General features: G+C 35.6%; 3 protein-coding genes and 1 pseudogene across 13 annotated transcripts; all 4 read right to left on the bottom strand.

Annotated features, from left to right (window-relative positions):
- Nucleotides 1-57,187: 57,187 nt before the first annotated feature.
- On the bottom strand, nucleotides 57,188-70,618 carry LOC149065715 (dynactin subunit 6-like). Its single transcript, XM_089253722.1, has 5 exons — nucleotides 70,498-70,618; nucleotides 65,946-66,010; nucleotides 63,514-63,619; nucleotides 61,105-61,369; nucleotides 57,188-58,146 (listed from the first exon to the last, which is right to left on the bottom strand). Exons 1-5 carry the CDS (start codon nucleotides 70,512-70,514, stop codon nucleotides 58,048-58,050), a joined length of 552 nt encoding a protein of 183 aa, XP_089109848.1. The 5' UTR covers nucleotides 70,515-70,618; the 3' UTR covers nucleotides 57,188-58,047.
- A 13,426-nt stretch (nucleotides 70,619-84,044) lies between these two features.
- On the bottom strand, nucleotides 84,045-127,633 carry LOC149065714 (uncharacterized). 2 transcript variants are annotated; one of them, XM_089253456.1, is made up of 8 exons: nucleotides 127,236-127,633; nucleotides 101,741-101,926; nucleotides 98,706-98,792; nucleotides 97,175-97,238; nucleotides 96,615-96,741; nucleotides 92,202-92,463; nucleotides 87,749-87,894; nucleotides 84,045-87,282 (listed from the first exon to the last, which is right to left on the bottom strand). In XM_089253456.1, the coding sequence occupies exons 1-8, from the start codon at nucleotides 127,279-127,281 to the stop codon at nucleotides 87,112-87,114; spliced, it is 1,089 nt and encodes a 362-aa protein (XP_089109582.1). In that variant the 5' UTR covers nucleotides 127,282-127,633; the 3' UTR covers nucleotides 84,045-87,111. The 2 variants fall into 2 exon arrangements, with proteins under 2 accessions (XP_089109582.1, XP_089109583.1); XM_089253457.1 differs by lacking the exon at nucleotides 127,236-127,633 and adding an exon at nucleotides 110,692-110,771 and having other exon boundaries at nucleotides 87,000-87,282.
- An 8,240-nt stretch (nucleotides 127,634-135,873) lies between these two features.
- Nucleotides 135,874-281,925, bottom strand: LOC149065712 (formin-binding protein 1-like). 9 transcript variants are annotated; one of them, XM_089253868.1, is made up of 15 exons: nucleotides 281,597-281,925; nucleotides 199,519-199,634; nucleotides 190,383-190,433; nucleotides 189,818-189,965; nucleotides 187,206-187,268; nucleotides 180,975-181,079; nucleotides 168,394-168,522; nucleotides 166,169-166,315; nucleotides 160,005-160,211; nucleotides 154,802-154,899; nucleotides 152,523-152,655; nucleotides 148,439-148,611; nucleotides 139,946-140,106; nucleotides 139,163-139,346; nucleotides 135,874-136,777 (listed from the first exon to the last, which is right to left on the bottom strand). In XM_089253868.1, the coding sequence occupies exons 1-14, from the start codon at nucleotides 281,672-281,674 to the stop codon at nucleotides 139,189-139,191; spliced, it is 1,767 nt and encodes a 588-aa protein (XP_089109994.1). In that variant the 5' UTR covers nucleotides 281,675-281,925; the 3' UTR covers nucleotides 135,874-136,777; nucleotides 139,163-139,188. The 9 variants fall into 9 exon arrangements, with proteins under 9 accessions (XP_089109994.1, XP_089109993.1, XP_089109992.1 ...); XM_089253867.1 differs by having other exon boundaries at nucleotides 139,946-140,103; nucleotides 154,802-154,920; nucleotides 281,597-281,754; XM_089253866.1 differs by having other exon boundaries at nucleotides 154,802-154,920; nucleotides 281,597-281,741.
- Nucleotides 268,270-270,203, bottom strand: LOC149065713 (mitochondrial-processing peptidase subunit beta pseudogene; annotated as a pseudogene). The gene has a single exon (XR_016195613.1). The product of XR_016195613.1 is annotated as a mitochondrial-processing peptidase subunit beta pseudogene (transcript).
- Nucleotides 281,926-288,358: the final 6,433 nt, after the last annotated feature.

The raw sequence follows: 288,358 nt of genomic DNA, 5'->3' as shown, positions 1-288,358 counted from the left end.
TTTATGAACTTTTAAAGTTTCTATGGACTTTTTGCCCACCCTGTACATTGATATTAATTAGTGGATGTTCCCCATTTTTTCGTTCGTTGTGTAACGGTCTGTTCAATATTTACCTGATTTTGCTTGTGAATAAATATTATTTAAAAGCAAGTTTCTGGTTATTGGTGTTGGAAGTGATGTAATATTGCGACATCAAGTGACCCGATTTATTCCACACGTTTCAATTGCTTCTCCCGGCATTAGTTTGTGTATATCAAGCGTTGAAAATGAGGTACTGATTATGCTACGGTCTTTTTTCAGTAGTCACGGTTGTGTGAATTATGATTTTATGAATGTTGTATTCGTGGGTGGCCAAAGATGAGTGTTATTACCGGCTGAATCGGTTTCTTGGTGGTGCCGTCTTATTCCTCTATATCTAAAAACTAAGCTTACAGCTCAAATATCTGTACCCACTGAAATGGTGCCGCGAGTGAATAATACCAGAGTGACTGACTGTGCTTTGATATTTTAAGTTGGAACCTCCATAATTAGGAGTTTTTCCCTGATTTTTTTAAGATTTAAAATATCGATTGTTATAGAAAATATTGCATAATTATTATTTCTTCAGTTGACATATTAATTTATGACATCTGGAATTTCTTATGAATGGATAAAATTTGATTTCGGGTTATTAATTATGAGAAATTCTTTCATATTTCAATGGCCATGTTCCTATCCCTATAGCAAACACACTTCATGTGATATTCATTTCTCTTCTCTTTTTTAATTAAATATTATGGTCTTAAGAGATTTTAATTAATGAATCCGTACGATTGTCATGATAAATTCCTTTTCGTCACACCTCAAAAGAGTTCAATTCGGCAGTGTTTTCATATCGCATTTATGATTTTTATCGTATTATTTGGAGTTTCAAAAGCATTCGCAGTCTTTTAAACAGAAGATATTAAATTTGTGATATGTGCAGAGGTGGATTTATATATGGATTTGTCGTCTGCGGGCTCTTATACCAATTTTGCCACCCTCCTCCTATTCTAGTCTGATTTTCTTGGCCACCCATTTCTCAAATGTGTCGCCTATCTGTACTTGCCACCCTGGGTTCATAGCTCGCTTAGCTCCCCCCCCCCCCCCGGTAAATACGTCTCTGACTATGTTGCGCTTCATATCCTGTTCATCTAACGATGTTGCGTCTTGTTCAACAGAATTCTGCAATTTCTTAGCTAAGTGCATGAATTATCGAAATGCACGACCAGTACAAAAAACAATGAATTTGCCGCGCAAATTTGCACCGATATTGCAATCTGTGTGTGCGCTTGCCTCATTTCTGCAAGAAACAACCATATTCCTACAATCGTTGAGAGATTTACTCGATGAACAGAGAATTATTATCGAGATGCATAATCGTCTAGTTAATGCCGGTTGCGGAATAATTTCTACAGGAATGACGTTGCTAAAATTATTACAATGGACAAAAGCTATAAATTTCAGATCGATCTTGATCTCCCCAACTTTTTACGATTATCAGAAGGTATACTACTACCTATCATTCACAACTCGCGGAATTGCGAGGACGTTTGTGTTTTCAAGTGAAGGACTCGTTGCATTGTGTCCTCATAAATATATAAACTCGATGGGCTAGGATGCTTTCTCGGTTTTTTATTCATCCATTGTTGAAGATAACGTTGGAGCTAATACACAAATTAATATAGATACTCTCAAACCATTTTATGAGAAATTAATACTGGTGGGCCACTTTGAAGAAAGGGCATTCAACAGTGAAGCGGGAACCACAATCATTGATGTGTGGAAAAACAATAGGTCATAGCCTACGAGTGGGCCAAAAGAAAACCCACCAGTTAACGTTAAAAAAAATGGTTTGAATACTGTGTATGTGAAAATACAGTAAAACTCGGTTATAAAGACATCAAGATTCCGTGAAGATTTGTCATTAAAACCGAGGTTGACGTTTTTAAGGACTATTTTGACAAAAAATATAATCAGGTGCTATCAAACACTCGCATAACGTTTTATTTCATTATGATTATGGTAAATAGGGATCATATATACGGAAAATATCACCGATTCTCACCGAAAATGTTGCTAATTATCAGCGAAGTCGCCAAACATTGCTTATCTATAACCCTTGGCGAGAAATACGGTGCTGCAGCACGCCTGCAGCGAATTAAAATGTATGTCAGGGAAAAATAAAATTGAAAACATGGCAGATATTATATATTAGATGAATATTTGCAGTCATATTCATAATAATACAGTTTATAAATTATGCAAATTGCCTTCATCCCGATTTTAGTAAAGATTATGAATCAACGTAAGCTTCATTGAAAAAATGGGTGAAACAAGACTATATCTCATTGATGAATATTATATAACACAAAAATAATTTTCGATTTGTTCTAATCATTTCGAAGTATTACATAATATTCTAAAGCAGTTGTATATAGTATCGTACAATTGTTTCTCATAATTGAAAGAATGGTCTTACTATTGTTATTTTTAATTTGTATTCTAGTTTATAAAAAACTAGGGCTGGTCCGATTAATTGATTAATCGGGTCGGTTAATCGACTGATTGTTGATCGTAGTTAAAAAATTTTAGTTGAGTTATTCAATTTTCGATCAATTCGATTAAAGTTTGTGAATTAACTAGATTTTTTTTAAAAACCGATTAAATGTCTTATAAATCATGTTCTATACAGAAAATTTTGGATAAGTGACCATATTCAAAAATATTTCAATCAATATTTTGATCAAATTTGATTCGACGAAAACTGATGATTTCAGTTTCAAACTGTGTTTGATGGGAACTTTAGAAGACGACCAGCATTTATTGTCTCCACTATGAACAGTAGTTTTTCGTATAATTGGAAACATCAGCTCATCTCTTCACAAGTACCATTCGGGAGGAGTTTCTATGGGAACAAGCAAAAAACAGTATAATCGGAAGTAATTAGTTCGAAATCAGTGAATAATAACCAAAAATAAAACCGATTTTTTTAAAAAAAAGACAAGATTCAAGTGAAGAAATTACAGGTTTTGTCATGTTTGGCAAGTTTTTGCCGTAGTGGAAAAACCATGCGCCCCGGCAAAAATAGTTTTTGCCACATTTTTGCTACCCGGCAAAAATTCATAGAATTAATAAATAGGATTTATCTGTTTTGAATTCTATAAATAAATAATTATAAAATCTTTCTTATGAATTTTTAATGACAAATCTGTATGATGCATATTTTATTCGGATATGTTTTCATATTTTTGGTTGCTGAATATTCATTTTTATATCATGTAATTTTATAAGTTTTTTCATGTGTTTCAAGTTTTTATATTAAAAAGAATATTTCGTAATTGAAAAACTAAGCTTGGTATGTCTTGAGTAAAAAGAATAATTTCTACTAATTTTTGCCTGGTTTTTTCCACTTTTTGCCACTGTCCCGGTAAATCCATTTTTGCCGGAAAAAAACTCAACCCTGTGTTTTGGCAATTATGTTCAACATATTAAATTGCTTGAAGCAGGCAGCCTTAATTTCTGAACCTATTCCTTGTTTGCATCTACCGAATAGGGAAGTGAAATGAATAAAATATATTTTTATAGCATCTATTTATATTACATGATCACAAAAATATTCGATTAAAATTCGATTAATCGGTCGATTAACTGATTAAAAATTTTTGAATAGCCAGTTGAAAATTTTAATCGATTCTCGGCCTTAGAAAAAAACCTCTCATACGGAAGAAAAGCTTAAATTACGTTTAAAAAATCGATCTTAGGAAAATTCCGTTGACAATCACTTTACATGGATACGATTTTTACGTCAATGCTATTCTACCAAAATGTACAAATGGCATTAATTCGTAAACATTAGAGGAAGAAGAAAAAAAAAAAATAAAAGTAATTACATTGTTAACAATTCGCGCGATAAACCAAGCTCTAATTTCAGTTCGGTTCGGTGTAAAAAAAAATACTAGGTCCGGCCATTTTTTTAAGGTTATTTCACGGTTCAGAAGATTATGAGTTAGTGCTACTACGTGCGTGGACCGTAAATTTTAAGTTACAGTCAAGTAAACGCTGCACAGGACAGTGAGCTTAACTAATAAAAAAAAAGTATGAGGAAAAGAAAGTGTATTTAGAGAAAGACAAAGTCAATTGGAATTAAAGCTTCCGGCAAAGATGCCATTTTGTTTTCTTATTACTACAAGTGACGGCCGTGTCCCGTTACCAGCTTAGTAGTAAGTTCCATTTATGGATTAACGCGTATTAAGCTCACGGTACCCTCTCCCGATTGGCAACGTTTGTACAAGGAGTTAACACAACACTTCTGCTGAATTTAAACATAATTTTTTACGCATCTTTTAACGATGTACTTATGTCACAAATCATTCAATTTTCCACCTAAAATGCAAATAAAAATAAATAATTAAGCAGCGTCACCGCAGGGGTTAGATAATATTTCATAATAAAGGTTAAATTATTAATAAATCCTATGGTAGGCCTATGTTTGTAACGCTTCTGTTCACAGGCGCGCGCAGAATTTTCTCGAGGGGGGTTTTCAGATTTTTTTTCCTTCTGAGGGGGGTTTTACTTTTTTTCCTGCAAAATAACACTATAACCTTGGCACAAGGGGGGGGGGGGGGTTAGACCCTCAAACCTCTCCCTCCCCCCACCCCTTGCGTACGCCAACGCTTCTGTTCATAATTTCTTATAGAAAAACACGATATTTATATTACGCAAGTTATACTGTACGTAACCTAGAAAGAAAGTACAAAGGGCGCGGTTGCAAAAAGTAGGGGCAGGTCTGTCTTAAGAACATCATAAGGCCCCGGGGCAAAGTTATTTTTCTGAGGTCCATACGCCGTTAGAAATATTTGCCTCAGTTCACATACTCATCTCGAAAATTGCTATCAGATCGCATTATCATGAGGCCCCAGACGATGCGCGGGTGGGGCGTTAAGATGGCATTGAGTAGGTTCCGCAATTTTACTGTGGGATTCTAATAATGTAACTGAAATGATAGAAGAAACTTAATGCAAATGTAACATCTGTTTCAGACGGATACAGCGATACTTCGAAGTAGGCGTTTTTTAAGGTATTTTCTTTTCGTAAGCATGTAAATCAAATTCGCGTAAGGCGAAGTACGATTTTGCATACAAATACTTATAAATATTATTTAGGTCTAAATTAATATATTAATTTAGACCAAAATTTGAGAAAAACACATCATTTTATTTCTTACTATGGGTGAACTACCACTGTGGTATTTTCCTACTATAATTCGTAAAATTTCGCTTGTCTTGTGAGTGCAATCTGGTTCTTGAAAAAAAAGGTGCATTTCTTAAAATCTGTGCAAATAAATGTCGCATGTTAAATCCCTTTGAATAACACTTTGGTCTATTGCAATGAATAAGCTGTTTGTGTTTGGATTTGAAAAAAAATTCACCTGTGGGTTGAAATTAATTGAGAGTTGCAGAACAGTTGCATTGTCATAAATGAGCATCACATAAAATGTGCATCACACGCCTGAAGTCACATGAAGTTGTACTTCAGGCAGAGCCGTTTCAAGAGCATCATGGGCCCCGGGGAAGAAATTTTTTCTAAGGCTCCTATTTGGCTAGAAATGCCTGCCTACCAGTTTACATCTTTCATCTCGAAAATTTCAACTATATCTCATTTTCATGAGGCCTCTCTCTGCACACTTGAGTGTCTAGATCTATGCCTGGGTTGACCCATGCGTTTTACATAGGGTGTCCACTCTTATTGTGGTCCAATGGTTATTTCCTGAACCATTGGTTTTAGAGACAACTTCCAATTAGAAAAGATGTTTCAAATGATGTCGCTCATCATCTTAAATGCTGTTCAAATGAAAAAAAATCATTAATAAAAAAGGTTACAAAATTTAAATTTCCATACGGTCCCCTTGTCTTCTAACTTTCAGTTGGAAAGTTGTTGTCCCGTATCTCTTAAGGTCAACAAAAAATTCTCATGTTTTTAGTGCAATATTCGCTGAGATATTTTTGAATTCAAAAACAGAGGGACAAGGGGAAAGAACATCATATAACCACTACATTACATTATATTACTATATTACATTACATTATTATACTATATTACATTACATTATTATACTATATTACATTACATTATTATATTATATTACATTACATTATTATACTATATTACATTACATTATTATACTATATTACATTACCACTAAATAATCTCTACTATATATCAATACTCTACTATATATCAATACTCTACTATCTCTACATCATATAACCAAAGAACATCATATAACCAATACATTACATTATATTACTATATTACATTACCACTAAATAATCTCTACTATATATCAACACTCTACTATCTCTACAATCCCACGATTATGATTGAATTTCGGAAATGTGCATTTTTCACAGAAAATTGCTTAGTGCCGCAAAATTATTTTCTGCATCACTCTACAAAATGTCTAAGCTCAGCCTGGCTAGTAGTTTACCTAAATTGGAGGAAAATGGCTAAACTATTCTATTGAAACATCCTTGACCCACAGGTTATAATTATGGTACCGTCACGGATATAATGCTAGAAAATCATCTCAATAATGCGCATTGTAAAACCAGTATTTTGAAAATGTTTTTGACACTTCTTCTAATGATGTCGACAGTAAAAGTTTAAGTCTATTTACCGTAGAAAGATTCACTCTCGAAACAGCTCCCAGTCCGTATATTTAACATCATTATCAAAATTAGCTGATAATACACGGATGACTATAATCTGATAAAATTAATGGTACTTATGTTTATGTACAACTATGTTATGGTTACAACTAAAATAAAAACACGCAAAAAAAACTCAGAAAAGAACGTTAGGATTTGTTTTTTGCTGCTTCGAATGATGGTGCATATTTTTGCCGATCCATTTTCGGAATAATATTGCCATTAATTAACCCTCGTTTGCACGAATTGACCCTAAAAACGTTGTATTATACTCATTTTTTTAACGCTAAGGTCGTTTTTAGCCGTTAGCGGTGATACGATATATCGACATATGATTCAAGATTGCGTCGTTGCGCAATTTCTCGCTTGCCCTTTACCGAGGTGTCAAGGAAAAATTTTTGTTTTTTCAATGCTATCTTGTACGTCACGAATTATATTTAAACAGACGGTGCTTCAAGTTTTGGGCTGACCATATTGCTTAGAGAAAAATAGGGAAATTTATTCGCGGGAATATTAAATACGGGAAAATGCAGGACATCTCCTATTATCGAAAAAAAGTCGCCAAATTAAGACGAAATTGCTAATTATGGCACAAAAAACAACCAAAACTTTTTAAAATGCCACAAATAAGTCCTCGAGTTCGAAAATACTTTCAGAATTACTTCGTTTGTGGTGATTCGAGAATACCGAATATTTTGTTTCTCATTATTTCAAATTTATTTTTCTCGTCCTCCACCGGCTTTTCCCTTCAAGTGAAGGAAAAAGAATGCTACCAAACTCTTTTTTACTATGGGCTCTAGATATGTTTACTCTGCAAAATATATAACAAGAAAAGAAGGATTTTCGGGGAAATTCACACACACACACAAAGAGGCCATGTGAAGTTTTATCTAAGTCAATGTTGCTCTCAACGCATAAAATGTTGAATTTGTTAAATGAATCAACTCATTTGAAGCTACCTGTCAAATGTGAAAAGCAGTAGTCTTCTGACGAAACAAAAAAAAAGTCAATAAGTATAATTTTTATATTTGGGGTTAATGCATATTGAGAAATACTGCCTTACTCAGCACCGTCTTAACGCATAGGCATACCTAGGGGTTTCAAGTGTAGAGGAGGCCTAATGATAATATGGTCTGGTTGGTTAAGAATTTTCAGATTAAGGATGTGAATTGATAAATACAGGCATTTCCAGTCAGGTAGGGGGCCTCAGAAAAATCGATTTGCCCGGGGCCTATGATGCACTTAAGACGGCTCTGGACTCACTTGGAATTTCAAAATGCTTCAACTCACTTTTCATCAAAGTACAATGCAACAACAAAGAAAAAAACGGTAATTAATGTTTCATTAACAAATTTTGACAGATTTTCAAATAAATACTCTGTGTCCGAATAAATATAAAATCTGTTTGGTGCGTTAGTAAAACACTCGAAGTGTTTCCAATACGTGAAATATACAGAGAAAATACAAATACAGTATATATCTCTGGAAATAGTGTCAACTCGTCAACTTTTAGTTATTGAGTTATGGAAATTACCTGTACCAAAGTTTTTGATAAAACAAATTCAAGAAAGCTCCGACTAAAAAATGAGAAAAACCTGGTAATATTTTCAAAAAAAAAAAAAAAAAAAAAGACGGCCAGAAAACAGAAAAAATCGAGTCCCAAGAAATACGGGGACGTATGGTCACCCCATATAGGTACATACGTAAACGAGATTATCCGTACGTGTTGCTGCTGCCATCTATGGTTGAATAAATCAACTTGACCCAATTTATATTGATCAGAACAAAGGTTTTCTATACGTAATATTATAACGATTTTTGTCTCCTATTTTTAGAAAAACAAACTCTTAATCATTTTCAAATGTATTTTATTAGATCACAATATTTACCGGTATTGAAGTTTAAAATGAAATTAATTGAATTTTTATGGCAATTAAGTGCATAGGTGGAGATAAGCGTGGAAGTCTGCGGGGCACAATGATGTTGATGTCAATTCCGTGCTCCCACATCCTCGAACGGCAATAGGCGGTGATAGACTTGGAAGTCTGGGGGCGGCACAGATGATGTCAATTCATGTATACATATATACACATGGCCCCCACATGGGGGGGGGGCTGACAGGGCTCTAGCCCTGGGGCGACGGTTATCATAATTTTTTTACTTTTCACGCTACAAATTAGCTATAGAAGAGGCCCGTTAAAAGTCTGACCGAGGGGCAAAAAGACCCCAGCCTAGTGGCCCCGCTACAGGATGTGGGGGCCATGTATATACATTAGATCAGTCGACTCCAATTTTGACGCTGGGGGGGGGGGGCATTGTCCCCCCCCGCAAACCCCCCCCCGTATCTCCGCCCATGTGGAGCGGGGCCCCTAGGATCTTTTGCGGGCCCTCCGGTCAGACTTTTCACGGGCCCCTTCTATAGTTAATTTATAGCGTGAAAAAGCAAAAAATGATGAGAACTGTCCCGGGCCACAGGGCTAGAGCCCTGTCAGCCCCCCTTTGGGGGAGGTCATGGTCAATTCATATAAATATACACATATACATCAAAGCGCTTAAAGAGATCTCTTCAAGCGCTTTGATATACATTAGATCAATCGACTGCACCTTTGAAGCTGGGGGCCCCCGTATCTGGGTTACCAGATTCGGAAACTCCAAAATCTGAACGCGCGTTCTCATTTTGAAGCTCATTTGAAGCACGCTTGAGCTTTAGTAATTACTCCCTTGTGTCTTTTCACAGGTGATGGCACCACGATCCTCAAAAACCTCAATAGTTTTCCAATCAAAACACAACTGCTATTACTATTTTTTTAGGGTTGCCAGATTCCTAAACTTACAAAAGATGACACATTTCCGCACTCTTGGCAACGCCACTTAAATATTTTAATTAATCTTCTTTGAAAATTGGTATGAGGGACGTCACTAACGGTGCGCGCGCAGGCGTCCTCCTTTCTCATCTAATAACCCTAAATAAACGTATACATTTTTTTTTTGTTTCTTCGGGGAGGGCAGTCATTTTTTAATGGAGGGTAAATACAACCCTAGTTTCCTCAGAGTGTAAATATGTGTGGGAAAACACACGCACTTATAAACAGATTTTTGTTTTTGCGGAAGGTAAACAAAGAAAAAAAATCGGGAACCCCCTGAAAACGATGAGGATCAAAAGGGAGAAACTTCAAGAACGTGTAAGAATGCTTAAACGAAGCAACATAAAAAATGAGGACATGTCCTCATAAACGTGGATGCCAGATAACCCTATTCTAAATACAATATTTACTGTTGAAAATGAAATTAATTGAATTGTTATATCTTTGATAGCATGTCATAAAAGAAGTTTCGATCTTGAAATTCGGTAGTGCTGCCATCTGTTACAGCATTTTTAAACAATCCCCTTGAAGAAAATTGTATTTTTTAGAGCAGCGGTTCTCAACCGGTGTTCCGCGGAGCCCTTGGGGCCTCTGTGTGCACTTCCTAGTGGTTCCACGGCCGCTCGAGGAAAATAAAATGAATCAGTAAATTTTATAAATAAATAAAAAAAACGAGGCCTAGGGCCATGAAACCATATACTTAAAAGGGCTCCGCGAGTCAAAAAAGGTTAAGAACCGTTGCTTTAGAGCAATCGTTCTACCCAGGTGTCCACAGACCCTCCCTTCGAGGGTTTTTGGAGAGGTTTTATGGGGTCAATGAGCTTGGATGAAAAAACAATTAGCTTTTTTTTTACATTATTTTGTGCTGAATATTGTTCTGTAAAGGGGGTCTGTGTCCTTCATCTTATTGGAGAAGAACGGGAGGGCAGGAGGGGGGTCTGCTCATGGCCCCCCACATCCTGTAACGGGGCCCCTAGGCTGGGATCTTTTGCAGGCCCCTCGGTCAGACTTTTAACGGGCCCCTTCTGTAGTTAATTTATAGAGTGAAAAGGCAAAAAAGTGATGATAATCGTCCCGGGCCCCAGGGCTAGAGCCCTGTCAGCACCCCCCCCCCCCTCCCATGTGGGGGCCATGGGTCTGCTGCTGAACCAGGGAAGGCACCTAGTTTTCTCTTAGTTCGTCCAGAATCACTAGGAGGAGCACATAAAATGGATAATTGCCCCGGGCGACAGAACGTTTGTTTCTAGTTGCGGTCCTGAAAGGAGGTCCTTGGCCTTCGTCTTATTGACACAAAAGGTCCATGGAATAAAGGGCCCTATAACGGTTAAGACCTCTTGCTTTAGAGGAAAGCATTCGAGTCCTCACTCCATTTTCTCTTTGTTTCAGTGATTCTGAAAAATGAGATGTGTGAGAATATACAGAGATATCTATATTTAGTACGTATAGTCCGTTTTTGAAAGTTCTGTCCACGTCTGAGCTTGGGGGTTTCCAGTTTTCTAAAATAAAAATACGGGGCACGTTTTCTTCTGCAAGCTATAAACTTGAAAGAAAGACGGCAGCACCTACTGTGGATAATCACGATAATCATCCGCATCAGCCGGGACATTTTTCGAAAGGTGCTAACGTCAGTCTGCAACCGACTATGTTGCTACTGTAACATAATTCAACACCAGCTGTTATTAGGAATTCAAAATTTCATTTCGTAAATTCTTTCTATAAAATTCATATACTCATATACGTACGTAATATATAAATAAACAAGCGTCCCGAATTTTTCTTTCTATCAAATCACTTCAATGACCGGATTATGAGGGGGATGAAGCAAAGCCGTAGCCGGGGGGGGGGAGGACTAGGGGGATTCGGTTTCCCCCACGAAATGATGGAAAACGGCAAATTTTTATGGAATAACATGATTAAGGTTATTGTTCTGTAATTTTGTCACGCCCCCGAAACATCAGTTGTTCCCCTTTCGAAAAATATTTCTGGCTACTGCTCTGGGATGAAGGGTTTAACTTCATATCACAGTTGCGACTTATGTCCAGATGTTCGAAGAGATTCGGATTTTGAGAATCACCATTTACTTATTAATTTCCGATAGGTTGTTTTTGAGAAACTAGTATGGTGTCCTTTCATATTTAAGCGATTAGTTGTTTCCACAAAATAATCACGTGAAGTGAGAGTGATTTGAGTTTAGCTTATAAGTAAAACAGTTTCTTCAATTAAAATTATGTTGGCATTGCTAAGAAACTATAAAAATGTTCATTCGTTGTTTTGAAAGCTGTTCGATGGGCTCATCTCAACAAAGGTTTCCCGATTTTCATAATTGATGAGTTTTCCATTTCATGAGAGAGCTCTGATGTGAACGTTTCATTTACATTCTTATCATCTACGTCTCCAAATAGAACAGATTTGTCATTTTAACTATGGTCTTTAACCCTTTCTGACCTGAATTTTTTGGACAATTGAAATTTTTTTTAATTAATTGATTTCGTCTTTAAATTCAATAAAAAATGAATATCAAACATCTTCCAGGAAAATAAATTTCAGTTTTGAAATTTTGAAACGATTCCAATTGGCATCATTGGATATTTTGGAAATAAATATTGAACTTATATATAATTTGAAACTCAGAGATATTATTTATATTTATCATTCTCTAATAATTTGAAAAATAAAAATCAACATTGGTATGATAATTCAAATACGCAATGAATACCTGCTATAATTTTCGAAAGTTTCACAGGCAGTCAGCAATCAGAAAGACTCGTGCATATCACCAAACATAATGAAGTTGAACTCCCACAACTGATCACGATGGAATCACTACAATCTATCGGCAAATAATGGAACTGCAACATACAATAGTAATTGGTATCATTATCATTCCCGACTTCGAATGGGCTGTTAACGCCAAAAATGCTAGTAATTCCAAATTGGAATAGCTAATGTTTTTGGTAAAAAGGGCAAATTTACAAGCTCATTTTCAGTATAAGCATCATTAGCAAGGCTCAAATGTTTTCGCCCTGAAAAGTGGTAAAAAATGACCATAAAATGCCTTAAAAATGACAAAAAAATGCTATTAAAGTTTAACAAAACAAATTTCTTTAAAAATAGATTATGGAGAGTAAACAGTATTTTGCCTGATATAATCACAAAAAAAGACATCGAAAAGACACATACACTCTTCGTAAAGAGATATACTCTTTATGAAGGTTTTCAACAGCTGGCTGATTCGAAGGTGAATTTAGGAAAGAGAGAAAATTCACATGCCTTTGCGGGAAATCGAACCCACGTTCTCTCACTTGTCGGGTGAGCGCCCTAGAACACTATACTACAAAGGCAGCGAATTTAAATCTTTCCTTAGAGCTCGTGTGCAATGACCGTACATGGACGGTCGGACCAAATTCAGGCCAAAACTCACAATTGCCACCAGAGCTTTGGCATGAGTTTAGTCCAACCGTCCATGTACGGTCCTGTTCAGTGCACACGAGCTCTAAGGAAAGATTGAAATTCGTTGCCTTTGCAGTCTGGTGGTCTAAGGCCCTCACCCAGCAAGTGAGAGGACGTGGGTTCGATTCCTCGCAAGGGCAGTTGAATTTCCTAAATTCATCTTCGCATCAGATAGCTGTTGAAAACCTTCGTATGAAGAGAGGCATCATCCTCGGATATACTCTTTGATGACAATCTCAGTGTGGAGAGGATCTTTGGACTAGATGATAAAGACAACACCAAGATGGACTTATTCCGTTTCAAACAAACATGCCATCAACATCAGGGCTTAGGTAGGGAAATTCTAAGCAAATCAACTTAGCGGGGCTGTCACCATGTGACTACGTTGTCGTCTATACTATGGAAAGAGATAACCTAGAAAAGTCGCTGTGCTAGGTGAAGAGGGTTACCACGATGGAGAAAAAGGGGAAGTACTGAACTTGGCCTAAAACAAAGAGACGAAGTTTTGTATAAATTGTTGATGTATTAAAAATAGTTTCTTCGCCTAAGTTCAACGCCGTGTGTTCATAGCCTGCCTACTAATGATTATGTCCAGCTAAGACTTTTTTGTATATAAGTTTGAAATACAGGGTGGACAAAAAGGCGTAGAAACTTTAAAAATAAATAAAAACCGGAAAAATAACCGAAATAAAAAACGGTTTGCAGGGTTAGCATCGCTAGGTCACGGGAATATTTTTAAGACCAGAAAAATCTCAAAAAACATCCGATAGGTATCGCTGGTACGAGCGACTTCGGTAGAAATATGCAAATGAGACGGTTATAAGAACTTGCGCGCGCGCGCTCCTAATCCACAATCAGTTCACCGTTATAAACCGTGTATGTGGACCTGCTGCACTCTGCCGTTGCTGGATTTGTGACTCGCCTGCAATGTGTTATCCCCTTTGGTGGTGGTCATGTGGAACATATACTGCTGTAATAAACGATTTGGAGCATTCTGTTCGTTATTTGCGTATCTTTTCTTTGACTTGTGTACGTCAGCGCCACCTATCAGCTGTTTGTTTAGTTTTTTTCCTCGTGACCTAACGATGCTAACCTTGCAAACCGTTTTGTACTTCGGTTATTTTTCCGGTTTTTATGAATTTTTAAAGTTTCTACGGACTTTTTGCACACCTTGTACCTGTGTGATCTTACATTAGAAGATTTAAGTTGTAAAAAAAATTTAAAAATGGAACAAACAATTTCGTTTAAAGATAAAAATATCAAGACTGATTTGAGAGAGAGAGAGAAGAGAGCAAATTTACAACGAATGAGGCTACTTTAATGGCCGCTTTGATAGCTAATTTGTTCCACTATGTTTGATAATATTCTTTGAAGTGAAACATTGAAAAAAAAGGTCGATTTGGCATTGGTTCATTACCGCTCTCTCATCACTGAAGTGGTGTGCCAACATACCCCGCTGGTGACGCTGGTCGGCCAAATTTGACCTGATGACTTTCAATCATTCTCAATGTCTGAGTGATTGATCACGAATAGAAAAAAATACCATAATGTAGCCAAATAGATGTAGTTTCCGTAGACACAATCAAAATTACCATAACTAAACCAAACTTGCCCTTAAAAATACTAAACCGCAAAGTGTTGCAAACTAGCCCAACACCACCTATATCATAAGGCCTCCGCGCGAAGTTCGTGACGTCACTGAAGAAAGTCATGTCACCTATAGCCATTGGATATAGCAGGTCGACGCATGCGCCATCTTTACCCTTTTCTTTGTGGTATATCCAATTGCTATAGGTGAGATGATCTTCGTCAGTGACGTCACGAGCTTTGCGCGGAGGCCTTCTGCTATAGATGGTGTTGACCAGCCCCGGTCTTCCCTACGTACATCCAAGTATTTTGCCATGTCCCCAATCAATCTTTTCAAATAACGAAAAAAAAGTCTCCTCACTCAACCTCCCATATATAGGGCCAGAATTCCTTCAATTCACTTTCATTTATTATTTTATAAAGCGACTAGTCTTAAAATCTTTACTAAATATTAAATTCACATGGAATTTGCACTAAACTTTGCCTGTTATCTATAAAGAAAGATGCAAATGAAGCGATGAAAGCAATTCAGCTTTTTTTTTTTGTTAAAAAAATTCTCGCCTATATATTATATATATAGTTTCTCATATATAATTTCCCAATATTTCCCCCTTTTTAATCTGAAAAAAAATTTACGAATTGAGAGGAAAAAATACTATAAGAATGCCAAAAATGCCCTAAAACTTGGAAAAATGCTTTAAAAATGAAAAAAGTCCGGAAAAATACAAAAAATGGGGAAAAATGCAAATGTCATCAACATCTTGGACATAATGATTCAGAATCGAAATCTTACAGGTTGCGATTTTGTAAATTAATTTTTCAAAATCACATTATAGCGGAAAAGCGTAAAACGAGGGGTACCTGAAGGTACTTTGTTCCACAATCGAACCTGATATCAATGAGCGACAACACCAACTTAAGTTTACTCATCTCTATTCAACACAAATATACAAGCAAATCGTGGCCCCTTCCGCTCCTTTTGATGATATACCGAAAAAGCAGTCACGAATGAAGACACGTTGATACTGAATGTGAAAAGCGTATCGAATTGAGTATTCATTATTTATTTTTGCCTTTCGAGTGGTCTTGTTAGCAACGAAAAGTGTTTCTGGAATCCCTTGTACATGCAACCCAACTTTTTCCACTTCGGCAAACTTTCCATGCACCAAGAATTGGTCACGCTGATGGCAAAAGGCGCTAACCAAATTTGTCGCAGAGAGAGAGAGAGAATGCTTTACGCGTCATTTGATCCCTACCATCACGGCACACACATATAGCCACAGCTGCTATCCTCTCTAAATCAATAAAAATGAAAATTTATTCATCTTAATAGATTTTGTTAGGTTTCTCTCTCTCCTATACGACGTTGTTTTCTGTCCTATCCTTCACGGATTATGTACGAATCCCTGAAAGAGTGACGACCATAGGCGTAAGCAGAATTTTCTCAAGGGGGGGGGGGTTACGTTTTTTCCAGCAAAATAACACCATAATCTCGGCTTGAGGGGGGTTAGAACCCCCTATGCGTACGCCAATGGTGACGACTGTTCTATCAATCATCCTATAGGAAATCCTAAACGATCTATATATTTTAATCATGAGAAATTGAATAAATTAACCTCTAAATTCTTTTTTTTTCTGGCTCAATTTTTTTCATGGTTAATAACACGTATAGAAAGCCTGAAAAATCATTTTAAAAAATCTATCTCGAATTGTACTGCTTATACAGGGCCTTGAAGTGGATGTACAGTGCCGTCTTAACGCATGGGCTGATGAGATCCGGTGTTGAAATTTTCTAGGATTTACCAGACAGGGCCTCCGAAAAACCACTGGGCCCGGGGGCCCATGATACATGATACTTTTAAGACGTCCCTGTGTACAGAGCCTTAAAAAGCATCCATAAAACAAATGTATTGAAGTAATATTACGTTTCAAATTTATATAACTGTACCCTCTTTGTGATTCACACTGTAGTAAGAAAAAAAAATTCGGGTGGCAAACTTTCAAGGTAAAAGAAATGCGAAAGAGCATTTCAACAAATTAGCGAAATCACAGACACACATGCTCTGCAACAAACAAAGATTTGTCGTTAATTGGGACATTTATCAGTAAATTCACGATATAAAATGGAAAGAAAATGGCCTCAGCTTATGTAAAAAGTCGGTTCTGAATTTTCGTCTACAAACTGGCTGCAGTAATGAACGTCTAAAGGTCACTTCACATATACGCAAAGGTACGCATTTAAGGGTTTTAGGGCGGTATTCACCGACATGGTTTAAACTGTAATTTAACAGAGAGAATTAAACAGAGGTTTAAACAGAGAGATCAACATAGATTGGTAAAAAACCTGAATTTAACCAATCCGTGTCGATCTCTCATCAAAAAATTGTGTGACTAGTTTAAACCATGTCGGTGAATACCGCCCTCAAGGAACTCGAAATTTTTTGTGAAAACTATGAGCTTCAAAAAGTATGTTGTGGTTTGACGTTCTATACTGCACAGAGGTGCTCAATTTTTTCTTAAGTGTTGGTTAAATAGCTCAGAATTTGAATACGTAATGAGGATCGTAAACAAAAATCATCGTCATTTTTTGTGGAATCAATACCGTTAGACTTTGAATTTTTGAGAATTTGGAATTGTCGATCTTTCATGATTCAGAAAAAAAAGTTCTGGGTTTCTATATATATATATACAGTATTTTTTTTTTCCGTATCCAATAGAGGCCATTTTTTAAAGACAGTTTGACGCACATGTAAACAAAAGGTAGCAACCTTAAACTCCATTACAATTTTTCAGGTACTGCAAAATGCAACTTTGTATCATTTTTCCAATCATAATTTTAAATGATAATTTTAATTATTTTCTAATCATAATTTTTTATTTTTTTTTCCAATCAATTTTTATTTTTTCTTCCAATCAATTTTTATTTCATTTTTCTAATCATAATTTTTATTACTTTTACATTTATGTTGATTAATTCGCAATTTTCATTAATAATTAATATTCGAATCAGGTTTGGTTTCATGGGTCACAGGTTCAGCATGTATGCTTTTTTTTAATACAGTGTACCAAGGGTGCTTGACCTTTAGGAGAGTGAGGGCCACTTCATCGGTTTGAAAACATCTCGCGAGCCACTTCGGTGATCTGGAAATGTGCCGCGGGCAGATTGAATGATCCGCATGTAACTTGAGTGATGTGGAACTGCACCTCAATCCGCTCAAGTGCTTTGTAACTGTGCCGTGTAATTTGTGTCGTCTCAAGCAAATGTGCCGCGGGATGCTTAAGTGCTCTTGGATTGTGCCGCGAGCCACTCAAGTGATCTATGAATATGCCACTGGTCCCTTAAGTAATCTGGAAAGGTGCCGCTTATCTTTTAAGTGATGTGGAACTTCACCGCAGGTCACTTAAGTGATGTGGAATTGCATTACGGGTAACTTAGTTCATGTGCCACAGAGTTCATTTTCACTAAATTAAGTTTGAGGTCACGGGCCGCATCAGATGAATGACCATGGTGAGCATGTATGCAGTATACCGTTCACAACCCCGGAGGCAATTTACTGCCAAATGCTGCAGCCTGCGGAGTTACGAAAATTTTTTTTTAGAGCTGATAGTTTCTATAAAAAATTATGACTTGAATTTTATTGTTCTTAATATTGCATATTTTTGGCTACTAGTTTCATACAAATATCACTTCTATTATTTTATATCGCGTGAGAATTTTTCACTGAAATTGTTTCAATATTTCTAAACACAGAAACCATTGAAAGATACACTTATTACACAGCTATCTTCTGTTGTAATTTAAAAAATTATGACTCGAAACTTAAAAAAAAAAAAATTATGATAAAAACGAGGTTATGTCGCAAGTAATGTGGTACTGAAAATTAATTATTACAATTTACACAACTTTTTTAAGTGAAAAATATTCAAATGAAGGAAAATGTTTCACTATGACATGGCCACTTGGTTCGAAATCACAAGTGCTATGCATGTGCTAATCACACGTCAATCACAAGTGCTAATCACACGCTATGCATTCGATTAAAAATATGCTAATCAAATATTGCTTATAAATCGGTTCTTCTCCCCCTTCTTTTTTTAATCAATTTGGACGCTCCCGTGATCCTCTTATCTTCCAGCTCAATAGCTTCCTTCCATTGCACAATAATCCAAAACAATTGTACATACTGTACCAGTGAACTATAGATGTAACAGCGGATATCCGGGTATAGTTAATATAGTTATAAAAGATAATAGAAGCTGAATAGAAGCTGATTTAGCTGCCAACTTTTTTTTCGTCTGACGAATTCATCTTTATCTTAAGGCTGAGCCTTAATGAGAGGGAGGAGTGCGTCTTCCTCGGGGGTCATTCAAGTATTACGTCAGCATCAGGGGGGGGGGGGTTCGGATTTGCTGACTTTTGATGGCGAGGGGGGTTTGAAGGTTGCTTACGTCATCAACCACCCTTTCTGAAAATATGAAATATTCTAAGCTGCTGACGAAATTTTGCTGACAAGGGGGGGAGGGGGGTCAAAAATGGCTAAAAATCTGCTTACGTAATACTTGAATGGCCCCTTGACAATGAAAAGTTCTTATCACGGTTTTGACGGGGTGGGGGAAGTCTTATCATTTGTTGCTGAATTTCAATTTTTCCCTTTGCGTTATCGAATTAGTTTCGAAATCGATTTTCCGAACTTTTCACTTTTGGTCCCGATGTGTTCGGATAATCGAGGTTCTACTGTATATCGAGAGATAGCATTAGCATCCCGTGCCACTAAATTTATGCTGTTGACATCTCTTCTAAATCATATTTATTATTGCCATGAGAGGAAATGCATTTATAACTTTATCTACCGCAAAAATTATAATTAATTAGTTGATTATTAATATTTTGAAAAATGTTTCATCCTGTAATAGAGTTTACCGCGATATACTTTTGTGTACAACACACAAAGTAGCTTCAGCTGTAACATCATCAAAACTTTTCGCACGCGGTGCCAAATACCTATGTTACTAGACGCTCTCGAAAGAACATAAACTCGTGAGGGGTTTAAAAAATACCGGCTGAACGCGACGTGTATGAAATGAAATGAAAGGTTTCTCAGAAACTTCACAAATTTAGGTTTTTTTCATAGTTGATGCATTTTCCCCCCTACTCGACTATCCACCATAACTCGAAAACGGTTCGAGATAAGACAGGGTTGGTAGGATATTTAATTTTCCACTTAGCTTGTCTATTGCCCTCGTTTCGTTTGGCAGAGCATGTCGTGTTCACTCTGTATATTGGAAAGAGCGATTTCGAGCAAGTTATTATAGAATATCATTGTAAAAGTTTCAAAACACCATTATACTCAAGGATTTGTAATAATAAAATATATTTTTGTATCGAGAGGAGTTCACCATCAGACTAAAAACAATTTCACAAACAAAGTTTGAAAAAATATCATTGTAGAAGGATGTATCGTTATATCAGGTATCGTTGTAGTGAAGTTTCATTGTATCAGGAAAAAAGTCTTCATACTGGTATTAAAAGCTCGATAAAAGAGAAACAAAAAGCTGTTGATAAACAAATTTCTCAGGACAAGTGTCAATCCGACAGCTGTTCAAATTCGGCAAGCCCAGTTTTCATTCAGACAATATTATTGGTATGGTCTAAAGAACCTCAAATGCTTTTCAAAAGGCAAAGCACATCACAGAACTTCTCCCATTTTTCCTAAGGAAAGGCAGTGGTGGATCTGCAGTAGCATGAGTAGCAATATAAGACCTTGTGGAAGAAAACCTCTTTTTTCTTTTTTTCATAACATCAAAAACTTATCTATAAGATGTTTCAGCAGGTTTTCAGCATGGTGAGAGGTTTAGTGCCGTCCTGAAGACTTTTTCCCACGTACATATAATTAGGCAAATTTAAGAAAATGTTATAAAAAAACACCTTGGTTTCTAAATTCAGTTTTTTCTGTCAACTACTCATTATCTGAACAATTTCAGTTCTTCCAAATTTAATAAAATATTAATAAAAAATTTAAAAATGTGTTAAAATGTTTTTTTTGTAACAACTCATTTTCTCTCTTCAGCCTTTTGAAATTTCAATGAATGCATTTTTTTTATGATAATGTGATCATCACATATTCCCAAGAGATCTCTACGATCTGTCTAGGGAATTGGTTAGTGTTAGTAGACATACATGCCCGAGCCGGGATGAAGGCCTATTACGATAAGTGCTCAAAATAAATGAAGGGAAAAAAAGGAAACGGACTAATGAATGCTATATGGTTTGCATATTTTTAACGGAATGCATAGCATTGCCACCTGCTATTTTTAACTTATTTGACCGGTATTTTCAAGCTATTTTATGGAGTGGTCCTTTCATTATGAAACACTTTCTCTGTTTGAATATTTTTTTATTTAAAAAAATTGTGAGCATTTTCCTATCGATTTCTACTATTATTAATTCTTATAGCATGACCTCGTTTCTATCATAAATGATTTTTGAAATCTCCAGATCATTATTTCTTTAATTGCATTATTTTCTTTAATTCATTATTAACTGGGATGGGGTGTAGCATAAGCTCTTTACTGTTGCGTCTAGAGATAATCACTATAGTAATCTTTCTACCTACCCACCTCTTTTTTAGGTAACTCTATATGAACGCAATAGAAACACAATAGAAAATCCCATAGAAACGCAATGAAAAAAAATCTTCTTTACAAAAACGGATCTAAATTATGTTGTTTTAGCATATACTTTTAATTTAAACAATACATGAACAAAGCAATTTAATTAATTAGACTAGATTTTTTAATTAGCTAAAATGGTTAAGTAAGGTTAAGATATACAATTTGCCTTTATTTAACTGCCATCTGATGAACATATATAATCTTGCTTAGCGAAGTTTAATAGTTGTTTTCTTTAATTTTATTTCAGATTTCCTTAATTTGGTGTGATTTTATAAATATCTGAACACGTAAAATTTCAGCAGCTCTCAAAAAACGACATCGACAAGGAATCAACTCTGGCTAGATAAAAAAGTATTGCACTGATATTGTCGTATTTTGTATTGAAATTATACTAAAAGATATAAAAAATTGCGAAAATAAATTAGTATAGTGGGGTTTCTTTTTCCGACCATGTATTTGCCACTTACATACATTCAAATATACACTGGAGCATAGAAGGTTTAGAAGAATGAAAAGTTTCGTAAAAAATTTCTCTATTTACTGTAGTGAATGATTGATAATAATCTACTCATACAACTAATTAGTCACTGAAAATCTGAGGAAAAAAATAAGAGTAAGTTACGGAACTTATATAGATTTTCAAATGATCAGTTAAGAAAAATTATTGAGATCCATTTACTACTTTAACAATTTTTCCACCATACACCTGTGTTATCAATGTATATTTACTCATTATTCAAATGTATATCAGTAGTCTTAATTATTAAAAATTATTTATCTCATCGCGCCCCCCTCTCCTTCTAAGATAAATCTCATAATCTCACTCATAGGATCCCATGTTGCATCAATAGCTTTTACCCCCCCCCCCCCGCCGGATCTTTTTATCGTCCCACCTGGGCGATATCACCCACTTTGGGAAAACCTGATTAATCTCCATTTTTTTTAACCTACATCTATCTACATCAAGGGTGCTCAACCTTTAGGAAAGTGCAGGCCACTTCATTACTTCATTGGTTTGCAAATGATTCGCAGGCCACTTCATTACTTCATTGGTTTGCAAATGATTCGCAGGCCACTTAAATGATCTGGTACAGAACCGCAGGTCAGTGATCTGGAACAGCACCGCAGGTCACTTAAGTGAGCTATAAGTGTGCCACGGATCACTTAAGTGATCTGTAAATGTGTTGCATGCTGCTTAAGTGCTCTGGAACTGTGTCGTGGGTTAGATCTGATCTGTAGAGATATCCTGCGGATTACTTACTCCTTTGAAGGGGTATGACAGGTGATATTCCACTGTTTACATGCTTTACTATGGTACTGGAAAAGGTCTGCCCTTCAAAGGTTAAAATGATCTGGAATGTGCTGCGGGTGATGTGAAAGTGCACCATGAGTCACTTACGTGATCTGAAAATGTGTTGTAGGCCACTTAAGTGATGTGCAGATCACTTGGTAGATCTATAAATGTGCCATTTAGTTAATTTTTACAAAATTGAGTTTGACGTTACGGGCCACATCAGATGACTCCGGCGGCCACATTTGTCCCGTGGGCCGTGGGTTGAGCACGTATTATGTAGGCTTACATCAATGATGATTGAGAGAAAGGAAAAAATCAAAGGTTATAACCTAATTAAACTTCAAATGCATAAAAGAGAACAAAAATTAATGAAAATACTCGACTTCGCATTCATCATTTAAATATTTTTGAAATTTAAATGCATCAAGCTAAACGTAGCTTTGAATATTTTTTTAATACCTTGATAATACGAATCGGAATAACATTCTCAATTTTAACCCTTCAACGTAAATTTATTAATATATACCACGAAAATTGCAATAAATATGTTTTTCCGCAGAAAAAGAAGATTCAAAATACTTTACATCTCTGTGTTTTCTTTTTGAGCCCTTTAGTAAAACTATTTGCGAAAACAAACCCGCCCATAAACTTATCGACCAATGCATGAGTTGCTAGCAGAGAAGCAGCCAATCAGATGGCTAGGATGATGGAGAGGAGGGTGTGGCCGAACACGTGGAAGAAGAGAAAGAGGAAACAGAGAAGATTCTTCATCTTCGGGATGCACAAGATCACGTCATACAAAACATTTTCGGATATACAATACACTCGTTCAGCTCTCTTTGTAGATTCACGATTTCCATCTAATATCTATTTTGCACCTTTAAACCACAAATGGCCCGACCCAAAAAGTAAGTTTACATTTTTATTACTTTTAATAATCATGCTTTTTACAATATTTCTCAACTCTTAAAGCATTAACAATCACCGAAATTTGAACTTTATTTATGCATCTATCATTTCTGTTTCGTAAACTTCATTATTTAAAAAATTTGCGCTATTTTAAAATAATCAAAACCACGTTCTTAAATAGTATCTTTGCATTCTTTTATCTAGTTATTCTCTTTCAGATAATTATTTTTAGTGATTCAGTACATAAAAAACATTTCGGTAGGTGATCTAAAAAAATTACTGAGGTGTCACCAACAACTACAGTGGTGTAGCGTGGGAGCCCGAGTATGAAAGAGCATCAGGTTTTCCTATCGTTTGCTCCAAAGTTGTGATGAAACTTCAAGAAGATTTAAATTTCATAATGCCTCAGACAGCATACTCAGTGTGGCTGTAATTTTATTTTATAAGAAAATTTTGAATAGGGAATATTTTTTAATTTACAGATTTTTTTAAGTCCCTGAGATCTTATACCGAAATTTTTTTATAGGTGGATGGTCTGTAAACTTTTGCAATCGAAATTGCCTATAAATCACATTTCGGAAAGCTTCTACAATGGTAGGAAAGAAAATTTGAAGTATTTCCACACGCAAGAATTCCAGCACACAAAATGAAAAGACATGATGGATATTTTTAGGTTTTGAGAGCACATATTGACTCTTCATTAAAGAGTTTTAAGCATGGAATATTAAAAGTAATGAACTCGAAGAGAGAATCTCTAACTATGAAATCGAACAAACATTATATTCAAGTAAATTCAAGATCGTTATACCTTTATGTTCGTAATTCTGTGGTGTTTGGTCAGAACATATAACTCCAAAATCACATTTTTGAGATATAAGCATTTTAATTGTCATTTAAAAATCAAAAATAAAGTATACACACAAATACAAATGAAAATATCATACTGTATGGCAATACAATATAGCATGTTGTTTAGCCGTACGCACGTATTTTTGCATTTATCTCACTTCTAATTAGTTATAATTAGCAAGACTTACTTCTAGATCAAAAATCCATTTTTTGGAGATATCATGTTCTGACCAAACACCACAGAATTTAGGAATGGAATTATGAATTTCAGCTTTCACAACATATCCAGATCATTATATGCAATGATATTCTAATTTTTCCAATTAATTTCATCTTTTTCTGTACTACATAATTTTCTAACAGGGTCAATAATCAAAAATTTGGAACCGGCAGGGTCACATATCAGCTGTATTGTTATCTATTTACTCAGATCAACAAATTGACAGCATCGGGACTTTTCCTGAGTACATCTAACATTCGATCAAGTATGGTTAGTTTGGTTTAAAACTAATAAGATATCGTGAATATATAATGATCCGGATGAATGAAGAATTTGAAGGCAGTTGACGTTCGGATGATTAGCCTTTTGAACATATTTATGTGTGTGTGGTGGGAACTGTGAATACAACGAAATTATTGTGCATAAATAAAACAGGTGCATCGAATCAATCAGCAATAATCAATGGAACATGGTGTAAGGATAGCATTATTTACCCAACATATTAATCTTTATGTATCATTAAGTATCAATTACTTTTTCCCTCACAATAGTCAGAAAAATTATTCAATTGAGTTAAATTCATATAATTTTTATCATATTTTTGTACACACTCTGTTGATTTAGTAATTGGTACAAATAACAATTTATATAAAAAATTTTAATGAATCCTATTTCGTCAGTTCTAGAAATCATCAACGTCAGCAATAATTTTACCATTCAAAATAATAATAATAATTCATAAATCAAATTACCAAAAATTCCGCACTGATAGTGTCTGGTGAGATGATAATAACCTAATTACCCTTCAAATGGTGGTCTTTCTATTTAATAGATTTAATGGACTCCATGGTTCACCCCTCATAAAAAAGATATTGTAATGCTTTTATTTTACAAAAACGAATACAAATTGGTGCTGTTAACATATTTTTAATTGAAGCAATACATCAACACAGCAATCTAACTAATTAAAGTGGATTTTTAATTAGCTAAAATAGTTATTAAAGGGTAAAATATACAACTTGCCTTGATTCTAATGTTATCTATGAACAGATAAACTCTTGTTCAACAAAGTTGAATAGTTTTTATCTTGAATTTTATTTCCAATCTCCTCAATTTGGTACGATTTTATAAATCTCTGAACACGTAAAATTTCAGCAGCTCTCAAAAAGAAAGACATCGATAAAGAATCAACTCTTTCTAGATAAAAAAGTATTGTACTTATAAATAATAGCCGTATTTTTGTCACTGAAACGGCACTGAAAGATGCACTTTCTAAAATAAAATAAAACATTTAGAAAAGAAATTGGGTTTTTGGACCATGCATTTGCCATATATTCAAATATACGCGGGATCATATAGGGTTAAGTATTTTGATCATTGCCCAAAAAGGATGACTTTCTCGTGTCAGGAAAATAGCCATATAGAGAGTTGAATCGAAACCAAATTATTTCATTGCTTATATTCTGATATTCCTAATTGAAATTAATATTAATTTTTTCGGGGGGGGGGGATTTCAAGATATTCAGGTTGAAAATTCAGAGAATTAAATTTAAAACAATTCGAAACATATGGGAAACAACAAAAAAGTAGCCTAAGAATATGCAGAAGAATCACATTTTCTAGAAGAAAAAGTGTGAGAAATGAAGGAAAGCATATATAAGAAAAAAGCACACAGCTGCTATATAGAGCATCTTTTTGTCCACCAAATCCAATGAAGAATCCTTCCAACATCGCGTGTTTTCCCACTTGTGGCATTATATTCCAAATACCAGTCACTCTATTTCCCCTTTTTTTAGAAGAAAATAGAGAGTGTAGGCCGCGCGTATATATATAAAAAAGAAAGATACTGTACTGCTTGAATAGGGATAGGTTGGAAGAAAGGAGAGACATCAAAAGGAGAGAAAAGAACGACGAATATCTCTCCACAAGGACCGTCAAGAACCCATCCTCTCTCTCTACACAACATAGAATTACGTCCAAAAAAAAGTTGTCGACTTGATTTTATTTTATTTTTTTTATTCGTCTCTCTCTCTCTTCCCGACAAGAACATATTTGCAACTTAAGCAGGTAGCGAAGAATTGTGTGGCTATTTTGGATTTGTTATAGAGGAAAAGGTGGCATCTAGCTTTCAACAACAACAACAAGAACACTAACCTGAAAACTTCTTTTCAACTAGATCCCAACTGCATCCAAGAAGGCGTTATTGGGTTAAGGATAGGAATGGACCCATCTCGATAGATATATTCGACAACACACACACACTCACAAAAAAAAAATTGTTCTACTACTAGGAAAAACGTGAAATATTTGTGGTGCGAAATTCGTTGTTGATTCGTTTCCCTCTAACTTATTTTATCTTTTTTTTTTTCCTTTCTATGATATTTAGGATGTCTCTAAATCAGTTTTTGTTTCGATTTTGTTCGATTTTATTCTAATAGAACGAAACACGTTGATGTCAATTTCGCTGTCGGCTCTAAAAGCTTCTCGTTTATTTTTGGGTGTTCCATCAGTGCGATATTTATGTTTGGTAAAATTCGTTACCGAGATATTGTATATACAGGGTGATCGCAAACTCTTTCAGCAGGGGGTACGGGTATCCCTCGCTGAACACGATTTCACTTTACACGTTTTCGCTATAACGTGGTTTCGAAAAATTCATGTAAAAATTCGCAACCTACGAGGTTTGGCCTGGAGTTTGATTTTTATTCCGAAAATTAACTTACACAAGTTTGAAACATGGCATAGTTAAAATGACAAAATCTGTTGATTTAAGGATGTAGATGAGGCAAATATGCATAAAATGCTCCAATTCAACTCGCCTTAACTCACTTTAACTTTTGATAACGCATTGGCAATGCCATTAGGATTTCAATCGAAGCAAATCGTCCTAATGAGATTAAGATTTTCATATTTTTCCAGGAGCATTTGGAATTTTCTGGCTTTGCTTTCTGAATTCTCATTGCTTCAGCTGAATTAACAATTTCATTAAAAAGTTATTGGCTTTTCACACTAAGCACTTCAGAAGAGACAAGATCCGCACTCACCAAAGCCAGCCCATTCATCATATGCTTGAGGACTGTCAGAATTTAATTAAGAAATACTTGTATAAGCAAAAAAAATAATATTAAATTCCTTCTTACAGCGTGAAATCGTAAGATTCATTTATAAGTTTAAATAATTCATTCACAAAAATTTATTTTGCTGCTGCAGTTAAGTACATTGTTTTTATCCCCCTATCTCTTACCCATTTATTAGCCTCACTTTGCGCGATTTCTTCTTACGCGATTATTTCGCGGAACCACCAATTAATCGCGTAAAGTGAGGGACACCTGTAATAGTAAAAATCATATTTTTTTCTGGGAGCAGGGCAATCTTAATGGTATCATGAGGTACCGGGCAGTGAAGCCCCCTACCTGGCTAAAAATACCTGCCTACCAATTAACATGCCTACTCTCTAAAATTTTAACCAGATCCTATTTTATTAACCCCTAGGCCGTACCTGCGTGGGCCCATGCTTTAAGACGGCACTGTCTGGGGGCACATAAAATCATTGATGCACAAGACACTCGTGCGCACCGTGGAACATTGTGAGAATCGTTATTGCTGTTGACAAGATCAACACTATATCAATCTTTTACTATAGTCTTATAGTGTTGATACAGGAGGAGCAACGAGACTCTCGGACATCTCTTTAAGCAAAAAATTTGAGTCTTCCTATATATATATGGTGAGTTATTCATAAATTAGTTAACTCTCTCTTTTTTTCACAATCTACGCATTGTATAGGGAATTTTCTACGAAATGTAGTTCTCTTTTCTTCCACTTTGAGTGGAATGCGACCCTGAGTTTGAAAATATTGTTCGTTCTCATGGAGCACCACAACCCCCAGTTTTAGAAAGAGTTACGCCTGTAACATTTGCTAACTATTTTTTGATACGATGCTGCTGTGAGATGTAAAATAATAGCTCTGCTACTTTTAGGTTTTTGTGCAGATGCCGAGGAAATGAGACATTGTAATCCGGTTTGCATCGTTCAATTTCAACAAAAAATGTATGCTGAAGCTCACAATCATCAAGCCTGTAGCCATCATCATTGCAACGTTAGTGTTTTAGCGCCACGTACTTTAACTGGTGCACCGATGGGTTATGCGAAATGTCGTTCAGATCCTAAAGTTTCAAAGTACCAATGCCGAGATGAATGGAAAATCGCACATAGTTGTTCTGCCTCGGTGCGAAACTACGAGCTTTATGACAAACCTCACGTTGCTGCTGATCACCATCAGTGGTGAGTGGAAATGCTTATTTTAGTGTAGAATTTTTTTACAAAAATATACTTATTTCCTTTACTTATACAGTGAAACCTCGATATACCGGCACCCCGGGGATGAAGAAAAAATATTGTTTTAGAGGATTATCGTTATACATAGAGTTGACATTTCCAAAGAATTTTTGCTACTCGTGGCATCGCTTCTAAGTCGGCATTGTTAGTACCACTAGAAAGAGCACTATTAAGTATTCTTTCACAGCAAAAAAAGTTTTAATTAACTAGTTAATTAGTAAAATTCAGTTACTAGTTTTGCCCCCGTAAAGAAGTTTACTGAATCACACTTTTGTATGCTACTAAAAAATAACTTTTCACGGCAAAACTTTATCAACACCTTTCGGGGGCACGTTGAGCAAAATATTACTCTGGCATTTTCTATTATTTATACTGTATGCATATTTCCTATACTAGCCCGAAGAGAAGAGAAAAAACATCGTCTCTCTTTCTCTCTCCTTCCGTTATCAAACTTTGCATAAAAGATGAGCTGACTTTGCCCCTCGGCAGTTGATCTAACAGGTTGGGGGATAAAAAAAATGGTCGAGAAAAATGCCTGCTTTGCATAAGTTTCTAGACAAGGCATTGCCGAAATAAGAGGGTTTAAGAAGACGAGATATCTCGTAATTGCCGATATACAAGGCATCAAGATGATTCTACGTTCATCGATGTCGATGAACGTTGAACTAATTTTTATATACAAAATGATAACCACGTAGTGTGATTGGGATTTGTGTTTAGAACAAACGGTCCAATAATTCTGAGTTCAAATTCCGTTCATATATCATTGTAACCATTCGAAATCAGCATGAAAATTGTTTATCTCAATCTAATTCACTCTAAGAGACATGGAATGATCATTGTATGAGAAACGGTATCATCTATGTTGAAAACAGACTTCAAAGGCCTGTTAAATAATTTATCAAGCCTAACAGGTTATCAAGCCTTTGATGTATCAGAGTGGAACTAAAATCGTCCAGGTGACCAGAACTAGAGAGGCGCGATGGATTCATTGATTCGAACCTGGATCGCACTAAAAATACTATTGCTTTTTTTCCGTAACAAAGAAAGGAAGAGCAACTCCTCTTATACAGTAAAATATGTATATAGTACCAGTCGCATTGCCAATCGTATCATCAAAATTTTAAAGACTTTAATTTTATTTTTTTTAAAGAAAAAGGTAAGTGACAATTTGTTTTGGAAATATGTATGCTATTGAATTATGACTGAATTTAGTAAATTATAACCATAAATTGAGTATACACCAATATTTTCGATTGAATAATATTTGGTAAATATGTAATAGAGACTGTAGATTTTATATAACTATTTTTAATACACACACACTCTCCCCATTTTAAATAACGTTTCAGTTGAAGAATTGAGTAATTAAAATATACGGTAAGTAACGGTATAACTTTTATTTATTTATCGATACGTTGCAGGACGTGGGACACAATACCCGGTGAAATGTCGGTATATCAGAATCCTGCATATCAATACTCAGTATCTTTACCTGGACCCGTCGAAGGTAACACAGTCAACGAAAGACCCCCGTGCGCTTCTTCACCTTCATACGTAAGGGAAATGAGCAACCATTACAAGAATGATGGTATGTTTCGTTTCATTGCTCATGTAATTGTTCTTTTCTTACGTATTATTGTTCAGATAAGATACTAAATAATAAAGTGTGTGATGAAGATTTTAAGAGATATCTATGGATGGTAAAATGATCAGAACAAACGCCTTGATAAACCGATGTTCATATTACCAGAGTGTGGTTTGTAGTAAGTCTTTTTTTTTTCAATTTCTTGCAATTTCATTTGCAATTAAAAACTACAGGCAAATATTTTTTATACACACATACACAAATTTTACTTTCATTTGAAAAATAAGTATGAGTTGTCAGGAGGCAATTATACCCGTACTGGCAACCAATCAATGCAATTTACAATCACAGTTTAACAAATTTTATTTTCATCATATATATGCGTAATATTAATACAGTGATCCCTCACTTATGCGTCGATGCAAGGGAACAAGAAAAAAAGGCGTATAAATGAGAGAGCCGTATTTTGTGAATAACATTATTTATCTATATCTTTGATCGGGAGTGCAGAAAATCATCTTATAACAGAGAAAAACGTATAAATGCGAAATGACTGTAAAATGGTTATAGCACATAACGGCAAAACAAAGACATGTGTTACAATATATAATTTGTTATGTCGAACTAGAAATTTAATTGACTAAAGTTTGAAAAGGCAAGTGAGAATTTTATGGAAGTTAAGTACGGTTTTCGCACATCCAATGATCAACTTCTAAAATTAGTCTTCAATGTTAGAAATTGCAGTAATGTTATGAAATAATTCCTTTTTTTAAAATTTAGAATATGAAGCTATATTTGTGTTGATTCGAATGGTACGGCATTTTAAATTTTGGAAGCTAAATAGAAAAGAAGTGTTTTTTAAATATTTCTTTTTTTTACGTAAAGGGATTTCAAACATTTCACCAGGTCTCCTCAAAGAAATGAATTTTTAGAACGTAAATCTAATTAATTCCTACTTCACTATGGATACCCAATCCATCCGTCACGAAAGTTCTGAACGTTTTTCTTGTACATTTTTGAGAAAAGGAAAACATTTTAAGACTACTTCTATTGTTCGAAGAGAGTGCTTACGTTTTTCAACTTTAAGCTCTCTATGCTTCGGATACTTTCAAAGTATATAGTTAAATATTTAGCTGGTTTGTGGAGACAAAAATTCCATCTACGTATATGTGGCATTTGATAGCATCAATTTAGCGAATTATTTTCCCACGTAAAAAGTTTTGATGGGAGCAAAACAAAAATGAAGGTTTGATAGTGAGATGTCCTATCAATATGTGGATGATTAAAACATTCCAGTGAATTTATTACATTTTTTGTGGGTGTTTAAAAAAATTGGTTCTTTTTTTTCTCTCTCAGCCCGTTTCAGAAGCATACCATGCACTGAATATATCCATAAAATTTTTCTCCGATTAGTTTAATGAAATGTTTCTGAAGTGTAATTATAGAAATGTTTAAAAATCCCTAAGTTTTGAATTTCCACCGTTATGAATTTTGACCACTCCCTATATACGCCATTTTCAAGACTGAAATTTCTGGATTTGAAGTTTTTTAAAACTGTGAAAAAAAACTATTGATTCACACTAAAACAATCTTCATAATTTTTCATACCTATTTTTAAAAGTTGGAGCAGCATTACCTTACTATTTTTTATAATAGTTAATAATATAAATTTTTTCTAAAATATGCAACTTACGATCAGCTATATTGGAACACCCTACGTAAGGATGTTCCGATATGCAATAAATCATAAACTGTACATTTCGGTAGACTTTGTTTCCCAGCGTTGACTCAAAAAATTTATTTTAATGTGATGAAAAGACACACACAGCAATAGTCAAAACATGCACCGACAAAAACGCCGACAACTTTCGGGATAACCTAATAATTATAGTTACAGAAAATATCCTCTAAAGCAGTGTTTCCCAAACATTTTTTCGCCATGCCCCTCTAAGCATCTTGTAAAATCCTGATGCCCCCCCCCCCTTTAAAAGACGCGCGCGGGGGATATATGGCTCAAGATGATAGAAAATTATTAAAAAAAGTTAAAATACTGAAAAAAAATTTATATAAATGCATTATATAATAATGCAAATTTTTATATAATATTATAAAAATATTATATAAAAATTTATATAAATGCTGTTTCAATCTATTCCTGTGAATTTGAAGCTCTTTTCGAAGGTTGAAAACTCGAAATTTTTCTTTGGAGAGGTTTCATCTCTGTGCTATTCTGAAACCTCTAATTAGCCTGTGTGTCCCACCTCCAGCAGAATCCACGTGTAGGAAGCCCAAAACTTCGAAAGGCATATAACCTGGTCTAAAAAAAAAGCATGAGTGTTCAACCTTTAAGACAGTGTGACACAAAAAAAAATTCAATGAAGCCCAATAGCCAATAAGTCATACTTTGGTACAGTATCTTGATTCTCGCAGTAACGTCTTAATGGGTAAATACAACGGGGCAAAGGCCTTCGAGGCAAATAGGGAGCCCCACATTATTGGAGAATTTTACTTCCTCTGAGATCATTTATCTTTTATCACATACGCACACACACAAATATGGATTTTCTCTCATTGATACTTAAATTATTTCCTCATTAAATATGACATTTCATTAGTTTGTGAATTATTTTTTTCATTGGATATGAATTTCTTTAATTTGGAAATTAATTTCCCATTAAATAATGGATTTTCATTATTTCTGAAATTATTTCCTTATGTGTGTGAAATATTAATTTCCATTAATTCTGTGATGTTTTTGATTAACTATGAATTTTTCATTAATTCTGCGATTTTTTTTTTTGGATTACACATAAATTTTTCATTAATTCTGCGATTTTTTTTTTTGGATTACACATAAATTTTTCATTAATTCTGCGATTTTTTTTTGATTAAATATTAATTTTTCATTAATTCTGCGATTATTTTTTGATTAAATATGAATTTTTCATTAATTCTGCGATTATTTTTTGATTAAATATGAATTTTCCATTAATTCTGCGATTATTTTTTGATTAAATATGAATTTTTCATTAATTCTGCGATTAATATTTTTTGATTCAGTATGAATTTTTCATTAATTCTGAGAAATTATTTTTCCATAAAATATATAAGAATTATCATCATGATTGCTCCCTTAAAAGAATCAAATTTCCCCCCCCCCTTGAAAATCATATTGCCTCCCTGTGGGACGTGGGCCCCACATTGGGAATCTAAAGTGAAAAGTAAAGTCATAGTACGGTATTTTTGTTTTCATGAAGTTCTTTACGAGTATTTAGCCGAGGTTGTCATCGTTCTTAAGATTTCTCCGCGATTCTGTCATCAGTTCTTTGGAGAGAGAGCCGAACGTCTTTCCTCTCCTCTTTTGCCAGAAAAGAAGTCTTCCCACACGTTAGCGCCAACAATAGGGGGCATAATTTGGCATTAAAAACTTGAAAACGATGTAAATTCCAGGATTTTGCGCGCCAGCGAGTACATAAAGTACCGCGCAACCCTCCTGACCTCTGTGTCAATACTGATAAGAAGATGGACAGTCGCGAATACGACGTAATCGTACACTAAACTGCCGCGGCGTTTTGCGCTTTATTGTCTCACTTGGAGAGTAATTTTTTGGGAAAAAGGTGAACTTCAAACGAGACCGGATTATACAAAGAAGTCTCATAATTATGGCGATGATAAAACTAAAAGAGAATACAGGGTAGAGAGGGATTTCGAACCAGATGTAGGATTATCTTCATAAAATACACTCTTTCACTTAAAAAAAAAAGTAGGTGACGTGGCGTGTACCTTTCTCAGGGATGCAGACTAAAATCAGATTAATCTAGCTATATTGAAATTGAAAAATGAGAAATATTTCTTCATCCGATAAAATATTTATCAAAATTTAAATTTTATTTTTAAATCAAAAGTATGAATTAGTCACTATAATTATTGAACATGGAAAAACATACGTTATATTTTACGCCGTTTTTACTTACACGGTAAAACCTCCCAACAACGGACACTAACAGAATCATGAAAATGTGGTCACTATTGGGAATTAGCGTTTTATTTCTGAAAAAAAAACAACTAAAATTTGCGATCTATATGACATGTGAAATGGTAATCCGTTCTGTAATTCATTACGATAATTACATAATTGATTATATTAATACTTCAATAATATAATAATTGATTAATAGACGGGGCTGCTAGTAGAGGGGATCAGGCCATAGACTAAAGATATCTATACTATTATTACTCTGTGAATCAGGCAGATCTTGTACCCCGGATACCAGACCAGAGGGGGCGCAAATTTCAGACATTAAACACTCCTTCGACATTACAAGGAGGCAATAAAATGCGTGCTTGCCCCGACTGACCAAGCACCTAGTTGCGGATGTTAATCGATCTACAGCGGCATTTTGGCATCCTAAAATACAGGGTGTCCCTGAAGTCACGGGCTAAACTTTAAGGGATGGCAAAATACACATAAAGAAGCATTTTTGGTATAGCAATGTAAGGGTCGGAAATGAAAAGTGTTGGCGGAAAAACACGAAAAGCTGAGGAAAATGAAAAAGCTTTTTATTTACATTATAATTACAGTAAGTGCTCAAATGTGCCACCACCAACATCGATACAGGCCGGGCAGCGGTAGCAAGTGATTGGCGTACCCTTTTGAAGATGCCAGGTGTTTTACTTACAGTTGCAGCAGCGACTGAAAGTTTTGCAATGAGGTCCTCATCAGAGTTAATTGGAGTCGCCTAGATGAGTTGTCTTGAGGTGTCCCCATAAGAAAAAAAATCGATACTTGATAAATCGGGTGAACGTGCTAGCCAAGCGACTAGTCCGCCTCGTCCAATCCATCGAGGCGCCAAACATGGTATTGAAGTAATTACGCAAATTAATATCGAAATGGGCTAGAGCCCATTCAGCCAACACTTTTCATTTCCGACCCCACATTGCTATACAAAAAATGCTTCTTTATATGTATTTTACCTTCCCTTATAAAGTTTGACCCACGAGTTCAGGGACATCTTGTATAGGCTTGCAGTGCCGGGGTAGAACAATGAAGAAACGGCGTGGCAAGAAAAACTGATATGGACCAACACAGCGTGCCAGCAACCCCGAATAGTTTTTTATTCCCACCCACGATCAACTAGACCATACATGGTCAACCCATAACGCGGGCCAAATGCGGCCCGTGATCTCAAACCTAATTTTGTAAGAATGAACTAGGCGGCACATTCTCAGATCACTAAAGTGGCCCACAGCATATTTACACATTTACAGATCACTAAAGTGGGCCACAGCATATTTACACATTTACAGATCACTTAAGTGACCTGCGGTGCATTCAAAGATCACTGAAGTGACCCGCGGAATAACTATAGATCACTTAAATGGCTCTTTTTCACTTTGCACTGCCTTCAATATACCCATCTATGTAGCATTTGTACCCAGGGAAAGAAAGCATGCAGAATCTCCCCCCCCCCACCTCAGAGTTCGGGGGGGGGGGATTCCCTTGAAAACTATTTTTCTCAAACCAATATGCGTATGTTTTTCCGACTCCATATCCGTTGTTCGGAGGTGGCCGCAGAGGAGGTTTTTACTGTTTGTTTTCACTGCAGGGATAGACATCATGCTGAAAAACATACTTCAGTCAACTGTGTGTGATTTCATGATATGAAAAGGGGTTTTTTAATAATCAGGGTCCACACAGTGGCGTATTTACAGGGGGGCCTTAGTGGGCTATAGCCCAGGGCTGCAAGTTCTGAGAGCCTGCAAATTTTTAGTGGGCAAGAAAAGTAGCATAGTTGGAGGATGGCGGCAAAACAATTTTTTTTTTGCTTACGGGCGGTAAAACCATAAATTTGCCTCCACTAGAGAGCGAGGGACTAAGTGAGTGAACAAACGAGTAACCAAGAAAATTTGTTTGCAAGCATGTAAGCGACCTAGAGAGCAAGGGACCAGGTCAGTCAACAGATAAAAGAGAGGCCCAGAGATCCAGTGAGCAGGCAAAAGAGTGACCTAGAGAGTTTATGACCAAAACAGTGTAGAAGCATTCAAGTGACCAAGAGAGCGTGGGATCAAGTCGGCGAGCGATCATAAGAGTGGCCTAAAGCAAGCACGTGAATAACCAAAACAGTGATCAACAAGAATTGCGACCTAGAAAACAGGCACCTAGGTCGTTGAGCGATCAATGTACCAAGTCAGTGAATGATCAAAAGCGTGACTTAGAGAGTGTGTGAGCATAGGAGTGACCTAGTAAGCAAGGGGACAGGTCAGAGAATGCCCAAAAATTGACCAAGGAAGCCTGCAAGCATGTGAGTGGCTTAGAGACAAAGGAGTATTTACAGGAGACGGAGCCTGAGCAGGTTATAGCCTAGCACCGCAAATTTGAGGAATGAGTGGTCAAGAAAATTAGACTAGAATAAGAGAAGGGCGGCAAAATCATAAATAATCCTCTGGGTCCACGCATTCTGAATCGGGGTCCTTAGGCTTGGATGTTTAGAGGACCTGCAGGCGTCCAATTTTTCACGGACCCATTTTAGTAAATTTACTGTATAAAAAACGGAAACTAAAAAAAAATCGTATGTAAAAAATGTATTCAAGGCCGTAGAGCTACAGCTCGGTCAGCCTCATATTGGGGTCATGTTAATAAAGATCAATCAATGACAAACTTCTCGATAGATAAAAGACAGTAACTTGTAAAATACAGGGTGTTTCAAAAGGAATGGTACAAAAAGAAACATACCTGTAACCAGGCCGGGACTAGAAGGGGGCAACTGCCCCGGGTGACAAAATTTAAGGGGCGGCAGTGTTAAGTGTGAGCGAAGAACACCGTTACAGAATTATCGAATTTTAAAGTTGTGTGTCGACAAAATAATGTTTGCCCAGGGTGGCTGAATCATGTTTGCCTCAGGCGGTAAAAATCCTAGTTACGGCCATGCCTGTAACTGTTATAATTAATTAATTTCGCACATATGAACTCTCTTTAAGGTCAAGTTTCACCTGGCAACACTGAAAAGACCTGTCATCTTTTAAATGTCCGCTAGAAATGCTGCTAGCTTTCGTCACATTTGGAACACAACCCTTGCAGAGATCACTTACGTGATCCGGAAATGTGCCGCGAGTCACTTCGGTGATCTTGAACAGTGCCTTCGCAGGTCATTTTAGTGATCTGAAAATGTTGCACGGGTCACCTACGTGATCTGTAAATATGCCGCGGGTCACTTAGATGCTCTGTAAGTGTGCTGCTGGTCGCTCAAGTAATCTAAAGATGTTCCGCGGTTCACTTAAGTGACCTGTAAATGTGAAGTTGGCCACTTAAGTACTCCGGAACTGTGCCGCTAATAATTCAAGCGATCTGGATATGTTTTGCAGGTCAGTTTTGGAAATGTGCAGCGGGCTGATTGAATGCTTTGGAACTATACCGCTGGTCACTTGAGTAATCTGGGAATGAGCCGAGGGTCACTTAAGTAATCTATAAACGTGTCGCGCGGTCACTTAAGTTATCTGAGAACGTGCTCATTTTTGCAAAATTATATTTCAGGTCAGACGATGAGGTCATTTGACCGGCGGGTCATGGGTTCAGCATATATGTGATCTAGAACTCCTTGAAATACCAGATTGTTCGGGCAATTGAATCAGCCACATACCCTGTCCACTACTTTAACTGTTATAATTCCTGTGGGGGAGTGGAATTTTTCACATACCCCCCCCCCAAATTAGTTTTAAAAAAATCACAAGGTGTGGAAGTTTTTGCACATTCTTGTACACCGTAAGCTTTTTATTTCTTTTGTGCTTTCATTTTAAATAACAGCTCTTCTAGTGAATATTTAAGAGATGGCAGTTTTTCGGTGTTGCCGGGGGGGGGGGGACTTGGAGAGTTATCTTTTCACGCGTTAGGTTGATATGTGTGAAATACAAATACAACGCCACAACAGGCAAATTGCCCAACGAGGTGGCTGACTTAAGAACATCATGGATCCCCGAGCCATTTTTTGGAGACCCTACCTACTACTGCTACACCCCCCCCCCTCCGCGGAACCTCCAACGAATCGGTACATGCGGGAATGTGCGTGTACGTGTAGTGAAACCTGACGTGAAGTTTTTTGTTTCTCTGTAATGCTTGTTATGTGTAGTGCTGCCATCTGCCACCAGTTTTTCTAACTATGAGTGAAGTGTTATGATTGAATGATTTATCGTTGTAGGACTGTTGCTCTCTGTGGCGAGACTTTTTAACGGGGAGGTCGGCTCCCATTTGCGCCTTGAAGTTGGGAACCACAGAAAACCAACTTCAGCCGACCACCACTGTGGGGTTCGAACCCGGATCCTCGCATCGCGAGTCCGTCCTATAACCACTCGATCACCACAGCGGCAAAATTAAATTAATTACACTAAAAAAATGTCCTTTTTTTCGTACCATTCATTTTGAATTACCCTGTAATTGTAAGATAGTGAAAAGGATGGTATTTGTATTTATTCAAATTAAAAACTAACGCCTCGAAAGCACTCAAAACAGGAATCCAGATGAGAATGAAATTTTCCATCCTAAACAATGTATTCATTGTAAAATTTTGCTATCGGGGATATTTGCATATAATTCACCCAATGAAAAGTAGGAATTTTTGTAGTAAATCGAACGCAAAATGGTGTTTTTTCTTGGAGAAAAATGGAAAGATCCCGTGGCATGTCAAAAAAAAAAAAGTCTATATCAAAGGTACAAAAGAAAGCCTATTCTATCAAAAACGTATTTGAAAGAGTTGTCTATTCTACAAAATCACGTTATGGTTCGTCGTGAAACTGTTCCGGATCCATTCTCACTTTTCAGAAGGGAAACCTCTTCTCCCTATGAATGCGTGGAACGAATCTTTACCATCAAAGGACCAGGACACACACACAAACTTGAGGGTGCCCCCCACAGTGATAGGACCTCCTTTTGTGTCCGCGTGCAGTGCGTCAGGGACACGTGTCTAGGGAGTGTTCTATATATTATGGCTCAGTCCGTTATGTTCTCGAGCGACGCAAAAACCGTCCATTGCCTTTGGCGCTCCGCTCTATACCACGATATAAAACTTTTTCCCCGGTAATGATGGCTTCCTCACACAAAGAATGATGGTGTGGACGGACCCTATAAGATCTGTCCTTCCCCGTCACTGTCTCTCTTCGCTGTCGTATGTACATATATAAGGAAACACTCTCTATGTCACTTCGTCTCGACCCTACTCTGACACCCCGAAGTGATTAGATTTATGCGCGTGTCGTGTCACAAATTGATCTGTACTGTCAGTATGGGTGATAAACGCTAGACAAATTTACCACCTGTATCTGATACCTCGAGGCAATGGGAAACGTATAACGAAACACACCGCAACCAGTCACAGCATACATTCTAAAGTGGCCGGGGTGCTTTAGAAAATTTCTATAAACTGAAAATGCGTTGGAAAATTATTTGTGAATATTATTTATTTTTACGCTGGAAAAAAACTGATTCCAATCGAAGAATTACGGTATATATATTTGACTACGTTTAAAATTTTATTTTGGAAGAAAATATCGATTTTTTTTTTAATATTTTTGATGAAAGCGCCCATCTGTTTTGATGCCAAAACTGGTCATGTTTTGTTTACATGATGCTTAGAACCAAAGTTTTACTCAATTTAGTGTGGCCGCTTTACATTAAATAGTCTGTGAATAAAAACTTTAAACGTGTTTTAAGAAGTATCCTATTTTTGGCATTTTACTTAAGTTTTAAACATGATTTCTATAAATCTATTTATTATACCACTACAAAATTTTAATATGATATTTTGCCATATATTGTTAAGAATTATGAATAGAAATCCAAGGTCTATCACATATATTTTTCTAATTACAGTGTTTTATACACGATATGTAAAATGAAATTTCAAAAAATTCACACGTACATCAACGTAGTTGCAACTTATGAGCATACCATACGCGATCCCTTTAAATTTTAATTCATAAACTGCATCATCACCAGTTAAATGTATTGTGAAAATAACGAAACATTTCATTCGTAGAATATTTTGCAATCGTATTTCGAATATTACGTGACTTTTGCTTAAAGTTCGACATAAATACGACTTTTTCATCGAAAATGGCATAGATAGTCTGAAATTTGTTATTGTTTTTACCATTTTGAGACACTTTCAATTAAAAAATGTTATTGAAGTTCACTTCAGTACCATTTTGTAGAAAAGTACTAAGAAAGGTAGTCGGATACTTCAATGCTTTTCAATTAAGATCTTTGAATCATACTTGTATTATTTACTTACACAAGGGATGGTTGATTGTGAGAGACTGGAAAGATAACAGAGAGAAAAAGCAGTTTTTTTTATTTTTGTTTTTCCTGGAAGTTCATCGTCTTGGATGCTCAACAGGTGGGTCTATCCAAAATTCATTCCCCCTCAGACCCAAAGATAAAGAGCACTTAATCCTCTTAGTCGTGATGTTCTTGACTTAGTGAGCAGCTTCAGTTCAGTGATATTTGGCGGTGATTAGTTCCCTCCCATTCTCCGTAGCATCATAGTCCAAGTTCCTTAATCTCGTTAAGCCTCTTCAAGTGAATATTAAATGAGAAAAGTTTAGGAATTGCTTTCTTAGCTTCTGCAAGTTCACATGTGTACCAAGTTTGTATATCGTAACAAAAGAAATCGCGTTATTCGATCATGAGACCGTTCGGTGTGATAACACTTCTTTATGGCTATTTGTTTGGTCTTGAAACGAATGCCACCATCTATTGTAGATTTTTTTTGGACCCGAAATGGATATTATCATCAATTAAAGTGGAAATTTAGTGCAGAAACTTTATTTAAACTAACTTAATCGTGTAAAATCATTTCAGTATATGAAATACCGAAAAAAACGCATAGTCGGTGTTCATAGGCGTAAAGTTATTGAAAATATTGTGAGGGCTCAAACCCAATATCTCTATATGTGTTATGGAGATGGTGGCAAATATATAGATATATTGAAGGGAGAAACTCGCACCCATGGACCCAATTCAAGTTTACATCTGTCAATGTGTATTTTTGTGTTTTTAGTCAACATGAATGGAGCTTTAATCACAGTTATAACCAATAATACCATTATGCGAATTATATTTTTTTCTAATAAATGTTGATTGTAATTGTCTAAAACTTTTAGTATTTAATTTCATTGATAGCAGCTTTTCAGCTTAAAAACAGTAAAAATGTGGCGACGGTTGTACGGATTCCTTATTGATAAAATCGAATTTTTCAATTAGGATGAGGGTGAAAAAAAACTTACAATTTTTCTTCGGTTATAATAAATATATCGCTTTATATGGGTATATCAGTACTGAACACTTGTGCGCAAATGTACCGATAGGAAAGTGGCTGTTCAAATTTCAGTGGACGTTCTTGGTGTAGTGTGTAAAGTCGAAGCAGTTATCAACTTTGAAAGAAAATACCCTTGCGTCTCTCCCGCCCTCATTCTCAGTGTTGCAAAAGGTTTTCTTTGAAGTCTCTGCATCCACGACAAGACACGAAATGAATGGGTCGTTAAATCAGAGGTTGCCAGATGAAATTTCGCTCAGGCCTCAATTTATTCGCAGAAACCGCGTTAAACTAACGAGGCGGTTTCACACATCAACCCCCCTTCTTTTCAACCCTCCATTAATTTACGAGCTCTCAGCTATCCATAATGGAAAGGAGTTCATAACGAGACGTTCATAAATACTTCGAACTTTTCCAAGATACTTCTAAAATCATCGACAGTTTCTCGTAACTCACTTCTCGTGCGCTACAAAACTCAATTTTACTCTTAAGACCGAACTCTTTCTTGCAGACATTGTGAAATCTTCCAATGACAACCGAACACTGACTGACTGGATAAAACTGCGACGTTGCGGGCAAAAATATTCCACTCACATTATGAATACTAAAATTTCGTATCGATAAGTGGTTGTTTTACAATCAATGAGAGAGAATGTCGTTCTAAATGAGTTTTTCAAATTACTTAATTAAATACAGTCGAACTTGATTAATTCAAAGCTCAAGGGGACAGCAAAAAAGTTTGAATTATCCATCAATATAGGATATAACTATACCTTCACAAAAAATCTAAAATTATTTATAATTATAAAAATGTACTGAATGCTATTACTTTTTATGCCAGTTTTCTCGTTGGAACAATTACTGTTCCGCTAAAATTTAAAACGATCACGAAAACTACAAGTATGCTAATTGTAATATGGTAATTTTCATTCGTGTTTTATTTTGAATGCTCTTAAACATTGCACAAAAACTTGCACAAAAGTTTATTTTAAGAATAAGAGACGCAATTTTCGAGCTCCAACAGCTTTATTTTTTCTGACATGTCCGTAGTCTCTGCGAGTGTTGGAATAGGGACCTCTGTTGCTTTCTTAGATTTGTTTTCGTCATCTTCATAAGAAAATTCAGTGTGACTTAATTCTCTGCTTCTTCAACATCCATAAGTCAACCACAATCTTTTTTTCTTGAGGCGAGTAAGCGTTTGAACCTCGTTTAAACATGACAAAAAACGTTACTAAGCTACACAAACACACACACACACACACACACACACATATTTGATATTTTAAAATAAACTAACAATAACGCTAGAGAGACATCAATTAATCTCCAACACATTTCATCATACAATAAACTGCGATTTCTCAACACTCCAGCTTTTAAATATCACCACACACAAAAACTTTCGTATTTCCCGAAGACAGTGGCATTTGCACCTGCAGACATTGGGAAATGTTAATGAAGTCGGCCAAGGTCCGGTAAAACACCAGCTGCTCGTGATCATTGATCATTTTTGTCGCACCACGGTCATTTTCTGCACACGAGGGCTAATTATACCGGCACCTGCAATTTATTGCCGATTCCGAACGACAGCAGTATTTTAATATTCACCAAGAGGTTGGTGCGCTAACTCCTTGATGTGGGACTCCCTGCGGTAGCAATCTTTCCTGTGGTCATGTCGACCAGTTGGTTCCCAACTTCAACGCGCGAATGCGAGCCGATCTCCCCGTTAAAAAGTCTCACCACAGAGAGCAACAGGCCTACAACGTTACAAATATTCAATCATTACACTTCACTCACAATTTGAAGCATAGATGGCAGCACTGAAATATCAGACACAACACTAGCTACACACTCAGACTGTTAGGTGCACTCATTTTGTTCCAGACTCTGCCACGAAGCTGGGCTGGAAAAGATCTCGGCAACGGGATAAGTCCGGTGGCATAGACCCTGGCGTTCATTCATTCATGTGGTCATGTCGACCGGGTATCGAACTCACGACACCGCTAAAGAGCCTTTGGTACTTTAGGCGAGTAAAACACCAGCTGCATCGAGAAAGAAAAAAATTGGTGCGTGAAACTAGTAACAACGAACTCATTGGTACTAGAGCCAAAACAAAACAAATATTTTGTTGATTGTAAAAACGTTTTAATTTAAGCTACATGTTCTACTCTAGAAAAGATCAGTGAACCAGGAGTAAAAAGAAAAAGATGACTGGAAGTTAGCCAGGAATTCTGAGAAAAGAGACATTTTGCAAATGACATGCAGTCAAACCTCTCTATCTCAAAAATTCCATTTCTCAAAAAACTCTGTGTCTCGAAAAATTAAAAATGCTTGCATTTACTGTGCTAAATTAATGCATTTTCACCTCTATGTCTCGAAGTAATTTTCGAAAAACTCCCTATCTCGGAGACCAAGCCCAATGACAGTAAAAAGGAAAACACGGAAATTCCTTTTCTTTCGCGCAAATCTGGCTTTTCTTCGATGGTGAACGAAACTGATACGAAAGGATTTTTCGTATTACTGCCCGTTGTGTTTGTTCATGGATCTTGTCAATCATAGATGGATATAATGATTGACATGGGGTTGATACCATGTGGATGGCTTGTTTAGCATGGTAAAAAGTCAGCCAACAGACAATTCAAAATTGCTTCAGGAAAGCTGTGGATTTGAAATCAGTCATCTTGGTGATGAAGGATCAGATTTTGTGATTCACTTGAATTTCAACGATTCTCAGAACAATGTTGAAAACGAAACGTCGGGACATTAACAAAAACACTTAAAGATAGAAATTTCATTCTCTGATTTTGTGGAAATGGACAAGTTCACAACAAACACTTGCGGCACTCTGACTGATACCAAAATTATTTCTGAATGTATGGCTGACTCTTTTCTGATGACTGGTTTCTCCTGTAGGCTACTTTAAAATAGTTTCTTGTAATTATGGATGCCCTGTAGTGTGATTGTGAACATTGATTTTGTAACTTAACCAATAATTTTATTAGTATGTACAATATAGTAAGTAGTATGGTATTTTACGGTATTTTTTAGTTTTTATCAATAGCATTTTTCATCATTTTTTACGTATTTTTCTTTATTTACTAAAAACACTCCATTTCTCGAAAAATCTGTCTCGAAATTTCTTTCGGTCCCGTCAGTTTCGAGATAGAGAGGTGTGACTGTATCTGAATTAAACCTCGAATTATCCAAAACATTACGAAAAAAAATGTGAATTTAACAGGTAATGTCAAAACAGCCGCTGGGGTGGTCGAGTGGCAATAGTGACGTACTCTCATCGCGAGGATCCGGATTCCAGCCCCACCGTCGTTACAGTGGTGGTCGGATGAAGTTGGTTTTTTATTTTTTCCAACTTTGAGGTGTGAATGCGAGCCGATCTCCCCATTGAAATGTCTCGCCACAGAGAGAGCAACAAGCCTACAATGATACAATTATTCAATCAAAACACTTCACTCATAGTCAGGAAAATTGACGGCAGATGGCAGCACTACACATAACAAGCGTTACACAGAAACAGACTTTATGTTAAGTTCACAACACATGCATGTACAGCTTCCAGCATGGCCCAGACCTTATTCGACCACGTGCTAAAATTACTTCATTGAGACAGAGCGATGGGGTCATGATCTGGTTTAAGAGGAAGTAATTTCAACATTAAGTTGAATAAGAAACTCAAAAGGAATTCCTAAAATTTGAATTAGTCAAGTTCGATTATATTTAATTTTTCTTGAGCAAAATTTTTATCTTTGTGGCTTTTGAAACGATATCAATTTCCGACTCAAAATCTAAATTTTTGAATTCCAGGTGTTTCACGAGTAGAAACCATGTCAACGACCCCGAATTCATCTCCACACGATGACCACGTCCGTCACCAGCATTTGAACGTATCTGATGGCTCAAATGTAAAGTCTGAACCTGAATCTCCTTTACTCACACCTGATCCTAGTCCTGAGCCAAATACCGCATCGGCTCATCTACCCACGCCTTCCCGCAGAGGCAATATACAACTTTGGCAGTTCCTAGTGGCACTACTTGATGATCCACTCACAAATGGAAATTATATTTGCTGGACAGGCAGAGGGATGGAGTTCAAGCTCATCGAACCCGAAGAGGTACTGTTTTGTTTTCCAATATTTTTTACTTCCAGATTATTGAGGATGCGCATTCTTACTACGAATAAACGACTCAATCCGGTAATTAAATGCAGCCCGCGCCATTTAATGTGATCACATCGGGACTCCGGGTTTCTGATAACAATAACCGAATGGTAACTATATCCAAAAAAGTCCCGTTCACAAGATCGGTGATCATACATCTCGTTGGGTTGAATGGGACGGATGATAAACAGGGTATTGGTAAAACGGAACACCTCTGCTTTTCTTTCACACATAATTGATTGCAACATGTTCAATCGTTTCTTTTTTTTTCTAAAATGGGGCTTTTTTCCCACTTTAAACTAAAATCCTGCATTTTTTTTACTCAGCCATCATGAGCCGTTTGAATGGAGCCGTCTGCAGGGGTTCTCAACTTCTGTTCCTTGGAGCTCTTGGGGCCCCGTGGTCATTTCCCGAGGATTCCGCGGCCGCTCTGGGACAATAAAATGTATCAGTAAAGTTGATGAATAAATAATAGAAAGGAGCCTGGGAGGGAGAGGCTCTGTCACAGAAATTATGCACTAAAAAGGGTTCCGCGAGTCAAAAAACGTCAAGAACTACTGGTATAACCACGAATTACGATATTTTTTTAAAAATGTACAATACGTTTCATGGATCCCTTGAGAAAGTCTCTCTGAAAAAAGAAATTTGAATCTAGTCAACTAAAGGAAACTGATCAAGAACTGAAGGAAAGGCTTTTTTTGCCATATGTTTGTCTTTACTGTAGGGAGGCCATTGCAAAAGCAGTTCGACACGTACATGGATCACTGTGAATATTACGGACCGATAACGGAAATGTTTGTCAACAAGGGGGGGGGGGAGAGAACATCTTCTTACCTCCTACGCAGTAATGCAGGCTAATATAACGATAAGATAACTTACGGCGGGGGGGGGGTATGTTTGGTTTAAAACTTAACTTTAAAATGTGCAAAAAATTTTTCGATGAAGAAAAACGATAACATAAACCGAAGTAGGAAGATGATGTCACTCTCTCAGCTATTACTATGAAGGTTTCCTTCGTATAAACCGAAGTCCTGACAACAATAAACGAATTTTTCCCCATGTTTTGGTATTGATTTGTTCCGTTCTTTGCAAAAGTGATAAAAATATCCGAATGATAACATTTACCCATGGAAAGAGAGAAAATTCAACTGCCTTTGCAGGGAATCGCACCCACGTCATTTTACGTTCCGGGTGAACGCACTAGACTACAAAGGCCACGAATCTCTCAATCTTTCCTTGGAGCTCGTGTACACTGAAAGGGACCGTGCATGGACGGCGCCAGACCTAACTCAGGCCAAGCTCACAACTGCTGACGCTGCCACCAGATGGCGATTTATGAAAGGAATCCTTTCATAAGCTTGGTCCGAGTCAGGTCACGACCACCTAGATAACCTGGTTATATAGGAGGTCGTGGTCAGGTCCGGCCGTCCATGCACGGTCTCTTTCAGAGTACACGAGCTCCAAGGAAAGATTGACAGTTCGTTTCCTATGTATTCTAGTGATCTAAGGCGTTCACACCCGGAAAGTGAAAGGACGTGGGTTCGATTCCCCACAAAAAAAAGGCAGTTGAATTTTCTCTTTCCAGAAATTCATCTTCGCAGCCAGTTTTTAAAAACCTTTATATGGATAGTGGAGAGTGACGTCATCCTTTCACTTGCATATCGCCTTCACTATTAAAGACTGACGCGAAAAAGTCCAAAGGGGTCATTCAAGTATTACGTCAGCATCGAGAGGGGGGGGGGAGGGGGTTTCGGATTTGCTGACTTTAGATGACGGGGGGGGGGATTTGAAGGTTGCTTACGTCATCAACCACCCTTTTTGAAGATATGAAACATATATTCTAAGCTGCTGACGAAATTTTGCTGACAAGGGGGGAGGGAGTCAAAAATGGCTAAAAATCTGGTTATGTAATACTTGAATGGCCCAAATGCATTACACACATACCTACATTGCTCTCTACCCTAGACCCTAATATCGAGGGGGTGCCATTTTTCAGGTGATGTACCTGAAAAATGATCTTGGGTCAGAGCCAATGTTACCTGCCAACCTAGACGCAATTCCCTTTTTACTATCCTTTATCACTTTCTTCAACGCCCTACTTATAATGCGAATGCTACTTTGGTTCCCAAACAATGGTGTATCACTTTTTCAATGCTCCCAGTATATGAAGAAAACCCGGGCAGTGCTAGGTCTTACTACTGGTTTGCTATAGAATATCAGATTTACAATTTTTTTCTAAAGTTGAAGAAAATGTATTTGAAACTAAAAAACAGCCATGAGAGAAAAAAAAATTTGGTCTGAAATTTTTTTTTCGGGGGACTCCCAACGACGATGAGCATTGCCACTACGGAGAAGCATGGTTCCAATGTTGGCATGTATGCTCTAATCTTGAAAAACACTAACAAAAGACTGGGCTGGTTTTTTTCAAAAATTCTTTCAAATTTTCTAAACCCACGAAAAGCCTTTTGGTATAATAGGTAAATGTCTCTTCTTGATCCAGCCTAGTTCCACCCAGCATTGAAAGAATGAGATGAAAATTGATTGTTAGTGTAGCTGTTATAGTGCTAGATTTCTCGCTACCTACGTATGTCTATTACTGAAGTGATCACTTATCATTACGTAAATTTCGTAATAACCGTATTACCGACACTGATCAACGTGAAATTGTTCTGAATGGTGATGAATCGTCTTCGGTGATTCTTTTTATAAATTAAATCTGTCAGACCAGCCACGACCCGGGGTCTGTCCGTTCCGGGATGTAAGCCCTTTACCCGTATGGGTTGGGTCGTGCTGGGGAGGACCAGGAGTGCCGGGCCGGAACGCCCCCTGGGGAAACCACCAGCAAGCACCCCCGACCCTCTCAGTCCTAGCTGCAAGTGCAGAGCCTGGTCTTTAGGTTGTTGCCCCTCGATAGCAGCTTCGACGCCAACCCAGGGAAGCCCAGGAGGAGGGACCCACAAACCCGAGCAACAGCCAAAGAAGCCCCCAGCCACACCTCCGCGACCCGGTATCAAAATTCCCCAGGTTTCTTTATTTGCAACAAATTATTATTTACAATGATGGAGAAGGGAAATGCCATTTCGTAGCCGCAAACGCGACATTTGCCTCTATGGGGAGCGGCTTTCATATTTATATATCATTCCGCCTCGCGGCAGTTTCCTACCTTGAAGAGCGGGTGACTTTGAACATCTTCGACGTTTTTCGTCAGTCCTTTTTCAGTCGATCAAAAGTGTCAATGTGATCAACCCGGGTACTGGGCCACTTCTTTTGGTCGCTGTCCCTGGCTGATTGGCTAGGGTGAGCCCGTTGGTCCAGGTGCTGGGCCACTTCTTGTCGGTTGCTGTTTCCGGCTGGTTGGCGTGGGTGAGCCCGTTTATAAATTAAATTAAATCTGGCGACTATGCAGGACGATTCAGAATTCATAGGACAAACTTTAATGGATGATAGAACACGCTCAAACAAACATATTTTCGTCATGAAATATGTGGTCGAACATGAAAAATTAGAGCGCAAATACTGTAATAAAACACATTGGTGACACATTAATGGCAGTAAGGTGCGTACACAATGCCAAGGCGATGGACCCACAAAAAGAAATCGAGAGAAATGAGAGTTCGCGGTAGACGGATGCCATGTGGTTGGTTCGTCGTATCCAATCCATTGGAGCAGACATGTAGTGTGAGCAATTTCGAATTTCCCTACAAATATGTACCTATTTCATTATGCTAAAACCACATGTAAGAGTAAATAAGCACATATCGCAGTAAATTCGTTAGAAAAATATGATATTTGGCTATATTTGCTACTGGTGAAGTGCTATTGCACACTCTCTGAAAGCAGCCTTTATATAGATAACTTCGCTATCGCCTTTGCTATTGCGATTCGACCACACATTCTATGAACAAAAATGCTTTTGTAGGTGTCTTATATCACCTCTTATAATTTGTTCTATGAATTTGAAATCACCCTGTAAGCACAGACGAGTTTAGAGATAGGCAGGATTCCATTTATGACTGTCGCACCTGGAAATCGAAAGTAAACGTATGCGATACCATTTTTATTTGCTAATAGGACATTACGGTATTAGTGATGTTGCGTAATACGATATAGAAGAATAATTACTCAAAAATAATTACGATATTTAAATTGACGAAATTATACGCGAAATTATTTGTGTTGCTGTACTCTCTACTTACTTTTCAGAAAGATAATGCCCAGCCGTCATTTTTAATAATGAATCAAACATCGAAACGTTCTCCAGAACGAATGAGAAGTAGGCCTATATACATCACTTACGTTAGTGTGGGTTCCCCCCCCCCCCCTCGTTGTGGTTGGTGCTTGTCTTGTTCATTATAAACTGTTATAAACTGACATTTTCTGTCTTCAACAGGTTGCAAGACGTTGGGGAATACAAAAAAACCGACCAGCTATGAACTATGATAAACTAAGCAGATCACTAAGATATTACTATGAAAAAGGAATCATGCAAAAAGTTGCAGGTGAGTTAGTTTCATGCAGAATGTTCATTCTTCTTGTTATCTAATAACTAATTTCTATAAATCGTTTGTTTCAAAGGTAATTTTCAAATGCAAAAATAAAATGTTCAAATGTTGTCACATCTCAAGAATATTTTAATTAGAGGTAAAATCTTAAAATGTTTTGAAATGTAATTTTTTATACTGTCCCTAGAAAATATTTTTCATGCACTGACGTGTTAAACAAACAACCAAAAAAATCCAGTTAGTTGCCAATAGCCCAAATGATACATGGTGATATTGTCAGGAAGAATTTGAAATCGAAGCATCCATCTCAGATTTCCTACTTCAATAAGAATGAAGGCCGCTGTGCGGCCGTGTGGTCATAGTGACGAACTCGTATTGCGAGGACCCGGGTTTGAACCCTAGTGGTAGTCAGCTGAAGTTGGTATTCTGTGGTTCCTAGTGATAGACGTGAATGCGAGCCCACAATGGGCGAATAAATGAATGCAATGCATTAAAAATTCTCCCCCCAGAGAGAGCAGCAGACTAACAACAATACAATTATCCAATTGGTACGCTTCACTCATATTTTGAAAAATAGATGGCAGCACTAAAATTCGCGCACAACACTAGATATGCACTCAGACAGTCAAGTGCACATGCACAGTTCCGGAACAACTTATTCGGTACTAAACTGTCCATTGCGATATTTCGAAGTTGTGCTCGGTTTGAAAGAAAATAAAAAAGAAGGAGGAGGGGGAGGGGACAAAATAAATAAACGTTGATAATATCAACGAGGGAAAAATTTGTTAGTTAAAGGATGTGCGTGATAGGCACGACCCCATAACGAACAGGCAAAGCACCAGAGCAGTAGTCTTAATGCATGGGCCCATCCGGGCCTCAAGGGAAGAAGGACCTCAGAAAAACGAGAAGTAGTTGAATTTTTCAATAATTCTCCAGGTACGGTCCCAGAAAAATCACTTGTCACAGGGGGCCTATGATGCTCTTAAGACGGCCCTGCTCCAGAGCCGCTCATATAGTCTACACCAGTAGTTCTCAAAGTTTGCGTTGCGGCTACGGGAACATTATCAAGAGTGCCGTGTTAACACGAGGACATTGATGCTGTGCTTATTCGGTGATTTTAAGGAACTAGAACAAATGCGACTTAGGGCCTGTTTATACGCGTCAAGTAGCCTAATTTAGTAATTAGCTAAATTTTAAGTCAAGAACTTCAAAATGTATGCAGACGTTAAGGGCCGTTTACACGGGTTCAGGTGTCAAGTAGACAAGTAGAATTAAATCTGGCTTTTTTCGGTTAAGTAGGCCCAATGTGCATTCACAACTTGATTACTTACGTTAGAACAGATTTTAGTACTTGACGACTTATCTACTTAATCACTTGACTACTGAACTACTTGACGCGTGTAAACGGGCCTTTATACAATCGTCATTGCCAGGAGGGACCATGAATGTGATCACTAGCAGGGCCATAACTATAATTTTTGTGGGGAGGGAGCAAACATGATTTTGCCGCCCGCACCAATGTGAAATTCAATGATTTTTAAAATGGTATTTTTGTTCCCTCCTAAAATTTGCCGCTCCTTAAACTTTGTCCCCCTCTAGTTCCTGCCCTGATCACTAGAGTATCATGAATATATAATCACTAGTGTGAGGAAGGCCACCGATGTCAAAAGCAAAAATTGAATAACTCTTTGTATAAAAGGATGAGAGCGTTTAGTGTGTTTTTCTTAATCCTGAGAATTTCCTGTGTGCTTGTTCTTGTAAGCATATAAGCAATTTGATATAAGTGATCATTATAAAATATTTATGAATACCACTATTAATATATATATTATTCATATAATATACTATATATATACAGGGTGATTCCATAATTCCCTTTGCCACATTTTATTGGTGAACTGTTGATCCTAGAAGCATATGTACTTCCTATCATATAAAGTATCTAAATCACGTGTAGAAATCAGATACGTCATTCATGTTGCAAGGGGTTATAGAGTTATTAAAATTGAATTTTAATACAGACTATTAAAAACTCAGGCCTGAGTTTGGTCTTGTTGTCCATGTATGGTCCTGTTCATCACACGAGCTCTAAGGAAAGAGGATTCGTTGCCTTTGTATAGTCTAGTGCCCTCACCCAGCAAGTGAGAGGACGTAGGTTCGATTCCCCGCAAGGGTAGTTGGATTTTTTTTTCCTGGAATTTATCTCCACATCAGCCAACTGTCAACACCTCCACAGGAAGTTTCTAACAGGGATTGTGAATGCATGGAATATCTTACCCCTTATGTCAACTAAAATTCTCCAACAACAGACGTGTTTAAAAGGCAATATTATATTCATAGTGGGCAAAAAAATGAAGTTGTAAATACTTAGATGAATGACAATCATGTTCATACGGTCTTGGCATGTTATCCTTTCTTAAAGTTTAGTTTTTGTTATCATTCTTAACTTTAGGTTGCTGTATTTCAATTCAATGGGGATACATATTTATTATGGACATTGTTTTTTATATATACTGTATTATAATTTTTATCGTATATGCTCTGTATAAGCCAACCCCTCCCTCCAATATACAAATTAATTTTTGAACAAAAAACTCAGCTTTCACACAAGTATTGTAGGGTATATCTTTTTTTATTGTCTTTATTTTACTTTTTTCCAGCCACCTTGTTAGGCAATTTGCCTGTTGTGGATTAGATTTTGAATTTGTATATGTAATATGTATCAAAAATATTTTTCAGGTGAGAGGTATGTTTATCGATTCGTATCAGATCCTGAGATATCATGTGCAACAAATTACAAAGACTTTCATAACGAAGGCAGTGAAGCGCAAAAGAATTGCATTCTGTATAGGTCACAGGGTTCTCCAATCAATGCAAGCCATTCGAACAATTCCTACAGCCCTGCTACGCCCCCATATGGTATCCATCAAGCTGAGGTATCACCGCATTGCTATAAAGAACAGCACTCAACTGAATATCAACCACTGAGTAGCTTACGAGATTTAACAAGATCTCAAATGAACAACAATGAACGAAGGGACTTTGAAGGAGGTTGTGATTTTTAGTTTGCACATTTGTTTCATGAAAAAAATATGAATGTAACTTATCCCATATTGTTGTGCATTATAATGTATCCCACTGTTGAACTGTGATTTGTCAAAAAAAAAATTGCCACAGCACACAGTACTAATATTCTGAAATCAATATATATGTAGCTGAAACATATCCTGAAATTTGAATAAAAATTACAGCCTAAGAATGCAAAAAAAATTGGTTTCACTCATGGACACAAACAACAATATCAAATTTAAAAAAAAAATTATACTGTTGAAATGAAAAAAATAAAATAAAGTAAGAATGATAAAAAAAACAAAGAAACTCTCGCCTTAACGTATCATTCTTTGAAAAAAAAATGAATATAAGTAAAGTATAATTTTCAAAAACACTTCCAAATAAACATCCTTATCACAAAATTTAAAATGTGCAATGCACATAATTTTATACCGTAGCAAGTTCTTCCCATCAATCCTTATACAACAGTCATCCTAATTGGAACATTTATAAAAAATGGGAATAGATTGTTTTGCATAAATCTAACTCAGGTTTATCTGAATTTTTTATGTTTAAAAAAAATCAACCTATCACACTATACTGGTTATGAAATAAAATTTAAAAAAAAATCCCAAGTCTTAATATGTATCCACATATACTATATTCATGAATTCATTTTACATTTCCAACAAATGAGACTTCATCAAATGCCAAAATACTAATTGTGTTTAGGAAAAATTGCTTGGCCAGTTGGCAAAATGTGTATACACACTTTTATCAACATTTTATTTATTTCTCATATTATTCTGATATTGTGTACATTGTTGTATTATTTAGTATAGATCAAGGGTACACAACTTTTGACGCACAACGTAAATGTGCCTCTCCCCCCAGAGTTTCTATCCAGTCTGCAAAAGGTGTTCCTAAAAAATTATCAATCCAAACAACAAGATACCATCAAGTGAACCAGTATGTAGCCATTAAGCATTAGCCAACATACATATCTGAATCCAGCTCGCATCCCACAGACGGAATAAGTTGTGCAATCCTGATTTCGATTATTTTAATACAGTGCACAGCTAATTTAATGTAATCATATCGGGACTCTGGGTTTCTAATAACAATAACCAATCCAGAAGCCAATATGATGACCATACATCTCATTTCATTGAACCAGATGTATGAAAATGGGATGACTTGGTTTTTCTTTTCTGCATAACCGGTTCCAAAAAGTTCAATCTTGCCTTTGTTTTTCATATTGTTCTAAAATAGGATTCTCCTTCCCCCCTTTGAGCTAAAATCCTGCATTTTTTTTTATTCAGCGATTGTGAGAAGTTAGAATGCAACTGTGTCTAATGTTTCACAAATTATTATATTAACCTTTTTGTAATATGTAAGGTATATTCCATAGATCTCTGAGAAAGTCTTTCAGGCAAAAACTGTGAATCTAGACAACCGAAACAAACTGACTAAGAAATTAAGGTTTTTTTTCATCTTACATTTGCACTGAAGTGCCAGAAAAACTGGTACAGGTGAGCATTTGCAATAAAGGAGAAAATCAATTGATTAACATATCTTGATGCAGTTAGTAGTGCCTATATAAGACAGCAGTTAGCTAGGGAAGCTGTTAGATTGGTTTCTGCTGCTAAAATGGCAGGTTATTACAATTTAAATAACTTTAAACATGGCTTAACAGTCACGCTCGTGAGATGGGTCACAGCATTTCTGAGGCAAATATGAAATTTGGATTTTTGAGCACAACCATCACAAGAGCATACCGTGGATACAAAAAATCTGGAAAATCATCAAATCTCTAACAAAGGCACAGGCGAAAAAAGACCTTGAAGGAACAATCACCAAACCACCAAAGGACATCTTTTCCGATCACTTACACCCATTCATCTTGTGTGTATTCCGACAGGTTTGGACAATTCCAGTAGGACAATGAAACACCACACACATCGGAAGTTGCTACCAAGTGGCTCCAGGAACTTTCTTCTGACTTCAACATCCTCCATAGACTACCCAAATCCCAAGACATGAACATTATTGAGCACATATGGGGATACCTTGCATTGTTATGGAATTGTAAACTGCTTTGAGAGAATAGTGGTGTGAATTACCTTCGGGATACCTTCACACATTAGCAGAGTCCATGCCACATCATGTAACAGCATTTTCCCAAACAGCTCACTAAATGTACATAATGCTTTAAAAATCATTTCAAAACTGATCTTTTTTTTTTTGTTCCAGCATCTTTTCTTCTAGTATGTTCAGTATCCTTCAATCAACAGATGTGGGCTATTAGTAATTGTGTTGATATCTAATAAAACAATGTTTTTCAGTTGGGCATCTTTTTATCAGCCACCTCGTTGGGCATTTTGCCTGTTGTGGCGTTGTATTTGTATTAGTATATGAAAACATTTCTGCACAGACTTTTTTCTTATTTTATTTATTTTTTAAAAGAAAATAATGTTTAATTTTTGATATGCTTCTCAAAAATACTTATTATTGCAACTAAAACTAGTTTACTTTTTGAAACCTGTACACTAATATTTCAAGCATTACTACTGGAAGAATCACCTTCCTATAAAATATTTTAGATTTATGATAGAAGTAAATATGTTTGAAATTAACATTTAAAAAATATATATATAAACTAGAAGTATAGAAATTCAAAATATATTTATAGATTTTATCAACACGTAACCAAGAAATTTTTATTTTCAGAGAGTCCGAATAATGTCTCAATGCTTTATCTTTACTGTTGGAATACTAGATTTGGTATACCTTTCATGTCAGTTATGTCACTAATTTATAAAATTACTTGAACTGATAAAAAAAAACAAGTACAGTTTTTTTTGTGATGAAAAAAAAGATTTGATAGCTCAACTCATTTTTATCGGTCACATTTCATATTAATAACTTTAATGAACATTAGTCTAATTATTAACACATAAATTAAAAATCTAAAGGAGTAAATAAAAGTTTAATTTAATATTTTGGAACTTTTTTATGTCAATTCCCTATTATAAAAATCTTATGATTTCCCTTCTTAAGATATGGTCGAGAAAAAAAACACTAAAAATATTTTGTATAAAACAAATTTTGTATCAACTGACAAAATAGTGATTTGATTATGTCTAACAAAAAATATTCAAGTTGTATTAAGTAAAAATTTATATAACACAAGTTTGCCTTGACAAGGTTTGACTGTACTCTTAACCCCTTTATTGCTGTGAAATTTTGCATAAAAATTTTACACAATTACACACTCTTAGTGTAATCCTATGGCTACGGAAGAAAATATTTTTTTTTCTTTCTGATCTGTTACCCATCCAACATTTCTCTAAAATTTAAGTTCAGACAAAGAATAAGAAAATAAATCTAAAACTGGTGTCAAACACTTCTCACTTTCTTCACCTACAATAGGCAGCTGTTATCCCTGTGATAAAATAAATGAATTTACAAGGTTTTTTACAAAAATTCTTACAAGGTAAATGAAAGTTTCGCTTTTTGATGACATTTCACTGTCAGTTGATTTCAATTCCATCTCAATATTGGCACTCAAGTATAATCAAGAGCATGGCTTCCATAAGGTTAATAAGCTCTGAATTGATTGTATGTTAATACAAACAATATCACAAACTGACTTCAGAAAAGAAATGAATTTTTATTCTTCCAAAAAAAACATGAGAAACAATTCAAAATAACTATCACATTTTTAGAAAAGTATGTTTCAGTACAAGTTAAATAAAGAAATGTATAATTTATTACACAAAATTAAATAATTTATGAAACTTGATTAGAGAACATATTGTGATGAGTGGGAATGTCAGTTTAGACTAAAACAAAGAATTTTGTTATTTGAGAAAAACCCTGTAGTATATTAATTTAAAGAAATACACCAGATTTGATTAATTTCTATAATGGTGTGGCATTTATTTGTCTCACTAAACAAAAATTTTAAAAAAGAATTAATGACCAGTAAAAGTTAAAGAACTAAAACAACACAGGAGAAAAAAAATATATGCATTTTTGCATCTCAAAAGTGTGACTTGACTAAATAATTATAAAAACTGACCAATGAAACTAATATCATTAAAAATAATCAAAAGAAATTTATTTGAAACATTCTTTAAATGTAAACTTCAGAAGGAACTCTCACTAGAACTGATGTTTTCAATCCAAAAGTATCCTAAAACTTATCCATAATACAAAAATTATACATTTATGTCTAAAAAAATATGATATATAAATAGTTGCATGAAAAAAATGTTGAATGGAAATAATGAACGAAATACAGTTCCTCTCTCTCTCTTCCCATAAAATTTTCACAAATATTTATCACATCTGAATATACAATTATGAGCATTAAGGGCCATATTCATAACTTTGAATATGGTAATAAATATAATTTCAGTATAATGACTTGCATATCAGCAAAAGACTCTCAGCTAAACACTCTCATTGAATCAGAACATAAACAGAATATATTGTTATAATGAAATTAATATGAATTATGGTATTATGGTAGGTTGCTCAGGTTTTGGAATCTTTTTCAGGTAATGATAATTCGGCAGTATTTTAGTGAGAAAATCCAACTGCAGTGTCTGGGGCTGCAAAAAAAATAAAAAGACTTGAAACCTTTTTGATTTACTTAAACTTTGCTGCTCACTCTGATCTACTTCTCTTTAATTTCCAATTTTCAAGACAACAAAGATTAAGTTCATCTAATCTAATGAGGAAATATGCATATATATCAGCATATATTGTGCAAAATAAATAAATAAAAATAACTGACACAGTTTCAAATCTACCAAAAGATGTCAATACAATAATTTTAAGTTTGACATTAATACAGTGAAATCTGCATAAGATAAAACATAAAGGAACTGAAATAATTTTCTATTTCAGGCAGGTTTTTGTTTTCTAAAAGTGCACATCAAAGCACTAATCATCAACAGAACTATCTTTTGATTTTGTTCAAGACAGGTGTCTATCTCAGAATTTACAACTATAATTATGTTTGACATTATAAGTTTTTCTCCCAGTTTTGTGCCTAAAAGAACACATTCTTACTTTTCAAAAGAGCCAGAAAGGGGAAAATTTACAGGCCATTTCCCTTTGAAACCTGAAATAATTTGTAAATGGCGAGAGCTAAAGCCATGAAATTTAGATGTTGGTATAGTAAAATGACTACACCAATCAAGTGCAAAGAAACGGCAACACCCTTAGTGGCAGATTTTGGAAATTAGAAATTTAAAGTTAGAAACAGGGAAATAAAGCCAAACTTTTAATTACAAAGTTATAGAACAGTCAGTTAGTTGCTGTATGCTTCGACCATGTGAAAACCTCTATGGTAAACCACTCGAAATGGTCAAAACTGATAACTAATTTAAACACCCCAGAGCAGTTAAAAAAGGTTGTATGTGAAGCTAAAAACCCCCCTTAGTTCAAATAGGTGTAACCCTGTTTAATAACAAAAATATTCTGATGATTGTTAAAAATAAAAATTGATTTTCATTTAAATTTAATATGAAAGAAACGGTAAAAACTATTACTATATCAGTTTTAAGACCATTTCAATGTATTTCACTAGTTTTTGGCCACTTTTTACAAATTTTGACCACTAAAAACAACTTATGACCAATGTCCTAGTAAAAATCTATTTTGACTGACCAAAATTACAACTCTGATTCTACAGTGTACTAAAGTTATCCTTTATTTGCGATGGAAGAAATTTAAGAATTAGAATAATGTTGTCAGTATGCTACTTAGAGAGAAATGTGCTTATTGAATGTACACTTCCCAGATAAGGAAAACAATTTACTCTATAATTAGAGAATTAACATTTGAAGGTCTGTAGAGAAAGAAAAAATACAAATAAATACAAATTCAAGGGTACAAAAGGTGAAATGCCCATGAAAAATATGGATGCAATCACAAAAAATATGACAGCAATCACTTAAATGCACTCAAAAAATATTTTCTTTCATTTTGTATCATATTAAAAAATGAATAAGTAAATTTGCTGTATGCCTGTCCAATTTAGCCAATCAGAGCAAAACTTCCAGAGTTATGTTGAATTTACAATCACATTTTTAACTTTGGGAAAGCTGTGTAATTATTCTATACAGAGTGCATAGGTACTAGCACGCACCACATTTTACTGACAAACCATTGATCATAGAGGCATACTTCTAATTAGAAAAGGTATCCAAATAAACGTGTAGAACACAGATGCACCATTCATGTTGCAAGGGGTTGTATAGTTATTAAAATAAAAAAAAATTAACTTCTAATGTGAACACCCAGTGCTCAAAAACAAAATGAGAAAGTTGTTACCCTGTCTCTCAAAAATTCCACATTTCTAAGTGCCTGTATTTTTACAGTTTAATTCAAATATCTCAGTCAATATTGCACATAGAAACATGGATTTTTTGGCATCAGGAGAGACATGGCAGCAACTTCCTCATTCGGTTTCTGAGCACAGGGTGTCTGCATTAAAAGTAAATTTTTTTAGAAATAAAATACCTTTTGGGTTTGATAATATGATTGAATAATCGACGTTTGCGTGTACCTAAAATTCCAAAACAAACACGGCTATAAGCGTTTCGGAACTACATGAAGTTCCTTCATCAGTAGCAGAAAGAAAAATATTGAAACTCCCGCTATAAGGAGTTTCAATATTTTTCTTTCTGCTTTGTTTCTGCTACTGATGAAGGAACTTCATATAGTTCCGAAACGCTTATAGCCGTGTTTGTTTTGGAATTTTGGGTACACGCAAACGTCGATTATTCAATCGTATTAAATTTTTTTATTTTAATAACTACACAACCCCTTGCAACATGAATCATGCATCTGTGTTCTGCACATTTATTTGGATACTTTTCTAATTAGAAGTGAAATGTGCCAGTAAAATGCGGTATGCCTGAGTGGCGCAGTGTTAAGATGCTTGTCTTCTACTATGAAGGTTACCGTCAAGGTCCATGGGTTCAAATCCAGCCAAAGAACATCAGAAACAAGTTCTTTACCTGGGGCACCTACCAATAGATGGCACCTTCATTTCCCCCCAACTCCACTGGTTGGAAGTTGCTGTATGGTGATATATGACCAGAGTTGGTGTGTGGTGATATGTGATGGTAGCTATGCAATCCTGTATGTATAGATGTTGCATATGAAATTTTTTATACACACATTCTATAGATATTCTTCATGTGATCTCATTCATACAAATTTCATTTGTGTATTTAAGTAGACACAGACTAGAAACTCATTATTTAAAATCATAAACTTTTTAATTTTAACAGAATTAAAATTACCTCATTTGGAACATAAAACACATAACAGTCAGTTTCAATCTAAATAGAAAACTTTTAAAAAAACGTAACAATACAGATATTTTCTGTGCAACACTTACATATAGGTGGACATATGATGGAAGTCATGTCACTCCTTTTTTTATGAGTCATTATCAATCAAATTAGAGGAAATTAGATTCACCCTTATAGCGTAAGCTGCATTGTTACAAGACATTATTTGCTCATAATTTAAGCATTAAATATAATACTTACAGCAGGTTTCTCTGCTTGCAAACGCCTTTCACATTTGGAGCCAAATATAACTGTGTTTTCAGGAATAACCTCATTGGATGTCACATTGCACATAGCACCAATAACACACCCTGAGGTCAGATTAGTATGTCGACCAACATGTGACTTTGATTCAAGAACATTATTATCACCAATCTGCAGTGACTCTACATAGCAACCAACTTCAAAGACATTATTATTGCCAATTATCATAGGATGTATTGTTTCACCAGCCTCCTGTAATTTTCTAAAATAAAAATAAATTCAAAACCTTGTGCTAGAATCTTTAATCTATTTAACTGCATGTCAAAATATAGTGAAACATTTATAGACAGCTACCTCTACTTAACCCCCCTTTGTGGTCAGTTTTTCTCAGAACAAACAATAGAGTTCATATGTATAATACTGAATCCACATACATCCTGGGGTCATCTCTACAGATGGTTGGCATCAATACCTTGAAAAGTTAATTCCAGGGAATCCATTGACTTTTCCCCTGAATACAAAGCTCAGTTCAAAAGTAAAAAAAAAAAATTGTGAAGGAAAAATTCAAAATACAGGCATCCCTCACTTTACATGATTAATTGGTTCCGCAGAATAATTGCATAAGATGACATTGCATAAAGTGAGTTGAATTTAACATGGATGAAAACAAGAATGGGGGGGGGGGGAAGGAGCTTCACAAAAGAATAAAAAAAATAAATTCAACTCCAACATCAAAATACATCATTTTTGTGAATGTATTGATTATTTATATATATATAAACTTACACATAAATCTTACAAATATATGCCATGCGGATGAATATAATTAATAATTTTTACTTCTGACTGTTCTTAATTGATGGACTGGTTCTGGTGAGTTTGTATCTTTATCTCCTAGAGAGCTTGGGATGACAGCTGATAACTTTTTAATGAAATAGTCAGGATCCAGATGAAAAGATACATTCTTCATCCGTACAAAAACTGTTTTACAAAAGCCACAGAATAATGAATATCATTCACAAAAATGACAACCATTTTGATCATGTTTTAAAATTTTAATTGCATTGTCATTGTTTTACCAAAAGATGTTCATTGGCGAGCTTTGATGAGTTTAATTTAAGCGTTTTATCCATGTTTATTTCTTCTACTGTAGATCCTCAAATACAACAGATTTTACCATTCCAACAAAATCAATCATGTCAAATCTTTAATTTGTATGCTAATTTTCAGAAATGAAATCAAAGTTTGGAATAAATTTCATAGGTTAAAATTTCTTATATTGTTTTTCAAAATTGTGTTGCAGTGAAAACATGTAAAGTAAGGGATACCCGTACAGAGACCCCAAGGCAGAAGATGTGAAATCTGTGACGTACGTCACAGAAAAATCAGTGCGACTGCAGAACAATCTGAAGGAATTATAAGAAAAATGCAGGCAACAATATTATATGGGAATTTTTACTGCAGAACATTTCCAGTCAGTCGAGGGCTTGTTGCAGAACAATGCAAAGTATTCTTTCTACTTTGGGGTACACAGGAAACTAAATTTTTTTGTTTCACAAGATGAAAATTTGTCTTTGCATAGATTTTTTTTATTGAAAATAACCAATACACTGTACAGGAAGAAATGTTTTTATAATTGACGACTTATTGAAAATGTCATTCATATGCTAATGGTCAAAATGTACCAATTACTTGATATATATCAAACATATCAAATTATTTTTTTATGCACTCTGACATTCATTAATACAATATATATATTTTTTCAATTGTCAGAAATAATAATAATAATAATAATGTTGTCATTTCAATTTGGGGTAGTAACGGCAACCTCAAAGTAAATAGCTTTTAAAATTTTATGTTTCGAGTGCGTTTATGCTCCTGATAAATTTGACCTCGATTTAATGAATAAAAAATTGTCTGCTTCTTCTGATTTGTTAAATCAGGGTTCGACTACATATTTTTTCGGCAACTCAAATTAGACATAGAGAAGGAAAGATGATGAAATTTAAATGTCTCTTTTCCCATTTTAAACATGTGAGCAAAGGATAGTTCTTGTCAACTTTTGTGGCTTAAAAACTAATTACATTTCATTCACACAAGGTTGGACTGAAATCTCAGTCTCCTGCTCAAGATGTGTCAATGTTTTGTTAGCTAGTTGATGGTTCTAAGTTGAAAAAAGATCATTATAATAAACTAATATCAGTCATACGACTGTTTGCATACACTACTTTCAATTTAAAATCTTTTTTATTTGGTTAATAATATTATTTTTACGTCACATCTTATTTTTCCTGTATGGTTTTGGGGTGGAGGTTTTAATCATTAAATACCATGGATGAATACAAAACTGGTCAAAACCTTGAAACCTGTTAACCCTGATCAGAACAAAAATTAAAAGCTTACCTGTTTCGAATTACAACTTGTTCTTCAATCAGGTTGCTCTCTCCAATGAAAATAGGTCCACCTTCAGCAAGTATTTGCGCTTTTGGGTGAATGACAGTTTTGTTACCTGATCAACAAAATATGTGGGATCATTGATCAATTGCACAGCAAGATTTTCATTCAACCACAAATACATTATTCCCAAACAAACAATTTCCATGCCATTAAACAAGGTGTGGAAGCAGGGACTTTTAACTTTTGTGTTTCATGATACCCTCATGCCAAAAAAGATGGACACTGACCTCTTTTCAGAAGTAAAAAATAATGAGTTAATTTTTTTTCTTATATAAGTTCATCAATCCACCCCCCCCCCCCCCTATCTTTCCCAGGACCTCTGGCAGTGTTAGAATTGAAAAATAAAATTCACTGGTTCCCATGGACTAGTGAATACGAGAACCTACTGGTCCACTAAATGAAAACTGTTCTAAATAATAATAATTAATTTTCCCAAATATATTAGCATTTAGAAGAGTGATATACCACTGGGGAGGGTGCAAAAAGCCATAACAAATCCACTGCGGATCTGTGATTCTCCCATAGGAGACTCTTCTGCAATCGATATATCACCTTGGGAAAGGGTAAAGTTTTTCACTACTGATTCAGTGGGCCACTACAATTTTTTTTCTCTGTGGTCTAATTGTTTAATCAGTGGTCTCAGACCAGCGGACCACCAATGATTTCAAACGCTGTCTGGTTAGAATCCTTGGTATGAAGGGAAGTTGTGATATCCAGCTTTCTTATTATTGTCTTCAACCTCAGCATAGAGTCCATCTCTAGTAAATAGCAGACTGACAGCTAATTAACAGCTTGAGATGTACAATGACACTTTTTTTTTTGTTAGATAAGATTAAACTTTTTAGACTGAATGCAGGATATGAATGGGGTGTAACTTTTTAGAAAATATCGGCATATACCTTTAATCCCCCACTGATGATTCCTGATGTTTGCCCACGGTCTTATTGAATACCAACTGAGTCAGCTTGGACCATAGCCCCCACATCCTGAAGTGGGGCCCCTCCCCAGGCTTGGGACAAGAGACCATGGGCAAGCATCATCCGACCCTAAGACAGGCGAGGCTGCTACGTGTGTTCAAAAAAGTCAATGCTCAATGTGTCCTGCAATTCACGTCAAGTCTCACAAATGGCTGCATTCTTCAGTCATTGTGAGACTTGAAACCCCCTAGGTTGGAAATATTTGGCAGGGTTCTGAACCAGATTTTCAAGGGCTTCATCATATAGAGAATTTATAACGTGGAAAAAACAAAAAATGATGAGAACAAGGGCTGGAGCCTTGTCAGCCCCCACCCTTGTGGGGAGGAAGCATAGCTTACTTCTTATAAAGTGGACTCATCCTTTCAATCCATGTACATGAAAGGACTTCATTAATTCAGAAGCTGGTCATTTAGTCATAAATTAGTTCTTTTGATAAGGAAATAAAATTTGGATTTTATATGCCTGATGAACACTTTTGTGTGATTAAAATTCATCAAAATTTTCCCAGAACCAGTTACTGGTTTCTATGAAGATGGAATGCAATGGTTAGAGCACATTTCGGAGCCATAAATGGTTTGGGGCAAGAAATTCTTGAAGTCAATCATAAAGTGATTTTCAGCAATCAAAACACTGACGCAGTTACAAAGTGACAGTGAAAAGAATGATGAGTGCAGTTTAAACAAATGAAATTCTAGATAAGTCTAACTTTGCTAAACAAGTCTACCTTTTGAATACATAATAATTTACATTTTTTAATTTTTAATACTATTACTAAAATGAACATTAAGGTCTTATAGACTCCACATGCTCCAATTAGAAAGTAGTTGCCTTGTCTCCCCAGTTGCCAACAAAAAAAATTACATGTTTCTAAGTGCAATATTCATTGAGATATTCGAATTTGAAAAACTGAGTAAAGTTCAGAAAAAACTGCATTGAATGCGAGTAAAACAGTTTAGGGTTTTTGTTGGCCTCAGGAGAGACGGGGCAACAACCTTCTAATTGAGTTTTTGAATACAGGGTGTCCATATAGAAAGTTAATTTTTTTATTTCAATAACTATGCAACTCCTTGTAATATGAATGATGTATCCGAGTTCTATATGTTATTTGGATATTTCTTCTAATTGGAAGTATGCCTCTAGGATCAACGGCTCGCCAGTAAAATGCTGCACATGCTACCTATACACTCTGTATAGGTCTAAAAATTTTCCATCATGATAAAAAAAATCAATATCTTACCCATTTTCTATTGTGTTGTTTTTCAAATATTCCACGTTTTGGTAAGAAGCAACTTTATTGCGGCACATAAAAAGTGGGGGAAAATCATTTTTCAGTTTCATTAAGTCTTTTGACAATCATAATATAGAAAAGCATAAGAAAATAGAAGAGCAGGAACTACTTACCTATTGTGATTTCTCCTCGCAACTCACAGTCTCTGCATGCAACAGGAGCTGCAGACATAGCAGTTCTACGAAAATTAAAAATCAAAGAATTTTATACCTTTACTTTCATTAGCTATGTTTTTGTTAAACACAAATGGTTAAACATAGAAAAATCTACTACTTCCAATAAATAGCAGGATAGACCCTATAAAATGTGATAAGTGAATATAATGAGAGTTTTTTATATTTAATAAGCAAATTTAATACAGACCTATCACAAAAATTAGAACTTAGCCTGGTTTTAATTTATACAAAAAATTTACATGCTTTTAAGACAAATAAAATTTTAATTGGTCGACTGGTCAACATGTTTTGGCTCTACAATGGAGAGCTGTCACCAGGACCTCGTAGTCAGAAATCACACAAATGAGTCATGAAGGAGTGATGTTTATGTTTGGTCGTTCGCCTTTGTATTTGCTGAGGCTGAGTGGTCTTTGGATGTGAATTGAACGACCTGTAAATGTCATTCAATCCATTACAAAGACCAAACTTAGCTCGGCTCTTCGTTTTTGTTTTTTGCAAAAAATAGACAAAATCCAAACTTTTTGTGATACCATTCTATTTTATTTTCTCACATGATGGCTCATTCCCACTTCCCCCATGATTGAATTTTTAAATCTTATAATCTTATTCTAAATTCCATTGCATACTTTTGCACTGGGATAATATACAGGCAAATGAACTTATTACTGTATTTTGCTGCATGTAGTGAAAAATAAATGTAGATTCAGCCATATGCAGTAAATACAATATTCCTACTGTATTATGTATTTGATTTTCTTTTTCAGCCAGATGCATTTTTATTGCAACATTATAACAAAATGAAAGAATTTTTTATTACATCAATACAATATAAAATTTTCCAGAGAAGCTAAACTTAATTTTTTTTAAACCTTTGCTATAACAACCTCCCAATATAACGTCCGTTTTCCGTGGAACGAAGGGAATCGTTATAGCAAGCATCGACTGTATGTATAATGCTTAGGAAAAAAATATTATCAATAATAAAATAAGAGTATCAATTTTGCTTGCTGAGGAACTAAGCTTCCAGGGACTCAAAATAAGCTGATTAGAAATGTAAAAAGATCAACTCAATGTCAATGGCCTCCAATTAATCATTGTCCCAGAGATCCCTGCAATTCATGCTACCGCCCTGGATAAAATTGATATTTTGATCAATAAATTACTAAAAGCTATAGTTATTGCCGGGCCAGATCTTGAATACCTGCGAACTATGAGGCCGCAGAAGGCCCAACTAAAAGGGACCAATATTTTAGGGCACCAAGTGAAGGGAAGGGGCAATTTCTTATCACCAAAATATTATTCGCTTACACTTGAAAAATGTCCAGAAACTGCATTGACTTATGATGATATTGTGATTGTAAAATACACATAATATTTTTTTTTATCAATCCTTGCTTTTGACAAGGAAAAACTCTTCATTAACCTGTTTGGGGTACTTTTGGGTGAAGAATGACAGCCAACAATGTTTTATTGACATCTATCTAGTGGCAGTCTTGTGCAAACTATGTTCCAGCAATGATCTCTTGCTTTTCCCAGAGAAAAAAACAGGCCAAAGTATATTTTTTCAACTTTTCTGGGGCTTCATAATCCCCTTTTTTGTGTTGATAGACATGATGCCATAAATTCCAAAAATTTTATGCTGTCTTCAGACACAAGGAACATGTCTGGTGTTTTGTTTTTTTCTGACCCACACATGAACTGGCTGTGACAGCATCACCACAGCTTCCAGTCATACACAGGGCCACAACTGGCTAATTGCATTGGATTGCATTTGTGGGGGGGGATTGCATTTGTTCCTCACTGCATTCATTAATCGTTAATTCAATTTTTTATGGGTTTTTTTTTCCACATTTTCCACATATTTTGATTGATTACCTCCTATTTGATTTTATGTAATAAATTGCATTTTTTATATAACTGTATGTGCTCTTCATCGGAAATCTTGAATTGACCCCTGAAAAAGTGGTGATATCTTGTATGCAAAACACAGTTGCCATATTGGCGCTGACCGCGATTATGGAAAATTAACCCAATAAAAGTCATCATTAAATTAGGGAAACACTTTTTTTGCCTGGAAGTAACATAGACCATTATTCTATCAAACTCCTATGGGAAGGTAACTGAAAAAGGCAATGAATACACTGGCGACATATACCACTGTTCCTATTACATAATTCATGATTGCAGCTATGAAAAGGGGTATAGCAATGACAATGAAAGCGGCATTTACGTTATTCAGTCAAAAACCTGATTTCGCAAAAAATGTAACATAGACCGTTATTAGATCGAACCCTTCAAATGCTATTTTGAATAGCATCTATGAATCTTTTGAATATAATCTATGATTGCCGGTGGCATTTCCACAAACCATAGGAGTGATCCAATCTTTTAGGACCTTAAAACCTGGGGCTGTTTAATCCGTATTTATTTTTAGACACTGACGGATAATAGAAACTGATAGCTAAACGAGTGACGATTAATTGAAGTTCTACTGTATCTACTAAATTCAGTAACTGCTGCATTCATGTTATCAGGACAAATTACATGTACAATAAACGTTCCTTTCGTGGACACCAGAGGGACAAAAAAATTCGTCCGTAAAAGAGAGGTGACCGTTAATCAGGGGTTTTACTGTATTTCATTATTCACCCTATAGTCCGTTTCAGGTTAACTTTGCAGTGAAGAGGAAGCTACGAGGGAACCGCATCACTCGTTGCTATGACAACGAAAGCCTTTTAACCTATGTATCGATGCGCTGCCTCTGTAAGGTATGGCTGATTCTCGCCAATCTCGCAGAAAAAATTTTTTATTTACGTGTAACGTAATGCTTGTAGAAAAAATTGCAGTCCGTTAGTAACATTAGTAATTAGCTAATGAAAAAAAAACCATCGTCGATACTTTCAGAAATTAAAGTGCGGTTTTTGAAATCATTTTTTTTAATTGAAAGGTATCTTAGTAACTCCTATTAACCCGGTTTTCACGTTTGAATTTGGGAATAGCCCCAAAATAATAATAATAATAATGATACAGAAAAATTTAGAATTCTTTTACTCAGTTTTCTTGCCAAAATTTCCGTCGCTCACTCACTTGAACGCATATACGTTGATGCCACTTGTTATCACTATAGTTTTAGTCATTTTTTACGGATTCCCATTCTATGGAATCCTCACTTGAAGTTGTAGAACTATCGGATTCTCTATTACTTATTAATTGTTGTTGCTCCAACATGTGTTCCATCAGGCCATCTGAATCCAAAATTCCTCTTTTTTTTCAATAACGTGCTTTATGCATTATTGCCAAAAAGAACGGAGAACGCTTTAGTGTGTCTATCTCTGGTGAAAAAAAAGATACAACTGTCACAGAAGTAAAAATATACTGCACGCCTAAACCATTGTGGGTCTCTCTCTCTTGCTTATTTATATTATCTGGAGAGACACTGAAGGGGCATCTGGAGGAACAACCTCTGCTGTGGGGGGAAAAAATGGCATTGGTGTGGGTGAAAAAGAGACATTACTTATGTCAACACCCTCCGCTATCGGCTATTGGAATTCAGAAACCACCCATATCCTACGAACATGGCAAGAAATAGATAATTTAAAAAAAGGGGGGGGGGGTGCCTGGAACCTGGGAAACTAAAACCCGGACCCTTTTTTTTAAATAAACGGATCCGGGCATGTTGAATAACTAAATATTCTATGCATTAAAACTAAAACCCGGATCCTTTTTTAATAATAAACGGATCCGGGCATGAAAAACTCTGTAGGTTCATTTTAAATAATAAACCGATAAAACAGAAAGCATGGCAATGGATGAATAACTAATAAATACAGCGAAATAATAAAACAGTATGATACAACCTGAGCAGTAGATAATCCAAATGACTCGAGCTAGAGCTAGAGAAGGGAGGAATAATAATCAGAGACGCACTGGAAATGGAACAACGGCTGTTTGGAATTTTTGAAAAAACGCGGTGAGCAAAAGAAAAATCCTGTTTGGTGAAGCCAGCGCCATCTAGTATCACTCAACGAAACCGGAAAGGTGTTAAAAAATACGGCAACCCAGAGAAGCATTATGACGGTCTTGGCGACTTATCGCGAGGAAAAAGTCGCCAAAGTCGTGGCGGACCATACTGCATCTGTTCCCGAAGGAATACACTCTCTACCTTTCTCTTCACAGCAAAGTTAACCTGAAACAAACTATAGGTATATCCACATCTTTACTACGCTATTGAAATTTATATGAAAAAGAAATAATACCAGCTGTTGAGATTTTGGTCTTTCTAAAAAATATTCTATTCTATTTTTATAGCGAGTGCATACCATTGGGTGCTTGGAACGGAAATAGCATTAAAAACCATTTTTATGTTTCGTTTTCCAGTGGAAACAACTGGGAAGAAATCACTCAAAAACTATTATTATCCGACACAAAAATGACAGCCCTGATCAATAATATACGATTAAAATGAAATATAAATTTTGATAAATTTTACTTAGGTTTTGCAGCCATCACAGTTTCAGATCTTTTTCTTGTAACGCTTGCTAGGAACTATCTCTTGTGTTTATGTTTACAATAATTACCACCATTGCAAACCCTTCACCAGTTCAGTTAAGTTTTGACAAGAAAGAGGAGGTAAATGAGGTAATTGATTTATTTGCGGCAAACTATTACCAAATTACCATGGTGGTTATCAATTCATAATCATCTAGAAGAATATAACTAACACAAACATAGGTTAAATTTTTTGCTATAATGAAATAAATGAATATTTTTTTCATTCGGTATCAGTGAATTTTAGTCAAGATCCACTGCAGTGACCATAAGTCCCGTTTATTTCGGGACATACAGGGACATATTCGGGACATATTTAGAGAAAAAGGACTTTAGCGGTTCTCAGTTATTTTAGCTTTTGACTATTTTGCTTATTTTTGTCATCCTTTTTGGTGATAATTGGCAATGTCCCGAATTTATCCTATATCATGTATTTTCCGGATAAATATGGTCAGTTCTAATTGAGGTAATTTTTTTTTTGATCTGGTTTTTTCATTTCATCTGAAGAACGGGTCTTTAGTGAACGATCTTTACAGGCTTGAGATCAAGATCACTTGTCATGTGTCGTTCTGATGTTATATTGGCGGGTAATTTCATTTTATTATTCATCGGGAAGCGGTGATAGTAACTCGTGGGAAAAATTGGCCAAAATTTGCGCACGTGGGAAATTTCTTAGCATTTGTGAAAATTTTTGAGAGCTCATCAAAATAAAAATAATTTTTTGAAAAAAAAAATAAATGCAGTGAAAAACACACGTTTCTATTGTAGAAATACTTGACTGTGTTTTCCCCGGTAGATCGCAGCACAGTTTTCGGAATATGTTTACAAAAATTATTCTAAAGGGAAATTTCTGAAGGAAAATCTCAACGAGAGGGAGTCACTAAGAATTGATGTCGAGTATTATGTACTGGGTGATTCTATATTCAGGCAAACTTTGAATGGTGATATAAGGCACCTAAAAAACCATTTTCGGTCGTAGAATGTATGGTCGAATCACAATAGCAAAGGTGGTAGACCAGGTGTTTTTAGAGTGTACAACAGCACTGAAGCAAACAGCATATTTTTCCAAAGAATTTACTGTGATATGTGACCTCTTGCACCTTCAAATGGTTGATAGCACATATCACAGCAAATCTTTAGTAAAAATATACTGTAAAATCTTCATACAACGATACTCTGCAGACCAAGAAAAAGTATTGTTGTAGAGCGATTATTGCTATTTCAAGAAGTTTAACATTAGAGTATAGACATTTCCAAACAAGACTTAAAAAAATATCGTAGAGATATTTATCTTTATATTGAATGTCGATGTTGCGAGGTTTCACTGTATTTGCTGTGAAGTGCTGTTTTACACTCTAAAAACACCCTCTACCACTTTTGTATTATGATTCGACAGCACATTCTATGACCAAAAATGTTTGTTGAGGGGTCCTATATCACCTCTTAAAGTTTGTCCCATAAATTTAGAATCGTCCTGTATATACTACATATTATAGTGGGTATTGTATTAAAACTTTCTTTTCCATTTTCTAATCAAACTTATAGTCCTTTTCAATTTTAACAGAATTTTCCATGATGCTTGACACCTGAGCTTGAGAAATTCTATACTTTTTGTCAATTTCAGTTTGAGTTATTGTTTTTTATTGCATCCAAAACGTTTACTTTGTTGCATAAACTCAAATACTTTTTTTTCGTGTTTATTATTCTAATTCCAGTATATATATATAGCTGCAGTGTTTGTCAAGGCTATAACTGTGATGAGTGGGGACAAACATGTTTGATGTCTCATGCAGCCCCTAAGGTTACGTGGCCCTAAAGCTGTCCCTAACGGGAACTGTGACCTGAGTCAGGCCCAGAACAGAAATTTCTTTTGTAGGGGGACCAAAGAGATAGAACAATATCCATGTTATTTGATATCAGTCATTTTCCCATTTTGTGATGCACCGGACCTTTCCCCCCCCCCCCCAAATTAGGGTCTTCGTCTGAGCCTCCAGATTTTGGATTCATATATCACCTTTTTTTTTAATTTGCGCCTCACTTGTTGTTAAATTTTCTTTTTCTCATTTCAGAAAAGCGTAAAGACCTGAATAGTCAAATCAATTTTTAGTAAGGACAAAAAAAGGAAATTCTATTAGCACATCTCTGATAGGGAGAACTTTTGAGGATTGTTGTTAAGGAGTGTGCAGATTCAGCAGTTGAGCATCCAAGCGACACTTTTGTGTTCAAGAAGATGGTGATGGCAGCGTCAACTTATGTTTTGCTGAAATACCTTCTAGATTCAAGTGATGATTCTGATGAATTACCAAGAAAAAAATCTGATGTTATCGATGCTTTTCGATTGACTGATAGGAAATTCGAAAGTCTTTTTCAATTAAGAAAAAGTACCGCAAGGAATTTATGTCAGCAATTACGTCCAAGTCTAGAACCAAGGTCTGAGTTAACTACTGCATTAACGGTTGAGAGGAAGGTAAGGGTTGTATAATTGTTGGAGAGCTCAGAAGCCAATCAGTGTAAGTTAATAAACATTAAAAATGAGATAAAAGGATTTTTTTATTTCATATGCTCAGTATAAGTGGCGCTATCTGCTGTTGCGATGCAAAGATAGCGACTGTAATACTTTGGCACAACTTAAAGCCATTTTCAGAAAATTTTGATATACCAATTGTGGCTTTTGAGCCCTCCAATTATTACAGTATTTATTATTAATTAATTTTGGTTATTAAATTTTATTAAATAAATACTGCACCTGAATAAGGGATCAACGCCAGTTGGGAAATATGTGTAGGTCTATGTTATGAATTTTTTTAATGTATATACTGGGTGAACCAAAAGTCACTATATACTTTTAAAAGTTGACAGGAATTGAACAAATTATCATGCAAGTGGATGGTTTGTTATGCCTATAAAATAAATATCAGTACTTATTTCAGAAGTGAAAAATTATTAGTTCAAAATTTCTTGATAGATGATGCTGATTCAGTCACCTTATAGCTTTTAGATATCCAGACCAACACGTCTGTGCCATTACTGCACTTATTGTGGCATCAGTATTATTGCTTTGGGGCCATTCAAGTATTACGTCAACAGACTTTTAGCTATTTTTGACTCCCTCCCCCCTTATCAGCAAAACTCTGGCCCCACTCCCCCTCGTCAGCAAAATTTTGTCAGCTCTACTACCACCTCCTAATGCATTAGAAACATATGCAGGGGAGGCACAAGCCCTCCTATGCCCCCAGAAGATAAAAAATTAATCTTTTGATGCTAAAAATATTTGTAAAAGAATTGAAATATCAGAAGAAATATATGTTCTCCTTTATATGTTATTTTAATCAATTTCTGTTAATTTCAATGTTATTTGAAGGCTACGAACTCAAAATTTCTCTTCTACAAATTCATTGCAATTCACCCTGTAAGCCATATATGCTGAACCCGTGGCCCGCAGCCAAAAACCTAATTTTGTAAAAATGAACCAAACGGCACATTTACATATTCACAGATCACTTAAGTGATCCCCCCCCCCGAAATGTGAGAAAATGACCGAAAAAAGGGAAAAAGATGGCCAAATCTATTGTTCTATCACTTTGGTCGCCCCCCCCCAAACGAAAGTTCAGGTTATGCCCCTGCCTAGGACCAGGCATTTGTAATGAATTCAGAAAAAAATTATCAGACCTTAATAAATAAACATCTCAAGAAAAATTTTCATATTTTCAAGTTCTATAATGAATTTTGAAAAGTTTATTGAAAATATAAATAGGTAACCAAGGTAAAATTTTAAACATCTATTGAAAAAAAAAAAAGGAAAAAGAAATAAATCAAGAGCGTGTCGTTTATTATAGAAATATTTTTTTAAGTTCTAGGACAGACCAAATGGGTCCCTAAGAGCTGCATAGTATGTGTTTTGTCTTTTGTTCTGTTGTCTTTATTTTGCATATTATTTATATTCTGCATTCGTGTATTTGTGTGTTTTGCAATAAATAAAAAAAAATTTTCTTATTTTTCATGTTTTTTGTCATTTGTTCCGTCAGAATTAGTATTTTTATTTACAATTGTTGGTATGAGAGAAAACATTTTTAAAAAATGATGCACTTTATTGGTTTTTTTTTGAAGTAACAAATTTGTTTTCATGATTCAGCACTTGAAAAAAAAATTGAGAAAATATAATTCTACTTCACTAAAAAAATATATTGAAAATGTAGTTGCTATAGCATGTCTGACAAATAACCTTCTTTCTTTTGCAATCTTTGTTCTGATTGCACTCTGTGCGGCAACCCTTATTTCATTTCTTAACGATTTCTGAGACTGCCCACTCCCATTACTGCACTCACAAGGGTTGCCGCAGGGGCATTGCCAGAAATTTAGTTCGGGGGGGGGGGGACCAAAGTGGCAAAACAATGGATTTGGCCATCTTTTTTCGGTCATTTTCTCACATTTTGGGGGGGGACCAGACCCCCCAATTCCCCCCCCCCTCGCTACGCCCTTGGGTTGCCACTCCTACTGATAGATTTCCCAAACCTCATAAGTCACCCCTAATCTTCAGCTGAGATAAAAGAAAACTTGCTCAAAGGCCATATTGCAAAGAAGTGCCACAAACTGCAGAAATTTGAAATTGTGTTTTGCTGTGAATAAAATCTAAAGACCTGAATTTTGGTTTAATCTGCATACCAGTTCACAATTTTATGTGGGTTTTTTTTCTGAAAATTTTGACTTTTTGTTCATTTTGTATGTGACATAATAATCAGATGATGCATTAAATACAAATTATCACAGTTTACATTAATGTAATTATTACATAATGCATTCATTGTTAGTGGTTAATTAACTCATGAACTCAAAATCTTTGGAATCCATTTAAGCCTTTATTTTTCCCTTTAGAAACCTTTACTGTGACGCAGTCTAAAAACTTTTCTTTTTTATGCAGGTTCTATGTGCATTACGTTTTTATGCAACAGGAGCTTACCAAAAAGTATTGAGCCAAGAACCATTTTTGGCCATGAGTCAACAATCGGTCAGTAACTCTATTATCAAAGTTACTGAAGCTATTAATACTACACTGTTGACAAAGTATGTATCGTTTCCCCAGATTTCTGAATATGCTGATCTTCAGACAAAGTTCATGTCAAGGTTTGAGTTTCCCAAGGTCATTGGTGCAATTGGCTGCACTCATATTCCCATAGAAGCACCACCACAACACGATGCTATATATCGAGAACCCAGTTATGTCAATGGGAAGATGTATCACTCTGTTAACACTCAGTTAGTAAGTAATATTACATTGATAAATACACAATTTGAGTCAGTGGTCTTCCTTGCATGATTTGAAATTATGACAAATTTCTGCCTTTTGTAAAAATCTAAAATTTATTAATTCCTTTCAATTTTTATTCTTATATGATCATTCATTATTTATATTCTCACAGATTTGTGATGCAGATTTAAGAATCATAAATATTAACAGTCGTTATCCAGGAAGTTCTGAAGATTCTTTCATCTGGATATCTAGCAAGTTGAGAACATGTCTTTTAGATGAAAACTCTAGGTCAGCAGATCCATTGGGTTGGCTTCTAGGTGGGTGAATGATTCATTTCCTTTTAAAACAATCTATCTCAACAGTCAGATGCCATACATAATGTGTCGCTATATGTATGTCAGATGCCATACATAATGTGTCGCTGTATGTATTGTCAGATGCCATACATAATGTGTCGCTATATGTATTGTCAGATGCCATACATAATGTGTTGCTATATATGTATTTTTCTTAGATATATAATATTTGTCTCTTCTAATTTTTCTTAGGTGATAGTGGGTATCCACTTGAACCTTGGCTATTGACACCTGTCATTGAACCACAGACTGCTGCCGAAATAAAGTATAACACTTTTCACTCCAAAGCAAGATCTGTGATAGAAAAATGTAATAGTGTCCTGAAGTCAAGGTTCAGGTGCTTGTGTAAACACAGAACCTTGAAATACAAGCCTACCATGGCATCCAAAATAGTTAATGCATGTGCTGTTCTTCACAATATGTGCATTGAAGACAGGATAAGCCCACCCACTGACATAAGGTTGGATGAAGACGATAATATGCACCCTCCATGTGAAGAGATTATTGAGGCGCTGGATATAAGTAATGCTCAGAGCCTGAGAGAAAGAGTTATAGAAACATATTTTACCTAGCTACGAGATGGTAAAAAAATTTTAAGACATACAGTGTGCCCTTATTTGTAATTACCTTTTCCATGTCAAATTATATTTTTCCTACTAATTATTACAATAAAATTATTGCTGAACTTGTAATTTATATTACTGAATTAAATAGGTTTGTTGTTAGATTAATAAGAATTATTCTGAAGTTATTAAGAATATAGTCCTTCCAGAGAATATTCTTCAGTTACTGAAATCTTTCCAGAGAATATTATCAAGAATGTATGTAATAACAAGAATTATAATCTAAATAAATAACTTGAGAATATTATTTTCGATAAGAATATTCTCTAGTAATTTATAATAGTAATAGTCCTTTGAGAGAATATTCTGTCTCTGTCGCTTCCCATTAAGATTAATATTGTGGTCTACAAACTTCAATATTCCAAAGTTTGAAAGCAAGAAAATTAAACCAACAGGGCTGAATTGCACAACTTTTAAAGAAATGTGAGTGATACAGAATTTAAGTGTATGTGCATTGACGAAAACAACAGTTCTGTATCTTAGAATGAAGGTGATTATATAAGAATAGTTCCCTTTATCAATCACACACAACTTTGGTTTTATTTCTTTTGTGTTATGAACTTATTTCTGAAAATTTATCTAATTTTAAAATACTTTTTTAAGGTTTAATCTTAATTTTTTTCTAAAATATTTATAACCAAACTTTTAAAACCTCTCATGACCTGAAGAATATTCTCGAACTAAAAAGTTGTCATTGGGGGTGATTATACCGAAAATTGTTTTGTTGTAAATGTTTCAGGCAATGAAAACTGATTTATATTTCACATTATAAATAAAATTAGTAAAAAAATTATGAATATTCTCCAATTTTTACATCCAGGAGAATATTCTCACATCTCTAGTCCAGGGGTTCTCAAACTTTTTTCACCTGTGGCGCCCCTTTCTCTAATCAACATTTATTCACAGCTCCCCAGAGCAGTATAACAAAGGATTGCTTCAAACATTTGACAGTGCCACCACTCCACCCCCACAAAGGTTGGTGGCACACAGTTTGAGAACCCCTACCATAGTCATTTCACAGACACCAGAACTAACTTAATTTTGAACAAATTCCCACAGTTTCTCAAACCTCTTGATTCCCAAACTAGGATTTTATTGCATGATATTAATATGTTAACCATGCAAACAGACGGAAATCAAAAGGGATTCAGTGCCCCAATTTAGTTTTGATCGCAATTGAAATGTACAACTGAAATGCAAAAAAGTGACATCTTAAAGTATGATCTTCAGTAGCATTATTGAAATTTTATTTTCGTTATACATCATGAACAGAAATGAAGTTTAAATGAAACATTTCACATAAATGAATTACAATCATAGGGGCAACAACTAGTGAACAGAAAAAAAATTTACAAGATACACAAAGCACATTTACCACAAACACTGTTAAAACACATGATTATTTTTTATAATTCTTACTATCGCAGGACGGCCAGCTTCTCAAAAACCACAACAGCTTCATTCTTGAGAATTAAAAATCTCCAGAAATTTTTTTTTGTATAAGAGAATAATGAATTTATTTACATGAAAATTGACTGCTACAATACATTGAGTATCATTAATATATATGTATTCAAAGAACACTTACAAACACCATCAAACAGTCTTAAACTTCCCCGTTAAAACAATGCAAGTGTATTACAAGTTTTCCTAAAGATTCATTAAGAGACTAGATTTTTTTTTTTTTTTTTGTTTATAAAATCTAACATATCACAGATAGTTTACAGATCAAAATATTCCATATATTAAGTTAGAGAGTATAAAAGCTCAAAGAAAATACCAGAATAGTACAAAATATTTCAAAAATAAATATGCAATGCAACAACTTGGGAAAAAATCATCCAAGCTATTTCTATGCAAAAGAAAAAAACCAATTCTCAAAAAAGTATACCAAAATTTAAATTCAATAAGATGGGGAAAAAATATCTGAATAATAAATAATGAGCATCAACCGAACAATACAATATATTAACAAAGTCTTCAACACCAAAATTTTCAGAAAAAATAGTTGCAGGTAAAACAAAAGCAAATGAAACATGAATATGTTAAGATTAATAATAATAACCGCTTAAAAGCTTGGTAATCTTATTTTATAGTTCTATCCATCATGGAAATATTAATGTAATTAAATATTTATTTACTTACAATGTTCTGCCATATGTTCATCACAATGAAAGATGTTCACTATAAGTTTTTCTCAAAAAATTAAACCTGAGTATTTTTCTATTAGGCTAGCATTACTTGTTTTCAAAAGTTGGGTGTGTGGGATGATTTTTTTTTTTTAATCACAAAATTATAAAACTCATTAGTCATAAGTTGTATATCAGTATCATAAACTATATTTACATATATCATATGAAAGTGCCAGAGTGGTAAGATGTTCATCTTCCACTATGAAGGTGACCGTCAAGGTCCACGGGTTCGAATCCGGACATAGAATAGAACATCAGAAACAAGTTCTTTATCCACCAATCCTGGGGCAACCATCAATAGATGGTGCCTTCATTTCCCACCAAACTCTACTGGTTGGAAATTGCCGTATGATGGTAAAGTAAATGTGTGATATGGAAAGTATTCAGAATGTTATAATGCTAAAGTTTAATGAAGTAAATTCTATTACTATTCATTGTAGCAACTGAATTATTTTATTTGCACATAATGAAGTCGTAACATTTTAAAACACACTCTGGACTTGAAATCTAAATGATGCTGTCCGAGTATATGCAGTCTTGGCAATGTTAAATAATCAAGAAGTATATTTCACATTCTTTTATAATGAATGACAGACGATAAATTAGAGATTTTATGACATTTATTTAATAACTAAATATTCATGAATTTTAAAAAAACTCAATTTAAGGGTTGATTCAAGTGTTTCAATACTGAAAGCCTTAAGTTCCAGCTAAACATTATATCGTTCCATTTTCAACCTATTAGTTCACGAGATGTTCTAAGGAAAGATGCATCAATGACTGACTACATGTAAATTATCTGAAATGTAAAATTTAAACTCAGACAAAACAGTTGTATGTTCATTATTGCAATTAAAATTCAATTTCTACAGTTCAATCTAAGAAATAGCCAATTATTCTTATAACAATGTGAGGTGTCATGCAGTGATCTTTTTATAGAAAATGGCAATATACGCGAATAGAAGACCTCTAACTTACTTTTTAAAAAAATATTGAGGTACAATTTTGAAATCTATAGGCTTATTTTTGACAACCATTAGCCAAATTTATTTTATGCTTGAAACTATGTCACAATAACAAATGACACTGAAAATTTTACTTAAAAAGAAAGTGATATTCAGTTCCTATAAAGAAAAGATGAAAGATTTCTTGAGCTATGAATGTATATATAACTATATAGGGTTCATACAGGTCAGGGAAAATGGCCCATGGAAAATTGTCGCGATTGCCATCTGATCAAAAGCAAAAATATAATGAAACAATTTTTTTCCTTGAGAAAGAAAATGTAAAATCTCGCAGTGGAACAGAAACAACTATAGATACTGCCAAGGAGAAACTAGAATTTCGTAAGTCAGTGTGGAAGAGCGTATTGCTGCGACCTGATCGTAACTACACATCATAGGCCATTAAAAAGTATCGGGAAAGCTCAGTTGCAATAATTTTATACGATGACTTCAGTGAGCAACTTCATGAAATGTGTATATTTTGATTTTCCGCATGTGTATTTTTTATTTTAAAACTGAGTGGCAAGAAAACTTTTCAATCTAGAATGAGCTGATTGGATCGAAGCAGTAGAAAACAATGCTTATAAAACGTGGTGTCTACTTTGCAGCAAAACTTTCAATATCAGCAAAATGGACAGACAAGCTATTCAGAACCGTGCCAAACATGTGAAATAAGAGGAGTTTTGTAAACAACCTCCAATTACTAAACTTTTCTGTTCTAGTGCGAAGTGTAAGGCCGATCGTCCACTGGAAGCAATATGCGATGAGCGGAAACAGCCAGCATAGAGTCTGACAACAAAGGGTGTTCACTGAAAGCAACCTTTATACCATAGTTTCATCCTATGTTATATTTGTAGCTTCTATCGACCCCCCTGGACCATTCTATTGCCCACTTTGGGAAACACTGCTTTACAAGCTACTCTGTTTGCAACTGTACTCCATGCAGATGACTGTATTTATTGAATAATCTTGAGAAAATGTTAATAAACTTTCTCATTTTAGTTTTTCAAGTCCATACTTAATGAGACAAACTCTGAGAAGGCATTCTTGTTGTAAATAAATAAGTAATTGTATTTAATCGATTACTACTTACCATCACAACCCATGAACAGCAATTATCAAACTAGCAGCATCCATGTTCATACGGGAAAAGAGGTGGGGGAGAGTGAGAGACTAAGGAGAAAAAAGTAAACTGGCCTGTGCAGATACAGCAAGAAGCACGAGATCCTATTTGAACCAGAAATTTTTGTGATCTGCTGTTGTAGCCAGAAATCACTAGCTGGAGATCGTGCTAATGGACAAAGTTCTCCTATATTCTTTGCAATGGGATCAATATTGTGAATATGAAAATCTGTGCGCAACTTGTTTATCATTGTCAGTAAATGACCGGCTTACAAAGAATTTTGATGCAGCAAAATCAACTGCATCTTTGACTAATTATGTCACAAAGGAAACAACAGCGAAGGCTTAAATCTTATGGCCATTGAAATTAGTGATGTCCTACACATCCCATAATGGATTCAAAGATGTTGGAGAAATTTTCAAGACGTTGAAAATTTCTCCATTACCTGTAATGCTTCCAGACAGTGATATTGCAAAAAAGGGAAAATCTTACATTTCTTTTGATTGTGTTCAATTTTTCCATTAGGTATATTTGAAATGCATGAATGTGTGTATGAGAAATGTAACAATAATGCACAATTATGATAATTATAAAATTATTTTAATATAATAATTAATTTATATCAAATTTGATTTAAAAATTACCTGGAATTTTTTGAAAATTTGAATGGAAAAGTCAGGGAAATTTTACAAAAATGAGTATGAATCCTGTGTAACGCATATAATTGAATGTTTATCTTCATAACAGATAAACTACTTTATACTAATGGTTGTGTACCAGAATTCAAGAAAAATTACAGCAAATTTAGGTGCTGGGGTTAACTCAAAATTTGATATGGCTATAGTTCATCATAAGACATTATCAATTTTTGAATGTGTAATTTTTTTGTGTGTAGTATTTTGCTTCTTCAAACTTTTGCAAGTATGCAGCTAGGATGTTAATTTATTTTGATGACACTTATTATACCAACTTTATAAGGGATAAAACAGGAAATTAAGCAGTCAAAGAAAGTATTAAAAATAATTGACTAACAGGAACTTTCAAATGAGTTGATTACTATAATAAAGAAACAAACTAGGTATCTCTAAATTATACTATGGTAAGGGTATATGCATTAGAACAGCAATTTGTTCAAAAATAATTCAAATGAGAATCTGTAGAACTAATGCTTCCATATATTTTAAGAAATAAAAAAATGAAAACTAATAAAAATCACTAATGAATGTGAAATAGCCAAGTGAAGACAGAAGGAAATGTGCAATAAAATGAACATTGCATTATAGATGTATAGTATCTAATTTTGAGTCAACCCAAGAAAACTTTATAAGATCATATACATTATAAAAGAAATGACAATCAGCTATTATAGTTATACAAAAATATACAAAAAATCGATAAAAGTGTTCTTTAATGTAAAATCCAAAAATGAAAGACCACTTCAAAATTTATGCTGAAAACATGCAAAATTCCAATTACTGATGCCAAACGTAGATTTAAAATGAATTTTCTCATAAAACTGATATAAAATAGAACAAATAAAGGTAATGCCAATGAGTTTTATGTATGGATATATCTCATAGAACCAGATGGTATTACAACAAAATTAAAATTTTCAATGGAAAGTATAAAACAAATTTGTTGTTCTTACAACCTAGTTCTCAAACTAGGTTTAACTCAACTTGCTAAATCATCAGTACTAATTAATAGAAGCAATGGAGTGATTTTAGTTTGTGAAATATTTCTGATTCAGCACTTGATACCAAAATGCACACAATTTTTTTTTTAATTGTATCACTGTCTTTCTCTACTTCTGATGACCAATACGGGACCCTTTCATGAATTCTGGGTTGCTGAAAACCAGAACTTAAACCAAAAGCTTTCATTTATAAATGCTAGAAAAATAATCATATAGCCACCAGGTCTATCAATTTTGCAGGGAAAATGTTTTAATATACTTTTGTATCGAACACCAGCTGAATTTAATAAATGCGTTCATTGAACTTTGCAGTTTTTCTGAGCATATTTTTTCCCATAAACATGCTCATAATCCAAAGTACATGTATATCTAATCAAACTTTCCCTTAAGAAATAATAGAAACTCGATTCATTCCAAACCTGTTTCCCTCATGCCAGTCACATTTTTTTTTCAAAGATAATGTGCAGGTCGATTTATTTCAAATCACCATACTTTTACTTATTTTATATCGAGAAGGCTAGAGTATTTTCAGAATAATATGAAAGAACAGACGATTCTATTTTAAATCCTGGCTTCTGTCAATACACAAGAGACAGTCTTGGGCATATGCTAAAAATTCTCCTGTTGTCAGTGGCGTTTTGACGAATGAGTCCAGAAAGGGACCCCCAAGCAGGAAGGACCTTAATTTTTAAAGGTTTAAATTAAAATATGTACACATATATATATACAGTCAAACCTCGTTAATGAGTCACTCTTGGGAGAGCAAAAATATGACTTAGTAAGCAGAGTGACTCGTTAAACGGAGTAAGCCATAGTTGCGCCAATTCCTGCCTGAGGACAATTGGGACTTCCAAAAAGTGACCCGGTAAGAGGAGTGATGTGTTAACCAGGCGACGCACTAACGAGGTTTGACTGCATATGAAGCTTTTTTTTTAACTTGGTCTTTCATTAAAATAATACAAGCAATCCCAAAGCATACTTGGGCCAGACATCTGAACTTCTTAGGACAATTGGGATCTTGTGGAGCTTGACAAACAACACTAATACACCTTTTATAGATTAGTCATCATCTACAAGGCATTGGTATACCTACTACTTATAATAGGAGAAATCTCCAGTTTATCAAGTTGAAATCTGTTAAAACTTTTGCTCATATTGTGAGACGTTCGTAAGGCGAGTTACTCATAATTCATGTTTGACTATTAAAAAGTAAGAACTAGAATAAAAAAAATAGTAACTTTTAAATGCTTATATCAAATTATACTTTTTATATAACAGATAAAATATGAAATAAATACAAACTTAGGCAATATCAGATAATTCAGAAATGCTTCAAAATACATGAGATTTTTTGAGAAATGTCATGACTGTTTGTGAAGTGCATGAGGTTTTTTTATTTTTTGCATTATATTGAGCAAGCAATGACATACAGAAAAATAATGTAAAAATCATTAAATAAAATTCAATTAAAATTATTTAAAGTAAATTTGACAGAAATTGCATTGACATGAAATAAATATGTAAAACTTTAATATTCTCTTCAGCAGGAATAATGTATATAAATAATTTTCAATTACACCATGCATTAGGATCCACTAACCCTTTATCTGCTGATGGTACTTTGATATACAATATTTTCCTGCATATAATCTGCTGTGGTGCATTATCTGCATGTGAAATTTAAAGAAAAGAACCCACATATAATCCGCTGTGGCGTATTATCCTGCAGGATTTAAAAAACAATAATAAAAACTCACCATTTCAATAATCAATCTATTGATATGCTAATTAATGAAATTTATTTAAGAAACAATACCATTCTTTACACACAAAACATAATTTGCAGTTCAATCAAAAACCTTCAAATTCAGACTCATCAGAATACTAATCAGGCTGATAATATCATTTTCTGCCGATTGTCCACAGTGGGAGATAATCCGAATTTTTGTAATGTTTAACCACTTTTTTAACAGATAACTTGCAGATTATACGGAGGAAAATATAGTACCATTTTTTTTTTAACTCTGTAACATCCCTTACATGCATTGTTAGGCATTGTTTCTTTGAAGTGTAAAGGCTGTGTAACAACTTTATGATTACCAGATGGCAGCACAAGTGTGAAACTACTTTTTTTTAGTATGACAATTTCTGCACAAAAATCTACTTTCATGGTCGCCATTGTAAGCAGTTATTATTGCAATTTTACACAAGCGTAATACTAAGGAAATAGTTAAGGTGGGTAAAAATATTTTTCCCTATATTGTTGTTCAAAATTTTGGATATCAGCATTTTTGTAAAATAATACCCGTTTCAAATACCAAGCAAATTTGAGATTAGTACTTGTACCATCAGTACATTGTGAGGTGGAGATTGTGTGTAAAAAATGGTGAATTGTAATCTTATTATAATTTAAACACGTGGGTTTTTTTTTTAAAATTTGTAGTGTAAAATAAAATCTCTATGATTTTTCTTTTTATACTCTGCAGACTGATATCCTGCCAAAAACAATCTGCATATCGTAGTATTGAGAGGCATATCCATCATCAAAATGCACCACCAAATTTATACTGTTCTTGATATACAGTTGACACTTGTTATTAGTCCCAAATTTTTTCATAGAATGACTATCATATATGTTTTACTTTTGATATAAGGATCCTCACAATATAAAGTCTGTTTTCGGACGAAGGGGATCGTTGTATTGAGCATTGACTATTTTTCAAATCTGTATTGTCAATACACCAACGTCGGTATTTATACACCACAAAAAATATAATCAATAAGTTAATTACTAAAATTTGATTAGATGTTTTGCCCTGTGAAAGTGTTTATACAAATATAGAAACACAGACCACAACAGGCAAAATGCCCAACGAGATGGCTGAAAAAAGATGCCCTTAAAAAATATTTGTCAAATATATCGAAAATACAGCAACCCAAAATAACAGCAATTATCACAAAGAAACTAATAATTATGAAGTTTACGTATTACACTTTCTGCATGCTACACCCCCCACAAAAAAAAAGAAAATTACCTTTGGAGTTTTGAACAATATACAGCTACAAAAATGGATGCCACCCAAGTATCACTCTTACAGTATTCTCTAACAAATGTACATAACAAATTAAGAATTTCTTTGTGGTAAAATAAATATTTATTCATTTTACCACATTTTATGCATGTAACTATTAATCTATTAGAAAAAAATTTAGTTTTGATTTTTATTGTAAGTGTATAAGAACCAGGGTTTAAGCTACGGTAGCATTTTGCGAAAAATGCGAAAGAAAATCGTAGAATGTGAAAGAAGTAGTAGCCACTTTCGCAAAAATGCGTACAAGAGGTACGAAACGAGTAGACATCCAACCATTATTCATTACATTAGCATTGTAGCATTTCGCTAAAGCTTTTCCTCCCATTTTTGCAAAAATAATTTTTTATCCAGCTTAAACCCTGATAAGAACTGATGGTACTTCAAAGTATACCAGGTAAATTAATTCATTATTTACTAATTTTTGGAAAGAAATTTCTTTTTAGGCTTTAATTAAAAGTAAAATGACCTACCAAAAAAATTATGAAACAAAACAATTATCCTGTAATATGGTAGATAAAGGGTTGAAATTCTCTAAGGGTTAGAACTCTAAAAACCCTTTTTTTTAAATACTTCTCTATCGAGTAAATATTGAAAAAAAACATATAATTCTCAGCAATATGAAAAACTTCAGATTTCTAAAAAAGTTAGAAATTGCAGAAAAAACATTTGAAGAAATTATAGGAATATCCTTTAAAAGTTAGATTTGAACCTGTTCAAAATTTGACGCGACACTAACATAATTTTTTGTCCCATTTTAGTTTTCATACCACTTACGTGCATCATATCAAGACTTCAAAGTAAAATAACTGTTTTTAAATTATAAAAAAAAACTACATAGTTAGCAATGGATAAACACTTCTATGAATGATCAATTATTAAGTGTATATTTGAAAAAGGATTTTTCAGTTGTAATTTGTATTTGCTTATTTTTGGGTCAAAAGAAAAAAAGATGGAACTATCAACATGCACGGTTGATAAACCCACTAACCTCATATATAAATTTAAATAAACACATGGAAACTTTATGAACAATTATTTGCGAAACGGTAGATACAATATATATATAATTTTTTTTATACTTGAAATTTTTGATCTCTTGCCTGTAAATGCTTTCAAAAGAGAATTCAAACCACAAAGGCTCTCCACATAGCCTTTAAACTTCGATACAAATCTTCAAATTCATACTAATAGTAGTAAAAATTATTCAGAACAAAGTATGTGCTACAAAGCTGTACGCTCATCATATACCACAACAGCCTCATTATCAACAAGTGAGTCGGTATCTTTATGAGCATACGGTAATGTGAGATAGGTGTTCCTGCTTTTGTTTGCAGCTATAGCTGCAGCACTATCACTCCGCATGCGATTCTTGCGCTTCTTGCTGAAGCTTACCTGTAACAAAATAATCATAAATTATTTCAAATTATAATTAAACCTCTTCACTGGCATAACATATTCTACTGATCCACTTTAGAAATGGGATTTTTTTTTTTTTCAAAAAGGAAGACTTCGTTAAATTTTTTGCCTCACTATCAACCTTGAGAACAATAAGCCCAGATAAGAAATACTGTCCTTGAATTAGACAATAGGAAGGAAAAGAAAATTTCACCGTCAAAACACTCACTTTTTCTATGTCATCAAAATTTGAACAAAAGGATTTCTATAAACCCAGCCAATGTAGAGCTGACAAGGTATGGGGGATGAAAAAATGTTTGGAGAATTGTGCTTTACAAAATCTTTGAGATCATCACTTTCAAAATTAGGCTTTCAAAAAGGCTAGACATCTCAAAAATGCAAAATTCAGATATATTTTGAAACACAGGAAGATCATTATTGTGCAAGAAAAGTTATTACTAACCTTTGCATACAATTCATTAAGGTCATCTTCAGTAGACAAAGGTCTTGGACGTGAGCGTCCCCAAGAAGGAAGACTTCGAGTTTTCATAGATGCATTAGAATCCAAAGTAGAATACAAGGAACTGTATGCATAGGGTCCGTCAAGAGCTATAAGAGTTAATTATATCATTATTGAAAATAAAACCAGTAACAAAATGAATTTCAAAAACTTGTTCAAATTAAAGGCTACATATTTCAATAAAACCATTTTCACTTAACTTAAATCACAGTTTCACATATGATTTTTTTTTTTTTTTTTGTTATTTGCAATTGCAGAATGTTTCTGTTACATATTTAAAGTCAAGGCCAGATATTCGAGAGTTCAGAGATTTTCTTGAGTGGCAACACAACAGAGAAAAGTATCTTGCTGATGAGAATAAATCATCTCTCCATGGTCTCTCTCAACTATGCCTGTTTTCTTTTCAACTGATCTAAAATATTCAACATGGTGCCTGCAGTAAAAGGAAAAATTACAACTCCTCTGATGCTAAAAGAAGTTTCTCAATAAAATAAAAAAGATAATAGTGATAAATACGATTAACACTATAGCAGATAAGAGCGTGACTACACGTACTGAGATTAGGCCTCCAGTTATGGCGGTGTTTGAATCGGAATTGGTTTCTAACAGGAAAATATTTGTACAGAAATGGAAGAACTATTCGATTTTGATCCTCTAGGTTACAGGATCAAACTACAGGAAATGACTATCAAGTTGCGTTGCTGTTACATATGCTAGGAGATTAAGCTCCCAAACGTTATAATGATCTACATTTCAATACATGAGGATGACAGAACTGTAAAAGACAAGTGAGGTTGATAAATATGTCATCGGGAAGACAAATGAAGTATATGAGAACCCAACAAAGCAAGAAGAAAATGAAACTTTTGACACTGTTCTTACTGCAATAAGGGTGCTGATAAAAACTTGAAGTTACTGTGACACTTGCAAGGACTCATTACTATGTAACAGAATCGTCTTGGGTGTAAAAGATACAGTTACATGAGCAAGGTCACTGACATTGGCATGTGCCAAGCATCAGAATATGCATCTGTTAAAGTGTTAAAGGTAGAAAGAGGTATTCATCCAGATACTATTCATAAAATGAAAGTAGCAGCAGCAAAAGAAATGTCTGTTAAAGATTCAGGAGCTCAATGTTTAAATTCGGTGGAAAACACATCCATTCAAGTAAGAATTTTGTCCAGCCTGTAGTAAAATCTGTGCCTTATGTATGTCTAGAAATCACTTTTCCAAGCAGTGTACAAGGTCTGAATAATGGTAATGAAGAAGCCAGTGAGTTTTGAGTTAATATTATTAAAACCAAACAGTCTTGTGATGTTAAATGTCTGATGCTAGTGAATGAGAAGTAAAATTCCAAATTGACACCAAAGCTTTTGTTAATATTCTTCCTCAAAAATAGGCAAGTGGTATAAATCTTTCATCAGACCATGCAGATGTTGAATGGCGGTATACTAAAGCCAAGAAGAATATACAGAGAACATACCGAAAAAAATCATTCAATCCAAAATAACGTCTAAAACATAGTTTTCCCAAAACTTTTTGTTCCATCGCCCCATCATCAAAATTTTTTTCCTCTCATCGCTCCCCCCCCAACTCAAGTGAACCCACAGGATTCTGTGTTAAATCTGTAGTTTCTATTGCCCCCTGGAGCATTCCATCGCCCACCAGGGGCAATATACCTGCTTTGGGAAACACTCGTCTAAACTCAGCTCGTTTATTTGCAAAGAAATTAACAAAATCAACCATTAAATATGTTTGATATGACCCTTGATACTGTAGAATTAGGTATAATCTGCTTGCAGGATGGAATGTCTGATAAATATCTGTTGTAACTGTTGTGTGACTAATCCCTTTATTTCTTAAGGTAGGGATTTCTCGGAATCCGGATTGAGGAAAAAGGGCATGAAAGGTTCTGACCACTAAATAAGAACATGTCGTCCAAGAGTTATTTGTAATGAACATCCTTTCATTTTCAGAAGAATAAAGGATAGATACAGAAACATGGGCTTATTTTCGCATACTGGCAAACAAATTAGCGCTTTCTCATTTACATTCATTCAACATGGCTTCCTGAAATAAAAAAAGCAACAGATTCCGTCAAATAACTTTATTCTGTCCAAATATGAAATCTTAAATTTTTTTTTTAAAGCTTCAATATAACGTCCATTTTACTAGGAATGATAAGGGTCAAACTGTGCTATATATGGTAGATCCAGCTTATAATGTTCTTCAAAAAACCGCCATGAAAAAATGTGTTGTGAGCAGAAAAATTCTTTAAATCGGAAATCTTAATACAGTGAAAGACAGGACCACGAAAATAAATTGTAACAAACGGGAAAAATGGTCTATAAGGGGTACGTTATAAGTGGGATTCACTGTATATGCTGCCTTGTGGCAGTTAAAACAAACCTCAAGACTTTTTCATGTTGTCTAGTTTTCAGTCTATTTGCAATTCTCTTATTATGACTAAACTTTTGAAATACTATGTTGATAGTTTCTGTATTGTAAGTCTGAGCTGTATCAAAATTTGATTAATATTTACTGAAACTATTTGGCTTGATGCGTGAAAAATTATGTGCCTGAAATAACACTCATGTGGCATCTGTCTAAATAATGAAACCCCCCCCCCCCCCCACAAGGAGAAGTCTGGTAGAGCTCTGGCCCTGGGAATCAACCCCTTATCATCCTTCAATTTTTTACATTATACGTTTACAAGAAATTAATATGATGGGTCAGCAAGAAATTCTATCCTAGGGCCTGCTTTGAGGTCGAGGCTCTGATTGGCTATTTTATCACATCTGTGAAGTAAGATATATTTTTTATTTACAACTGTGCATTAGAATGCTAAAAAATCCTAATATTTTTCTTAATTTACATATTTAGAATGAATAATTTAATTATATATGATATCTCTTGAATTGAGAAAATGCCAAAATATTTTAAGTTCTCTTATAACATACCCCCTTAATGATTCGAGAAGCATATGTTGTAACTGAAGTGTATGTTATAAGCAGGACCCAAATGTTGATGACATTTGCATTTTTCAATACTTTTTCCCTTTTAAGGCATTTTTTCAGGTTTTAGAATATTTTTTCGCTTTTGAAGTTTTTTTCAAAATAAAAAGTAGGCTAAAAACTTTTTAAAGAGAAAAAAAAATGCATTACTTTCCATCACTCAGCTTGTATCTTCCTTTATAGATGGCGAACAAAGTTAAGAATCAATTCCAGGTAAATTTAGTTTTTATATAATAAAAATTGCAACAGCTAGCTGGCCACACTTAATCAAAAAATAAATGAAAGAGAGAATTCAAGAAATTCTGATCCTATATGGGAAGTTGAGAGAGGGGAATTTTCATTATATAAAAGGGAACTGGTATAGTACTTGCATGTACTACAGAGAGAATTTTGAAATCTGCAAATTTGTGTTGATTTTAATCTGTAAGAATGCTGCATGCAGTAAGATTTTGTAAGCTTTATTTTGCTTCAGAAATATTAAAGAACTGATGGAATACATAAGATCAATCTGGTTCCACCTTAAGCAGTCTGGTTTCAACCATTCAGTCTTGCAGAAAAGTATGGAGCTTGTTAATACTATTGGTAAAGTCAGTGTGCTAAAAGTGGGATAGGCCAATTTGTTATCCTGAAATTCGAAAAAAAATAAAGGGGGAAAAAGCGGACTTATTGTCAGCAAAAAATATTTGATGGCTTTCAGGAATGTCTAAAAGTTTCGTAATTGAAGAGAAATTAACATTGTGAGTAGATCAGATCCCTTCCCCTCCAACTATCCCCAATACCATCTGTTGATATTGAGAGAAGTTTATCTTGTCTTTTCAGAAATTTCTATTTTGTCTTGTAGATTTTGTAACCCACTCATAAATTATGAATTGTTTGTAAACAATTTTTGTAGGCATTCTGTTTGTTATATGTGTATCTTTTCTTTGACTTGTGTATGTCAGCACCGCCTATTGGCTGTTTTTGTTTACTTGTCTTAAAAAAAAATTCCAGAGACCTAACAATGCTAACCCTGCAAACCATTTTTTATTTTGGTTATTTTTCTGGTTTTTATGAATTTTTAAAGTTTCTACAGGCTTTTTGCCCACCCTGTATTAGGTGGGGTATGTAATAACAAAGGTAAAAATATAAATCAGTGAATGAGGCAAAAATTAGGGATTACAGAACAGTAAGTTATATATTCACAGTATGTTACAAATGTACTCAAATGTATATCTTTTATTAAAACTTATGATTACTGTTATTTAGCTTATTTTTATTTCTGGCCGCTTGATCATGGCTTTTGATTTTAGTCCTCTTATCACCATTACCCTGGATAATAATCAATGTTCTACTGTAATTCAAAAATCTCAAACATTATTGCTCATACAGAAATTTTTCTTTACCATTGCAAGAGGCGTAAAGAGGAGGAGGAGGAGCATCATGTAAAGCCTCAGAACTTCTTAAAACAACTTCAGGAATGCTAGGTAACACCAAAGTTCCTCCATTTCCTATATCTTCCATTTGATATTGAAAATTATGAGTGTGAATAGGTTGGCCTTTCATTGGTGAATAAACCAAAGGAGAAAATAAGGTATTCATTGGAACTGGCTGGCTATTCGGTCTTCTCTTTGTGATCTTCTTTTCACAGTCAATGGAAATCATCACCTTGATGGAAATATATGTAAAAAGAAAAAGTTAAATTCCAAGTTTGAAAAATTTTTTATACGCTGAAAATTTAATAAAACCAAATGAAAATAAAAGATTCAGTCAAAAAAATCAATGAATTGTGTTCAGAGTGTTCCTTTCTCTCTCATCTAAAACCTTGAATAGCTTAGCTGGTTAGAAGCAAGCTGCCCATTACTAGGGCTTAGATTTTTATGGCCTAAAAATCTTGGAAATATCCAAGCATTTATGACTTAACATAACCTTAAAATACAAAAATATGTGTTTATAATTTTCTGCATCATTTTGTATCTTCTTTTTCAGTTAATACTTTTTATCTTATCAAATTAAAAACTATCGTAAATGCATAAATTTACCTAATTAAAAAATTCAAATATTTAATTAAATCAAACTGATTAACAGAATCGCAAGCCGACTCAAAATTCAAATGAAAACCACACTTACCATATGCACAATTACCATTCTTTAAGAAAAGGGCTGGATAAATCCCAGGGGCCAAGTTGCCATGACAACTAAAAAAATTGGTATTGGCACCTAAAATTTTCTTTGTCTAGTTACTAAATTGCAAGCTGAGAGCAGCACAAAATGTTTGGAGTTTATAGCAGCATATCTGCCAACATGACATGAAAGAGGGTCACTATACCCTGAAAAAGTCAAGAGAAACATTATTTTTGACCTTAAAAACAATTTTTTTGCCTAAAAACTTATTCTGATTAGATTTTTTTTGCGATTTGTCCAGCCCTGTTTTAGAACATTCTAGAATTGCACTCAATTATGAAATGTATTTTGGAATATTCAAAAAATGAAAAAAGAAAACTGCAGTAATTTAGTTTCTTCTAAGAAATATGTGAAGAAACCAGCGAAAGTCTTTTAAAAATCAAAAACAAATAGATCTTGACCTTAAAGTAGACGTCTTGTTTCTGCAGTCTTGCTATCTCTCGCTTTAGCTAAATAGCAATGTTGCTTCACATTACATCACTTTTATGCTAGAACTTTTTAACATATTAAAAAAAAATAGTATCATTGGTACTGAACTATTTCATAACTTTTTTTCTCTCTGAGAGCTTGGGCAGTGACAGAACTGATGGGGGAGGCAACTGCTACCCCGGATGGCAATCTTAAGAGGGTGGCGAATTTTATTGATAAACAACTAACAGTCGATGCTCAATATAACGACCTCCTTCGCCCCGTCGAAAAAGGCCATTATATGGGGGGGATCGTTATATTTAAAGAAAAACTTACAGGATAGTCATTTTATGAAGACATTTGGGACTTATTTTACCAGTCGTTGTAATGGAATGGTCACTACAATGAGGGGTCGTTATAACGAGTGTCGACTGTATTTACTTCAAAACATAAAGCAAGGAGCTACTACTTAATTCAACATGCACCTATATTAAGCATTTTTCTGAGGAACTTCTAATGAATTGTTGTATGTCAGAATGTGTCGTGTATGTGTTGTGTGCCTAATATGAAGTTTGTTTCTGTGGAATGCATGTTATGTGTTTTATGAAGTGCTGCCACCTGTCTTCTGATTTTGAAAGCAAACAACTCTGCAGGTTTTTTATTTTATTTATTCATTTATTTTGCATTTTCTTGTGCGTGAATTTTAAATATTGATTAACAGAGGGCTGATTGCTCTCTATGGAGAGACTTTTTAAATTAAAGATCAGCTCACATTTGCACCTTGACTTAAGCTGACCGAAAACTACACTGTAAGTGGGGTTCAAACCTGGGTCCTCATGACTGAAGTCTAAAGTTTATCACAATGTCACCCAACCGCATAATGGCGGGGAGGGGAAGGCAGCTGCAAAAAAATAAAGTTAATTCCATCCTGGAAAAAACCTAGTTACACAACTCTGACTTTAGACGTGATGAAAACATATTGAACTTGAAGATTTTGTGTGTCTAAGTGAATAAGATCTTTCACACACGCTTGGCATGCAATCCATGGTTCTCCCTCAGAAGCATAGCAAAGGGTCACCCCCCCCCCCAGGAATAAAGTAGTGGCTGTTTGGAGAGCAAAAGATGTGTGAACCAAAAAGCATAAGCAAAGATGGACTTGCATCTGCAGGTCTGGGGGGGGGGGGGAAATGAGGATGTCAATACATATATAGTATATATGTATTGACATATATGTACAGCAGAACTTAATTCAAATTTAGGATGATTCTAACTTTTATGAACTCCCCTTGAGTTTTCTAATTTAATGTTAAAATTTCTTGTTTAATTCAAACTTTTTTAAATTTTTTTTGATTCGAAGTTGGAGAAAAAAATCCATGAGTTTTGTGTGAGTAAATAATAACTAAATTTGTTTAAACCCGTGATTCCCAACGTGGGGGCAATTTGAGTTTTCCTTGAAGGCTTAAAACCCTTCAGGCCTCCATTTTTATATAAATTCAAATTTTTAATTTTGAAACAATTTCGTGATGACTTTCTTTTTCTCTTTCAGTGGAAGGGTTGACAAAGGGTTCTTAATGTTTTGTGTTCCACAGAAAATTTGTGCCAGTAAGATAAAGTCCACAGACCACCATAAAATGAGAAAAAATAAAGGCCACGAACTCCTTTATAAAATAATATTCTATATATAGCAATGTAAAAACAATGAGTTAATTGAGAATAAGGAGTTACAAGGCAGTTAGTTTGCAGTGGTTTGCCATTTCTTTCCAATGCTTCGATGCAGCTGTGGTGAGCACATACAGAGGCGAGTCTAGTGCGACGAAGTGCTCTTCTTATCAACTTTTCAGCTTCACTTGCTATAGATTGTTGTCTTAAGCACTCTATAGTACCAGACTTACTTGAAGATGCCCGCCACAACTGCTGGCGAAGCATCAGAAAGAAATAACAGGCCATAACCCAGTAAGTCTTTATTCTCAATCAAAAGCCTATGCCAACGCAACGAGTAAATTGTTTTCTCGTTTAAGCTCACAGACCCTGAAGTCTCTTCAAGGACCCTTGATTAAGGAAAACCACTGCTTTTGAGTAAGTAAAAGTAGACAAAAATGAAATGGGGTCAAAGACCCTAGATTTTAAAATTTAAGTAGGCAAAGCAAAAAAGAATGGTTCTTCCATTAAAACTTTGTTATGGGACTACAAAGTTTTACCAGAGGAGGGGTAGTACCCCCTGATAAAAGCACTGAGGAATATCAGAATTTCAGAGATGCTTTGGTGGAGCATGGCCTAAAAAAGTATGAGAACTACTGGTTTAAACTAAACTTGTTTGGAAAAATGCTATGAGAAGCCAGACTTCGCTTTACTCGATCAAGTTGTTAAAAAAAACATATTTTTAAAGACTAATGCTCATTTTAACATTGCTCAACTGTAGTGTATTGAAACTGTGTACCTATGGGGATCAAGGTGTAACATTCAAACCCCTTTTTGTCATCATTAAGAGTATGGAAAGTATCAAAAAGTTCAGATTTTTTTTAATTAGTGAAAGTATATTTCCTTGATAACATAAGAATGATAAGCTAAATTTAAGAAACAGTTTTATAACGGATGATCATGGGCATAAATCAGGCTTTGAACGTGATCAAGAAATACTACAGTGATGTTGATTCCAGAACAGTGGAATAATGTAGCATCTCTAAGATAAATTAATATAAATTAAAATTTGATAAACAGTTTTGTAACCAATGATAAAATTTTAATAATTGATAATTATTATCCTATGCGAATGTTGATGATTGAGTTGCAATTTGTAGTAATTTTACAGATCCAGGATAGATTAATTGGATAATTCGAACTGTTTTTCAGTGACTTTGGACTACAAATTAACCAAGTTTGACTGTATATATTATACATACATATTAGTACACATATCTTTGATATTGGGAGAGGATCTGCCCCGACCCCTCTGTATCTATGTCTATGTGAAGAGCCTGCACGCGTATCTAGTGTTGTGTGTATATCATAATGTTACTGCAGGAAGTCTTACACCAAGCAGCTCATGCATTAGCTTATCATTGAGAGGTATGAGAAAGAAAAGGCAGTTTGGAATTGGCTATGAACTTATGTACAGTAATCTCAAATTTATGAAATGAAGAAAAAAATGGACTAAAATCATCAAGAAAATGATATACAGAGCTCATAAAAAATGGTAGTCATTTAAGAATGTAAACACTAGGATTTACTTCTTTCGGATCTTGAAATGATGCGGACTGAGAGCGAGTCAGACTTGACTGAAAAATATCAGCTGCAATACCTATAGCTTTAGTAGATATCTGATTATTTTTTGTGCCCAAAAACACCACAGAATCACTGCAGAAAAAAAAATATCTTTAGACATTCAGACTCAAACAAAATGCTACATAGATATTTTCACAACATTTGTAAACATTTAAGAACATGGGATGCAAGTAAAAATCGAACTTTAAGCATTTTACAGTGCATACACCACACACAACCAGTTTTTAACAAAGTCTCTCTGAATAATGATTTCTCCATGTGTGAAATGATAGAACGGTGAATAGGCCAAGTTTAATTATAGCCATCTTGTACACAGGGCCGCAACTAGGGTGGTGCAGGCGGGTCTCGTGCCCAAGGCGCTGGACCTGAGGGGGCGCAAATTTCATTCTGAAACCTCTCCTTCAACATTACAAGGGGGTGTCAAAATGTGTGCTTGCCCCTGCTGACCAAGTATCTTGTTGCGGCCCTGCTTGTACATTGTGCATAAAACCAAAAAAAATCTTACCTGTGCACTACACTTCCATTGTTTTGTTTCACAAATGTTTCATCAGGAGTACAGTTGTCAAGACCTAAATATGCAGAAAAAATTAAACAAATACAAGGTATTAGCTAAAGTTAGTTAGCTTTCTCACAAAAATAGCACTGGTTTGTACAAAAGACTACCCCTTAGCCCAGTGTTTCTCAACCGCCAGGGCCTGTCATCAGTCAAACCGGGCCATGAGTGGTTCATCATTTCATTTCTACCCATTTATTTCATATTAATTGAGCATATGACCGGGCCTTCCACTCACAAAAACAAAATCAATCGGCCATGAGCTTCCAAAGATTGAGAACCACTGCCCTAGCCCCATTTCTGCAACACTCCCTCTGCTGACTGGAAATGTTCTGTAGTGAAAATTCTCATAATAGTGTTTGCTACACTTTTCTTAAAATTCTTCCAGATTGTTCTGCAGTAGCACATCACAGATTTCGGCATATTCTGCTTTGGGGGTCCCCAGACTTAATCTGGCTGTTACATAAAGAGTGAAAACTCCCTGGGCACAGATAATCCAGGAAAGGGGGAATAAAGGTCATTGATCATTTTGTCGCACCATTGGTCATTTTCTGCACACTAGGGCTAATTATAGGCCGGGACCTATAATTTATTGCTGATTCCGAATGGTAGAGATTTTTTATACTCATCGAGAGGTTGGTGCGCTAACCCCCTCCATGTGGGACTCCTTGCTGTATTGAACTTTTTCTGTGGTCATGTCACCATTTCTGTTGTACCCCTGCGTCGATAAAAGTCATGCTGTGGCCATACATCCTGTATTTTAAGGCGTTCAGAACTTTTTTTTCTCACTTTTTTTACAGTGGGCTGAAGAGAAGGGGCACCCCTCCCCAATCCGTATCCTTAGCCTAAAAAACATTTGCTGGCTCCTAAGTTTTTTCAATTTGTCCAGTCCTGCCCTAAACCCAGTGTGCTTCTTCCAAAGGTTAATCTTGCATACGCCCCTGTAGTACACAAAATTGTAATGTGGTAAACCCCTTCAGAGAGGCAAAACAACTAACTGTGAATTTGATTTACTATAATTATAATTTTTTGTCGCAAATGAATACTTACCAGTGGTATTAGCAATGCCAGAACAGATGTACAGCAACATAAATTTTGTAGCATGTGATAATGATCTTGATATAACAATAATAACTCTTATACACTATTTTTTTTTTTTGGTTTGCAGAGTATTTTTATATTCTAATCTCACTGCATATAACAAAAAAATGTGTTAAATGAATAGTTATTCATCTCCTTAATGTGAATGTATTAGTAAATTATGTTGATTTTCCCCAGCTCAACAAGTCAGGCATAATTTGAAAAGATTTTTACATTGGCACTTTTGCATTATGTTCTTTAATCATGAGCATGCATATCTATATATTTTCTAGTACAATATGGTCATATGCGACTATATGGTTGTTTAGTTTTTTAAATAAAAATTAGATTTAACCTTAGGAATTTATTAGTGACGACAGAAAAAACATGAAAATTTACTCACAATAAGCTTTATCATTTCTGACTCTTAGTTTACAACAGTGCCATATAATTATAGATAGTAGAATTATAATGATCAAGCCAGCAGCTCCTGCAAACATGAAAAGTAAATTTAGTTACAAAGAGTTATATAATTTAGGTACACATTACATTCAATATTAATGTTATTGTAAATTGATAGGGCTGCTAGAAAATATGATACAAATACAAATATATACAAATACAAATACAACGCCACAACAGGCAAATTGCCCAACGAGGTGGCTGACTTAAGAACATCATGGATCCCCGAGCCCCTACCTACTACTGCTACACCACACATGCACCCCCCCCCCCCCCGCGGAACCCCCCAACGAATCGGTACATGCGGGAATGTGCGTGTACGTGTAGTGCAACCTGACGTAAAGTTTGTTTCTGTGTAATGCTTGTTATGTGTAGTGCTATCATATGCCCCCAGTTTTACTAACTATGAGTGAAGTGTTATGGTTGAATGATTTATCGTTGTAGGACTGTTGCTCTCAGTGGCGAGACTTTTTAACGGGGAGATCGGCTCGCATTTGCGCCTTGAAGTTGGGAACCACAGAAAACCAACTTCAGCCGACCACCACTGTGGGGTTCGAACCCGGATCCTCGCATCACGAGTCCGGCATTATACATGAATACAAACTGGGATTAATTCTAAGAAAGTGAGATTTGTGAAACACAAAGGAAAAAAGTTTTTTTATAAATAAATTTTTGATTAGTAATTAAAATTTTAAATTAGAAAATACTTGCATATTATGACCAGAATTTCCAAGGAAAAAAATTATATACAAGGTTTGTTCAAAAAGTAAATCATAATTTTTCATGCATGAACCAATGAAGCTTAGAGAGACCTGGTTTGGTGCATGTATGTAGGCAATTCTAGTGAGCATGCACGAACATTTTCCTGCCTGGAGAGCTGCCAGTAGCTGGCATACTGCAGATAAGTAAGGAAGTGCAAGTGAGTGCCGTGTCACATTTTTGTTTTTGACAAAATCACAGGAAATACTTGAAAAACGTTACTGCATTAATGGTGATGGAGCTGCCAATTACGATGCAAGACCTCTGGGTAGTACTTCTTGGTGATGGTTGTGGCATGCGGTGCGTACTCATGATAAACCACGCCACTAGAATCAAAGATGGCCAGCATGACTTTGAATTTTCATCTCGTGACAACTGAACTGTTAGTCAAAACGAAATGAATGGATCAAATGCTAATGATCCCGTTGTCTGCAAGTTTTCTGATTGTAATTCAATGATCCTGCAGCACCAGAGTCCTCATTTGGTCAATAACAACTTCATTTCAGGAAATGTTGAGGGCTTACCAGAACATGTTTCACTCTCCATTGATGCGTGCCCATCTTTGAAGCAGTTGTACCACTTCTTTATTGTTGTGGGTGCCCATTTCTTCATTTCTGAAGGTCTGTTGAATCTTACAGATTGTTTCAAATTGGGAATCACGAAGCGTCATACAAACATTTAATGCAGTAGCATTGTTCAAGTTTTTCTTGCCATTTTGTCAAAAACCAAAATGCGATAGCACTCGCATTTCCTCAGTCATCAGCGGTCTGCCTGCGACTGGCAGCTTCTGCAGGCAGGAAAAATTCAAGCATGCTCACTAGGATTACATACATACATGCACCATGCCTCCTTAGTTTCATTGATTCGTGTACGAAAAATTATGGTCTGATACTTTTTGAACAAACCTCGTACAAAATCTGGAGAGAAAAATATCTGTCAGCTCTTCTATCACTTTAACACTAAGAAGATGGGCAGGTTCTGTGTGACCCTACAGCTTTTTCCAGCAATTTTTAAACATTTTAATGTTTTAGAGCATTGTATAATATTTTTGTGACAGAATAGGGTTATAACACAAGGAATTGGTGAGTGAAACCATTGATCTATTAATATATATATATACATATTTTTTTAAAGCATTTTGTGTACAAATGACCTCTCTCGATGTGAATCAATGTTGAGGAAACTGAAGACTGGGGATTTGTATTTTCTATATATTCCTAATAGGATTTCAGTGTTGCACCACCTATAGGTTTTGAATAGGATCAACGAGCGTGATTTCGCTTTATTTATTTATTATTATTATTATTATTTTTGCAGTTAGAAGTACTTGACTATGTTCTTTCTGAAGGGTTTCAACCAAGCTTGTCGATTTTGATTTGAAAAAAAAATTTCACATAATGTGAGATCAGTATCTATAAGCAATGAGTTTCTTGCAAAATAATTTGGAATCCTTCATGTCCTATTGACGAAAAAGTGCCCCACAATATTTCATACACTTTCATCCTGCAGTTGTTTTTCTGCTACTAAGATTGACGGGATATTATTTTAATGTCGGATATTTATGGTGTCAAGCTGACGTTTAGGTGTAGGACAAAGTTATCATTGGTGGCCTCAATGTGGTTTGTGTTTATTGTACCTAGTATTATTTCATTTTGTATCAGCTGAGGCATTGATGGACATATGATTTCATTCTGATTCACACATCCATCGTCAATACTGTTGCTTACTTCACAAAGTTTTTCCTGGGGTACTTTTCATTCTGCTCTGAATTCCCATCATTACCACCACTGCTTCTGGGGTTTTCTTACCCAATCTTTGCCAACTTCTGAAATTTTTTCTCTTCTGTGAATCTGCATTTTTTTGCCATTTTTACGGCAATAATAAGCACATGGATATTTTTACTTTGCACAACAAACAATTTATCGGAGAAAATGACAAAAATATCTCCATTGCTAAGAAAGGTAATGAAAAAATGTTGGTGTACAATAAGAACATAATAATCCAGGTAAAGTCAAGAAATTTTTATGCTTTTGGTTTATTCTTTCTTGAAATATGGGAGTAGAAAGAGCGTGCAGGGTCACAGACGTCGTCTGTCTTTCTAGTGCTAATCAAGATTTTCTTTAGGCTATCAAAATCTTGCATTAAAATTTTTTGAAGATTTGTGGATTATGTTGAATCAGTTTTTGAGAATAAATATTTAAAGGAAAAGAAACTCACCAACAGCTGCACCGATCAGAATGGGTAAATCATTCGTGGAAAATCCTAACAGCATTTTTGGTTCAGCTATGCGGGCTGTGACAGTAGAATTATGTGTTGTTCTATCCATGTAAGCAAGCATTGTGACACTTTGTTGAAGTAGCACTTGATATTCACTAGCCCCAGAAGCTTCTTCGTCATCTGTACCTACAAAAATATATGGCACTCATCATTCACACTTCATATAGTGTAACAAGACACTGCTGTCAATGTAAAAGCTTTCAGGTTATTTTTCCTGTGCTTATTCGCAATTCCTTCATAGCTTGATATTAATCTATATCAAGATAACATTGGACTTCAAGAATTAAATTGTAATCTTATGTGCAAAAATGGCAAATACTATTACAAGCTATATGATTACATTTCTAAACCACGTCAAGTTTTTCCTTTGTATACTGTATCCTCTCAGAAATCAGTTCAGTTTCATTACAAAGGGCATTCTGATTGAATGAAACAATTTTTACTTGATAATTACTCAGCAATCTTTACTATTGTAGCAATAATTCTTTGATCATGCTTGAATTTCAGAAATGTGAATTTTTTCTCCCAGAAAATCAAGTAACTTGATTGACTCTAGAGCTCAAGTCGAAGGGGTATTATGGTAATTCATAAAAAAAGTTTTAATTAGATTTTTTCCAAAAAAATTACAGGTGCTGTGAAAACCAAATTGGGGGAAAAAAAAAGTTTTCTTTCCTCCTTCAGTGTGGGACGAGTTCTTTTTAAACCTAAGAAAGCTCTGAAGATTTCAAAGCAAGGGGGCATAACACTGAAAGGGTCAAAAGAAAACTAGGAAGTTCTACTTTTTTTTATTTATAAAGGAAGTACATATTTAGTTATTATAAAGAGGATAACGATTAAGATTTCATCTCGTATTACTCTTGAATTTGTTTTTATTTACGTATAAACTACCAACACAGGGTGGAAACTATCACACACACACACACGCAACCACTCAATAATATTTTTTTTACACACACACACTTGATTCCTTGTGAAAAGCTAATAAAGAAAAGTGTTTTCCGTTTTAGGATCAGACTAATATTTATTTAATGAGTTATAGCATTTTGAATTTTTGTGACGTGTCATTTTTCTAATGGTCAGTTTACGCTCCAAACAATCAATGAAAATAAAATTATTCCCCAGCAGAGGGTTGTAGGCTTTTTGAAAATGAATTGAAATATTCAATCCCACTTGAAAACAAGTTTGATATTGTCATCTTTCACAATTGGCACTTTCTCTTCGTGAAGTGTAGTGTTATAACCTTGTTATTACGTAAACAATCTCCCCCTCCATATTAGCAAATTTATCACCAAATTTGACAAATGTTAGCCAAATCAGATCTGTTTGAAAAATTGTTTTCCCAAAATCAACACTTTGGTGACAAAACGTGATAATTTTTTCTTTTCACTATCAAGTCAAATTTTTTGAGGGAAGGTGCGTACATGCTTACTGCACGATAACCTTTTTAAGCTGTTGTTTTAACCAAATTGCATGCTGATCAATAAAACAAGGCAATATTTTTCAGCAATTTTAAAATTTCATTGAAACTGTTGCGCATAAAAGGCTTCAATGGGGGGATGTAAAAGTGGTAACTTGACGAAGGTGACTGATGGAAACAGTAAAATAATAACAATGATTCACACAGTGAGAGACTGAGTTAGTTTTATTAGTTTTTAATCAAACTAATTATTTTATAAATTGACATATTTGAAATGATTAATGGTTTCAGATATTTTCTACTGATTATTCATCGAGTCACATTTTTATAACGATTTATACATTTTGCAACAAAGATTTTTATTTTCTTATTTTATTGTGACTGCAATTGATTTTTATAATGATGAAATTTTAATTAACTTTACATTTTCTGAAGACAGATTTCAACATGACTCTGACATTTATTCCAGCCTACATGATTCGCGTAGAATTTGGTCATTTTTTCAGATGAATTTCCATTTTGGGACATAAGGGGCTGTTATTAGCAGAGACGAACTTCAGGTTCTCACCGCCTAGGCACTATAAATTTTGCCACCTCTTTGAGATGCTCTTATATTTTGTTTAATTTTTTCCCCCTAAAAAATCATCCCCCTCCCCCCACAACTCTAAATTGTCAAAATGAAAGCTATCTTTTTACTGTTTGTTTTTCTAAATATGGTTTTTAATATTGCTTCATACATATACTCATAACATAAATGAGATGCCGTGAAAATTTTAAACTGTATTTGTAACTGTGATCGATTTCATTCAACAAGCTTATTGTATTAATCGAATTAATTGTGTTCCAGAAGACAATTAAAAGCTGTGATGCAACATGTAAATCTTCCAAAACTTCTGAATTGAAACTGGGGAAAAAATTCCCATCTCAAAATTGTTAGCGACATTTTATTCATTTAAGGGGTGTTGCAACCCCTGAAGTCAATTTTTCAAACATTTCACTTGAAAAAATGTTTTATACGTTTGAAAATCAAATACAAAAAATTTCAAGTCAGTCGGGTTAATTTGTTTTTTCAAAATAAAATAAAAAAATTAATGAATTATGTTGTAAATTTAAACAAGAAAAAATACTGTGAACATGATTTTCTGTTCAGTTCTGGCGCAGTATTTAAAAAAAAAACTACTGCACCAAAAAAATTCTGAAATTATGTAGGAATATTTATACAACACATGTTGGTAAAATGAGCATGAAAGTTTGATATCGGATGATTCGTCATTTCATTTTATGAATTTTTAAATTTCAAAAAATAAATTTCAAAAATCTGAATTTAACATTTAAAAAAATGCTTCCTGTTGGTAAATTTCTAAATCTGAAGTTCATTTTACTCACACACATGGTAAGTAAACATTTCTGCAAAATTTCAGAATTTTTTGAGCAGTAGTTTTTTTAATCCTCACGAATGAACTAAAAAACTGCAATCGGAGAAAATCATAATAACAACCACGTTAAAATTTGAAAATTGCACACACACCGAAGAGAGGAAAAAACTAGGTTCTTTTTTTCCTAGATTTTTCTCTTTAGACTTACACCATCGCTTATCAGTTCCGAAAACCCCAAGTTATATGTTCGATGTACATTCTGTGAATTTGGCAGGATTTTGAAGTGATTAATTATGGGTAAACTCAAAAAACTGAAAGCAATTTTCCACATTAATTTTCCACAAGGAATCACATGTGTAATTATTGGGAGATCAATAGTTACCACTCTGTATTCAGTGAAATCTCTCATAACAGTCAAGTCTGAACAATGGTAACCTCCAAACAACAGCCACATTTGATTGAAACAGAATGCATCTCATTGGATTAACATTAAGGATACTTTTTCGAAAAAAGAGTCCTAAATAACCGCCACTTTTGGCCATGAAAATAAAAGAAAAATTATGCATATGATAAAAAAAATAGTCCTCAATATAATTAAATAGCCCCAGAGCAGGATTGGGTTTTTGACATCAAAAACTGGTTTAAACTGTCAAAAACTGTTTTAAACTGTCAACACAAATGAATACTTTCTGATAATGTTTTGAACACAATAGGTATATAACATGATGAAAAACTAACTTTTTTGCATATTACAATGTTTTATTTTTAAACATTAATTTATTACAATAATTACTTTGCACTTTAAACATTACATGCAGTTAACATGTGCATTTCCAATGGGAATTTTTATATTGAAAAGCAATATTTGAGGTTTTTGACGGGGGTTTGTTGTGTGCCAAAAACCTGCCAACCCTACCCAAGAGCCACCTCTGCTAGTATTGTGATTTTTCGAAATATGGTCCCTGTGGGTTTCACAAGTAGCTGCTAGCAGGGCGTGCAAGATCTTTCATGCAAAATTAACGCATATTCAATGCAAAATAAATTTTGTGCCGCCAAACAACTTCTTTTAATTAGTTATAGTAAGGATTGTTTAAATTTTTACATGAAACAAAAAATTTTGATAGTTTTTCTCAGAAATACTGAAACTTTCAATAGCAACCTCCCAATAACTGTCATATTTTCTTTGTCCCGTCAGTGGCTGTTGTTGGAAGGTTTCACTGAACTTCAGAGATAAGAATATGGAAATCAAAATGTTGATATTGAAAGAGCTCTTGAAATTCACAAAGTACAGGGTTTTCAAATATACAGGGTACATAGCTACCAGCACTCACTGCATTTTACTGGCAAACCATTGATCCTAAAGTCATACTTTCAATTAGAAAAAGTATCCAAATAACATGTAGGGCATAGATGCATCATTCATGTTGCAAGAGGTTGTATAGTTATTAAAATAAAAAATTAATTTTTTATATGGACACCCTGTGCTGAAAAACCCAATGAGAAAGTTATTGCACTGTCTTTCCTGATATCAACAATAAAATTTCCACTTTTCCAAGTGCAATATTCACTGAGATATTTTGATTCAAAAACTGAGAAGAGTTGGGGGAAAAACAGCATAAATGAGAGTAAAAAGGCTTATCCACTGTTTTTTTCCCCAACTTTCTTTAGTTTTTCAAATGTGAATATCTCAGTGAATATTGCACTTAGGCCATCCGCACACAGAGCGATTCCTACTGGCGAGCGAGCTACGCACGCGATTCTTTTTTCCCTCTCCCTCACTTCTCAACTATATGAGTTGGAGACCGCCAACGGCGTGATTGCTTGGCAATTTTTACGCATGGCGATTGCCAAGCAAGTGATTGGTGTTTTGAGCGACGTGAAAAGAAGTACGATTCTAATCTAATCACCCAAATCGTCAGGAAAAATGGAGGTGTTCAATCTGAAATTCAAAAGTTTGGTTGGTATCCAGAATTATATGACTACACAAGGCCCAGTTACTCCAGGAAGGATGCTGTTGAGAAAACCTGGAGTGAAATAGGCAAAGAAGTAAATTTGTCAGGTATGTAGTATTTTTTTTCATATAATAAACAATACTTATTCATCGCAGTGTAGCTATTTTTTCATTTGTTTACATATATGAACGTGATGAAAACTGGACATATCTTCATGGCATTCAGTCAGCATGGGATGAATTTTTATTTTTTGGCTTAATAAAGTAGGCTTTGTTTTTGATGGTGGTCCGTGAGAAATTCCAGCCAGGAGGGGGGCCAAAGCCTGTGCTTTGAGCTCAGTTTACAATGTTATCATGATTAAATTTTTCGCTAAAAATTTTAAAATGTATTTTAAATTTAATGATTTAATAAATGAACTAGATGGGCATAACAATTGCCTCATTGCATTTTCTAAAAATGTTTTTAGAAATGCCAGTCAAGGCCAAATTACTTTAAAAGTTTTTAACACTGTGGCAGATGACTAAAACTGAGGGAAAAAAATGCTTTTTAGTGATCAAACAAGTGTTTCTGTAGTGTTTATTTTGATTACAAACAAGGTGCAGGAATGCTCAAATGTTAACAGTGGCTTGATAATATGCATATGAGACAAGGTTGTCACTTGCTTACAATGGTTGTGAAAAATAATGAGATGCTCAAACTAATTAACACTGCATACAGTAGAATCTCACCATAACAGACTTCGCTTATAACCAACAGAGCTAAAAAGTTGCAAAATTTTTATTCTGATGAGTATAAAACTCGTTCTAAGTATCTAAAAAAGTATTAACTCGTTTTAACAGACATTTCCAAGCAGGCGATTAAACATTGACAGCTTTACATAAATATGGATGTGCTTGATGACTTGTACCGCTTGCTAGCTAGAAAAATTAAGATTCATACATGTATTCATCTTTTTCAACTTCAACTTATGTTGAAGGCTGTTTTTATTTGATACATAATAAACACTGTTTATAGATAATTACTATACTTCCATTTCCTATAGCATTACAACCCTATAAGAATTATGTTATAAACCAGCAGGAGTAGAGACACAGGGGGAGGAATGCCCCATCAATCCCAGCGTCAATGGGGGAGAAAACCAACCTAATTTATATGCGTATAAATTGCCCCCCACACTTTCAGTTCTATTTCCACCTATGTAAACTGGACTTTCATTATAACGGATAACCTTCAGTCTGTTATAACGAGGTTTTAATGTACAAAGAAAAAAATGTTGCAGAAGATTATTATATTTAGAAGAAAACAATTATATTTTATTTTTCAAAAATTCGTTTGAAAACTGAAATTGGTATTTTACCTTGGAATTCATTTTAAAAAAGTCAAACCCAGATGTAATGCCACCATTTGTCTCACAAATTTCTGGCACTACAACGAGTTTGGCATTATATTGAATCACAAATTATCATGTGTAATCTCTACCTATGGAAGACTTGTTCACTGAAAAATTCAGGCACTTAATCGTTGTTGGGAGGGGCCTACAACGAGGTTAGATGTATGTACTTTATAACTTGGTCACTGTCAATGTATTTGATCCTAAGTCTTCTGTGCTAATGTTTTGTATTTTTATTTTGCAGTGCATGACTGCAATGGATAAATGAAGACTCTGGTTACACCGAGTGGAAATTCGTCACCCATTCCAATGGAACATTCTCAAATTATTGAGCAACCAGAAAGCTCTGAAGTGTCAAATGGTGACAAGTCTTTGGGACCTGGACATATCAAAATCTCACTTTTTCATGCCAAACACTCGGAATATTTTGCCATTACTATTCCTACCTATATAGCTCGCCTCTACCTTAGAAAACTTTCTGAAGTTTGTTTCTATTGCTGCGTGTCAGGTTTTGCCAAATACTATTTGTTCAGCTCATCCCACACAGTCTTTGGGGTCTCAGCTAAAATCCACCAGACTAGTCTCCCCCCGGGCAAAGTACAGGCCGAGGGAGACAAAAGTACATCCTGTATAGCCAGATAACCTCAAAATAATTTAAATTATTATCTTTTATCAAGATATATTTCTTAAGATATTTATGACAACCACATTACTATATTACTAGGTTATTGGCATTTGAATTTTGTGATTTAAATGTATAATGTTTAAAAAAATATTGGGTAATTTGAATCTTTCAAAGCAAATAAAATTTATTGCTATCATATAATAGTACAAAAAAAAGAAAAATTTACCAAGGAGTCAATCAAAAAAATGACCCATTCTGGTAAATGCTAATAAAAATTAGTATTGAAAACAGATTATTCAACTAAAATCAAAATTATTCAAATTAAAATAAAAATTCATGGCAACAGAGGAGTGCAATTTAAAAACAGTTCTATATTTGCTATTGATTTGAATCATGAATTTTATTCATGATTCAAAAATTTTTTCATCGCGATATGCGTATTTTTTTCCCGAGGAAATGTGGCCGTTGTTCGGAGATTACCGTCAGAGGAAGTTTTACTGTATTGCATAGTGCTTAATCACAAAACTTACGTTCGCGGAACCGCTGCCCGATGTCGAAGCTCTCTGGCGGAAACTCGTAAGTGCTGCAGCAACACCGCAGCGGTTGGGAATATCTCATTCCCATGGACATATCAAAATTTCATCCCTAAAATAGCCCCCCCCCCCCCGGCGGCATCTCCGAGCGATTTCACGGAACCCTAGGATACCCCGGCACACCGTTCGGGAATCCATTCAATCCAAAACCATAAATGATAATATAAGCAGGCTAGCAATCCTACAGAAAGATCGTTCTGGAAAAGGGTGCAGAAAGGAAAGATACGCAAAAAAACATTTAAAAAAGTCTATTCGTCTTGCATTTAGAGGAAATCGCAAATTAAATCTAATAATGGGGAAAACAAGGAAGCACCCAGTGAAGCAATCACAATGATACTTGAAAACAAAATACTGTATAAAGGTTGACCTTGAAGGTAAAAATATGAGTAACACATTAGTGCCATCAAATTGTTTACGGAAGACTGAAGGTGTTAAATTCATTGGCTAGTTTTAAGCCATCATACGATGGCTACAATTAAACTCGATTATACCAAGACCGGTTACGACGAGGAAATAACGGCAACGTGTATATACCGCGGGGAAGAGGGCTCGGCGGTTCCCATATTAAAATGTTAATTAATTTTGCTTTTAAAATAAACGGAATTTAAAAAAACTCATTACAACGGCACATTTTTCAGCACTTTCGCTTCTGGGCGTTTTTCAGTTATTAATTTGTTTTCCAATTAAGGATATTAACATACAATAGAAGCCGTGGCTATGCAGGAAAAGATTTTGCTGCCCGAAGAAACATTTCTTAAACCCAATAATGATGCTTAAAAAAATTGATTCATTTTCGAAAACATCAATAAAAAATTACGCAATTTTCCACTCATTCACTAAAAATTACTTAATTAATTAGCAACGGTTTATGATATTGTGATTACGCGCGAACCAAACGCTAAAGTTTTCATTTCACATAGATTACAGAGCAACATTAGTGACAAGCAGTGGTGGCCCTAGGGTTTGCGAGTTTTTCTCAAGATTTTATTTATTGCATCTGCGAAGCTCAAAGCGGTGCCAAATATCCGTAACTACTATTATTAATCTGCGACAAATACACGTTTTCAGTTTTGCACAGTGATCAAATAGTCAAAATCGAAATAGTACAGTACTTAAAAAAGAACCTCTACACTTGCATTGATATTACCGATTAATGTATACGTCTATAAAGGGAAAAAAGAAATCCGATTTTACTAACTACATAGTTGACCAATATATTTTTACATTTTACTACTATATTTTCATTCCATTTTCGCATAAAATTATGATTAATGTATTTATTATTAACTGTATTCTCTTTTTTGTCCAAGAATAATGAAAAAAAATTAATTCATGTATTCAAATGCATATGACAAATTCCCGGTTCAGAACCGTTAAGAGACAAAACAAACTGATTTTTTAATTGTTTGAAAGAACCAATGGATAAGATCCGACAGAGGAAAAAATACTAAACTAGACGACACTCAGCATTTTACACAGAAAAAATTGAAATCGTGCTCAGGGTTGCCTGCAAATAATAAACAAAAAGCGTTGCTCACCCTTCGATCACAATGAGAGATTTCAAGTTTCTGGATACCAAAACAACGTGGTCATATCTGCTGATACCATGACAATCAATGACACACATCTCAGTTTAGATGCCGGACCCGCCCAAAGCAATTCTAAATGGTGGTGAAAAACGCAATCCGAATACATCACACACGGCGTCTGGATGGTGCCGCGTGGCGCGACATCATATCATGATTGAGCGTCTCCCGACGCTTTTCCCGAACTTTTCCAGAGAGCCAATCCTTTCTTCTTTTATCCCACGCACTTTTCTCTCGGAAATACCATGATTACACTAATAAATCTACTTCAATCTAATTAAACATTTTTTCCTCGAGAGCTGAGATATGTCATAAATCCACGTTAAGACTATTTTCCCGCGCGAAAATTTATTTATTTTTAATCTTTTTGGTAAAAGATAAAATTAGATTATTACGTAAGTCAGTTTATTTCGAATGAAATCAAGCGATCCTTGAGGCAGTTATGAAATTAATCCGCAAGTTCATACCGCTGAAAGCTATTACGCATTTTATCACTCTCAAAACAAAAATGGCAATGAAACACCGAAATACAGTAATTTTAGTAGTGGAAATAAAAGTTTTTTCGGCTGTCTCTTCTCGATGAAAACAATCTCTCTAAATACCCCTACGCATATTTTTAATACACTGAAACCCCTACAGTACAAAATCTATTCATAAATGTTCTGGATGCAAAATGTATTATTCGATGCCGTTTAAATAGTTGAGTGAAAAGAAATAACTTATGAAATATTGTTTCAGGCATTTTTCATTCACTCATTTATATTTCATAGTTTCCCAACCTTTTTTTTCCCATCACCCCCTTCTTCAGAAATTTTTTCTTTCCCCCCCCCCCCCAACGCAATTTAATCCATAGGATCCTCTGTTATACCCGTAGCTTCTACCGTCCACCTGGAACTTTTCATCGACCACGTTGGGAATCACTGATTTATTTCATGGTGAATATTTCATTTCATGGCCAATCAAATACTGAGTATGAAACGTCAAGGGTGTAAGGCCCATGGCCCCCACATCCTGAAGCAGGGCCCCTAGGCTGGGATCTTTTACGGGCCCCTTTATGATGAATTTATAGCGTGAAAAAACAAAAAAAATGATTAAAATCACACCGGGCCCCAGGGCTGGAGCCTTGTCAGCCCACCCCTAGTGGGGGCCATGCCCATGGCAACGCATGGGCTCACCCGGGGAACTCACGAAAATGAGATCTAGTTACAATTTTCTAGAACTTAAGTAAGGCCTCAGAAAAACCTTTTGGCCCGTGGACCCATGATGCTGTTAAGATGGCCCTGCCCATGGCCGGCGAAATTCACGTCCTGGTGTTTCGCCCACATCTGTGGTGGGCATCTTCGGAGGTTCCAACGGTAGGTCATTGCAGTACGACGCTTTTCTCGCTTGCTGGAAAGACCTACAGTGCGAGACATAATTATATGACGCTACGAATATTCGCGGAAAGAATAGTTCCACAGTAATGAAACTGTTATACAGGGTGGGCAAAAAGTTCATAGAAACTTCAAAAATGAATAAATACCGGAAAAATAACCGAAATAAAAAACGGTTTGCAGGGCTAGCATCGCTAGGTCACGGGAATTTTTTTAAGACGGGGGGGAAAATAACAAAAAACAGCCGATAGGTGGCGCTGGTCATGGCCCCCCACAAGGAGTAGGCTGGCAAGACTCCAGCCCTGGGGCCCAAGACGATTTTCGTTATTTTTTTTGTTTTCTCACTCTATAAATCCATCATAAAGGGGCCCCGTGAAAGATTCCAGCCTAGGGGCCCTACGCCATGATGTGGGGACCATGGCGCTGGTACGAGCGGCTTCGGTGGAAATATGCAAATGAGACAGTTATAAGAACTTGCTCTCCTGAACAACCAGTTCACCGTTATAAACCGTGTATGTGGACCTGCTGCACTCTGCCGTTACTGGATTTGTGTGTCAATTGTATTTCTGCAATGTGTCATCCTTTGTAGCAGGGCCGTCATTTAAACTTTTTCCGAGGGGGGGGGGGCGAAGCACATGTACTCAATGTATGTGTATATATATTTGTATACATATACCATTTTTAGTGTATTTTTGAAAGCCAGGGGGGGCCAACCCCCCTGCCCCCCCCTAAATGACGGGCCTGTTCTGTGGTGGTGGTCATGCGGAGAGAACACATACTGCTGTAATAAACAATTTGGAGGCATTCTGTTCGGTATTTGAATATCTTTTCTTTGACTTGTGTACGTCAGTGCCACCTATCGGCTGTTTGTTTAGTTTTTTCCCCCGTGACCTAGCGATGCTAACCCTGCAAACCATTTTTTACTTCGGTTATTTTTCCGGATTTTATGAATTTTTAAAATTTCTACGAACTTTTTGCCCACCCTGTATATATCGTTCATGTTGTGTACAATTGTGAGTGAAATTACAAAGGACGTCCGAGAAATAGTTTTTGATATTTTGCTATTTTTGCGAATTCCCTTTCTCTCTTTCCAGTAAGAAATTAATGGGACAGAAATATAAGACATTTTCATTTCCATCATTTTACAGTAGTGTAGCATTGCGTTACTTTATGCAAATCGTTTTTTTACGTCACTGAATAACAAACTAATAAAAATATTCCGTGTTTACAAGTATCTCATCAGTACAAAAAATGCCACAGGGTACAGTGCTGCAAAAAAGTGAATTCGTGAAATTTTGCTATTGCGTGGCACCGGTGTTTCTAAAACGAATATAGCAAATAAAATTAGATGTTCTCGATGTGCCGTCACAAATTTTTTAAACCGTGGAATGTGATTTTGTAGAAAAACGATCTAGCCGCACCCCATGCTTGTCTGCCCAAAGCGCAATGTTTGTGCTCTGCTCTAGCATTAAGGAGCAAAATGTCATCCAGAAATATAAAATGTGCCTTACAACTTCAGTGCTCACAGCGAAAAATTTCCAGAGTTGAACAACGAACAATTTTCATCCATCAAATTCATGAAAAAATCAAGGAAAAACCTCCATTAACTTTGAAACACAAACAAGATCATTTGACTCTCGCAAAACGTACCATGCCTTGGACTCATCAGTGGTATTCTGATCTGTTCTCCGATGAAAAAAAAATCTATCTTGATGGTCCAGATGGTTTCCATTCATATTGGCATGTTTTGAGCAATTAATGAACCGTCAAATGGGTGGTGGTCAGAGGCGGATTTAACGGAGGGCGCACCGAGCCCCGACAATGTCAAACTTCACTCTTTTTTCCAACTTAAGGGGTCCATTTTCTTGTGCGCCCGGGGCCTCGACCGACTTTAATCCGCCACTGGTGGTGGTTTGGGGAGCATTCTGCCCAAGGAAAGACTGGTGTAGTTTTTTTCTACCCTCAAGGATGAATTCAAAAAGCTACGTAGAACTTTTGCACCAGCAACTTGGTATATATATAAAGTTCTTTTTGTGGCGAATATCAAGGGCGTAGCGAGGGGGGGGGAGGGACTTGGGGGTCTGGTCCCCCCCCCCCCGAAATGTGAGAAAATGACCGAAAAAAGGGAAAAAGATGGCCAAATCCATTGTTTTGTCACTTTGGTCCCCCCCCCCCAAAATGAAAGTGGTCCCCCCCCCCGAACGAAATTTCTGGCTACGCCCCTGGCGAATATTGCATATTCCAACAAGATAATGCGCCAAATTCATTTGTCAGGTGGTTAAAGCAGTGTGGTTAAGCAAGAAAACATCAATGTTCTTTCATGACTGGCTCCTTCTCTTAACCTCAACCCCATGGAAAACTTGTGGGGCATCCTTTGCAGATCAGTATACGCAGGTAGGAGGCAATTTTCCTCCATCGAACATCTAAAAGCCACCATCCATATCACAGGCTTAGTATGTCTCGTGACACTCTCATTCATTTGGTTGAATCCATGCCAAATTGCATTTTCATTTTTGCTTTGATTAGCAACAGAGGTGGTTGCACAAAATATTGATTTTGATAAATTTATGTAATTTGTTTGAATTTTATTTTATTTTTCCCTCAAAAATCAGGTCGGTCTTATATTTCTGTCCATACTACATTTTCAGTTTTTCCATAAAATAACGAAAATATTTTTTAAATTTCCAATATTTGGTATAGTTATTTTTTGCCGTCCTAAAACAGCTTGAAATTTTTGATATTTTTTACTTTGCTCCTTCTTGTGATTTCATTAAAATTTATGTCTTATAATTATGTCTCGCACTGTACGTGTTGCTAAACCTCCGAAGATGCCAGAGAAATGTCAGAAGAGAAGGATTGGATCAACAGTACGGAAGTTGCATATATTTTACCATGAAATGTCTTTTAACGCAGTGGAATAGATATTAGTACACTGCAGAATTGAACTCAATAAGAAGTGGATTTGGTGGTTCCTGAGAGTGTGGTCCCAATTACCATTCTTAAAAAGTGCCATGAAACAGCTGTGAAGGAGAGATTTGTTTGTGTATAGATTAGTGTGTGTTAAATTGTGTGTATAGAAGAAAGAGGATAGAAGGAAAGAATTTTTGTCAAGTCCAGGAAAAAGATTTTGTCCAACAATACAAGAGAGAAATTTAAGTTCCTATGTGCCGCCACAACCACGCATTTAGAGAAGAGCGGGTCCAGTCCATTTATTTCAGCGCACTCACAAATGTCAACAGTTTTTGACAGATCACCAAATAAGTGGAAAATAGATATGGGATAAAAATTCGCCTTTTGATGTAAATGCAAGGCTATAAAAAAACATTTTTTCTTAGATAGTAGGTAGAAAAACCGCTCACCTTTTAGAGCGCAAAAAGCCCTATTAATTCAAAAGTCCAATTTAATTTATGTGCATAACAATTTTCATGACAAGTCATACTATTTATCTCCAGAAAAAACGAATACAAAAGCACTGTGAAAATTATCAGTATGGCAATAATGAGGGGAAAAATTCTATTGACCAATTTTTATCCAAATTTCCCTATATTCATATTCAGAATTTTTGAAAATACAATATTGTTTATTAAAAGTTCCACAAAAATCCGCTATTGTTGTTGCTTTAGTTCGGATTGGAGCTAACACTGTTTTCCCGACCAATGAGACAAGGAAAACTGGAGAGAGAAAAAATTTTTCCTTCTCAACGTTCACTCATTCAAAATGACGGATTGTAAAGGTACGTCTACATAATATGTAGTGCATATACTTACTCGCTCTGCCCGTAGGGTGGGGTCAACCTTCCAGACATTGCGGGCCAAATTAAAACTTTCTGAAGCCCGCGGCTACGAAGTCATACCGTGGTATTCCCCGTGAATAAACAGGGATCCCCAAATTATTGAAAATACTTTCATTTGTCTGAAATTATTTCTTTCACCAATTCTTAATTTTTTTCACAACTTTTAACAATTCTGAAATTACTCTCAATAGTGCTAAGAGAAATTATTTCTATCATTACTTCTGAAATTATTTCTTTCCGTAATTCTGTAAGTATTTTTTCATTAATTATGATTTTTTCTTTCAGTAATTCTAAAACTATTTCTCTGTAAATTGTATAGATTTGTATACCTTTAGGATGCCGAATTTTGCCTCTCGAAATATATTAAATCATAGGCCTCAAACAGTGTTTCAACACCGGATCCCTAAATTCGTTACGACGGCACTTTTAAAGCATCAATGCATATTATTATTGAATCTGGAAAGTATCTCATAGTTTTAATACAGAAGTACAGATTCCAGTGGTAAGTGCTCTTTGACAATTAGGTTTTTTTTTTTTTTTTTTTTTTGGAATTTGATCGTTAGAGGATAAATAGAACTTATATTTCTCCTCGATGGGTTGAAGACAACTGCCGTAGGGTTATAAATGAATCGCCGGACTTTAGCTTTTTTTCCCTCTTCTCTTCTCTCCCCCCTCCCCCCATACACATTACGGTTGTGATCGCAGCACTACAGCCTCCGCTATACAAATTCGCAGAGATGCAACGCGAGTCCTTTTAATGTGCTGACCGTGGGTCGATTGTCCTAAGTTAGACGTTCGTCTAATGCACATTGCTTAGCTCGCAATTAAATATTTCATGACAGCCGTACAAGTTGATGGGAAGTTGCGGTAAATCACTCAATGACACCGCATGTAGACGCAACTTGAAGCCGGGTTCATACCCGCAAAGCTACGCCACTCCGATGAGCTGATAGCACCTCAAAACAGAGTAGAAGAGTGTACAATAACTTTTGACGGAGAGAAGTACGAGTGGGGTCGAGAAGCTTGTTCCACGTGGAGCGAGCGCTAGTACTGATAATCGCCCCTGAAAACAGCGCCGACGTACAAATAGAATGCGCACGAATAAGCCAATTTCTTTGATGTACTGACTGCTTATAAAGAAACCCTAAATTCGTAGCTACAGTATAGAAATATAGCGCATCATGATTGGCCGAAATGAGCGATGAACCATTACATCACTCAATGAAATTTTTTCTGGCGACGTTTAACAATAGATACACTTAATTGTACTTAAATCCGACATCCGCAGTTGGAGCAGTGGTTAGAGCACAGGACAAGTACCGAAGGTTGTGTGCGTTCGATTCCCTCTCAAACCAGAGATATTTTTTCCCCTCCCTTCCATCTTTAGCATCATTTATGGATTCACTAAAAAATGCTTTCATTTTTTTTCCCGATTTCAGGGGTGCAAACACCCCTCATCCATTTTGGAGCAGCAAACTTTCATTTTTGGAGCAGAAATTTTGAAAATTGAGCAGAACTAAATACTAACTATATCTACAATATAAGAAGTAATTTTTCTGTAAAATGCTAAAAGTTTTGCCAAAAATGGTTGGAACGAATAATTCAGAATAAATTTCCTTCGCAAACTAAAGTCCATTTAAATTTTTTCTGAAGTATCTTATCTGTGACTACTAAAACATGCACTGAAATGACGAATAAAAATTATTACTCTTTTCAAATTAAACACCATGCATACTGAAAACCTACGCAGCAAGAATTTCTGCTGCTTGAACACCAAAATCTTATTCATCCTGATATAGCGAAAAAAGTGCTTGCAGAATATAATAAGGGTTTCTGTGAAAAAAAAGTTAGCTTCTCACAGAATTTAAAGAAATTATTAAATTTAAAAGTGAAATGCAAAAATCGAGAAAACATAAATACCTTATTTACTTAAACAATTTCGCTACATAGTAGCATGTTGATAGATTAAAAAAAAAAATCTGCTGTTTTCTCAGCCTGAAGCCTGTTACAATATTTTCTATACGAATCATGAGTCGCTTTCAGAAATTCAGCATCTCAATGACAATTTTTTTTCAAATTTTTCATGCCCTTAAACATAAGATTTTGTGTGTCTTATTCCATTAAAGCATTGGATGAACAGATTTTCACTATTCAGACTTTTGTTAACACTGAACTCTCTTTCACTGTCTGCGTTACTATGTGTTAAAAATAAAAAAGCCTTCACCAAAACTGGCAAAATTTTGGGATGCTTCCAAGGTTACAAAGTTTGAATATGTCTGCCCAATATCCATCTATCCTCTGAACTGATTTCACTTCTTGTAATTCTTTACATTGTAGTGCAACCCATTCATCATACATAATTGATAGTTCTGTTGGTGATACAATGTTAAGCAACATTCCAGCAATACGCGAGGGAGTAATGTACCATCCAGCAATGCACGAGAGGGAGTGGGGAAAACAAGAAGAGAGGGTGCAAACATTTCATTCTCTCCAACATGTTTTGGAAAGGTAGGACATTTATATATAATAGAGGTATCTCACAGAAGTTATATAAAATGAGCATGCTCATAGTACAAACTACTTCCTTTGACTACTGTTATTAGAGCATGCCCTCCCCCACCAATGCAGGAGCAAACCGTGCGGCCATATTGGGCACCACTCGAGGAGGGTGCCAAATGGAGTTGAAAGGGTGAAAAAAGCTTTGTCGACCGAAAAAACGTGGTTAGTAGCGCCAAAAATAGGTTCCGCATGGGGAGGGATTTTTTCCCCTCGAGCCGCCCCTGTTCGCCAAATCCGGATTTCACCGATGGGGGAGAGAGAAAAGAACAGTATATGGCCCGCAGAAGAAGAAACTCTCTCCGAAATCGGAAAATTCGTCATATTCATTCAGGGACTTTGATAGCCCGCGGGTTATACCAATAATAGTACAGGATTTTGCACTTCAAAGTAGTAGAAGTACTTTCGAAGGTTACGAGATAACGCGATTGTGGTACATGGTGGGAAGTGAAAAAAATTGAAGTTTTCCCCATCCGTATCTTTTTCCTTGTCACGGAAAGAAAGCATCCCGTGAACAAAATTTTCATGCTTCTTTTTTCCTGAATTCCGGGTATTTCCAAAGCCTCCTAGATACTTCTAGGAGGCTTTGGTATTTCACGCACTACGTGCATTAGCGGTACCTCCGCGAACCACAAACAAGAATTGGCGCAAATGCACAAGGATTCGGCGCCTCGGCGCACCATGCAGCAAGAGAACCGTTTCGGCGCAGTTTGGCGCAGCTCTCGCACCCCTGCGATTTAATCAAATGCGGTTCAGGTGCATCATGATGACAATAATAACGGCTACCGAAGCTGGGCCCTGCTATCATTTATTGATTTGAACTTCGAAATTCAGTTTCGCCAAAAGCTCCTTTTTTGCTCATAGTAACCAATCACCGGCGTGTTAATGCCTCTGGTGTTACTAATTACGTGGTCTGGTGTATTTACGCGTACCGACTCCCAGTGGATAGCGCTCTGACGAGAGCGAAGGTATGCAATGTTGTGCTGTTCACCGTCTACATCGACCACACTGTGCGCAGCTCCACCTCAAAAACCGATTTTGCTCTGGATAGGGCGACGGGTATGGACCTAGCTTTAGGATTCATTACTTTTCAAAAATCGGCCAATTCGAATTTTACGAATTCGCTTCGGGATTCCTATTCGTTGTTGTGACACTACCTGCAGTGCTGTCTTAACGCATGGGCACACCCGGGCACGGCCCGGGGGCCTCAAGAGAAGAGGGGCCTCACAAAAATGAAATCCAGTTGAAATTTTCTAGGATTTGCCAAATAGGGCCTCCGAAAAACCATTTGGCCCGGGGGCCCATGGTACTCTTAAGACGGCCCTGACTACCTGTTAATTCGAGTTTTTATATTTTGGATGCTTTGAATCAAACAGCTAATGTTAAAGATACAAGAAATGTTCGGATATAGCCAGTTAGAAATCACGAGGCTTTCGCTATAACGTTAAAAAATTCTCCAAAAAGATGGTTCTCCCCTCCCCTTGGGATGGCATGGATTACTGTCATTTATGCATGCATGCTCCCTGTAAACAATACTTCAGGTACTTTTAACAAAATTTTGTGAAGTGAAACTTCTTTAGGCGGGGTAGTGAATTTTCGAATCCAAAAGGGAAAAAGTTGAACGGAGCAACGGAAACGACGTAACCTTTATTTTCCCTCGATGACAGAAGTGAACCAGAGGAACGGAAATAACGTAAGCTTTCCGCTCCCTTAAAGGTTGTCTGTATTTGTCCGACACAAACCAAAAAACGGTTTGTGTCGGACAAAGACAGTTTATTACCTTTACCTACCCCCCCCCCTCCCCATGACACCGCTAGAATCGTAGAATGTAACACTTTTAAAGTGTAATACCGGCTTTAGATTATACTATAATACTAGGTATATTATACTATGAAAGTTTAATGAAGTCCCTTTTATAAAACTTGAAAAATCCAGCCGATAAAGGTCATAAGTTACATTCGAGCAAATGCAACCCATAATCTTACTGGTTGAATTTTTCAAATTTTACATAAAAGAACTTTTAGAAAACTTTTATAGTGTAATACCAACCTTAAGCAGTGTTTTCTGAAGTGGGCAATATCCTCCCCTGTAGGATGATGGAATTTTCCGGGGGGCAGTAGAAGCTGTGGGTTTAGCATAAGATGTTAAGGGACTTGAGTTGGTGGCGATGAGAGAAACAGTTTGACCGAGGGTAGCAAATTCTAACACAATTGACACATTAAAAAGAAATACGATAAGCATATTGGGGTAAATCGAGAAGCTATCCATATTTATAGAATAAGACAACCATAAATATTTTTTTATGGGCATTGTATAATATTTTATTATTTTTTTGCATATATAGATTTTAGTTTTTAAATTGCATTTTGAATTGGGTTGCTGTATTTGGAAATATATGATATCCATACTTGTTATGGGCATCTTTTTCTCAGTCACCTCGTTGGGCATTTTGCCTGTTGTGGCCTTGTATTCGTATTTAAAGATGTACGACAATTTGGAAAAGAAGAAAATTGGGTAAGGGTGGAGTGTGTGTTCCCACACGCTTCGATATCTTGCGACCGGTAATAGATTGATGTGAGACGAAGTGAATCTGGTCCTGTCAAATCCGACTTTAAACTTCTATCGTGCGAGTTTCTCACTCAGGTTTTTTTTACCTCCGTATTCATATTTTTAGGCTTTCCCACTATATACATGGGATATGCGACGATTCTATAACGATTAAGCAGGACCGGAACTTGAATCCTGCGAACTACGCAGCTGCAGGAGCCATCTGAAAGGGGCCGATTTTTTTAGGGCACTAACTGAAAGGGGAGGGACGATTTTTTTTTTATCAAAACATCATTCGCTTACACTTAAAAAATGTCCAGAACCAGCCCCGCGATAAAGCGACCAATGTTACTGCCGAAGCAGTAGAAAAATGGTAAGGAGTCCATAAACTACGGAATCGAACAGTGAGAATTTCAATTGTTTGGTCAGTCCACTAAATCGTTTTGACAATACCGAATGCTATGCAAAAAAAATCGAAAGGCCCGTTTACACGCGTTAAGTGATTTAGTAGTTAACTAAATTTTAAGTTGTCAAGTACTTTAAAATGTATGCAGACGATAAGGGCCGTTCAGTTGGTAAGAGATTTAGTTGTTTAGTAAATAAACCAATTCTTTTTGTCGGTTAAGTAAATCTATGCTCATGCGACAGTGGGCCTCCTATGAAAATCATCCACTCAGCATTTACTAAAGCCGGGTTTTCCTAGTTTGACCAATCAGAGTTTTTACGCTGCACTCACTGTAGAAACATACTTCTAGGAAAACCTAGCTTTAATCCGCTTAAAGCGTGGACATTTTTTTTTTGAGATCTTGCCTACTTAAAATTTAGTTAACTACTAAATCACTTATCGCGCGTAAAAGAGAATCAACTGCTGCGAGACTAAAAATAGATTCCACGACTAAAGTCCATTCGCTTATATTTGAACAAAATTAGCTAAAAGGCAATTATAATGCAGGTACACAGCAGAAATTTTCTAAAATTTTATAACCTGACGGAGCAAAAAAATTAAATTCGCTCAAGTCCGATATAACGACAATTTTTCCACGATTGTGAGCTCTCGGGGACGAACGTACTTTTACTGTACTTGTTTTCTCGGCTGTCCTTTAGTCATCCGTTCAAGTCCGTGGTTTATTCGTAAGTGGTACTGTATAATGGAAAAAAACTAGGAGTCGCTATTTACAAATGAAAAGAGAACACCCCCCCCCCCCGATGCTTCTCGATTGATTAGTAAGTTTCGCAACAGACGACCATGAAGTATTTTCGCACAAAGGTAGCAGGCTCAAGTTTAACTAAGTCGAAAAATTCACTCCGAAATGATGCCAATTCTGGAGTATTGAAATAATGTAGCAGCTGAATGTACACCAGACTTACCTCGTTGCCGAGATCTCTTCCAGCTCAGATTTGTAACATTTAGTCTGGAACAGTGTATGTGCACCTAACAGTCTGAGTGCGTATCTTCTAGCCTTGTGTTTGATGTTTCAGTGCTGTCATCTATGTTTCAAATTGTGAATGAAATGTAATAATTGAATATTTGTACTGCTCTCTGTGGCAAGACTTTTTAACGGAGAAATCGGCTCGCATTCGCGCCTCAAAGCTGGGAACCACAGAAAACCAACTTCAGTAGACCACTACTGTGGCACCGGTGGGGTTCGAATCCGTCACCATGACCACTTGACCACCACATTGCAGAATCACCCTTTGGGGGGGGGGGTGCGACAGGTGGGGTCGACCGGGCTGCTAATTTCGTAAATGCACCGCGATTACACGATTTCAGCCAATCACGTCTCTTCTTGGTTTACGATAATTCCCACTACCATAATATCGTACGATCTGTTGTGCTTTCGGTCACAAGGTGGCTTCGTTATGTAATTACTAGAATGTATTCTGATAGTGGCGGATTAAAGTCGGTCGAGGCCTCGGGCGCAGAAGAAAATATTGGGCCCCTTAAATTAGAAAAACAAGTGTAAAGTTTTGGTTTTTCGGGCCCTTTAGAAGTCGGTGTCCCGGAAACACGCCCGCCGTTAAACCCGCCTCTGTATTCTGCCATATTAACACGCTGTATGCCAAAGCCAAACTCTGTTTATTTTAATTCGCGTAAGGGAAAAATTAAAATTCAGTGGTTAATGGTAGCGAGTGATGAAGGTGGTAATACATTTCGGAAAATGTGAACTTTTTACGCTTCACTGGGTTTCACTAAAAGTATATACTCTTGATAGTAAACAGTTTTAGGACCTTGCCGTAAACTGATTGGTGCAGGTGATAGTGCATTAGGGTGCGATTATAGTGTACGCGTGTTTCCGATTCTGGAAACCCGCGTCGTCTCCGATTGGTTAAAACCCCTAATTTCAACTTTCTTTAGCTTGAAATTTATGTTTTTAACCAATCGGAGACAACGCGGATGTCCAAACTCGGAAATACGGACGCACTATGTTTACACCCGTAGTCTGTGAACCTGAAGGCCAAGGTTTTTTTTTTTGTGTGGAAGTAATCAAAAAAAAATTCCCACTTCTCGCCCGAAAATGATTTGAACCTTTTAATTTTTTGCTGATGCAATACATTTGACAATATATTTTGCTGACTCTTAAAATACAAGTACATAAAGTTCAATTAAATATTATAACAAAAGCATGTAGAAAAAATTAAGACCAATATAATGTTCACTAAAAAATGTATATATAGTTATCTTCTTTCCTCATAACAAACATTACACAGAAACAAACCTCAAGGAAGGTTCAGCACACACACGCATTCCAACACGGACCAATTCGTTAGAAGTTCCGCGGAGGAATATGGACGAGGTGCGTGTCCGGTTTAGTACTAGTATCTTTTCTCTTCCGAAGTTCCGATTTTTAAATATTTTTAGCTGTTCACGACTATTAACGTGCATACTATAATTTGTTTATTTTTAGTCGATTCGCTATCGAAAATGCATTGATAAACGGGAGAAATATTTTACTGAAATTCACAAATATTTTCGTGATCCGCCTTAAGCTGTTTGAATATTTCAGTTTGTGCTCTCGGTGTATAAATATTTGTTGGTTTGAAAAATGAAATCAAAAAATATCACGATCTGTATTATTTTAGAGGATTTTTATTACACTTCTTTTCTCTCTGGAAAAGTAGTATTCTCTTGAAATAACTCTTGAAATTCATGCCTCTATCTCAGGTCAGATGTTTTCATCCAACTTGGATATTCTGGCCCTAATATACCAAGACTGGAAAAAAGGTTAAGCACTAGCCAAGTTTGAAATTGAACAAAAAAAAATTCTTGCTCATTCACCTTGCTGAAATTTTCTAGTCGCCATGGCACCTAGGATTTGTCAAGACAGACATACAGTAGTTGCATCATGACCAAACCCAAAGGTGTATATATGTGTTAAAGACACATAAATGCGAAAAGTAGGCTATAGCTGGTGTTATAGTTCATTTTACAAACACGTAAGAAATATTTAGAATTGAATTTTTGCTTTTTATGGTACAAATACCAATAGAATCATGCTGTACTAACAAGTTCAATTGGACAATTGAACTTGACTATTCAGATATAGAACACACTTATTTATAATGAATAAAGTCTTACAATGAAGATTAGCAATATAGTCACTTTAAATTTTTAATAAACTTGTTACAATGAAGTGCTCCATTTTCATCATTTTGTAAGTGGGCAAATCAATAATCACACATTTAGCTAAAATCCAAATCGGAATGATCATTGTGATGTGCTACTCCTAGAATTTTAATCCAAACTAGTTGAACCATAGGTTGGTGGAAATAACTTTTCAAAGTTGAAAATTATTATTTTTCCCTTTTACAAGCAACTTCATTAAATGAACAAATTTAAAATGAAAGAACTTCATAATTTTTCTTTTTTATACAAGAACAATTTTTTTGTGATTAATAGAAAAATTGCTTTAAAGCATTTTTTAATAGTAGATATAAAAATTTAGAGTAATTGCATCTTACACAACATAATGGGCTCCAAAGCAGAATAGGCCCATGCCAAAATCTGAAGTATGTTGCAGAACAATTAGTGCTACTACTACTCTCAACAGTACATGCAACTCGTACACACTCCTCTAACGAACTGGTACATGCCAGAATGTGTGTACATGAGTTGTGAAGTTTGTTTCGGTGTAATGCTTATGTGTAGTGCTACCATAAGTTCTTCTAACTATGAGTGAAGTAAAATGATTGAATAATCTCTGTGACAAGACTTTAACAGGGAGATTGGCTCACATTTGCGCCTCAAAGTTGGGAACCACAGTAAACTAACTACCACCGTTGTGATGGTGGGGTTTGAACAGGGCTGTCATTTCAACTTTTTCCAGGGATGGGGGGGGGGGGTAAAAAACATGCACTGAATGTATGTATATACAATTTCTAGTGTATTTTCTAAAGCTGGGGGGGGGGGGGCAACGGCCCTCCCGACCCCCTCAAATGACTGGCCTGGGTTTGAACCTGGGTCTTCGCGATGCAAGTTCATCACTATGACTACCACAGTGGCCAATCACTGCTACTGCAGAACAATCTAGAAGAATTTTAAGAAAGGTGTGGAAAACACTATTACGGGAATTTTTAATGCAGAATATTTCCAGTCAACTGAGTTCTCATTGTAAGAATTCTGCTTTGGGGGCAACAGGGAAAAAATCAAAAACAAATTTTATAACATTGAAATATGTTAAAAATGATTTAAAAAGTTCTCAACAAAATTTGCATGATCTTTTCCAGGACCAAAACACAAACATTTCCCTGTCTTTCCCTGACTAAAAGTCTGGAGGGAGAAATACAATTCAAAACATTAAAAACGAAAAATTTTAAATTTGTTTTTTAACTTCGTTTCTTTCCCTTCACAGAACTTTTCCATGACTTTTGCCAATTATTTTACATTCTCTTTGACTACTTTTCATTTTTGACTTTCCAGAATGTCTTTAAGCAAAAAATAAGGAAAGTTTTGAAATGCATTACTATTTCATAATTTTTAGCTACCTTTGGTTTTGAGAACGCATTTCTAACCCTCAATGGCTCGATAAAAGTATATTTTAATAGAAACAATGCATTTTGGTCTTGGTGAGATTATTAAGGGGTTTAAAACACAGCATCAACACAGCAATTTAACTAATTAGAAATTTGTATATTCAAATATACAACAGACAATTACGGGTAAAACAGTTTGCCTTTTTTATTTGCAAAACAAACACAAAATACATTTCAAAGACAAACATAAACCACATAGAAAGGAAGAGACATGAATACATAATAATCATATTGGGCCCCAAAAGCCACAACGCCCTTCCAGGCAGCCCTATGGATTAAATTTTTATATTTTGCCACCATTTCCCAAAAACCGTACGTTATGTTAATAAATGTTATGTAATAAGATACCACTATTTCAAAAAATTATGCACTGTAGAAATTTGAATTATTAGATCTGAAATTGTTGAATTACAATATATTTCTTATACAAATAATAAGTTTGAGTTTATTTTACTGTTATCTGTTAACTGATAAAATATTGCTTAGCAATGTTGAATTGTCGTTACATTGAATTTCATTTCCAATTTTCTCAATTTGGTTCGATTTTATGAATCTTTGAACACTTAAAATTTCAGCAGGTTTCAAAAATGATACCAATCCAGATGAAAAAAGTACAATACAGTAAAACCACTCTTAGACACCCCTCAGATACGGCCAAATAATAATTTTCTCTTGTATAATAAAAGTATGCATTTCAAACCCCTGATTAATGGCCACCTCTCTTTTACGAATGAATTTTTTTTGTCCCACCAGTGTCCGTAAAAGGTTTTACTGTACTATATATACAGCCGTATTATTTACTGAAATAAAACTAAGAGATATATTTTCGAAAATGCAATAAGATTTTTAGAAAAAAAAAAAGATATGTGTTTTTGACTATATATTTGCGTTGATCTCTTTCAACGTCAGGACATCTATAACATTAGTTTTCAAAAGTCCCTGCTCTCTAGCACAATTAGCAAATTGGGCTTACTTGTTAACAAGTCATCCTGCTTATGAAGTCATTTTTATTTGGTCCCCAGGGGTGACCGTATACACATTCAAATATACATAGGTCAACAGAAGCATGCCCTAGCACATACTAGAACAGGGCCCCAGGGCTGGGATCTTTGGCGGGCCCCCAAGCTCGGGATCCTTCTATAGAGAACTTATAGCATAAAAACAAAAACAAAAAAAGTATGAAAATATAAATTTACCTGCATCATCATTTAGTTGGTTGAAGCTGTCAAAAGTCAGCGGCATACCTAAAGCAGGAAAACTTCAGGTAGCTAAAATTACATGTCAAAACATACGCCACCATAGAAATAAAAAATCACTTATTGAAAATTCCCAAAAAATAATGTTTGTTTGGAACCATGTTTTTGATGTATGGATGAGTAACAAACAGTAAGCGGTATACTTTAAACATGTTGATAATGTTTCTAAATTAGGTGGTGGTTGTTGTTGTTGCTCGACATGGCATAAACAATGGTTATTAAAAACACCGGTAGCATCCGATTGATCAGTGACGGATTCCAAACATAACCATGACACCAATCAAAAAACGGCCTTCTGCGGACGATCGATCGATCCAATCGATTTATTTTTAAACGACAATCTCACCACAGTAACACATATTTCAGAATGCGCATGCGCAACGTTCAACAGCGAATTTCTTCAAATGAAATGGCAACTTATCGCCAAATGTTCGATTAAGGTCTGTTGACAAGTGTGACCATACATCCACTATTTTTTGGGACAGTTCCGGTTTTTTCTGTTTTTTTTGGCCCTCCCGACTTTCTTTCAAAAATGTCCCGGTTTTCCCCATTGAGAAGAAATATAAGTTTTTAACGTTCCAAGTTCATAACCCTATTTCTCCTCTAAGGGTTTTCCCCGTTTTTTATAAACAGGGTTTACTTGAATGCTTACATTTGTTATTTTCATCAAAAATGTTGATGCATATAATTTTCGTAACTTAATAACTATGAATTGACGAGTTCACATTATTATTATTTTTTACATGTTATATGATATTATTGACAACCAAGGAGACGAATTTCCAATACTGGTTGTTACAATGAATAGGTCTATAAAATACAGTACAGTGATATTATTTTCAGGTATATGGTGGGGGAAAAAAAGTACAAGAAAGAAAGATAGTAGTTACAAATAAAAATAGTATAATTAACAGAAAATAAAAATAGGCTAAAAATTGTAATATAAATAGTAAAGTATATTCTCATGTAACGGGTGGAGGTACTATAAAATGGAAATATTATACATATTTATAATATTCCCAGTGGTATCAGCGAGAAGAAATATAAGTTTTCTATCTATACTATATTTCTCCTCTAAGAGTGGTATATATTTGTATTTTCTCTGAATATGAGGCTTTTTGAATAGACGTCATAATCATCATCAGCATCACTTTGAGGGACAAGTACAGGATGATTCCCACAGAAATCAATGTTGAAATTGCAGATTTTAACTGTAGAAATGCGTATATTTAGTAGGGGATTTCCACCACATCAATAATTTTAAAAATTAAATTGAATTCCCCATTTTCGAAATATTGAGTTCTTAGAGATACGAAGTCCAGAAAATTAAGTATAAAATAAACAGCCAGATCTACTTTTGAGTTGGTTATCCATACAATAACATTGATTTCAACTTTTTATTTATATATTCTTGAGTGTGAAAATTGAAGTTTATGTCCTCTCGATCCCGATATTTGAAGGATAAGAACACAAATATTTTCTTCAAGAAATTCATTGCGACCCACCCTCTAAGCCACAAATGCCAAACTTATGGCCCACGGGCTAAATGTGGTCCTCTGGGATATCTGATGTGGACCGCCACCTCAAACCTAATTTTCGTGAAAATGAACTAAGAGGCACATTTACAGATCGCTTAAGTGACACGTGGCGCAATTCCAGAATATTTAAGTGGCCACATTTTAAGATCACTCAAGTAGGCCTGTGGCACGTTCACGGATCATTTAAGTAACCCGCGACTTATCTACAGATCATCTGAGTGACCCACGGCACAGTTCCAGAACAAGTTGTCTGTGGCACATTAAGAGATCACTCATGTGGAATGTGGCACAGTTTTGGAGCACTAAAGCGGCCAGCAGTGCAGTTCTGCATCACTTAAGTTACCCGCGGGACATTCCCAGATGACGGCATAGTTACAGATCATTTGAGTGAGTGACGCGCGACACAGTTTCAGAGCTCTTTAAGCGGCCCGCTACACATTTCTAGAACACTTGAGCAGCCCGGACACATTTCCAGCTAACTTGAACTCCGTATTATTTTGTCATATCGCCAGGGACGGAATACAAAATATTCGGCAAAAATATTAACGCCAATTAGTCACCAGGTGCCAACCAACATTCAAAGCAACCTCACGCGCACGCGCATTCAGACAAATGATTTACTGTCGGGAGACGCTTCTATTTCAAAGACGCGAGCGCACGCAATAAGGAGTTTTAAACCACCGTGGTTCTTCCACCCTGTCAACAGTTTTCTTAGATGACTACTCACACCTTTGACGTCAATGGCTACTATATCGCTTATGCAGTGGCGTAGCCAGATTGTTTTCAATGGGGGAGCGAAATCACGAAATGCACTTTTCTTCTGTTCCTGTTTAGGCGCAAATTTAAAATTATGCATTCATTGAAAGTACTTTAAATTTCATAAAAAATTCAAATTGTATATAATTGTATATAATAAATAAATAAACTTATTCTTTATTTTTACAGTTTGTTTTTTATTTAAATTAACTATATTAATTATTTTTGATTGATTTAATTTATTTATATTTTTTAATCAAGTTTAAAATTTTAATTACATTTTTTAGTATACTTAATGTATACTTATAAAAATACAACGCCATAACCAGTAAATTGCCCTAGAAAAAAATTAAATTAAAATAGAAAAAAATAAATAGAAAAGAAAAACAACAATTAATCTTCTAAGAAATGAAAGTTTAGAAAAAATTTTGTAATTCCATTCAATATTGCTTTCATCATGTTACACTGTTATCGTGAGCAGATATCACACATTACTAGATGCTCACGCAAAAAGGCACTGAATCGGTAAAGTTTTGAAACTACCGTTTAGGAATTCCAAACGAATTCGTGTGTTGTGTTGATTAATGTCGCATGTGTATGTGTGCCTAATGTACTGTATTTTGGAGTGTCGGAGGCGTGTAAATTGGTTGAAGTGCAACTATCCGTATTCCAAATTGGAAGTGAAAGGGCCAGGTGTATGAATCGATTGAATATCAAGTGAAATAATTTTCATGTTCATCGGATCTACCTGCTCTCAGTGGGAGACTTTTGTAAGGAAAGGCCTGGTCTCGAAGTTGGAAAAACCTAAGCAGGCACTGCGTAGTATGTTTATTTTTAGTTAAATAAATCCATAGGGTCAATGGCTCTCGAGACTGAATTTTCACTCGCTAAAGGCACTTTTTTTAGCACCCCTCTAGCGTATAAATCACACCAGTAAAACAACTACGAAAACTTTTAGGGGAAGGTAGAAAACACAAAAACAGAATTACATAAGAATATATGACCGGATTCTTGTGACAAGGGCGGTGTCAGAGTCAACGGGCGTCTTGTAGACCATGGCTTTCACGGTGTACATACACAGCTAAATAAAGAGTTTTCCCACCCATTTATTGGCTTGTCACACATTTCTGCATCTTCGTTCCAGCTAATCCGGTTGGGATTTCCGGTCATGTGTGATTCTGTTTTGTGTTTTCTACCTCATCTAAAAGTTTGTACTTTGAGTTTTGAGTCACCCTGTAGATTCCTGTCATTTCCTCACCTGATTCTCTGCTTTTAAAAACCGATTGGGCCTATTATAGCTTCTTTTTCCCCCATTTTACTAAACTTCAAGAAACAACTCTTAAAATGTGTCTGATCTCGGTTGTTTTAGGGCTCAGAATCTCACTGATCTATGCTATTTTGGTAATAAGATTTTTGACATTTAATAAAATCCTGTTCTGTGTAAAACTATATCGTCTATGCTTTTCGAATTATTGAATTTTTAGTTGTTTTTATTACTTTGTTATCTTTTTATTGGTGGCGATGATGAAAGAAAAATTGTTGTAAACCGTTACAACAGTTACTGTTGAAAAGCTATGTTAATTCAAATGTATTATTGATTGGTGTGCGACGTGTATGTAAAATTCATAAACATAGTGGGGGTTTTTTTTTCTGAATTTTTAAACTGTACACTGCTGTCAACTTCAAAGGAAAACTGTTGGCATTAACTGAGAAAAAATCATTAACATTTCCAAAAATGTCTGCATGTTGTTGTGTATATATATATATATATCTTGCGTTTTCTAATAAATTAACAAAGCTTTTCAGGTATCAATCAAAACTGTATTCATGCTATATTATTTATTATAATACTATATATTTTAGTTTAGTTTAGAACCGATCACGCCCAGGCTCTGTCGCTTTTGCGATATAAGCTCATTGATCGTGGGCGTGCCGAAGAAAACGCAAACCGGCAAGCCGGCCGGGAAAGCACAACCGGTTCGGACCAACATCCCGCCAACCCCCCCCCCCCCAAGCACACAAGACAAAACCACACCCCCCTTCACACCCCAATTCCCGGGCACATCACCGCTCGACAAAGTCAGGACAGCACCGTGAGTGCGATTCCCCCTCCATCCCGACACCCGTGACAAGGCCCCACCGGCGCGGTCCACAGCACCCCAACACGCCCCGCGAAGGGAGCCCCCCGACCACCGCTACCATCCCCACCCCCAAGAACTTCTATTGTGGATATGAGAGAACAATTTGTTACAGGACGGGAACATCGCTTCTCATCAAGGAAAACATGGAACGCCTCGCGACAAGGGCCTCAATCAGCGCATTATTCCTGACTACGTATGAAGTTATTTGATTTGTCGACATTCAATCTTGTTCTTGTTATTTCCTGCACCTCCGAACGGTCTGGTCTCTTGCCCTTCTTTTCACTTGAGGAGCCACATGCGAGTGCGATAGTCAAAGCTGCAATTTGCCAAAAGTCACGTGCAGAGAAATGCACGTGTGCCACATCAAAAAATACTACAGATATAATTAAAAAAAAAACATGTGCAGACAGTACAAACAATCCAAAATCATGTGCCGTTTATGCGTGTATGACGTAAAAATTCAAAAGTTGGAACCACAGAACCAATCCGGGGCATAATTTACATGGGGTGCCGGTGGGCCAATCTGCCTCTTTTCCAATGTGGCCGGCTGGGCTTTCTGTTTCACATGTCGCAACATGTGTTAAAAATGTGTGAGCCCTTTTCATGAATACAAGTACAAATTATTTTTGCCAGAATTCTGGAACGCTCTTCAAAAGAGGTGGGTTCAATATATTTTTCCCACTACTTCACACATTTCATGCAAGCTCAGTAGAGACGGACGCCCACTTCGCCTGTGCAGTCTCCATTTCTAGTTTCTCAAAAACAGGACCCAATCGGAAGATTGTTGTCTTTTTGAGCATTGAAACATTTGAAAAAATTCATTTTCGAATGCCTCAATAATGGCCTCAAGTTAGTTCAGTTGAATGGTTTTTTTTTCAATCAACAAAATTCTTTGCTTCTAGCAAAAACCATCTCGATCACACAACAAACTAAACAGCTACTGATAGTAGTAGTGCACATAGAAAAAAAGACTTCATCTTAAACAGTATAGGGTTGTCGCCAACCATAAAATTTGCATTTATCAGTGAAATTGCAGTCTATTGCAGTTTCGCATGCGAACAATAATTGCACTGAAGTAACATCATGCATTGACGCTTGCCTTGCAATGTAGATTAGCTGAAAGGATAATGTGCCACCAGAGGACATGCGAGAGTTTAATGCAGACATGCCAACTTTTGGAATCTATAAATCAGGAGATTCTCCCGAGGGGCACCCCCCCCCCCCCGACATTCATAGACTCAATCGGGAAAAAAAATTCACTAAAAAAATCACATTCCACATACTGTTCATAAAACATGTTTCCTTTCGTGGACGCTATCCACGATTGATAATCTTGGGTACATATGAACTCTTAAAAGCTTTATATAGCTTAAAGTTTTATATTTTCTTTCTGAAGACATATTTAATCCGAGGAAACAATCTAAAAACGTCAAAATACAAAGCTGCCGACGGAAAAACTTGTGTTTACCGCACGGCTGTTAATGGAATACAATAACGATTATACAGGAATTTCGGCAACCAAGGTCATGCACCTGATAAATGATTGCCGATAAACGCTATGTAAACAAAATCACGTCTTTGCAGTTGCTTAAATGCGGCCACCAAGTTTTTTTTTACGGCTACTTGATGAAAATGACCACGGCTGTTCTCTATGGGTGTTTTCCCTAACGACGACAGCAGTAACTGACGTCACGACAACGTGAAAGCTCGCGTAGTCAAATTTTCTGCCAAAATCCTGAGAAATTTTAACAAGAGGGGAGCAGGAGGAAGGATGAAAAATCCAGAGTTCCCGCCTAAAGCAGGAGAGTTGGCAGGTCTGTTAATGTAAGACAGTTTGATTATGAGCTGACAACAAAGTTCACATAGATCCACAAAAGATTCTAGAAATAAATTTTTTTTTTTTCTTCCATTGTTTGATAGTCTAAATGCCAATAGGAAAATAGCTTAAATTATGATCACAGAAACAGTTGGATCAAATTTGAAGTTATCCAAATTACCAAATAGAGAAGCCTACTTTCAGAATTCGCGAGAAATTTTTTAAAAAATCTAAATGCAAATAAAAAGTATCAGTGTAAAGTTAACAAATGCTTATTTTTGTGATGTGTGAGGATAAACTAATCACGCTTTTGTACACGAAAATGAGTGTTCAGACTGGCTCTGCTTCCTGGAGTCAATAGTTTATAAAATATCATTTGAAGCCGTAATTTCATGACTGTTTTTCATAGTTGGACCACTTATTCCCTTTCCCCGGCATAATATATATTTCACTGATCTACATTTCAAATGGCACATTAGAAATCACCCTTTGAAAAATTTTGCATCTTTTCAAGGGCTTTTGATTTTGAGAACATGCTCTCTCAGAATTCTGAAAACAATGTACAGAAACACTACCTTTATACAGGGTGCATAGGTAACATGACATATGGCATTTTACTGGAAAACTTGATTCTAGAGGTATACTTCCAGTTAGAAAAGTATCAAAATAACGTGTAGTACACGGATGTGTCATTCCCCCCCCCCTCCACGTTACAAGGGGTTGTATAACTACTAAAATGCAAAAATTAAATTTTTATATGGAGAACGTGTCCAAAAATCCAATCGGAAAGTTGTTACCCTCTCTCCTGATGACACCAAAAAATGTCCATGTTTCTAAGTGCAATATTTGCCGAGATATTTGAAATCGAATAATGGAAGATGGGAAGAAACGGTGTTAAATGCCAGTAAAATGGTTTACCAGCATTTAACACCATTTTTTCCTAACTTTCCTTCATTTTTCGAATATCTCAGCCACTTAGAAACATGAAAATTTTTTTGGCATCAGGAGAGACAGGGCAGCAACTTTCTAATAGAATTTTTGGGCACAGGGTGTCCATATAAAGAGTTAGTTTCTTTGTTTTAACCCCTGTATACAACCCCTTGCAATATGAATGACATATTTGAGTACTACTGAGTTTCTAACTGGAAGCATGCCTCTAGGATCAATGGTCCGCCTGTAAAATGCCATACACCGTTATATAACCATATACACTGAATATTACAATGAACAGTCCATTGTACAGTTTTGTTTAGCATGTAAATATGTCTTAAAGAAATAATGTCTGTTGCTTCTGTAGCACAGAGGAGTCTAGCCTAATGCACTCTCCCAGATTGCGAGAGAACAGTGGTTCAATTTCCCACAGAGGCACTTGAGTTCTCTTAAAATTCATCTTCGCCTAAGCCAATTGTCAAAACCCTTGTATGAATTGCAGTGACATCTTCATCTACTCAATTATAAATAAGACTCAAGAAAGAGAAAAAAAGCCATTAACTGCTCACTGACAGATATGCAAGTACTTACTAATATTTTGCTACATTTATTTGAAGTTCGCCATATTATCAATGATGATTTTCGTCAAAAACTCATTTCATCTGCACAAGAGCTATAAATTATAATCAATCTAGAACTTATAGTTCAAACATGATTCTAAATGGCTGCTTAATTACTTCAATGCAGGATTTGAATCCAGATCTGCCTAAAAGTGATCCATACCCCTAAGTAATTAATACAGTCACATCCACTTATAACAAAGTTGGAATAAATAGCAAAAATATTCATTATATATGAACTCAGTTATATTCGTACCAGCTAGAGAAGCAATATGAAATTCACGTAAAATAAGAAACCTAGTTATATGTGAAAATTTGTAATATCCATGTTTGTTATAAACAAGTCCGACTGTATTACATAATGTTCACTTTTTTCTGAGTCTCAGTTCATTCATTCTCTGTTAATTTATTATTAAAAAAAGTTTTTTTTTAACACATGGCAACATTTTTTTTTGCTCTTTGATATAAAAGCCAAACAAACTTGCACCTAGAAATAATCCTATTTACTCCCATTTTCAAATTTTTAATGTTTTATGAAAATATGCAACAAATTTCTATAATATAGTTAATTTTTTTATAAGTTGATATTGGCTTCTGTGACTAATTCAAACCTGTGGCCAGCAACTAGATAACTTTTTCTATTGCCTTTCCCCAAATATATATTTTTTCTTTCTGATCATTAGGGAAGATATTCCAGCGTATAGTGATGGAAAAAGAATGTCCAAATTAGTTATCAGACAAGAAAATAAAACATCTGTCTTCCAAAGAACCAAAACTCTGGTGTGAAAAATTTAAATTTATTTTCAAATTTTAATTTTCAAACATGACCAATTTTGACAAAACAAAATTGTGGTAAAAAATGCTCATAGACAGAAAAATGGCATAGCAAAAGCTCGAAGTAGATGCTTCTAAGAATAAAAAATGCTGAATTTAAAAAAAATAAATTTGTAATAGATAAAGTAAAAAAATAATTTCATGAGAATTTAATGACACAATAAGCACTATGGCATATGTGATTGCGCGATGCATTCAATTTACAAAATACACAACAGTAAATACTCTGCGGATTCAACAACTAGAAACATTTTAAGGCACCACCATAAATTAAGCATGTGTGTCATGATAAGCAAAGCTCATAAGACAAGTATACGAGATCACAATGATAATGCAATTTACATCATATGACTGAACTTCCTCTTTAGCATCTGAATTACTCAATATATACAAAATGAAAAAATAACAATCCTATAGGTTTCTTTTAAATTGAAGAGCAAAATTAACTTGAGCAAATATGTGATAAAACAATAGACAACATGAGTTCAGTACGAGTAATACTTTCCATAGAGGACTCAATACTGAAGTTCAACTTATCACAACTCAGAATTATTAGAAAACTGCAACACTAATATAGTGGGCAGAAATGTATGCTATAAAAATATGTACTTGAAATATAATACTAGCATTTACAATTACTTGAGTCTATTTATACAAAAAAATGAAAACACCAATGGCAACAACCAATGGTAAGTGAAGTGAAATTTCTATAATCACTGTTCAAATATAAAAGCAACTAATGGGAACACTCTTGTGCCACACGTAAAAAATTAAAAAATAATACAAAGCTGGAATATGAATTCATCCAGACCTTGGATGCGTCTCTGGTCCCAATGAATGCATTCACCTAAAAAAAAATAGAAAGAAAATTCTCCTAAAAAATTTGAATTATTTTATTTTAAGACCGGGATCACACCATAAAAGTTTGATAAAAGATCTTTTACAAAACTGGAAGAAAACTAATAAGCCTATTGGTTAGATTCAATCGAATGTAATCGATATGCTTATTGGTTGTTTCTTTCAAGTTTTGTAAAAGATCTTTCATCAAACTTTTATAGTGTAATCCCGCCCTAAAATATTAATTTAAAAATAACCGTCTGTGTGAATATTCTAATAAACTTCAGCAATTTGATTATCTGGAAAATGAAGGAAACCAGGGTACAAAAACTGCTCAATCTCACTTCAAACATCACAAACTGAAAATCTGTATTAGCTTTAGAAATCATATGCTTAAATAAAGTGAAACAATTTGCATGCAAAATAGATATTTTTCTATAATCGCAGCCTCCTAGCATTTTTATAGACACCAAAGTTTCTCATGCATTCCAAAGGGGTTCCCAAATTCTTACGCATTTATTGGAGCACAAAATTCTTGAACACATACATGGCTGGGGTTATACAAGCCACCTACGCACTTAGAGGGATAGCAAAGTTTCTCCATTTATTTCTAGGAGTACAAAAGCCTCTACTTAAACATAAAATAATTTATTTTAAAAAGTTGGGAAAATAGAATAATGCATAACTGAATAATGCGTAATTAAATACATCAATGAAAATACTTGTTAAAAGTTGTTTTTTTTCTAAATAAGATTGTGGATGATAAATGTTTCAGGTTGCAATCATTTTTGCCTAATAAGTAGGGCTCTGACTTTTATGACCTAAAGATGAAATGTTGTTTTAGGATAGGTTAAAAACCTGAAATTCAGGTTTTTAACCAATCAGCAACGACATTTCATCTTTAGGTCATAAAAATCCAAGCCCTACTAATAAGCCCGCAAAACGTGATGTTCTTTCTTTTAGCAAAAAAGGACCCTGTCACTGGAACATTTCTTGGGGAAGTTACATTCTCAGTCAAACAAGGTTAGACTGAGATCTCTCTCTCGCTTGTGATGTGTTAAAGTGGAAAGTTATATCAACATTGTAAAAATACAGGGTTAGTGAGAAATGAGTTTCCCACTTCAGAGAGCTCTGGAGTGTGCTCTACAGCTCCAAATGAGACAAAATTTGCACTACAGCTAATTCAAATGATGTGCTTGTCATTTATGAAATTAAAAAAAATTACAAAAATCTGACAATAGGTGGTGCTAGAACACAAAAATATTGAATATGCTTACACATATCAATGTTTAACACGTTGCACTAAAACTGCTCAATATGTTCCCCTTCATTTTGAACCATGTTCTCTAATTGCATAAAAAACATTTGGCACTGTTCTGGATATTTTGGCAGACTCACTGTGTTTAGCTGTGGAATGGTTTTGCGATTATAGAACACATTGTTTAAAACAAAAGAGAACATATTGAGCATTAAAAATGCTACAGATTAAACATTTATAAATGAAAGCATATTTACATGTGTGCTCCAGTGCCATCTAGCAACAGATTCTTGTACTACTTTTATTTAATAAATGACAAGCTTAACATTTGGATTGTCTGAAGTATAAATTTTGTCTCATTTGGACCAGTAGAATACACTCCAGAGCTTTCTAAAGTGTAGGGAACTTATTTCTCACTAACCCTGTCAAAGTATCAGGTTAGGCGATATATCTTGTGAATGCCAGTAATAAAGTCATTCTTCTGATATAACCTGGAGCTTTTACTAGGTATATATCGCTTAATTGCTACATTCACACAGAAACAATTCACATGCAGCACCATGCATATCTGTAGAGTAGAATCAAAAAAGTACTGATAGATAAAATTTCCTCACACTGGAAAAAAAGCTGCACCAATATCAGTACGAGCTCTTCCTCTAATTCTGTTCTTGCAGATGTTTAATTCACCATAAAAAAAACTCTAATTCCTCTTTGTTCATGGATAACAAACAGGATTCCAGAGTTTATGATATATCACTTTTTCTCCCAGTTTAGGCTTTCAACCAACTGTATAAACTTCTAATTTTTTAAGCAATAAGAATAGAGTTTTGTGCTCTGACATTAAAATTAATTTGCACACAATATATAACATGACCACAATTGAGGTCGGAGTCTAGCTTAAAGTGGAAAATGTGCACTAAAGGTGTTTTGGAGGTTAGATTTTTGATAATAAATAACCTCTATCTTTTCTTACAAAAAAAAAAAAAAAAAAAAAAAAAAAAAAAAAATTAGTTTTTAATGAAAAATGCACAGACTGACACTTAGATTTTACAAAATTGTATCTAATTTCAGACTAAACCCTGATTGAACTGGAAAAAAATTCAAAACTAGAAATAGATTTAAACCACACATGCTTACCAAGTTTCACTAAATAGTATAACACTTTAACAAGTGTTATACAGATGAGTTTCAATGTATGATGTAGGAACAAAACCTTCTTCAAGATCCCTTTTTCTGATGCGAGTCCAGCCATCTCCTTGGTCTAATTCGACAATATCAAATTCTTCATTTTCATGAACATCAACAGATCCTTCACTTTGACCTTTAAAAAAAATTAATACTTCAGTTCAGATACAATAATCAGTCGTTTCCCTAACATCATTTATTGAAAATCTGATTCTATAAAATGTTATTCTTTTTGTTTATAACACATTCAATAATTGTAAAGATTAAATCATCACATAATACAAGACTAGTTCTAATCGAGATTATTTTTTGACAATCGTATGTTATTCGAAAATATGATACATCCTGTTTGCATTTTAAATGGTTTTTAATGATCCTTTTTTCAAGTTAAGACATGATGTATATGTAACCGAAATGATCTTAGTAAAGATATTGACCCACATAATTTTTTTTTTCTTTTTGAAGGCCATTTTGACATACAATAAACACAAAAAATTTTTTTTTTAATAGTCAGTTTTGGCTCAGGTATGAAGAGAATATATTTGAGTTTTTTAAACGCGCTGATATTTTCAATCATTTGTAGCAAAGTTAATTTATAAGGAAACGAAAGAATTTAGTTATAGGAAAAAAAAAACTTAGTGACAATTCATTATCTTAATAAGAGCAGAAAATAGAAGACAAAAATATGCTTTCAATTTTTAATATTAGAAATAACAGCATTAGATTGGAATAAACCTGTGAAAGGATAAAGTGCTTTTCCTGTTCCCAGTACAGCTTCAAAATCATTATACTCGGTACATTCATTATCAAATTCTGGATCAGGATAACTGTCTGTCTCAACATCATTTATACTAGGATGACTGGTGCCAATACCACTTTCTGGACTGTTGGAACTACTGAAATCAAAAATACAATTATGTACGACAACAAAAAATATATTGTAAACCAGGACATTGTAAGTTGAAAAGTCATTTTATTATTAAATTTTTTTTTACCCTTTAAGATACTGTATAGTACTAACATTTATAGATCAACTGAGGTTTGAACCCAAAAGTTCACGTAGATTCATATATTTGAGAAAAAAAAAATCGGTATCATTAACCTGCTGACTTGAAGTGCTGCTAATATATGAGCAGTAAAGAGTTTCGTCCAGACCACCATCTCGCATGTGAGTCAATGACATGAATGAAAATTCCACACAAGAAAAATAAGAAGGGTTGGTTCTGCCAGGTTTGCTTTCTTATGATGGTATTCAAAAGATTAACATTTCAGTTTTTCTTAATGTGATATTCCGAGAAGAAAAATAAACACACCACTATTCCCTACTATTGATATAAGAGAATCTATTAGTATTGAAATTAATTTTATATATTTTAATTTAATCAATTTCAACTTAGTAAATACTCATTATCATTTCACTATTCTATTTACTAAACTTGCTTTGTTTTTCATCACACTGAAGACTTTTTTTTAAAATAAAAGGGTCCACTTGACAGATCAAAGATTGAAAATGAATTCAGTTCAATTCAGTTCTTACCTTTTGGGTTAGATAAGACAATTGAACAACCAATGTTATTTGAACCCAAAATTGCAAAAGAACCACGGCTATACGCGTTTCGGAACTATAGGAAGTTCCTTCATCAGTAACAGAAACAAAACATAAGAAAAATAAAATAAAAATATTGAAAAGGTACTCCTTATAGCGAGAGTTACTCGCTGTTGTAGACAAAAGAGTCGAATTCAAAATGAACCGGCAACAAGAGCAGAGGAGGACAGAAAAAAGTAAAATGGCAGAGCCAATTGCAAACAAGAACGTGATAGTGATGCTGCTTTTCACCAATGCTGCTTGATGCTGAACTGAATATACTAAGAGCAGTAGCAGTAAATTGTGGCTACAGCAGCTCTCTCATTGATAATCTACACCACAAACTTATTAAAAATACTTCCGCAACCAAGCCTAAACCTGAACATAAAAACTTGATCATTTTGCCTTTCTTAACAAAAACCAGCCAACTTATCGCTAAAATCCTTCAAAAATACAATTTTTCTGTGGTTTTCATCTTCGTCAATAAACTTAGCTTCTCTAAACTAAAAGATCCCATTGACCCACTCAACAACTGGGGCATCTATAGCATTTCATGACAATGCGGATTATCATATATTGGCCAAACTAAACATGCCCTCAAATACCATTCAAATGAGCATAGAAGATACGTAACTAACCAAGACTTTAACCGCTCATCCATAGCCCAACACTGCTGGTCCTTTGACCATAATTTGACTTCTCTTCTGCCAAAATCATTCAAAAATGCCCCTCACCGTCTGACTTGGACTTCTTCGAACCATTCCACATCAACAAAAACCAGTTGGTCAATGACCTAACTAGCACACCACCCTTCTCAAAAATCTGGCAACAGTTTCTACAATAATTATTCTTTTCCATCAGCATCACTAGCATGTTCTCGTTTGCGATTGGTTCTGCCATTTTTATTTTTTCTGTCCTCCTCTGCTCTTGTTGCCAGTTCATTTTTAATTCAACTCTTGTCTACAACAGCGAGTAACTCTCGCTGTTTCGATATTTTTATTTTATTTTTTTTATGTTCTGTTTCTGCTACTGATGAAGGAACTTCCTATAATTCCGAAACGTGTCTAGCCATGGTTCTTTTGCAATTTTGGGTTCAAATAACGGTTGTTCAATTGTCTAATCAAAAGACTGTTTTAAATAGCTAGACACAGTCATACACCAGCTGAAATTTGAATGTGGAAACTTATTCAGATTAAAGTCATTGCTCATATTTCAGGTAAGGTTATTTGAATGTTATTTGGTTATCAAATGGACATAACACTTAAATTTTGCAGGAAAATTAACTTGTTCTTTAACACTAGAATACGGCGAGGTCATTCTGACCGCTTTCTGAACTTAGATCACAGACTACATCTTAATTTTTCAAAATTAGACAATTTCAGGTCATTACTTTTCTTAATTGATGAAAGGAATTTTTGGTAAAAAAACATTCCTACATCATTTCACTAATCTTTTAGAAAAAATTCTACCTAAAACTACCGAGCAGTAATTTTGACCACTGTTTGAAATTTTAAACTTTACTCTCAGCATTTGCGTAGTTGTCAGTTTTTTGCATACAATGTAGGGTTTTTCAAAACTTGAATAGGTTTACTAAAAATATATAATAGAATCATGTTCAATCTCACCCACTTTTTAAGATCAAGGAAACTGCTAATTTTTCAGATGGTTCGGCGCAACACACTATGGGATATTTTTTATGCATTCTCACCCAATGTTTGAAGCTAAAGACCCCTATCTCAAAGGGAGTATAAAGAGAGGAAGGTTTTTTTTTTGTTTAAATAATATGATTATCACGTATTCCCAAGAGATCTTTACGATCTGTCCAGTGAATTTGCTAGTGTTAGTAAACATCCATGCCCAAACCAGGATTCGAACCCACACCTGCACAGTCAGAAGCTAGCTCCCTAACCACTGGATTGCCAAGCGGCATTCATGAATTAAAAAAATTTTTTTAATTTATATACTTCAGGGGACCTCCTCGAACATTGTCATCCACAGGCCAGGAATTACTTATGCCATTGTCACAGCTGATTATATACATTTATTTATTCATTTAAAAAAATGTGGGTTTACATATGGAGGTTCATCTGGAGAGCATGTGGGCATTTTTCTGTACATAATGAAATTGTATAAAAAGTAATAGTGTTTGCCGGTGGTGCAACAGTTCTTACATGCTAATCACTGTGTTTTGACATGGGACCCCACGGCTCTTTATTCAACTCATTTACAGTGTGAAAATTTTTCTGAGCCTCAATCTCAGTGTGAAAGTGAGTGAAAAATCACGGCGAATTGTCGGAAACTCAAATTCCAACAAATCCTTACTCAATAATATATCGGAAGACATCTAATGTAGATGAAGATACAGAAGAGCAAAATGCAGAAAACAGAAAATGAATTCATTATACAAAATCAAAACAATTTTTCTTCATATAAAATTACCAATGAAACTAGCTGTGATGACTAAGGTAAGAGGTTTGGACATTTAAATTGCACTGAATTCACAAATACTTTTGGGTGAGAGAACTTTCTCTTTTTGATTATGTCCTCCACTTGATGCATTTTTAGATCATTATTTTTTTGAGATTCTTACTTGCTATTGCATGGGCAGAGATGCCATTGATGTGCTATAGTGTGTCAAATACCCAGAATTTCGGAAAAGGATGCATAAAAATTTGGTTCACACATCCTGCAGGACGCATTCTTTCTTAGTTCCTAGACGAAGAAAAAAGTATAGAGAAAAACTCCAACTTTTCTAACCTTTTTTTCTTCTTTTCACAGTCTGATCACGATCACGCAACCTTGAAAAGGTGGTTTTGCTACTTTGTATACTGTACTGTATTGATATATACATGGGTTATTCAACATATTTCATGCCTTCCCTTAATGAGGGGTAGTGTACAGAATTTTAAAATTTCAGAGTTTCTATCCCCCTGTGGATTTTCTCCCCTCCGGTTGCATACCGGAAATTATGATACTTTCGCGGCTATCTGCCAGCATTCAAAGACAGCGTCTATACGGAAATTCACCTTGTTCTCACAAGATTGCGAATGCATATTTTTTGAAAAATCGTAAAGAATTTGGAACGACCGTTCAAAGTGTAACACATTTTCCGAGATCGTTCAGAAAAATAAAAAATAATACGTAAAACTCTTTGAATATCCAGTTTTGTCATCTAGCTGCTATGTGATAGTAGCCATTTCACATCGCGAAAGTCACTGGTATGTACGCAGAATCGGCTTTTTAAGGGGCAGAAGGATTTCTTCCACAGAAATTATGGATCACTGAAGTTCAAAAAGAATTTTAAAATAACATAGTACAAGACTATTTTTTCCAATATATATTTTAATTTTCTACAAAATACTTTTAATTTTCTTGGGGTGGGGGAAAGGGCCTCGAGCCCCCATACCCCCTCCTGATTTTGCCTTTGGTGAAAATCTGGGTTTGGAACCCATGATTGTGCAGTGGTAATCTGCTAAAACTATGATTTTCTAAGGTTTTCCAATTTTGAGTCGGCTATTCCTTTGAAAAAAAAACACTGGTCGTCACGAAAATCACACAGACCTACAACACAAACACGTATACATTAAATTTCAAATCCATGCATTACTAGTTTGGAGGATAAATGCAGGGCTGCAACTAGGGAGGAAGAGCGGGTGGGTCTAGTGTCCCCCTTCTAGTGGGCTCTGGACTAGAAGGGGCGCTGAATTCACAATTTATAACTGCTTCTACATTACACGGGGTGCCAAAATGTGTGATTGCCCCATTTGAGAAAGTGTCTAGTTGCAGCCCTAGATAGTTGGCACCACCTACTGAACACGAAACACGCTGAATGCTGTCTCACACACAAACACACTTGAGTTTCACCAATACAAAATCTGACATAACTCCCATATTCAGGTGTGAAAGTTAAATGTGGCAGTTAAATGGTGACAGATCAGAGTGCTGGACCATCAGGGAGGAAAAATAAAGTCATTCTACCAGGAAATCCCTTCACAAGGATTTATATGAATAGGAATCGGAAGATAAGTGTCAGAGAGAGAATTTCATTTGCTTTAAATTCAAATCAGAAGATATTACTGAAAGAGCTAAGATTTTTTTAAAGAAATGGAAAATCAATCAGAAGGGAATTAATAAATCAATTCATTATTAAATATATAAATGTGTGCCTCTAACTTTTAATTACAGTGGATCCGACTTATAACGTTTTTCAAAAACTGTCATAAAAAACACTGTAAGCAGGGAAGCACTTTAAACGGGAAATCTTGATGAGAATTACTTAAAAGTTGGGACCATGAAAATAAGTCTCCGTACTAAGTGGAAAAACATTCTAAATGGGAACAATGTAAGCGGGATCAACGGTATATTTGGTTTAGATTTGTTAAATGTGCTAAATTCCACATGTACAATTCTCAGAGGCTTTTACTACTAGTAGACAATGAAAGTAAATAAACCTTTAGATAGAACATGTTTTTAGAAATTAATTATTTGATTCACAGAGATACCTTCTCCTACCCAGAACATGGCCCGACGCTCTGTCTCAAAGGAGAGATAAGTAGATGACCAAAGATCTGGGGGGCATGCAGCAAAAAATTCATAGATATACAGTGAATTATGGGGGAACCACACTTTTTCAAGAGGGACCCACTTTCACTCAAAAGGAAACCAGATTTTTTTAATATCCTGGATCCCGGGACCCAGGTAAATTAGAGCACAGTGGCATCTCTGCATGGGTATTAGTTTCAGTGGCAGGGGTTCAAGAGCAACCCTCCAAGATTAGGGGAAAAAAATACTATTTTCAAATTTTATATGAAAATTGTTAATAAATGTAAAAATTGTTTTGCCACAGATTTTTTCCTGTGGGTGTGACTGAGCATTTCTCTCTTTTTCTACCCAATTTCACCCCTAAATGATGTTGAAAAAGGAATATTACACCTGATAGTTTTTTCACTTCTATGAAGCTTGCAGAAAAATTGAAAATGGCATCATACTAATCTAATGGGAACCATGAATAGATCCTGATGAGAAATCCCTAATGTTGTCCTAAACTCAAATTCTCAGTTATATGGTACCAAACTCGTAAAAAGAGATTTTATTACAATGACTGTATCAGGGAAAACCCAAAAAGGAAAATTTCTCAATTTAAATTTTGACCAATCAAAAAAAAAAATCCCAGAGCCTGTGGAATTTTATAATTCAAAATTCAGGGTATATATTTTAGACCAGATGGCACAAACATACTCTGTACAATCTCCTTCAAGGAGCTGGCCAATGCACATTTTTCAATAGCTTTGATCTGAGCACAATCAATGCATGAATATGTTACAAAGAAAAAAATTTCTCGAAGAAACTTCATTTTACAATTAGATGAACTTCTATCACCCTTTGTCGCAGGTAGATGTGCCCCTCCAGATTTGTCTGAAGACTCTGACAATGCTCAAACAGAGAAATTGACAAAATGCAAACAGTGCTACGTGAGCAAATGTAAAAGCAAAACATTGATGTTGTGCAGAAAATGTAAAAATCCAGTTTGTGGAAACCAGTGTGAAGCAAAGATTCAATGTTCAGACTGCTAAGTGATATATGATCGCTATAAGCTTTTTATTTAGTTGCGAAGTCCCAATATATATTGGTTTTTTCAGTAATGCAACTATTCATATTATATATATTTATATTCCAGATTATATATATACACACACAGGGTGGTAACTATCGACTGCCCAATAATTATACATGTAACTCCTTGTGAAAAACTAATATATAAAAGTGTTCGTTTTGGGATTGGATGAATATTAAGGAAGTTATAAAGTTTTGAATTTTTGTGACGTGTCATTTTTCTAATGATCAGCAAAGACGCCATAAACCAAATGAAAGTAAATTTCTCTGTCAGCAGTAGGTTGCCACTTCTTAAAAATGAACTGAAATATTCAATACCATTAGATGCCGAGTTTGGTATTATTTCATGATTGGCGCTTTTTTCTCCATGTAGTGTGATATTATAATCTTATTAGTGTTAGCTTCATGCATTAGATTATAAATCTGGCGATAAATTTGCCAAAGTGTTAGACAAATAAGATCTATTTAAAAAATTTTTTACACCAAATCAATCATCTTTGATGCCCCATGTAGAAAAAGCTTAGGCAATTTTGTCCATTACTGTAGCACCAAGTAGTGTAACATGAATTGTGGGTCATGCGTTTGTGAAAAATATTGTCAATTCTCAAAAGTTTTACAACCAGCATAGAGGATGCGAGGTATGGTGTCTGTTACCATATTGCTGAGCCCCTTGAGTGGGATTATGGTATAACTGCATAAAACCAAATCAATACTTTTCACCAAAATGTAGTAATTTGCTTTCCTTCACTGTTCAGAGAAAACTGAAGGGCAGATACATACAGTATGCATAGTGTTTACTGCACTCTTTTTCTTTTACGCTGTCTTTCAAATTAGATCACATGTTGGTGAATAAAACAAGGCAATATCTTTTTAGCAATTTTGAACTTTCATCGAAACTTATGCATAAAAAGCTTCAATGAAAGATGTAAAAATGGTGGCTTGACTTAGGTGACTGGTTAAAACAATGATTTGGCCAGAAACTTTTAATCAAACTAATTCTTTTATTAATTGTCATATTCAATATAGTTATACGTTTATGAATAATCAGTAGAAAAAAAATCTTTATTTATTTCAGTCTGCATGTTTTACACAGTACTTGTAATTTTTTTCAGATGAAGTTTCATTCAACTGCTTAGTGTGAATGAAACTTCAACTTTAAAGTGATTGGTTTGATTTTAGCAAAGACAGACATCAGGCTCTCGCCGCCTTAATCACTACTAATTTCGCTGCCCATTTGAGATGCTGTTATGTTTCGTTAAATTTTTTCCCCAAAATATCATGACCTCCCTTCCCCTAGCTGTCCAAAATGAAGCCATCTCTTTACTGTTTGTTCTGAATATCACACATGTACAGTATAAATGAGATGGCGCAAAAATTTAGAACTATATTTGTCAGACTTCATTGTTGACAATTTGTAACTGATAGATTCCATTAAACAAGCTTATTGTGTTAATCAAGTTGATCTTCCAAAAATTCTGAATTAGAACTGGAAAAAATCTCATCTCAAAATTAGTTACACTTTATTCATTTAAAGGGTGTCACGATTTCGGAAGTTGAATTTTCAAACATGACTTTAAAAAATATTTATTCAATTGTGAGAATAAAATGCAAAAAAATTTTTTGTCAACCGGATTAATTTGATTTTTTCAAATTAAGATTAAAAAAATAAATAAATGAATAATAGTGTAAACGTGAACAAGAAAAAACACTTTGAATGTTATTTTTTCAAATTATAGTTTTTGAGCGCATCCATTTTTAAGATTTAAAAAAAAAAAAAATTATGGCATAAAAAATTCTGAAATTTTATATGAATATTTGTATGACGTGTAAAAACTTCAATATCCGATCATATTATCACTTGTGTTAATCCAAAATCCATATTTACAGCTCTCTCATGTATTTTTGCAATAGCAGTGAAAAAGACTCAGTATTTCTAGAGGGGTCCAAAAATTCTGGTAGCTCTAGTGTTAAAAAAGGCTATTACCATTCAGTTAAAATGCACTAACATCTAATAACAAGCACACACTCACCCATGAATTTGTTGGGGCGTACTAGGTGCGGATAATTTTGAATTTGTATAACTATTTGGATTTGAAACACTAGAATCTGATGCACTCCTCGATAAAGAATCCTCAGAAACACTAATCCTATGCTCTTGATTTCGAAGCCCAGCCCCTCTACCTTCTGCAACAGCCAGGTAATCCTAAAAGAAAGAACTAAGAGTTATTAAAAAGCTAAAATTATGGTTTGACTCATTAACATCTGTAAGTGGGATAATTTGTAAATGTTGATTGTCTCTCATAAACTGTCAAATAAAATGCTCACCCCAATACCTAACCAGAGAAAAAAAATTAAGTATGTTATACGAGTACCATAGAGTTACAATACAAATTAGTTGATCTTTACAAAAATGAATGATTTGCAGAATAAATCTCTGAGAATTTAATCTTAAAAATAAAAATTAGGATCATTTGTGTGTGTGTATTCACTAAAAAAACAAATTACATAAGAATAATTTCTTACAAATTTTAAGCTTCTGAACCTTCGAGTTCAGAGGAAAGTTAAAAATATGTATCTGCTGGAGAAGAGCAAATTAAAATGTTCAAATGAAGAAAAGACCTAAATGCATGTATTTTTAATGTGTAATCTCTAGTTTTCAATAGTACTTTTTTACTTATGCAAGAAATCAGTGCAAATATACGTGTCAGTTAGAAGATATGATTCTCATGCTTACAGAATGCAACTGAAAACTCAGTGATGCTTGAGCCAGAGTTGGGTTTTTGACAAGCGTTTGACATGACAAGCGTCAAAAACAGGTTTAAACTGTCAAAAACCTAACTGAATGCTTTTTGATAATGTTTTGAACACAATAGGAATATAACATGATGAAAAACTTACTTTTTTGTATATTATAATGTTTTATTTTTAAACATTTTATTACAATAATTAAAATGTTAATTAAAATATTAATTATAATTTGCAATTTTGAATTTTTCAACAAAAAGTCTAGAAAATATATAGTTTTGTGGTTCATTTTATCTAAGCTACTGATTACCTGTGCTCAATTTGCTAAGTGGAAGAGAGCTGCTTATTCAAAATGTGTATGATAGGGGCATCACAGAGTTAGGTTTTAGACGTCAGAACATAGGCGGAGATAGACTTGGAAGTATGGGGGGGGGGCATGACCATTATTGCTTGGGGGGGGGGCATGATGATATGTCAATTCTTATATACATTAGAACAGTCGACTCCACCTTTGACGTTGGGGGGCAATGACCCCTCATGCCCCTCCCCCGTATCTCTGCCCATGCTTCAGAAGCTGTAAATCAGTGTTAAAACAGTAAAAAACTTATTGTCAATGTTGTCAAACAATTTTTTAACCCGATAGATATGCTAAATAAAAAAACACTTACTTTTATGTAGGTTAAAGGGTTTTATATTCAGAATTATAATTACTGAGAATCTATTTTGATACTTCAAATTTTCTGATCTGCCCGAAGTTTGATTCCATGTAAAAAATTTTCACAGAATCTGTTAATACACTAATTAAACACATTTATTTTCATCTAAAAATTTCTTAGAGCTCAGTGTGTATTAATTCACAGAGTTTTAAAGAGCATTTTCAACCAAAGAAGAGCTGATAGGACTTGATACCCAAAACATTTTTTTGCACATTTAAAATTAAATACAGCTTCAACTGGAAAACCATTGCACATACCATGTCGAATCATTCCATAGTTTTTCCTTCAGTGTTTATGCTATCTTTATTGAAATTGTGTATTTTATAAGAAAAACCATTTATATTTTTTGTTAAAAATAATTCTGTAGAGAGTAGAAAGTTATTTTAGAATCATATTAAATATTTATTCTTTGTGTAACATAGTCACTTTAAACATTACATGCAATTAACATGTGTATTTCCAATGGGAATTTTTATATTGAAAAGCAATATTTGAGGTTTTTGACATGACAGTTTAAACCGTCAAAAACTGCCATGTGTCAAAAAAACTGCCAAACCTGGTTTAAGCCAAAAAAAAATATTTAGATTTTTTTCCTTCTACCTCACTACTATACAGATATTGAGTAAAAACTTAATATGATAAGAATCAAGCAATTAATAAAATAAAAAAAACAGAATAAAGTTTACTTTTTTCAACTGGATGAAAGTTATTGATATTCGACATAAGGTGCTGGAAAAAAGTTCAAGGACAACTGAAAAACAGCTATATCTTGAAAACTTGCTTTTATGTGCATGAAAATTTCATTTGCTTTAAATTTAAATCAGAAGATATTACTGAAAGAGCTAAGATTTTTTTAAAGAAATGGAAAATCAATCAGAAGGGTAATTAATAAATCAATTCATTAGTAACTATATAAAAATGTGCCTCTAACTTTTAATTACAGTGGATCCGACTTATAACGTTTTTCAAAAACTGTCATAAAAAACATTGTAAGCAGGAAAGCACTTTAAACGGGAAATCTTGATGAGAATTACTTAAAAGTTGGGACCATGAAAATAAGTCTCCGTACTAAGTGGAAAAACATTCTAAATGGGAACAATGTAAGCGGGATCAACGGTATATTTGGTTTAGATTTGTTAAATGTGCTAAATTCCACATGTACCATTCTCAGAGGCTTTTACTACTAGTAGACAGTAGTAGAGATAAGTAGATGACCAAAGATCTGGGGGGGGGGGGATGATGTTTTCCTCTAATGAAAAGAAGTTCAATTTAGATGGACTTGGTTTTAAATATTGCTGGCATGACCTATGCCACAACAGAGCCATATTTCCTAAACGCCAATTCAGAGGTGGATCAGTGATTTGGGAAGGTTTTACATCCTAAAGAAAAACTCCAATCGCGTTCATAAGCTGAAAAATGAACTCAGAGGCATATCAAGACAATCTGGCAGAGAATCTACCACCTGAAGCACTTCTTATAACTTCTGGACAGTATTTGTTCAGAAGGACAATGCTTCTGTACATAATTCAAAGTCTAGAAAATCTTGGTTTGAAGTAGATTCAGTGAAACTTGTTAACTGGCCAGTCAGAAGTTCTGATCCGAATCCTGAAGAGAACTTGTTGGGTATTTTGACATGAGAAGTGTATAGAAAAGGTACACAGCACGAAAATGAACATGACCTTATGGTAGCAATCAAACAGGACTGGAAGAAGATTCCACAACAAGTTTTTTATGACTTATCTCGATCAATGACATCCTGAGTGATAAAGATTATAGGGAAGAAAGATGATTTTTTTGCTCATAAACTGCTTCGTGTACAAGCTGTTGGCGATAAATTTGAATGTTCTGTATTGGATGTATAGGTGATAAATATGGTAGCCTTGTTGGCACAATAAAAAAAAGAAAGAAAAAAAATAAGTGTGGGGGAGAAACAATACAGACAGTAGATAAGAGATGTACAGTCCCTTGCTTTTTCACCCTCACCTATGTGTTCGTTTTCTCACTTCCATGTGCAGTATATAATATCAGGATTAATTCTGAGAAAAATATATATGTGGGGAGGGGAAATGTCATTGAGAATGATGAGGGGGAAAACACACATACAACTGTTTCATAGAGTTGCAATAAAGCTTAGCGATGAGGAAAAAAAAAAAAAACCAGTCAGCTGGATCGAATTTATTCCACTGGCATTTACACGTTACTTCCCTGATCGGAAAGGGGTTAAAATGATTTTGCGCCTAAATTTCTAGTGTCCTTATACTTTTTTCCAGGTTTCGACCTTTACTGTAAATTCAACAATATTTTTCCGGGACAGTGTAGCACTCAATTTTTTTTCACAGGAAAATGTTAAGTTATACTTGTAATCATCATTCTAAGAATTTCATGTATTTACATCAAAAGGTTTGTGAGATATGGTAATTTTTCGGTTGCCTTTAAACTTTTTTCCAGCACCTTGTTGCGTTGTTTTGATTTTACTTTTCTAATAAAAGAAACAAAGTTCATACTGTTTGTTTTTTTTAAAAATGGCCATCTACAAGCATCTGAATAAGATTAGTCAAGTGAATTTTGAGGTGCAATCAAAAATCTCTATGCAATCTATCATAAATCCTGATATTTCATAATTGCAAAAAGTCTAGAACCTAAAAAAAATTACCTCAAACTTCTGTAGTTCAGTTTGAAGTTTCTCTAAGCTGATACCATTGTCTGCCAATTTGCTTTCAATAAGAACTGGGTCTCCTAGTGTTCTATTGTCTTCATATACACACTTCATCTTCATTAATCCATCCCTTAAAAATTTAAACATAATTAAGAGTTCACCATGTAAGCCATAATCTAGATATAGCATTATCTCTAAAAAAAGTTATTTGTAAGAATTGATGTGCAATGTTATACTCGAAAGATTTGATAAAAGAAAAAATCATGAATTTTATACTAGTGCTTGTATGTTTCTCTTGCAATCTAACTACTACTACTAAACCAGACATGCACCACGTCCATATTCCTCTGCGGAACTAATGAATTGATACATGTTGGAATGTGTGTGTACGTATAGTGATCCTTCCGTGAGGTTTGTTTCTGTGTAAAGCTTGTTATGTGTAGTGCTGACATTCGCAATCAATTTTTTTAAACTACTGAGTTTTTTCTCAACTCATAGTGAAGTGTAATGAATGAATAATTATACCATTGCAGGCCTGTTGCTCTCTGCGGCGAGACTTCAACAGGGAGATCGGCTCGCATTTGTGCCTCGAAGTTGGAAACTGCAGAAAACCAACTTCAGCTGACCACCACTGCGGCAACGGTGGGGTTTGAACCCGGATCCACGTGGTGCGAGTCTGTCATTTTGCAATCTAACTGCCAAACTTTACAATAACTACACTAACTTACAGGATATTGAATACTGTACTTAATGACTTTATACACTGCTGAAAATATTGTGACGAAATGGCTTTATTTGTGTGTGGTTTCAGTCTACAATGTTCTGAAGATGGCTTTCCAATATAGGGCCAAAATGCATAAACCAGTGAAAGAAAACAATTCATTCATCTTTAAAATGTTTTAAAACTTTCTTTGAACAAAAGAAATACTGAATTGACTCTTTTTCCCCTATTTTTCACATGTAAAGAAAGTCTACTTTGACAACTTGCTAGAACTTAAACTATACATTGTCCAAATTTAATACCAAAAATCTGTAAAACACGTTGAGTGTTACTATTGAGCACAAGTGTGTGACGATTGTAAAATAGTATAGAGTAGGTATCTGTACAGTGTGGAACACAGCAACACAATATGTAGGACAATGGTTTTCTTTCCTTCATGTTAAAGGTTAATTTTTTTCCAGTCTTTTGTTCCCAACAGAATGAAAGTTTTAGCAGAAGACTCCAAAGATACATTTTTTAGGGATTTCCTGTAAAGGAGAAGAGATTTAACACCCATTGTTGTTGTAACTCCAGTAACACTTCATCCCGTTTGAGGCATCAAACTGCTTATTCATGATCATACTTACTGGGAGGATGTCTTGAAAGAATATATGCAACTGATATTTGCTATAAATGGTATAATTTCTCTAGAAGTTTTTAAAAGGACTCAAGGATGCCAAAATGGGAGTTTTAAAAACAAGATATTTCTGGGTTACGGAAACAAAGCAGATTAAGTTAGATGAGATATCTCTGGATAACAGCTGTAAGGATTAATATACTTCCTGTATTAGTAAATCTGGCGAGTCTTGCAATATGATAGAAATTTGATTGTTCCTTAGAAATTGACTAGCAGTAGGCTATAATTAAAGTTTTTGCTACAAGCTAATCTAAATTCATACAAAAAAGTAGACAAGAATCTGTAAATTTCGCAGTTTTTTTGTAAATTACAATAGAAAGAAACTTGTAATAATATATAACTGGAAAGAGATTACCTTTTATGTAATGGAACAAATAGAAGAAAAAATTTACATAACGTATCAAAGTGTACAAAATGTAGTGTTAACAGCCAGATGTACTTCAGAACTATAACTTATGTCACATACCTCTTTTCAACTAGCAAGGAAAACATCAATAAAATGAATGGAAAACCCCAAAAAAGTAAAATAAATAACCTTGACAAGCAAGGTACCTCTGTTATATAAAAGAAACAAAGTCAAAATGACTAAGCACTGGAAACAGTTTATACAGCACTCCATACCACCAGCCTCTCAAGAGTTTTTTAAACATCATTACTATGCTTTTTCAAGTATTTTCCTCCCCTTCCTCACAATATTGGTTATTTAAACATTGTTTCTCAACAAGCAAGTAACCTCTGCTATAAGAGGTTATTGTTTGGTTGCTTTCTTTTACACTTATTTTATTTGTACATTTTCTTTGATATTGAGGAAGGAACTTTACATAGTTCCTAAATGCATCTGGCTGTTGTTCTCACTACCTTTTTGGGTAAACAATATACCTGGCATCAGTTTCTTTTTGGATCTGACTTTTTATGGCATTTATTTTTTGTTGCAACTTCTTCTTTTGTTGCACTGGTGGCAAATCACTGCAGTCCTCCTTTATTTCATCAACAGAATTCTGTAAATTTTTTGAAAAATGTGAAGAAACTCAGTAATTACCAAATTCCTTTTCAAGCACCAATACCATACATACACTTACTCCAAATTCATAAAAATAGATAGAGGACAATGTTGTTTCACTGATGTTCTTCAGATGCTTCAAAACACGAAAACTTTGATGCAGCGATACCTCGGCTAACTGAGATAATTTGTTCTGGAATCGCATTCATTGGTTGAAATACGATTTCCTGTAGGTTTCTATGGAGAATGTTTTAATTCATTCTCAATACTGCTCAAAATTTAAAGATAAGTTTCATAAACAGTAAGAAACATTAGGGAAAAAGACAAAAACTGGCTAAAGGCTAAGAGGAACAGCTCACAATTGAATAAAAGAATTTACAGGAAGATCAGAGAAATTGAAGATCTTTTATTTTGCAGTATAAACACTTTTTAATCAATTTGCAGTGTGAACACTATCGTACTGACGAATGTCTAATCAACTTACACACCCATCCTCTGGGAACGCTTCGATATCTCAATGAGATGGGAAGCGGGGTGTGTTTGGTTTTCAAAGGTCAAAGGCCAAGACGGAGAGGAGTTACTGACGTCACATACCCGCCCTCACGAGAGTGCAGCAATCAGGCGAGGCCATACAACTTGTGGCCTAGACGACAGCGGACCTATGACTACTGAAGACCAATGTCGAAGTGATGTCGAAGCTGGACAATCTAAAAACATGGATGACGGTGATTAGCTGATCCACTGCAATTCGAAATTTTATATTCATTATTGACAATCATTGGATTTAGATTGACAAACATTAGTTTTAGCTTATCGACAATCATTAGATTTAGATTATCGACAATCATTAGACTTAGATTATCGACAATCATTAGATTTAGATTATCGACAATCATTAGATTATCGACAATCATTCGATTAACTGACGATTACTAGATTCTTTATGAGAATGTCATCATACTGAGCCATCATCACATAATCTTGTTTATGATTTTGATTGCCTATCGGCGTTTGTTGTTTCGATTTTAATTATCTGTTATATGATATCAGATTAACGATCATTTATATATATATATATATATATATATATATATATATATTTTTTTTTTTTTTTTTTGTTGCCATTGTCCAAGGTGACAATGTTTTGTTGTTTATAATAAAACTTTCCGGATACACCCATCCTTCAGGAACGCTTCGATATCTCTCTGAGATGGGGAGCGGGGTGTGTCTAGTCTTCAAAGGTCAAAGTATGAACACTACCCAAAGGGCTCATAGGTCATAAATGTAAAATAAAAAGATGTGTGCATGGTCAGTTTATTTCTCTCATACATAGGTAGAAAAGATAAGCTTCTGGAATGTCCAAACTGTTTAGTACTAAGAGTTTTATTGTGCATACTGAAAATATTGAAGTCTGGGCTTGAAAAGGAAATTAATAATTTTTTTTAAAATTATTTTTTAATCAACAAATTTTTAAAAAATTTATTCATTTTATAAGAAATGGCTTAAAAGTTTTCTGAAAGAAAAATAGATGGTTTATCTGGAAAGCAATCCCGATTACGCTTGGCACAAAATTCAGCTCAGAATACAGCTACTTTATATTAGCGAGCGGCATCAGAATCCACCAATCTATTCATCGGCAGTCTGAAAAAAGTGAAAAATAATCTTTGTTTGCAGAGTTACTCATTAGCCAAGGTATCACTATCATGTAACTCATCGTGTTAGTGATACTCCTACTTATCCAACAAAATTTTGGACATTAAAAATTTTAAAAATCATTATGCACCAAACCAAAAACTAGCAACAAAGATTTGGTGAATACAACTTGAAAAACCAGACAGATACCCATGTTAATATTCCTTACAGAACTTTTAACATAAAGGGTATCTGTTAGTGAGTACAACTGATAAACTGAAGCGGGGAACTGTCACTTCAAAGTAAAAAAAATTATCAAAATGAATGATCTAATGAAAGTATAATTAATTTTGCAATTAATCAGTGGTTGGTACTTTTGACTAATTTAGAATAGAAATATTTGAAAGTGAAAGATATGAAATTTTTTTTGTCATATATATTAGCATCTGTTGCATGGCAGAAGAAATTCAAGAACACACCCCCTCCACTATTGATTACTGATAAATTTTCTATTTCAGGTTTAAAAATTATACAAATAATTCAAAAATTACCATACCGAATTCAGTAAAAATTTGACGAAGACTTTTCAGCTATGCCTTAGACAGAAAATCTCACCTGCCCCAGTTTACATTTAAATTGTTTTATTGTTGACTCCATGCTAATCCTTATGAAATTTATTTTTTAATTTCCTACAATTTTACAGTAATCAACAAAAAGCTCTAGCTACGATTTTGTAAATTTTCTTCAAACACTCTTGACAATAGTATAGATTCCATTATTTCATTATTCAAACTGCTATTAACTTATGATAGTAAATATTTTTTGGCAATTTTGTCATTCTTAGTGGAAAGAGAAAATTAATACCTCATTATAGAAAATTGTTATTAATGACTTCATGTGATGAAGCATTTAATTAAAAGCAAAATCAGTAGAAAATTTAAAAGCAATTAAGCATGCAATAAAAATTAATGATAAATTTAATATTAGATATATTTAAACAAGGAAAAGAAAACATGCAGAAGAGGAATGAAGCACACACCTTTCCAGAGTTAAAATACTTACATAAAATGAAGAGGTAGACAGCAAAAGGAAGATATTTTTCAGAACAAATCACAGCCAGAATTAAAAAAAAAAAAAAAAGATGAAAAGTGAAAATATGTAATGGTGTTTACTACAATGCAAGATGGTACACATTTAAAATATCCAATTTTGATATAAATCAGATAATAGCAAAACAATTCAAGTCATATCACATTGAAACTACATTAAAAAACCATTAGTGTGAAAAGAAATCTGATACGAGAATTATTTACTCTAGTCCAAAAAAAAGAAAATTCATATAAATATAATTTTATTGCAAGTGATGCATACAAGTATCCCTCACTTTATCAGTTTTTTTTCGAAGTTCATTAAAAAAAATTACAAGTAGCACATCTGCAATTCTTATGTGAGAATGTAGAAAGTGCCCACACATGATGGGTGCCAATAACCTGAATTTGCCATTTTCGAGAGAGAATTAAAAGTAAATTAGTAAATTCAATGTTAGCATTGAAGAAAAACAAACTATGGAACAAGGTGGTGTTGGAACTTTCAAAAGAATATACTTGAAAGAGAACTCAAACTTATCCAGGACATACTTGAGACTAGTTTATGCTATATCGACAGCAAAAATAAAATTTCAGAAGAAGAATTTTGGAAAAAATAATGTATAATATAAAAATGGAAATTTACAACATAGGAGAGGCATGGGCAAACGTTAAGCAGTTCTTCATGAAGATTGTTTTAAAGAAACTTTCACATAGAATTCTTGATTCCACAAATTTTGATCCTGCAAGTTAGCTTGCCAACTTAAGATATTACACAGTAAAATGTTTTTGGATTTGAGGATGTTGAACTCCTTGCATCCTATTCACCACAATGCAAAGACATTTAGGAAATTATTTTCTTTATATGACAAAGTCAGGAGTTCTTACAAGTTATTAGGTTCACATTCTTTCATCATCCTGGAGCAGGAGTGGCCAACCTGCAGCATATTATGGTATCTGGAGGGGAATGCAAAGAGGCTTTCTTCAAAAACTTTGTTTTTCAATGAAAGAAACTCTCGAATTTCTGAGCTATCTTTTGCCTTATGAATGAGAGTTTTGTAGCCTACCAAACCTGCATTTGGTATGATCGGCCAAAACAATAACTATGTAATAACTATACAGGATATGCTGCTAGGACATATCCTGTATCCACTTATTGTTATCAGGACTCAAGGTTCCCGATAACAATAAGTGATTCATAACTATATCCGAAACAAATTTTACTTCACATTTGCTTCCACCATATAAAGGCCATTGCAAATGCAGCTCCCTTCATACATGGATCATAGCAGCTACTACAGCCGGATTAGGAAATGATTTGGACATTGAGTATGGAAATGTTTGCAAACAAGGAAAAGGGAGAGATCTTCTGACCTCCAATATAATCTTGCAGATTTATAAAATAAGGGGAAAAAATAAGTCTTTTATGACCTTAGCTTCAAAATGCAGGAAAATAACCTTTCCATGGAAAAAGACAATATAAACAAAAATCCTGATAACTATAAACTAATTTTTTCCTATGTTATGACATTTGTCCATTCTATATTTTGCAAAAATGATAACAATGCCAGTGATTCCAATAAGTTGTGTCTACTGCAGTGTTTCTGAACTGTCTGGCCTTGACATCAGTCACTTGGCTGTGAATGATTGTTTTATTTTCTCCATTTATTTCCCATTAGTCGTGTTATGACCAGGTTTTCAAGTCCTGAAAACAAATCAAATGGGCCATAGGCTTCTAAAGGTTGAGAACCACTAGTCCACTGCATTCAACATTTGTTCTGTTTCTCATTTTGAAAATACCCAACTAGAGATGCAGATGCAAAGGCAACAGTTGGTGACTGGGTGTAGAATCCCCCATACATATGGGATGGAGCCCAAGTACCTTGTGCTCCAGATTCCAAAGCCGATGTCAAACATAGCGTACCTAAGATGAACTTCCATCAATATACACATAAATGATTTGCAAAACAATCAAATTTATGATTTAACAAAAATTCTTATCCAGAAAATTAACAAAATGTTTATTTTTAAGGAAACAAGACATCCAAATAATATTGGGAGGTTGTGGGAATGATATGGTCCTATAAAAATAGGACACATGATTTGTACATTTCAATTTGTACTAGAGAAACCCTTATCTCCATGTCAAATTCCTGAGAGATTTCCTGAATTAATTGAGATTTCCTGTTACACAATTATTCAACAGAGCCAATTAATTGCTTAAAGTGCGCACACACAACCTATACACATTTTTGATAGCATGATTTGATTCCTCATGAACACTTCATAATAAAAACAATAAATAGATGAAAAATAAAACCAGTATGTCACATTTTACAGCATGTCTGCAATATTCATCATTTACCTTGTTATTGCTGAAAAAATTTAATATACCGCCTCTTTTATGGAGTCTTACACCAGCAAGAGTGCCTCTGACTGTATTTATATCATTCTTATATGGTAAAATATTTGTTGAGTTGTCTATACTTCTTGGATTGCTCAAGTCTTCAAATGGAATGTCCCCAGGAGGAATATAACCAGACTTGAACTTTTCAATGGCAAGCAATGAATCCTGAACATATAAAAGGACAAAATATAATTTATTTTAATAAAAAATTATTACAATTATTACAAAATTATAATTTTGGAGTAATTGTTTTAGGTATTGAAAAATTTAACAGATATACTGGCGAATTTGAGTGTCCTCTCAGAGCAGAGATTTTAGTGTTTTATGCAATAGAAAAACTCTCCTCCCCCCTTGGAGAAAATTCTTTGTACCCCTATGAACAGATGGTATGTCTTCGTTACATTAGAATTATTGAGTGAAAAGATATGACATGACTCAGCTATGCCATGAGTAGCCAAGCTACTGGTAGGATCAATAGAGTTTGATAAATCAAAGAGCGGAGCGCTAAAATAAAAGAAACACTTGTTTTTTTTAGGGGGTTTCGTAGAGGGGGAATTATTTACACAGAAGCCTATCCACATATGAAGCAGTACATACTCACCAATATAACCAGGACATACAACGAAATTGACACAGATTGAAAATATGAAATCAATGCCAGTTTCATGTTCTACACCAGTGTTTCCCAAAGTGGGAAATATCACCCCTGGTGGGTCCCAAATCCCCAAGCTACAGTTAAAACATAGGATTCTATAGGCTTCTTTGAATTGGGGGTGATGAGTGAAAAGAATTTCTGAAGAAAGGGACGAAAGAATAAAAAAGTTTGGAAAACTGTTCTAAACTCATGGTTCCCAACGTGGGGGAGGGGGTACAGCCCATATGGGGGCAATATTTTTCAGAGAGGGCAATTTGATTTTTAAAAGGCGCAATTTTATTTTTTAACGAGAGCAATTTGAGAATTGGTTATTGACAGAATATTTTATCATGGTTCTTTTCATTAATTCATTTTTTTATATGTTTATGCATTTCGGTTTTCTATTATGTGTTTAGAAACTTCATTTCATGCTTTTTGTTATTGCATCAAATAATTATTTTTACGATTTTTTCCCCTTTCCTCACGGCAATGGTTCTTTCACTCTTTCATGGATGCCATGTTCTTTGGAAGCTTTAGACCAGGAGGTCTTCAATGCATAGACTGTGTGTCACATGTGACCCTCAGTGCTTTTGCATTGGCCTGCCACCGAAAAAGCTTAAATAGTTACAGAATGTATAGAAATGATTGGAAAAACTAAGGATTAATTAAAATTCATAATTGAAGAAAACAGTTAATGAGATTCATTTTCAATGAAAAAGTTCATTCATCAATGAGAAAATTATCTCAGAGATAAATAAAATTCTCCAATAATGCATTTTGAGTTTTCAACCTTTAAAAGATGTTTTAATTCACAAAAATCGATCAAAACAGAATTTAAAGGGTTTATTTCCAATTTTTGTTAATTTCTGATAATCATGGAAGAAGGGGAACTACAGAGGTCCTGTATCTCTCCCCCATGTGTCTCTTTAAAGCCCCGTTCACATGTGCAAACATTGCAGTAGCATTGGGAGTTCTAGCACCCGCTTGATAATTTTTTTCCTCCGCAAGGAAAGAAATGGAGAGCAGTCATTGGTGAAAATTCTCAAAGCGGGTTTTAAATCTGCTTTTTCTACTTCCCATGTGAACGGGGCTTAAGAAAGGCGAGCATCAAAATTTTACAAGAATCACTGTTTTAAACCAATCAGTGTCAATTTTGTTAAGTATCATTATTGTATTGGTCCATTGCGCACCCTACACTAATGTAACTTAATGGTTGTGAAGTTAGAACAATGAGTAAATCAACCTGGTAAAAAATCTGATTATGCCCCAGGTTTGACATAGAAACCTGACATTAAAAACTATTATTTATTGAAATAACAGTGCAAAAACCTACCTTAACAGGTAGCTAATTTAATATGGCTAAAATTACAGGTACTATTAGTTGATGCTCAATTTGCAAACCTCTAATTTATGAACACTCTTTTTTTTACGAACTGTCCCATCTCGAACATGCCATATAGTTCATAAAATAGAGCAGATTATAACGCTGACTATTTTATTAACTCGTTTTCCTTCTATTTTTTTCTGTTATTTTATTCTTCTGGCTGCCTCAAAAAGTTTGTTTTAACCAAAAGTAAACTTCAATTTGGACGTTCCACTACGTGTCTTGAGAAAGGGGGGGGGGGTGAATTGGAGGTCACCAATTTGTCATCACCAAAGCTCAGATTTTTTTATAACCTGAAGATGAAATGTCCTTGCTTATCATTTAAAAAACCTGATAGTCATCACAATGTATAATTCACACTTTGTGCATTATGATAGAATAAACTAGTTCAGTGAAACCTGTATAAAACGGAACACCAACACACTAAAATTATTTTCAGTTTTAAACAGTTTTTCGTTCTAAAAAGGTGCACACAAATATATAGGCAGTGATTTATTTATATCGTTTTGCAAAACAGATTTAGAGAATATAACCCTAACTACTATAAACCAATGAGAATTAAACAGAGACATGCATATTATTTTTAATTTTTTCATGTTTGTTGTTTCAAATTACTGTATATTTGGAATTTCATATTTAATTCACTAATTGTTAAAATTCAATATAAAACATTCTCCTGAATAGCAATAGAATGAACACTTACTTTTGTCAAAAGTGAAAAATATTTAAAATAAAAATTAGAAAAATCTTGTACCCTTTCAAAAATAAATCACACACAAGCAATAACGTTTGTGAAGGAAAGATTATACTTCTCTATATAACACCCAAATTTTGCTTTTGTTTAGCTAGTATGAACTTCAGTTTTGTGTTCAAATCCAAGATTTGTTTTTTGTGGCTGGTGGTCATCTCTACACTGAACAAAATGCTAAAGTTGTGAATAATGATTCAGTTTCAACCTCCCTATTCCTCCCCAGAACAAGTTTAAATGAAAGTTACCTACATTTTTCTGAGAAAAAGGAGCATTTTCTATCAAAAAACATCACTTTCATCAAACAAAATGTTAAAAAGGCGTTTACTAAATTTTTTAAAGTAAATCTGTGTACATAAAACCCAATCTCTTACTTCCAGAACCAGTTCAGATGCAATAGTAAGTATTCATTTTTCCAAGAACTAAGAGTTCCCTAACAAAAAAAAAAAGGGAATCCGTACGACTTAATTTTTTCCCATTTAAAGGACAAAAACTTGTACTTTACCAAAAATTCTTTGCTTCAGCAGGTTTTCTTATCTCAAAATAGACTAAATATACCTTTCGTTTCTGTGTTAGACAGTTTCACCTTAGAGGTTTCCCATGATTGAAAAAATGTTAATTATCTACAAGACTGGTTTGTCTCTCATACAGTATCTGTCTCAGACAGGTTTCACTGTAGTTTGAAAAATAACATGATACATCAGCTAATAATACACTGAAGAGCCAAAAAAACTGGTACACCTGCCTAATATCGTGTAGGGCCCCGCGAGAACGCAGAAGTGCCACAACACGACATGGCATGGACTCGACTAATGTCTGAAGTAGTGCTGGAGGTAATTGACACCATGAATCCTGCAGGGCTGTCCATAAATATATAGGAGTAAGAGGGGGTGGAGATCTCTTCCGAACAGCACGTTGCAAGGCATCCCAGATATGTTCAATAATGTTCATGTCTGGGGATTTTGGTGGCCAGTGGAAGTGTCTAAAGTCAGAAGAGTGTTCCTGGAGCCACTTTGTAGCAATTCTGGACGTGTGGGGTGTCGCATTGTCCTGCTGAAATTGTCCAAGTCCGTCGGAATGCACAATGGACATGAATGGGTGCAGGTGATCAGACAGGATGCTTACGTACCTGTCAGAGTCGTATCTAGATGTATCAGGGGTCCCATATCATGCCAACTGCACACGTCCCATACCATCACAGGCAGCTTGAACAGTCCCCTGTTGACATGTAGGGTCCATGAGGTTGTCTCCATACCCGTACACATCCATCAGCTCGAAGCAATTGGAACCCAGACTTGTCAGACCAGGCAACGTGTTTCCAGTCCTCAACAGTCCAATGTCGGTGTTGTCGGGCCCAGGCGAGGCGCAAAGCTTTGTGTCGTTCATCAAGGGTACACAAGTGGGCCTTCGGCTCCGAAAGCCCATATCGATGATGTTTCGTTGAATGGTTCGCACACTGACACTTGTTGATGGCCCAGCATTGAAATCTGCAGCAATTTACGGAAGGGTTGCACATCTGTCACGTTTAATGATTCTCGTCAGTCGTCGTTGGTCCCGTTCTTGCATGATCTTTTTCCGGCCGCAGCGATGTCGTAGATTTAATTTTTTACCGGATTCCCGATATTCACGGTGCACTCGTGAAATGGTCGTACGTGAAAATCCAAATTTCGCTACCTCGGAGATGCTATGTCCCATCTCTCGTGCGCCGACTATAACACCACGTTCAAACTCACTTAAATCTCAATAACCTGCCATTGTAGCAGCAGTAACCGATCTAACAACTATGCCAGACACTTGTTGTATTATATAGGCATTGCCGACCGCAGCGCCGTACTCTGATTGGTTCCATATCTCTTTATTTGCATACGCATGCCTGTACCAGTTTTTTTGGCTCTTCAGTTTACGATACATTAGTTGAGAAAGCGCTGGACAGAAGGGGGGTGCCTGATGCCTTTATTGCTTCATTACACGTGTGGACGCCAAAATGCGTTCTTGCCCCCGGCTAAAAAAATATCTAGTTGCAGCCTGGCATCACTACTAGGGTTACCAACTCACCCATTACTAGAAATTTCCAAATAAAAAACGCGTAGAAATAATTTGTATGAGGATTTTTTTTCTAATCAGTATGCACTGAGAAATTGAAAATATACATTTTAAAAACATGTTTGCTTCTTTGAGGGTATTTAATTTTCAAATACGTATTTTCTCAGTTTTAATACAGTCGAATCCTGTTTTAACGAACACTGTTATAGTGAAAATTTTGTTTTAACGAATACTTTTCTAATCCCTCAGATAAGTTTACATAGAAACAATGCAAAAACCTGGAATTCCTTTATAACAAAATTTCGTTATAACGAAGTGATTTCTCCGATCTCTTGGAGTTTGTTATAAAGGGATGCGACTGTACATATTTTGGAATTTTCAACCACTTTTTCGGGGTTTTTTTGTATGCATATTTTGTGATTTTTAATAATTATTTTGGGGTTTTTTTGTGTGCATATTTTGTGATTTTTAATACTTATTTTGGCATTTTTTAGTGCGTATTTGCACAATTTTGTAGCATATTTTTCCACTTTTTATTGCATGTAATCTGGGCTCTATTCATAACTATTAAAACGAGCAAACAGAAATATAATTTTATCGGTAAAATATTTTAAGTTTAAAAACATATTTTATCTTGTTTTAACTTAAGATGAATTCCCAATCATGCCAAAAAGGAAACATTCACAGATAAACTCTGTGAAATATACCCATGTCTTCGGCCACGCAGAGTGCACGAGTTGTTGCCTACTAACATGTTTTGATAAGGTTGTTAATTGTAATGTTAGCTCTCTTCACATTTATCAAATTTTTTAAACATAAGCAACATCACTGATCAAATCCATCATTCTAGACTGAAATTTAAGCAAAATTTCCGGTAAATTTAAATAATTTATTGATGATTTATCATATTTACCAATATGAGCTGGGGATTACATAATCACCGATAAATGTGAAAAACAAAATTTATTAAACTTGTAAAAATGGTTAATAACTATGCATAATAACCAGATTTATTAAGTTCCCGGAAGATGTATAGTGGTTATGTTTTAGTTGGGAAAAATTATTGTAGTGGCAGGTTTTTTTTTTTTTACACAGAAAAGTGGCGCCATCTGTTGTGTAAATCAGGAAATAATGACATCACCAAGGGAGCGAGCGCAGGCGTCCTCCTTTGTTTTCTAATATGGTAACCCTACTTATGCCAGCCAGGTAAGCTTGCAATCCAAATGGAAGAGTAAATGCTAGATAAGTAATAAATTATATATTATTGTATAATTTATTACCTGATGGAATTCCATCGCCAAGTTACCTCTTACCTTTTTTGAGTCTATGGCTTCTGCTGCACCGATGATTCCATCCAAGCATTTTTGTATAATAGGTAGTACTTGTTTTTGGGTAGTGGCAGTCCTAATCATGAAATTTTGTACACATGATATTCGTCTTTCTTCCATATCTTGAAGTTGCTGAAATTCAATAATGGTCAAATAATTTTGGGTCAAATTCCAATTTCAGCAAATAAAAATCGAGCATTATAACTTGCACATTCTAACAAGAATATATGAAGTTTTAATTCCATGCAAAAATATAAAAACACAATAAAAAGGAAGAAATCCCAGAATGATCTGTAACTATTTAAATAACAGTGAAACCTCACTACAAGATACTACAGTGTTTCTCAACTACTGGGCCATGACATCATTCATACTGGGCTACGACTTATCTGCTGTTTCATTTTCCCCCAGTCATTTTTCCCAAAGGTTGAGAACCACTGAGATACTTGATATAACAAATATTTATGTAACATTTTTTTCCAGATCTCGTTTAGAATTGTTTATAGTCTAATGCAGTGGTTCTTTACCTTTTTTTGCCCGTGGCCCCCTTTGAAGAATTTTTTTTCTCGTGGCTCCCCTGTCTTCCCCAGAGTCTTCGACCCTCATCTAGAAGCAAGATCCTTTATACATATTGAATTGATTTTTTTCAGTGAATCTATACTGAATTAAAATTTTGCAAATAAGATTGGTCTCCAGACCACATTGCTCGAATTTATTGAACTCCCCGCTAGTCCGAGTTCTATTCAGGGGCGTCTCAATATCATCGGTCCCCTAGGCAAAGTGATGCTATGGTTGTCCCGCACTTAGGTGGAAATAAACAGCCTATATATTTCCTACTTATTTTTAAAATTTATTGTACTATACAAAATATCATTAGGTGGGGGTCACTTATGGGCATAGAACCCTGGGCATGATCCCTCACAAGAGTGGGACTGACAGAGCTACAGCCCAGGGACTTCATATGGTTTTCATCATTTTTTGTTTTTTCACATTATAAATTTAATATAGAAGGGTGTTTTTTCACATTATAAATTTAATATAGAAGGGTCCGAGAAAAATCTAGCCGGGGGCCTGCGAAAACCCTCATCCTAGGGAACCTGCTGCAAAATGTAGGCGGTGAGGCCCAGGGGGCTCCATGCCCTAAAATGGCCCTGGTTTTATGGGTAGTTTTGTTGGATTCTGTAAGTGCATAGTCACTAATATAAAAGCTATATTTCTTCACACCTTAATTTTTCTTCTCTGCTCTCTGCAGCCCTTCAAACCACCTGTCATGACCCTTTTCCTCATTTTCTTCCGTGGCCCCCCCTTGAAGTATCCCAGTACCACTAGGGGGCCATATGGCCCCTGGTTGAGAACCACTGGTCTGTGTTGAATTCCTCTTGATACAGCAATATCCTTGACTATGATGAATCTCACTATAGCAATATAATTTGATACCGCTACAATGATATATTAAAAAAAATCTTGCCTTCAATATAATTTCAACTCATCACCTGTTTCTGTTCTTCTAAGGACATCTAATATCAATATTTTGCACCCACCTGATCACAAAAGCGTTCATGAAATTGCCTGTGTTGTTACTCTTTCTGTGTAATACACAGAAATGTGATACAGTAAAACAGTTTATAAGTGCAACACATCTGAATTTTATTAACTGATCAATTATAATATTTGTGGTCAATAAATACTTATAATTACATTTTCTGATGATACCAACAATGCTGATGAAGAGGTGATGCCACCAACAGCATGAATATGTTGGCTTGTGATAATGCTGCCTCTATATGTAAAAATAATCCCTCTACAACCATATTTTTTTTAGTGGCACAGTACAGTTATTAGGATTTTACTGTACATAAAATTACATTATATTCATATGTAGCATATATTTTTTTATAAACATACAAATAAATATTAAATTCAATTTCAGTGAAAAGTATTTTGATTCATGATTTCTGATTATCCAGACTAGTGACCCATCAAATTCATCTGGTACAGTTAAGTCTCAATATAATGAAGTTACTTTGATCCATTAAAAATTTTAAATAGAAAACTTGTTTTAGAGGAATAATTCATAATTTAGAAATTAACAGAAATGAGAGTGTGCTGATAAAAATTTGTTATATAGAAGTTTGTTGTATAGAGACTGTGCATACAATAAGAAAATTATTGAAAATATATGGATATACCCAAAGTTAAACTAGAATTACCTGAAATATATTTGGTATAAGATCATTGAAATGAACCCTTTGTAGCTCATTAGTTTTTTGTAACTGATTAGCATAATCTGTTTTGCACTTTTCACAGACAGAACTTTTCATTTGTGATAATGTCCTAGCCTGAAAAAAAATTGAGAAATGTTACTTATTAAATATGATAATTAAAGATAATGGAGGAATAATAGAACAATTCTTTTTCCTTCTGAACACATTAAAGCCTATTTTGAGAAACAATTATGGAGAGTACCATACACAAAAAAGCACACATAATAACCATTTCTTAGACAAAATTAAAAAATTTTAAACATTGATTTGTAACTAAAAGCTGCTTAAAATTCTATACACGATTGCTATCAGGAAAATTATAATGAAAAATCACCCCTTCTTCAGATTTTTTTCTCATCACCTCCAACTAATGTTAACCCACAGGATCCTATGTTATACCTGCTTCTACCGCCTCTGGACCATTCCATCGCACCCCTCAAGGCACAATATAGCTCACTTTGGGAAACAGTAGCTGGACAAACATTTTAAACTTCTGACTTGTGAGCACCATAGATGTAAACTTGCATTGGACCCATGTCCCTCCCAATATACAGGGTGCATAGTAAATGGGGTATGGTCTTTTACTGGCAAACCGTTGATCCTAGAGGCATACTTCCAATTAGAAAAAGTATCCAAATAACGTGCAGTATTCGGATGTGCCATTCCATGTTACAAGGGGTTGTATAACTATTAAAATACAGAAACTAATTTTTTATATGTGCCCAAAAATCCAATCAGAAAGTTGTTGCCCTGTCTCTCCTGATGTCAACAAAAAATAAATAAAAAAAAATTCCATGTTTCTAAGTGTTTTCCATGTTCTAAGTCTTCTATAACTCAGAGATATTTGAATGTGAAAAATGAAGGAAAGTTGGGGAAAACCAGCTCTAAAAGGCAGAAAAACTGTTTTACTTGCATTTAATGCTGCTTTTTTTAGAATTTCTTGCGTTTGCCGAATATCTCAGTGACTATTAGAAACGTGGATTTCTTTTTGTTGGCATCAGGAGAGATGGGGCAACAACTTTCTAATTGGATTTTGGGCACACAGACTATATGGAACGTTAGTTTTTATTTTAATAACTTTATATAACCCCTTAAAACACAAATGATATATCCGAGTACTACACGTTATTTGGAAACTATCTAACTGGAAGTATACCTCTAGGATCAACGGTTTGCCAGTAAAATGCCATACCCTCTGTTTGCTATGTACCCTGTTAAGTACATATATACAGTTGAGCTTGTTAATATAATGAACATAGATATCATGAATTTTTGCATACAACAAAGTTTTCTCATGTCCTGTAAATTTCGTATCACACTTATTTATGCTGTTTTGATTGCTTATAACTAGAGCCCAGAGGTTTAGGCAAAATGCCACAAATGTCCTTTTTTGCCTATTCCTGCCATACATGCCTATTTACACATTTTTTTTTATGTTTATTCGTGCATTTTAGAGGCCATATTCAGAAGAACTAGGTTTTTTAATATTGAGAACTTCAAAAGCATTGCTGTTTTTAAAATCTTCAACCTCTCTTTTTCTAATTCTTATCAGAAAAAGAATCCCCTCCTCCATTCAAACCCAAATAGGCATGCGTCCAAGAGAGATGAAAACTGATGTTAGGCATAGAAGTGACAAAGACTTTCATCTGTGCTATATACATATTTTTCAGATTACAATCTGCATACTGTTGAATTTGCATCAAGTTTGTGTGTTCCAGTTGACACAAATAATTGCAATTTCAATTGAAATTACTCACTAATGTATCAACTTTGCTTTGGCTGGATGGGACATGAAATATTTTTGTTTCAGACAAATGCAACCCATGCATTACAGCAGCGGTTCTCAACCGGTGCTCCGCGGAGCCCTTGGGGCTCCTTGTGAACTCTCCAGGGGCTCCGCGGCCGCTCGAAGAAAACTAAAAAAAACTAAAATTAAAAAAAAATAATTGTAAATATTTTTAAATAGTAAAAATAAATCAGTAACTTTGATAAATAATTCAAAAATTAGCCTATGGGGCTCCGCCACAGAATTTTTTTACTTGAAAGGGTCAAAAAAGGTTGAGAACCGCTGTGTTAGAGAAGCTGAAAATAAATGAGAAGTTTCTCTCCACATGCCCACATGTCTGACTCATACACATTGCAGATAAATAACTGACTGGTGACTGTCCCAAGAGTTGTCCCACAATTCATCAGTTTGACGTCTTAGCTTCAATAGGGTGGTGTAGGAGCTCACAGAGTTCTAGCCTTGGGGGTCAATGTTTTGTTTTTTTACATTATGAATAAATGCACAGCAAACAACCATGGCCAGATATTTTAGATATGTAATAACCATATCCAAAATTGGGGAAATTTTTTTACACAATACACTCACTGAATGTAAATCTTAATATTTGAGAAAAATATGCTATTATTGAAATAATTCCACATGGAGAAGTGTTATAATTTTCATATAATTATTCTTCAATTTCAGCTAGCATGTATATTTTGCATATAATTCCATATTAAATATTCACTTAAATCGAACTCTGATCTAATCTTGAAGGACCACAATTTTTTCCCCCCATGATATCAATTTTACTTGCAGGGGTGGGAAGTGACTAAGTCCATTTCGGAGCAGCTTTGGAGCAGCAAAATTCAGGATTTGGAGCAGTTGTGGAGCAGCAAATTCGGGATTTGGAGCAGCAAAATATGGGATTCGGAGCAGATATTTATAAATTGGAGCAGTGAAATTAACAAGAATATTTTCGGTAACCCTAAACCCTTTTCAAAATAAAACTGCACTGTCTTTTGTTATTAAACATCTTTTCGTCAGCTTAATTTTTGTTTTTGGTGTTTTAGGCTTTTGACACCTTGTTTGAAAGAGCGGCCGTCATAAAATGTTTTGCACCCGTCTATTTAAGATGATTTTTGCTTACTGAGGGCACTATTTGCTGCCTTGAACAGCGGTACTTCAAATGAGCTAAAATTTTTTTAGCTCATTTGAAGTACAAGTTTTTAATTTTTTTATACTTGGAAAGAAATTGTTGCAAAATGGGAGAGAATTTCGGAAGAATCAACTCGATGTTTGGCGATTCAGCACTCATTATCTGGCAACATTGGCGATTTAACGCTCGTTATTCGGCAACATTGGCGATTTAACGCTCGTTATTTGGCGGACATGCGCTTTTTACTCCCGGAATGAAAATGTTTTGCACAAAACATCGAGATTTAACACATGACAATCGACTACAGTAATTTCTGCTGCTTCCAGTGACGACTTTTTTTTTTTAAACGGAAACACTCGAATTTGCACTTTAAAGCTGAAAGGCATTGCAAACCATCTTCAGTTAAACGATCACGGACAATATCGGGGTTTCGCGATGGAAAGCCCGATCAGGGGCCCGATAGTCTAAGGCGATAGTTTAAGTATAGTGGAATAAAACACGCTCTTTCTCGTAAAAAAACGTTTCGTGGCTAGCAGGAACAAAATTTTTTTTGGCGTCCTTTCCGAAATTTTGGGCATACTGAAGCGAAATTCGCTATTTGGCGCAGAAAAATGCAAAAATACGCTATTGGAGCAGGATGGCGCAAGATATTAGTTTTGGCGCAGTACGGCGCAATTGGCGCAGAGTTCCCACCCCTGTACTTGGCTAATTTAACAGATAATAAAATTACATGAACAGTAGATTGAGTCAAGGCAACAAATTTTTAGACTGTTTTAGACCCTTAACCGTTTAAAAGCCAATGTTCCATAAATGGAACATAGTTTTTATTTACAAAAATATCAGATAAAAATTGATTCAAACATTTAAAGTTTTTTTATCGTATATAGACGAGAGTTCAAAGTATTTTTTGAAATAAATTCGGAAACTTCAGGTTGATATAAACATTCTTGACAGGATTTTGAAATTTGACATTTTTTGGGAATTTTTTCCCCATTTCGATAAAAATTTGCCAAAACTTTTGCCAAAATTTTGAAGTAAATTTAAAATTTAATATATTAATATATCAAATCAAAGTAAATCAATTAGTTCATTTGTGCTGTCAAATGTTAAAGAGCTACGTGCGTTCAAAAATGTACGTTCCATTTATGGAACATTGGCCTTTCACGAGAGCGAGTTTCTAAGGATATCTAACGTGAAGTGCGCTGCTTCGATTTTCCTGTTTGAACCCAAGGGTGCTGTCATCGTTCCACACATGTGTATAGGGGCTAATTCTGGGTAATATAACACAGAGGAATGTGCTTTCTGGGGTGGATTGTTTATATTTGGCGGGTACTTTTTTATTCTTGCATTCTTAGAAATGTAAGTTTTTGTGAACTTCAGACTAATCAAACAGAGTTCGACAATCTTAGATATTCTTGTTGTGTTCAGTTGAGTGTAACCATATCAAAAAGTATCGTACATTAGAAGAAGCTGTAAGATATTTAGAAATTCTTTCAGATTCTGAATTAGAGGATGCAGATATATATGCCAATTACGTGCTAATGAAAATGGAAACATCACGGATGAAGCTGATACTGTTGAAAATGGTCTAGAACCAACAGTGCCAACTGATGTATGCAAAATGCTAGATAATTTTGCAACAACAAGGATGAACTGTTCGAAAACTCCTGAGATGTCTTCTTCAAAAGATGTATGGCAGAAAAAAGGAGCAAAATGCAAGTGCAATACTCAAGTTTCATGAAAAGGCAAAACAGTTTTGAGCGATCTTGAAAAAAAAATTATTACATGGGATAAAAAAAATTCTTTCTAGAATCCGATCAAACCTCGGCTCTGGATTCCATTGGAAAAAATTTGACATGACTATTACAGCACGTTGGATAGTTCATTCAGAGTTGCGAGAAGCGGATCGTATTTTGCATTTGGAATTCCGAAGAGAAGTAACAATGGACCTTCTACGAACGAAGGAGGGGTTGATTATTTATCCAGGTCCACGTTGTCAGCTGAAAAAAAGATGTCAGGTCATCCGATGGTCATTATATTGTCTCCGACGCAAGGACAGTGTGCGGTTTGCCAAAAAAACTATGTATAAATGCTACCAATGTGAAAAACGGGACCATCAAATATATGTTTTCCTTCTTTTATCATGGACATTAGAAAAAAATTTGAATTTTCTGCAATCATTTTTATGTTAAAAAAACCAGTATGTGTTACGAATTTGAATTTCTAGTAGAAAATAAAAATTTCGTGTGATAATTGTTCTCCAGAAATAAATAATCGTTAGAATATAGGCGATACCAGTTTCTGCTTTCATCTCTCCCCAAGTGCCATGAAAAACAAAGAAAAAAAAATTTTTCTTCAAATTTCAAAGTTGATCTATGTATAGGCATGCAAAAGAACCTGAAATTCCAAATCAATAAGTGACTTTGTTCATAGTTCGGCCTTTAAACGGCTAATATCAGTGTGTTTTTAATTATTTTTCCTTTTTCCAATAACTATAAATACCTTTTTTTAGTGTTATTTTAGGCATTTTTTTTGCCTGCCTATTTTGACCATTTTTAATGTCTAAACTCCTGGGATCTACTTATAATGAACACCAATATTTGTTAAAGGTGCAAAGTACACCTTTAACAAATTTTCAGCCAGTTTACAAAAACTAATTTCTTTGTAATCTTATCTATCTAAATCTATATCTGTGGTTACCTTTCCACAATTCGTAGGTACGACTAATAATGTCCCCTTACTTTGGATAGGAGGACATTTTGAGTATTGTGAAATTCTCTTTTGCCTCAAGTTTTTTTTCACTTTCCTCTGCTATAAATCTTATTTTGTTTGCAGTAAACCTTGTCAGGAAGAAACAAGGAAAGGGTGAGGTTATATTCCATGTCCAAATTAATTTTTGTGGATTTGAAACATAAAAACGCTTTCTGTTGCTTCAAAAATTGAAGTTTTACAGATGTTTGAGAGTCAAAAATAAAAAATTATCAAAGCAATTCAGGATTCTTCAAAATTTTCTATCAATGAATTTCCAGAGCAAAGAAGAATGGAAGGAAATCTACAAAATAAAAATATTCCTAGAAGCTCTTTTTAAATAGTTAAAAAAAAGGATGAAAAAAACGTTCCCATAACTGGGCTCTTGGTGTAAGATAAGAAACATTAAATTTTGCATGTTTATTAGGAAAAAATTATTTTAACGAAAAAGGGTTTAATGTCCACAATTATATATCATGAAGAAAAAACCATTTTCGTTAATGTATTTAATTTGTACATAAGATTTCAATTAAAATTTTGACCTCTCAGTTTAATATATATTTATTTCAAGACTGTTCAGATAATTTAAATGTATGATACACATTTTTCAATGAAGTTTCATTTTGCTCAAACACATAATTTTTTTATGGTTGTACATATATAATGAATTTCGCTGTTTTTTTCGACTTCGTTATAAGCGAGTCGACTGTATATATATTGCTAACATTTCCATAATACATATAGAAATATTAGATTTGAGGCTCCCTCCAACCCCCATATTTCTAATAACTTTATGCCCGTGGCATGTACCATGGTGATCGCTGAAAAATTTGAGCACTCTATGACAAAGAACATGAAAGAATTTTTTAGCACTGCATGTAATGTTTGAAATGTTCAAGGGCGAGAAGGGTTGAAATTCATTTTGGAGCAATTCTCGGAACAGAAACAGCTACATTTTCTTGATGAACTTTTCACACCAGTCTATTTAAGAGGACTCTTTGCTTGTTGAGGACATTTTCTTGTCTAGAACAACACTTTAAATAGGCTGAAAATTTTCTACAAGTCAATTTTTTTTCTTCCTTAAATTAGTAATTTATTTCTATAGAAAAATCTTAATTTGATATTTTTATACTTTTATGTGCAGTAGTAGTTGGTACTACCTATCTTCCAAACCGTGATGTGTGGATATGTAACTGGGAGCATATTTGTGTTATGGGTCTGCTGATTGAAAAAATAATAAATGTTTCCATGGCAAAGGAATAGTGGATTTCAAATTTAAAAACCACAAAGTTGTATTTAGCCAACCACAACTGGGAAGGACGCAGGTGTCAATCTACATCTTAAAAAGTCCTGGAAATGCTGCAGATTTTCACCCAATCTCAATACATCCCATATTTTATTCTCTTAGAATTATATTACAGAATCATTAGATTGTAAATAGATAGAAAATTTTACTATCTCAGTATTTCTAAAATTTTCTCTCACTTTCCTGACAATTATTTTCTTTATTCATTCCAGATTTGGCACCACTCATAGAGTAGTACCTGCCCGTGCAGAGAATGGCTCTTGAGCCACCCCTGTTGACAAGGAATGAATGGTTTCAAAACCATAAAACCTTAAATGTTCTTTGGTAATTTTTTTTAAGACGGTATTTATGTGCTCAAGAGCTGCTACCACTTGTTCCAAATTGTGTGAGAAACCGATGATGGATGAATATAAACACTTTTTTTTTCAACTTTATGAGCATGACTCCTGCTAGCTTCTTGTTATACCCAGAAAGAAACTGTTGCAAAATGACAGAAAATTTTGGAAGAATCAACTCAATGTTTGGCAATTTAGCGTTCGTTATTTGGCAACTTAATGCTTGTTATTTGGTGACACTGGCAATTTAACACTCAATGTTTGACCACACTGGTGATTTAACACCAAATTAGCATTTGTAATTTGACAGACTAGTTCTTTTACTTACGGAATCAAACATTTTTTCATGAAGCATCAGGATTTTAAGCAATGACGATCGACCATAGTAATTTCTGCTGCTTGCAGTGGCAACTTTTTCTTTCCTTTTTTTGAAAATGAAAACTGACTCCCAGTTGCCCTTTAAAGTTTTGAAAGACCATTATAAACCATCTGCAGCTGCATGATCACTGATAAAGGGCTCCCACTCAAAAAATTAGAAAAAGTAGGATGGACCCCCCCCCCCCCCAGACAACATAATCATAGCATAATAAAAAAATTAAAAATAATTTTTTTAGGGAAAGTTCAAATTATTTTTTTCATAGCACTATTTTAGTATCCTATAAGATTGATTTAAGCCAAAGCAAAATGACAAATGACTTGGTAGCAAAAACAATTTTAGGCCAAAACAGTGCACTAGTAACCACAGCTGTCCCTTTTTTTAGAGTCCTCCACAGTCCAGACTGTCAACTCTCTTCAACAATACACTGCAAATTATGAAGACATGTAAGTTTTTTAAGAATGATACTCTTTCGAGACCACTTTCAAAAGCACAGTGCAAAATTTGTAATTTACACAATAAAGGGCCAATATAAATAAGTCAAAATGAACTGAGTTGTCCAACTTTTTAAAAAAGTATTTTACATTTTTCTGTTCAATGCCAGTGTAATCATTTTTGACAAATGAAGCACTTATTTCTAGCTCTTCTCTATGAGCATTGTTTAAGCCTCTGCATGCCCTAAAAATACAGAAGACAATTGAATGCTGCTAACCTAGAATAGGCCTATGTGTCCAACTGCTTTGTAATGCAAACTGTTGTTTCACCTATACACAAAATGTGGAGCATAATTCTGAATGATGAATGCTAGTTTTTAATGACTACTCTACTTGTTGAACCCTCAAACTAAACAAAAGAAAAATTAATAACCCAAATGGGCTACATACACCCCCTCCACGAATAACCTAAAAAATCATACAATTTCTGCTTTGGAAGAATCATCAATTGCAATCTTCAAAATTTGTAATATCTGGCAATATATTGATGCTTTCCCCCTCAATTAAAATCAATTACACAAATTTTATTAATACGAGAAAAAAATATGAAAAGTAGGACAAAAACTAGAAAGTAAAACAAAACTGAGAAAGTAGGACATTCTACCAGAAAGTAAGAAAAGAAAAGAAGGATGAGTAGGAGCCCTGTGGATATTATTGAGGTTTTGCAATGGAAAGCCCGATGAGGGGCCACGGTTATCCCAATCCAATTTTTGGGACAAAGTCGAGTGCTGGAACATTCTGGGAAAATCTGAAAATCTATTTTAAACAAATAATAAATGTGTAATTATGTGAATTTTTCTACACTTCTGGCAACTTTTTCAAGGAGAGATCGGATAGATTATTAGTTCGACATGTTTGTGGCACTTAAAAAAATAAAACCTGTTTTGTGGTAAAGGAAGGATAAATAAAAATTAAATATTTTTGGATTGAAAATTTTCATTTTAATGGAAATATATCTTTGCAGAGTACTTGAAAAATGTGAAAAGTCCATTGTTAGCCCACAAGTTTTTTTCAATACAGTACTGTACTTTGCAGTAGTCGTTATTTTCCCACAGAGATCTCTACTTTTCAAGGTCACAAGATAGCACAAATATGGAAGATCGGAGGAGGGGAAGTGGTGCTGAAATACAGAGGAATAAAATATGCACTCTTGGAATCGTTTTGCAGCATGTGAGAACAAAAATTTTTGGTATCTTTTTCCAAAATTCTACTCGTGAGACAAAATGACCTATTTTGTACAATAGAATACAAAAATACACTATTGCAGCAAGATGGCGCAAAATGTTAATTTTGGCACAGTTCTCAGCCCTAAATGTTGTAAAGCAGGTAAAAAAATACTTCAAATTACAAGCAAATATTCAGCTCACAGGGTTGAAACATAGGAGAAAAAGCTCATTACATATACACCAAAGCCTGCTTGGCAAACAAATTGGAGCTGACTACACTTGTCTAACTCTTCTGTGCATTGTTTAATTTGTTACATAAGTAAAACCATAGTAGGGTTGCGATTATCAGACTCTATTAACAATGCATCAGGTTATCCAATGAAGTTTCATAAATTCATAAAAAAATGGTGCAGTAAAATGATGATCAGAAGGAGTTTTTGTCTCTTAAGGTATCCGACTACCTTTCTTGTCACTTTTCTTTAAAATGGTTCTGGAGTGAACTTTAAATACATTTTTTGATGGAAAGTGTCTTGAAATGATGAAAACAGTGACAAATTTTGATCTATTATATTTTCTATGAAAAAGTCGTTTTTATGTCAAATTTTAGGCAAAATTCATGTGATATTCGAAACACGATTGCAAAAAATTATGAAATGCTTTGTGATTTTTACAGTGCATTTAGCTAGTAATGTTACAGGTTATGAACCAAAATTTAAAGGATTGCATGATATGTTCATAAGTTACACCAAAATATGTTTAAGTACGTGTGAATTTTTTGAAATTTCACCCTACATTTTGTCTATAAAACACTGTAATTTGAAAAATATATGCGACAGACCTTAGATTTTGGTTCATAACCTCAACAATATATAGCAAAATATCACATTAAAATTTCGTAAGGATGCAATGCATCAATTTTTACAAATCATGTCACAAAGTCAAGTAAAATGTGAAAAATAACATTCTTCATAAAACACGTTTAAAGTCTTTATTCGCGTATTACTTGTATGTAAAAACGCAACACTAAAGTGAACGTAACTTTGATTCTAAGCATCATATAAACAAAACAAGGCCCGTTTTGGAATCTCAACAAATAGGGCTTTCATAAAAAATAAAAAAATGAAAATCCATATTTTCTTCCAAAATGATGTTTTCAACGTAGTCATAACTTAAGAAATGGTTCATATAATGCTGCACATTGGAGGGAAACTGAAGATTTACTACTTTACAACACACCAACTCTGGTCATATCGCCATATGGCAACTTCCTACCCATGGAATTGGGTGGGAAATTAAGGCGCCATCGGTGGTTGCCTCAGGTTCATCAGCAAGATGTAATACACATATAAGGTCACCCGTAAACCTCTTTGATATTGGAGGGAAGGAAATGCCCCTCCCCACACACCCATGATGCTGCACAAGTAGGAATATCTTCATGCATTTATGAACATGGAGGGCACTTTCAAATAAAAAACATTTAATAACCACTCTTCAAAGAATGAACAAAATCTTGAAAAAAAAAAAAAATATATATCAATGCCAACATAACACTTTGCTAAACTATACTACATATTCAATTGATCTCTTCATTGCATTGTGCAATAATTTGAAACATTTGCAGAAATAAAAAAATTTTGCTATATATATTTTTTTTTCCAGTTTATTTCAATTAACTAAAAATATCTGAAAGTTTTATATTATTCAAGTCGGGTCTGGTCTGCATCAGCTGGGATAATTGGGGCACCATAATATAAGAGAAAAAATGAATTTCTTACATGTTTCAATAAACTAAGGGTGCACTCTTCAGCAGGGTAAGAAAAAACTTTGATTTAAAAAAAAAAAAAAAAAAAAAAAAAAAAGTTTTTAAATTTAAATCAGATTTTTTTTAATTAAAATTAACTGCTTATTGATTAAAACAAATCTTGTTTATCATTAAGAATGCATATCTGCATCACAACTGCTTTTTTCCCCTTAATTGCTCAAATTTAATTAAGCATTCATGCTTAAACATCATTAATGAATAAACAAACTATAAGCAAAAAATATGAACACCAAAAATCTGTGTTTATGTAACATGAAAGGTTGTTAGGCTCAAATTAATGTCATAAATAGGCTTTTTTTTTTATAGAGAAGTGCTTTTATTCACGAGCCCCCACACATTAAAGTGAATGAGTGGTGGCAACTCAGTATCACACATATGGTGCAGACATCTCAATTCACTTGATGCACAACTAAAGAGCCATTCAGTATCAACTAAATAAAACAAATTCTATTGACAAGATAGTTTCTCGCATAATTAATGGATGCGTTTCTGACTTGCATGATGTTGCTTAACAGTTTACATTTTATTTCTTTCACAGATGTAATAGGTTTTGGTAAAAAAATGAGCAAACTCAAGATTTTAATACAAAAAATAAAGTCAAAAGCCCAATGATATTTATGTTGGTACTATATCATTTTGAATCAGCAATTAGGGCATAGAATTCAAGGCTTTATATAAAAAATAATTCTTCTGTTTTTTAATCAGGGAACCCTAGTCACATTGTAAATGCGTTGAAAATACGTGGTGCAGTTATATATCTAATTTTAGCTCCCTATTATTTTGCTGCAAACTTTTTTTATGCACAAAATCTAGAAATAGAGCAGTTTTCTTTCTGCACTGTATCTAGGAATTAAGTTCAAGTCTATATTTATCCCCAAAGATCTATACTTCTTTTAATCACATACACTTTACCACATATCAGTAACATGCATACCATACCAGGTTACTTTTACTTCAATATCATGGAAGTTATGTAAAGAAAAAACAAAATTTAAATTTTGATTTAAATCATTTAAAAAAAATCAAGTGATTAAAATCATGATTTAGATCAAGCCGATTTAAATCGGCGTACTCTGATCTTAAGAAGAAAAATATAACCCCTATCATGTTGATCAGGGTATCAAATCTTAATTTCCAGTTACTCCAGTAGAGAAATTATGTCCATACCACTCATGCTGACCATATAACATCCAACTTGCATGTACATATTTTTTCAATAAGCAACCAGAAGTTAAGATTCGGTAACCACAGTAGGGCCCATGGGCCTCATCCTTTCCCCCCCCCCCCAAATATTTTCAAGGGAGGGGTTCATCATTGACTGTAGAATCACTAAAGACTCAATTTTGTACTAAATACCTTTTCTACATCAGCTCTGGAAAAGTTGGCATCAGCATCTATCTTCTGATAGCTTTCTGCAGCCTTCTCTGCTTCTTTGAAAGCTTTTTCATATGCACGCTTGTTCTGCAAAGTAAATAAAAAAACAATCAAAAATAAATGAAGCTATTTTAATATTTGAGAGAAACACATTGAAATGATAGTAACATTCAATTTCTTACTTTGAAACATGACTTACTTTACTTACATGACTTCAGGGTTCATACAAAATTTTCGAAATGAAAAGTAAGGAGTTTCAAGCAGTTTTTAAGGAGTCATGGCAAACTTCGTAACCTACAAGTTTTACAGCAAAAAAAAAAAAGGCGGGGCACATATGCAAATTTATTTTTAATTTGCAAACATATTTTCCCTCTTCTGAAAAATATGGATGTAGAAGTGGTTCAAAAATTAAAAGTTTTGATTTGTTACCCAGCATCATAAGAATTCATAAAATAATCAATCCACATACATGCTTTCTGTCGTCACCAAAGTGTTCTAAAACCTTCAAGTATTAGTCAAAAATATAACTCATAACAGCATCACATAAATTATAAAAATTCTAAAAAGTGATATTCATTCCCCCTCCAATTATTCAAAATAAAAACCACAGCCGACAAAGATTTTTCTTACAAAATTATTTATATTTGCAGCAACTCTTCAGGGTTCATACAAAATTTTCAAAATTAAAAGGAAGGGTTTTTAAGATGTCATGGGGCCATGCCCCCTCCGAAAAAAAATTGCACCACTAGACAATAAAAGAAGCCCACATGTGAATTGATTTTCATTTAAATGCCTTTTTTCTTTAATTTCTATTTCAATGTTTCCAAGATTTCAACTTTCAGAATAAAGGGTATGATGGGTAAGAATTTCAGCTGAAAAGGAATAGATATGCCGTGACTGTATGCGCGAGTAACAAGCGACAAGAGAACACAAATTCGAAAAGTAACAGAGCATGATCATCAAGATTAGGTATTGAAAAGTGTAGTAAGAAAGAGAGAGAGTTGCGGTAGCATATAGTATTAAAATGATTTAAAGAAATCGGAAGTGATGTACAGAGTTTGCAATAAATTTTGTTTTTATCTTGCTTGAGCTGTGGTCACTTCTGCCAGAGAGAGATACAAATACAACGCCACAACAGGCAAAAGCCCAATGAGGTGGCTGAGAAAAAGATGCCCATAAAAATCCCCCCCCCTCCCCCCGGAAATCCCTCACTCAAAAATCTGGGAATGTGCCGCGGGCCGCTCAATTGAAATAAGAATTTGCCACGAGCCACTTAATTCATCTGTAAGTGTACCGGCGCCACTTGAGGCAGGCCACATTTAGGCCATGTGTTGAGCACATGTATGCTTTAAAATAAGGGGCTGTTCAAGTATTACGTCAGCAAATTTTCAGCAATTTTTGACTCGTCCCTCTACTCTGTCCCCTTCCTCCCAGATGATCAAAAATTTATTTTTTTAATCCACAAAATATTTTTTAAAAGAATTGTAAAAATATTTGTTACAATTTCGAAACAAAATATCTTTATATGTTATTATAATCAATTTTTGTTAATTTCAAATGCTATTTGAAGGCTAAGAACCCAAAATTGCTTAAGAAATTCATTGCGACCCTACCTCTCTAAGCCCTTGGTAACCCTTGACCCACGGTAAACATTCGGCCTGTGCGGACCAAATGTGGCCCTGGCGTTATGATGTGGCCTGTCCCTAAATCTATTTTTGTAACAATGAACCAAGTGACACATTTACAGATCGCTTAAGTGACTCGTGGCACAATTCCAGACCATTTAAGCAATCTGTGGCACATTAAGCGATCCCTTGAGTGACATGTGACAAAGTTTTAGAGCATTGGTCCTGCCACCAGTGCGGTTCTACATCACTCAAGTTATCTGCGGCACATTCCCAGATTACTTAAGTGATCTGCGGCATAATCACGGATCACTTATATGACACGCGGCACAGCTCCAGAGCATTTGGATCCGCTAAGTATTTGAAGATTACTAGAGTGGCTCTGTAGGGGACTCGATAGGGAGAATATAAGTTCAGGTGCCCACAAACTAGCGAAAAGTGATTGGCAGACTGCTTCTGGAGGAGTTAAACGTCGTGTGCCGCGCGTTTCAGCGATCTTCCCTTCATTTTCGTGTTGTGTCTCTTCCCTTTAAACCGGAGCATGCAGCCGATAGAGTAGATGACGCCAGGGTCATATACTATATAGCCGTCCTGAGCCGATGCGCCACGCTTGGAAAACGCAAATGCGTAACGTCATTATGTAACTCTTCTGCCGACACGAAATGATCCAGTTAGGTTCACGTGGCGCAAAAAGCCTACTCCTAGGAAAACCTGGCTTCAGGGATGAACGCTAGTTACGGGATCCCAGGAGAGATAAACACATTATCTCTCTCATGGAATCTCGTGTGTGGATATATCCTGTTCCTCCTTTTTTTTTTTTGCCTTTTTATTTACGGCAACCAATCTGCGAAACAGATTCGCTTTCCCCACTGGACTTCAGTTTTTAGCACTTTAAGGCGCGGCGGCGAAAAGATACGCTTGTCGTCGTCCCTCACACCAGTGGAACTGATTTTTTTTTTTCCTTTCTTCTTTTTCAGTAGCGAGTGGTAATATGAATAAAACACGTCTAAAAAACTGCGGAAAGCAGTGACATTTTGCAGTTTCTCTGAATTTTCGTAGTGAGATATTGGCTGTAAGCAAATGGGAAGGAGGGATAAAATAGGAATAGTAGGAGAGAATTGCGGTAAAAAAAAAAGACGATTGCGGCGAAAGTAGGAAAAATGGGAAAGCTGCGAGGTCTGCACTCAGTATACTGCGTAATATAAGAGGTTCCAGACATCGTTTCACCGCATAAGTTAAAAACTTAAAAATACTTCCTCACCACTGGGCATGGAGGAATTTTCAGCTACTGGTTCAGCAGAGTGATGCCGTTCTACGGATCATCGATTTCCAACGCTGACCAGTTGCGAATAGTAGGAAAACACGTCATAGGCAGACGAAAACACGTCAAACCATAGGCAGACGAAAACACGTCAAACCATAGGCAGGAAAACACGTCAAAACTAGCGATTCGGTAAAAAATCATATTTTTAGAAGCAAAAGCATATAATCGTATTAATTTACTAAATACGACAAAATCGTAACGGTTGACAGGTATGCATAACCATTGGATGTTCCAATCCCATCCCCTGCTTTCACATTTCCTATTACAAAGGGAGAGAGCGTTTTTTTCCCCTTTTCTTCCTCTTTAGATTTGGGGGAAGCCTCCTTATTTTTCTAGGCAATGCTATTCATCACCATGGGGAATGCCTATTCTAAGAAAGATCATCCCTTCAGAGAAGAAAAAGGACTTTTTAAGGCGCGGCTGCAAAAAGTAAGGAGTTATAAAGGTCCTTCCAGAGGGAAATGAAAAGTTAGGAGTTTTTAAGGAGTTTGTAAGGATGTGCGAACCCTGGACTTACTTACAAACAAACTTACTTTTTTTTAACATGAAACACATGGTAAGCACATACAGCTGAAATAGTAGGTGCTAGCTCAATCCTAAAATATGTCTGTCATGCAACAAAATATTTCATATTAAAAATTGATGAACACTATCAATGTTTGGTTCAACTCCAATGTGCCTTTTAACATTTTTTTACCTACAAGAATATGTTGTTACTGTGCATGTAACATTTTGACATCTGCACAGAATAACAGCAACCTGCCTCTGCATACAACAGTGCCGTCAGGTAGGGCCTCAGAAAAATCACTTGGCCCGGGGGCCCAAGATGCTCTTAAGACGGCCCTGGCATAGAATATAGAGATTCTACCGTATTGTAAGGTGAATGAGACCACCTTGAATTACTGAAAACTTGGATCACCCGAAGAAAATAATGGAAAACGTTTTGATGGGGAGGCTCTGTTGATTTTATGAGTAAATATATATAGTAAAAAATATAAAGTAGAATGTCCGTCCTTGGGTTAGGAGTCCATCATAAAGACTGGAGCCCCGTTAGCCTCATTTGATGAAACATAATGGCCTAACTTGTTTTCTTTGGACTTGCATATACTCATACTCTTACCCGTTTTCTCCTTAATTTAATGGCTTGGATATAGAATATCTCAGTCCATTACACAGCTGCAATAGCCCATGGTCTCTTTAAAAGGAAGGCTGGTATCAGTCTTGGGAGCCCAATATGAATACTATTATTTTTTCAATATGAATTTACTTTATAGGGACATGTGAAAAGTTCTGAAAAGGAAGGAGATCCATTGAAAACCTCAGGCTAAGAATCAAGAGACTTTTTCAAACTGAAGTTACTTACATACGCAGAAAAAATTAGGCAAAATGAAAAAAAACTTGTTCTCAGCAAGATACAGTCTTGAAAAAGAATTTCAAACAGTTCCAGCACCTCGTATCATCCAGATGCTTGAATTATCGATGCTACTGTACAGTGAATTTCTTCTGTGAGACAAAATCTCTGTGCCTGTGCTGAAGAATTTTTTTTGTTGTACTTGAATTAGAGTTTTATTTAGAAACCAAGCATTTTTTCCCCATAGAGAGAAAACGTCCAAAACCAGCTGCTTTATCCAGTCATCTGGCGAATTAATTTCTCATTTTTTCCTTTTTTAAAAGAGAGAGAGTGAGTGTGTGTGTTTGAAACTAATAAAATATATTTTCCTGATTGAAATTGTTTACAAATACATTGAAACCGACTTCAATCACGTTTTCTTAACTGTGTTTTTAAATCAACAAAAAAGTAATTGAAATAATTACTAATTAGTTTCCAAAACTTGAAATAATTAGACTGAAAAATTGTTAATCAGACGAGTGGTTAATAACTTTTATCTGACTGACTTGGTGAGTTTTCCTTGTTAGTAAACTAGCTGGCAATTTAAAAAAAAAAAATTGTTTTGTCTTCAGGTTTCAATTTAGTAATGTCATGAGAAATTTTGGGTACAGATGTGAAAACCACATTTAGAAAAATTACAAAGAAAATTTTTGTAGAAACTGGACAGCTTTTAACACTTTAAAGCTCATAAACTACATATACTTTTCATTCAACGGAAAAAAAACCTGATTTTTTTTAGCAATGACAAAACGGTAATGTTCTATGTTTAACTTATGTTCAAATTTTTTTTAAACTCATATTATGTAATTAACGTAGACATTATTATAATGCATTAGACATCAAAAAATTAAATTTGTACTTAAGGATGAATAGAATAAAAAAATTATCATTAGAATTAAAACTCAGTCAGAACAGCCTATCCAAAAAAAAAAAAATTATTGGATAGGCAGTGTCTTTGAATTAGCTACAAGAGCTAAAAATAAACTTTTATTAAAACTCCATGACTTTCTTACAGGAAATTAGTCGTGACAATAAAAAGTGTTTTATAGTACTGTTTCATTAGAACACAGGAGCTTGCAAAGTAACACAAAGCAACCCTTTCCCTCCAAAAGATTATTTATTTTTTTTCCTTCTAAAAAGAATAAATAATCACAAAACAAATGCCACAAGTTCATTCAGCTCAAATCTGGCAATATTCTACTTAGAACCACATCTATGTGGTTCTAAGCAGAATATTGTATATCAAAGGCTTTTGGCAATACAAAATTTTACATATTTGTTTATAGTAGTTTTTGTATTCACACAAGAGTAACCCTTTCTCATATGGCAAGATTTGATTATGTTTAATGCAGAAATACGAGAATGAAATTTAAAAAAAAAAAAACCAAAATAAAAATACGTGTATGAACCCATTCCTGTTTTATAAATTTTACTGATTCACTTTACAAACGAGATAGTGGAAATCTATCACTATACTCTTTGTAAATTACTACATCCTTTTTTCAAGCAGTTCTTTTGATTTTGTGCAAAAGTGATAGTGTCTTTCCCCAATTCTGGGAATAATAAATCTAAAAAGAGAAATGCTTCATTTTTTTACTATCATTTATACTGAACGAATATTCATTTACTGCCTCAAAGAGAAGGAAAAAAGGTACATTCAAACACTTTCTTTCCTTCTGTTATCTAATGAACAAAAGCTGGCTCTGATCACTAACATTTGATCTGACAGGTGATGGGGAATGGAAAACATGTCAAAGAAGCAGAATTTACGAAATCTTTCAACCATTAATTTAAAATTACAGAAATAAGAGGATTTTATGGACGAAAGATATGAATGATATGAAAGATATGAATGCTGAAGAGAAGGTTATTACCTTTTCCAGGTGTGTCCTAGAAATTTGAAGCATACCTTGGTGTTTCTGGCCATCTTGTAAATGCTAGAAAAATGTTAACAATAAATTTACAAAAATGTTTTTGATAAACTAAAAATATGTCACCCAATGAAATTATCATTCCGTTAGAGAAATTTGTTGCAAAATGTACTCAAATAAAAAACAGAAAACCAGGGGTGGCTTGTAATAAAGGCGCGCATCCTCCAAGAGAATTTCTAAGCATGGGTTTGATGGTCTAAGTAATGTAAATTTAATGTCTCAAAACTGATATATATATCCCGTGGGGTTTATTACTATTTGATTGAAAAATATTCAGAAGTGAAATGTTGTTTCTATTTGCAGAAGAATAATTTAGAAATTTTAACTAGAGAGATTCTACTAAACAAGTTCAGTTCATATTTTCAGTGCTAACGCCTTGGTCGTGAGCACTCTGTGAGGCTGTAGCAGTGGAGAGGTAAAAAGTCCCACACAGTTTGTTAATTATGTTTTCATCGGTGCGTTAGACTCTGCACCCCAATGGTGTGTGTGTGTATATATATAGTGATAAAAAAAAATTCCACATCTGTGGAAATTTTAAGTTCAAACAAAAAATAATTTTTTTTTTGAATTATACATGCAGTTTAATAATTTAGTATAAGCGTACTTAACTACATATTTCCCAAAGTGTGTGTGCGAAAAATTTACACAAAAAGGAAAATTTTTGAGAGAAGTTTGCTTCAAATAAATATCAATAAGGTGATCAGAAAGTAACAAAAAAAGTAAATAATTCATTATTTCAAAAAACAATTTAGTTTGCACAGAAGTATAGAATTTTATTAAACAAATTTTTTGTAAAAATAGTTATCTTTATTGCCAACAGATGATGCTAAAATTAAACATTTTTTTATGGTGTCATCTGTAGATAGCTGCAACTATTGTGGCGAAGAAATTTTTCATTATTGAAAAATTCATTCCTTTTTGTGAGAAAACGTTAGGATATCACCCGAGCATACAATGAATATTATATATAAATATGTTGGTTTTTTAGACTAATATTTTTCAAGGTTTTTTTTTGCAGTATGTTATATCCAAACTATTTTCTTTGGTTAACTAAATTTGTTTTTCTTCTTTGGTTAAGCTAGTGATAGGCAAACTATGGCTGACATAGAGGTTCTATCCAGCCTGCTGCAGATTTAAAAGTAATAGTATAGAAGTTTTCGATTTCAGTGTTTTTAAAAAATTCATTCAAGGGGTTGTTTCACTTTTTTGCACATGGAAAATATATTGTTGAGAGAATTTAAATAGAAATTGATTTAAAAACCCCTTTTGCATATGCAAAAAAATTGAACAAAATATGCAATATGTTGTACTTGTATTTATTTTTTCATAGTTGTAAAGGATAAACCAATGTGTCTCATTTGCAATGAAACTGTGGCAGTCTTCAAAGTATAGAACACATCTTGCCACTTCATTTCTAAGATTCCAATTATGAATAAATGGCTAAATATGTCAAGCCCACCAAATTTTTTTTTATCCTTCTCCTAAAAACATTTGCCCACCACTGGGTTCACACAGCCAATTTTTTTTTTCTTGGCTACTTTCTCCCTTTTTATGACATAATTCCTTCAACCTCAACTGTGTTTTTTCTCTGTATAAGCACTCATTTTGAAATGATTTGTCAACAAAATCCTCTCCTGGCTCTTTCAATCCTTTTCTACACATACATACACAACACAACTCATGCATATATATAAACTTGTGATGATTTGTAAGTCGCCAGATAGCCTGCTAGGCAATGATGAAAACATTCAATTTAGGTCAGGCCAATTTTTTTCCGTAAATTATATCCAAAATGCATGTTTTGAGCAAAGTATGTTATAACTGGGTTAAATATATTGAAATGAATGGGACAAAAGTAATAAAATACAAAACCGCACAGTTATAACCACAGTGTTTTATCCAGGGTGTTACTTGACTTATATATCGGCACCAATGAACTGGCTGCATGCATTGCAGGGAAGTCAGACATCCTGGAACCTTCCAGAATGCTGATCGGACTTTCATGCATCAGGATGCGAGACCTGCATTACAGCTCATTGATGACACTTTAAATACAACCCTTGACCTCTGTTATGTGGTGTGTTTTCTGTGTACGATACAATATCATTTCCGACTTCACATTGCTATGTCATCTCGAGTCGTTTGGGTGCACCCTACCCTTCTTAGAAGTTTTTTAAACCTGGTACTGATGGTACTGAGACACCCTGTATCAATTCAGAATCCTCTGGAAAAAATTGTGGTCAGGCATACTGTACTGACTGCTTACTTCTATACTGCCAAGTTGAGCATGAATATTTTTTAATAGGACAGAAGTATTGAAAATAAAATTTCAGTACACAAATTATCTAATTAATTAGAATAAATAAATTTAAAAAATCATATTTGTGTATAAATTAACTACTGGTATCTTAGAATGAAATTTTGTTTTGGTGCACCCCCACAACATTCGACCACGAGCCGTCACTGTAGAAAACATCGAGATATAAATGTCAGTGTCCGATTCCCAAAATTAACACTTGTTACAATGAGAATATATAAGAATATACGATAATAACCTTTTTTCTCTCTTCTTTTAGTTCTTTCACGAGGTCAGCAATTTCCTTACAGACTTGGCCAGCAAATGTTTCAGCAATGATCTCGTGCTGCCCAGCAAGATCCACAATTTCACTCAACATTTTCACAAATGATGAGCATGTTGAAAATCTGATATAATTTGAATACAGCTTGAATTATTTAGTTTGTAACAACTGAACTTTAAAATTTGAAAAAAATACAATATTCTTTACAAATATTTTTATTTTACATTTCAATCTCCCAAAATCCATTCATTACTTACAAACCATTACCTTGTGCAACATTTCCTCTAGTTTTTGTTTTACATGCACAGATCTTTTTTTCTGAGCACAATATGGTAATATGCCACATACACCATTGGTGTATTAATGATTTTGTGCGCTCAAACTGTTTTATTGCACACACACACACATAGTACAGAAGGATCATTGGTCCTGTGCAGACTATAAGCAGTATAGAGTTCGATAAAATTATTCTGAAGTTAAAACAATTAAACTTATGATTTCCTAAAATTTATTGGTGCACGATATATACACAAATACTTACTGATTCTCTTCCTCTTCTTTCTTTTTTGGCTGATAGTTTTTGACAAGCTTCCTGCCAATAACAAAAAGATTTTTATCCAACCAACAGAAATAGAGGAATTCTCTATTACAATTCAAAACAATAGCAAGGAAAGAATATCACAGAAAGTATTTCAAAGTCATCCCGTCCAGACATGCCAACATTGGCCTCTCAGTAGTGATGAATGTTGAGCTTCACCACGGGTGAGAACTCTCTCCAGACAACAATCATAGCCCAATAAAGGAATCCTTAAAAAATTTAATTTTTAAATCAAAAGTTCATTTAAATAGAGCAACCCATTATAGAAACCTAGTGACTCAGGCCTCATGAGCCCCCCCCCTCCTCCCAAGAAACTTTGAGGTTGCAGAGTCCCTCAGTAATTCATGTATATTCAATGCAATATCACCCTGCATTGTATAGTAACTCTAGACACCCCTAAATAGTTTCTTCATGTCAGAGCTCCTACAGCACTTACAACAAAACTCTCTAAGCTGAGCATGCTAGTGTACAGTGAAAATGTCTTGCACATACAAAACTACTAAATACACTATCTGTGCATATGACATTGCCTTCCCATACATAGACAATACAGAATTGAGCTTTGATCTTTAGAGTTTTCTATTCCCTGATGTTGAAGTCCTGATTTTTTAGACATAATAAAACCTTTAAATGCACTATTCTCAAATGTAACTTTTTGCACTTTTGTGGTTTGACGTGGTGCAGATGATATATTCCTTACACTTTAAAATTTTTCAAAGTTACTATATTAGAGGCTTGTTATTTTGCTCTGTAGAGAGGCTCTGGTGAAGGCTTGGAGTGTAAACTTGTCATACATTTGTTTCAATTAGACAACGCTCTTAATGGCGAACAACACGCCAATTCAATCATTACCCTTTTTTAGTCTGATGTTTGTGTTCTCTTGAAATCTCTCATTCTGTCACATACCTATACAAATTTGTCATTATGCTGTAGCTAGTACATAAAGATTGATATGATTCATGGAACAAAATAATAAAAATAAGTAAATACTGCAAAAAAAAAAACCAACCTGAATTTTTTTCCAAAAAAAAAAAAACCAAAAAAAAACTGAAGAAAAAACAATTTCAGAAGTATTGAGAGTATCTCTGGTAGTTCTGTAATTGTGTGTGGCCATCTGTAGAAACTATGGATGATCCATAGCAGTTGGTAAAACTACCTATCTATACCAATGTTAATGAACAGAAAATGTAACAAAAAACAGGAAAGAACTTTTAAGTAAGATAAGTACAAGCTCATCTCTTGAATGCGTCTATTAAACCAAGCAAACAGTTGAGTGATGGCTCTGAATTATATGGCATACAAATCCTTCTATCATTCTTTAATACAATAACTATAAAATCGTGTGCTCCAAATAAAAAAAATACTAATTATGTGTATAGTTCAGTATTTTTCAAACCACATAACAAACTCCTTAAATGAAAAGATAAAACTTTTATATTAACATGATTAACTAAGTGAGTTTTTTTCAAAAATCAAATAAAAGTGGCCTAAATATAATTTTTTTCGTTGAAAAACATCATATTGGTTCATTATCAGCCATTTTTTTCATTCTTACCACATTTTATATTCTTGGGGACATTCTGATGCTCTATATCTTTAGCAAATTCATGAATAAGGATCACATTACACATCTAAATGTAATGGTGCATTATCTCACAGGGTTTTTATTTGTTTTTTTTTTTCCTTCACAAAGAAGCAGCAACAGTAGCGACACCATCATGCTAGGGGCACGTACACACACACACACACAGGGGTGGTCTTATAATCCAATAAAGACACCAGCAGTCCCTGAAGGACAAAGACCAGTGTACTAGTAGTTACATTACCCAACAGACATTTTCATTTTCTGTCCCATAAGTACCACATCTCATACTGTGTATTACCCAGTCTTAATATTCACTAATGTTTTTTTTATGCTTTCACCATTAAGCCCAGTTAATCAAGGTTCTACTGTATACAGTGGCGTCGGAGCTGTGGGTGCTCCGGCACCTACACTCTCTTGTAGAACGGGGCAGAGCACCCACAGAATTGATTCAGGAATAAAAACCTCCTATATAGATTTGATTTTTTTTCCGTAAATATCAAAATTAAAGGAAAAACTGCCTGTTTTTCCTCTCTGAGTCTTGAATCTTGCTGGAGACCCCGCTGCCATCACAATTGATAGCGCCTTTAGGCGCCGATACAGCAAACATTTTACTGTAGTGTCCCGCCCCGCTTTCTCACATTTCTGCTTGTGTCCGTTTTCCCTGTTTTGCCTGAAGGGATGGAGGGTATTCAGATGCATATGTTTTGGTGTGGCGTCAGAACCGGGGGGGGGGGGCTGCTGCTGCTTGAGCACCCACAGTGTTTTGCAGTGAACAAAAACCTAAAACAAAATGAAAAATCTTTTTTTCTTCATCCGTTATTCCTACAGCTTCGAGCACCTACGATGGATATTTTTGGAGACCACATCCGCTTTTTTTTACGATTCTGTCCACTCAGGCAGGGGCGCAACTAGGGGGAAGCAGGCGGGTCTGGTGCCTTGAATGCTGAACCAGGGGCGGCAAATTCATTCTTTAACTGCTTCCACTTCATGCAAGGAGTGCCAAAATTCCGGCTTTCCCCGGGTGACAAAATATCTAGTTGTGGCCCTGCACGCAGGCGTCCTTCCTTTACCTCAGAGTAAAAGTATTTTACAATAAATGAAATTCTGCATTGATGGGGTGAGACAGACACATGTTTCACTCGAATGAATGCCTGCAAAGATTTTTTAAGGAAAATTTGTCTCCTTGTTCATGACATACCGGCAGACATTGGCGTACGCAAAGGGGGATTTTGGGGTTCTAACCCCTCCCCCCGAGCCAAGATTAGTGTTATTTTGCAGGAAAAAAAGTAAACCCCCCCCCCCGAAGGAAAAAAAATCTGAACCCCCCCCCCCCCCAGAGAAAATTCAGCGTACGCCTATGCCGGCAGATATGGAATAATTTGCTTACAAGTCTTGACAGTGGTGCAATTGCGAGTGCATTTATTTCCTTAGACCAGCGGTTCTCAATCGGTGCTCCGCGGAGTCCTTGGGGCTCCATGTGCACTTTGGGAAGGGCTCCGTAGTCACTCGAAGAAAATAAAATAAATCAGTAAATTTGATAAATAAAAGAGACGAATCTATGGAGCTCTGTCATCTTTTGCGGGGGTCGCAACCTGACATTCACGGGCCCCTTTATAATGAATTTATAGCGGGAAAAACAAAAAATAACGAGAATTGCCCCGGGCCCAGGGCTGGAGCCCTGTCAGCCTCACCCTTGGGGGGGGGGCCTGGCCCTAGTCATCGTTTCTCCTCCGCCTTTTAGAAGTGATGAAAGAAATCAATTTAGAGCACGAAACAGGCACGCATCAATGTTGCAAAGTCACAGTGAACCCACTAGGAACCGCAACGTGCACTTTCGGCCAAGACAGGGTGCCGCTGTATACAGTATTTCCAAGGTAGAATTGGTGGCTCGTGGTGGAAAATTTGGGGGGAAGTGCCAAAACAAATTTTCATTCTTGGTAGGAGCCCTGTTAGCCCCCCATCAGTTGGGGGTATGATTTTTAGATCTCTGTTTAAAGGTAGCCCTGCGCATGATCACGTGGGCTCGAACATTTTTTATTTCGGTTCTTCCGAAGGATTTCAGGAGGGTCAGTGATCTTGGATGAGGAAACGATTCACTTTTTATTCTTTTATTATATACTGAATATTATTCTTTAAAGGGGTATGCATCTGTGACCATCACATGGGTTCCGTGTGACACAAGGAAGACCCCTTTCTCAAACCGATAGAAATCTCGCTGTTCTTTCATTTTCCATTTTGTTGAAGCAGACCAGACCTAGGCAGTTGCAAAAGGTGTGATCCCACCTGGTCGCAAAATTTAGGGGGGACCACAATTTTCGTAAAAGAAATCCTTTTCTTCTGAAATGGGAAACATGATTTTTTTTCCTTCCTGAAACTTACATTTCGTGGGAGAAGAAACAGCTTCCAGTTTCAAACCCTGATAACATCAAAAAGTGCTCGTGGCTATTACAATTAGTGAAGGAATTCCAAAGAGCATATGGAACGACGGGGTCTTTCTGTTTGGCCGACATCCCCTTGGGTGCCAGAAAGCAGATATATTTGTGTGAGGTGGAGGTAACTCCAAGGAAGGAAAGAAGATTTTGAAACCATTGATATTCCTCTTTCTTTTTTTTCCGAAGTTCTTTTATTTTCATCAACGCTAAAAATGCTATTAAATGACCAATGAAGTCTGCCGACAACCAGCTGTAGAAGCTTGCGAGAAGATTTTTTTGGTTGTCCAATTTTGCCAATAGCCAATTCTTTATTGTGATTGGATGTTATTAGCATGGTTGTGCCTACAGCATCGGCATTGCACTAATTGCCTTAGTCGTCGTCTTCTTTTTTTGCATGTTAGATAGAGAGTAAAAGTACAGTACTACCTATGTTTACTGCTGACCACAATGATTGCCACACATCAATATCGACGGCTCAGCGCGGTGCCCTCAGTAGCCGCGATGCACACTTTGAGAACCATTGGTGTAAACAGTGAAGATGAAGTACAAACATAATTACTCTATCGAAGATGTAGGCATTTCATACTTGGATTTTCCAACAGGCGAATTCACTAGATAGTGGCGATTCATATAATTCGTTGTTAAACGAAACTTATCAGCGATATCTTTGTAGATTTTTCGTACAGAAACTGTTTCTCACAGGATCTTGTTTCGAAACTTAACGGCAGAGTGTTATTTCTCTTAATTACCAGACTTGAATCGATAGATTTACAATTGAAACTGTCGTGCTCGAGTGTGTAAGAAAAGTTTTTTTTCGATGAAAATACATCAGGGTGAGTTTGTGTATTCTAATTTTCATTATTAATCCTATTATTTGAAAAATAAGCGGTAATTTTTGTTCCCCCCCCCCCATTGGATTGTAGAAAAAATTTATAACCAGTGCTCTGTCATGACTAAATACTAATTCAATTGGTTATGATTAGTACCACAATAAATTTGGTTGGTACTTGCCAAATTATTTAAAATTTAATTTACTCTCGATGGCTCGACAGTCTACTTAAAGACCCTATTTTTAGTTGACCTCTTCACAGTCAACACTTTCAGGTTTTAATTATTGTATGTTATTCCGAAAGTATCCATCTACCTTAATCAGTCAGGTGGTTACGACGGCATACGCCGTCGCCCCAATATTTAATCGAATTATTTCAATTTTTTAAAATTAATTACTAATTATTTAAATTCTCATAATTTTTTGGTTGGTGATTTAAAAAAGAGGAAGTCAGTTTAAATGTAGTCATAAAAAATTTTAAGCAGGAAAATTCATTTTATTAGTTTCAAACTTTTAATAAGGAGAAAAAGGAGAAATTAATTGGTCACCTGACTGGTTAATTACCTTACCCTATCATAATTACATGCAAGTAAGCATGCATTGAAAGCATTTTGTATAAATTCGTAAATGAAATCGTGCAATGCTAATTAAGTTATCATTTTGCCCTGACTGGTTATCATTTCCATTCTGTGAGCAAATTTCCCAAGTGTTGGATGAGTAGTGTGTTAATTTTACGTTTTTAAATATTTTTTCCCCCTTTGCCACTCAAAATTCCATTGCTTCAGGAATATTCATGTAAATTTTGAAGTCATTCTGATGGTTTTTTTTTAAGTGTTTTGAAATCAGAACTTTAGTTATAATCGCCCCGTATATCGTAAATCATCGCTAATTAATCTGCATTATTTGTGCTTCATTAAATACATTATATTCATCTAATTTCACAGTTTTTGCAAAATAGCTTCCTAATTAAGCATACTGGAAGTAACTGGAGAAAAAAACCTCTATATTATATAGTTAATAATAACACATTAAGAATTTTCAAGCAAAGTAATTCATTGAGTTAAGCAAAAAAAAACTAAATTACAAAAGTGGATTTTTGTTAAAGTGTAAGAAATATTTGTAGATTAATTAATATTGGAATAGTGTTAATTATATTAATAAACATTTTATTTTTAATTATTATTAGAAGTTTAAAAACAAAATTTCTGAAAAATCATTCAATGTTAATGCTATTTAAACCAAAAAAACCCAGTTTTGGTTTTTTACCAACCCTGGTAAAAAACAACCCATAGGTGATCTGATCCAAGTGACATCATTGTTTACTGATAAAAGAGCGTTGAAGAAAGCTATAAGGGGTAGCAAAAAGGAAGTTGAATTTAGATTGGCAGATAACATTGGCTCTGACCCAAAATCATTTTTAGATACGTCAATAATGGATGTAAGGGGACACAGTTGGCCCCCCCTGTCGATAGGAGGGTCTAGATTAGAGAGCAATGTAGTCATGTGTAGTGCTTTCAATGACTCACGTAGGTTTTTAATGGAGATAATGATATTCAATATATGAGTGTTGCATGGGGTAATAAAATCCTCAACAATATTCAAGTGGAAGGCGGAGAAGTAAAAAATATATGTGCAAGCAAAGCACCAGATGATATCTATCCCAGGGTCCTCAGGGAATGTGCTAATGAATTGTTGGGACCAGTCGCACAGATATACAGGAGTAGTATTGCTGAGGGTATCGTCCCAAGAGATTGGAAACTTACTAATGTTGTTCTGATATTTAAGAAGGGTAGTAGAGAAGCTGTGTCCAATTATCGTCCAGTGTGTTTGACGAGCTCCCTCTCAAAAATTTTGGAAATTATCAAAAGGCAGTTTGTGAAATGGATAGACAAGAATAATGTATTGTCGGAGAATCAGCATGGGTTCAGGAAAGGAAAGTCATGTGTGATTAACCTTCTTTGCTTCTATGATCATGTGACGAAGGCTTTGGGTAAGGGCAGGGCAGTCATTTCAACTTTTTCCAGGGGGCAAAGAACATGTACTCAATGTGTGTGTGTGTGTGTATATATACCATTTTAATGTATTTTCAATGCCCCCCTGACCCCCCCAAATGATGAGCCTGGGTAAGGGGCAAAAATATAGATGCTTACCTTGATTTCCAGAATTCATTTGATCGGGTCCAACATGGTAAACTCTTGAAGCATTTACACAAGATTCGGATTGGGGCCAACTTGCAGAATTGGATAGAATCATGGTTAAGAGATAGGTCACAACAAGTTATTTGTGAATGGGGAATTCTCTGGTTAGACAGACGTCACAAGTGAAGTTCCTCAAAGAAGTGTCCTTGGCCCCATACTTTTTCACTTTTTATTGATAAACTCAAGAGTATTGATGTGATTGCTAGCAAATTCACAAATGACGTGAAGCTAATGGGGTAATCAGGAATCAAAGTGATAGGGAGTTGCTCCAGACCAACTTAAACAGGATTGCAGCATGGGCAAATGAATGGAGCATGACATTTAGCGTTGATAAGTGCATGGTCGCTCATTTTGGTTCAAACAACCCACAGTTCTCTTATGAGTTGAATAGTGTCACTATCTTTTATGCAACTAGATTCACCGATTTGGGAATTCACGTTGACAAGTGGCTTAGGTTTTCTGAACATTGTTCAGCGGAGGTCAAAAAAGCGAATAGAATGTTTGTGGTCTAATTTTCAAAAACGTCTCTTTGCGTTCTCCTAAAGTCATTCTTCCACTTTCCTGAGGCTTAGTTCGTCCTGTACTGGAGTATGCTGTAAGGTTTTGGAGACCATACCTACAGAGGGACATAGACTTGGTTGAAGGGGTGCAGAGAAGAGCTACGCGTGTCCTTATTGGCACACAGGGCTTGAGTTATGAAGAGAGACTTCATTTTTTGAATATGTTCACATTGGATGAACGCAGGTGTCGAGGAGATATGATCGAAGCGTTCAAAATTTTCAATGGGATGGATAGGATGGACCATGAATTATTGGTACACCATCAATTGACTGCTTTTACAAGGGGACACCAGTATCAATTGGTAAAGGGCAATGCGAGGTTATGGTGTCGTAGGGAATTTTTCTCTAATAGGGTTGTTACTAAATGGAATAGCTTACCCCCGGAGGTAGTAAATTGTAACACAATTCATCTCAAAAATGTGGAATGTACATTTTTTTTTAGGAATAACCCATATATTGTTTGAAATTCCTTTTTTAATTGGGTTGCTGTATTTTGGAAATATATGACATCTATATTTATTGTGGGCATCTTTTTCTCAGCCACCTCGTTGGGCATTTTGCCTGTTGTGGCATTGTATTTGTATATGTTACTGCCAAAGCCAAAAATTGGCCAATTCGCAATAGGGCCAGCCACTTCGTGAAATTGACCAATTTCAATTAAACATTGACCCCAGCTAATGTCCAAAATTCTGACACTGGCCAGCCAGTTCATGAAGTGGCTGGTGATTCCTGGCCAAAGGGATCACTCTTTTGTTTAAAGAAATGATTCAGGATCATTGTCCAGTTGGCATATTTTTTCATGATAATTATGTCCACCTTAGTTATGGCAATACATCAAGCCACAGTTATGATGTGGTAATCATACTTTTCTCCAAAATTTGGCAGAAAAAACTTTATATTATTTTTATATAGGTTTTTCCTTTCAAATTTAATTTTTTTCTCTCATCACATGGAGCTAATCCAATACACAGCTGCTGTATATGGACATGTATCAGACGTTGACGATAAAAAAAATGGATTTGGCACCTACTGGGCCGTCTTGCATCAGCACATTGAGCTTTGGCCAGAGATCTCCGGCCACTTCGCAAAATGGCCAGCAAAAGTCTGAATCATTTCTGCAATTCAGATTTTGGCCAAAACTCTTGGCAAATTTGCAAAGTGGCTGGCCGTCATGAATTGGCTGCACTTCAGGCTTTAGCAGTAGCATATAGTTTTTAGTTTCTATAATTGCATTCTTAATCCGAGGGTGATGTATTTTAGAAATATATGACATCCATATTTGTTATGGGCACCTTTTCTCAGCCACCTCGTTGGGCATTTTGCCTGTTGTGGCCTTGTATTTGTATAATATAGAATTTGCTGTTAGAAATATTAAATAATATTTTCTACATATTTGAGAAGATATATCATTTTCAAAGTTGTTTTCTTGGATTTTTAATTCTGATTTGACTGAATATATAGTAAATAAAACATACTTGAGTTTGGAAGCATATTCTGATTCGATGGTGCTTCTATCTCTTAGAAACTGACTATACTTTTCTAGAAATTCTATTCCTTTTTGACTATGCGACGATAAATTATCATACTGATCCTGGAAATGATAAAACAATTTTAATAAAAAAACTAATTAAAAACATGTTATATTTAAAAATTATATTTAGAAAATAAAATTCTAATTTCATGCATATTCATAATTAAACATTACCTAGTGCAAGATTCTGGACTGGTTATTTGTGGAGATGAAGATTACAAGGAAGAAAATTCATCACTGCCCCCCACTGGGACTTGAACCCCGGTCTCTTGCTTGCCGGACGAGTGCTCTACCATCTAAGCTATGGAAGCAGATAGAATATTTCAACCTTGGAGCGTATATATATGTTGAAAGGCACCGTACATGGACAGCATCAACAATCAACTAATAGCTTGTGAATGACAAAGGCCAACATAGTTGATTGTTGACGCCATCCATGTACTGTGCCTTTCAACATATATATACTCTCCAAGGTTGAAATATTCTGCTTCCATAGCTTAGATGGTAGAGCACTCGTCCGGCAAGCGAGAGACCGGGGTTCGAGTCCACGTGGGGGCAGTGATGAATTTTCTTCCTTGTAATCTTCATCTCCACAAATAACCAGTCTTTCGATGAATCTTGTATTGACAAGTGGATTGATTCAAGATCAGTTTCTTTTGAAGTCAAACAAAAAGAATAAGTTTACAGACAACGGCGAGTGCATAAATCTTAAATGATAATCTAAATGACGAGAGACAGAAGGACGAAGTCACTTCGTAAACATTATTGTACATTTGCTTATAGCGTTATTTATTGTATTATAGAGGGTGGGCAAAAAGTCTAGAAACTTTAAAAATGAATAAACACCGGAAAAATAAAAGAAATAAAAAATGGTTTACAGGGTTAGCATCGTTAAGTCACAGGAATTTTTTAAGACAGGGAAAATAACAAAAAGAGCCGATAGGTGGCTTTGGTGGAAATATGCAAATGAGACGGTTATAAGAACTTGCTTTCTTGCTCTCCTGAACAACCAATTCACCATTATAAATCGTGTATATGGATCTGCTGCACTCTGCCGTTGCTGGATTTGTGACTCGCCTGCAATGTTATCCCTGTGGTGGTGGTGGTCATGTGGAACACATACTGCTGTAATAAATGATTTGGAGGCATTCTGTTCATTATTTGCGTATTTTTTTTTCACTTGTGTACGTCAGCGCCACCTATCAGCTGTTTTTAGTTATTTTTCCCCTGTTTTAAAAAAAATTCCTGTGACCTAACGATGCTAACCCTGCAACCCGTTTATTTTTGTTATTTTTCAGGTTTTTAAAAATAAATAAAGTTTCTACAGACTTTTTCCCCCACCCTGTATTATAAGATTATTGAATATTATGTGTGTATTACTATTGTGCTGCAAAACTGAAATTGAATGCCTTTTTTTCATTCTTTTGTGAATAATTGTGGGAACGAATCAGCCCACTTTCCATTGTTTTTTATGGGAAATTTTGATTCAATATACGAGTGATTCTGATAACAAGCACGTTCATGGAACGAATTAAGGTCGTTAACCGAAGTTCCGCCATACATTTCTCTCATTTTGTGAACTATGCACTTAAAGACAAAACTGACTTTCTCGTAAGTACAGTTCACTTCCATTTATCCAGCATTCACGGGACCAGGGATGTGTCAGATAAACAAATAGGCAGAAAACGGGGATGTCAGCATTAGTGGCATTTTTTCAAATGTACAAACATGAAACTGCATTTCTTTCAAATTACCTTTTTCAAAATAACAACCAAATAATTTTACTACGACTTATGAGTCGCAAGTTCTGAAATTAGAGACGGAACCATAGTCTAACAAGGAAAGGGTCCCAAGGCAAGTAGGGACGAAAATGCATTAAATGCGGGTAAAACGGTTTACCCATATTTAATGCTGGTTTTTCTTAATTTTACTGTATTTTTCGAATTGGATTACCTCAGCGAATATTGCACTTAGAAACGTGGAAATTTTTTGTTGGCATCAGGAGAGACAGGCAACAAATTTTTAATTAGGTTTTTGGGCACAGGGTGTCCACATAAATTTTATTTTAATAATTATACTTAAGTAATTATTAAAATAAAAAAAATGAATTAAATTAAGTTAATTTAATTAAAAAGCCAGTTTCCAATTTACATACCGTTAATTGTTTTTTCTACAGATAAATATATTTATTCTTTAATAATTTTTTTGTATGCATTGCTCGGGTTCGAAAAAAAACATTCCGCGTTCTAGCTTTTACAAAAGTTGAAAAAAAGGCTTTCTCACGTATACATAAAGCATCATGTTTCAGTTTGCAGCTTGTACCTGTCATATCACTTGACATTTTCGTCACACACACACGTTCTGAAATTCACTTGGGTAATAATCACAGGAAAAAATAGAGGGCTGGATAAGTTCAGCCCTCTACTAAGGTACAGCGGAGTAAATTGAAATGAATTACGAAAAGTTTTTTTGATATCAATGCTGACTTTCTGACTAATCACATTCATTAAGACACAGGGTTGCCATCAATGTTTTCCAGAAGCTTGAAAATCACAGTGGACACCAATAAGCGGTACAAAAAAGAAATAAAACGGCCGATGTATTAGAAAAGGTTGAAACCGAATGTGTTAAAAAGTCGTCCCCGGTTAAAAAAAAAAAATTCGGCCGAAGTGATTGAAAGGTCCTACTGTACACATGAAAACATGATGATATATTTTTGGAATGGAATATACAGCGGAACCCCGTTACGTCGCGCCAAATCAACTCCCCATAGATCGCCAAACCCGCTTAGCGCCGGAAATTTTCGGAGAACAAATCTTCCATTTCCAGGCATTACACATGTTAAACAGTGATTCGTTATAGCACCAGAAGTCTGCGAAATAAATAGTGGCGTTAAATCTGGGTTCTACAGTGTTTAGTAAGAGTCACTATACGAGTTTTATTGAACTTAATATCAACAAAAATAATTTCTCATACAGTTGTTATACCTAGGTACAGGGATTTCTGAGACCAGAGAAAATTCCCTTTATAAATTTGTCGTTATAGATGGAATCTAAATTATCACTACGGGTGGTCCCCCAGACCAAACAACTCCATTTATGAAAGTTTTACCCACTGTAGATAAATTTTTTTTTCACCTAAAATGAAGGAAAAACCACTTTACGTTTAGCGCCAGATATGGACATAAAACTCGGATGTAAATCGCATCCTACGAACAACTCCTACAATATTCTAGCATTTAGAATTGGCGGAAAAAAAAGTACGTGACCTCCGAATAACTCATCAGTTCTACTACCATAACGGGGGTACACGACGCCTCAGCGAAATCGTATGAACAGCAACCTTAGAAGTGCTGCATGGTCATCCCACCAAGTCCACTGCACTCTCATTGACCAACCGGATTTAATTTTTTTTTATAATTGTGATTACAATTCATCGATTATTACACTCTACAGGACGAAATTTTTAATTAAACTTAAACATTTTTGTTAATCTAGAGATATTAAAAATTATTTTCCTATAAATTTTTTTTGATAGAAAGAAGCGACTTCGTTAAATAAAGAATCCACTGTTTATTTTTAACATTTTTCGAGCGAACCAAACTGGAACTTGTGAATTCGTTCAAGATGAAATGAGAAGTATCACGTTGCACGACGATTGATTTCACCGGAAAATGTGTAAACGATACTGTGTACTATGAAAATAGAGTTTAATATTTCGAGAAAAAAAGACAGCTAGCAGACGCAAAATTCCTATAAAAAATACAGTAAAACCTGTCAAATTAGACACCTCCCGATATTGGGCGGTTTTGAATGAAACTGACCATAATCCGTTTATAACACAGAATGTCCATAATACTATACCTATATATGGGCCGTTTCCAAAAAAAATGTACAAAACAGACAGGATTTTCGCTTATTTGTATAATGTAGGGGGAGGCGGGGTCGTCCAGGCTTTCTCTTAAGAAAAAACAATGACAATTCGTGGAAAATCCCACAAACAGCTACTTTCAGAAAATAATTTCAAAATAGCTCAATATCGTCACTATTTTTATGAATTTTAACGATATTAAACACGAGTTTTTCTACAGGTTCCCCTGTATACATGCATAATGATTTTCTTGTTCGCTGTCATTCTTTATGCAAGTTTCATGAAATTTGGTTAAAAAACGCTACGTTATAAACAAAAAGCATACGAAGAAAATTTCAAATTATGTCTGAAACCCAGAGTCCGGTGACTTTAAGCAACCTTTTTTATTAAAATGTATTTACCAATTGCTAAAATATGACAAGTATCTTAGTACAATTCCCCCCCCCCCAAAGAATCAATGCAAATACAAAGCTATAAACAATATCGAATCAAGAAAAACGCAAAATAATTACGGTAACCATTACGCATCAAGGCTGCTTGAAAATTTAGTGGTTTTTGCAGCTAACACCTGAATTTAAAAATAGCAGTTAACTTCCTAATAAATTACTCCAGCTCAGGCACGGACATTTTTGTACAGCCGTTTTGAGAATGAAATCTGAGTCTAACCTATTTGGGAGTAAATATGTCATTAACAATTAAATAAGTCATAGGTTTAAAATCATTACTTTTGAGAGATTGAACACTTTGAAGCTACATACCCATGCTTCAAATTATATAATTCGCGTACTATACTAAAATGCAGTTGCGGGAAAATAGAAAAAAAAGTTTTGATTAGATAGTATTATAGCGAGATAAACCGATCAAAACTACAGTTATTAAAGGCGATCAACGCCCACACAAAACTGCTTCCGACAACAGGGTTTAATCCGATGATCTGACAGCAACACGAAGCCGAAATATACATTCACTAGCAGATAAAGAAAGAAACAACGCAGCGAACCGGAAAATAGGGGAAACCGACTGCCCATTAAGAAAGGCTTACTAAAGGATAAAGCAATAAAAGGCTCAAAAGAGAAATAGGTCTATCATATACAGGGAAATCGAAACCTTCCACTCTACCACTTTCCTCCCACGTATAGAATCTCAAAATCCTTTGTTCTTACGGTGTCTAATAAGAAAGGTCGTCAATCAGAAGCTAAGTGCAGCAACCACTGCTGTTTTCTCAGCATTACTCGTATGTTTACAAGACAAGTGACTGAAACGTAATGTAAAAATAAATCAAAACTAATAAACGAAAATCAAGAGTCTACTTCAAATGAATACATTAAAGCAGAGGTTTCCAACGAATGAGCTCTTGCGGAACACTTGATGGTTACGAGACTGTTCCGCGGAATCCAAACAAATTTTGAATATTTCTCTAACATACAAAGTATCCATGAAGCTCACACAAGTTTTGTGGTTCGAGAAACCTCACTCCAGCAAATAAACTTTACGAAAAAAAACCGTTTCACGACTTAATACGGGAATGTTTCGTTAAATACGGGTTACATGTCACCGTATGATTTCCAGATAAAATATTTATAACATCTTGCAATCGGAGTTTGAACCAGTTTGTTTAAAAATTAAGTATTTAAAAAAATCCAAAAAAAAAAAAAATGAAACAAACAAAAGAATTTGATTTGAAAAAAAAAATGAATGGGGGGGGGGGGGCTTCTTGAATTCTTTCCATGGTAAAAATGTCCGCAGTTTTTGAACGACAAGGAAAAGATAAAAACTACTGGAATTACTGTTTCTCAGTTGTCCAGTCAAGCAAATGGTTCGAATTTTTTTAACACTATTTCGTCAAAATTCAAAATCAGGAAGTCATCAATAACAAGGTTTTTTTTTTATTTACAAGCTCTACAGGATTTTAAAGGGCTCTATTTAAAGATAGGCTAATAAATAGATATTAAAAATTATGAGTTTCTTTTTATAGAGTCAGTATGGATTTAATACTGTACTAGAAACTAATGTACACACACTATACAAAACAGTGGTGGAAGAATGGTAGGGCCAGGTGAAAAATGGCGATTAAAAAAAGTAAAGTTTTTCGAAATTTTTATCAGAGAGAACGAATACAATGAGAAATGTTATCTTGAAAATTTATTCGAAAATTCGTAATACTTTTTCAGTAAAAACAATTTTTTCCTTTATCATTAGTTCATTACCATGCAAAATGGGAAAAACTATAAGCCCACTCTCCTTCACTTAATTTATTTGCATATTCTTTTGGTTAGGTAATTCTGGGAGCTTCTCGAATACAATTCGAATAATTCGACGTGGGTTTTTTCTCTGCGAAAGTAGATTCATAAAGATTAAATGAGGCAAAAGGCTATCACTTGTAGGAAAAAGGTAAGATCCCTGTTTTAAAAAAGTAGATTAATTTCTCGAGAAAAATTGGATGGAATATTAATGTCTAAGGCGCCTTTCACGCGGAGCGGATGCAGCGGGTCCGCAAGTTTTAACAATTGGAATATTTCAGTGCTCGTCTATAAACTGAAAAAAAATAATTATATTTCAGAAGTGACTAATCTAAGGATGGGATTTCACTCTAAAAAGTTTATGAAAGTTATTTTACAAAACTTGAAAAAAGCAACTTATAAATTTATCGGTTGCATTCGAGCAAATGCAACCGATCAGCTTATTGGTTGCATTTTTAAAAGAATTATATAATTTTTATAGTGTAATTCGGGCTTAATAAAGGCCGGGATTACACTATAAAGTTTTATAAAAGATCTTTTGTAAAAGTTGAAAAATTCAACCAATAGGCGCATCGGTTGCATTCAAGCAAATGTAACCGGTGATCTTATTGGTTGAATTTTTCACGTTTTATCAAAGAGTTTTTACAAAACTTTTATAGTGTAATCCTGACCTAAGACAGAATTGTGATGTGAATATTTTTAAGCACAGACATTTTGAAAGTCTGCAAGTAGAAAAAAGGGGGAGGGGTGGAAAGTCCTTGATATCGCCTGATTTTTTTTTTGGAACATCGATGTTTTGGGATTGGATTTTTCGAACATTGGATGCTTTTGGAATTTCTCTTTCATATTTTTCCGAAGAGACTTTTTTTTCAAAATCTTTTGAAAAAATTTTAAGATATTTTCTCCCATCGACTACTTGTGAAGATCGGAATGAAGGCATCTTTATACCCATATTCTATGGGGCTTTAGATTATAAACCACCAAAGAATGGCTCTAGGCTGCCTATGGGCACTCTCTGAATCAAGGTTAAAGGAGAAAAATAACTACAAAAATATTGCGAAAAAATAGTTTTTATGCACGAATTTCAAACTATCCGCATGCCCTTTCAGTGCTCGTGTGAAAGGGTATGCGGACCCGCATCCGCTCCGTGTGAAAGGGGCCTATAAGACGCTGCTTAAAAATTTCTTGAAGAACAGCGAATTTTATTTTTGATAAAGAAAACGTCCTAACCGTGTTTTTATAACAGATTGGTAGAGGAGAATAGTAATAATTCAAGTTGACAAAAAAAAAAATTCTTCAGAGAAAATTACGAACGTTTCAGAATAATTTTAGACAATTAGAAATGACCACAATAGAAGATTAGGACGTCGCATACAATGTTCGAAAAAAAGAGGCTTCCCCGACCACCCTTTACGAGCACAATGAGATTGGGATTCCCTAAAAATCACTCAATTTCAGGGGAATGAACGGTATAAAATGTTATCTTTTCAGATAATAACTTATATAAAAGACTATAAAATTTCAAATGCTAATCCCCTTTTGTGCAAGCCATTTTATGTACACAAGACAACTATATTGAGATCTGTCGAACAGGAGGGTGGTGCAATTAATGCACGGTAGCCATGTTACCAAAAAGATTTAAAAACTGTGTAACTTTATTTTCTTATTTTAGTCACCTATTTCACTGCCATTTTATCTAATGGAAGGGATGAATCACAAGGACTATGCACAGGAATGGCATGATGTGACTTTGCCCTTTGAATTCGATAACAGAAACAGGACCACTTTTAGAAAAAGAATATCTTGAGTGAATTATCAAATGATTCTTTCAGTGTCGATAACAATCAGCTCAAAGACCTGGAAGCACATGATCTCTCATAGTAAAAAAGAATTATCTACCTTATAAGTAGCAAACTTGCACAATGTTGATGTAAAAGCGATAAAAACAAACTGATTTTTAGTAGAAACAATATCCTGGGATCACTGGATAAGACAAAGAATTTTTTCAGCGCATATCTTGAAATGACTAAGCGCGTTTAAAACATAAAATATAGGTACAATAAAGTAGTAGGTAGCTAATTGATTTATTTATATAGTAGTTAAAAACCAGATTCACAGTTTTCTATGTAAACATTTTTTGTGTCATCCATTTTTTTCTATGCGCCTTGGTGTAACTTTCCGATTAGTTTATAAATCTGTGAACATGAAAGTAAATAATCCTTCACCTGATATCACAAAAGAACGAAAAAAGGCGAATTATCTTTTTTATTGGCTCAATATGAAAAAACAGAAGAAAAAGTATTCATAAAAAAATCTCAGACGTTTAAATGATTGTAACGAGTTTCGATAACATTTACGATGACAAAATTCGTAAATTTTGGAGACAAAGAATTTAGCAACTACTACAGTTTCTAAAAAGTTGTATTATAAGATTGGATTTAAATTTGCCGAACTTTAAATTGCCGAATTCTAGAAATTTCAATTTTAAGAAAAAAAATATTTTTCTCCTAAAAATAAATTATGGGGGTCACTAATGCAATGTTTGATTGATGATGGAATCAATCTATTAGACATGTCTTCAGAATTTAGTATTTTTTGATTTTGGAGAAACGTGTGAACAATCATCTTATTATGGTCACTAGAAAAATAGCATTGCAGATAAAATTTCGGAAATAGCAAAATCAGAATTGAATTCTTACATTGGTGAAGACTATGTAGATTGATTTGAAAACTAGTTTCATGATGCTCCCATAATTTCGAAAGATATCGGAAATAAATCATGGATATTCAAATTTCATACTCGAATAGTTAATTAATGAAGACTGAAAGACTAATAGAAGACAAAACGTACGTCAACTTTTTTGCAAGAGAGAATACGTGTTTTCTAAACAATTAAGGCATATTTATATCCATGTTTTACGCTCACAGAATTGAAACCATAATAGTTAATTGTTACAGTTGCCTGGAAAGATTGGCAACTTGTTAGTCCGAATCGTGAAGAGATCCAAGCTGCTTACTGCATAGCTGTTAACTACGATGTTTTTGGAGGGAAAAACAAGGCTGCGCCAAATCTGGTTTACCTTGCCACTGAACTTTCGATTTCTAAGCGACCGGATTCAGGTGCTCCAATTAGGCATGCGAAGTCTATCGTAATAATACTCGTGTCCGTCTATTTGCCGGTGAAGAGGAAACTAGTTAACTAAAAACTGCTAGCCTAGTTAATGTAGGTTAGCTTTATTACTGAGCTAGACTCCGTTAATATCCGGATTCTTGACCGTAAGGCCTGCCCGCCCGACTTGATGCAAACTGACCGGTGCCTCGAGGAGAACTTGACCGACAATTCGCACATTAATTATGGAAATTACTTGCGCTATTTGCTATAACATGAACTTCTTTTTTCACCAGTATCCTCTTTCTAAACTAGCATTTATTGTCATAAAAAGAACATTACTTTTTTTTTAAATCTAAAATGGACACCAATTTCCTCCACGCTCATTTACATTTCTGTCCCTATGATTGAGTGACGGGCCTGTAGATGTTGATTTGGGCCGTATATCTTGATTTTTTTCTCAATCTTGAAAATAGAAGGGGGAAAATATTTTTTCGTATAACATTCGTTTTATGCACACGGAAGCTTATCAGACCGCGACTTGGAGAAATCACTAACGCGATTTCTATATAGCATCGTAAGCTAAAACAAATTTGACAAAATCTAGAGTAGACCATAGATACTACTTAAAAAGCGATTAGAAACCCTCAAAAAATAATTCATTGATATGTTAAAACACGAAAAAGTTGTCAACACTTTTTACTGTCTGTTAACAAAAACTAAACCAAAACGAAATAAAGTATCGTGCCATATCAAGATGAATCAAGAATGGGAAAAATTCTAATTTTACAGGTGCATACACAATTAACATTTAACCTCATGCAAAAGTTCAACCTATAATTTATTGTGTCATTCATAATTTCAATAAGTTTTTAGTCTATTAGAGCGCATAAAATGAGTGGTAAAACAAAGCAAAAAGGTGGACGGGGACAAGTGAATAAATTCAAATTTTAAGGGGATTTGATAAACTATTATAAAATTTTGCGATATCATTTTAGCGCCAAGACACTGGAATTTAGATAATGCCAGACTTACCACAGCAGTCTCGAAAGTTTGAGTTTCCGGATAATCAGAAGCACTGAAAATTTTGGAATTTCTTTCTTGAGACACCCTTTTTTCCCTCCAAGAACCCAACTTTCATTTTTTTTCCCAGGAATATTACGTAGTACGTACGTATTGTAAAGTAATTTTTTCAGTTTGAAAAGGACTAGTCAGTCCCCGGCCCTATAATGGGTAACTGGTATAAAATATTAAACCCCCTCGATAGGCCATTTTAACTTTCGAGAGGTCGCCGAGAAAGAGGAGCAAGTTTGACCATTTTCTTCGTAATAGTGGACAATGGTGTTGCCCCCCCCCCCCAACTGCTTACCGTATATACTCGTGTATAAGCAGAGTTTTTTTGTGGAAAAATTCGTTCAAGTGGGGGGTCGGCTTATACTCGGGTCAGTATTTGATGAGAAAATATCGACCCCCGCAATCAGTAGTCATTTTTGTAGCAGTGTTCGAGAATCCGGCATTATTGGTATGGGATATGTTCAAAGCCTACAGAACGGATAATGTCGAAGCCGAGGCAAAGAAATCGAAAACATCATTGGCTTTGATACCAGGCTAACGCGTCGATTGTACAGCCTTTAGATGCGAGCATCGACAAGCCTCTCAAAGACTATTTGAGGAATGTGTGGATCGAATGGATGAGTTCCGATGATAAAGAAACTACAAAAACTAGTGCCTTGAAGAAACCTGATATTGGTCTAGTGTGCCAATGGGTACATGAGGCGTGTAATTCTGTTTTTGCCGATCCTTCAAAAAAGTGTTGCGTCAGCAATGCGATGGACAGAACTGACGATGATATTCTCTTTGAAAGTGCAATTGCGATGACAGCCCAGATGAAGATAAAAACGAAGATGCCGCACCCCCCTATGATGATCTGATGGATTACGATGAGCTTGGAGACTCAAAAGAAATGGATTAAAAAGTTTGAATCATTTTCTATTATAAATCTCCGCAAACTATTCATTTTGCATGAAAATAAAAAAATTTTCTCTAAAATGCACGGATTTTTTTGGAGTCGGCTTATACACGGGTTTTCAATTTATTGCGGTTTTGGTGGTCCTGAAGTAGGGGGGTCGGCTTATACAAGAGTATATACGGTACGTAAAATCATTGGAAAGGCAGTTGAAAACTATCAGTGTCTCAGCGTCGTTCACCATCAATTTTTTCCCATACCGAAACTCTTTTTCAATCTCTCTCATATCTTCGCACCCTTTTCACATTTATCTTTTGAAACACGCATATGACATATATACCTTTTTCAAGAATATAAATATAGTAAAAATGGCAAGTACTGCTTTTTTTTTAAATGTAAAACCACCATTTAAAGCATTTTTTTAAAATTGTTTTCGGATAATTCGAGGTGTGTGTGTGGCCGCGGTCTCATCCATCTAGGATTATCGAGACGACTGTATGGTGCATTTTCCTATAGGGTGTTAATAATTTACCTACCAAGAACGACTCGGAATCTATAATACAACGTATTTTCGACACACCCACGGATTAACTGCGTTTTAAAAAAAGTAGGAAATTCACCAAGTGCAGATTATCTTCCGATTTTGATTGCAAACAGCCGTATACCAAGGGTGCACAGCAAAACCTTTTGACTCTGCGAACCAGAAAATGTGAAACAGCTAACTTTTTCGAGACAGATGGAAATCACCCCTCCGTCCTTCGCGGGTCGCACATTTGGACCGCGGCTGAAGGCCCTTCATTAAACAGAACTTTGTTGTGTGTTGATGCAAAAATATTCATCATAATTGATGAAACAAAAACTCCAGCAATTAGTTGCAGTTGTTCAATTAAAAGTGAATTACGGAATCCAATTTTTAGGGCAGAAGAGTAAGATACGGTACACGAGAACGGGGAAAATACGTAGTGATTTCATACAAGAACTATCAAATGCAGTCCCGCTGATAAACTTTTTTACCCACATCTAATGCTGTGCTTTTCCCAATTTTTTTAAATATATAATCCATTTTTTAATTCAAATATCTCGGTAAATATTGCACTTAGAAACGTGGGGTTTTTTTTGTTGGCATCAGGAGAGACAGGGCAAAAACTTTGTAATTAGGTTTTCTGGCACCGGGTATCCGTATTAAAATATAAAAATTAACATTTTATAACTATACAAAAAAGCCCCTTGCAACACGACATATCTGAAAAAAACATTATTTGGATACTTTTCCCAATTAAAAGTATGCCTTTAGGATCAACAGCTCACCAGTAAAATGCCATGCGTGCTGTTACCTTTGCAGCCTGTATGTATATAGATAATATATAAATTATGCAAATTACCTTCATCCCCGATAAGGGTTCTCCGACTATCAATTGTAGCAATTTGGTTAATCAGATGGAAAAAGTTGTAGCCAAATGAGAAAGAACCTAAGCCAAATTGACAAGTCATAAAATGCGAATTTCAAAAGAACTGTCAAATGTCCGATTCGACCATCAAGAGGCAACATCTTCTATAGCAGAAAGCCTCCGCGTGAAGTTTTGACGTCACTGAAGTCGTAATTTCACCTTTAGATAAAGATTTCGCATACGTCGGGGACTGCTATATCTTTTTTTTTTTTTTTGCAAAATATCCAATGACTATAGGTTAAATGGACTTCAGTGACGTCACGAGCTTCGCGTGGAGGCTTTCTGCTATAGAAGGTGTTGCAATGGACACTCGTGATTCGGCGAATTCGATCTTTTATTTATTTGCCAAATGAAATATTTTGTGCGCTTTGGCGTAATGGCGATCGGCAGCGCGAACCCTGTCCCCGATATTAGTGAAGATATCTTAAAATATTCTTCCGTGAGAGAAGAAACGGGTCATTTTCTGTAAAAAAAAAGTCGGGAAGAGTGAAATTACTGGAAAATATGTGAATGTCCTGTATACTGGTCATGTCAATGAGCAAGTCGGAGCGTCAAACACGCAATATATCTTTTTCTATCAACAATAGATATCAATAGAACCACAGACGCACGTTCCCTAATTGCGATTAGCAATAATTCTATTAATTTCTTGGGAATACGAAATAAAAACGGAAGCAAAATTGACGAAAACTCGCTATATCCGCGGTCGTTCCGTTTTGATTGACGTGATAAACAAGATTCATTATTCAATATTATTCTTTTAGCCCACACCGCCAATTACCGCTGTTAAAGTCAAGGTGCTAACAGAGTTTGACTGTATTTAATTACAATACCTTCATATATTATAGATTAACTTTAGCAGCAAAATTCAAATTGAGAAAAAAAAAAAAAAATGGGATTTCTTTCAAAAAATTCTGAAATTTGATGGCATTTTGATGAGTGGATTTAGGACATATTAAAAGTAAAAAAAAAACCCAATATGTACACTTACATTTCTCTAAAAACGCGACAATAAAAAAGACTAACTTATTATTTCGATATGAAGAACTAAACATGGCAGTAAGGCCGGGATTAAAATACTATAAAAGTCCTTTTATAAAACTTGAAAAATCCAACCAATAAGGTTATTGGTTACATTTTAGAAAATGCAACCTATGACCTTATAGGCTGCATTTCTCAAGTTTTATAGAAGGACTTATCTAACTTTTATAGTGTTTTAATCCCGGCCTTACTGCCATGTTTTGTTCTTCATATCGAAATGATAAGTTAGTCTTTTTTATTGTCGCGTTTTTAGAGAAATGTAAGTGTGCATATTGTTATGTTAAGTGTGCAGAAATGTTATAGTATAATCCCGGCCTTGGATAAATTAGTTGGATAAACTTGAAATGGCTTAAACGAATAAACGCAAAAAAAAAAAAAAAGGCTTCAACCACAGCCACACAAGGGGAATCATATACTAAATGGATAAAAACCGGTAATATCACAAGCTCTGAAACCGTAATTTAAAACCATAAATTACATGCTAAGCCTTTAAAATATTTCAGACTGTTTGAAAAAAATATATATATTTACGTGTGTGTTTGTTTGTCTCACTTTATTTCTTTATTACTTTAAGTACAATTGACGCCCTTGACATCTCGTCTTACTTGTAACAGCCAGCGATAAACGCGAGACAACATCCGCACGAAAGCTTATTGTCGAGCTTCCTCACGGAAAGCAATAATCGAAACAAAGCTTGGGAAAATGAATAAAAGAAATACCAATGTTGGCGTGTCTATAATTCAGTTACAATCGCCATACGAAAAAAAAAAACGATCCTTTTTATCGCACGCAAATTGACGAGAAACAAGCAAAGAAGAATGTCACCAAAAAGTTATTTCAACCATAGGCGTACACAGGATTTTCTCAAAAGTGGGGGAGGGGGGGGGGTATTCATTTTTAACCATAAAAAACACTGAAATCTCGGCTCGAGAGGTGCACCTATATATGGGTCAATTGTTTTCCCAAAAAAAAAGTACAGTTTCCGAGAGAGAGAATTCATATTTTTTTTTTTTTTTTTACAAAATTTCAAAGCACTCTGGTGGTAATTTTAATTTTTTGCTAGTTTTTCATTGAATTCTGTCATATTGCATTTCTCAATTTGTTTCAGATGGTATTTAATTTTTTTTAAAAATCATTGTTTGTAACAAAACCTCAAATCTGGCTGTCCCAGCTTGAAAAAATTGTCAAACAGACTTGATGCAAATCTGGAATTTTTGTTTCCAAAAAACTTGGAATCACGTTTTATATATGTATTATAGATGAATAAAAAAGACAAAATTTTGAATTTTTTTTTTTTTTTATGAAAAACTATTTTTTGTCAGTGTCCCGAAATTTTTTCCATTTTAAAATGATCACTCTTATGGCCATTTCGGAAATAATTTTCATACCAGATTAAATCTCATAACACTTTTGAGCTCAATGAAAGGTTCACTTTTAATACTTGATCAGCAATTTTGGATTTGACTTTTGCAAAACGACTTAATATTCACGTTATGTCTTCAGTACCAGATTTTTCTCTGTCAGCCGTCCACTCTTACGTCATTACCATAAATAATTTAAGTTCTTTTTTTCATCTATATCAACATCTAGTGATAGTACATGGAGATATGCTTAAAAATATGATGAAAACTTTCATTATATTTTTAAGCATATCATTTAAATTTATAATGAAAAAATAATAATTTAGGCTAATTTGTCCACTCTGTTACATCTTCCAGGAACTCGAGCAACGCAACAGAATTGAAACTATGATTTAAAGTAAAGTTTTCTTAGTTAAGAGGTTTTGAAGGTTTAAGTTAAATTTAATAAATTATCTATTAAATTTAAACCCCTTTACCATTTTCCATCATGTTATTTTTTCAGTTAAAGTAAAGTAGTACAGATCGTTAAAATCACTGCCAGGCACAGATCCAGGAAGAAGTGTCGTAAGGGGCATTTTAGTAAGAGTATAAAGGTCGTTATATGACGATACATTATGTATTTTATGGGACACAACCATTACTTTCCTATATTATTGTTGTGCAAACAACAATAATATAGGAAATATCCGGATCTACCTCCCCGGATATCAAATATGAGATGCATAAACGCGAGATTTTATACCAAAATCAAATTACTATTAAACAAAAAACTTTGAAATAAAATAAAAAAATCACCCTGATGATATAATATACAGCTGAGTCCAGTGTCCACTTTGACCAGATTTTAATAATTTTATCCGGCCAAAATTCAAACGGGGGGGGGGAAGAGACGTGTTTTTAGAATTTGCTCATGGGTTGGACCTTTTTTCAAACGTTATAGGAGAGGGGAGTCTGGGTCACCTATCACATTTTGTATACAATTTATGAGAAAAAAGTAGTTGCATGGCTATTTAGAATATTTGAGATATCTTTCTCTCAGTTAAACATTTCTGTGCACTCTGTTACAATGATGTCCACACTCTGCTATGGGAAACATTTTTGCAGTTCACAGGCAAAAAAATATAAGAACACTTCAAACTAAGATGTTAAATTATAAATTACCAACCCATTGTCTGTCAGAAATAAAACTTTTTAATTTTAAATAGCTAAATATATGTAAAAAATAAACTTTTCCATGTGCTATTTCGAAAAAAATCACGAAAAATCATCAAAACGACAGAAAAAAAACGTAAAAAAAATTATCAACTTTTTTTCCTGCATATGTGTTAGAAATAAGCCGATTTAATTATTTTAAGAGATTAAAACAGCAGAAATAATTTTTTTACAGCAATTTTTGTTTTCGTAACAGACAAAATCCATCACTTTCAGTCATAAACAAAAAAAAAATAAAATATTACAAAATAAAAGTGAAAATTATTTATGAAATATTAAACGTCAAGTCATTGGCTATAATTTGAGATCAATTTTATTTTGAAAATTCAACTTTGAATTTTTCATTTCAAAAATGTGGAATGTACACTTTTTTTTGGGAATGACCCCATATACAGTGTATCCTGTAAGTGCTGATGCGGCCCTTACCAAATCAACTGTCCATCGTATAGAGGTATAGTTTCAATTTACAAAATGCTCAAAAAGACGTTCAAAAGTTACCCTGTGCTAGTTTTGTGAGTGGAAATACAGTGTGTAACAAAATAAAAAGATCGAAATTTTTATACGGTTCTCCTTGTCCCCTAACTTTCAGTTGATCTGTCTCTCGTGAGGCCAATAAAAAAAATTGCAAGTTTCTAAGTGCAACATTCACAGAGATATTCGAATTCAAAAATCGGAGAAAAGTTGGGAAAGGACAACATAAATAAGGGAAAGGGGAGCGTTGTATCCATTAGTTTTGTTCTTCCATAACTTTTCCCCGAATTTGGAATTCAAATATCTTGACGAATATTCCATTTAGCAACATAGAATTTTTTATGTTGGCCTCAGGAGATACAGGGCAACAACTTTCTGATTGGAAGTTGGAGGACAAGGGGATCATACAAAAATTTAGATTTTATTTTGTAACATTAGTTTTCACTATGAAAACTGGTATGAATAATAGCTATTACAAATACAAACACCACAACACGAAAAACGCCCAACGAAGTGGATGAAACCACCCCCCCCATAAAAATATGGATGTCAAATATCAAAATACAGCAACAAAATATAAAAGTATATACGTATCACGAAAGAAAAACTAATAATTAGTAATATATGATATACTGCACATAAAAAAGATTATGGTTGCCTTTATTTTGTGACACAATATTCACTCTCAAAGCTGGTACAGGGAAATTTATGAACGAATTTTGAGCGTTTTTTAAATTGGAATCGTACCTTTACGACAGATTGTTGATGAGATAAAGGTCGCATTAGCACTTACAAGACACCCTGTATACAGGGTGCACAGGTAACAGGGCGTATGGCATTTTACTGGCGAACGGTTGATCCTAGAGGCATACTTCTAATTAGGAAAAGTATCCAAACAACGTGTAGTATTCAGGGGGTTGTATAGCTATTAAAATAAAAATGTTAACTTTTTACACGGACAATTGTGACGATTGTCCTGTCTCTCCTGAGTGAGGAAAGATAAAAATTACCCGTTTCTAAGTGAAATCACTGAAATATTCGAATTTGAAAAACGAAGGAAAGTTGGTGAAAAACAGCATTAAATACGGTTAACCTTTTCTCTGCATTTAATGCTACCTTTTTTTCAGTTTTTCGTATTCAAAAATATCTCAGTGAATATTGCACTTAGAAACACGGAATTTTTTGTTGGCCTCAGGAGGTAAAGGACGACTTTCTAATTAGGTTTTTGAGCATAGGGTGTCCGCCTAAAAAGTTAGCATTTTTATTTTAATAACTATGCAACCTCTTGCAACATAAATGACATCTGAGTAGCCTACTACACGTTATTTGGCTACTTTTTCTAATTGGAAGTATGCCTCTAGGACTAACGGTCCACCAGTAAAATGTCATTCGCCCCGTTACCTACGCACCCTGTATATATAAAATAAAACTTTCCACCTCTCTGAAATTGCCGCCCTGGGCTATAGTTCCTTTAGCGAACCCCTCCCATCCGTAAATACACCTCTGGTCCTCGCATTTCGATTGCAAGAGAAGCGACCGACTAATTGTGCTGGATCATCCCCCCCCCCCAACACACACACATTTTACGGGACAGATCAAATTTCCCATATTATCCGGCCGATAGGGACGATCGCCCTACCCGGATGGATTAAAGCAAGAAATTCTTGTTATTGGAAAGTAATATAACTAGATATTTTATACAAGGGCCACAACAGGCAAAATGCCCAACGAAGCGGCTGAAAAAAAAAATGCCCATAAAAATATGGATGTCAAATATAACCAAAATACAGCAACCCGATATAAAAGCATATACGTATCATGAAAGAAAAACTAATAGTTAATACTATACAATATACTGCTCATAAAAAAAGATTATGGTCGTCTTAATTCTAAGTATGGATAGCTTTCGATTTATCCCACTATGTTCATTGTACTTAGTTTCAAACGTATCGATTGTGTTGGAATTCACGATCCCCAGAGGTAAGCTATTCCATTTATTAACAAACCTATTAGGGAAAAACTCCCTGCGTCACCACAACTTAGAATTGTCCCTCACTAAACGCTATTGGTGTTCCTTTGCCGAAGCAGCTGATTGACGGTGTATCAATAACTCATGGTCAATCCTATCCATCCCGTTGAAAATTTCGATCATATCCCCCCGACACCTGCGTTTCTCCAATGTAAATATATTAAAGAAATCATGTCTTTCTTCATAGCTCAAAATATGTGAGCTATATCCACACATGCCAACCTTAGAACAAAGCCTCTCCGTGGTGGCAATATTCATTGTCGGGGAGGGGCTGAAGAAAATCAATTTTCTTCACCTTTAGAAAAATATTGTGAATCTGACATTTTATATCAAACTAACAGTAATACGTGGCACTGCTCGGGTTTTCTTCATATACTGGGAGCATTAAAAAAGTGACACACCATTGTTTGGGAACCAAGCTGACCGCAGTAGACATTCCAAAAGTCATTGTTGCTGAACAGTTTTTTGATCCTATTGGGCATTTGTCCAACTCTGACGCACTTTTAAAGTGGATTATCGTTAAGTTGGGGGCCTGTTTGGTACACATACAAAATTTGGCAAAGATTGCATGAAACTGCAGATTTGTATAGAGAATATACACACGATACACAGAAAATAAATTTTACATACAGTACATAGATGGCACTTTAAAACGAAAAACTTGACATGTGTGAGTGAAATTTGAACTTTCTTTTATTTATCAAAAAGAACTCTAGGCCACATAAGACGGAGAGCAACTTCAGAAAAATCACTTGGCCTACGATGTTCTTAAGTCTTATCGGGCAAATTTATATACATACTCCAGAAAATTCCAACCAAATCTAATTTATGTGAGGCCCCCTCTTCTCGAGGCACCGGGGCGTGCTCGGGTGCGCCCATGCGTTAAGACGGCTCTGTCTTAGTGTAAACCGCACCCTTTATTGCAATTGGTTGATTTGTTATTACTATAATTAGATATTTATTCTTTGGAAATGTGGTCTTTGCGTTACGCCATTTAGTACTCGATAGGATAATGGAATTCAAAGAAATCCTTGAACAAAGGAATTTCATGGGAAAAAAAAAATTTCCGCAGTTTTTCACGATCCTCCGTTGTTCCGTATTTTATGACAGAAATCCGTAGAAACCCAGTAGTAGTTGGAATGTATATCTTATATTACAACCACTGATAGATTTATTACGCTTTCCTAGGGCAAGTTTTGTTTGAGAGCTAAAATGACCGAATTTTAAAACTTTATAGTCATTTGAAACCAATTAAGTCTCTAACCAATTTGTAATTCACTATCACGCTGTGCCTGGCAAGATGGGCACTCTCGAAGAACCCATAATTCACTGTGTTCCAAAAATGCGATATTGCTTTAGATATCGACCGATTCTGATAATTACGAAAATAAATTTGAAGACGAAAGATATATAAAAAAAAAAAAAAAAAAAAAATTATATATATATATATATATATATATATGTAGTAATACAAATACAACGGAACAACAGGCAAAATGCCTGTGGTGGCTGAGAAAAAGATGCCCATAAACATATGGATGTCATATTTCAAAAATACAGCAACCCAATTAAAAAGGCAATCAACAAAAATTATAAACAATATATACACATGATAAAATATTATAGAATGCCCATAAAGAATACTTATGGTTGTCTTATTCTAAGTATGGGTAGCTTCTCGATTTACCCCAACATGTTTATCGTATTTCTTTTTGAACGTGTCAATTGTGTTACAATTTACTACCTCCGGGGGTAAGCTATTCCATTTATTAACAACCCTATTAGAGAAAAATCCCCCCCCCCCTGCGACACCATAACCTTGCATTGTCCCTTACCAATCGATACTGGTGTCCCCTTGTAAATGCAGTCGATTGGCGGTGTACTAAAAGTTCATGGTCCATCCTATCCATCCCACTGAAAATTTTGAACACTTCGATCATATCTCCTCGACACCTGCGTTCATCCAATGTGAACATATTCAAAAAATGAAGTCTCTCTTCATAACTCAAGCCCCGTGTGCCTAAATGGGCACGCGTAGCTCTTCTCTGCACCCCTTCAACCAAGTCTATGTCCCTCTGTAGGTATGGTCTCCAAAACCTTACAGCATACTCCAGTCCAGGACGAACTAAGCCTCGAAAAAGCGGAAGAATGACTTTACGAGAACGCGAAGAGACCTTTTTGAAAATTAGACCAAGCATTCTATTCGCTTTTTTGACCACTGCTGAACAATGTTCAGAAAACCTAAGTCGCTCGTCAATGAGAATTCCCAAATCGGTGACCCTAGTTGCATCCGGGATAGTGACACCATTCAACTCGTAAGAGAACCGTAGGTTGTTCGTACCAAAATGAGCGACCATGCACTTATCAACGCTAAACGTCATGCTCCATTCATTTGCCCATGCTGCAATCCTGTTTAGACTGGTCTGGAGCGACTCCCTATCGTTTTGATTCCCGATTACCCCCATTAGCTTCACATCATCTGCGAATTTGCTAGTTATCCCATCGATACCCTGATCGAGTTTATCGATAAAAAGTGAAAAAAGTATGGGGCCAAGGACACTTCCTTGAAGAACTCCACTTGTGACGTCTGTCCAAACAGAGAATTCCCCGTTCATCATAACTCGTTGCGACCTATCTCTTAACCACGATTCTATCCAATTCAGCAAGTTGCCCCCAATTCCAATCTCGTGTAAACGCTTCAAGAGTTTACTATGTTGGACCCCATCGAACGCCTTCTGGAAATCAAGGTAAACAACATCTACATTTTTGCTCTTACCCAAAGCCTTAGTCACATGATCATAGAAGAAAAGGAGGTTAGTTACACATGACTTCCCCTTCCTGAACCCATGCTGATTATCCGACGATACATTATTCTCGTCTATCCACTTCACAAACTGCCTTTTGATGATAATTTCCAAAATTTTCGAGAGGGAGCTCGTCAAACTCACTGGACGATAATTGGACACCGCTTCTCTACTGCCCTTAAATATCGGAACAACATTAGCAAGTTTCCAATCCCTTGGGACGATACCCTCAGCAACACTACTCCTGTATATCTGTGCGACTGGACCCAACAATTCATTAGCACATTCCCTGAGGACCCTGGGATAGATATCATCTGGTCCTGGTGCTTTGCTTGCACATACATTTCTTAGAAGATTTAGGACCTCCACGTGTTCTACTTGAATATCGTTGAGGGTTTTATTACCCCATGCAACACCCGTATATCGAATATCATTATCTCCATTAAAAACCGACGCGAAAAAGTCATTGAAAGCATTACACATGGCAACATTGCTCTAACCTAGAGCCTCCTATCGAGAGTGAGCCAACTTTCCCCTTACATCCATTATTGACGTATCGAAAAAATGATTTTGGGTCAGAGCCAATGTTATCTGCAAACCTAGAGATTCAACTTCCTTTTTACTATCCCTTATCGCTTTCTTCAACAGTCTTCTTTTATCAGTAAACAATGATAGGTCACCTCGTACACTTTTATACTCTCTGAATGCTCTTTTCTTTTCAAGATAAAGGTTTCGCACGCTATCCGTGAACCATAGAGGGTGCGATGTACAAACACGCTTTTTTCGAACAAAGGGTATGACGTCGTGCAAAACAGAGGACAGCTTCGTACTAAATTCTACCATTCTAGTTGAACGAGATAAGTGCCGTTGAATATTATTTCTTTAGGAAAGACAAAACCTCCAGTTAAGAATGTGTATTAAAAAGCCTCTAAATATCTTGCCATGCATCACGGGACCAATAAAACACGCGCTATTTTTGAATACTACAATATTTTAAAAAATTCGTCAGCTGTACTCTTAAGAAAAATCGTGATACTTGAAGTTAGGGTAAAATGTTTCATGGAGAAAAAAACTATTTCGTTGTTGCCGAGGCTGACTAAAATTTCATTTTGAACAAGTTATAATTTTGTGTTCACACATTGTTTTTATTCATTTTTAAATTGAATGACACGTTTTAATACTCTTATCTGGTAGATGCTTTGCGTCTGACGGAGGGGGAAACTGATACATACAGCAATGTTTATCAAACTTACCAAATTCATTAGGAATTATACAAAATTCAGCAATTCTGAAGTATTTATGGAATTTACCAACATTATTTTGACGTTGGGTAAGATCGCCGGTGAAAGAAATTTATCAACCTTACTAAGATGATTTGGTGATTATATGTATAATCACATATAAATCACTTTAACGTAACAAGTATATACTGTACAAAGTTAGTTCAAAAATTTCATTTTTATTTGGAGAACTAAAAATGAGCCTGAAAAAAATCCAATGACTAGACTTGTATACTTCGATAATATCAGTTCTATTTTAATGAAATTGGTGTTATGAATTTAACAATCCCAAAAATCCAAGTTCGACTATACTATTCAGATGACCGCAATGACTTTACAGTTCCTTTTATTTATGTATTTAGTGACGCAGAGTTGAAAGAGGATAATGCAACAGAGCGGAAGGTATTGAAATAAACAAATGGTTTCAGAACGAGCAAATAACCGGAATCAAGTGAAGATGTTGACATTTTAGAAAAAATTACCGAAATCTTCAAAACCACAAAAAAATTAAGCAATAACGGAACTAGAGGCGATAACGTCACAAACTGTAGTGGGTTTTTAGACTAACTTGTAGATGTCAGATGTATCAAGAATTCTATCCAATAAATAAAACGTAACTTCACCAAGCAAACTTCGCTTGTGGAATGATAGTTCAGAGGACTGCGCCAAAACAAACGTGCATGCATGCCAGCTTTGTAAATGAGTGACGACAAAAAGTGCATTAGCCGAAAGAGAGCCTGATAATAACTTCTGCACTAGACTTGAAACTTGCGGAAAAAGTCGCACGGTGACGTAACAGGATACACCCATTTGTTTGCTTCAAGGAAGTGGCAGAATTTTGGGAAGCTCATCAACAAAGATTCACGAGCTCCTAAAAAATGTTTTCCTCCGAGCGCCAATGAAATAGGTGGAATTTACTACCAAGCTACTGCGTAGTTATGAGGTTGAATGGCTATATCTAAAACAGTCTTCCAAACTTTGTCATATCATCCTCCTCGGAAAAAAGTTTCCCAACAACCCCTCCCCCCGTCGGTGGGTCCCACTCACTCACTATGGGAAACAATCTAAAAAGTCGACACTAACAGTTGTTGCAAACTGAAAATCTATAAAAGAAAAACTCAAGGATCCATAAAAATGTGTATTTCAGTGTTTTTTTAAATGTTACTGCGCATAAAAATTAAGGTGTTCACTTGATATCGAAAGATTTAATCATAATTTCCATTATAAAACACAACAAAGCGTGGTGGTGGGGGACGGGAAGACTTATGGTATAAGACCGAAGAAAGATTTTTGCATACAGCTTTATGACCTCAATTTTTTCAGCTAAAAGTAAATGGTTTCACATCGAAATACCTAAATTACTCAAAATTAATTCATCTCTGAAGCAGTCATTCAGCTTAGCGGTTGCCAACCAAGTGGTCGGGAGACATTTGCGCTTTTACAATTTTTATGTTTTATTACACAATATTCCCCCTATTCAAAGTACAATATTCCGATTTATTTTCGTATAACGCACACAGGATAGACGAAAAATTTAAGCAAGGTAGTCTACTTTACAGATGGTACTTTGAAAAAAATCAAAGATAGCGGAGGCGGGATCTAAAATTGTAACTTCAGTAGCCAGTGAAGTTCAATAAATTGGCAACCGCTGATTTAGCAGAGCGGATGGAATGGAAAATTTATAGAAATAAAAATATAAATGGCACGAAAAAAGGGAAGTGAACTTATTTACAGCGATCGTTATTCATCTTAAATACCATAGGATATAAAAAAAGGAGCTCGAGCACTTTATGCTAACAATTTAATCTGTTACTAACCAAAACTAGAATGGAAAAATATATATTTTCAGAGCTTTCTCTCCTCCCCACGCCTTTCAATTTTAACTCATTTTATTGGAACAAACGGTCTGGGTACACTGGGAATCAAAATCGTTTAGACACCGTATATGCCTACGTGTTACGAAATCAACCATATGTGTATACAATATATTCTCGTAAATTTAATATACAATGTATGTTACGGTCTAAGGCCAGTATTCAAGTTTACAGTATGAAGCCAGTACACTATTGAAGTTTTCTAAAAATTCTTTTATAAAACTCGCTCGAATATAATCTTAAATCTGTAATGTAATTAAAAACTTTTATAAAACTTTAATACTGTAATTCTGGTCTGAAGTATGAAATCAGGAGCTTCCACCCACTTTGCACATTATTCAGACTTGCCACCACGCGAAGTGAACGACCAATATATTGCTATCCTCTTCGCTGAGAAAAGCTTTGGACATGGATCGCAACATACATATAGATAAAAGACCCCCTAGAGAATTTTATGATTTCAATATTTGATCTGAAAAGTTTTATATTCATGTTCAGTCGCAAAAAGTGAAAAACGGAAATAAATTTGCCAAGGTATGAAAGAATTTTCACGGAATCATGACTTTTCGTATAATTTTGCATCTGATGTAAATCAAAACTTCACTCTGCTAGGATTTTAATTCAATAAAAGATGGCCTCTTTACCGATTTCAATAATTCTTCCATCCATCACACGTGCGAATTAGTCGCTCTATTTATTCAACTCCCACGGCTATTAAAAACGGACAAGCCTGAAGCTTAAGCACTAAATAGGTTGAGAAACTAATCAGAATCGTTTTGACGTCACAAGGCCAAACGTAGTGAGGGTTTCCAAAGAATGATGGTAAATAGCTAGTCAAAAGCAACAGTTTCAAATTAAAAGCACGCAAGAATTTTATGATAAATGTATGAAGAAATCATTTAATTCCTTTTTTTGAATGAAAAAAGAAAAACAAAAGACGCGTACGAAATCTGGGCGTGAGCGTCATATAGGAGAAGAGCGACGGTATCTAAACTCCGATGCACGTATCACAGATTAAACATTTTAACATGTTTGGAGTAAGTTTTTTCCGCAAGACTGATTAACTGGGCAGACAAGATATTAGAAGCTGTATCAATTGATAAGCGACAGCATTAATTTACAAAAACATTCTCAACGAAAATAATCTCAATAACTAAGAAATAATCCAGATTGAATGGGGGAATTTTCCTTTCACCTTTGATGATTAAGGTGCTAGACAATATTTTCGAAATTCCAGCAGAAATTAGTTCCACCTTACCGCGGACGACTACGTCTAGTTTCTGCTGATTATGAAATTTACACCGTATTGGAAGTTGGGCGGGAAAAAAAACATTTTTATTAAATAGGAAATGAAATCTTGCAACGAAACTTATCTTTTATAATTTTTCTTTCTAAGGCCGGGATTAAACTGTATAAAAGTTTTATAAAACATATTTTACAAAACTTAACAACCAATAAGCCTATTATGTAACCGATGCACTTATTAGTTACATTTTTCAAGTTTCATAAAAGAACTTTTCTAAAAATTTTATAATGTAAACCCCGGCTTTAAAGAAGTTATATTCGTATTCAATTAATCCATCTAATCTAATTAATGTTAATGATTATTTTTCTTTTGAAGATTATATGGATTGAAAATCTGAAGTAACAATAGCACACTTCAACCTAACAATTACATATACCAGGTGAAACTATTGCTTATCACGTTCACGACTCGATGAAATGTTCTATTTAGAATAGTGATAAGCAAGTTCTCTGTCGTAAATGAATAAGCGTAGAAAATCTAAGATAAGCGCAAAGTCGTACAAAAGAAGATAAGGACTCGACTTCAACGTGAAGCACAGAATTCGTTTAAGGTTAGAAATTACATGACCACGTTTTCTTCATACTGGGTCTATTTTTTTTAATTACCGGAAACAAGAACGGAAAGAATTTTAATTTTATGAACACGTGTAACATAAGCATAATGAGACAACTTACAATTGCACATGCCAAAATCACAATCTTCGTACTCAGGTTTGTTCATTGTTATTCAATAAGTGAAATTCAAAATCGTTATCAAAGATCAAAATCACATTCTGCTTGTTTTTGAGTAACAAGATAGTGAGTTAGCACTACGAGAGTTCAAAACAAGTTCAACCACCATAATTACACATTGCTCTCACCATTCATGCATAACAGTGTCGCGGACAAACTCGTTTTCGTTTCTACGAGGCTTGCAGAAATTCATTCTTTCGGTTTCTATAGTATGTATATTATACACCTTGCTATAAATAAATGCACGAAAACGGTATTTTGCCCAAGCCCTTGCGAAATGCGAGAGTCAAATCAGCCATATTGAATTGAAGGGTAAAATATAAGGGTAGTTTCAATCTCATGTTTCATAAGAATTCTTTACCAATCACAATCCAAAACTTCAAAAAACAAGTACTGTAGCATACCAATATTTTTGAACGAATCTACAGTATCTGAAGGTCACGAATCTTATCAGCTTTTAAAACCATTAAAATAATTAAATCTTTATTCTTTGAATCATTTATTTCTGGTATTTTCTCATTTAAAGTATTGAAGTAATTTATTAAAAATAAATTTGTTTAATACCAGACACGACTTTTCATGGTCGTGTTCCACCCCTCCCCCACTTTCATTTTCCACTTTCGTCATCTGACAATCATAACCTTGATTCAAACTCTAGAAATATGTCAGAAAGCATGCGGATTCTTAACTATAAAGGGGGTGAGGGAAAAAAAAAACTACAAACATGTACGAAAATTTGTAATCGGAGTAAGCCAATGAATTCGTTGCAGTCTCGACCGAATTCGGATAATAGCAACTTTCTCGATTAATTTTCATTCCCACTGCATATTAGGTACCTAATAGTTTAACTCCATACCTCTTTAAATTTTTAATGAGGGAGATATGCAGCAACGTCTCTGTTACTAATACCTATTGATCCTCACGTTGAAAGGGATGTGGGCCTGAGGGTAAGGAGCTCCGGTCCAACATCTCCTAAAGAACAGGGGGATGTCGGTCACGGTAACTATGACTTGGAAAAAAAAAAAAAATCACTAACGCTATTCTCTGCCCAAAATATTCAAGTTTCAATGTTTCATTAAGATCGAAGTAGAAAGTTCCCATTAATGTAATCCGATTTCTAATTTTTTTTTTTCATGGTGCGTTATGTGACAAAGCAAGATCAAGCGCATCAAACGAATTTCACAGGTATGAATTATTCGGAATTGAAAGAACTATCCACGTAACAAGCACTTAAATTCCACAAGCAAAATAAATTAGAAAATGCTTAGGGAAAGTTTTGTACAGTATGTAGAAGCATGCAATTGAAAAAAAATGTGATACAGAACAGAGAAAAGATATTCACCTTATGAGAATCGCCAAATCCGTTATATGTTCGCACCATGAATATATATTCTGCTACACTGTAAAATATCAAACTTTGTAGAAAAAGAGCACCACTAACTTATTGAAAGAGCTATTAAAAAGCTATTGCAAAAAAAAAAAAAATCAGTCGTATGTTTTCTTTTCAGAACTTCAGAGTAAATGCTGTCAGAACAGCATCAAGTATCGTAGTCATCAACAAATGAGAAGGCGGAGAAAGACATTCTACTACACCCGTAACGCGGCTATGATTCGGACATTGATTTTCATGGATGGGATGTCTCATCAATGTCTTCAGAATGTATGACGCGTCTCGATGCACTTTCGATAAAATAATTTTGAGTGATACTGGGAAATGTAAGTGAAATGACACGAAAAGAGGATTTGGAACAGCGGCCTGTTAGCAACTAAAAAAAAACAATGAAACCATCGAAGAAATTCGTCGTAGACTATTGCCAGAGGGCTACTTCTTCCTAGATGCCTACTGGCCGGTATTGTAAGCAAAATAAATCAGGCGTGAATTGTACTTTCTTTGGTAATGTATACCTACAGCAAACAAAACCTCATGAATAAATCAGTTGCCTTTTTTTTCGGCAAAAAGTCATCATATATACATCAACGCCCTTTTCCTACACAACACACTAAAAAGTAGAGCAGTAAAACAAATTTAGTTAGGATTATACTGTATAAATCAGCGCATGTAACAATGTAACCTATGCCTGGAGTCAGATCTTAATCGGACAACCAATAAAAATGACAATTCTGCAATGAAATTTTTAGAGGAAGAGGATTGCGTTTTTTCATCTTAATGAACCAAATAAAATCTCTACTTCCCCCCCCCCCCCCGTTCATCTATTCAAATGAGATACCTAAAACCAATTATATGCATACAGAGTACACATATAGCAACTTTTTTTGGAATTAATGATGTTTTATAAAATAATCCTATAATTTGCTTTTCCAAAATCGAGATTTGATCAAAATTGGTAAGCAAGAATTTTCGCAATGTAAGAAAACCTAAATGAAATGTCAACGTCACGATACCTCATTCGTAAGATTATGGGTCAAAACCATATAAGTAAAAACCGGATACTTACAAATTTTTTCTAATTGCTTTGAGAAACAATGTAGGGTTTATAGAAAAGGTTCATAAGTAGTTGAACAATAGTTTTCATATAAATGCTGTACGTATTAGAAAGCACACAATTCATTCGAAGAATAAACACACCGGAAATGAAGGGAAAAATATGACCTTCGAGAAACCTCGGAAGACATTCTAAAGGTATCAAAAACGTGTGAGGTTGTCGTAATAACTTCCTTGCACCCACTACCACTCAAGGATGGATTAAACAGACCGTTGAATGCTCACGTTATTCACAATGTTTACTGTGAAAAATTAATCATCTCTTGTGCATTTGCCATTCAACTATGTTTACTTGTTAAAAATCTGAGAACAATAATAAAATTGCTGAGAGAAAGTCAAGTTTCGCTTACTATATAATCGAGGCAAGCTAAAGGAATATTTTTGAAAAGCACCCAGATTATTCTGCCCTGTTAACATCAACTCTTTTATCGAGGTAAATCATGAAGAGCAGCTGTAACAACTTCCCAAACCTCAAGACAACGAGGTGACAGACATAACAAGCACCCTTGAATAGCCTAGCCTAAGGAACGCTTAAAATTCATCAAGCAACAGCGGGCAAGGTCTTTTTAACCTCCATCTCTTAAACGTGATTTTGTTGTACAGCTGATGAAATATATAGGGAGAAGCACAAGTATATAGTAGAGAACCAAAATCTTGAAAACTGCAACAAAAACAATATTTTTTTGTATTACTTCAGGTTGTCTAGGCTCCTGAAATATTTTTTATATTCCGGTTTGCTGTATTATATATATTTGACATCCATAATTTTATGAGAATTGTTTCTTTTTCCTAGCCTCATTGATCACTGGTCCTCTTCATAACCTCATTGGGCATTTTGCCTGTTGTGGCTCCTTAAATTTGTTTTGAAAAAAACTTTATCCAGTGTCAATTTTTTTCAAGCTAAGGCGAAAAAGTAATTGGTTTTGCTCTTATGCAATCAACCAGTTGAAGCGAGTTTTCGCAAGAAAAATAACACGCACTCAGTCAAGATATCCACCTACAACATAACGTAATTATATTTCCAATGACTACGCAGCGCGCGCGGTTTTACGTACATTTATTATGAAAAAAACAGAAGCGTATGGACGTTCTAAATCATTAGAATTAAAAAATACTCAAGGGGCCAGTCACAACAGACAGCAATAAGCCATCTGCGAACGATAACGATAGAATATGATCACTTTACTCATGGACAGTCGTCGAATGTAAAATTACATAGGGTTGTTGCCCTGAAGAAAATGAAATCTCATTTTAAAATAGCCGAATCATGACCTGAATGTGAATATCACATGAAAAGCAAAAACAATTCGTTATCATAAATGTGAAATGAAGATTCTTTTTTCAACATCAAGCTTGTAACTGAGATAGAATACACGTTACATTATAATAAGTAGGGAAAAAAAAACACTTCGGCGACCTGTCGATAGCAGATTCATGGCCCGCAGCTTCACTATTCGGCCGCAGGGTATAATAAAGAAATCCACGAGACCAAGAGAAGGAAAGAAGTCGCGACTAGAAATAGCAAAACAGCCAGAGGGTGAAGTAGCTCTTTAAAGAAGCAGGTTATGTTAATGGAGTCCAGTAGTGAAAAAGCTGAGACTAGTAATGGTATCTCATTTCGGTGAACGGACGACCAATTTACACCGTGAGCTGGCCGAAGCATTTCTACTGGAAACAGTAAACGACTCATAAGCGATCACGTTTCTGACAGCAGGGCATTTTTATCGCCTAGATAAATGAAATAATCTTCACACGCAAAACAATAAGATCTTTCAAGGAAGTGCAAGTGGTGGTGATTTTTTTCGAAACGCCCGCTTTTTTTTTTCTTCAAAGTATACTGTATTAGACACCTTTCACGTATAATCAGGAGTTGGCATTCCGACGTTTCTATGCATGGATTGCGCATTATAATTTATTGTGATCACTGATCAATTGGATCAGATTGATTAAATCATTTTAATAATTTGAGCGCAGTGATATTAAATCGTTGAAGATTTCGTGTGACGCAGTGAACAAGTTTCAATGAATGTGCATGCATCAGACGAATGCGATTTTCCAATGGATGCCTACAACATTTATAAAGAAAGCCATTACCAAAAAAAATTGCATAAACTTTTTGTTCAAAATTCATGAGTGATGGGAATTTGTTTCGGGGGGACTGAAACAAATGTAAAGTCCTCCACAAAATTTCACAATTTTCTGATGACTAGTTTCGCCTGTAGGCTACTTTAAAGTAGGGTCTTTTACTTATGGACGCACTGTACTTTCATCAAATCGGAAACAAAAAAACATTTTCAGCCACGACTGCAGAAGTCCCCTTTTAAAATCCCGAGGTTCAATTGAGGAAAAACTTCAACTACAATCAAAACTACACTGCACAACACAAAGTAGAAAAAAAAAGCCGCTCCAATGTTGGTTATGCCTAGGTTTCCAGAAGTCCTGTTTTTTTATCCCAAATAGGATAAGTCTTGCTAGAAGCGATTTCGTTTCGATTATGGCAATAACAAGTAATTTAACTTAAGTTGGGATTACGCTACAAGTTTTGAAAAGTTTCTTTTATAAAACTTGAAAAATACAACCAATAATCTTATCGGTTACATTTTAGCGAATGTAACCAATACAACTACAAATACAAAGCCACAACACGCAAAATGCCCAACGAGGTGACTCAGAAAAAGATGCCCATAGCAAATATGGATGTCATACTTCTAGAATACAGCAACCCAATTACAGTATATAATACGGCAAGTGTAAGATAACAGATGAGATTGCATGGGGGGGGGGGGGGCCATCAATTGTTTTTAAAACGTACCTCCATCCTAATATGTGTACATTCATCTTAACTAAACCCCGAAACTTCTCCAACTCCTAATCCCATCTCGTCTGTAATCACCACAAAATTTGTTAATCGCGACAGTACCCAATTGTCCGGGGAAAATATGTTGTAAAAGTTTGTATGTTTTTTTTTTTGATACAAAATAAAGTGTTCCAGACTCTGCCACGAAGCTGGGCTGGAAGAAATCTCGCCACCGGGATAAGTCCAGTGGCAAAGTTGTGGCGTTCATTCATTCAGCAACCAAATTACAATAACTAGAAACAATATTATATACATGATAAAATACTAACAATGCCCATAAAATATACTTATGGTTGTTTCATTTTAAGTATGGATAGCTTCTCGATTTACCCCAGCAACATGTTCATCCTATTTTTTTTAAACGTGTCAATGAGGCTTTTTGGATCACGTGATATTTCCTTTTTTTGAGGGGCATACAAATCGTACAAAGGTTTTTAACAGCTGGCTGATGGGAAGATACACTTTGGAAAGAGAAAATTCAACCACCGGGGAACTGAACCCATGCTCCCTCACTCTCCGGGTGAACGCCCTAGACCACTAAACTACAGAAGCAATGAATTTCTCAATCTTTCCTTGGAGCTCGTGTGCACTGAACGGGACCGTACATAGCCGGTCGGACCTAACTCAGGCCAAAGCTCACAATTGCTGACAATGTCGCCATCTGGTGGCATAACGCCCATCCTGTCGCTTTGATTCCCGACTACCCCCCCCCCCCCCGATTAGCTTCACGTCATCTGCGATTTTGGTAGCAGTGCTTCGAAACGAAATGAGTGAATTAAGTTCATGCTCCATTCATTAGTCCATGCTGCAATCAATTCAAGTTTGTCTGGTATCTCCCTATCACTTTGGATTCCTGACTACCCCCACTAGCTTCACATAATCCCCAAATTTGCGAACAATCCCATCAATACCCTGATCAAGTTTATCGATAAAAAGTGAAGCATGGGACCAAGGACACTTGGGGAACTCCACTTGTGACGCACGTACGATCAGAATACCCCGTTCACCCATAACCCTTCGTGACCTATCTCTTAACCACGATTCCATCCAATTCAGTAAGTTGCCCCCCAATCTCGTGTAAAAACGCGTCAAGAGTTTTACCATGCCGGACCCGATCGAATGCCTTCTGGAAATCAAGGTAAACATCATCTACATTTTTGCCTTCACCCAAAGCCTTCGTCACATGATCATAGAAGCAAAGGAGGTTAATCACACACGACTTCCCCTTCCTGAACCCATGCTGATTTTCCGACAATACATTATTCTCGTCTATCCATTTCACAAACTGCCTTTTGATAATAATTTCCAAAATTTTCGAGAGGGAGCTCGTCAAACACACTGGACGATAATTGGACACAGCTTCTCTATTACCCTTCTTAAATATCAGAACAACATTAGCAAGTTTCCAATCTCTTGGGACGATACCCTCAGCAACACTACTCCTGCATATCTGTACGACTGGCCCCAAAAATTCATTAGCCATTCCCTGAAGATCCTGGGATAGATATCATCTGGTCCTGGTGCTTTGCTTGCACATACATTTCTTAGAAGATTTAAGAACTCCGCAGCTTCCACTTGAATATCGTTGTGGATTTTATTACCCCATACAACACCCGTATATCATTATCTCCATTAAAAACCAACGCGAATAAGTCATTGAAAGTACTACACATGCCTACATTGCTCTGTAACCTAGACCTTCCTATCGAAAGGGGGGGGCCAACTGTCCCCTTTTTTCTTTTTTTATTGTTTTAATTTTTTATATAAATACAAGATGAAACAAAAAATCAGCCAAGGGGTCTAGAGACCCATATTGGATGACACATTGCAAATTTATAATAAATAATAAGGAACACATTTACTTATTAGTAAACATCAACAAACTAAAACGGAAAAACGAAATATTACATCCATTATTGACATATCTAAAATTATTTTGGGTCAGAGCCAATGTTATCTGCCAATCTAGATTCAACTTCCTTTCCTCATCGCTTTCTTCAACGCCCTTCTTTTATCAGTAAACAATTACAGGTCACCTCGTCCACTTTTATACTCTCTGAATGCTCTTTTCTTTTCAAGATAAAGGTTACGCATGCTATGGGGCCATTCAAGTATTACGTCAGCTGATTTTTAGCCATTTCTGACCCCCCTCTTCCCCTTGTCAGCAAAACACACACTGAACCCCTCACCCTTATCAGCAAAATTTAGTCAGCAACTTAGAATATTTCATATCTTCAAAAAAGGGTGGTTGATACGTAAGCAACCTTCAAACCCCCCTTGTCATCAAAAGTCAGCAAATGTGAAACCCTCCTCCCTCGATGCTGACGTAATACTTAAATGACCCCTATCCGTGAACCATGGGGCGAGATGTACAAACACGCTTTTTTCGAACAAAGGGTTATGACGTAAAAAACAGAGGACAGCTTCGTACTTGATTCTTTCCATTGATTTACCACCCTGACTGATTACAACCGGTCTTTGAAAACTTCCGCTAACCTTTATCTCAAAACATCAAAATTCTCCGAAACAAAGGAACCAGTCTTTTGTTATCAACCTTACCAGAAGAAAAGTTAGAAAAAACTAACGCCACAATGATCACTGGAAGAAAATTCGTTCCCCACCGAAACAGTCAACAAGATCCTCGCAACTGGTGAGAACTAAATTCAAAATAGCAGTACCCCTAGCGGCTCCGATACATGCTGATACAAATTATCGAGCACTAAAGAAAGTATCTTTCATATTAATCTCTAGCTGACAGGTTCTCTCAATCGATACCCTGGTAATTGAAATCCCCTAATATGACAACCCTGTTATGCTTACACATGTAAGAAACTTCGTAAAGTTTGATGATGCAGTTTGGATCCCTAATTCGTTGGATTGTAACAAACCCCTACAACAAGTTTATGACGCCTTTTGTGCAATCCCGGCCTTACTCATGGGCACCAATTGGCTACGACTGATTGGATTTCACTCAGTATAATATAGAACAATCATTAGCCCCCCGACCTCACACCATTCTTTAGCCTTCAAGTCATTTGTTCTAAACCATTGTTTCCCAAAATTTTCGTTTCATCGCCCCCTTCTTTAAAAATTTTTTCTTATCGCCCCCAGCTCAAGTCAACCCATAAGATGATCCTATAATGAACCCCGAGCTTCTATCACCCCCCCCCCCCCGGGAGCGATACTACCAACTATGGGAAACACTTCTCTAAACTATTGTCACGTTGACTGATAATAACATTGGAATGAGAAAAGAATAACTCCTCACTGCTCCTTTCAGAAAAAATAAAAAAGCATAATGATGGGAGGAGAAATGTTGTGGAAATTTTCTTGGAAAATGAGACTTTGGATGTATACAAACAGTTGGCGTTATAACGAGTTGGCGCTATGATGGGTTTTTTACATTATAATCTTTAAATGTAAGATTTGTTCACTAAAAATTTGTGGCGGTAAGCAGGGTTGGCGCTATAACGGGGTTGGACTGTATTAAGCTATGCAATTATTGCAGCCCACCATGAGCAATATATCCTAAATTGAAATCCTTTCCACATAGCAAATTTCGTTTCTTTTTTTTTTTCTTTTTTTTAACCACGAGTTTTACCACCTATTAGAAATATTTATTTAAAAAAATTCATCTGTATGTCGATCGACCCATTGTATTTACCACAAAATATCTACAATAATAATTTCATCGTATTCCAAGATGATTTTTAGAAAATCTGTGGCAATCAAGACCAGGAAATACAGTTCAAAGATAAATAAGCTGTCTCTATAAGCCTGGATCTAAATCCAGACTTGAAAAGATAAGAATTGGTGCGCAAACCATTTGGCTCAAAGACAGCAATATCTAAAAGGTAATTTCCCATATCGCCTGAAGTCCATATCGCACACAAATGCTATTCGGAAATGATAAATTGAAAATAGAATGTATTATATTATAGGGTATTGGCAGCATTAGTGATTTTATGGATACTATTCGAGTCACTTCGATCGAATATAGAAAAACTAAAATAATAAAAGAGAAAGTTTCCTTCTACTGTATTTGTTTTTTGAAGTAATCTGGGAAATCAGGTCGGCGTCGCAACGGTTTTTTTTTTTTTTGCAAATGACCGTGAACCGCATTTCACAGTTCACGGCTGATGCATAAAAACCTGTCATGCGTGTTAATAAAATGTCTACCATGAGCGTGATTCCATAATTGGTGATTGGATTCCCCGAATTAATATGGTAAACATCCTCGTTTCGTTAGCTATTTTGAGGATGGCACATGGGTGGGCCAAGTTCAATTTTCTAACATCTTTCGGCATGAGTAAGGAATTAAAACTAAAAATTCAGTTGTAACATTGTTAGATTCACAGCATTACAATACAAGTTTACGAGAGCATATCAACATATCCAAATTTGTCTTCATCTCAGTATGTCAATCACCTTACAATTTCATACACAGTAAAGATATACGACCCCCATTCCATTACCCATCAGTAGGGCCTTAATAAAGATTTTTGTTGTGCAGTGGGAAAAACATTTCGCCGCTCCTACCACTGTAAAATTCGATGATTTTATAACGGTGTTTTTGTTCGCATCTAAATTTTTCCGACCGGGCAGAGTTGTCCCCTTTGCTCCAATCTAGTTCCGGCCCTCCAATAAGCATTTAAACAAAAACTGAGAATATTACAACAAAAAAATAAAGCTGTCAACTTTTTCCGCATCCTAATAAGAAAAATAAGAACTAAATACAAAATGCCTCGACTAAGGATATTGTATTTGTATATCTCACATTTTACGAACTTGACATAAAACCACCAATAAGCTAAGGAGCACAGACTTGTCACCCATTTCTGAGCGAAGAACATGTTTGCCACTCCATGATGTCTTGCAAATCATTGACAAAAAAGGAGGATAGAGAACAGCGATTGGCCATAGCGATATTCTCGTCGTCATACTTTTTCTCAAAGATGGTGGACGAGTCCTGTATTTCAATAAACTTCCATATGAATTTAATCAGCCCTAAAATTTTACGTACAATCCAAGTCGGTGACGACCTCAGACAAAAAAAAAAAACCTCTTTACAAATTAATGAAGGGCATATACAATGGCTTGGCAAATCACAGGAGCGATGCCAGGTCACCATGGTGACTTAAAAAAACACGGGATCACCGTATCCAACAATATTTAAGGAACTAAAAACTGTCTATAGTAAAGTCGTAACATATACCATGAACGACCACTTTTTGATCCCCAGTGAGCGGATAATGAACTCAACATTTTTCTTCACAAGCTTTATCAATTATTCAACGAAAATTCCTCCGGAGATGGAAAGAAAAAGTGAGTTAGGTTAACGCTGTGGAAACATGAAATACGCAGCAGGAGCCAGTGACAAAGAAATAAGACCGCCAAACACCACGGGAGCAGTACATGCGAAAGGAAAGCTCTGTAAATGCACCATGAAATGATTTTACGAAATTATCTATCAGCTGTCGAGAAGCACCAATCGAAGCAACACACGTGCAACGACCCTTACTAAACAAACTGCACTTATCACACGAACAGCCCATGCTGGGACAGCCATAGAGAGATGGCTACCAAGACTCATAGGCATGGAACTAATATTTAACCGCTTCCCCGAAGTACGGATCAGTGAAAGCGGCAAATGTCTTATACATACGATCCCTGTCTTCGATTAGATGCTATTGCCGCAAATACAACTCTGGTCTGATGCACATCGATGCATGTTAGCTTCCGTATGATTCGAAACGGATGAAAAAAAGTGATGAGACTCGGAAAACGCTTATAGCGGAAAGAATAATGAGAGTTTTTACGAGTTACTCAGAATCACGAGGTGTAGTGATTTTCCGATGGTATTCCTTTACCATCCGAAAAGTACCGATATTGATTTTTTTTTCTCACATGTAACATAAATCGATTTGTCACTCTATTTTACTCTAGATTTTTACACCATCTCGGAGTATCGTAAGCCGAAACAGGGGGAAAAAAAATCTTATTAGTACGTAGTGTCTAGCACTACATAAAAAAAGTAGGTCGCGCTTTTTTTTTCTTTTCACCCAGTTGCTAGCGAACCATTCTTCTTTTACTGGAGGCTGCCTTTTGTTAAAAAATAACATTCCAACAGCATTATCTGGCAAAGATCTATTCACAGTTAATTTGCTCTCCGTGGTAGCGAATGCCTTCATCACAAAAAGCCAGCCAGGTCAGAGAAATATAAGAGTTTTTTTTTTTTTTTTTTAGGAAAACATCCAGACAGTCAACGCTGGGAATCGATTCTTACAAGATCGAGTACTTTTGCATCGTCTAATAGTAAATAATAGGAAAAACAAATTTCAAGGAAAATCCACAACGAATGAGAAGTTTCATTAGCTAACAATCTGACTACTAAACGAGTTTTGACAGATCTAGCATAAATTAAGAAATTACCTACGACTTCTAAAAGCTCCTACGGCGACAATATATAATTGTGAAAAAAAGGGAAGAGAAAACTTAAACTCAGTGTTTAAAAACCAACCATGTTACGATAAGACCAGCAATGTGGTTTGGTTATTAATACCGTTATAGATCATGCTATGCCTTTTTAACTACAGGACATTCGTTCATTTTCACAAGAGCAATTTTTTTCATGCCCAGTCGCATTTCAGGAAAATAAAACCAAGTTCCAACGATTTTCAAGGTCTTGATTTGACGCGTTTGGATTTCAAATCGTTCATTTTTAAAAATGGGGGGGGGGGGTTAATCGGTAAATTTTTAATGTATTCACCAAAACACGTTTCATATGATCAACGATCAATTTAGAAAAAAAATCATGGTCCTTGACCTACTCGTACACAATAGCTACCCAAAAGATTTTTTTGAATGCCTAATGAGTTTTGACATAAAACAAATTAATGCAGCCTTTTTCTTTAATATTAATTTTACAAACTTTATGAAAAATATTTCATCTAATCCCTCGATTTATATCACTTTCAGAAGAAAAAAAAATGGTCCATCTCGATTTATGAATTACACTCTAAGACGACTTTTCTCAATTAAAGAGCCTTCAGTTTGAACTATTATGAATGAAAATATATCGCTAGACATCCTCAACGTAATTGAATAATATCTGACGCACGGCTGTCACTTAATACGCTCTAATGCAATCAAGTCCGGAACTTACTACTCAGAGCCTGTTCCAAATGGCTAGACGATTCTAGTCTCGCACTAAACCCGGAGGTTTCAACCTTTCTCGAGTTACGAGCATCCACGACCGACATATTCATAATCAGCCTAATAAGGTATTAATTATTCGATGCAATTTAAACGGAGCGATTATTTGTGTTGTAACGATTCGAAATCAGACATAAGCATGAGCAACAATTGAAGACATTCAGAACAGGTGATCAGAATTCAACTGGTCGTAAAATGGACAGCTACCTAGCAGCCTTGCGCATACACGCGACCTGTTTTCGCTCGTAGTAGCTTCAAGTGTACGACCAGCCTCACTCACAGTAAGTCCGGGATTACACTATAAAAGTTCGATATAAAATCCCTTTTATAAAACTTGAAAAATCCAGCCAATAAAGCTCATGGGTTACATTCGAGCAAATGCAACCCATAATCTTACTGTAAGTCCAGACATGGACCACGCTCTGTCCCAAGAGGGATATAAGCGATTTACCCCAAGAGGTTGGTCCACGCTGGACCATAATCTTACTGGTTGAATTTTTCAAATTTTATAACAGAACTGTTAGAAAACTTTCATAGTGCAATACCGGCATAAAACCGACTCCGCAGTGCTGTTCACAGCACGGTCGATGTGGACAACGAACAGCGCAACATTGCGTACCCTCGCTCTCGTCGGAGTGCAATCCACTGGGATTCGGTACATCAAAGAAACTATTTCATTCGTGCGCATTCTATTCGGACGGCATTTTCTTTCTTCGACGCGCATCGCTGTCTAGTGTTTTTTTTTTGCATTCTTCTGCTGTTTTGAGCCGCTGTAAGTCTTTATCCACGCATCGGAGTGTCGTAGCAGGACCTGGCTTGAGACTGGCCAACCAAAATTGCAACACAATTGAAAAAATTCACTTTTTTTTGAGTGAGAAAGAAAAAGATTGGGGGAGCTTCTTGTTTAAGAATGAATTTCGCAAGACAGCTTATAAATTGTGAGCCATGGGTTTTATTGCTATCAAGGAAGAATTTGCTTTTCATTGATTCGGCATCGAAGAACCAAAAACATTCCCAAAGATGATTAAAATAATCCTTAACTCGGATAAAAATGCCGCGTCTAATTGAAAAGTCTGGACGGTAGAAGTGCACAAAAAATGTTTCTTCATGAAATTGATATTCCATACGGAGGCGAATCTTATAGCACGGAATAAGTAATATCGATTCATTGAATGTCATTATCCAAAGTAAAATTTCGCTGATGAAGTGAACGAACGTATAGAAGAGAGGGAAAAAACCCGACTATCAACAGAAAATCTGTTGTCAGCTGTTATGACTAATAGCGAAAGCCTGCAGAACCGTGGGTTAAGAAAAGCTGAATAGCATACACTCACGCGCGCCTCTCTCATGACACGTACTACGACAATTATTGTTTTTCTCCTTACTAATGGTCACGAATAAAACTTTCGACCGCAGTCAACTATCTCATTGGCATTTGTAAATTCACAAAACCCAACGAGAGAACGGAAAACATGGACAAAACTTGAAAAAGTAAACCTTATTTGCGTCATCGGAATTCAAAATACGTAGTATTATCAACCGAGTTAAAATTTGACACGATGCTAATAGGGTGGTGCAAAAAACGTTTAAGGACAACGTTAAGAACAACAAAAATTACCATACCTTAAAAACCTGTGGATACAAATACATGAAAATTTTAGAGTAATAATTACAAGAAAAACTAAACATTTTCGAGTGAAAAAAAAAAATGAGTGCTGCACGGTCTTAGGAAAAAAATTGAATTTGTAGTAGAGGTCAAAACCTTTGGGAAAAAAAGTACTATAAGGACAAACGTGTTTTGTGATGTCAGGGAAAGAAATTTGCATATTCGGCATGTTAGCTTCGTAGCTGAGACTGTCTTGAGCTGCAAAATTGGTAAAAGGCATAAATTTATCAGAAATGGAAAAGGGCAAAATCTTTGTTCTCAGAGAAAATGGAATCATGAAATTTCGAGAAGAATTAAAAGATCGGAAACTTAACAATTTCATAAAGGATCCCCAAAATTAAGGACAGAAAGCTCGCAAAAGTCGGCTGCCTCCTCTTTACTATTCGTCAAAACAATAGGGCTTGCGTGAAAGAAAAAAAATTATCTGATATAATTCAGAACGAATGCAACTTGCCTAGCACAAGTCGGATTGTGCGTAATGTGTAAAAAAACCAATCCGAATGTCTATTATGCAAAAATGAAGTGCAAACCTCCTCTTATAAAACAGCACAGATATGCTTTTTGGCGAATTCAACTCGCTTTTGTATCTATTATATATAGTGCCAAGTGAAATTGTTACTTTCTCTGATGAGAAAAAGTTCAATTTAGATCGACCTGATGGTTTCTAATATTACTGGCAAGGCCTCACCGTGACAGCCATATTTTCGAAACGCCAATTTGGAGATGGACCCGTCATGGTTTGGGGAGATTTTACATCCCAAAGGAAAACTAATCACGCTCATAAGCTGAAAAATCAACTTTGACGCGTATCAAGACAAATCTGGCAGAAAATCTACTTTTCTGAGCATTTGTATCAACAGGACAATGCTTTTGTACATATTTCAGTCTCCATAACTCGTTTACTGGTCAGCCAGAAGTCCTCATCTGAATCTGAAGTGTATAGAAATAGTATGCGGTAAGAAAATAAACATGACCGTATGGCAGTAATCAAACAGGCATGGAAAAAGATTTCACTGCACATTATTTATGACTTACCTCGATCGATGTCATCCAGGATGATGGAGATTATAGAGAAAAAGGGCAATTTTTCCCCTTGGTTATTTAAATAATTTTGTGCATAATCTTCCAGTGCGTGTTCTTACTTTTTCCAGTAGGTTTTAACCTTTACTATATATTCAATAATTCTTTTTCTGGGACACAGTGTAGCACTCGAAAGTTTTTCACTAATAAATGTTTGGCCCTACTTGTAATTATCACTACAATTTTCATATGTTTACATCCACAGGTTTCTGAGATATGGGATTTTTCCGGCTGTCCTTAAACTTTCCAACACCTTAGAAATTGTGTTTTTCTAAAACGAAATACTGTAGGAAAATTAATATTTTGAACTAAATTGTATGAATATCAAACAAGTCATCAAAATCAGGCAAAGACTTTCTTAAAAGTATTATACCAGACATTTGACAAATCCCAGGCGCCAGATTACCATGGTGACTAGAAAATTAGTATTGAAGTTCGAAATTTTGTGTGATTACTAACTTGGACAAAAATACGCTTGGCTCCTAAAATATTTTGTTGGTATCTAGATGTTTTCTCGTTTTGTCAAGCCCTGTATTATACCATCAGACTCACTGAAACAAAAGTAAAAAATCTTGGAATGTTCGTTAAAAACAAAATTTCCAAAAAAAATTCAATATAAAACATTAGTACATAATTTTTCCCCCTGCACAAGCGATAGTAATTTCAAAGCGTGAGCAAACGATCAAAAAACTTTTTACAACCCGAAACCGTGAATGAAATATGCTTTAACGATCGTTTTGTGCATTTAGACAAAACCACCGAGCTTAAAGCAGCTTTTTTTTTTGAACGGATGTTAAATAGTAAAATTCAAGTGATTATCGAAAACTGAGCGAACAATATAATGGCAGGATATCGGGCTGCATAAAGATTTCGCTCCGGAATCATGCGTTAGCCGAAACGTCATTTCTCGATTTTTTTTTTTGGGAAATCGATTGAATTCACGAAACAGTAACAAGCACTGTCAAAATAAACTCACAAAAGACTGAAATGAACAGCTTCACAATTGAACGGAAAATTTTGAGGATTGAAAAATGTCATTATCTTGTTCATGTCACGATATTTCTATGCAACATAACTGGCTTCATGGGTGATCTGGTTAGTTCATTTCTCTATCATGCGTACAGAGGGAAAAGATAAGCTTCACGCAAGTCTGCGGCTTTTTTTTTTAAAACTTGCATTTTATATTAGCGTATTCATTTACTTTTACATGTACAGGACTAGAAAATTCCTGCAAGAGAGAAGCGTATTTCTGGAAAGTGATACAGCGCGGCAGGAATTAAATGCATCAGGCTCAAGTAACGGTGATTCTAATGATGGCTGACGTTAAAGTTCAACTCATTACACGGCTGCGTTCTGTTAACGAGTATACTAAAATTTTCGTTAACCTAACCGAGGGAGTCTCCCCGTATAGCTGAATAATTGAAGAATTAAGGCCTAAAAAAATTATCCAAAAAAAAATTAGTTTACGTAAAATACGCCAACTGCTACAGAAGAGGCGAATCTATCGCAAAAAAAAAAGTTACAAATCTATTTGCCCAAATACCTAAGAAAACTGCGGAAGTAAACAAATCTGCGTAGTGATGCAGCCCGACAGAAACCAAAAAAAACCATCCCTGCAATAGTAAAAAGTTACAACCTGCAGTAAAAATACGATGAGCGACTGAACGCCGGATGAGATAATTAGTTACACTAAGATCCATAAGAAACAAATTCCTCTTCGCCTTCCAAGCATAATCGACTAAGTCCTCTTTAGTTACCATTAATTCAACAATGCGTTATGAAATATAATTCGCATGCGTTTAGGATCGGAATCACTATTAAAGAAACACCCGTTACGTTCATTGGCGGACTCTCCCCGCTCCCCAAGCCCAGATTATAGTGTAGTATAGATAATATATAATATAGCAGTATAGATAATAGTGTTATTTTGCAAGAAAAAACGTAAAAACCTACCCTTCAGAAGAAAATTTTGGAACCCCCCCCCCCTCGAGAAAATTCTCCGTACGCCTATGGTTACGTTGAAGCATCAAGTCCTCTCAAACAAAAAATAATGACCACGAAATACACTAGTAAATGATTCATAAAGGTCAACTTAAAACTAACTCAAAAATTAGCAATTCATTGGGTTTTTTCTAATTGAATTTTTTTTTTTGTAATTCTCGGAGTTCAGGAAAGCACTATCAGTTGCACAAAATCGGAAAAAAGGGTGTGGCATTTTGCGGAGGGCTCAGTGGGGTTTTTATTATGGCAGTTATAATGCGGACCAGTTACATTTTAAAAACCGCTTACAGGGCTAACATCAGTTTTGAAGGTTCCTGCCAGCATTATCATCAAATTGGGCTTACTTATGAAATCCCCCCCCCCCCGCTTATGAAGCCATTTTCATTCGTTTTCCAGGAGGGGTGATGTTCAGAGGTCTGGCTGAATTTAATTTCTGCATGATTATTTGCATTAAGTAACAATCCAAAATTTGAAGGGCTTGCAGAAAGAAGGGGTTAGCTCCATTTTTAGAACTTTTAAAAGTCCATTTTCTTGTTTAAAATTTTTTTTTCTTTGTTTCGTGCTAGACCAGTGTTTCCCGAAGTGGGCGATAGCAGCTACAGGTATAACATAGGATCCCATGGGTTCACTTGAGTTGGGACGCGATGAAAAAAAATTTCTCTGAAGAGGGGGGCGATGGAACAAAAAGTTTGAAAAACTATATGCTAGACAAAAGTAACTCCAACAGTTAGCTCTATCTGCTGAAAAACACAGGAAAAGTAACACCATTGGGTTAACTAACGTTGGAGCAAGAAAGGAACAAAAAAAAAACTGATGCTAACCCCTTCTTGCTACAAGCCACGGCTTGACAAATCGAGGGAAAAAATTAGGCGCCAGTCAAATTTTTGTTTTAGGAGTTAGGAATTATATTTCTTTGCAAAAAAAACCCCCCAAAAATGTTTTCCTGAACTTACTGGAACTCTGTCTTTTATGATGGTATACATGCCGACAAATTCAGAAAATTTTGTGTTGCCCTCAATTTAATAAAACATAGAAAATTTTAGTCACCAACACAGATTTTTAATCGCCGTGGCAACCTGGAATTTGTAAGCTCTTCAATTATGTTTTCTAAATTTAAAAATATATTTTGAGGTTCACAACCCAGCAACCTTGAATATTTTTCACCAACTTGCAATGAAATAAATTTTACTAGCAGCAGTTGTGTGGTAGTGAAATCCCTCTTGATGGTCACTCCTCTTTTACAACCAAAATATAGATATATTTTTTCAAACTAAAACATTTTAACAAACTCCTCTTGAGGTTAACCCTCTGTTGCGAACAAACTGTTTTTGACGTGCCAGTAATGGAAAAAGAGGGATTTGGCTATACTATTTTCATATCACTGATCAATATAAAACTGGATTAAATGATTGTTTTTTCTTCATAAAAGTGGCAATGTCTAAGTATTTTACTTCCCCCCAGTTTTATTTTGAGCTGAGTAGGTGCCTAGAAAAATTTAACAGATGGATGTGCTTCACATAGCCATGCATTTTAATTGTACAATAAGGCTGAACAAATCTCAGTGCACCAAGTCACCATAACAACTAAAAAATTGGCATTTGGTGCACGAAATTTTATTTCTGTAGTTATTAAATTGCAGCCTGAGAGCAGCCCAAAATGTTGAAATTTACAGCAGCATATCTGCCAACATGAAAGAGGGTCACTATGCACTTAAAAAGTCAAAAGGTTCAAAATAATGCTTCTTTTTACTTGGTGTAAATTTCTTATATCGCCTAAAAATTGTTCCGATGCCTAGATTTTTTTTTTTTTTTGCAATTTGTCTAGCCATCGTACAATAATGTTTGTTTATATTATGAACAATATTTTTTAAAGAGAGATTGGAATGGGTTATTTTTTAAGCTGTTTTGGTCACTCAGTATCTATCACAGAATACACATGGTTCAGTATTTTCACCAGGTATTTCTCTTGGGTTTTTTTGCATGTTGTCAAACAAAGTTTTATCTCTGTGTTTATAAAGTCAATGTACGGGGCAGCAATAATGGACTACCAAGTAAAAACTGCTAAACAGTAAGGGCCTTACAATTAAAAAACCACATTAGCCTATCTGAGCTAGTATCCTTCTGAAATTTTCAACATTTGACTCACGAGTTGATAGCTCCCTTTTATTGAGTATTGGGTGGTATCTTTTTTTTCATGTCATCAACCCTTTTCTTATCATACTTACCTCACATATCAACAAATTCTTTTTTGTGTGTCTATTTGCTTGTTTCACAGTTATGGACAGCCTTGGACCTTTAAATTATTGTAAGCTAGCCAAATTGAGTAATAGAAGGTGAGATTATGTGTCTCTAAAAACGGGCTAAAATACTCCACTAATCTAAATTAGAATACATATAAACACACAATTTTAATGTGCACACATGTACACCTAAAAACCGAAGGGTATCCGTATAGTTGATAATTTTTAGAACTTAATTCATCAGGAAACAAAAAATTTTAAAACATGGCTAGGATCAGTATTTAACACTGTATCCACATGTGATTATCAGTAATATTTTTACCTAATAGTTTGATATTTTGATTTTAAGGAACCTTGCAAACACTAGAAATATTATAAATACTGCATAAATACTTGTAAATGTAATTTTTACTTTAAATATCTGATTTTCATAGTTGTTTAAAAACCTTTTTGTAAGCTTATTGTTTTAGCTTCATTTTTTATTACATACATGCAATTATTACAAATATTCATAAACCGATTACAAAATATTCTTCAAGAATTCATGTCTCCATTATTGTAAACAGTAAAAAATTCATTGTGTATCTATCTGTATTGTTTTGACAAACTAAACAGTCAATAACAAACATTTTAAACACACATTGGCATGAACAAACACATTTATTGATCTGTCCCGCAAGGATTTATACTTCAAAGCAACACAATGTTAAGATAAGAAATTTAATAATCTTTGATACTATTTGAATTTTCATTGTCTTATTTGAAATTAATTTAAGTGGTACACCTATCATCTGTTAAGAATGCGACAAATGAGGCAACCAAACTGTTTCCACATGATACATTACCAAGTTATTTTTTGAATGTAAATACAGTTCATGTTTTCTTTTTTTCCTACATATTTTAAACAGAGATTAGCTACCATATCAATACTTGAAAGAAAATTTTGAAATAGTTATCAAAACTCATGCATTTCAAGTCAGAGAGCATTGGTTGCAGAGAGATCAATGAGATCAATTGGTGTATTTCTTACACATAATATAGACTTGCTTCATTACTAAACAATGAACTAGAAATTTTCATACTGATATCCAGAGGTGTCATAGCAAAATCTATACAAAGCAATAAAAAAATTACTAGTAGCAGAGCTTTAAGACGAAAAGTGTGTTATCACGCCCCCCCCCCCCCCCATAATTTATAATAAAACAAGTAATTTTTGTTGATTCTTAAAATAGTTGAAACACAAGGTTAACGAGATATTTATTTACCAAATCTTTTATTAAATGGAGTTTAAAGCAAATCAAACTTTGGAATTGCATGGAATTATTACATACCCACAGTTCGGTTCCCCAACTCATTTTCAATAATAATATCCAATAATGAACAATCTCTCACAACACAACTAAATGTCTTTGATGACCACAGAATATGACTAGCATGACGTTCACAAAACTTAATCAATTGAGCTTAAGAACTTCACTTATTACTTTAATTATTATAACACTTTTAAATGAACAAACATTACGCATTCGACCCAACACAACACTAGTAACAATTTCATATACTATGTGTGATGCCAACTCCTTGAACCGCTTCTTTATTTATCACCTTTGGCAGAGATATACGAGACGGAGAGTTTTCGGATATACGTCTATCCGAAATACTTCACCAATGACGTCATACCAGGTCCATATTCATCAAAGTGACCATACATCCCGTATTTCCAAGAAGAGTCCCAATTTTTTTATTTTTCTGATCATCCCGACTTTTTCGCAAAAATGTTCCGGTTTTTTACGTATTTTCAAAGAAGCAAACTTCACTTGTATTCTTTAACTCAACAATTAAATGGAAAAAACTAAATTAAAATAACATTTAAAAATCAAAATCCACAAAAATTATCTTCCCAATTCAGAAATTACATCACGGTAAATAACAACTAAAAATAAGAATGTTCATCTAACATATTTGTCATGGTTTTTTTTTTTTTTTGATTCACTGAAATTTGCAGTAGCGCTTCATTTGAAGCGATCGACGACTTTTCTGTGATTTTAGTAATAGTTGACAACTTTGCTTACTTTTGGCAATAAGTGATGTCGCCGCGGATTTTCGCATGCAAATATGGTCAGCCTGATGTTCATAACTAAATGTAGGTAACCGAATTTACATTTGTGAGGATGTTTTCAAGAAATTCCCGATCGGAATTGAAAACTTGATTTAGTATCGAATGGAATATAGAAGAATTTTTATTTGAAAAAAGGATAGATCATATTATAAAGTGACCATATTGAAAAAACAGGAATACTCGTTTAATATCACCAGTAAAAAAAAATTGCAGAGTGAGCTTCCTTACACAAGGGACCCAAGGCGTAGTCCTTCAAATATTATGAAAAAATTCAAGTGAATTCATCTCACCCAGAAACACATCAAAACCAAAAAATTAACGCCAAAAGACAAAAATTTACCACTTTACGATCAAGGACGTAATATTGCGTATCCCGTGAGATAAATTGAAACAAGTTGTTTTCTTTTCTCTCTCATCATCGCGAAGCTTTGTTGTTTACCTTATGAAAAAAAGTTTTTTTTATATATCTCAGTTTATTTCTATACTATTATAGTGGTGTTTTTGACACGTAATACAAATACAAGGCCACAACAGGCAAAATGCCCAGCGAGGCTGCTGAAAAAAAAGATGCCCATAACATTCTGGATGTCACAACCAAGGCCACAACTACGGGGGTGCAGGTGAGTCTGGTGCCCTGGGCGCTGAACCAGAGTGCGTAGAGATTTCACCAACAACCCCCTCCTTCAACATTGCATGGGGACGCCGAAATGTGTTCTTGCCCCGGCTGACCAAATCAGCAAACTGGTCATACCTTTCCAATTACAAGGCTCGGCACGGGTCACTTTTCCACTAAAAGTCACTTTTAGAAACTGGTCAATTATTAAATAGTGGAACCTGGATGGGTCAGATAGATGACGGTAATATCTGCACTGTTTGCGCTAGAAACCACGGATTAATTGTAGTCATAGACAAAGTGATGGTTTCGGCTGCATTCTTCTGCAATGGCAGGTATTAACAGGCTCTCTCAGAAGTCACCAGAATGCTCAGCATCATATACGGACACTACAGCATGACCTATTACTATCTGGTGAATCGCTAGCTGGTCTCCAGTGGGAGTTTCAGCAAGATAATGCAGGCAGGTCGTAGTCGGAGGTAGATTGTACATCCAGCAGGTCGTGCGAAAGTCTAGTTTAATGTGCAAACTATTGTTGAAGTTATCGACTGAGCAGCATATGGGTCCCGATCACAAAGCTATTAATAATCTTTGAGGCATTTTGTCGAGAGGTTTATGAAAATAATCGATAGTATTCGTCTGTAGAAGATCCTAGAGCTTTCTTTGAGAATTAGAGCATAATTTTGAGCCGCAAATAATGCAAGACATAATTTCTTTGATGGAAACCTCCATTAACTAACTTATTAAATAGAAGGGACATTAGAAATTATTAAAAATCTGTTTTGTTTTGCTGAAAATTTGACTTTGTCTAAACTTTTGCGTCGAGATTGTGTTTATATGCTATTTTTTTTTATTTTTAGATTATGTTGTCTATAAAAAGGTGTATAATTTAATTTTATTACTTTGAAAATAAAGTGCATGTTCACCTTAATAAATGGTATTTAATTTGTGAGAGATTTTGCAATAAGTTTTCATGTTATGTATGATCTCAAGTAGTGTCTTCTCTTTCGCTCTTATATGTAAAGTGCACCGCAAAAGTTAACAGATATAGATTTCTCTTCCTCACCCTATTTCGTACGTTATCTCTTAACTTATCTATTAGTATACTAGTTTTTGTTTCATATTTGTTTTTGTCTTCCTTTTCTTTTTTGCTTCTTTTAACGTGTGGTTAGGACAAGGTTATAATATTTATCGCCGATTCGTCGAAGAAAGATCATCAGAATTTCTTACCAATAGCTTGTAAGCGGAGGGGGTTAAAGCATTACCTTATAGATATAGATAAGTCGCAGGAAATTAATAAAAATGACAACAATTGACTACTCATGACCTCTCGCGTTTCTTGGCGATATCTATGAAAAATTCCTTTCACACTCTAGCTCCCGTTTTTCTTCTCTTTTTCGCCGCTAAATAAGCTGCAAAATCTTGCTAATTTTTAAAAATATATAAAAATTTAGTTCAACAACTAAATGGTTATAAATATTTCTGCACTTCTGAATAAAATTTAATAAAGTTTTGATCTATTTTATCTATGCTTCGTAAGTATATTCGTGTTCTACTTGGAGACCAAATTTTCCGCCTATTACAGTAATTTAGATAAGTTTTCCTAACTCATTTTTTACCGCTTTTTAACCAAACTGCACACAATTTTTATTACGATTACTTAACATATATGAACAGCTAAAAAAATTAGACATTGATTTAGTATGATTTTATACTGCGGCATATGATAATCTGTCAATTAATTATTTTTTTTACTGAACAAAACTGTGATCCAGGGTGTTGATTTCGAATGGTAATATTGGTTTGTTTGCATATGTTAATGTGTGAAAAAAGCCAACATTACAATTAACGTTGTTATGAATGTTTTTATCTTCTTTTCACTTACTTCAATTTAATTTGTATTGCAAAATATGTGTAGTGCACGTACCGTATGCGGGTAAAAGTAATTAATTGGTTTGATGAAGAGAAGAAATGTCATAAATTTTTCCATATTTATCAGACTTTATTTGGGAATTATGCATAATCACCGGTAAAATTGATAAATTTAGTAAAATTTAATCAAACTTTCTTTATCGAGACGATTGATGGTTATGCATAACCACCGGTGCACCATTTTTACACATAGTAACCTATAGGAACCAATCGTGACCAAAGCCAAACATCGTATAAATGATAAAATCGTATAAACGAGGTTATCCTGTATATCGGAGCTCCCCGTTAGCGTACTAAAAGTTTTGGTCCCATGGGTGTTCGTTATCGAGAAGTTCTACTGTAGCAGAAGGATACATCACGAAGGTAAAAAACTATTTTTTTTCCTCGTAGGGTTGCAACGAAGCTTCGCGGTGATGAGGAGAGAGGAAAGAAAACATTTTTTTGAATTTATTCCACTGGTGTTTAGCAGCAATGTTACGTAATTGATCGTAAAATGGTTAATTTTATCGACTCTACCTCCAAGCAAACTAAAGAGAGAGATTTCGAAAATTACGATTTTCAACTTCTTAAAATTATCCGTGTGGCGAAAATCCATTATATTTCCACATTTTCACAGTGAAGTCTGCACTTTTAACATTGATTTCTATTGGGGAGGGGAACATCGTGTGCCTGTCATCAATCGCGATGCGAAAATTATGGTCAGACAAATCAATACTATATTTTAGTCCTCGCAGGCCTAAAATACTATAATAGGACTAAATATATAGAACTAAATATATTTTAGTCTCTGCATAATTGAATCGGAAATAAGGTTGGCAACACTGTTCGAAAGGAGTTATTTTCCCAACTAGTCTGGCCCAACTTCGGCTAATTCAGTTGGAAAAAATACCCAGCTATAGTTGCTGGGGTTTTTTTTCTAGTTTTTTAAAAAAATTTCGTGTAAACCATTGCTAAATTACATGAAAATAGAGAAATGGTCCGGGAAATACGGAACGTACTCATCAAAAAAATGAAAATTCCATTTTTTGATTTATTTTTACCCGGTTCTAGTTGCATTTGATTCAGGTGACTACGTATATCAGGTTCTCTCTCATTTCTTCGAGAAAAATACGAAAATTTAGTTCACAAATATGGGACATTGCCAAATGTCATCTAATAGTCACCAAATTACGCTGAAATTGTCAATTATGTTTTGTGGTACAAAACACCAAAATTTCCTAAATACCACAACTAGCTGTTTTCAATCCCCAAGTTTCGATAAGATTTTCAGAATGAGTTCGTTTGTAGTGCTTTCCGAGAATTACGAATATCTTGTTTCTCATTATAAATAAATATATATAAACTGAAGAGCCAAAAAAACTGGTACAGGCATGCGTATGCAAATAAAGAGATTTGGAACCAATCAGAGTACGACGCTGTGGTCGGCAACGCCAATATAACACAACAAGTGTCTGGCATAGTTGTTAGATCGGTTACTGCTGATAAAATGGCAGGTTATCGAGATTTAAGTGAGTTTGAACGTGGTGTTATAGTCGGCCCACGAGAGATGGGACGTAGCATCTCCGAGGTAGCGATGAAATTTGGATTTTCACGTACGACCATTTCACGAGTGCACCGTGAATATCGGGAATCCGGTAAAAAAATTAAATCTACGACATCGCTGCGGCCGGAAAAAGATCATGCAAGAACGGGACCAACGACGACTGACGAGAATCATTAAACGTGACAGATGTGCAACCCTTCCGTAAATTGCTGCAGATTTCAATGTTGGGCCATCAACAAGTGTCAGCGTGCGAACCATTCAACGAAACATCATCGAAATATGCAGTTACTCCATCTAAATATTGAACAAACTGATCCATGAAAGAATGAAATTCGTTCGGTGCTGTTTTAATACCAAAAAACAATCTTTTTGCCAAATAGGTACCTCGATGTGTAGAGATCGTTTGAACTTTTGCACTGTCTTCATCGACTGCTAAATGCAAATATGCTTTGTGGATGTCCAAGGTGCAGAAATATGATCCACCTCGTAGCTTGTTGAATATATCTTCAATCTTGGGTATTGGGTGTCTGGCATCATGGAGTTGATTGTTTACAGTCACCTTGTAATCAGCACAAAGTCTTACAGAACCATCAGATTTTGGCACGATGACAAGTGGAGTTCCCCATTCTGAATGCTCCACTTTTTCTATGATCCCTTTATCACACAAGTTATCCAGTTCTTTTTCAACTTTTTCACGCAAAGCATATGGTACTGGACGTGGTTTAACAAACACTGGTTTGGCATCTTTCCGCAATTTCAGGGAGCATATATAATCTGGGATCTTACTGTTTGTTCAAAAACGTCAGAGTATTCATTGACAATACTAGGAACAGATCTTTTTACAGCACACACACAGGTATATGCTTGACACTTGAGGAATCATGAATATCATTTATGTTGATATCTAATTTACGCATCCAATTTCGAACAAGGATAGGTTCTCTCTTCAAATTGACAAGGTATAATTCTTCACTGGATTTAGCATTGTAGCATACAGTCACTTTGACGTATCCGATAGGTTTGAAAATTTCACCTGTATAACTTCGGAAAAATATATTTGTTTTCAGGATTGGAAGATTTAGGTTTAAGCGCCTGTAGTCACTTATGTTCATGATGCTCACACGACTACCAGAGTCACATTCGAAACGACAATTTTTCCCATTTAATTGAATGACTGCAAATGTTCTATCGTCTTTTTCAGCAGTGTTAGTGCATATATCAACAATTTGGCTTACTTGAAAGTGATCTGGATTTTCCACATATGAACAGTATTTCCTTCAGATCCGCTTTTATTTTTCCGTTTCAGAAGCTCTGTAATGAATACTCTACTGATATGACCTTTTTTGAAGCAAATCTGGCATGAGAGATTGTGTTTTACTCGACAGTTTTGAGTCTGGTGGTTGCTTTTTCCGAAATGGAGACACGTTTTCTAACCCCATGTCTCTCAAGTTGAGGTTTCGACTTGCCGATCTGTGGAGTCGATTTCCGTCGCGAACTTCCGCTGTTATTACATTGCGCAATTTTATTTACGCTGGAATCGTAATTACTCTTGTAGAGTTCTTTATTTTCGAAGCTTCAATCGCTAATGCGACTTCGAGTGTTTCGTCGAATGTCAGTTCAGCTTGTTGTAGAATCCTTTCACGGATTTCGCCATCCTGTAATCCTCGTATAAATTGAGCACGTAACATGGGGTGGTTGACAGATTTTGAGCATTCAGCATTTTCACAACTAGATTTGAATTCGGCGGTTTTCGAAAGTTCTTTTAATGTAGCGATATAATTCGAAATCGGCTCACCTGGGTGTTGTGTGCGGCAAAGAAACTTGTGTTGTTCCATCAGGATGTTTACCCTTTTGCAGAGATGATCTTTCAAGATTTTCAGCAGGTCATCGTACGTCATCAATGAAGGGAGATCCGGTGAAGTTAGACTGGAAAGCATGCGATAGTACTTAGATCCGAGACAGTTGATTAGCACCATTTTCTTGGCTTCTGCGACGTCTGCTGTTGAATCAGTGAGTCCTTTGAGCTGGAAGTAGTTTTCGAGTCTCTGTACATATTCCCGAAACTTTCGTTAGCTTCGTCGTAGCATTCAAACGAGATCGATTGTGACTGGAGAAGCGTTTTCACATTGACGCCGGTTGAAGGTGCTGGATGAGTTTCGTTTAGTTTCGAGACGAAATTATTTAAAACAGTTACTAGATCTTCGATGTCTGCCATTTCCGATGGTTTTTTTTTTTTCACTCGTCGCCAACTTGATTGTACTTTATGAGCCGTTTCAGTAGTGAATCATGAGATGAACGATAATTCTTAACTATTTTATTACGGAACAATATTTACATCTCATTCCCGCCATGCTGTCATTTCCTTGAAGTGTTGCCACCTTCGTACAACATAATACAGCTTATTTTCTGGTGTTGCCAGATACATAACAGGACCCCAGCCCTGGGACGATTAAATTTTCTTTTTTCATGCCATAGGTCTGGCTTGGGGGCCAGCAACTAGGTAATTTGTCACTCGGGGCAAACCGGCATTTTGACATCCATTGCCATGTAGAACAAGCAGTTAAAAGGGAATTCGGTGCCACTTCTGGTCCAGCGCCCGGGGCACCAGACCCACTTGCTCCCCTCCCCAGCAGTGACCCTGGGCATAGCAACCCGGCAGGATAAATTCAGAAATGAAAATTTCGCCACCCTTCTTCCGTTCCACTCTCATATTCTTGAACACGCATTACTGAAATATATGTCGTCCATCCGAACCTTATTCCGCTAGGTGGATATAGTATTGAGAAAAAAAATATGAAAAATAAAAATCTTTTACTAGCCACGATGAGTCACTCCATGGCTTCTAGTATTCAGGAAAATAATCACTTTTGGGCTGTTTTTTCCTCTTCATTTTGTACCTGTTACTTTGCTTTTAAAGGGGTTTGTGTACTAAAATTTGACAAAAAATCCAGTTTCGAATTGAATTAGAAATTTAAAATTGTCTGTGTTCGAGTTTTTGTTCTACCTGGACTAGAAGTATTTCTACAATATTGTAATATAAACAGCTGAAAGGCATTATATATGCTAATGTTTTGTATTGAAATGCTCTTTTTGCAAAAAAAAAACAAACAAAAAAAAAAAAACAATGTCAAATTTTTTCAAACATCGCTTGTTCAAGTATCTTAAAACATTCGCTCTTAGCACTGAGGTGTTACATGCTTTGGTAGAATTTTTTTTTAATTAAAATGCTGAAGAGAAATTTTGTGGCACAAGATATGGGTAAATTTTGGTTATTTTTGCAAAAGTTTCCATGTTGTATAGGTTAATGTTCTAAAACAAATAACTAAAATTGTAAAAGCTCTCGTTCAATTGTATAAATATGTCGACAGAATTTGAGGGAAAAAATCGAGTTTTCCTGAAGTGAACAGAAAATTCTTAAATGTTTTTTAAAAACGGATGTTTCTCATAGGAAAGCCACGGTTTGTTTGTGTTGACTTGGTCCCTTAACGGCCGTATTCACCAACACAATTTCAACTGCAATCGCAGGTTAAACGATCAGCGATCGACACGGATTGGTTAAAATCCTTAATTTAACCAATCCGTTCCGATCTTCAATCCTTCCACCTGCGATTGCAGTTGAAACGGTGTTGGTGAATACGGCCGTTAATAGAGTGATCACTGACTTCATTTGGCAACTCTACTCCCCATGCTTTCTCAACGGACTCGCTGGCCACGCCACCTTCCGTTATTTTTTCCCCAATGATCCCAATCCCAGGAAATACGGGACGTATAGTCATACTATTTTTCATGAAGAATGAAAATATTTTTATTGTTGGCAATATTACATGCAAAACAAACATAACGTGCCCGAAAGAGTAGAAAGTGTAAAAATTATATGGAGCTTTGCTTTTTTTTATTTTCGAGATTCATAAGAGAAATTAAACATGGAAGGTTGCTCCGCAAGTGCTTCCTTCAAAGAGCAAGTTTTCCAGCTCGAGGCAGAGAACGAGCTTCGTTTCGTTGTGGATGAGATGTCCACAGTGAGCTTAGAACTAAAGTCGGGGCTGGCCGAGACATTCGGTGCTGATCTCTTTGCCGGCAACAAGCACGTGTATCCGGGAAAGGCGAAAGTGTCGATATTCACGTGGCAAGGCTGCACGCTGATATTAACGGGCAAAGTGAAGTCTTTATATACCACTAAAGAGACTGCCATGATTATCAATATTAACGTTCATGCTGCGATCGAACAGTTACGTCAAAAAGCCGATGTCAACGGAACGAAAGGTCCAGTCGTGATGGTTGCTGGTCCTACGGATGTTGGTAAGAGCTCTCTTTGCCGGTTTCTCCTCAATTATGGATTCAGGCAGGGAAGAACTCCTATTTTTGTTGATCTTGATGTTGGTCAAAGTGACATATCTATGCCTGCGACCATTGGTGGCCTACTCATCGATGAACCTTCAGATCCCGTAGATGGCTTCACTCAGAAGAAACCTGTAATATACCATTATGGTCACAAAAGTCCAGGGAACAACATTGGACTGTATAATTACTTAGTGTCGAGGTTGGCTGAAGTAATAGGTAATCGGCGGAGATATGACAACTGCGCTAATAAAAGCGGCGTAATCATAAATACGTGCGGTTGGATTAGAAGTGATGGGTATAGAGCTATAACTCACGCAGCTCTTGCATTCGAAGTTGATGTTGTGTTAGCTGTAGGCCATGAAAGATTTTATCATCAGTTGACACGCGATCTGCCATCATTTGTCCAAATAGTGTATCTCCCACAACTTGCTGGTACGACGGACCGAGCCATAGTTGACAGGAGAGAAGCTAGAGAAAATACTGTCAGAGAATATTTCTATGGAATAAGTAAACCTTTACATCCACATTCTTTTGATGTGAGTTTTGATAGTGTCAAAATTTATAAGATACAACGGCAGTCTGATGATGGTGTAAGAACTCTTGGAATGACATTGAAAGAAGAAGGCCTTTGCCTCATGCCTGTGACTCCAGGATTTCACCTCCTGAATCGCTTACTTAGTGTGACATTTTGCACTGATGTTGAAGATGATATCATCACAACCAATCTCGCTGGTTTTATTTGCGTCACAAAAGTAGATACCGGTAAAAGACAACTGACTATTCTTTCCCCACAAGAACCACCATTGCCTAGGCATATCTTATTGCATTCTGATGTATTATTCACACAAGAGCTACAGGCTAGTCGTAGCTGAACCTATTGCCAAAATTGCAATATTTTAATTTTTTTTTTTTTAATGAACAGCTTGTTTCATTTTTTTCCAAGAATTAATTTGTTGAGAGAATGTAACTATACTGTTATGAAATATAAATACTCCTACTAAATATTGCACAGCATTGAAATTATTGAACATGTGTATTCTTCAATCCTCTTAACACATGGGGATACTCAATTGAACTGGAGTAGCCTGAAATTAGTTCTGTTGGCTTGAACGAGTTTAGTTGATTTTTTAGCAACTCTCTTGACTTAGCTCCCTCACATGATGCTATTAAAAATAAACTGGAAAAATAAGTACCGGGATAAGAGAAAATTGAATTTTTAAATGATTTTAACAGCGGTGAAGATATAAATTGTTATCCTACACACTATTATCTCCACTAGAAAAGACTAATTAGAAGGAAACTAAGTACATCCATACATTGAAAAGATTGTAAACTATTCACTCAGCACAAGCAAATTGATTTTTCTGAACCAACCATTCACATGCTCATTCTAAAAATGAGCACGGTACTGTTTTGGCCACAGACTTAGAATTTTATTATTTTTTTCGCACCACGGTCATTTTTTGCACACGATGTTTGTTAATTAGACCGGGACCTACAATTTATTGCCAATTCTGAACAACAGGTTTGTTTTTCATACTCAGAGGTGTTGGTGTGCTAACCCCTCGATGAAAGACTCCCGGCGGTAGTATTTTTTTCTGCAGTCATGTTGCCGTTTTTGTTGTACTCAAGGCCGCAACTGGGGGGGGGGGGAAACAAGCGGTCTCATACCCTGGGCGTTGGACCCAAATTTCATTCTGAAACCTTTCCAACATTGCAAGGGGGGGGGACATAAAAATGCACACTTGTCCCGGGTGACCAAGCATCTAGTTGCGATTTGGTTGTACCCATGTCAGGAAAGTTTTCTGACAAGGACGAACAGAGTATCAAACTCGCGACACCTCTAAACATCTTTTGGTACTTTAAACGAGTATCTTATCGACCTGGGCAGGGCCGCAACTAGATGCTTGGTCACCCGGGACAAGCGCACATTTTGACGCCCCCTTGCAATGTTGAAGGAGGGGTTTCAGAATGAAATTTGCTCTCCCTCGGGTCCAGCGCCTGGGGCATGAGACCCGCCTGCTCTTCTCCCCCCCCCCCCCAGCTGTGGACCTGGGCTGCTGTGAATTATGGGAATTGTATTCCAAATTAATCGCATTCTATGGAATGAAGAATTAAACACTTATATCTGGAATTAACTCCTAAAATACAACAGAGTTGTATTATAAATGTTTCTTTCGACTAGCGGGCCAAATTGTGACTCCATCTCATCTAGTGTTTCGTTGCTACTATCGTGTGAAGAGCTCCATAGAAATATGTGTTCAATCCTCTGGATACACTCTCCTATCAGTCACCAGACTTTAGTATACCCGTGTGAGAAGGCCCTTACTGCTATTTACAAGATATCTTGCCTAACCTGATGCTTTGTATATCTGTAATGCAGAGATAACTTGTCTCCTTTTAAAAGCTTCATTTCATTAATGAGCCTCCTAGAGATTTTGTTTAGCCTATTTCTCAAATGAACAAGTTCTATTTCAGTTGAATTAGTAGTGAAAGTAGGCTATGTAAGAGGAGTATTTCCCTTCTGGGTTTATCGTTTTTTATTTTGCAGAGGATATAGCAACTTCCACTGTACTGTCATTTCTCATGTCAGTCAGTAAAATTAATTATGCCTGGTAAAGGTTAAAATGTTAGGATATCAGAGAGAATGTCTTTTTTAAGACTTGGTACCCACCAACATGTACAGGGCTGCAACCAGGAAAGGAGCAGATGGGTTGCAGAAGTGCTAATCAATAGATTTACTCAGTACAAGATTCTCTCGGCCAATGAGTTTTACTTGCATCAGAATTCATTTCTGCAAGATGGTAACACCCAGGCTTATCTTCAGGGCTGAAAAGCCACATGAATTTAATGTGAATGTCGTTATCATTGGCTTCATTGTAACATTTTATGATCCCCCCCTCATGCCAGAAGCATAAATATAAATTCTTGTGGGGGGGAACGCGAAAAATGACGTTTGAATGCTTATTCTACCCATGTTACTCTATGGAAGTTATTTTCCCAAAATGATTCGTAACATGTTTCAGTAGGGATACATATTCACGTTTCTGACAAAACATGGATAGCTATATAAGGAATCCAACAAGCTGATATAAAAAGTACAAATTTACACATTCATTAGCAATTTCTGGTGTGGAGGGATGATATTATATGATATTAACATTATGATATTGAATATAACATTATATTCAATAATGAAAAAAAAACTAAAAGGGGAAAAAATCATGAACTTTTCGACACTATGGGTGCCATCTTCAGTGGATAGAAATAAAACATTGCCATCTCACAGAATCTTAGGTTGGTTGAATGAATTAAAAACTGTTCTGGTCAGTCAGCGGGATGACTATTGGTGTTATATAACCTGGCATTCCTCTTACAAAAAATAACTTAAGAACAAAAGCAGCTCGCACACAGCAGACTCCTCTTGATAGATTTTTTATGTTGCTGATTGAGTCATTCTGATAACTGACGAGTCAGAAGAAAACTTGAACTGTAAATTTCAATATTAGATGCCACCAAAACAAAAAAAAGGGACTGTGCGATGTTAGAAACAGAGTCGGGGGACATTTTTCATGCATCAAAATTTTCGCTTTAATGAGTGATAACAAAATATTTTATGAATGCCCGAATCTCATTTTGTGAGTTGAAATGGTTAAAAGATGGGGATTAAAACAAGTTTTCATCTCTATGTGGTAATGCCTTAAATTTTTTATTGCAGAACACTTCTTCAACCATTACCAGCATGTTTTATACCACATTCCTAACTCGTCCTATTGCACACAACCTTGGTACATACATAGACTGTATTCTTTCGCATTAACCAACATGCCAGGAAATTTGAATCAAAGATTCTAGAAAATTCTTAAATATCTTTATAATAAAAATACACTGGATTGGCAGAATGCATATAACTGTGATCTTTATTAAACCTCGCTTTTACTAGAAGATTCCAGCATCACTTGTAGTTCTCGAAGAGTGGAATTTCAGTATGGGGGCAGACTTTTGCCAGAATGCTCTCGTCCAATAGAATGATCTTTCTTTTCCTCATGGCTTGTTTAACTTGAGGGGTCAGCAACAAATTACGCTACAGATATTTTTTGTAACACTGCCTCTCCTTTAAAATTGTTCGTTCTAACAATTCAGTCCTGAAGTTGGTGGGTCGCACTTAGTCACTCACTGTGGTAGGGAGCCAGTCTGTCGAGATGGACCACCTTGCATTTTGATGGAGTGTTTTGAATCCGAATAACCATATCATTCAATTTCTTCATGACTCTAGTGTCCTTCAAAAGACGTCTGGAGTTTTGGGCAGAGTCCTTTCCGGTGCTTCAGGTTCCAGAGCCAGACGAGGTCTCCTTCCTTGACGAAATGAGAAGTGGCCTTTGTATCGTAACTGTTCTTCATCTTCTTGGAACCGATGTTGATCTGATCTTTGGCGATTCAACGATCTCATTGCATAAGCACCTGTGATGGCAAGAATTCAGCACTTCTGCGGGCGGTTCTTGGTAACGGTCCTAAGATGTCCCTGGAGATTTCCTCAAACGGTGCTCCAACATTGTGGTGTTGAATACGGGCCTGGGTGTGCTTCTGCGGAAGCAGCACAGGCATCACAATTCTTGCACCACTCTTCCACATTGGTCCTAGATTTATCCCAACAGAATAGTTCATTAACCTTCTGGAAAGTCTTAATTACGCTGAAATGTCCACTGGTCGGGCTTCCTCACAATTCTTTTAACACTTCTCTCGCACGACTCCTTGGCAGGACGAATTGCCACCAGAATGTCTTTTCATCCTCCTACTTCCATTTGTGGTACAGCATGCCATCTCTCATCTCCAGGGAGTCCCATAGCACCCAGTACCTTTTGGTCGTCGGACTGGAAGAGGCGACGTCTTGCTAGCTGGTTTATTCCGGGTGGATTCCTTCAAGTCCATTATCGGTCGTATATCGGGATCGTCTAGTCGTATATCGTGGGCTTTCCGGGTGTTCTTGTCACTCCAAGGGTTAAGACTCAAGATGTTAATCGTCTCACTACAAGGTTTGCCGGCCCGTACTTTTCTTGTCTTGACGCAATGACGATGGTTCAGTGGACCCGGCCCTCTTGTCAGGGCGTCAGCATTTCTATGCGCTTTTTCTTTCAGAGGCTGGATCTTCCTCTTCATGCCATCAGGGGTGAACCCTTTTACTGCTTCCGGAATGGCCATCACTTCTGTGGAGGAAATTAGTCACGGCCACATCCATGTAGGATGTTTTCCCTCAGCATGTGCAGCTGGTCATTTCTCATGTCCAAGGAAAATCCACGTTTCCTCAGGGAAGTCCAGTCTGATGATACACGGGTCTTTTATGTAGACCACAAAGACTGTTTTTCGGTAGATGACCATGGCGAACTTCACTGAGACTTCCAATTTTCCGCGCAGTCATTTTCTCTCCTGTGATTGTCTGCAGCATCAATGATGGTGGTACGTAGAGAAGTCGTCGCTGGAATTTTTGAGCCAAGTCCCTGACGATGTTTATGTTGGCTCCGGTGTAGATTATCATTCTACATGGGAGTTCAATTTCGCCTCTCACATGGAATCCATGGTCTCCACCATGCAGCTGTGAAATGTGGTACACTCAGCATGGCGTATTTCCTGTACTGGTAGATATGACGGAGCATACTCTCTGCAGGTGGTTTTTTTCAGGACTTCTCCAGCACACCCGTGACTTGTCTTTCCGGTTCCCACGATTGTTGGTGGCACTCTTCAGGAGTTCTTTCAGCTCTCTGATGTCCACCATAGAGTCCTCCGCAACAGCACTACTGACCATGCATCTGTCTCTCCTCGAAGCTCTTGCTGGGCTGCTTCAAATTTCATAGCGTAGACAAGATCACCTCTCACGTTCTTGTATTTGCCCAGATGCAACGCCTGCTGGATGTCTCGTGATCCTTGACAGAGTCAACGAGGCACTGCAGGGTCAGTCTCTCTGATGTCCAGTGGGTAGTCTGGATACGCCAGCTGTAAGAGTCTCTTGATGTCCATGGCCAGCTCTTACAATGTCTCGCCAGCTTTCTGCTGCCTGGTCTTCAGTTACAGCCGGTAGAAGTTCTTGTGGTAATTCTCACCGAACCTCAGCTCAAGCACGTTCGTCAGGGCTGGATAGCTGGATTGGTCTACAGCGGCGATCGTCTATAGAACCTCGGAGAGCAGCGGCTAGGTGAAAGGCTTTGAGAATGCCTCCACGAGTGGATGGGACTGCAATCATCTCAAACTGGGTCCTGAAGAACGACCACGATGTCTTCCAGTCGTATGTCGAGGACTTGATGTTCCGCCGCATGACATCAGCTATGGCTGCCAGGACCTAGTGAGCATCCTCGGAAAGCATAGGCTCTTGAAATTTCTTTTCCAGCTTTTGTATCCTCTTTGAGAGTTTCTTGTTGACTGAATAACAGTTCCTTCCACTGCATCCATCCTACTTTCAACTGCAGCGATTTCATTCTTCACACTGGCAATGTCTTGCTTCACGGTGGTGACATCTTTCACATCAGCGATGGAGGTGTTGACAGTGGCAATGTAGTTGTTTATGGCTGAGTTTGTCGTCTCTATCTTTTCTTCGATGCCTGATTTCATCTGGCTCATCACAGACATCAGTTGGTTCACCTGTTCTCACATTTCATCCATGTCCATTCTTCTCGTCTTTATGCACGTCTTGAATTATCCCACTTCGGACACCAAATTGTTTCGAATAATTTCTCACAAGTCCTTGAAATGATCAGAGGATGAATTTATCTTCGGGACTTCACAAATTTATTCACAGAGAAAACAGTTATTCATAATTTTTCACAAATAAAAATCTCGCATGAAGAATAAAGCAACAGCAACTCTGACTACGCTCTTTATTCCTCATGGCTTTGGTAACTTGAGGGGGGGGGGAGTATTTTTCATAACACTTCAGGTTTGGCAACAGGAGATTGAACGACGTCACCAAGAAAGACTTATCCGCTGCAAAGAAACGATGACACCCTTGACAGCTTTCCAGACATTAATGGTTTTCTACCCTGGATCTGAGAGTGGGTATTGGCAAGTGGAAACACACCTAGACAATCAAGAAAAGACAACCTTCACAACCGGACAAAGATTGTGGCAGTTCAAGGTCATGCCATTCAGCTTGTGCAATGCTCCGGCCACCTTCGAACGGCTGATGGAGACAGTTTTACAAGGACTATCTTACGAATCGTGTCTCGTGTACTTGGACGGCATAATAGTTGGAAGATCATTCTCAGAACATCTAGAGAATTTGAGCAGTGTCCTTCAGAAGCTGAGAGATGCCAATTTGAAATTGAGCTCCACAAAGTGCGGTCTGTTTAGACACGAAGTCTCCTACTTGGGTCACATCTCTCGAGAGGGAATAAGGACAGATCCTGGGAAGACTGGAAGCGACCAGAGAATGTGTGCTTTGTTAACCTGAGGGGTCGTTAACGAATTACGCTACCAATATTTTTCGTAACAATACTTTGACTAGAATTTATAGTGTGTATACTTTTCTCTTTTCAACTCCAATTCAAATATCCTACGTATTAACGCTGCACTCAGATTTCACCAAATTAACTCGTATGACATTCATTTCCTTTCGTAACTGGGCCTTTAATTCTGTTTATGTGAACGTCTCATGCACATGTATAAAGTTATATATCTTCATAAAGCTTTCAAGTTGGATAACACGAAAGGATGTGAAAGCCACATCATGCGAGTTGATTTGGTTAAAAACCATACAATGTGAAAAATGAGTTTTCAAATGCCCTTGGAAATATTTCAATTTATGTAGAAATTATTAGCTCACACTATCATACACTTCAATGAATGATATTTATCAACTCCAATAAATTTCCAAAAACTTTTATTAATAGATGTTTTCTTTTGCCCAGAAATTTAACTCTTTTCACAGCCGGTTTTTTTTCCTCAAAATAGACTTGTAGAAATTTTGACTTATCTTTTTCCTCTTTTCTCCTTACCCTTCTATGAGACAGACTTATTTTTCCAGTTTCAATCTCTGATGAGATTTCATTTTCTTCTCATCCTTACAAATCCAAAGCATACCCATACTCCCTATCTTGGCCGCCTTCGGGTTTTTTAGCTTCTATAGAGTTGAAAGAAATTTTTCCAGAAAGATTCCTTGTATGCATTAAACAAAATATATATTAAAAATCTAATACTACAGTTTTGTTCACCCGTCTATAAACCAAAAGTAGCATTGTAAGCAAAAAACGTTATCCATATCATGTTGTATGAGAAAAATTTGTAAGTGATTTAGAACATAGGCGACGATGCAAAGAAAACATTAAGGGGGGGCTGAAAATCGCCATTCATCCCGTATGTACGTAACTCATGTCCATATGAAGAAGGCAGAATGGTGTTACATTGTATATTCATGTATTGGAATCCTCAGCCACCTTCCTCCCCCCCCCAATAAATTATGTGGGAGGGGACTCGGAGAATCAGCCTCTAGGTTCTGCCACCTATAATTAACCATGAGCGTCCATGCTAATCTTCTCTATCCTTCCAATTTTAATATATGTACTGCAGATGCGAGTACCTATAACACTGGTAAACAAGGTTTTTGTTTCTTTGACGCCAAGTACTGTTTCTTACGTATTTTTTGATGCTGATTCTGAAACCTTCGTCAGAAATTGTCCATCATACATCAGTTTTCCGCAATTGCATTTTCCATTGTTGCGGGTTAGCCTAACCAGCCTTAACCCATTAGCTGCCACGATCCCTATTTGGGGGTTTTGGAATTTTATGTGCTTTACGTTTAAAATTTTTTGTGCATATATATATAATTTACCCGGCAAAAAATTTCAAAAAAAAAAAAAAAAAAAAATGGCAGTTAATGGGTTAATACTCTATACCTAGAAGATCAAAATTTTTAGCCTAATAATAGGTATTATGAATATTAAAACTTACCTCATCTGACTAAATATTATGGAATCAAGATTCTTTTGAGATACCTCTGATCATGTGCTAGCCATGGGGACAAGGGAATTAAGAGTCCCTTTCATCCTTTCTAGGGAATTCCTGACTAAACTGTCCAAGCTTTGCTCATCGACAAAAGCAATTTGAGCACCTTTTTTTCGAAGGAAGACGACTTAGTCTATTGCAATGATGTCGATGCTCTGTACGTTGCATTGGGGCACCAGTATAATTCCATAGAGTGGAGGTTATACATAGATTCCTCTAAAACCAGCTTGAAAGCAGTACTTTTGCACTATGGTAACGAAAACCCCTCCATTCCCATCGCTTACGGGGCCCACATGAAGGAGACATATGAAAACATGAAAGTTTTATTACGGATGGCACAGTATGAAAGACATGCCTGGCACTTTCGCTGAGATTTGAAAGTCATTTCCCTTGTATTCGGTCTTAGGATATATCAAATTTTGCTATTTCTTGTGCTTGTGGGACAGCAGAGATAGACAAAACCATTATGTAAAAGAACAATGGCCACCAAGAAGACAGCTTGTTCCGGGAACCAAAAATGTCAGTCAGCCTCTGGTGGATCCCCAGAAAGTCTACCTGCCACCTCTACACATTTAATTGGGATTGATGAAAAATTTTGTTAAAAAAGAATGAATTTTTTAAAATGGGGACGGTTTTAGCTTTCTAAAAAACAAATTTCCACAGGTCAGTGGCATTAAAATCAAGGAAGGCATATTCGTTGGCCCTCAAATTTGAGAATTAATGAACGATGTTGAGTTCGATGCCACCCTAAATGAGCAAGAAACACTAGCATGGAAGTCATTCAAGAAAGTAGTCCAGAACTTTCTTGGAAATAACAAGACGGACAAATATAAAAGACCTTGTGGAGGAATTACTTCAGAACTATAAAGCTCTTGGTTGCAATATGTCACTGAAGATACATTTTCTTCATTCACATTTGAATTTTTTCCCAGAAAACCTAGGTGATGTCAACGACGCCCACATCATTAATATTAGAATTTAAGCTATTTTAAGTTGTAAGCAAATGCAAAAAAATATAAGTTTTTAAAAATTTTAAACGTGTTACTGAAAAGCTATGCCTGACAAACAAATTCCGAAAGCAGATTCGGAATCAGTGGGGGACCATACTATAAGAATGGCCCTATTTGATCAAAGAAACACGAAAAAAAGTGAAATTTTGTTTACCAGTGTAATTAACCAGTCATCTGGCTACAGTATGAATACTGCATCAATTATTAACTTTTTTTTTTATTTTCAAAAACAGCCAAGAACATAAAACCAATTTCAACATGTATTCATAAAAAAATTTTAATCAAAAAATATATTTCATTAACTTCGAACTTCCAAAAAAAGAAAAATTAATTGGCCAGATGACTGGTTAAAAATGTGTGGTTCTACTGAAGTTTATTTCTTACGTTTATGAATAAAGTTGAACCTTAATATCTGGAATTTCCCAGATATAAAATAAATTCTTTAAGTTGAAAGGTTGGACTGGCAGGCCTGACTATTTCATTTATAACTTTTTCCGGAGGGAACAAAAAACATTGGTATATATACACATACATATATATATTCAATCTCTCTCCTCCAACCTCCCAAAAGATGGGCATGGAAATGGTGTCTCAATTTTTTTAATGTTAAACACTAGCAAGTAGTATAAGACAGGACTAAAATCCCAGGTTGCCAAAATGACTAAAAATGTACATTGCTGCTTAAAATTTTCTATGTGTGATTGCTGAATTGAAGTCTAAGGATGAAAAAAAATTCTTATTTTATTACAGTATGCTTTTCAACACATGGGAAGGAGTTCTGAAAAAATAAAAATATACATTACTTAAAAAATTTTTTCCTCGAGTAAAAACCTATGTCTAGCTCCTAAGAAATTTGGCTGGTGCCTAATATTTTTTTGATTTGTCAAGCATTGCTATAAGATGGATCTCAGAATAAGATAATATGCAATAAGACAAAAATGAGGTTTTCCCCTCTTTCAATAATAAGCATGCTTGATTTATATTTGACTTCTTCCATCATTCTCTGGTTAATAAACATACTATTTTTAAATTCTCGCACTAAAATAGGTTTATAAATTGAGAGGATATCTTTGCCAAATGACCTATCAACACAGCAAAGAAAAAACACAAATAACAAAGGAAACAAATTTTATGTCCCTGGTCAACATAACTTGGTTATAGAAGTTCTCTGAAGATAATATCAAGTTTTTCAAAACGCATTAGCAAATCAGTACTTTTATTCATTATTTTTAAATTTTTTGGTTTTTCTTTAAATCTCAGGTCACCACGGTGACTAGGAAATCAGTATTGCTGCTTAAAAATTTTGTCTTGGAATATGAATGACAAAACCTTCGGATTTCATGACAGCATGTGGCTCGACATACACAGGGGGATATCCTACAAATGTAAAAAAAAAAAAACTTTTTTTCAGAATAAAATTATGCTTGGTTCTAGTGTTGCCAACTTATTTATTTTCCTACTAGATCTTGTTTTTTTTTGGTCATTTAATTACTGACAAAAATCTTTTAGTTGTTTAAATCATGATCTAATTTGGGTTTTAACGAAAATTTCACGAACGCGAGTTATTTAATTTTTTTTTACTGTTGGCAACATTTCTTGGCTCCCAAGAAATTTGGTTAGTGCCAAAATTATTTTTCAATTCGTCAAGCTCTACTACACTTTAAATGATTTCTTGAGGAAAAAGATTGTCCAGATTAGTCTAACTATTGCCTTTGATGAAGTTTCAGAAAAGATCACAATTGCTGGAATATAATCTTTACAACACATAACTTATAATTTTCAATGGAAGAAAGCTCATAAAGATAACTACATAGGATATTACACTAAATGAATGGAATGCCCAAAGTGAAGAGAAAAACGTGTTTTTCTTTTTTCGAGATAATAAAGTTCAACTATATCTGTATACTGGAGGTAAAAGGCACGATGTCAATTTTTGCCAATACCGTGATAACACTATTAATTTGTAATACTCTTATCACACAACACATTAGGTATAGGTCACTAAGCCCTATTTCAATAAAAAAAAAAAAAAAAGATCACTTCATAAAACAAGCAAGCTCCATAGAAACACATACTTAAAAAAAATCTTTAAACAGCTCTAGTAAAATTTCATAAAATTGCAAGTATGAATACAAATGACATTAATTACTAACAAAAAAAAACCTATTTCAATAAAGTCAAGATATTTCTGGTCTTTTTCTTAATGTCAGAGAGATATTGGGACTTCTAATCATGTTTCATAGTTGCAGAAAATAAATTACAAACATTACATAAAGCTAGCTCAATAGCGCAGCCAATACATATTTGAACGCACTCTATTATAATCTGTCATGGCTTCGACTGGTCCAACAGCCGAAACAGCAGGACACCTATCATAAATGTATTTAATACAAGTGTCCTTGAAATCCTTCAGGTTCACTTTCTGGATCTTTTCATCTATTTCAGAAATATGTAAGCGATCTCCTGAAGTTAAGATTTGCTTTGCCATGTCAGTACATGCACTAACACCATCATTCAGCTTAGAAAGAAGATTGCTTCGCAACATATTTTTAGCCACCATAAGATCAACATCTGTGATGCTCACACATATTTTCATCCATTCATCTTGCAAATTATACATGAAGTCATCCAGTAACATTCCATCCATAACAAAATAACAACCCCATAAACCAGAACCCTGATATAAAATATGAAAAGATTCAAAACTGTGACAGCCACTAGCTTTGTAGATATGCTGAATAAGACTGTTTCCAGTAGTTGAGCTAGATGGAAAAGCTTTGTTCCAGCATCCAACATACGTTTGCGCAAGCATTAATGGAATAACATCATCACTACTCATCCCACATGTATCAACAGCCACAGCTACATGTGCAAACGGCATCCAATCATCTCTCGCACGAACTTCACTTCCTGTAAAACGGCATGGCGTCATCAATGGTATTTCTCCCGTATATGATACTGGAACAGCAGAAAAATGTTTTTCAGCAAGTTGAACTAGTTGATCATGATCAACTGCTCCAACACCACACATTACCATCCGAGCAGCTATCACATTGTTCCTGTGGTAAAAAACAATGTCATCTTTTTTCAGTTCTTGTATGTTCTGCGTGGTACCACATGCACTTCGTGAAAGGGGGGTACCTTGGTATGCTGTGAGATGAAGGTAATCAAATGTGACTTGCCTATGGTCATTTTCAATTTCTTTCAACCCTTTCAAGACTATTTCTCTGGTTTCTTCGATATCTTCATCTTCTAGTCTCGGATTCAACACCATATCGCCAAGAAGAGTAACCAGATTTGGAACATCTTTAGGAAGGCATTTAGCATAGTAAGCTGTTTCCTCTCTATCTGTGTAACCACTAATACGAGCACCAAGCTTTTGTATTTCATGATGCATTTCTGGCCGATTCTTTTGACTGCTACCCCTGTATGTCAGATGTTCCAAGAAATTTGCCACACCATTTGTTTTTTCAGTCTCATACCGACTTCCAGCATCTAACCATATGCCAATTGTACTGGTAGGTGATTCTGTTAGCTCAGTGGCCACTCTTAAGCCATTACTTAGAGTTGTTATTTTAGTTTCCGGTAAATTAAGCAAGGTCTGGTTATACCTGGGTGAGGATGCAACATGATGATCCAGTCGTTTAACAACGTGATTAATAAAATTTTGCACGGAGCGAAGTTTTTGAATTCTGGAGAGAGACATTTTAACGAAGAATTTACCAATGAATGTCCTTTCAGGTCTGTTTACTGTTTAGGAGGGCAGGTTAGAAATGTTGCCAGATTTTTTAATAATTGAAACTTTACTAATTTTGACTTGCCTCGACTTAAGCTACCTGTGACTGTAGTTCTACGGTTATCTTTCGCTGCCTCTGACTTTTCCGTCTACCATCTTTGAGTGAAGTGTGACGCAGGGCCGTTGCGTGCTCTCTTTGGCCCGGGGGCAGACTTTTCTTTCGGTAACTCGTTCAAAGGGTTAAACTCAAAAAAGGAGGGACCTGTCCTCCCTCTCTTCTGCTCTCATTTAGCAGATTATTTCAACCAAGAAACTCAAAATTTCTAAGAAATATGTGAAATAAGGAAATTTTTTTGTAGAATCCCCTCAATCGGCTCCGTATCCGGTTGCCTCAGCCTAGTCAACACCATAGGCGTCAGAACCTAGGGGATGAGGCCATTTGTGTGTGTGAGTTTCCCCCCCCCCCCAATAAATTTTGTAAGAGCTAAGCCCTCCCAATAATTTCTGAAAAAACAATGTAATGCTCCTCCTCCTCCTCCTCCTGCATACACGCTTGAGTCCCGTATATACGGGACGGCCAGAAGCTTTCAGCCCCTCCAGTTTTCTTCATGTCGGGAGCCTCTGATCAACACCTTCTATAGCAGAAAGCATCTGCGCGAAGCTTTAATGCCACTGAAATCGCCCATTTCACCTGTAGCCATTGGATATATCAGTCCGACGTATGCGAAATCTTTTTTTTTGCAGTATATCCAATGATTAAAGGTGAAATGGACAACTTCAGTGACGTCGAGCTTCACGCGGACGTTTTTTGCTATAGAATTATAGCCACTATAATAAGGTATATTATAGGTAATTATTCTAAAAGGTATATTATTCCTTATCAAGTCGCCTTATATAGAAGGTGTTGGCCTAGTTATGGGACAGCACTGTATTATCCATCGAGGAGAAACACAAGTTCTCTCTTCAGCCAAATTTCTCCTCAAAGCCAAAAATACAGGAATGTCCCGTATAATTGATATGTCGAATTGTTTCGGACATTTTACTGGTCCTTGCGTTCCACTGAGCTATAATTACTTTACTTATAGCTCAGTGTTGCGTTCAGAGAAGTTACGCTAATCTATACTTACGTTGACCATATTTACTCGGGGAAATTGGGACTCGAAATACGGTATATATTGCCGATTATCTCCAAAAATGATTTCAAAAAGTAAAGTTGCCAATTCATGCTGAAATCACAGAAAAGTCGCCAATCGTGGGTAATGAATCTCCACTTATCGAACTGCAGTGAATTAAAAAACATGAATATGCGGGATAAATATTCTAATTTGTATATGCATTGAAATTTGTTGAAAAACCGAGACATTTCTGAAAAAAAAATCGGGACAGCCAGAAATACGGGAGATGTATACAAAAAAGAATGTCGCTGTGTTAATAGCAATATTTTTGGTTTCATATAAGTCCTCTCTCTTTCTCTGCTTCACTCCGTCGTGTAGTAGTATGTACGGTGGTAAAACATTCGAAATTATAGCACTTCGGATTTTATTCGGACGGACGAAAATTTGGAAGCAATACAATGTGGTTTCTTGGATCACGTGATATTTCCCTCTTTCTTGAGGGACATACCTTAGAGGATAGAGAGAAAAATACTTATATTTCTCTTCGATGGGACATACAAACCGTAGACAAGGTAATCAATATGGTGACTCATGAAAGAAACAAATCTAAATCAAAGAAACGTAGAGAAATGAATCTTTTTTTTCTTTTTGATGGGCACTAGATATTTCGAAAATTTTCTTGAAACTCAAGTTATCGATCTGTGTTTTTGCTCGAAAAAATGCTTGATTAAAGCTGTGGAATTTCTTCAAATTAATTTATGGGCCCATATAATTAATTTCAAAATATCCTAAACTATATGGATTGATGCAGTTGGATATTATAAGGCAATACGGAGACATTAATTTTCATTTTCGTGCTTGAGAAGATATAAAGTTAAAAAATCAATGTTTCTGCATGGATATCCAACTCAAAAGTATATAGGTCCGACTAATTATTTTATAGTTAATTTTGTGGGCTTTGTATATCTGTAAGCGAACTGAATATTTCGAAGATCAAGAATTCAATTCAGTTTTTAAAGTTATCGATATAGCGGAAAACCCCACTAAATTTCCGCATTTCCACGCTAAAATCGGCAATTTTAACATTGATTCCTATGGGGATCATCCTGTGCCTGTCCCTCAAAGTGATGCCGAGATGATTTATGACGTCTATTTTAAAGGCCTCATTGTGATCTTTGTCTAACACAATTTAATTAAATTAGACTGACAATCACTCGAACGAAAACTTTGTTCATGGCAAACAGTATGAAAAAACAAAAAAAAGCTACGAGAGCTTTGCTTGCTGCAATTTTTTCTTTCACGAGATGATCCTTTTGTCTCACTAAGAGTTCATGCTTTTAGATGAAGCTATGGCCTTTTCGAAATTCTTGTGACGCTTGGTTGACATGTCGAGTGATGCCATTTCTTCCTGTAACAGAAAAATAAGCACGACAATGTGTACACATCACTTTAAACAAATTGTGAGTGCCATCGAGTTTGATGAAATAAAATTCTTTTCGGAGCATATCATCGAAACTGAATATACGTTTCTTGGTCGATTTCGGACAATTAAAACATTTCCGGAACTCGATCTGAATAAATTACTAGGGCTATTACAACTAAAAACCCTTTCCCTACGATGTTTTGATGAAGGTAAAGTCAATAGAGAGCTAAAGAGAACCGCCCTCGTGACAGCAGAGTTATTTCTTTAACTTGAACGTTAGTAAAACACTCGATGAAGTGTGCTAATACGCGTTATACGCGAGGTTACGCTAATACGCGTTATACGCGAAGTTACGCTTATACGTGTAACATTCATAAAAAATTACTGAAAGTAAATATCACTGAAAATGATGTCAATTTGTCAATAGTTATTGGGTTATGAAAATTACCCGTGTCACCATTTTTGATGAAAATAACACACACAAATTCAAGTAAACTTCGTTCAGAAAAGGGACATTTTTGCAAAAAGTAGGACGGCCAGAAAAAAATTGGACTGACAGAAAATACAGGGCGTATGGTCACTACACTTCAACAATTGATTTATGATATCTTTGCGGGAGGGAGGGGGTGTTCAGTGACCCTGGAAGTGAACTTGTTAAATTAGGGCTGGTCCGATTAATCGGGCCAGTTAATCGATCTCATTTGTTAATTACAATTAAACATTTAATTGAGTTAATCAACTCGATTAAAATTCGATTAATGTTTCTAGAAAAAATTTGTAATTTCACTTGATTTGTGCCATATTGTGGGCACAGCCTTAATTTATCTCTATACAGTATTTGTTTACATCTAGCAGGGTCGTAACTAGGATTTTTTCCGCCCGGAGCAAACATTATTTTGCCACCCCTACAACTTTAAAATTTGGTAGTTTTATAACGGTGTTCTCTTTGTTCCCACCTAAATTTGCCACCCAATAAATTTTGTGGCACGGGGCAGTGGCCTCCCTGCCCTCCCTAGTTCCGGCCCTGACATCTAAGAATAGGTGCACAAAATGAATAAAATATATTTTTATAGCATCAGTTAATATTACATAGTTACGGAAAATATTCTATTAAAATTCAATAAATCAGTCGATTAATCGATCAAACATTGAGAGATTAACCAGTTAAAAATTTTAATCGATTCCTAGCCCTAGGAGAAACACTTGGTAAAATAAAGTAGAATTATCTCTTATTCTACCTGTTGGTAGAATAACTACGATCAAATAAAAATTGGTGCAAGTAAAAAAAGTTGTCAGTTTCGAGGAGACGGGTAATTTGACTAAATAAAAAAAAAAATTGTAATCAAATTACTTTCGTTTTCTAAAAACGGGAAATTTTTGTTCTGCTCCGGGGGAGTATGTTCATGAGTTTTTGAAACTTAAGGTGTCTTGATAAGGACCTTATTATAGTGGCTATATTGAAACAAAATGTTAGTTGCACACGTATCGAGTGTGACTTCCGGCATCCCTATCAACGTCAGTACTCCGCGTTTAACTTTTCGCCTAGAAAGTGCTCCGCGACTTAAAAAGTTTGGGAACCACTGCTCTATGTGCACATCTCCGTTGCATTTATGTTTATACTTTTTAAATTTCATATCGAAATACTCATAAACTTCACATACAAAAAAAATACCACTAATTCTTGAAATCGTTCCTTGAATTCCATTTGATTAAGCTTATTTAATTTTTTTCATTTAAGGGAAAAAAACACCCCAATTTTAGTGAAAAACTCTTAACCTCATTATTTAACTTAAAACGTAGCTGCCCTAGATACCAGAAGGGAATCGAATTTCTAAATTTTAACACTTGAATATTTAAATATATACAATTGAATATATAAACCAATTTGAAAAAATGTATTATTTATATTTTAAGCTCGCAATTATATTTTAAACTCGTTGAATGCTCAATCATCACTTTAGTAATTCGAAGGCTTTTAACAACTGGCTGTTGCGAAGATATATTTTGGAAAAAGAAAATTCAACTGCCCTTGCGGGGAATCGAACCCACGTCCTTTCACTTTCCGGTTGAACGCCCTAGACCACTAGACTACAGAGGCACCACGATGCCTCTGTAGTCTAGTGCAGTGGTTCTCAACCGGGGGCCATATGGCCCCCTTGTGGTACTGGGATACTTCAAGGGGGCCACGGAAGAAAATGGAGAAATTGGCCATGACAGGTGGTTTGGAGAGCTGAGAAAAAAAAAAATTAAGGTGTGAAGAAATAAAGATTTTATATTAGTGACTAACACTTACAGTGAGAGAGAGAATCCCATAAAACCAGGGCCTTCTTTAGGGCATGGACCCACCAGGCCTCACCGCCTACATTTTGCAACATGTTCCCTAAGATGGGGTTTTTCTCAAGTCCCCGGCTAAATTTTTCAGACCCCCTTCCCTATATGAAATTTATTGTATGAAAAAAAAAAAAGATGAAAACCATATTAGGCCCCGGGCTGTAGCTCTGTCAGTCCCACTCTTGTGAGGGGCCTCATGCCCATAAGTGACCCCACCTTATATTTTGTATAGTACAATTAATTTTGAAAATAAGTAGGCTGTTTATTTCCAGCTAAAGTATGGGACTGCCATAGCATCACTTTGCCTAAGGAGGGGGCCCATGATATTGAGACGGTCCTGATAGAACTCGGACTAGCGGGGAGATCAATAAATTCTAAGCTAGTGGTCTGGAGGCCAATTTTCGTTCAGTATAAATTCACTGAAAAAAATCATTTCAATACGTATAAAGTGTCTTGCTTCTAGATGAGAGTTGAAAACTCTGGGTAAAACAGGGGAGCTACGAGAAAAAAATATGGTTCAAGGGGGCCACGGGCAAAAAAAGGTTAAGAAACACTAGACTCTAGTGGTCTAGGGCGTTCACCCGGACGGTGCCTCTGTAGTCTAGGGCGTTCACCCGGACGGTGCCTCTGTAGTCTAGGGCGTTCACCCGGACGGTGCCTCTGTAGTCTAGGGCGTTCACCCGGACGGTGCCTCTGTAGTCTAGGGCGTTCACCCGGACGGTGCCTCTGTAGTCTAGGGCGTTCACCCGGACGGTGCCTCTGTAGTCTAGGGCGTTCACCCGGACGGTGCCTCTGTAGTCTAGGGCGTTCACCCGGACGGTGCCTCTGTAGTCTAGGGCGTTCACCCGGACGGTGCCTCTGTAGTCTAGGGCGTTCACCCGGACGGTGCCTCTGTAGTCTAGGGCGTTCACCCGGACGGTGCCTCTGTAGTCTAGGGCGTTCACCCGGACGGTGCCTCTGTAGTCTAGGGCGTTCACCCGGACGGTGCCTCTGTAGTCTAGGGCGTTCACCCGGACGGTGCCTCTGTAGTCTAGGGCGTTCACCCGGACGGTGCCTCTGTAGTCTAGGGCGTTCACCCGGACGGTGCCTCTGTAGTCTAGGGCGTTCACCCGGACGGTGCCTCTGTAGTCTAGGGCGTTCACCCGGACGGTGCCTCTGTAGTCTAGGGCGTTCACCCGGACGGTGCCTCTGTAGTCTAGGGCGTTCACCCGGACGGTGCCTCTGTAGTCTAGTGCGTTCACCTGGACGGTGCCTCTGTAGTCTAGTGCATTCATCCGGAAAGTGAAAGGACGTGGTTCGATTCCCCGCAGGGGCAATTGAATTTTCTCTTTCCAAAATATATCTTCGCAACAGCCAGTTGTTAAAAACCTTCGTATGGTAGCGGAGAGTGACGTCATCCTTGTACTTTAGTAATTGTCCATTGTAATTATATGAAATTAATTTTGTTGGATTTTACTCTTATGGTATCAATACTTCCACTATTTTACATGATGGTTGATTTTAGTCAGGGGACTTCGGCCTTTCAGAAGGGGATGAGCCAAATTAAAATTTTCTGAGAAGGAGGTGGATCACTTAGTGGTATTCATTGTCAATTGTAAATAAGGGTGAAATTAAAAATTGTGAAGTAGCTCTTTTTTCAAAACGGTCAGCGGACTACGCGTTGAAGATTCCTAATTTTAGTTCATAACCGTGCAGTGCTGATGCTTTTTGTGGATACAAATATACTAATACTCATTTTTGATAGTTCTCTACTTTAAATCACCCTAAACATTATCTTATCAGATTTAGAGTTTTTAGTATACAGTGATTGAATCAAGTCAATTTGTCAAATGAGACTGTAAAAATACAGTACTTTAATGCCAGTGATTTTGAACAATATAATATTGATGGAATTTTCTTGATTTTATGTATTAAAATAGGAAGGGGGGGGGGTTAAATACACTCGGAATGTCCATTATAGCCCGAAAGAGTAGTCTTCAGTAAATTGTCTAAAATTCAACTCGTTTACATAATTTCATTATCAATTTGAAAATTATTGGTATCGCTAAAGTTTGACTTCAAAATGACACCAATATAAGTAATATAAAATTAATATTTTTTTTGATTCCATGCGTTTATTTCTATAATTGACTATCTTGTTTCATTTCTTTACAGGTGTGTTAGTTGACAAATACCCCTACAAGGATTCTCCGGTCCATTCCGCCAGTTATCTTCAAGCAGTAAATGGCTGGATAACTGGTAATGGATCAAATTTAGGTAATGAGCAAACTGGAGAAAAGAGAAGAATTTGTTTCTGCATGGTAAGATTCTATAACTTGATATAGATTTAATGGGTGAACGGGGAATTCTCTAATTGGACAGACGTCACAAGTGGAGTTCCTCAAGGAAGTGTCCTTGGCCCCATACTTTTTTCACTTTTTATCGATAAACTCGATCAGGGTATCGATGGGATTAGTAGCAAATTCGCAGATGATGTGAAGCTAATGGGAGTAATCGGGAATCAAAACGATAGGGAGTCGCTCCAGACCAGTCTAAACAGGATTGCAGCATGGGCAAATGAATGGAGCATGACGTTTAGCGTTGATAAGTGCATGGTCGCTCATTTTGGTTCGAGCAACCCACGGTTCTCTTACGAGTTGAATGGTGTCACTATCCCGGATGCAACTAGGGTCACCGATTTGGGAATTCTCATTGACGAGCGGCTTAGGTTTTCTGAACATTGTTCTTCGGTGGTCAAAAAAGCGAATAGAATGCTTGTGGGGTCTCATTTTCAAAAAGGTCTCTTCGCGTTCTCGAGGCTTAGTTCGTCCTGGACTGGAGTATGCTGTAAGGTTTTGGAGACCATACCTACAGAGGGACATAGACTTGGTTGAAGGGGTGCAGAGAAGAGCTACGCGTGTCCTTATTGGCACACAGGGCTTGAGTTATGAAGAGAGACTTCATTTTTTGAATATGTTCACATTGGATGAACGCAGGTGTCGAGGAGATATGATCGAAGTGTTCAAAATTTTCAATGGGACGGATAGGATGGACCATGAACTTTTAGTACACCGCCAATCGACTGCTTTTACAAGGGGACACCAGTATCGATTGGTAAGGGACAATGCAAGGTTATGGTGTCGCAGGGGGGGGGGGATATTTCTCTAATAGGGTTGTTAATAAATGGAATAGCTTACTCCCTACCATTTAGGAGGTAGTAAATTGTAACACAATTGACACGTTCAAAAAGAAATACGATCAACATGTTGGGGTAAATCGAGAAGCTATCCATACTTAGAATAAGACAACCATAAGTATTCTTTATGGGCATTGTATAATATTTTATCATGTGTATATATTGTTTATAATTTTTGTTAATTGCATTTTTAATTGGGTTGCTGTATGTTTGAAATATATGACATCCATATTTTTTTGGGCATCTTTTTCTCAGCCACCTCGTTGGGCATTTTGCCTGTTGTGGCGTTGTATTTGTATAATTTTTTCGCGATATATAATCAGTAGATTTAAATTTTAATTGAAGTTTAAAATTCTGATTCACTTATATACTCTTTAGATATTTTAATACATTTCGTTTTGGTTTTTAATTAAAAAAAAACCAGTTTTTGAAGTTTCGAAATATTTTAAAAAAATATTTTTTCATCCATTTTATTTTATTTATTTCACAGAGCAGCAGAATGAAGCTTGATGGTTTTGTTTGCGGCTCAAAGCTTACTAGATTGGGGTTTATGAACCCACTAAACGCAGAGAACATTTTAAATAGTTAAGAATTTTTATGATGTTTTTCGACGTGAATACGGCATATCATAGCTTTTTAAAAAGCGAAGTATTTCTCCATGTTCTCTTTTTATACGCCGCATGTATTAGTCTAATTCACTTCAAAATCATTTCACGAGATTTTTCTAATCACAAATTTTCACACATCCGATGAAACTTACAACAGCCTATCGTATTTAAAATGAAAACTAAAATAGGAAGACCCTGAGAATAAAAATACACACAAATAGATAAAAAAAAAAAAAATACAATCCATTCCAAATGGCTATAAACAATCATACCGACATGCGAACGCGATTTGAATAGCCTAACAAATTCCAAAAACAGCTGTTACGCGAGAGTAAAATTATCGTACACGTGTCATTAATACACGGTGGTCATAAACAAACTTTGCGATATACGGCACCTAACAGCCGCAAAAATCAACGAATGGAAATGAAATTCGAAACACAGGTGTTTCAGAGTATGTGCTCAAGAATGAGAAGAATGAACAAAAACCTAGCTCTTTTCACGGTCACAGCAAAAAACTTCGAAAAATTCAAATGGCGACTCACTTTTATGCATTGTAAAGTGTTCGGTGCAGTGAAAAACAATGAATGGCGTTAGATCGGTACCTGCAGCACCTTAAACGCCGAAGCAGGGAAAGAAAGTAGATTTCGCCAAAGGGTTGGTGCACTAACCTTTCGGTGTGGAACTTCTTGCGGCAGAAATGTGATCTGCATTTTCTGTTTACATGTTTCTTTGTCTGCGTCTACCGCCGGCGTTTATCATGCTGCAGGTACCGTTCCAACGCTATTGATGGTTTTTACTGCGCCGATCACTTTGCAATGCATAAAAGTGAGTGTCGTCATTTGAATTTTTCGAAATTCTCTTACCGCAACCGCGAGAAATAGGTTTTCGTTTCTCTTTTCATTTTCGAGCGCATATTCTAAAACACCTTTACCTCAAATTTTATATGCGCATTCGGTAATTTTTTTGGTCGCTAAGAACTCGGCAAAGTTATTTTATGACCACTATATAATTTACTATTGCAAGATCAGATAAATTTTAGTTCTTATAAAAATTTACATTACCTGTGAACCTATTTATAGACAATGAAAATTACTGCACATTAGCAACTCTCACAAATCAATGAATGTTGGTACTTGATCTAAAAAATTAAATATTTCAGTATTGTGATAATAAGCCTATACGTTCGGATTATTGATTAAATTCATCAACACTGCTTTGTGACTTATTTTGCAGGGTGGTTTCCACATTCCTCGCATCTTGCTGTCTTGGCAGTTCACTGTATGACTGGTTCTTTTGCAATGCTGGATTTCAGTATCACGAAGGTAGCAAATCAGGGGCGTAGCCAGAAATTTCGTTCGGGGGGGGGGGAAACCAAAGTGATAGAACAATAGATTTGGCCATCTTTTTCGGTCATTTTCTCACATTGCGGGGGACCAAACCCCCAAGTCCCCCGCTACGCCCTTGTAGCAAGCTGTCGATTTTAGAAACACGCTAGTAGATCAAGGGTGATGGCTCTCAAAAGAAACTATATTTAAGAAAGGTCACAAGTTTTATTTTTTTGAAAAAAACGCAATACTATTTTTTTGAAGTGAGGAAATTATTGCCGAAACGTACCGCTGGGAAAATTAGATACTATTTCTTATACATTAATTTTAGAGACACAAACGAAGCATTTTAGACACACAAACAAAGCATCTAAGATTGTTAATAATGATCGATGAAATCAGTACAGCAGGGCTTGACAAATTGAAAAAAAATTATGCGCTAGATAAATTTCTTAGGAGAAAAACATTTTTTTCCGAGAAAATACTTACCTAAATTTATATTGTTTTCCCGAATCTTATGGGAGTTAGTCCCTTTACATGCTAGTAGACACACTAATATAAACTCATAAAACTGTGTTGTCCTCGGACACTAATGTATTAATAAGAAATCAAAAATTTTAGGTGCCAATACAAATTTTTCACTCATGGTGACTGGTGACCTGGCGCTTGGGATTTGTCAATACCTGTAATACAGTAATAGTGATTTCAAAAGTTGGGCGGGAAATGATTATGAAAAGATGAGGGGATTGAATTTAGAACCTCTGTAAAAAGCAAAAATATAGGTATCAATGAATATTTTTGCAAGATGAAAGTTCAGTGAATCTCAAATAGTTTGATGGTTGATAGTTACTCTATATATAACAGGGGTCTTCAAACTTTTTCTAATCGCGAGCACTGCCTGTACCCATCATCAGAAGAGCACTCTTACAGCAAGTTTTACATTCCCATGCATGAAATCAGGAATTTCAATCCTTCAATGCGATTTGTACTAGGTGTTTACTTGATAAAGCGCTCACGAGCACGAAATCGGACACGAGCATCCAGCACTCTGTGTGCTCGCGAGCAACGGGTTGAAGATGCCTGCTCTATGATCTCATAGTTAGACTTTCTCTCACGTTGGGAATCGTTCATACCGAAACTCCTCGTGACACAATATATTTGTAGGGTAGAATTTTCATAACTTTTCATGTTCGTGGCATCTTTGGGAGTCTTGAATGTGTCACGGCACCCCTGTATGATCTCGAGGCACTTCAGCGACATTCTAAATTGTAGTGATATACTGATTGGAAACCACAGTCCGATTACTACGCTCAATACAAATTTATTATTAAAATCTTCCGATATTCGTTACACTTTTCATACCAAATCGTCGGGGAATTACTGATGCAGGGGGTTCCTTGGTGGTTAAATAAAAAACATCCTTGGGAAGAGTGCCAATTCAAAGAAATATTACATACCTTATGAAGGAAACCAAAACAATTAGTTACGATAAAGATGTTCGATCTACAATTCCACCTGGAGTCACAAAATATCATGTTGAACAACGTTACAAGTATTTTTTTTCTGAAATATAGTTGATACGATACGCGTAACCTGCTTTCTCTCAGATCTGTTTTTAAATGAATATTCCAGTTTGGCTACAAAAAATAACAATATAACAGTATATTTGGCTATCAATTTGGCCACTGAAACTTTTGATCGAGTGCTTTACAGAGTCAAGAAAAAGATTTAAAATTTAAGGTGCACTTGGCTTTAGAATATGACGAATCACAGCGTTGTCATTTTTGATCATTTTTGTCACACCACGGTCATTTTCGACACAGCGTTGTTTTGGCACTATTAATCGAGATCAATTTTTAAAACTCTGAGTAATACTACAGTCAAGTCAATCAATTTTTTTAAAAATGTTTGACATTCCAGCAAAAACACCATTGTTTCGTGCTTTTGCTCTTAGGGGCCGTTCAAGTATTACGTAAGCAAATTTTTAGCCATTTTTGACCCCCTCCCCCCTCTTGTCAGCAAAATTTCGTCATCAGCTCTGCCCCTCTGAATCACAACTCATATTTTCATAAAGGGTGGTCGATGACGTAAGCATTATCCAAACCCCCCCCCCCCTTGCCATCAAAAGTCAGCAAATCAGAAACCCCCTCCATTGATGATGACGTAATACTTGAATGACCCCCCCCCCTTATACAGTTTATTTACAACTTCATACCATATGATACGACTGAGGATTTGGATATGACAAGTTGATCGCTCTATAGTGAAAACCAGAGACAAGTGTAAAGCACTCCTAGTTGGCTGCCTTGAGCTTTATATGGCAAATTTTGATTTTTTTTGGAGGTGCTCAAACTGGTGGTATAGAATACTGTAGGTGCTCGAGCGCACCCACTGCAACGCAAGCTTCGATGTCACTGGTGAAAACCCAACGGTACGTTAGGTACTGTTTATGGAGGATCAGTTATTGAGAAAATGTGGACTTCGCAATTAAAATTCTCATTTCTTTATTCGATTACTCAATATTTTTGGTATTTTGGGTCCTCGTAAATATAATTGCTTGTTTTCGTAACATATAATATATAATGATACTTATAGTGTTGGATGTAGTGATGATATCTTATTGTCATACAAAATTCATGATGATTTGTTGTATACATGCAATTAGGCTACTACTACTACTTAACCGCACATGCACTTCGTACACATTCCTCTCCAGAATTTCGAACGATTTGGTACCTGCCGGAATGTGTGTTCCAAGTGTGTGCGTAGTCCTAACGTATTTAGGTTGCCAGAGTTATGCTTGTTTCGCGTTTTTGCTGGTGATGCTGTCTGTCTTCCATATTTTGAAGAGGAGTTTGTAAATGCTTGAATTTTCATGTCGTGCAAGAATCGTGTTGAAGGTCTACCTGCTCTCTGCGGAGAGACTTTTCCAAATGGGGACCGGCTCACATTCGCATCGACCTTGCGCATTCCTTGCACAATTAGGCTACTACAATTCCAATATAATTTCACAGAGCTTTAGCATATTTGGTTACTGAAAATCGTGATCTTTTTGGACTTCAAAGTTTTAGGACTAGGCGTGATTGCTAAACTGATTTTTGTAGGAATATTAATAGCGTATAGTTACAGAATCAATTAAAGATGTTTTTTTTTTTTTTTCAATAGGGAAGTTTGCTTCAAGACAGTAACGTTAAGGAAAGAATCAAACACGTAGTTCCAGGTACCACTGTTGTTGATGATGATGAATTGTTGCTGATGATGATGAATTGTTGCATATAAAAGGGATTATAAGTATATTTTGCTATCATATTTATACGATACTTCATATCATAAAACTCTTAAAGATTGTTGTTATACACATGGGATGGGACTGAAAATTTTGTTCGTTATTGGCTGAGTTTGCTATAGCTGGGTTGAACTGTAATTTTACAAAGCTTTAGTGCAGTGGTTCTCAGCCTGAGGCCATATGCCCCCGCGCTATCCTGGGATATTCTGGGGGGGGGCACGGGTGAATATCAAGTTCAGGGGAGCAATGACAGGTTGTTAAGGTAGCCACAGAGATAAAAAAAAAGTTGAGAGGTTAAGAAATGAAGCTTTCAAGTGAAAAAATGTAACTACTGTACTTTAATAATCCAGCAGAACTGCCAAGTCCATCATAACGTATAGATACATCCAGGCATGGCCCAGGGACCTCATGTCCGTAAAAAACCTACATATCGAGATCTGGTGCAGCAATATGATTTTTGACAGTGAGTGTGTAAGCTAAGCTCTTACATTTCCAGTTAAGTACGATGCTCTAGAACATCACGTTGTCCTGGAGAGGACATGATGTTGAGACGGCCCTACATGCAACCCATACAAGAGGAAAACTCCCTGCACTGAAATAAATTATTTTATTTCATATATATTCATTTTCTATAAATATGACCACCCAGAGCGAGTCAACCAAATCAACAAGACCGAAGCTAATCCTAAGAGAGCTCTCTTCAGACAATCCCCTACTTGAACTAATCCCGCATTGCTCACCAAAATAAGTGTAGAGTGAGACGACTCGGCCTGGCAGTTATATTTGTATATGTATATAAATGTATGTATGTGTGAATTTTTTTTGCCCTCCCTCTATTTTAGTTCTTCATGCATTTCATGTCCACAAAACGTGTGTACTCCTATTGTCGTATTCATGTTGCTCACCGAATGAGGTGCTAAGCGAGATGGCACGGGTGGTCCCTAATGGTATATATCCCCCCCCCCCCCACACACACACAATATTTTTGCTTTGTATATTTTCATCAGATCCACCAGAGCTAATGAACTCAACCCAATAAAACTGATGCTGGCTTCTAGCCCACACGTTAACAAGGCCAATCAAACCCATTGCTCACCAATAAGGTGTTAAGCGAGATGACTCGCTCCGATGGACATTTTATATTACACTAAGATTTTCGTTTTGTTTGTTTGTTTGTTGTATCCTACCAGGGCCGGATGCCAGGGCTTATGAAGGTCCTAAGCACTCAAGTGATTTTGGTGCCCTTCCCATCCCACTTTAACACACGGTCCTCTTAACCCCTTAACGCATTTCCCGTTCTCCTCATGGCAATCAGATCTGTTTAAAATTTTCGAGAGTAAGTTTTCAAATCAGTAAGCAAGTATTTTTTATGTGGGAAAGGGGCTTCAGAAAAATCATTTTACCCTTTGCCTATGATGCCACGATTCGGGAGACCCAAGTGCCGGAAAGGCCTCGTGACAATTTGATCTCGCTAAAATTTTTGAGATTTTGTATGTGCAAATTGGTAGGCAGGTTTGTTTAGGTAGAGGGGCCTCAGAAAAATCAGCACGGGACCTAAGGCCTATGCAGTCGTTTTTTATCTAGCCGTTTGTTTGCAATATATCACTACAATCTGCCTTTGTCGAAGTAATGTTGGTAGGTTTTGACGACAATTCAATTTTTCACTATACTGATCTCTGAGCGTTTGTAGATCACTATTAATACGGATATCCTGTAGATGGAGGTAGTGTCACCTTATAGGATTTTTTGTGCAAAATCAAATTGTCGCCAAAATCTGTAACCGCCAATTTCGAATTTTCGTCGAATATCTACTTCAACAAGCACTAATTTCAGTGATGTATTACAAACAAAGGACTAATTTCTCCTGAACCAGAAAAACGATGTGGTTTATTGTAAAATCTTTCTCGGAAGCTAATGAAATGAACAAGTTTTTGGCAAATTTGACCGATTTTAGCTAGAAGGGTGTTTGCAGAATTGGCAATTAAAAATTTTGGCAACAATTCGATTTTGCCAATCTTTCAGCGCTTGTAGCTCGCCATTGAAACCAGATATTTCGATGAAATTGGTGTCACCCTACAGCATTTTTTGTGTACTTTCCAAATGTATTCTCAGTTTGCATATAGGTATTTCGCAGAATTAACAAATTTGATTTTTTTCGGACCTGACGCTTTTTCCCCATAATATATTATCCACCATAACTCGGAAACGGTTTCAGATAGGACAGGGTTGGTGGGGTCTTTCATGACGGGGCTTGGGCTCGTCTATCACCCACTTTCATTTGGCAGAATAGGTCAGATTCACCCTGTATATATATTTCATTTTTTTTATTCATTTCTATTGTTCACCTCCCCCAACCCCCTTCCCCAAATGACGGGCCGGGGTTGAACTTTCCCCTTGTCCTGTCGATATCATGTTCCCAAAGTTCATCGTCTTTTCACGATGACTGAAAAACTCATGGCCAGAGAATTTCTATTCTTTATTAGTAGAGCCCGGAAGTTCAGGCAAAATGCCATAAATGCTTTTTTGTGTCAATTTTCACACTTTTTCATAAAAATGCTTTTTTGAGATTTTCCCGCGTAAATGCCTATTTTGACAGTTTTATGTTCATTAGTGAATTTTAGAGGCATGCTCTGTAGACTTCAGATATTTTTAGCATTGAGAACTACTTTTAAAATCTTCAACCCCTTAGAATTAATTACCATCAGAAAGCTTTTCTTCGCCCGGCCTTATTTAAACACAAATAGGCATAAGTGCCTGAGACAGGAAAATTGGTGTAAGGCATAAAAGTGACGAAGATTTTTCATCTCTGCTATGCGTTTCTTTCGTATAGAGCAATCAAAATACCGTTGAATTCGCATCTAGGTATTAAGAGTTCTAGGCGAGAGTGACCATGTACAGTATAAGAAAAGTTGAGAATAAATTAGAAGTTTTGTTTTCTCCACATGTATTGCTCGTGCATTTGCACAGCCTTGTAGTTGAATAGCTGACCGGTATCTGTCCTAGTACCCCTTTAGTTGACATCATACTACAAAACGTCGGGATGTGAGGTGACAGGGCTCTAGCCGTAGAGCCCATGTTATTTTGATTTTGTTTTTTCACACCATAGATAAATGAACTACAAACAAACATGGCAAGTTATTTCAGATACGCAAAAATCATGTCCAAAATTAGATCTTTTTTAAAATCGATGCCGACCGATCGAAATACAAAGCTTAATCTTTGAAAATTTTGAGAAAAAGGTGTCGTTATTATATGAAATTTCTTTTAAATAATTCCATTTGAAAATGACTTTGATATAATTATTCTTTAATTTCGGCAAGCACTATTTTTGCATGTTAGCTAATTATGCATCAAGTATTCGATTGAATCGAACTCCGACCTAACCTTTAGGAACCACAAACGCTTTTTCTTTGGCATGATAATATCAAATTAAGCTGACAAAAAAAAAATGGATTTTATTATAATCTGTTGAAACAGTAGAGACTGAGTGAGTGCAGCCAAGATTTTAGCTAGTTTTCGGACCCTTAATATCGTAGCTTTTAGTCACCTTTTTTAACCATTGCCTTTTTCAGTGCTATAATGCCATAAATGCCTTTTTTAGTGCCTGTTTCAGGCATTTTTAGTGCCTTTTTGCCTGCCTATTTTGACTATTTTTAGTGCCTAAACTTCCGGGCTCTATTTATTAGTAAATTACAGATACAAATGTAAATAAAAATACAAAAGCCACAACAGGCAAAATGCCCAACGTGGTGGCGGAAAAAAAGATGCCCATAAAAAATATGGATGCCGAATATAACAAAAATACAGAAACCCAAAATAAGAGCAATTATCACGAGAAAACTTGTCTACACTAAAATAAAACTAATAAAGACTAATGATTATGATCAAATAAAATACACTGCGCACAAAAAATTAAGGTTCTCTTATCTAAGTATGGATATCCTCTTGGTTCCTCTCAGTATAAACATCGTATTTCTTTTTAAACGTATCAATTCTGATAGAATTCACGACTCCTGGGGGTAAGCAGTTCCATTTATTCCATGACCTTGTTAGAGAAAAATTTCCTGCGAAGCCCAACCTGGAATTGTCCCTTGCTAATCGATACTGGTGTCCCCTTGTCGAAGCAGTTCATTGACGGTGTATAAATAACTCATGGTCCATCCTTCAATTCCGTTAAAAAATTTTAAAAACTTCAATCGTATACCCCCGACAAGCCCCTGGGCTGGTTGAGAGCGATGGTAGTCAAAAACCCTAGTCAGTTCAAAAACCGGATCGGGGGTAAATTAAGAAAGGTGGTACCTCTCTCGAACCTGGCCTTGCTGGTGTTTGACATAGGGGGTCAGTCCCGTTTCGCCCTGCGAGAATATTCCTGCTGAGCAGGACTGCGCCATCGGGCTTACTAACTATCCTGTATACCCCTAGTGGTGGATCAGGGGTGCATTCTATGAAATATCCCACCGACACCTGCGTTCTTCCAATGCAAACATTTTCAGAAAATCAAGTCTCTTTTCATAGCTCAAGCCCAGTGTACCAACAAGAGAGAGCGTGGCTCTTATCTGCCCCCCCCCCCGCTACAATCAAGCTGTAAAAAATTAGCTATAAAAGTATTTTAATTACATATTTTATTACATATACAGAGTGCATAGCAAACAGGGTACGGCATTTTACTGGTCATTCATGTTTCAAGGTGTTGTATGATTATTAAAATAAGAAAAGTAAATTTTTATACCGTCCCCGTGTGCCCCGAAACCCAATTAGAAAGTTGTTGTCCTGTTTCTCCTGATGCCAAAAAAATTCCATGTTTCGAACAGTAAGTGCAATATTCACTGAGATATCCGAATTTGAAAAACGGAAGAAATTTGGGAAAAACCGAATTACAATTCGGGTAAAACGGTTTCTCGCGGTTAGAGACTCACTGTTCTTATACAATAAT

The sequence above is a fragment of the Pholcus phalangioides genome, unplaced genomic scaffold (assembly GCF_987345545.1).
Source record: "Pholcus phalangioides strain wild (caught in Gottingen) unplaced genomic scaffold, Ppha-v1.0 ptg000039l_1, whole genome shotgun sequence".
NCBI classification, from domain to species: Eukaryota; Metazoa; Arthropoda; class Arachnida; order Araneae; family Pholcidae; genus Pholcus; species Pholcus phalangioides.
This window is presented reverse-complemented; position numbering and strand designations above follow the sequence as displayed.

What these genes read in the sequence shown, in the direction of transcription:
- LOC149065715 (XM_089253722.1), bottom strand. An exon ending in CAAGTTGTAATTCGAAACAG is followed by an intron (nt 61,370 to 63,513) that starts GTAAGCTTTTAA and finishes TTTTTATTTTAG; the next exon opens with AAAATTACAGGAGGCTGGTG. An exon ending in TGCAAGCAGAGAAACCTGCT is followed by an intron (nt 58,147 to 61,104) that starts GTAAGTATTATA and finishes TTTTTTTTGCAG; the next exon opens with CCCCAGACACTGCAGTTGGA.
- LOC149065712 (XM_089253866.1), bottom strand. Translation starts at nt 281,674, where the DNA reads ATGATATTTTGTGACTCCAGGTGGAATTGTAGATCGAACATCTTTATC. An exon ending in GTTTTGGTTTCCTTCATAAG is followed by an intron (nt 199,635 to 281,596) that starts GTATGTAATATT and finishes TATCATTTCCAG; the next exon opens with GATCAGTATGATAATTTATC. An exon ending in AAGCCATAGACTCAAAAAAG is followed by an intron (nt 160,212 to 166,168) that starts GTAAGAGGTAAC and finishes TTATATGTTCAG; the next exon opens with GATTCATTGCTTGCCATTGA.
- LOC149065714 (XM_089253456.1), bottom strand. Translation starts at nt 127,281, where the DNA reads ATGCCGCTGACTTTTGACAGCTTCAACCAACTAAATGATGATGCAG. An exon ending in CAGAAATGATAAAGCTTATT is followed by an intron (nt 97,239 to 98,705) that starts GTGAGTAAATTT and finishes CTGCATATTTAG; the next exon opens with GTCTTGACAACTGTACTCCT. An exon ending in TCTTTACGCCTCTTGCAATG is followed by an intron (nt 87,895 to 92,201) that starts GTAAAGAAAAAT and finishes TAACTCTTATAG; the next exon opens with CTCTTGACGGACCCTATGCA.